The sequence below is a fragment of the Saccopteryx leptura genome, chromosome 12 (assembly GCF_036850995.1).
Source record: "Saccopteryx leptura isolate mSacLep1 chromosome 12, mSacLep1_pri_phased_curated, whole genome shotgun sequence".
In the NCBI taxonomy this organism is placed as follows: Eukaryota; Metazoa; Chordata; class Mammalia; order Chiroptera; family Emballonuridae; genus Saccopteryx; species Saccopteryx leptura.
The window spans coordinates 8,853,409-9,141,766 of NC_089514.1; the positions used below are offsets into that span (position 1 = coordinate 8,853,409).

Sequence of the window (288,358 nt, forward strand, 5' to 3'; positions counted from 1 at the left end):
GCTTACATCGACTCATCGGATTTACCCATCCTAAATTGCTCTGAGATTCAGAAAAATGGCTATTTTTTTTTTTTTTTTCAGATGTTGTGCAACAGTTTCTCCAAATATCCGCTCAGGCTCAATAAAACTAACACGTCAGCCAGACACTCCTGAATCTCAGCGGGTGACAGGTAAGTGGCCATGTCTATCACACACACATACATAATTAGGAGAGGCGAGGACTCTACAGAGATGGCGAGAAGACATTTGATTCTTTGGTTATGCTCTAGTAACAGCCATATATTTCTTGGCAACCAGCCAATCAGTTCGAGAAATAATATCAGGCCCCGTAAAGTCTAACCCGCTGGGCTGGGCTCCTCATGCACCATTAGAGCCTGTCACCAATCACCGGCCATCTCTCCACGTCCCCCCCTTTCTTTGGAATCATGACATGGCCCTCGATAAACCTGACCTTCTCCAGAGAAACACGTTTCTCACTCAACTGCAAATCCCGATGCAAAGCTCCAGTTAATGCAGGCAGGCAATTTAGGTTTTATTATTATTATTATTATTATTATTATTATTATTAGAAAATTTTCTTTAAAATGACAGCTGAATATGATGTGAGAGCCATCCAATGTGTCTGCATGCTGCTTTATTAAATTAAAAAACACCCGGTTCATTTATACAATGTCTCCAACGGCTTACAGACTAGGATTCTAGAAACCATACATGTCTTATAGCAAAAAATATACATATAATAATCCACCTGTAGTTTATATAAATGATGCAGTGTTTCTGAATATATCTCTGTATCTCTATATGTACACATATATACTCTGTGTGTGCCGGCAGAGTCGGCACCCGGAGACTGTAGTCCTTCCTTGGCTCTTCCGCTTCGGTGTCAAGGACACCAGGTTTCAAAGTCTGAAGCTGCTGAACCAAGGTCACCGCTGAGGACACAGGACTGGCTTGATGCACCGTCCCCTGTGAAGGACCAGGTTCGCCGGGCAGTGGCACCCCGCCACGCACGGCTTGTTGCACGGACCGATCTCGTTCCAGTTGTCGCAGGTCTTCACGCACCCTGGGCCGCAGGTGTCGTACACAGCGCCGTGCTTACACTGGGTGGCTGGAAGAAAGGAGGGGACGAAGGTGAGAGGCGGAGATGCGGCCTCAGGGACTCACCCGCGCTGGGTGCCGCTGTGCAGGCTCACGCCGCTCACTGCATCAGTCCGTTCCCTTCTGCATTTTAACAAAGGAGTAACCAACACCCGCCATTCCTCACATACCCTGGGCATCACTGGCACCTAAAAAAAAAAACCCTCAAAGGACCACCTGCTGGGTCAGTAAACTTCAAAATAAAATACAATGAAAGCTTTCCAGTCTCAGATAAGACAAACTACATATTAGTAAAGCTACATGAAAATCTTTAATAAGGTTATTTAGTTATTGATAATAGTGTGAAAAAATGAACTCCGGGGCCCTTCAGGCAATTGGGCCGTGATGAATGCAAACATTTTGTGCAACCACACCAATATTCAAATCTGCACGGTTGCACGGACAGGGAAAAACCTACCAAGGATATTGGAAATGTGTTACATATTGTAATCATATTTTCATTATGTGAAATATGAAATTAATCAACGTAGAGGCAAGTAAGTGTAAGAGTAAAACCAAATACACCAGATAGGGAGTTCATATTCAAAATTTATAAAGAACTTAAACAACTCAACACCAAACAAACAAACAAACAAAAACCCATACAAAAACAAACAAGCCAATTAAAAAATGGGCAAAGGACCTAAATAGGTGCTCCTCCAAAGAGGACATGCCGAAGGCCAGGAGACATATGAGAGGACGCTCAACATCACTAATCATCAAAGAAATGCAAATTACAATCACCACAGTGAGCTACCACCTCACACCTGTCAGAAGGGCTGTCATCAACACGTCAACAAACGAGTGTTGGCAAGGACGTGGAGCAAAGAAACGGGAACTTCGTGTCCCGTTGCTGGCAACGCCATGAGGACAGCCACTGCGGGAAACAGGGTGGAGATTCCTTAAACAAGTATAAATGGGATTATCGTAGGACCCAGCAAGTCCACATTCTGAATACACATTCCCCTCGTCTCTGTCAGACTTACTCCTCCTTCCTTTGACCTCCAAACTTCACAGGGGAGTCTGCGGTCATTTTATCCGGTTCCTCTGCCAGCAGTCGACACTGGTGACCCGTCTTCCTCAACTACTGCTTTCCGAAACCGGTTCCCACCGCTGAGCTCCCCCGGTTCTCGGGCTAACGCCTGCTGATCACCTTTCTCTCTAGAGCTTCTTTGACTTATTCCCTGGCCAATTCCTCCGAGACTCACGGTCCTGTCTTCTCTCTCTCTCTCCCCTCTCACCACAGTTAAGAGAGCTCTGAAATATTAATATATTCTCATCAGTTCTGATGCTCTTCACAAGCACGTCGTTCTCCAAGCTGCGATGCCGTGTGACCTCCTTCAGGCGGCTCCCTTCCCCCCTCTGCCTTCCACAGCATTTTCACACCATGGCTCTTCTCTTGTTTCAATCCCACAATTATAGTTGAAACTGTAGTTCTTAATCAGAGACATCCAGAGCGTCCCCTGAGTATCTTTTAGAAAGATATAAAGGGTGGACAAAAGTAGGTTTACAGTTGTGAGTACGCAAAATAGAGTTTATCCGTGTACTATTATTTACTAATCATTGTATTACTTTCCAATCAAACAACTGTAAACCTAATTTTGCCCCATATTCCTAAGCCTCATTCCCTAAAGGTTTTTTGCTGTGAGTTTGCAGGCAACACCCAGGCAGCTCTAGATATAAAAATTCCGAGGACCGCTCTGACAAGTCTCCCTGGTCAAGGACAGTGAACCGCAGAGACCTGGGCTTTTGCGGGTCAGAACCCATGACCCAAAGTTCTGGCGCGGGGCCGAGCACTGAGGGGCAGCCCGGCAAACACTAGTGCCTATTGGACGATGACTTAACCCTAACGGCGGCCGGCCGGTCCCCCAGCCCCCCGGTCCCCACTGTGGCTTCCCCGCAGCGGGCTCTCTGCTCGTTTTCCACTGTGCACTTCCGGGACGTCTCAGCTCACTTTGCCCTCGGACACCTGGGTCCCCCTCGCCTCTCACCAAGACGCCTCCACTGTGAGAACTCAGTGGACTTCCGCCTTCCTCTGTGTTCTTTCCTCTCCTCTCACTATAGACACCGACCCTCCCACGGACTCCCTGACCTCTCCTTTTTCTTTTTTTTTTTTTTTTTTAAGATTTTATTTCTTGCTTTTACAGGTAGGAGGGGGTGGGAAACGAAATGTATCACCTAATAGTTGCTCCACTTTAGTTGTTCATGGCTTGCTGGTTGTATGTGCTTTGATTGAGCAAGCGCAGGGTTTCGAACCAGTGACCTCAGCATTCCGGGTCAACGCTCTATCCACTGTGCCACCACAGGCTGACCTCTCATTCTGGCTCTACCATTTAACTTACTAACGCTCTCCTGTGACATCTTACCTTTGACTACTGAACACCGATACTTCCCTCCCAATCTACAGGTAAGAATAGAATGTAGGAAACGAAGAACAAAAAGATGTCTTCCGTCAGATCATTATCATCTCCAGTGCAATTCACACTAAGTCAATAAACATCTAGGAAGTGTCTTCTGTGTAGTATCTAAGCATCTTCTTAGGCCAGGGAATCAAACGTCAATCGTGTCTTTTCTGACCTCCAGTTACCGGAGTCTGGGCTGACAACCACAAAGTGGAAGGTGACATGTGACCAGGTTCTTAATAAAATGCAGGATGTGCCACAGGAGCAAGGGACAGGGGAAGAGAGAGAGGCGTCAGCTCAGCTCAACGTTCAGGGGGTTGGAGTCAAGGAAGACCAGAGAATGGATCCCACTTAAGTCTTCACAGGTGAGTAGACAGACCATGGCGGGAGTTTCCCAGGCGGAGGGAGCAGAGGGAGCAGAGGCAGGGGTGGGGCAAGGACGTGGTGCCCCGGCTCGGTCAGGGCGGGCTCTGTGGCTGGAGCGGAGGAGGTGTGAACTCGGAGGAGGGAGAGGAGACCGAGGCAGAGGAGGAGGCAGGGGCTGCCGCCTGGGCACGGGGGTGTCTCAGGGGAGATTTCACTGGGGGTGATAAAATTGAACGTGCTTTCAATTTTTTTTTTTTTTTGTATTTTTCTGAAGCTGGAAACGGGGAGGCAGTCGACAGACTCCCGCATGCGCCTGACCGGGATCCACCCGGCACACCCACCAGGGGACGATGCTCTGCCCATCTGGGGTGTCACTCTGTCGCTACCAGAGCCACTCTAGCGCCTGGGGCAGAGGCCAAGGAGCCATCCCCAGCGCCCGGGCCATCTTTTGCTGCAATGGAGCCTCGCTGCGGGAGGGGAAGAGAGAGACAGAGAGGAAGGAGAGGGGGAGGGGTGGAGAAGCAGATGGGCGCTTCTCCTGTGTGCCCTGGCTGGGAATCGAACCCGGGACTTCTGCACGCCAGACCGACGCTCTACCACTGAGCCAACCGGCCAGGGTATGTGCCTTCAATTTGACGCAACTTTTAGAGGATCCTAGGGGGAGTTAGTGGTGACATGGACCTGGTTTGCCCTTCTGTGAATCCAATTTTTTCCCTAAACTTACAAAAGGCAAATGATAATTTTTAAGACAGGAATGTGATCCAATTTGGACATACACATTTAAAAAGAATTCATTTGGTTTAATATTAGGAAAAAAAAAAAAAACCCAAGAAACACCCAAAGCACAGTTAGAGTTGGCCGATATTTCTCCTCAAAGGGGCACACAACCAGTTACTGTGTAATGTACACAAGTATCATTGCGTGTCACCTTATGTGGCAGCCCACACAAGCACTCTGTGTTGGCTTTATCAGTAAGTGCAATTAGTATGTCTGTGTGCCCCCTGTAACTCAGCTGTCTCCATGCCCTGCTACGGGGTGCTGACGGTCACAGCGACTTTATTTCCTAAACTTTCACAAGGAGGCATCCAGCCAGCCGAGGAAAAGCTCCGTGAGTATAAGACGGACACAGAGAGGCTAGAACCTCCTGGAGTGTTTCGATAAAACAAGACGAAACGGCTCACAGAACCCAGCAGGCACCTGAGGTGCTGCAGAAACACACAGACCACTTTGCATACCCCAGCGCCTTCCCCACTAGTAAAATTAACACTGCAATTGCAGTGATAATGAGGGTCGGCCGTGGCAGGTGGCAGAAAGTCTGCTAGGAGGGCCAAGTAGGATGCAGGAGCAAGGTTGTAACAACGTTACGGACTCAGAAGGCACCAAGTAACAACTATCGAGGCTAAGGAAAAAACAAATAGGAACTGGAAATATCTACATAATAAATATTGGGATAAGTTAGTTGATGATTGTATAAATGTACAAATAAACGCACATTCATATGGAAATATATTTTTTGCCCACAATGCTCTGTGTTCTCCTAATGATCAAGAACAGAGGCTTCTCAGCAAATTGGCGTGGGCTCAATTCCCAACTTTCTTCTTTTCTAGATCTGAGACTTTTAGAAAATTATTTAAATAATCTAAGCTTCAATGTATCCTTACCAGTAAAGCGTGGGTAATAGAATGTTACCGAATAGATTACAATGTGGATTTAAACTGATAAAATGTAATAACCATACTAATGTAGCCTTCCGGGCAAGGAGGTGCTGAGAAAATGGTAACTATGAATATAAATTGTCATTCTTAGCCTGTTATAGAACTGGCACACTGTATTGTATTTGGTCATTCATATGCTAAACTGGAGGTCCGCTAGTCCTTCCTCCCACTGCCGGCGGGTGTATACTTCTGTGCTGGTGGTCACTTTATTGTCAAAACCTGTCTGCACGGGGGAGTCCCTCGTTAATTCCGAGTTTCGAGCCTGGCTGGCTTCTTATTTGTTCAACCTCCCAGCTTTTTACTCTGGAACATTTCTCTTCTTCAGGAGCTAAGAATGAGACAAGGGTATTCTTATAGTCTTCAGAATTCCGATGACTCAGAAATGAATCTGCAGAGAGATACAGCCAATCTGTGTAAATTTTTCATGCACTAGCTGTGAACCTGCAGAAGATCATAGTGTGTGAGCGTGTGTGTGTGTGTGTGTGTGTGTGTGTGTGTGTGTGAAAATCTCCCCTACAACCACACACATTGATGGAGTTATACTTCACTCAGATGGGTCCATAATTGTAAGGCATAAATGGAACCTTTCAGGCGCCATATTCCGTTTCCATTAGGAAAAGTAATTTTAGCTCCTGAGATTCGCCCTGGCAATCAGGATGCTAACATGAAATGTGCAGTCTTCAAATTCGATGTGTGCGCTGAAGTGGTGCTAAATATAGCTCGGGGCCAGGAAGGGGTCACAGATTCTGTATCTAATACAATTTCTGCGGCAGCGCCACCACAGCTAATAAAATTAACGAAGTTCTGCTGAGCCTGCCTTGACACCAGGGCAGGTGGATCGGGCTTGACTCCGTATATTTTATTCATTTTCCGGTTGATTTGAGAGAAGAAGGACTCAAAATAGAGAAGAAGGACTGTTGGGAGACGAGCTGAAGGGACCTGCTCCCTAAACACCCTGCACTGGCGCTTTAGGGAGGAGGTAAACCGTCCATCTCTCCCTCGGGAGCCTCTGCACACCTTCCCGGGAGCTATTTTTATCGGCTCAATAGGCCTCGGAGATGCGGGCAGCACTGATGGAGAGGCGCTCGCTGCGGAAAGGGAACTCTGACAGAGAGACTGGGCTGGGTTTGCAGAGGAGAGAGCAAATCCTAACGGGAAGACAGAGGAGATCAAAGGGCCCTGGTGCTTCCCAAGGACACAGCCTCCGCCTGCATCCAGGGCAGCTGTGAGGAAGCTTCAGAAACCCCCAAACGCCCGACTGCCTGCTCCCCCAGAGCCACCTGGGCACGCCCTCAAGTGAACTCAGTGGTCTCCACTCTGGCTGCGGGTCAGGACCCCCTGAGGGCTTTAAAAGACACACAAGGCTACTTAGAGCAGGATTCCAGGGCACGGAGCCCAGGCATTAGCTTCTGGGTTTTTTGGTTGTTTGGTTTTTTTTTTTAAGCTCCCAAAGTGACTCCAATGTCCAGGGAAACTGAGACCCACTGGTCAAAGTAAACAAGATGCCCACACACTGACAACACAGCTTCCAGACACTTCTGCTGGACCCCTCCTCCAGCCAGATGAGCACCCCTGTCCTCCACCCACAGAGACGATCAGCTAGCAAGGCCGTGCACCACCGTCTTCCTCAGTGTCCGAGCTGCGGTTCGGAGCCCCAGGGTGACGCTGCGAACTCCAGTCTCCTTCATTCCAGGCAAACCTGGTCCTTTCCAGAAAAACATGTGCTAACCCTTGAAGGAAGTCACACATATTCAGTCACCTCATCTCCAAATCTAAATAGCAGCAGCTGCTGCCACAGACTGAGCACCTGAGTTAGACACACTCTTCTAGAAATTTCACGTACCCATCACTAACGCTTATACCTCCGCATAGTAGACCTTAGTGTAAAATTCCAAACTGTCTCCAGACGGTCTCGTTCTCCCCCACACGGGGCCTCTGTCTTAACCCGAGCCACCAGCATCATCGTCACCACAACGGACGAAACAGCCCACGCCCTCTCCATTTGCTTTCTGTAGCTTTCCTCTCTGTCTCTTCTTCATCACACCGACATGCTGAGCGAGGACTTAGTATGGCGTTACTAGTGTTGTCTGTCTCTCCCGCTGCACCGCCAGAAACTCAATGTCAGGGGGACAGAGTCATCCAAGTCACCAATGTACCCACCGTCACGCTTGGCTTGAGAGAAAAAGCTTTAGCATGATGCCCAGTACTGGGCCACTCTGTAGGCGGTATTTCTTAGATGAACAGATGTCCATTTCAAAGATCTCAAATAAGCTAATTAGCTTGCCTGAGATCAAATTGCTATAACAACTATTAGAGAACTCTATCTCAAAAGGAAAAAAACACAAAACATTCTGCTACGTTTTGTATTACAATCTCTGTCTCTAAAAACAAAACAAAACAAAACAAAAAACAACAAAACCCACAACAAACCCATACTTATCCTGTAGACCTTAAATGGCTGGAATGGTCCTGACCCTCCTCCATCCCACACAGACCCTAAGCCACAGCCGTGACTTCCTCTGCTAAGCACACCCAGCTGGTAGCTCAAGGCTGGGAGGATTTTGTGACAGTGGAAATCCTTAAATCATTCAAATGTGCTTGTCACAAAGCATTTCTCTTACGTGCTTCCTATCCTGCCCCCAGCGGGAAACCTCTGTGTTTTATCAAGTGGGAAGCCCTTTGGCCAAGGAGGGATGTGGCCGTTCACGTCAGCAAGTGTCTTCCGCTGCTGTCGTGGGCGCTGTCGGGGGCGCTGTCGTGGGCGTTGCCGGGAACTTCTGGTGGCGGCACCCACCGCGGCCTCTCACCTGCGCAGCTCTGCTGAGGCTCCCAGTGGACGCCGACGCCCTCTCTCTGGCACGCCCGGGTGTACGCCAGGAAGGACTCGCAGTAACAGTTTTTATGGACTGGGCATTCACACATGTCTGTCACGCAGGACCTACGGGAACCAACGGAAAGAAGGAAACATTTAAAAACAGCAGACACCCTACATGTGACTTGCAGCAAGGGGTGAGTAGGTGAACGGGGATCCTTGACCGGCTGGTCAAGGTCACTGTTTTAGGTTGGAAACTTAAAAATGGTGTGAAAATTCTGCAGGGAACCGCGGCAGACTACCTCTGAGCAACATGCTTTGACGCTCCCTTCCTTCAAGAGCAGGACTGTCCAGTGTAACTTCTGCAGTGACCGACACGTCCTGTACTCTCCACTGTCCGCAGTCAGCAGCCGCTGTCCCTATCTGATGACTGAGCACTAGGAGTCTATCTACGGTGACTGAGGACCCACATGTTTTACTTTATTTGATTTTTTTTTGTTTGACATCATTTTCTTTATATTCATGATATAGAAATCAAGTATTTATATATACTTGCCCTGTGCAGACGATCTCCAGCTAAGAAATTTCATCTCGACTGTACTTGATTTCATTTTAATTAACTTAGATGCAAACAGCCACGTGCGCCTAGTGTTGTCATGTTGGAAACGCAGCTCTTAGAACACAGCCACCTTTGAAGGTGCTGTCCCTCTGACACAGGGACAGTAGCTCTGACACAGGGGCAGTAGCTCTGACACAGGGACAGTAGCTCTGACACCACAGCAGTGGTGGTGACCAAGGGGAAGCACAAAAACCTCATGGTGATCTCTTCAACCTCAGCCTTTTCAGAAACACTAATGCCTTTTTTTTTTTTTTAATGTAGCATGACAAATTCCATGCAGAGCAAAATTTTCAGGCCCCTCATTGGACTAAAGGATAAAAGAGGGCTGGACCAAGGTGTCCTTAGCTCAACTCTGAACTGGGGAATGACCTGCCAGGACATGGGGAAAACGGGGATGTTTTTAGAAGCAAACTAACAAAATTTGAAACTTGAAACAGGCCAACCTCAAGGACACGAGAACGACCTTGCATTGGTACGTTTAATAGTACAGTTTGCAAAGTGCAGTCCTCACTTCAGGGGGAATAGGACATTGGATAGTCTCTGTCTGATAAACAAAGAGGTCATTTTATAAATAAATAGACGCATCCAAAGTCACATAAATAAAGGGCAAAAGAGTGAATTAAATTATATCTCCTAACTCTGAGACTAGCGCTTTTCTTTTTTTTTTTTAACATCTTACCATGCCACTGTTCTCCTCTTCACCTTCCAGCAAGGCCACTGCCTAACAATTTGGACTTGACATTTATTCAAGAGGCTCCCAAGGTCAACAATATTCAACTTACCCTTCCTTTGTCAAAGTCTTTCTCAGCAAAAGTCCTTCCTTAACAGAACGTCACTCAAGCTGACAAAAACTACAGAGGATCTTGAAAAGGGATCAGGGCACAGTCATCCAATGTTACTAGGTCACCGTTTTCTCTTGGTGGGGCATGTCTGTGCACCTGATCAGAGAGAGCCACCAGCCAGCTCTGTGCAGAAGCCGGCACACCTCCTGCTCTGAGCGAGAATGAACGGCAGAAACCACACTGAAAGGTCCACAGATTCACCGTGGACCCACAAAGTGATCGCAGCCCCAGCGCTCGAGGTCAGAGCCATGGGGAACATGAACAAACAGACAAGAGAGGAACAAATCTGAAACCCAGAGAGCCTCCCCCACTTCACCAAGTGAGAGCTCATTCGATGACAGATGCTTAAGACACAACAATCACGACAGAAACATCGCTGCCCTCCCACCCTATAATCACCAAAGCTGCATTTCTTTAATAGCTTCTCTCCAGAGCATCACAGAAATCCTGCAAAATCACGTTCATTGGCAATCCTTTTTGGTATAAGACTTAGCGTGCTATGTCTTTAAATTCGTGTGGAGCCCCAGACTTCCAAGAACAGCCAAATAAACTCGGCCCTTTCCACAGTCTGAGTAGGAGCCGGCCTCGCCACCATTCCGTTTGTTGTCTCAATTGTCATTTCAAACTAACCCACACCCGTCAGGACAAGCTCAGACTTCACAGTGCCACCTGCGGCTGCCCCAGGATCGCTTGTCTAATCCCATTTCTACTTCGCTTCCCAGGAGACACGCGTCACCTACCCCCTTCCCGGGCCGACAGGGTGTGCGGATCTCTTCCCTTTGACCACAAACCCTTGAGACGACATGAATGGAAAGGCACCGAGTGGGCCTGGAGAAATGGCAGTCTTTTATGGAAATGAGCCCGTCTTGACAGGAGGACATGCTGCCTCTGATTTGAAAACACAGCTACCATGACTGCTCACAAAAATGAGGGGGTCAGGGGCCCATGCAGCTATCCCAGTCCTTTCAGCTTTTCTATATAGTGCCTTTTCCCCAATAAAATAAAAGGTGGTTTTGCATCTCATTTGCATAATCAAACAACTTTCTTTGACATGTCTGGTTGCTTTTCTGATGTTCTTGTTTAATAAAAAATATCAAATGCTTCTTTTTTTTTTTTTCCAAAGCGAGAAGTAGGGGGAGGCAGACAGACAGATTCCCGCATGCACCTGACCAGAATCCACCTGACGTGCCCACCAGGGGGCGATGCTCTGCCCATCTGGGGCGTTGCTCTGCTTCAACCGGAGCCACTCTAGCACCTGAGGCGAAGGCCATGGAGCCGCCCTCAGCACCCGGGCCAACTTTGCTCCAATGGAGCCTTGGCTGCGAGAGGGGAAGAGAGAGAGACAGAGAGGAAGGAGAGGGGGAAGGGTGGAGAAGCAGATGGGCGCTTCTCCTGTGTGCCCTGGCCGGGAATCAAACCTGGGACTTCCACACGCTGGGCCGATGCTTTACCACTGAGCCAACTGGCCAGGGCCTAATTCTTTTTTTATTTTTATTGCTTCATATTCATTTTGAAATATCCCCTAATTTTTGTGAGCAGTATAGAAAAGCGTGTGGACGGTGAACAAGTAAAATGGAATCCGTCTGAGTGAAAGTCTTGTTGGTGAATGTCTTTCTCTTTGTTTCTACTGGTTGTCTTAGGAAGCTAATAATACAATTTAAAACAGATTATGGACAGTTAAATCCAATTCATCGAGAGTGTCGAGTGAAGGTGTTTTCGGCACATATTTAACAATCACTTGGTACACCCCCCACCCCACCGGACTGCCTGCATCCTCAGCCACAATCAGTAACTTATCTACCCCGGAACACTGAGAAGATCGGAGCTGATCTGATGACTCGGCACTCGTGAGACATGACATCTGAGATGAACCCGCTTGTCAAAGCCAGCCCTTTGCTTGAAATATTTCTCATTGTTTTGAAGGCTTGAAAGATGTATTTTGTCACAAAAGTTCAAACTACAAGATGTCATTTTTCACTTGTCAAGTTGATGATTCTTACACAAAACTTTGCCCAGGGATCGGGAGGGAATGCAGAATAAATGGCCCAAATGGTGCTGGCAGACGGGCAAAACGGTCAGTTCTTACGTCCAGCGTCCTGCTGTCGTCAACCTTTACACGGCTATCCCGTTCGTCCCACACAGCCGGGGAGAGGGGCGGGGTCTCACTGTGGGCCCGGTTGACGGACAGGGAAACTGAAGCCGGAGAGGTTGACCCCTTGGCCAAGGTCACAGGGCTGACGGCAGAGTGCAACACCAGGATTGTAACTGGTCTTTCTGATCTCAGCACCCACGCTCATAACAAATACATTAGAAGGCCTTGCTAGGGAGCAACATTTATAAAAGGCCCTGAGAAAGGTTTTCATCCTCTGATTGTGAAATGACACCTATAGAAACAGTAATAGATACGGACAAGAACTTGAAGTGCAGGGGTTTTCATCAGATGCTATTTAAAATGAAAAACAAAAACAAAACAAAACAAACAAAACAGAAACCTAAATTGCCTACCATGGGGGTCTAGTTAAATAAATTTAGGTGACTGCTACAATGAACAATGAAATATTCTACAGATATTACAGTGATGTCTTGGAAACGTATTTTAAAATATGAGGAAACATTCAGGAAATCTTAATTGAAAAAGAAAGCAAAACTGTGTTTCAATATTGTGTGGTCGGCCATAGCAAACAAGAATCACTGAACACAGATTTGCCCAAACGTTCATAACAGACAAGTCTAAGTGGTGGCAGGGTGGGGGGGAGGGTGCTGTGGTTCTTTCATTCCCTCCTGGTCTGTATTTTCTACACTGAACACATAGCACTTTTCTAACAACATAAATCACAGTGCAGTGTTGAAGCAGCGACTATAAGAACACAGCACGTATTAAAAATCACATCAGAATTCAGGACCAGGAGTGAGAAATAATGGACTAAAGATGGGAGAAAATGAGAATTTCCCCTAATTTTGCAGTTTGTACGTCTGAGTAAATATTTCATCAGCTGAAATCTCCCCAGCCTGTGTATCAGAGGCCTCCGGACATGGGCTACGATTCGGTGTGGTATCCCCAGACCTCGCCTCCCCGGTGCCCCGATGCTGTGAACTTGACATTGATGGACGGAACGGGTAGTGGAATACTTACACATGCTTCTGCTGGTTACAGAAATTTACTAAGAGAAAAGAAACATCTCCAAATGTACTTCAAATTTCAGAAGGAGGTGAAACTATTATTGTTTAAATGTTCGATTTCTGTTTATCGCACTTAATAACGCAGTATGAGGAAGAAGACCTAACTGACGGCTCAGTGGAGTTGAATTTTTATATGTTAACGGAAGGCCGTTGTCCTTCCTCGAGCCGAATGCACCAATACTGTGCATTTATATTCCTTTTACAGCATAAGTGGCAGAGTTTTATCACTCTTGGTAGTTACTGGGCTGGGTGGCTTGGGTTTCTGTGCTTCCGTGGGATTATTCTATCAAGGACGTCCTGCTTTGATGGCGAACTCTCTGTCAGGAAACACGGCTGCTCACCGCTCCAGTGGGAAAACATAGGTTGCCCTGCTTTGGGCCTTTCTGGGAAAGCTCTCTGGGTAAGGGGGCCCTGCCCAGGTGACCCCTCTACAGCACTCTCTCCGTCCTCGCTGGCTATAATTACTGCGTCTAGAAACGACTTTCTGGCTTACCTCCCCTGCTCCCAGCATCTGTCCCGACAGCACAGAGGGGCAGGCTGGACTCTCGTTCTGCGGGACTCTGGGCAGATGTACGGAAAGTGGGTGCCAAGAGTGAGAGGAGGGTCCCAGAGAGGCCCTGTGGTGCCACCATGGCTACACACTGTCACACACCAACCGCCTCCCTTCTCTAATTATTTATGTGTGTGTGTCTCGTGTCACATACAAGGCCTATCCTCATAGCAGCCAGCGTGACTCTGGTATCAGAACTGACCTGTGGTCAGGCTGCTCCCTGAAGTCAATTCATCACAATTTGTCTGTAGGGGAGCCCCAAATATCTGCCCCCCACCATCAAGTTCTAATCACTGATTCCTGCAAAGCTCTAAGACAGTGGCCCCTACCCATAGGGAGCCACTTAAATGGGAATGTTATTTATTATACTTAAATAAATTTAAAAATAAGTTCCCTCACTAGCCACATTTTAATTGTTCAATGGCCACATGTGGTTTGTGGCCACAATATTGAACAGGGATGATGTACAACTGTTCCAGCATTGCAGAAAGTTCTACTGGATCTGGTACAACGATTGCAGCTCCATCTATGTTGGGAAACCATTCGTTCCTCATCATCCCCCTCCCAGAGGGATTTATAGATGCAGAGAGATTTGGGGGGGGGGTGAGAGGAGGGGAGATAGTGAGGCAGACTCCTGCATGTGCCCTGACCAGATTCTACCCAGCAACGCCATATGGGGCCAATGCTTGAGTACTGTACTATTTTTAGCACCTGAGGCTGATGCGCTCCAATGGAGCTATCCTCAGCACCTAGGGCCACTCTTGAATCAAGCCACTGGCGGTGGGAGGAGAAGAGGGAGCAAAGGGGGAGGGGGAATGGGAGAGAAACAGATGGTTGCTTCTCCTGTGTTCTCTGACTGGGAATCGAACCCAAGACATCCATACACCAGGCTGACATGGTATCCACTGAGCCACCAGCCAGAGCCAATGCAAAGAGATTATTAAGATCAAGTCCACCCTGCTTTCTTACTGGGCACCTACAAAGTACGAATGTCCTGGCCTCACATGCCAGGTCCCTAGTGGTCTAGCTCACCCCTCATTCTTCCCTACTCATTCTTTTACCCCAGCCTGGGGATGTCCTCTTACCCATGGGCTTCCTTTCCCCAGGCTGTTCCCACCCTGACTGTGCTTCCTTGACTTTCCATTGGAAAAAATCCCATGCCTAGGCTTTGAGACTCAGTTTGAGGCTCCTACGTGGTGCCCTCTGACTGGCCCAAGAAAAGTTAGTGCCTTCTTACTGGGTCTTGTCTTCTCCATACCTTTATTCCTGCAGACCCTCTGAGTCCTAACCACCTCGTCCTGTTAGTGGGGACGACGGCATGTTGCCCATGCAGCCGAGTACAGCCCAGGAAACAGTCAGTGAATCATCCGGAGAATGGATGAGAATGGCCTCATGATCTCTGCTCAGCTTCCGGGGGTCGGAAAGTCAGACGTGGATGTTGGAAGGGCATGGAGCCCATCCTTTCCAAGACTCCTCGGCGGCTGCACGACACGGCTGTGACTCTGCCAGATCGCTGCTGGCCACAGCAGCCTCAGACCTCCACCGTTTCTACCGGAACACTTCTGCTGTCATTTCCATTCTCAACTTCTTGTACTACTCTCCCGTAACTAAGAAGATATACATATATATTTTTAATTTAATGAATGGTTGAAATGATTGGAGGAGAGAATTCTGCTTTAAGGACACATTTTCAGGAAAGCACATTCAATATTGTAAGAATAACTGATAGATCTTCCTGTTATCAAAAAGGTAAGCCTGCAACGCTGCTAGAATCAAAACATCAAACACCTCCTCGCTCCCTAGCAACAGCACATGAGCGGTTCTCCCTCTGCTCTCTCTGGCGCGAGGGCCACCCTGTCAGAGAGAGGCAGGGGCTCCCACCTCTGCTGCGCAGACAACGGCTGAGCCGTGGGGAACCCACCACACCTTCTCTGGGAGTGCAGAAGGGCCAGCCAGGCGTGACAGTGGCCAGCCCCGGCTCGGAGCCAGAGCGACTGCCACCAGGAGGCATCTGGCTGGACGACGCTGCGCAGTCTAGGGGTCAGCTTCCCAGAGGGCGACAACAGAATGGGGGCTGGAGGGCTGACCAGAAGACATGCGAGGGTCACATGGCTTTCCTTGTTGCACGAACCTGGTTAGTTCACAGACACAAGTGAAGGCATCGCAGGCTTGCTGGTGCCTGGGGGTCAGGGGTGGGGACAGAGGGTACTGGAGACAGAGTCCCGCCTGGGCGGACACCGTGTGTTTAACTACCAAGAGACTATATATATATTTTTAAAAATCACGTATATGTTAACCCTCGGAATCCTGGCCTGAGGTGGTTTGACCTCATTTTGAATGAGGGGCGGGGCATACCCACAGAGCCAGCCAGATGCGAATGAGGGGCGGGGCATGCCCACAGAGCCAGCCAGATGCGAATGAGGGGCGGGGCACGACGACGACAGAGCCAGTCAGTTGTGAATGAGGGGCGGGGCATGACGACAGAGCCAGCCAGTTGTGAATGAGGGGCGGGGCATGCCCACAGAGCCAGCCAGTTGTGAGTGAGGGGCGGAGTATGCCCAGACAGAGAGCCAGCCAGATGCGAATGAGGGGTGGGGCATACCCACAGAGCCAGCCAGTTGTGAGTGAGGGGCGGGGCATGTCCACAGAGCCAGCCAGTTGCGAATGAGGAGCGGGGCACGCCCACAGAGCCAGCCAGTTGTGAATGAGGGGCGGAGCATGCCCACAGAGCCAGCCAGTTGTGAATGAGGGGCGGAGCATGCCCACAGAGCCAGCCAGTTGTGAATGAGGGGCGGGGCATGCCCACAGAGCCAGCCAGTTGCGAATGAGGGGCGGGGCACGCCCACAGAGCCAGCCAGTTGTGAGTGAGGGGCGGAGCATGCCCACAGAGCCAGCCAGTTGTGAATGAGGGGTGGGGCATGCCCACAGAGCCAGCCAGCGAGGTGTCCCTGCTGCTCTCCCCAGACCCTTCCTGGGCCGGCCCCTTTGCGCTGAAATGATCATGCTGGTGAGAATGTTCAGTGTGAAACACCTGCTTAAACCTGGGTCCTGTGCCTGCCCTGTTGCCAGGACGGCACACAGACTCAGTCTGAGGAAACAGCGGGATAGTATGTGTGCCAGGTCCCATCCGCAATCCGGCCTCACCGGTGCCCACGTGGACGCAGGTGCGGTGGCCTTCAGCCACTCCTAAGGGCTGAGAACGAATTCACGGGGCCCTGTTTGTTTCAGGAACTAATGGAGGCTCAGAGGTGAACAGAGCTGGACCTACCTCGACAGAGAGGCGGTACAGACACTGAAAACCAGCGTTCGGTTGACCTCAGGGCTATGACAGGCAAGAAGCCACTATAATAGATACTTAGGACTAATTCCAGGCAGGCGGGCCAGGGTGTCCAGAAGGAATCACAGAGACATGGGAAGGAACATGGGAACTGGGTCTCGAAGTGTGGCAGGCAGTTAGACAGGCATGCGCAGAGCAAGGACAATGGGTCAGGCACTAAAGGTCACCAGGGAGGAAAGCCCCAGGTGCCTAGAAATGGGCAAAACTGGGAAACAAGGACCTCACCCTTAGGGTAGCCCTTCCTCCTCTAGCCTATCTCTGGTCATGCAGTTCAGACTCCCTGACTGTTCCTCCCAACATGTTGCTAGTCATGTGGGTGAGACCCCCTTAGAGGGAAAGCAAACAATAGCCTTTAGGCACCAAGCCCCCAGGGCAAGGAGGTTCTGATCCTCATCAAACACATGAAGGCTCCAGGCCCAGAAAAGTAGCAAAACCAGATAAGCAAAGCCACAGCTGACCTCAGGACCAGCTGCATGGACACATGGCTCCCTGTGCTGGTGCCAATCCAGTCCATGGAGACCATGACCCAGAAAGTACACCCCTGGAAAGTTGATGGATATTCTATTGGGATCCTCCCCTGAGAACTCCAGATAAACATCCTCAGGACGGAGGACCGAGGTGGCTCTCCCTCTTGGGGCGAGCCGGCACCTTTCCCCCGCCCTTCCCCTTCCCCTGCCCCCCAGTCCTATTACCTTTGCCTTTCTCTCTCTCCTGAGCTCCAAGGGCACTTCCTTGGCCTCTGTAACCTGTTTCCTGAGCCCATTTTTCCTACCTCTGTGACTTTCTAAATAAACCTTCTCTTACTGTCTTGCTTCTGAATTCTTAGCCAGAACTTGAGTACTGAGGTTGCCAAACCGAGGTCCGGTTTCGCCGGCCACAGACAGACCAGTGGAGGCTTGCTTTGTGAGGGAACGAGGAAACGAGGAAAAGGAAATTCCAGGCAAAGGGAGGAGCCCGAATCGAAGCACCGAGTTTCCAGATCACCAGATCTTAGATGTGACGGCCATGTGGTCCCTTCTCCAATATTAAAAACCAAAACAAAGATCTCCCTGACAGACAATCACACGGCCTCCTTTTCCCCACGGAAGAGCTTGAAAGGTCTGTTGTTAAGACATTTCTTCCTTCTAGGGATTGAAATCCTCATCATTTCCAACCTGAACTCTTAGGTGTGACCCCTGAAGTCACAGGGAATCAGTCAGAACGCAGGTGCCAAAGATGACTCTTCCGTTACCTTCCTGAGCCCCCCGCTTCCTGTCCGTGGTGTCCTCCCCTCTGTAACTGCTGCTCCCACCTTGACGAGGATAAAAATCCAACCAGCAAAGGAACGTGGGAAAAAGCAGCCTACCAAACCATTGTAATAATTTTTCACGACAAACCTTTTCCAATTGCCCACATCCAGTTCCTGTCGTAAACACACTGTCCACGCATACACAGTTCTGATTCAAAACCTAGTGACTCTACACTTTTACCTACATACTCTCCAGATACTGCACCGTGCTGACTGCTTTAACACTCACAACGTGCCCCAGGAGGCAAATGCTGTGACCCACACAGCACGAACTAGCATGGTGCAGAAATCCCCGACATGGTCATTAGCCTCAGACATCGTTCTCATGCTAGAGACTGGTGTTGTGGACTCACAGAGGCATCTGAGGACACAGAGACCTCCTTTGGAGGTAGCAATGCTGATGACTGTCCCTCAAGCTCGCTGTGAGCCACGTCCTGCTTGGAGCTGAGACCAGACCATCACGCATTCCCTGAACCTGAAGTCTCTTCTCTCTTGATGGGGTCACCTGTCAGGCCGTATGGGGAGAATACGACCTCTGTGCCCATGGTTATTTTATGTCTTAGGGCTGGGAGCCAGTGTCCAGAGTGATGACTTTTTAAGGAGCCAAAGACTAGAAGCACCAACAGTTAGAATCACTTCTCTTGGGAAAGGTGAACTCTCTTTGCTCAAGTAGAAAACACTGGCTCCACGGACAGGTGGGAGGGGGAGCTGGCCACCACGATGAACAGGTATTTGCTGAGATGTCACTCTTTGAAGGATAACTCATTATTCAGTTTGGGCAAGGATGTCTCACCAGCCAGCCAGGGAGCTGGGAAGCCTGGTCACCACCCCCCTCTAGTGGCCGAGAGTTAGAGCGTCAAGTAACCTTCATTCTCATTCCTCTGCTCCTTACTCTTTGCTCTTTGGGGGGTGGGGAGGCTGGCTGATAAAAAGAGAACATGAAAATGGCTACTTGTCAGACAATCTATCACTTTTGGGTCACTTCGTCACTGCCACACCCACTGTGAAACAGCTACAAGGCTGGTTGGTACACTCCATTCCTGCATGGCCTGAGAGCCTAAGACAGGGGCAGCGAGGAGGGGGCCCACCCGAGATGCAGCCAGGAGGGGGCCCAGGGCAGCATCAGTGGGGGAAAGCCTAAGCTTCTCCACTTCCTGTAGAATCTCGTTTCACCTTTGCCCCGCATCTAGCTCCCTGTACAGAGATTTTACAGAGAATCTCAAAAGAGTATAGACCTTTCACACAAGCAGGAGAGAAACATCCTCTTCCCCAACTCAGGTGGCAACACAGCTGGGGCCCCAGGCGCCGGCAAGTCTCCAGCGTTAGCCAGATTCCTGCCTCCTCATTGGTACAATGACCGGGTTTCCACTCCACCAGAGCTCGATGACTCTGTGTCTCAATATGGACATGCCCAGCGCTCAGCCAGCCCTACAGCTAGGTGGTGTTCGCACTTGGGAAGACCTTCCAGACACGAGGGGGTCCTTTTCCCCAGAACATCTCCATGCCCCTCCTCTGTGTGAGCTGTCTCATCCTATCTCTACCCCCGGCAAGGATGGGCACACACCCTCTTTGAAACGGTTCCACTCAATTGGGCAAACACTAACTGAATGTCTGTAAGGCCCTGGCGAGGCCCTGTGGGAGGGCAGCGGGGAAGGGGACCGTGCTGTCAACTCCTGACGGCGTGTGAGGGGGGGGCAGGGCCAGACTGGTCAAGGCAGCAGGCAGCCCACGGAAGGGGCTCCACTGGGCTCCCGCGGTCTGGGGCGCACAGCAGAGGGGGTGACTCCTCGGGTAGCGCTCCGGGGCCCTGCTCCTGTCTGCACACCGGGGACAGGAGAGGTGCCCGCACAGGGGAGCCCAGGCCACGAGCTCTGCCAGCCATGAGCTCTGCCAGCTGCGGGCAGCAGGCAGGGGAGGCAGAGAACGCCTGCAGCCCCTTACCCGGTGAGCGCCCCGGCCCTCGGTTCTGTCCATCTTTCCCTGTGCTCTGCCTGCCTGCCTTGTGCACGCTCTCACAGGGTTCTGGTGACAAGCGCCGGAGACAGACTGTCCCCCACTCCCACCACGGCCAGTCCGCACGGGGGAGGGAGAAACCCATGCATCCGCGCAGATGGACTGGAAGCAGGACACAAGCAGAAATCATGGTCCCCGGCTTTGCCCGGCTGACAAGCAGGGAGAAACTTCCCTCTCCTCGCATCCTACAGCGGCCGCCCTAGGCGCCTTCCTCAGGACGTCCTGCCCCGGGGGTGCCTCGGGGAAACACAGCCAGCAGTGTCCCAGTGGGGCCAGGCCGGTCCGCCCGCCTGGACAGCAGCTGCCTGCGGAGGGGGCGGCCATCGGGCGTGCGCAGTGACAAGCGGGAGGAAAATCCACACGAGAGTCGAGGCCCCCAGCATCTGGAGGCCACACCCCAGCCACACGTGGCAGCCGCCACCAGCCCGGCCGCTTCAAAGAGCCGGTCCCTCCCGAGGCCTTTTTCACATTAGGCGCTGGATGGCTGCCAAGGCCCACAAGTCCTCCTCCGCTCTGCGCCTGAGTGAGAGGGCGGCCGCCCGAGGGGTGTGGTGCGCCGGCGAACTTTCTCAGATGCGGGGTGCCTTTCATCAGGCATCTGCTGCGCGGCGCGGCTCCAGAAACCCGAATTCACGTCCAACCACTGCACGAGGAAGAAGGGATGTTGGCACTCCGTCCTCGGGCGCGGCTCAGACCTACAGCGACAACTCGGTCCCCTAGACCTAAAAGGCGGTTTATCCGTCCCCAGAGGCCCAGCTCTGCCCCTCCCACCCCCATCCGCGGGGGATGGCGCACAGCCATTCCCAAAACACAGAAGAGAGATTCAGGGAGCAGACAGTCCCGAAATCCAAGTCATAAACACCCTGGGCCAGGCACCTCCTAGCCAGCCTCTGCTCACAGCCCAAGAGTGGAAGAGGTAGGGAGGATGCAACATTTCCTGAGATGTACTATGTACGAGGTGCATTGCATACAGGAGCACACTTTTGCCTGCAAAATGTCTAATGGCAGACAGAACCAAGTCCCAAAGAGGTCAAGAATAGAGTTAGCTTATTTGACATCACACTGATAGCAAGGGGCAGAGCTGCGACCACGCTCCCCCCCCCTACAATGTGTTACCTTCTTTAGCACATGCTGTTCCCTGTTCCTGCCACTGGAACAGTTTTCCGCCCCCTTCTCCTGCTTGAAGCCTCCTCCTTCAGGGTGCAGGCCGGTAGCTTTCTCAGCCAAGGCTTCTGAGATCCTCAAGCTAGATAAGGTGGCTATTAATTCTCATGGCGTTCCTGAATGGCCTGCTACGGTGTCCCAGTGTGACCGGCCCCTCACGCCCCCTACCCCCCCTGCCCCCTAGAGCGGGGCAGGGCCTCCTCACCATCTTTTGTCAGCCCAGTGCGATGCTTGGTCCAGAGTAGATGCTCAAAACCCATTTTTTCTGAATGAGACATGTATAGATGTTTATGTAGTCAAGTCCTGACGGAGTGATGACCAAAATGACAAGGAGATTTAAGTGGCTAAACGGCACGAATGAGTTTGAAGGAGTGAGCGTACCACAGACTTCATTACATCTGACGGCCGAGTCTCAGGAGAGCTGCCGACAGGCCCCCGGACTGGGCGGCTGGGAAGCCAGTGGTGGATTCACAGGGATGGACTCACAGGAATGGTGGGAAGAGAAACCATCTTGACGTGTACCGAAGGTGAAGAATACGTGAGTCACTGAGCCAACACCATCTCTCAGCGGGTTGGCAGTGAAGGGAAGGAGAGAGATGGAGCAATAGCTCGAAGGGAGGGTGCGCATGTGCGTGTGTGTGAGGATCAAGAAGACTTAAGCATGTTTTGCGCCAAGAATAAAGAAGTCCAAAAGATGATGTTGCAGCTATAGAGACGGAGTGGGTAGGCGAACACCTAACCCTTGGAGTGGTGCCGTGAAGAAAATAAGTGAAGATGGAGGTCAAGGGTTAAGGAGAAAGACTGCTCTTCTCTTCACTGAAAGTTGCTAGGAAACTCCTTTAAAAATTACTGGAAAAAGATACTACAAAAGTCCCTATACTTATATAAGACACAGTAGGGGAAGGGTTGAGTAAAAATAAATCAAAGCTACTTTCTAGATCAGCAGTTGGATGAAGGGAGACTGAGGACCCAATGCAAATACCTAGCAAGGAAGAGGGTGGAACTGAATGGAATGAAGTTTGCAAATGGTGCTGCCAGGTGAGGGAGGATTCTAGACAAGGGGCAAGATTTCCACCCCTGGAGAATGAGAGTCCCGCTCTCTCTCATGTCCATGACCTTGGGGACCAACCGCAAATGAACTGAAATAAAACTGAGCTACAGTTTTAATCAGACCGAAAATTAGTGCTGGAGAAATCTGCCCTTAGCTCCTATGGAGAGAACGATAATATGGCAGGCTTTCTAGACCTTAATTTTATGATCTGAGATTAGTGATGGAACATTTCCTCCCAAATCAAACAACCTGAAGTTTAGAAAGCACTTTTTCTTGGGGTAGGGGAAAGAAAGGGCGAGGGCTTTTCCAGAGGCGTTCTTCCTAAATGTTTTAATGCTCCCAACTATACGATAAACGCCTTAATAGCAACCGTTGTGGCAACCCATCTTGGTTTAGGACAGCGAGTGCTCAAAGATCCTACCAGGAGGCTGGATGAGTCATAAACAGTCACAGGATCATAAAATCAAGAGTCTTAAAAGACACTGGCGAACATCGACTCTCTGCAGGAATTCCTTTTATAACAACGCGGGCAGATGGTCATACATCTGCATCATGTCTGTAATGAGGGCTCAGAAGCTTTTTAGGAACCTCATTGCTGTGATAGGCAATTAAAGAAGTTTTTTTTGTCTATTAAATGAAAATTGTTCTGCAGCTTCCACCCGTTTGTGGAGAGCCTGCCTTCTGTTACACTGTGAAACCGTTCCGTTCTGTTCCGGCTTCCACGAGATGGCCTCTTCAAATACATTATAAAAATTAAAAACTGTTCCACTTAAAAATTCACTTTGGTGGTGGGGGGGGGGGAGGACACTTCCGGAAGCATTCCTATGATACCATTTAAAAAAAAAATTCCTGTGCTTCTATTTCCTTTCCACCTACCAGCTAAAGGAGGCATGGACTTGCTTCTCCTTGTATTTATTCTCTTAGCAAATATCTACCCAGAAGGGACTTTGTGCTTCTTTTCAAGTTCGGGGCAAAGATGAAAAAGATGGAGTTTCTACTCCAAACTACACAATGTGCTAAAATAAATGATCATACAAAGAGGAAAACGGCAGGTGCTGAGAAACACAGGATGGTATCAGGAAGCAACTTCAAGGAGGCGGGGGGAGAGCCTATTTTGGTGTGGAGGATGGGGAATGGGGAGTTAGGAAAGATTTCAAGGAGGAGGCTTCATTGAGTTAAAGCTTCAGAGAAAGAGGGAGATGCCTGGCCTGTGGTGGGTCAGTGAATAAGGCATTGACCTGGGATGCTGAGGCCGCTGGTTCAAAACCCCAAGGCACATACGACAAGCAATCAATGAACAACTGATGTGAAGCAACTATGAGTTGATACTTCTCGCTCTGCCTCCTCCTCCTGTCTCTATAAAATGAATAAAAACTTAAAAAAAAATAAAAATAAACTAAAAGAGTGAGTTTTACCCAGGCAAAGAGGGAGGGAGGTCTTTTCAGAAAACTCGTATTTTAGAAATACCTCTGTTTGAAATACCCTGGGCTCCGGTCGGGGACTTGAGTGCATTACGGACAGAAACAGTTCACAGGCACCGACTGGAAAGGGTTGTGCTCATGTCACACACGGCCGGCCTTGTGTGCTGCTGAGCTGAGAAGCATAAATCTTATTTGGAGATCAGAGGAGTCACGGAGAGATTTGAGCAGAAAGTGATAAAATACAAAACACACCTTAGGAAAGTCAGCTGATAAATAGTATGTTAGATGGGCTGAAGGAGGTGGAGATGGAGGATTAAACTGGGAATTAAGGAGCTATTGCAGATAACCCAGCTCGGGGTTAAGAGAGAAAAAAGACAACCAGGGACTCACCTGGGGAAGTGTCAGTAGAAGTTCAGAGAGGTAAAGCCCATGAACTAGAGGAGGCATAAGCTGTAGAGTGTGGAAAAAAGGACCTCAATTTGGGGCGAGAGGGAAAAGTAGGGTCAAACGATGCCTCTGGAGATTTCAGGCTCAGTTTAAAGCAGGGGTCCCCAAACTTTTTACACAGGGGGCCAGTTCACTGTCCCTCAGACCGTTGGAGGGCCAGACTATAAAAAAAACTATGAACAAATCCCTATGCACACTGCACAGATCTTATTTTAAAGTAAAGACAAAAAACAAAATGGGAACAAATACAATATTTAAAATAAAGAACAAGTAAATTTAAATCAACCAACTGACCAGTATTTCAATGGGAACTATGCTCCTCTCACTGACCACCAATGAAAGGGGTGCCCCTTCTGGAATTGCGGCGTGGGTCGGATAAATGGCCTCAGGGGGCCGCATGTGGCCCGCGGGTCGTAGTTTGGGGAGCCCTGGTTTAAAGTCTGCCGACAAGTAAGAGGAATGAGCGCAGGAGGAGGAGCTGACAGTGGAAAGAAGGACTGGAAGGAGAGGCAATGGACTGACACTTAAACACGCTGAGATGTCAGTGGAATATCCAGACAGTGATGTAGTTGTAAACGTTTAGCAGCTGACCCTTGGGGGTGGTTTGGGGGAAGAGAGAAGCCCTGATGTGTAGCCCCTGCCGATGTCTCTGGTGTCAAGTCTCCCACCCCTGCTGCCTTCAGGCTACCAACATGGGATCCCAGATCACTGAATGTGGAGTTGCAAGAGATTCTATCCCTTGGTTCTAGAGAGACCTGCAGACGTGCTGCAGCACACCACTGTACCCAGAAGCTAAAATATTTAGCAGATGCCGAAGAGGGAAGACAGGAGTTTGGCCAAGCACATTCCCTATTGTCCAGTAAACAAAGTGTGATTCTTTGCGAGACAAACTTAACACCATGGCTACCGGCGGACTTGAGCGACCCTACCGACGTGATCCAACGCCAGCCAAAAGCCACAAATAAGTTTTCTCATTCTGTTACCAGCATTCATGTAAACGCTGTGAAAATGAGTGCTGACAGCCACCGATGAGTTTACGCTCGTTTTATTTTTCATAACGTCTTAGGAAGATTCCTCCTTTAAGATTTATTATTGTTTTGCCTACCACGACACAGCGTATTACTGCTGAACCAATTTAAAGTTTGCTTTGTTTTATGCCACCTTTGCAAGCACCCCCTGGGCTGTCTGCTGTTGGATAGTGGCTCATGATAATGCTGCCCAATCGATCACAGGAAGCAATTGGCTTTAAAAAAAAAAAAAAAAAAAAAAGGAAAAAAGAAAAGAAGAACTATAAACTACTCCTTATCTCTTCCGAGCTGTATCAGAAACTAGCAACATGACTGATTAATATGGGGGCAGTCAGCGATGCCATGGGGTGGGTGAAGGGTATTATTATATGAAACAAGAAATTGAAGAGGCAAAAATAAGGGCAATAAATAGTCCGTATCAGGATAACGGTTGGAAGTCATGCGCTGGGAAAGAAGATAGGGAGCAGAGGAAAAAGGAACAGTCGGAAGGCGTTTGACTATGACTCAACGGTAAAGTGCAACCATTTCTCACCCGCGTCTTCCCAGCGATAGCACAGAGATCACTGCACGCCTTCTTCCAGACACGGCAGCCTGGGAAGTATTTTTTGTGCAACCGTCTTTTATAATAACACATAGGGGAACATAAATTCGTCCTTCTTGACGTAGCAGCCAAACGTTCTTTTCAAAGCATAAAACAAGTCGTATCACTCCTCTAATCAAAAGTTTCCAAAGATGTCTCATCCAATGAACACGCCAGTCTATCCGAATCCTAACCCTGGTTCATATGCCCCCGGTCATCTAGGCCCTCCCTGATTTACATCTTTATCTCTGTTTACCAGCCTTAGCTCGTGACCTGCCAGCCAGGCTGGGCTTCCGGCTTCTCCCTGCAGGTGCCAAGGTCATTGCTACTTCTGGCTGGAACATTCTTCCAGACTCATTGGAGGAGTGGCTCACACCTTCTCAACTTTCAGGCCAATATTACCTCCTTAGACGTTCCTTCTTTGACCACCAGTATCTAAAGTAACCCCTTAACCCCGCTCTACCACTCTCTGTCAAATCAGAAATTATTTTAACAATAGGCATACCTCGGAAACAGTGTGGATTCAGCTCCAGACGACAGCAATAAAGCAAATAACACAATAAAAAGAGTCATAGGAGTTTTTTTTGGTTTCCAAGTGCATATAAAAGTTATGTTTACACTATACGGTACTCTATTAAGTGTGCAATAGCATTATGCCTAAAAAAAAGAAATGAACATGCTTTTTATTTAAAAATATTGCTAAAAAAAGTTGCCATCATCTGAGACTTCAGCAAATTATAGTTTTGTTTTTTGTTTTTTGTTTTTAATTCAGTAAGAGAAGGAGAAGCAAAGAGACAGTTTCCTGTATGCACCCTGACCAGGTCCAAGCAGCAAGCCCACTAGGGGGCGATGCTTTGCCCATCTAGGGCATTGCTCTGCTGCTCAACAAGCAAGCTCTTAGCACCTGAGGTAGAGGCTGTCCTGGCAGCCATCCTCAGCACCTGGGGCCACTTCACTCCAATTGAGCCACGGCTGTGGGAGGGGAAGAGAGAGAGAGAGAGAGAGAAGCGAGAGGGGAGTGGTGAAGCAGATGGGTGCTTCTCCTGTGTGCCCTGACTGGGAATCGAACCCAAGAAATCCACACATTGGGCCGATGCTCTACGCTGAGTCCTTCAGCCAAGGCACAAATTGTTATCTTTTTGCTGGTCTTGCCTCGATGTTGATGGCTGCTGACTGATCAGGGTGGCCATTGCTGAAGATTGGGGTGGCAGTGTCAATTTCCAATTTTTTTTTAAGTGAGAGGAGGGGAGACAGAGAGACAGACTCCCACATGCACCCCAACAACCCCCCATCTGGGGCTGATGCTCAAATCAACTGAGCCACTGGCTGTGAGAAAAGAAGAGAGAGAGAATGGGGAAAGGGAAGGTAAGAGAAGCAGATGGTTGCCTCTCATGTGTGCCCTGACCAGGGATTGAACCCAGGATGTCTGCACACCAGTTCGATCCTCTATCCACTGAGCTAACTGTCCAGGGCCACAAATGTTCTTAATAGTATCTAGACAACAAATCCTTTCCAGAAGGTTTACAATTTACTTTGCCCAGATTTATCAAAGGAATCACTATTCATGGCAGCTATAGCATTAATACATGTATTTCTTAAGTAACAAGACTTAAAAGTCAAAATTACTCCTTGATCCGTGGGCTGGAGAATGAATGATGTGTTAACAGAAATAAAAACAACATTAATCTTAATGTACATCTCCGTCAGAGCTCCTGGGTGACCAGGGGCATTGTCAATAAGCAGTAATATTTTGAAAGAAATCTTTTTTTCTGAGTAGTAAGTAAATCTTAACACTGGGCTTAAAATATTCAGTAAACCATGTTGTAAACAGATATGCTGTCATCTAGGCTTTGTTTTTCTGTAAAACAGATATGCTGTCATCTAGGCTTTGTTTTTCTGTATGTAGAGCACAGGCAGAGTAGATTTAACAAAATTCTTAAGGGGCCTGGGATTTTCAGGATGGCAAATGAGCACTGGCTGCAAGTTAAAAGTCATCAGCTGCATTAGCCCCTCCCAAGGGAGTCAGCCTGTCCTTTGAAGCCTCAAAGCCAGGCACTGACTTTTTCTCTCTAGCTATGAAAGTCCTAGACGGCATCTTCTTCCAGTATTACCTGTTTCTTCTACACTGAAACTCTGTTGTGGAGGGAGCCACCTTCTCTAATCATCTCGCGGGAGCCTCCGAGAACCTGCCGGGGCTTCTCCATCAGCACCTGCTGCTGCGCCTTGCACTTGGCTGTCATGGAGACGGCGTCTTCCCTTCAACCTCAGGAACCTCTGATGGCTTCCACTTCGGCAGCTTCCTCCCCTCTCTCAGCCTCCATGGAGTGGGAGAGAGTTGGGGCCTTGCTCTGCATCAGGCTTTGGCTTAGAGGAATATTGCAGCAGATACTAACTTTTCTCCAGACACTAAAACTTTTCCCATAAGACTGTCTCACTGTGCTCACTGGAGGGAGCAGCACGTTCAGTGTCCCTCACGAGCTTGTCCTTTGCGCTCACAGCTTGACTGCTGGCCTAAGGGCTCTAGTTTTAGGCTCACAGCTTGACTGCTGGCCTAAGGGCTCTAGTTTTCGGCCCCTCTTGGCTTTCGACATGTCTTCCTCACTCAACTTAATCTTTTCTAACCTTTGATTTAAAGTGAGAGATGTGGGACTCTTTCTTTCACTGGAGCTCTTAGGAGCCATGGTAGGGCTGATTTAACATTGGCCTAATTTCACTATTGTCGTGTCTCGGGGGGAACAGGGAGACCCGAGGGGAGGGATGGAGATGGAACGGGCAGTCAGAGGAGCAGTCGGACCGCACACACATCTATCTGTTACACGTAAGCTGTAAACACAGTTTTACTGGATGCCAACAACCGCTTAGGAAACACACTGAGATACAAGTCATGCTATCAACCAATTAACGTAACAGAAATGGGAACTTAAAAATGCAGAAGCTATATGCAGCAAGCAGCGTGTTCCTGCCGAAACCAGGAGAGATTCCCAAGGCTGCCACAGCAGACTTTATATTCTGTCAGTCTTAATCGTGCGACAGGAATCAGAACAACACATGTGAAGACAATCATCAGAATTCTCTGCAGCTGCACAGCAGCAGGCAGGGTGCAGAGGCAGGGTCAGTGTCCTGCGTGGGGAGGCACGGTCAGTGTCCTGCGTGGGGGAGGCAGGGTCAGCGACCTGCGTGGGGGAGGCAGGGTCAGTGTCCTGAGTGGGGGAGGCAGGGTCAGTGTACTGAGTGGGGGAGGCAGGGTCAGTGTCCTGTGTGGGGGAGGCACGATCAGTGTACTGAGTGGGGGAGGCAGGGTCAGTGTCCTGCGTGGGGGAGGCACGGTCAGTGTGCTGAGTGGGGGAGGCACGGTCAGTGTCCTGCGTGGGGGAGGCAGGGTCAGTGTGCTGAGTGGGGGAGGCACGGTCAGTGTCCTGCGTGGGGGAGGCACGGTCAGTGTACTGAGTGGGGGAGGCACGGTCAGTGTCCTGCGTGGGGGAGGCAGGGTCAGTGTCCTGCGTGGGGGAGGCAGGGTCAGTGTCCTGAGTGGGGGAGGCAGGGTCAGTGTACTGAGTGGGGGAGGCACGGTCAGTGTCCTGAGTGGGGGAGGCACGGTCAGCGTCCTGCGTGGGGGAGGCACGGTCAGCGTCCTGCGTGGGGGAGGCACGGTCAGCGTCCTGCGTGGGGGAGGCAGGGTCAGCGTCCTGCGTGGGGGAGGCACGGTCAGCGTCCTGCGTGGGGGAGGCAGGGTCAGCGTCCTGCGTGGGGGAGGCAGGGTCAGCGTCCTGCGTGGGGGAGGCAGGGTCAGTGTCCTGAGTGGGGGAGGCAGGGTCAGTGTCCTGCGTGGGGGAGGCAGGGTCAGTGTCCTGCGTGGGGGAGGCACGGTCAGTGTACTGAGTGGGGGAGGCAGGGTCAGTGTCCTGCGTGGGGGAGGCAGGGTCAGTGTCCTGCGTGGGGGAGGCACGGTCAGTGTACTGAGTGGGGGAGGCAGGGTCAGCGTCCTGCGTGGGGGAGGCAGGGTCAGCGTCCTGCGTGGGGGAGGCAGGGTCAGCGTCCTGAGTGGGGGAGGCAGGGTCCGTGTCCTGCGTGGGGGAGGCAGGGTCCGTGTCCTGAGTGGGGGAGGCACGGTCAGTGTACTGAGTGGGGGAGGCAGGGTCAGCGTCCTGCGTGGGGGAGGCAGGGTCAGCGTCCTGAGTGGGGGAGGCACGGTCAGTGTACTGAGTGGGGGAGGCAGGGTCAGTATACTGAGTGGGGGAGGCAGGGTCAGTGTACTGAGTGGGGGAGGCTGGGTCAGTGTCCTGAGTGGGGGAGGCACGGTCAGTATACTGAGTGGGGGAGGCAGGGTCAGTGTACTGAGTGGGGGAGGCAGGGTCAGTGTACTGAGTGGGGGAGGAAGGGTCAGTGTCCTGAGTGGGGGAGGCAGGGTCAGTGTCCTGCGTGGGGAGGCAGGGTCAGTGTCCTGCGTGGGGGACGCAGGGTCAGTGTACTGAGTGGGGGAGGAAGGGTCAGTGTCCTGCGTGGGGGAGGCAGGCTCAGTGTCCTGCGTGGGGGAGGCAGGGTCAGTGTACTGAGTGGGGGAGGAAGGGTCAGTGTACTGAGTGGGGGAGGAAGGGTCAGTGTCCTGCGTGGGGGAGGCAGGCTCAGTGTCCTGCATGGAGGCAGGGTCAGTATCCTGAGTGGGGGAGGCAGGGTCAGTGTCCTGAGTGGGGGAGGCAGGGTCAGTGTCCTGCGTGGGGGAGGCACAGTCAGTGTGCTGGGTGGGGGAGGCACGGTCAGTGTCCTGCGTGGGGGAGGCAGGGTCAGTGTACTGAGTGGGGGAGGCAGGGTCAGTGTCCTGTGTGGGGGAGGCACGGTCAGTGTACTGAGTGGGGGAGGCAGGGTCAGTGTCCTGTGTGGGGGAGGCACGATCAGTGTACTGAGTGGGGGAGGCAGGGTCAGTGTCCTGAGTGGGGGAGGCAGGGTCAGTGTCCTGCGTGGGGGAGGCAGGGTCAATGTCCTGAGTGGGGGAGTGAGGCACCTGAGGGAGCTGAGCGAGAACCTCCACCCACAGAGAGATGCTGATGGTCATCACCAAGGCAACAGTGGTTGCTAATGCAACCAAGGAAATGGAGTTTAGATATGTTTAAGAGCTTGCATCAGCATGATTCAGGAACTGATTGAATATTTGAGCATGAGAGTTAAAGGAGCGAGCAGACCCAATGACTTCTCCATTCAACAAATATTTGCTGAGGACCTTCCATGTGCCAAGCACTAAATTATGTACCAGGAACCAGGAATAATTAAATAAAAGCAGAGTAATTCAGCATCCTCCTAGGAAACAGAATGGGTAAAAACAACAACAACAACAAAAAAAAAACCCAGAAAAACAAAAACATATTTTCAACAGACAAGAAACCTACACATATTTCATTAAAACAAAAATCTAATGTGGGTCACGATTGGCTGGAAATCAGGAAGCGAGTGTGCCCCCCAGCTACAGAGCAGCCGCAGGAGAATCTAAGTGCCGGCCTAACGGAGAAGAACGTGGAACTCCAGGGAAGGACGGACGCACAACCGAGCTGCAGACCTGGCTCAGGCTGAGCAGACGCAGAGGAACCAGGACCGTAATCCAAGAAGGTAACAACGCAGAGAGACATTTAGAAGTGAGAAAGGCCCAGGCTCTGGACCGCTGGTTCCCAGTGCTGAGTACACCTTCGGCTCTGCAGGGAGCTGTAAGGAACAGTTGTGCTGGGACCCCAGGCCAGGGCGATTCTGATTTAACAGGCCTGGGTGTGGCCAGGGTGTCAGAAGACCCTGCAGTGGCTCCCTGGTGCATCTCAGGAGACCCCCCAGGAGTTGGTCCTCATCACTAGCAGATCTTGGTTCATGGTCCAGATATCACCTACAATCAAACACAGCTAAGGAGGTCCCATTCATCGGGCTCACAGGTTGCTCGAGGGGTCTCCACAGGAATCCTCAGTCGACAGGCTCACCTTTTTAGAACAGAGCAACTAAGATGTAGATTTTGAGAATCTCCTATAAGCTAAACGGCATTTCCAACCTTCAAAGTCTGATGATTTTTCACCACTGCGCTTGTATAAATAAAGTGTGTGGGGGCCCTAGCCGGTTGGCTCAGTGGTAGAGCGTCGGCCTGGCGTGCAGAAGTCCCGGGTTCGATTCCCGGCCAGGGCACACAGGAGAAGTGCCCATCTGCTTCTCCACCCCTCCCCCTCTCCTTCCTCTCTGTCTCTCTTTTCCTCTCCCGCAGCCGAGGCTCCATTGGAGCAAAGATGGCCCCGGCGCTGGGGATGGCTCCTTGGCCTCTGCCCCAGGCGCTAGAGTGGCTCTGGTCGCGGCAGAGCGAAGCCCCAGAGGGGCAGAGCATCGCCCCCTGGTGGGCAGAGCGTCGCCCCCTGGTGGGCGTGCGCATGTGGGAGTCTGTCTGACTGTCTCTTGCCGTTTCTAGCTTCAGAAAAAAAATATAAATAAATAAATAAATAAATAAAGTGTGTGGGGATCAAAATATAAACCTGCTCCCCCAAATCTAAATTAAAATAATCTTAACTTTAGAAATACTGATCGGTATTGAGCTCTTGTAATTTTATCCTTCTATGTACTATTCTATGAGGAATTATTTTATTGAAGCATGTAATATTAGAACTGCTTGGAAGAGTTTCTATGAGAACAACATTAGATTTGTCCATTTGCACAAGAACCAGGTAATTGCAGGGAGGGTGCAGAGACACAAAGGTTATTTCAGACCCTTAAGGAAAATCATAAATGCCCATATCATAAACTCAGAGAAAAACAAACACTCCTGGCCATTATTAGAAACATTCAAAGAAAGAATTGTAATCTTCTCTCTCAGGTCTCTTTACTCATATCTGTCCTTCCATGAAAGGTCACAGCAAAGCTGGGATTCTCAAAGGGAGGAAAGAAGGAACTAAGGACAAATGCAGTGCTCCCAGAGGGCGCGCCCCACCAACACGGGCAGCCTCTGTCTCTCGTGGCTTCGCTCCGCAGGGCCGGCGGCCTGTGCAGGAAAAGTCACCAAGTGGAGGAAAGTCCGGCTGAATGAACTCTGTGCCCCTGGTCCTTCTACTCCACCCAGCAGCCTCGACCTCACCGGGAGCCTCGCCTGGGGTGTGTTAGAAATGCAGCCCTCAGCCCTAACCCCCAAAAACTATCAAATCACATTCTCTGTTTTAACAAGACCTGGAGGGATCTGAACATTTATTGAAATCTGAGAAGCACTGGTCTAAAGTTACCGAAAACGTAGTCAATGGAACAGTAGCTTTGCATCCCCCCGAGAGTGAGGTGGAAATGCACGTTACCAGGATCCATTACAGACTTAGTTAGACTCTCTGGGGGTGGGGCCCAGGCCCTGGAATCAGCATTTAACTAGCTTCCCAGGTGACTCTTGTGCACAGCCAGGTTTGAGAAGAGGTGTGTAGGGCAGGTGTTTCTCCCACCCCATCCTGCATGCAGAGCACTAAGGAGAACTGACAGTCGGAGCTGGGACTCAAGGCTGAGTAGCGGTTGGAAGAGACAGGGAAGGGGACACACCTTCAAGACAGCCCGGTGCCACACTCGCCATCTGCGCCACAGTCAGAGATTGACCTCTGCCTGAGGGTGAGCCTCAGGGGTCCTGCTCCTTAGAAATTCCAGAATGGGCCTGACCAGGCGGTGGCACAGTGGATAGAGAGTCAGACCGAGACACGGAGGACCCAGGTTCGAAACCCCGAGGTCGCCAGCACAGGCTCACCAGCTGGAGTGCAGGGTTGCTGGCTTGAGCGTGGGATCATAGACATGACCCCATGGTCGCTGGCTTGAGCCCCAAAGTCGTTGGCTTGAGCAAGGGGTCACTTGCTCTGCTGTAGCCTCCCAGTCAAGGCACATATGAGAAAGCAATCAATGAACAACATAGGTGCTCCAACAAAGAATTGATGCTTCTCATCTCTCTTCCTTCCTGTCTGTCCTTATATGTCCCTTTCTCTCTGACTCTCTCTCTGTCTCTGTCAAAAACAACAACAACAACAACAACAAAAAACCAGAATGGAGTGATACATCCAGTGGTTTGAAATGTCAGTCTCAATTTCTCACAGAGCACTCTACCCTGGCTTGCTTTCCCAGCCCCATCCACACTAGCAATGCCTGGGAGTATTAAAAACAAATCTTTCACAATGACGGACAATCTGTCTCCAAAATACTCATGTTATCAATGCTATTGGTAAATTTAATTGTTTGCCTATTTCTATGGCGATGTCATCGTATGAAAAAAGTCCAGCCCAAGCCCTCAGAGTTTACTGTGTTCTCCACGGATTTCCTCCCTTCCCCAACAAGCAGGCATGGAGCAGCTACTCTGTGTGAGGCCAGGGGGCGGGGCACTGAGTAGGGCAGTTGGAGTCCCAGCGGCTTGGAGATGAGGGCGGGGCAGGGAACAGCCCATCAGGTCTTAGCACGTGAAGGGCTATGGGAACAGCCATAAGGAATGTGTGAGCCTAAACCTCCTCTGAGCCCCAGTCCTGAGCTAGGAAGCCCTGGAGAGGACTAAACCCAGTCTGGCAAGTCAGGGATGCAGGGTCCAAGGACGGCCTTGGTGGAGGCAGGTTTTCCTTTTCTTTCAAAACATTAACAATTAGGGCTGCTTCCAGTTCTGTTATTTCCTTGGACTGGGAAGCCATGGAGCTTTTTATAGACAAGCCCAAGTAGATTGTCCCCTTTATTGAATGCAGAAAAAGTCCTCGCTCTCTATTTCTTTGGTCCTTCACAAGGGTTTTTAGATTTGATACATTGCATGGGGTGTGTCAAAGACGCTCAATAAACATGTTACTTGATTATAAAGGAAAAGGAGACTTTTCTCCTTCAGAAGTCCTGGGTGATGCTCATTGGGTCGCCACCAAGCTTAACTCAGAGTTGACAAAGGTAGATTTGTATTTCACCCTTCCACTAAGGGTCCTCCTAATAAAGACTGGCTCTATAACCCTTTCTTGTTTAATATTTATGACCCAAAGTCTCGGGGGGTCAAGGAGAAAAGTGAGTAAGAATGCAAACAAAGAATAAACTTCAAGAGTGAAGACTAAAAAATCAAGTCCTGTTTTAAGTATAAATAAACTTAGGAAAAAATGGAAGGAATTCAGTCTGAAATTATAAACATCAAGAATTTTTTGTGCAATAAAAAATAAAGAAACCAAAATATTGAAATTAAAATACCAAGCGCTAGCTGTGTATCCCTAGGCAAGAACTCGAACTTTTCGTTCATAATGAGATATTTATTTCAAACAGAAAGAAACAGCAAATCATATAGCAAGTAGCTATGTATCCAGCACTCAAAACTAACAAATGTTAATATTTTGCTATATTTGTTTTATGTTTCTAAAAGAAAGAAAACTTTATAGGTAATAGCAGAAATTCTCTTTCATCCCCTCTGTCCCAGTTCCATTCCTTGAAGGCAAACAACTATCCTTTCTTCGTAATAATTTCATATTTTTAGTACATATAATTATAACCCCAAACAATACGTGGTATTCTTTTATTTGTTTTTAATTTTACACAAATGGTATCACACTGTGTATATCCTTCTTGAACTTGATTTTCCTACACAATACTGTTTTCAAAATTTATAAATGTTGATTTTAGAACATCTAGTTCATTCCCTTTAACCAATTTCTAATCCATTTTTGTTAGTCATTTACTTAATCACAGACAGTGAGGGGTTTCCAATTTGGCGCTATTAAAAACATTTTCATAAGAGTCTGCATATTACATACCTTTACTATCTTTTTGAAAATCTTCTAACTTAATGGTATTGTATATTTATATTATATCCATCTTTTTTTTTTTTTTTTTCATTTTTCCGAAGCTGGAAACGGGGAGGCAGTCAGACAGACTCCCGCATGCGCCCGACCGGGTTCCACCCGGCATGCCCACCAGGGGGCGATGTTCTGCCCCTCTGGGGCGTCGCTCTGTTGCATCCAGAGCCATTCTAGCACCTGGGGCAGAGGCCACAGAGCCATCCCCAGCGCCTGGGCCATCTTTGCTCCAATGGAGCCTCGGCTGCGGGAAGGGAAGAGAGAGACAGAGAGGAAGGAGAGGGGAAGGGGTGGAGAAGCAAATGGCGCTTCTCCTGTGTGCCCTGGCCGGGAATCGAACCCAGGACTCCTGCACGCCAGGCCGACGCTCTACCGCTGAGCCAACCGGCCAGGGCCATTATATCCATCTTCAGAGCATGTGGAGACTTTCTGGAGTCCAGTGGTTAATTTCTCACAACCTTCCTTGGATAAATGGATACCCTATCTCTTGAACACATATATCTACACCTGTCTATTAAATCACACTTAATTCTAATTAAGTTTTCTATATTCTTACCAATTTTTCTGCTTGACCTATCCATTTCTGAGCAGACTGTCTTAAAAATCTTTCCTTGTGACCAAGGAGTTGCTAAATTCTACTTGTGAGAACATTTTTGATGTATATATGAAGGCAATGTGATAAGGAATCACATGTGACACCTTCTTACTATATCTCATGTGCATCTTTAATTTGACTTTGTATGCTATTACTGCTGCCACAGTTCTCATCAGTGCGTATTAGGATATATATTTTCCATCTCTTTACTTTCAATATTTCTGTGCCATTCTACTAGGGATTGTTTTTGCAAACTACAAATAACCACATATAATTATTATTTCAGAAATCCAATTTGAGGCTCTATAATTTTTTTTAATTAAGTGAGAGGCAGGGAAGCAGACAGAGAGACTCACGCATACAACCTAACTGAGATCTACCCAGCTCTGCCAATCTGAGGCTGCTGATCTGTTGCTCGGCAACTAAGCTATTTTAGCACCTGTAGGTACACCATGGAGCCATCCTTAGCACCCAGGGCCAACTTGCTCAAACCATTTGAGCCATGGCTATGGGAGAAGAAAAGAGAGAGAGGGAAGAGAAAGAGAGAGAAAGGAGGAGAGGTAGAGAATCAGATGGTCTCTTCTCCTGTGTGCCCTGACTGGGAATTGAACCCGACTTCCACACACTGGGCCAATGCTTTACCATTGAGCCAACTGGCCAGGGCCGAGAGTCTATAATTTTTAATAGGCCACTTCAATCAATTCATAATTTTCCCAATTATTGGATCTATTTGGATTTTTGTCTTTTTATATTTTCTATTTATAATGGCTTTTCTTCTTTATTTCTCCACTTTCTATCTTCTATTTCCGTTAGGATGACTAATGTTATTACTGTCCTATCCAGCAATCCCATTACTGGCTATTCGTCCAATGGAACAATTCAGAGGTCAGAAAGAACATGTATGTGAAGATGTCCCATGAGGCATTAGCCATAATGTTAAGCTGAAAAGGTGCAACAATAGAGAACATGATGAAATATTTTATAACCACTGCCACTACTTTGAAGCCTATACAGCATAATGGGAAAATGTTGAATGATGTCCTAGTATCAGGAGGAAAACATGAATGCAACCACGAGGGCCACTATTTCAACCATGCAGAGAAACGTCAGTGTCTGATAGAAAGATGCCCAGCCCAATTGGTTCCTTTGAGCAGAACTACCCTTCTGTGCTGTGGATGCTTGGGGGAGGGGACCCTGGCACGTGCAATTTGAACATTTGACTCAGCCTGTGTCACATCTCTCTGTGGTTTTTTACGCTCAGACCCCTAGATAGTGATGTTCATCCTCAACCGCAAAGTTCTCCTGAACTCACTAAATTAATCGGGATTCTCCAGAGAAACAAAACTAATAAGACAAATGGACAGATGGATAGATAGATAGATAGGTAGACAAAGAGACATGAGAAAGACCTAGGATATTTATTTTAAAGAACGGTCTCACAAGACTGCGGAGGCTAGTGAGTTCACATTCCGCAGAGCGGGCTGGAGCTGCAGAGAAAAGCTGCCACTGCCATTGACGCAGGCATCCTGCTGGCAGAATTCCCTCAGTCTGAAGAAGGTCAGTCTTTTTTGCTATTAAGACCATCGACTGATTAGATGAGGCCTACCCACATATAGAGGCTAATCTGCTTTACTCAAAGTCTGCTGATTTAAACAGCAAGCTAATCTAAACCATGTCCTTAGAATGTTCCACCAAATCTAGAATGTTTCACCAAATATCTAGGCAAACTGACACAAAATGAACCATCACATTCGCCTTGTTCATTTTATTCATTCTGCTATCTATCCATCCAGCAAATTTTCACTGAATACCACACATACACCGGGCACTGTTATCCCCCCACTTCTCCCAGGCAATGCCCCCTCCCCCCACGGCAAGAAATCCTAGGCTAACTGGCCACCCTCCCACCCGCAGGGACTTTGCTCTGGAAGGCTTCTTCCCTTCAAGCAGGGAGGGTCTCCCCCCCCCAAAAAAAGAGAAGGACAGAGAGAGAGAAGACGCAAACAAAAAACATCATACAGAGATGCCAGGATAATTTATTTTAAACTCCCTTTTGTGACTCTAAGTTTTATTTTGCTTTGTTTTAATATAAAATGGGATAAAATGAATGGAAAGCTTTCTTAAGGAAAAAGGGACAGTGGAAAGGAAAAAAAAAAACCCAGAACAAAGAAACGCATTGAAGGTAGAAGTTCAGTTCTCAGGAATTTTTCAGAGGTTTATGCTTAAATCTTTAACACAAGGGATGAAAGTTCTGGAAAACGCTTTTTCGTCCCCTCAGGATGGCCTGCATTTATTACATTAGCAGAGTGTCCTTCTAACTGGCCTCACACCAGCCGTCCCGCTGCCAAATTGGCAGAGCGTCTCCTATCTCAACCTTCTGTTTTTGGGTGAAAAATGATTTCTGAAGCAAGTTTGGCTGATGCTATGCGGACTTTTAGAGAGCTACGGCTTCCAAGGTATTAAATAACAGCTGAAAGACACAGAAATAGGAAGGATAATAGTAAACAGGGCAATAATAACAACACTCGAGACTATCTTTCTTCTTGTTATCCTAAAGGCCCCGGGGTTAACAGGATAATAATTTTATTGTTTCTCTTCAGAGAAACCGAATACCGAGAGTGATTGTCAACAGCTTCCTTGCCTGTTTGGAAAATTACTTAGGACTTTTTGACCCCAAAGGGACTTGGACAAGATACGGACTCTCTGACATTCTTCTGCTGAGGAGCTGAGTTCAGCGCTTCTGATGCGAAGGACCCTGGGGACACCCTGGAGACAGCGTGAGCTCAGTACTTCTGACCCCGACAGTGTTATAAAAAGGGCTGTGACAAGCAGCAGAGAGAGCACGATTTGAAATTCAGAAACACCTGAGTTCCTGAGGTGGCCTCCCGGGGAGGGGGGAGGCCATGTGACCTGCAGCTCTGACAGGGTACTGCCTCCTAAATCATTTCCAAACCCTTCAGGATGGGCGAGATGCTGCTTGGGAAGGAATGGATGCACATTAACTCTGAGAGTCTGCCCCCACGGTTTTCACAAGTGTGCTTTGTCTCTGTACTCCAATAATAACACCCATTAAGGAAAAATAATGGCTTGAGAATCCCAGTTTGCCTTTGGAAGTCTATTCATGCATGATGGCTGGACTGGGATGATCTTTCTGCCATTCTGGTTGTTTATTGTTGTTTGATTTTTGTTAGGAATCAGGAACGCAGCTAAACAGATGACAACAGTTGTTTGGAAAGGCAGAAAGAATAAAACATTTATGAAGAACTTGGACTTCTAAAAGCTTCAGAAGTCTCTCCTAACTTCCCTAATTCTGTAATTCTGAAAAGTGAGCAATGCAGAGAAACAAAGAAAATGAGCAATAGAGATCTAAAACCTGACAAATTTTCTTTCTTTGTAAATACAAGAATGAGTCAATACACTGAGTAAGTCAAGGGAGAGGGAAGATGGAAAAAAACGATTCCATCTTAGAAATCTTTAACTTCATCATAAAGAATAAGGCGTCTACCCATCCTTCTCCCCATCTATCCATCCATCCATCCATCTATCCACCTAATATTTTGCTATGCGCTATTACTGCCTACTACTAGGTAATGGGACAGCAGAGATGTGTAAGACAAGAAGGCTCCTATCCTCAACGGAGTTTATATTCTACCTCATTTTTACCTTCCTTCTTTCATCGATGCCAAAAGGATATAAGTTATTCATTATTATTTAACATGAAAACTAACGCCATCCCATTAAAAGATGCTGGACACCAATAGTCATCAATGAAACACACACTAAAACCACAGTGAGATATACTTCACCGCCACGAGCTGGCCACCATCAAACAGTGAGATAATGACCAGTGTTGGCAAGGAGGTGTGGGAACGCCAGAACTAAACACACGGCTGGTGGAAATGAAGAATGGCAGCCACGTTGGAAAACGGGGTCTGGCAGTTCCTCTAAGGATTAAGCACACAGTAACCATGCGATCCGGCAATTTCCCCCGGAAAGAGTTGAAAGCCGGTATTCAAATAAACACAGGCACGTGACTGTTTGCAGCAGTTCCACTCACAGTAGCCAGAAGGTGAGGACCACCTAACTGCTCATCAACTAATGAATGGACAAACAAAGCCACCTGATGGAATAGTATCTGGCCATAAAAAAAGACTGAAGTGCGAACACATGCTACAACATAGGTGCACCCAGGAACTGTTACTGAAAGTGAAAGAGACCTGTCAGGAAAGACCACACGACACACGACTGCATCCATACCAATGCCCAGAGGCGGGAAACTGAGAGAGACGCCCAGTGTGTTAGTGGTGATAACTACAGCACACAGGGCTTATCTGTGAGGTCATGAAGGGGTCCGAAAATCGTGCTGACGGTTGCACAGATGAGGCAATAGAACAAAGACCATTGAACGGCACCTTGTCAATGGGTGAACTTTAGGAAAGTGAAAGATATCCAAATAAAACCTTTTTTTTTTATTCATTTTAGAGAGGAGAGGGAGAGACAGAGAGAGAGAAGGGGGGGGGGAGCTGGAAGCATCAACTCCCATATGTGCCTTGACCAGGCAAGCCCAGGGTTTCGAACCGGCGACCTCAGCATTTCCAGGTCAACGCTTTTATCCACTGCGCCACCACAGGTCAGGCCCCAAATAAAACTTTTAAAAAAAGTTATGTCACAGCCATTTCCTGAAGAGATTGGTCACTTTTCTCCTAAGATCCTCATCCTATTTGTAAATATTTGTGCTTGTTTATCTGTACTGTTATTACTTGTACGAAAGTGATTTGTACACGTTTATTGTCCCCCATTAGAATGCCAGACCCTTGCGGGCAGGCCTAATATGTGTCATATTTACAATCCCTGAAGCACCTAAGTAGAAAGCCATTTATGTAGCAACCACTTAATATATTTTCGAGTGACTGAACTATTTATTGGTTTAAAATGAATTATTTGATAATGGTAATTTATAATTGGATAATTAAACACACACACACACACATAGTGAATGCCATCTTTCCCACCTCCTTGACTCCCTGTTCCCCTTTCCAGTATGATAGCAATGATGACCCGAATCATCACTGTGCAGCTTGGCCAGGACCCACCTCTCCAGCCTCATCTCATCTCCCCATCCTCTGCCTCTGTCTCCTTTCAGCTCCTTTCTACCCCAGGGCCTTTGCACTGGAGTTCTCCTGCACTGGCCTCAGCAGATTCATGCCCACACCTCTTTAGATGGTAGGTTAAGGCTCCTTCCTCGGGACACCATCTCTGGGGTCTAAGACCACATCCGGTTTACATTACAGCTTCTTACAACTCCTCTCACTCGTCCTGATCACACCTTGCACTTATCATGATTTGCAATAACTTCCACTTGTGTGATGACTCCCTGTTTTTCTCCTCACTACACTGTAAACTCAGTAACGACAGAGACCCATCATTTCATTTCTTTGTTTGTTTTTCTTGCAAAAGACTCCCCAAGTCCAGCATAGCTCTCGGGACATACGAGGCACTCAGGAGATGCTTTCAAATGAATTCGTGCACTGAGTTTTCTAATAGTCAATAAAGAAAAACAAAGTGCAGAAGCAGCTTGGTGCTAATACGAGCAAGACTTCATAAATGAACAACTCGTGTCGAATCAGGTTTGAAAACCAGGATTGACAAAGGGATGATGAGACACCACGGATCCTAATTGCTGGGCCAGGAGCGAACCAACAGGCAGGCCGTGTGTAGGCCCCCAGCTGGCTGACCGTGCGAGCAGCACAGCGCAGCGGAGGGGTGACCCCTGGGATCCGGGGCCCGCGGGGATGGAAGTGAACTCCCAGAGATCCTGGAGAAACACGTGCAGCTGCGGCTGCTTGCAGCAGAGTTTATAAGAGGAAGGGGAAGAAACACATGCCACATGAAGACAGCTGCCTAAAAATGGAAACCCAGGCTGATTATGCAGGAATCGGCCCCCCTTAGATTGAAAACAGAAAGGCAATAAAAGTGCCAATCGTATCAATAAATGCTGTCAGTAAGAGAAGGCGCGCCCACACTCCGCCGCAGGAGCAGCTGCGAACCATAGGAAGAAGACTCGTGGATAAGGACAGACAGTGACACAACCCAGACGAGAGCCCGGCGGCAGGGCGAACGTGGACGAGAAGAGGGAACTGCAGGGAACGCGGATTGCGGTTGGGTAACTACGCCCCCTCACGGAGCAGTGTCTGGGGGCCGTCTGGGGAGGATGGCTGGTTACCACGATAACTACAGGACACTTGAAACTGACCTTCGCGACGGAAGTCCGGAAATCAATGCCTGCAACGCCCTTTGCATATTACCTGACGCGTGCTAAGAAGTGAATGTTAATTTTTCTAAACCGTTAGGTCTGTAAATTCATCAAAGAGCAGGCTCCCAAACTGTCTGGACAACATTTGCTCCTATGGACTGAGAGCATTCTGGACGGTTTCAAGAAAATGAATGCTGAGCAAAATAAATTCCAGATGGATTAGAGATTTAAAATAAAATAAATGAAACCATAAATGCTCTTGAGTGAAATTTATGTATATTTTTGTATAATTGAGGAGCAAGTAAGACCCCCATAAGCATAAATGCAAAGGGAAAAAACCATAAACCACAAAAAAAAGATATACTGACTACCAATAAATAAATAAATAACAAAAACAGCACTTGCATATTATGATCACTACAAGAATCAGGGTAATAAAACAAATGAGTCAAGGGGGAAAAACCCACATGTTACAAAAGGTTGCTATCTCTAATAGCAAAAGAACTCCAAAAAATCAACAAGAAAAAAGACGAATGTCATTCCAAATGAGGAAGCAATTTTATACCTATCGCTTTAGAAAGTTATTTTTCTTTGCTTTTGAGTTTTCTAGATTTTTATTGTTTGTTTTAGTAAAAATACTCTGTTAGCAAAGGTGCTTGCTCTCCTATTGCTGCTTAAAATATAAACTGGGCAGTTGACAATATGGATCTATGAAAAGCCTTGCAATTTGCATACCGTTTGACCTAGAAAGTCCACTCTGAGCATTTATCCTAAGGAAAGGAAGAGATGTATAGCTTTTGAAACATGTTCATTGCAATGATACTTAGAATCATTATAAAGACACCTTTAATGCCCAACATTGGTGGAATGGCAAAATGAAGTATGTTAGGCCTATATTTATATGAAATGAGTTAATATCTGTCAAGGAACTAGAACTTTGCCTGGCATATTATACACTCAGTATAAGTATTTATTAAATGAGAAGCAATATAAATAGATCACTATACAAGCATTTACAATAACCATATAGAATAATATTTACTGCTATACAAGGATGGGAAGAATATATTGTTAGGTGAAGAAAAAAACAGCTCACAACGCTATGTATAATATGCTCTGGCTGTTGTAAAATAAACGTTTATGTGTATACATATGCATAGATGCCTGAAAATAATAAAAACCAGGCATACTGGTGGAGTTATTTTTGCTTTGTTCATTGTCTGTGTTTCCTAACTCTTCCTGCAGGATTCGTGATGTGTGTGAAATACATTTTAGAAGCATATTGAGTTTCGATTTAAACTTGCTAAAAAGGAATAATTTTATAAATCTTGCACACGTGCCCAAGTGTTTAAATGTAAACATTTATACAAACATTTCTATAAATTTCATTTTAAAATAGTCATAGCCATCCTCTAGCAATCATTTAGATAACGCAAGAGATTTTTCTTCCGGGTTCACTTCCGAATGGACAGCAATCCTACACAGACCATAATCCCACCTGAAACTGTTTTCATTTCAGGAGGCTGAAAGGGGGCTCAGACTGTGAGATTCACAGATTCTCAAGGAAATGTTCGTAACATCCTCCCAGGCCAGCTGAGGTCCAACCCAAAGCCTTGAATTCAGATTTACCTCACCTTGTTATCCCCAAATGAGATGCCTTTTCAGCAGACCACCCAACTGCCCCTGAATGACTGTAACATTCGGGCTTCAGCCAGTCAACAAGGGCTTTACAACCCTGTTGGCCCAACCGAGGGGAAAGTCGTCTGATTGATTATACAGACAAACCCTATTCTTGAAAAGGTAACTGAGGGACAGATTAAATTTGACCAGAGAGACAGTGGGGAACCGAAACCTCTGGTGCAGCGCGCTCACCGGGACAGGACCTCTGCTAGTAATCCAGGATTACCCTACCTACCGAGTCTCTAATTTCCCATTTGAAATTCTATGAAACAGCGGGAGATTCCATAAAAGCTTAATAAAATAAATAATAAAAAGCTGTCTCCCCTCAATAATTTTTCCAAGGAGTTGTTAACAGGACCCTGCCACTGGAAACGAATCTCAGCATCCATCTTCCCTTATGGAAATCCCAGCTTCTACCCTCCTTGCCTCACTCGGAAAGCGGGCTCAGCCCTTAGTCTTCAAAGAAAACCACAGAACCAGAAGGACGGCGGTGTCCCTCGAAAACATTTTTCAGAGCAAAAACAATCTTCACTTTTCCCTAGGGGTTCGTGAGTCCACGGGACTCTCTCCTACCCCTTAACCCGGAGTCTGATGTGGTCATCTTGGTTAACATTTGTTGTGCTGCTTCTAAATCTTATCTGATTATCCCATCTGGGCGCATTTCTCACTCCCCAATTACGAATGTTTAAGTAAAAAACAATCTGATCTGGATGAGAAAGAAGAGCTTCCAGAGTGTGAAGCCAGCACCTCTGGCTGCCCCAGGAAGCCTTCTTCCAGGGTTTCCATACGGCAGAGCTAAACTTTCCATCCTAGATCCATTTGCACAGGTTTTTCCAAACTTCACAGGAACACACGGTATATAAAGTCTGAAAGCACATACGGCAGTGATGAGAGAAGTGACAAACATACTACTCCCGTGGTTCCCAGACCAGCAGGCCAGCTGCTGTTCTCATCACCGCATCCTTTTCCGAACCCTCCCGGGGCTTTGCAACCTGGCGCTCACCCTCGGCGCTCCGCTCCCCCGCTCCCGCACCGAGCAGGAAGCAGATGCTGACCTGTGCACCCACACCCCTCCGCTCCCTGCTCCCCGAGGCCCCACACCTTCACCCCAGCACACACACACACCCCGAGCAGCAGGGGGAGCAGGCCAGGGGAGGCGCAAACGGCAGCCAGCGAAGTTGTTGGGACACGCTGGCCTCAGAGTGGCCATTGGAAGTAATAAGACCTTGGTGCTTACAAAGCCAGGTGTTCTTTGCCTGTGAAAAAAAAAAAAAAGAAGAAACCAAAGATGATAAAAATGCAAACTACAGAGCAAAGCCAGTGGATACCAGCCAGCAAGGTCCACTGCACACAAGAGCCGGCGGAAACCTTGACACATGGTTCAAAACCAGGTCGCTGCCTCCAAAGCTCATCAGAAAAGCACGATTTCCCAGGAAAGGCCGCTGGAACAGCAGAGGGTTTTCCTTGGATGGCGTTTTCCCTCTCGGGGCACGGTGACTGTCAGCAAGATCCTACACAACATCAAAAACCAGGAGGGGAAAAAGCAGCTGCTTCAATGTATCAGGGAAAAAAAAAAATTGCTAGAGCAAGCGGAACCGACCCGTTGGTACTGGTTAGACTCCGGAAAGCCAAGTTTTGAAAGAAACCTTCTCAGTGCTGACACGCTCAGGATTGATGAGTTTGGAGAAAACGGACTTCTAAAACTAGGTTGGCGGCAGACATCTGGTATGGAGGATGTTTTAACCTGGAGGCAGAAACCCCAACTAGTTCATCTTAGTCGGCCAGAGTCTCACCAGTACCCACATACAGTGGGAACTCGGTAGCTGCTTACTGAGCTAAGCCCCCTAACCATTTTATGTATTATATTATGCCAGTCAAGAGATCTGAGAAAAGGATAACAACCAAATACAAGAGCCATTGGATGGCTTGGAGAATTGAATCAAAGTGGAAGTCCATATTGTGATGCTTAATTTTACATATCAACTTGCTGAGCCACGCAGGGGGCCCATCATTTGGTCAGGCATTATTCTGGGTGTTCCTGTGAGGGTGCTTTGGGGTGAGATGAACAGTTAAATCGATAGACTGGGTAAAAGCCGACTATCCTCCCCGATGTGTGTGGGCCCACCCGACCAGAACAGAAAGTTTGACCCTCCTTGGATAAGAGGGAATGCTTCCTGACTGCGTCCAGTTGAGACAGGTTTTCCTCCTGCCTCTGGATCTGAACTGAAACAGCCGCCCTTCCCGGGTCTTGCAAGCCTCTGGCCTTCGAACTGGAGCTACACCATTGGCTCCCCTGGATCTCCGCCTTGCCAGCTCACTCTGCAGACCTTGGGACTCCTCCGTCGGCATAATCACACGAGCCAATTCCTTATAATAAATCTCTTTATGTGTCTTATTGGTTCTGTTTCTCTGGAGAGTCCTGAATCATACACCAGTCCATTTTAAAATCATACTCTCACCTCTCCCATGACTGCCCACTCTCTCGCAAGAAATATTTTAGGCTTAATGTAAGACTAAGACCATCAAGTAGCCCACATTGGGCTAAAAATGAGAACTATAGAATACTCAAGGAGTATTGAGCCCTGGCCGGTTAGCTCAGTTGGTATAGGATGCCGTCACAAAAACAATAAGATTGAAAGTTTGATCCCTGGTCAGGGCACACATGAGAAGCAACCAAAAAATGCACAACTGAGTGGAACAACAAATGATTCTCTTCTCTCTCCCCCACCCCTCTCTCTGTCTCTTTAAAAATCAATAAAAATGAAGCTCTGGCTAGACTCAGAGCGTTGGCCTGGAGTGTGGAGGTTGCTGGTTTGATTCCTCAGTCAGGACACATACAGAAGCAGCTCCATGTCTTTCTTGTCTCTTTCTTTCCCTGCCTCTCTCTCTCTCTCTCTCTCCCTCCCTCTCTCCCTCTCTCAAATAAATAAATAAATAAATAAATAAATAAATAAATAAATAAATAAATACTCAAGAAGTATCGAATGTTTAGGAACATTAAAAAATCCATGGGAACTGTCAGGGTATTCTTCTTGTTCCAACCTAGGAATTTGGCAGCAGGTGGAAATAGTTCTAAACTTCCTGTTTCCTGGGTAAATACTTCAAAAAACACAGACCAAAACAATGTAGTCGGAAAGATCCTCTTCTTTTCTCCACTCTCATACCTAACACCCTACACCAGGGGTCCCCAAACTACGGCCCACAGGCCGCATGCGGCCCCCTGAGGCCATTTATCCGGCCCCCGCTGCACTTCTGGAAGGGGCACCTCTTTCATTGGTGGTCAGTGAGAGGAGCATAGTTCCCATTGAAATACTGGTCAGTTTGTTGATTTAAATTTACTTGTTATTTTAAATATTGTATTTGTTCCCGTTTTATTTTTTTACTTTAAAATAAGATATGTGCAGTGTGTATAGGGATTTGTTCATAGTTTTTTTATAGTTGGGCCCTCCAACGGTCTGAGGGACAGTGAACTGGCCCCCTGTGTAAAAAGTTTGGGGACCCCTGCCCTACACGTTCCCCGCGAGGGAACCTTGAGAACACGGGATGAGAAAGAGAGTAGCAAACACACACTCCACCAGCCGCTCAGCCTATCACGGTACCCGCCAGCACTCCGCAGAGCAGTGACCGAGACGAGACAATGAGAGACAGTGGAAGAAGTGGAGGTATTACACCAAGTGCCATCAGTCAGAAAGGCAAATACTGTATGATTTCACTTATGTGTGAAATCTAAAGCTCAACAGAAGCAAACAAAACAAGAACCGACTCCTAGTTACGGAGAACTGCTTAATGGCTGCCGGAGGAGAGAGGGTTTGGGGGGGCTGGGCGTAAAAGGGGGAAGGGGTTGAGAAGGACAGATTAGTAGTGAAAGGATAGTCTGGGGGATGTTAAGCCCAGCACAGGGAATATAGTCAATAACGTTGCAATGACTAGGCGTCATGCCAGGTAGGTACCAGAAATATCACTCGGTAAAGAAAGTATGTGGGTTGCCTAACCGCTATGCTATACACCTGCAAGTAATGCAGAATAATACTGAATGTCATCTGTAATTAAAAAATAAGTATTTTTTAATGTTGAAATAAAAAAAAAAAAAGAAGGGAAGAAAAAGCAAACAAATGTGGAAATTGGGAGCTCTGGTGTGACCTCCTTGGGCAGATCAGAGGCTACATGAACAAGTTGACTTCTCCTTCAGGGAACGGTTCATGACCATGTCCTCACTGGTTCCACATGTGTCCTTGGCTTATCCGGGGTATGACGCAAGTCCATTTCCAATAAGTCAGGCTAATTTCCTCACGCTGGAAAAGCCAACAACGTACACCCTCCATGTAGGTCCAATAGGCCAGGGAGCAGTTTCTGAAAAGATGCCCTTTCTCCATTGCCCTGTCAGAGTCACTGTTCGCGACTAGATTCATAGAGTCAGCACGGGCCCTTCATTCATATTTTTTCAACCTCTACAAAATCGAACAGACCCAGAATCATACGCTGAGCAGGAAGTTTCTTTCTTTCATGTTCTTCTCCATCGCCACATTGGCAAGTGGATATATGGCGTTTTTGAAAAATTACAAACATCTGTTGAACATGGACTCTGTCAGAGACGTTGTGCTAAGCACTTTAAATATATTTTCCGCTACAACAACAGTTGCGAGAATCGTATGAGGTTGATATTAGTATCACATGCACTTTAGAGATGAGGAGTTTTGGAGGCTTAAAGATGTTGTCATTTTCTTCATCGCGCATGGTAATGGTGAAGCCCGGATTCGAGCCCTAGTTAGACTAGATTAGCACTCACGTGTAGCCATTTCACCAAAACTCAACACACCGAAGAACCAAAAGCAAACCTCAAACAGTGAGCAGGAAACCTCATCTATCACACAGCTCCTACCAGAAAAGGGGCCTGGTATAACGTGAAGTGAGAAAGGGTCCCACTGGAGAAACAAACCCAAAACAGAGAGAGCCGCCCTCGATGTATTTTTTAAAGACCAGAACACAGAAAAGAGGGGGAAAAACACCTGGGCCCGAGTCGGTGTCGTATTTCTACTTGACTTCTGAAAAACCCTCAATCTGAGTCCAAATTACGTAACACTCCACACGGCTTGCTTGCTTCGTCAGTCGCTGCTGCTCCAGTGAGGTCTCTGGAGGATGTCACCAGAGCCATCCATGGTCGGAGGTCTGGCAGGAGGTATCAAGGCGGAGAGAAGCAGTGAGCGTCCAAGGAGACACTGACAGATTAGTTTGAGAACGCCGCGCAGTGAGCAAGCTCATTCCACTCGGCATGTCGCAACCGCCGTGAGGACCGCGGCCCGAGTTGCCACATCGACGGCTAGAAACACAGACTTCTGTAAAGAAAATATGTATCCTGATCGTGGTGAATCACCTCCCCTGCACTGAATCAACTCCTAAGAGCCTCCGACGCAAGGAATGTCGTGTCAGGAGACGGGAAAGAGAAGGGTGACACAGTCCTCACCTTTGTGACATCCACTCCCTCCAGTTGAGAAGAAGGCCAATAATCTTCAAAAGGGATCAACAGTGACAGAGGGTGTAAATTCCGACCCATGACCACAACAATTACGTCAAGGAAGGGGTCAGTTCATGGAAGAGTTCGGGGGGGGGGGGGGCAAAAGCACCTGTCGTCGGTGGATAGGAAGGATCCACAAAAGTTGTGAAGTGTGAGCCGGATGTGGAAAGATGGGGTCGGTTTGGAGAGACGGGAAGGCAGATTCCAGGCAAAGGGCCAGAGGCACAGCAGAGCATGCTCAGTACACTCAGAGCCTGTCCTCTGGCTGCGTCGGAGAGTTGGTGACATTAAGTGTTTACTGGAAAACATGTAAGGGGTAGAGATTGGAACAAAGCTTGGATGCCACGCTAAAGAATTCATCCTTCAAATAACGGGGCTACTGAAGGTTTTGATGAGAGGACCAGAAAGCTCAAAGCGGCACCTGCATGTGGAGCTCACCAGGCAGAGGGGGAACACAGGACAGGCTGGGAGTCTATGGCCGTAGGGCAGGCGTATGGGGATGAGGGCGTCAGACTCTATCCGTGAGGGAGACCGAGGCAGGGAGAGGATGGCCATGTGGCTCCGCCTCCCTACACGTAAGCACGCACCCGGATGCACTGTACTCTTTGTCTCACTGGTTTCTAACCGCCACACAGAGCACCCTGCTCAGTCATCCCACTCCACAGACACGGAGAGCTCAGCGAAGTTACCCAACCACGCAGCCAGTAAATGCGAGCGTGGTATGTGTGCAAATTCTCAGGATAAATGAATCGAGTTGGTGGCTGGTTGCAGAGGATGTGAAAGGCGGGACAAAGCCAATGGTGCCTCCTTAGGCTGACAAGGTGTCAAGCAGAAAAGGCATGAGATCTTTCTTAAGAAAAACATGAAACAAGACGAGCACACAGCAAACACAGAGTCCCCTTCCCGGGGTGGCTGCTTGTCCTTCAGTGTGTGGTATGCGCCCCCCGCAGAACTACATGAAGAATTGCATTCTCTGAGTTCCCATCCAAGCATGAGATGAGCCCCCTATTGGCATAAGTTTGGGGTATATGGTCTTGTGGCTCCTGCGGGACACTGAAGGCCTGAATATCAATCCAATGCTTACTTTCCTCGCATAGACTAGGTCACTTTGAGAAAATGGGTCACGTAATCTGAACATCCTACCTCCTTAATCTGTTCAAAGGCAGCCATAGAAATTGTCCCAATGCTCCCTCGGCTCAGGGGCAATTTTAGCTTAAATGAACCAGTGTCCACAATTCACATAAAAAGTAGTTAATCTACTCACTTTGAGGCAAACAGACTCTCTGGAAAGAACACAAGCCCCTCTCTTAAATAGGACTGTCAAGTAAACCTAGTCCAGAAGTCAAAAAAGGACTAATGTACATCTTCCCTGCAGAATCCACACATCAAAAATGATTTCATCTTCCACTAGAAAAATAACTTGACTCACGAGTCAAAGACCAAGCTGTCCTGATCTCTGGTGAGTCCGGACACCGCTGATTGGCCCTCTATGGTGAACTTGGTCTGTACGCATAAGTATGATTGACATGGACAGGTCCTCAGGTGCTTTTCGTATTCTTCTACTCTCGTCTAGAGGGGAGAAGAACAAAGCCCAAACTGAGCCTGGGTTCTCTGGCCCTTTTTAGGAAAAGCGCGCGGACCTCCAAGGGCATGCTCACAATCCGTGGCCACCCTCTGCGGACGTAAAGGAACAGTTCAAAATTCACACACCATGATGGCCCACAGCTGAACTGCACAGAACACACCTCCGATTGGTCGTAACTCATCTGGGAGATGAGAGTCACAAAGGACCAGCAGTCAGAAGCCACGGGACTCCCCCTAACACACTCACAGGGAGCTGAGAACAGACACGAAGGCACAGGGCGTCACCTGCCTCCCTCTGCCCCCGAAAACCACGTACCTCCTCCGATGCTCACCCACCGCACGCGTTCCTAGCCGGTCATCTCTACAAAGGAGGCGATTCCTAATTAAGGTAACTCCAGAAGGGAGACCGTCAAACAAAAGAAGGCAAAGGCAGCTCAGTGTATGAGGTAAGGATAGCTCTGGGAGCCCCACCGCCCTCCACATGTGCCCGTTAGCTCCCTCCTTCCCCATCTCTAAGCTGCAATGCGTTTCTGAGCACGCCTTACTCCACTGCGTCAGGTTGGGAGAGCCACAATGGTGACATCCCCTGTCCTTCCTCCCACCCAGGCAACGGGCCGACAGAGGGAAGACAAGTTCTCCGTGGGAGCAGGGAGCTGAGACTTCCAGGTGTGGAGTGCGCCTGCGCTCACTCCCCGCCCCGCCCCCGTCCTGCCCCCACCCCGCCCCGACCCCGCCCCACCCCACCCCACCCCAACCACCGCAGCACAAAGGGCCCGCTGTTTGGGTCGGATCACTTTCTCAGAGGTGGTTCTAGAGATTTCTAGAGGGAAAGGGAAAGTGGTCCTGAGCTCAGGGAAGTAGAATCCGGGTGTCTCCAAGGAAAAGAGGAGTTTTATAGCAATACCGAAACATTAAATAAATAAATAAATAAATAAGGAAACTGGTTGACAAGACCAGGGATTAAAACGGCCCAAATCACCATCCGTCAGCCGGAGCTAGAACTCAGTCCAGCACAACCAGCTTCCCTGAGCCACCCCCACCCCCGACTACCTCCGGCATGTACGGGGCAAGGGGGGGGGGCACTAATGGCCTCTTTCCTCAAGAACATCTATCTCTTTGGAGAAGTTATCATAGAGAGGATTAATGGTAATGTAACCAAGGCCAAATGGAATTAGTACATAAAACCCACTCATGAGAGAGAAGGAGAAACGTCAGTTTTAGCTGGAGAAAGCCTTTGAGCAAGACATAGTCCTGCAGCAGGGAGGGACAGTCCCAGAAAGTGACATCAAACATACACAAAGGCGCATTCTCAGGAAAATGCCAAGTGCGCCCGGGGGCTGCTGGATTGGGTAGATTGTAGGTAAAAACGAGCAGTTCTCAAAAATAGAAGGCATGCCCAGGTGACCTGGAGCCTAAAGGCCACACTCAGGAGTGCGAACTGGGACGGATACATGATTGTCACTAAGCGCTTCTGAGCACGGGAGGGGTGGGGCAGCTTCGCTGCAGGTCTGGCTCCTCCGCACGAGGGGGGGGGGGGGGGGAGCGGGGGGGGCGGGGCAGACTCCCCTGGACGATTTGCCCGCTGGGAGAAGGTCACGTGCTCCAAGTTCATGTTTATTGCTCCAGTCAGCCCCACGATTCCCTCTTGAAGGTCCCAAGGCGCCTCAGCTTCCCAGCAGCTGTGCTGTCCCAGAAAAATGTTACGCTGCTGCTACACCTGTGTTTTAATCAGACCTACTTCTTCATTTTCCTTGAAGTTATTTTTTTTTTTTTAAATCAATGTGCTTCCAAAGCTTTTCCCAAGCACGAGTCAATAGCAACCCCTTGTCCCCTCGGCCTTGAGCTTCAAGTTTCTCTGTGGCTGGGGGATCCCTCAGAGTTTAAATTTGAAAGAAAAGAACTTAATATTAAGCCTCAGAGGGACACACACCGGGGACTGAGAGGCCCAGACTGGAAGACGGAGGGGTGACGCCTCCCTTTCCCTGTAGAACACCGACTCTCCAAACACGTGGTTGTAGGAAACTTTCAGGGTGAGGAGCAGAAATGCCAGGTCTGCTTGGGGCCCAAGGCTGGTTGGACACTGACCGAATGGAGGGGCACAGGGAATCCTCCTGACACCCACATTCATTCTCTCACATGTCAAATCCCTGTCCCCAGACGTCCTGCTCGTGTCTCAGGAACGTTTCTCTTCAGGGCCCCTTCCCACGGCCCGGGAAACCCTGTGTCTGAGCCTCATCTTCCTCCCTCGCGGCCTTGCTCCTTCTGCTCCAGGGACAGTGACCTCCTCTGACTTCCCAGACTCTCCCAGTTCTTCGCTCCAGGGACAGTGACCTCCTCTGATTTCCCAGACTCTCCCAGTTCTTCGCACTCTCCCCGGTAAGCATTTTCCCTCAGGTTGAGTTTGGCTCCATCCCTCACTCCCTCCGGGTCTCAGCTCCAATGGTACCTAATCCGAGAGGCCTTCGCGGACCCCGGTATCGTTTTCCACCTCTGTCCCTGCTCTGTGTTTCCTCGTCGCACACGAAGCCACCACCGACGTTATCTGTGTATTTGCTCCCTGTGGTTGTCCGCACCGCCCCTCCGGGTTATGAGAGTACCCGTGTCTTGATCACAGCTGTACTGCCTGAGCCCGAACCAGTACCCGGTGTGGACACTCCTCACTGCCCAGCGGTGTTTCACACAATGTGATTAGAGAGGGCACAGTGAGTGTGCCCCGGAATGAGGAAAGGAAATGCCCCTTCTCTCCTCTTCAGGTAGAAGAGCACCTAGAGTTACACCGGGGAGAACACCTCTCTCCCGGTCTCCTTGTGATGATGACCTTGACTGGCCCAAATCAGTGGTTCTCCGAGGGTGGTCCTCAGACCCACAGCATCAGCAGAACCCCGAAACTTGTTAGGGACTGTCAGATGCCATCTCAGACCTGCAGAATCAGGAAGTCGGGGGGTGGGCACAGTCTGTGTTCTGACAGCTGGACAACAGGAGCCTGAAGCCTGCTAACGGCTGAGAAACACTCGTCTGCAGGGATGAACTACTTTCACTTTCCCCAGCTGTGGTCACCAGCTCAGAGAGGGGCACAGGACCCAACCAGCACCAGCGCGGAGCACGAGTGTGACTGGGGGGTTTGAAAGGAAAGACTCGCTGCTTCCTGCGTAGTTTGTCTGAGACCATCACCGAGACGAACTTGGGGAACCATGGCAGGGAGTGAAGCAGGTACCAATCCTGGGGACCTCACTTAAACCTTGAGTCAAGCCACCAGGGAAATGTACGCTGCCCTGGCTTCTCAGATATATGAGTCAATCAACACTCACTTTCACAAGTTAAACATGGGGAAAAGGAGCCAATTAATACATGTCACAGCTAAACTTAATCAAGCTAAACTTAGGAAGGAGAAGAGGCCGTCGAAGCTCAGAGAACAGTTAGATTGCCACATGGATGCACAGCCCCTGTCTCTCCTGGGGTCTGGTTCTCCACCACCCGAGGGGTCCTGTGCCCGAGACTCGTGTGGGAAGAGCCTCTTACTCAGGGTTGTGTGTGATACTAAGGAAAAAATGTAATATGGAACAAAATGAGGGATTCGATGGCCCAGCAAGGCTGAGACTCAATTATCAAGAGCTGAAGGACAGAGTCTGGGTATCAGAGAGGAGGGAGAAATGGGTCCAGCGCTGAGCCGGGCAGGTGGCCGGGGCTGCTTATCACGGGAAACTTGTGGCCAACGTCTGCGAAGACCGTGGACGAAGCAAACACAAATCACCCTGCAGCTCATCCATAGGAGCTAGTTCACTGATTACTAACAATTGCCCAGCCTTATTTCTACCAAAACAAACAAACAGAAACAAAAAAAATGTCTATGAGACCCATAGGTTCAGGTTCCTCGCTCACACAAATGGCACAATGTATGTAGGTGAAGCCCCGATCTGTTGCCTAGCACATAGCGAGCACTCAAACAGGTAAGCTCCTCCCCCCTCTCATTACAGGATTGGCCATTATCACGAACACTGTAACGTACCAGTAGGCTTCCCAGAATTTTGGGCACATAGAGCATGTCAACCAATCAATGCTGGCTAAGTCTGTTGTCATTACTTTCTATTAGCAAAGCCCTTGACTCACTGGCTGTAGACATCCAACCCTCTATTTTCAACAGCTTCTGGATCGGAATCTTTTAACCCCTCAAGTCCTGACCCCCAACCTCAGCCTTCCCACAGTCCTTGTTCACTCGCTCTGCAGGTCAGTAAATCCTAACAGCGGCCCCAGAACTCCGGGTCAGTATCTGCTTAATCTCTTTCCTCCCTGACTTTGATGCCAAGACGAAACAAAGATGCCAATTTCCTGGTTTCCTTTTCACATGGAAAAGCTTTCAGGGGTTCTGAAAGGTCTCCTGGCCCATATTCTACGAGCCGCTCCAATGCGTCCTAACTTCATGCTCACACATGGGCTTGGGAAACAATGAAGAAACCAGCTCGCCCCCTCTCTTCCTCTTTTTGTTAAACTCCAAACTCTAGGTAAGACAGCAAATAAAGATCACAGAGAACAGCTCTTTTATGTTAAAAGAATTATTAATTCCAGTATCGTCACCAGATTTCCCGTTTCCTTGGCAAACCATTTATTTCTCTACTCTCTGTGCTCACTGGCCAGGTTCTTTAGAAGAAAGGAGGAGGGCAGGAAGCAGATTTTTGCAGATACACCCTGTCCGCCGGCCTGGGCGCGCTGTCCTGGGCTCCGGTCCTGCGCGCACGTCCTGCGTGCCCTGCGTGCGTGGTGGGGAGAGGACACAGGCAGCTCTGCCTCTGCACGGGAACCCCAGGTTCTGTTGGGTCCGGCAATAAAAAGCTGCACTGTGTCCCAGCACCCTCCCCTCCCATACCTGCCAGGCCCTGGTCCTTCATGTAGAAGTGACCAGAGTGGCTGTCTGTGAGAAGTATTTCCGTGACCCGGAAAACTTTGACTCTGGATTCGGACTCTGGCTCACAAGAGACCCAGTCAAGCCAATGCCACACTTCCGCCGGGCCTGGCCTTACGAAGCAGTACCCTCTTGCTTGCAAAAAAGACAGAAATCGGTTTGCTTTGGTGCCTGGACTTTGAACTACACACCAAGAAAACGCCACTGGGTGCCAATTACTACATTGACTTGGTACATACATTGGGATCTGTATGTATGGGTTCCTTTACCCAGGGACCCATTCTGTGTCCTCGTTCTAAGGTTAGGAGGGTGACTGTACAGGACAGATGACACGTAAGCTCTTGTCAGACAGCAAAGGAAAGGCCTTGGCGTAGACAAAGTCTCAGGAGTGGCGTCCCTGGGGGAACCGCAAACCACAAACACCTGGACGCGGTTCTTGTCATCCCTTCACCGGGGGCAGAGGGTCTCCAGAGGCGTTTCTGGACGCCCAGCCTCACCCGGGAACTCGTTAGAAAGGCACGTTACAGACCCCACGTAGACGCACTGGAGCAGCCTTCTCAGTGATTCTGATTCCTGGTTACGTTTGAGAACCGTGACCTAACACATAGAGTGTACAGTAGTGGTATAAAAAAGGAGACACAAATGTCAGGCGAATGAATGAAAAGTCCTCGGCTTCCCTGGAGCGCTACCCAGTATAACCAGCTCCCGGCCCGTGGCTGAAGGACGCTGCGAGTGCCCCTATCTGTCTCAATAATGCTGGGGCATAAACGGTAGTGACCTGGGTGTGGCCTCGGCCTCCTGACTCACTGTCCCTCGTCATTTACGACCCCACTCCGGGGAATATTTCTCTGCTAGCTGCCCACACCAGGCTCTCGCTGGCCTCCACAGCTTTGAGCGTGCCGTCATCTACGGCTGGAATCGTCCCTCCTTTTTTCTCTTCCCCAACACCTTCCTCCTCTTTTTTGTACCTCTAAGTCCTACGTTTGGTTTTGGTTTCAGCTTAGGAAGTCACCTCCTCCAGGAAGCCATGCGTCTTAGCAGGTTCTCACAGTCTCTCGTGCATCCTCTACCCAGAACGCATCCCTCCCTGTCTGCCCGAGCGTCTCCCTGCCCCTCTGGCCTGCACTCGCACTCCCGGAGCCAGAGGACCCGTTCAGCTCAGCTCATTCACAGACACGTCTCCAGCACCCTGAACAGTGCCCGGTCAATTGCTTAATCAACCAATTGTGACTATAAAATCATTTATTTTAATAATAATATATAGACCTATTTTAATTTATTATCGATGGATTTCATTGACTCCTAGGCATGGGTAATTGACCATTATTAGCCTAGAAATGAGGCCTGTGGATATAAAATAATAATTATATTTAATAATTCAGCCTTTTTTTCCTTAACATAACTACCCCCCATTTTTTTTTTCCAAAGTGAGAAGCAGAGGGGGAGCCAGACAGACTCCCTCATGCGCCTGACCAGGATCCACCCGGCATGCCCACTAGGGGGCGATGCTCTGCCCATCTGGGGCGTCGCTCTGCTACAACCAGAGCCATTCTAGTGCCTGAGGCAGAGGCCATGGAGCCGTCCTCAGCGCCTGGACCAACTTTGCTCCAATGGAGCCTCGGCTGCGGGAGGGGAAGAGAGAGACAGAGAGGAAGGAGAGGGGGAGGGGTGGAGAAGCAAATGGGCACTTCTCCTGTGTGCCCTGGCTGGGAATTGAACCCAGGACTTCCACATGCCAGGCCGATGCTCTACCACTGAGCCAACCAGCCAGGCCCCCCCCCTTTTTTTAAATTTTATTTATTTATTTTATTCTTTTTTTTTCTTTTTTTTTTTTTTTTTTTTTCTGTATTTTCTGAAGCCAGAAACGGGGAGAGACAGTCACAGACTCCTGCATGCGCCCGACCGGGATCCACCCGGCACGCCCACCAGGGGGCGACGCTCTGCCCACCAGGGGGCGATGCTCTGCCCCTCCAGGGGGTCGCTCTGTTGCGACCAGAGCCACTCTAGCGCCAGGGGCAGAGGCCGAGGAGCCATCCCCAGCGCCCGGACCATCTTTGCTCCAGTGGAGCCTCGGCTGCAGGAGGGGAAGAGAGAGGCAGAGAGGAAGGAGAGGGGGAGAGGTGGAGAAGCAGATGGGCGCTTCTCCTGTGTGCCCTGGCTGGGAATCGAACCCAGGATTTCTGCACGCCAGGCCAAAGGCCCCCTCTTTTTTAAAGCATATACACGCTCCTAAATATTTGGTCCCGGGTTGAACCACTGGCCCTTGGGAAATCAGTGTGAGAAAGCCTTACTCACCAGGGCAGGAGAAAAATAGGTCGGATTAATAGATTTCCATGTAAACAGAGAGTAGTGATGGGATGATCAAGAACACAAAAGCCTCCTCCTTTCTCATCTGCACGCTCTCCAACCATTTTAATCTCTGCCAGCTTGATTGGAAACTTTGATAGTCCTGGGTGGCTATCAAACCAGCCAGCCCTGAGGTCCAGACCAAAGAGAGCCCTGTCACGACTCCCAGAGCACGGCCAGAGGGCCACCCTGGAGAAGCCCAGGACACTGCCAAGAACCCCAGCTGATTCCTCATGAAGCTGCATTTCCCTGAGTCACAATGCTCTGCTCACGACACATCAAAGTCCCAATCCATCTGTCTGTGGCCTGACTGAAGCCAGCCCACAAGGGGCCATCTCTGAGGACACCCAGACCCAGGTTTCCTAGACACTGGAGAGTTCTGGAACCCAAATGTGTGTCCTGGCTTTCTTAAGGACCACCTGAAACTCAGGCCCTGTCCTCATGAATGCCACTGGACCTCGCTGGTGATGTGGCCAGAGGAAGTGGACCCCTGGCTCAATCCATCTGGGTGTCACGTGAGAAACCTCACACAGGGACATGAGCAGCTTGTTGGTGGTAATATTACCGCTGTTTCACAGGGAAGAAAACGGAAGTCCTGAGGTGTTAGATCCCTTTGCTGCGGGCCTGGTCACTTGTTCCCCAACGATTTCAGGAATAACTGAAATCAGCTTAAAAAACACGCAGGATGGGCCTGACCTGTGGTGGCGCAGTGGATAAAGCGTTTGACCTGGAAATGCTGAGGTTGCCGGTTCGAAACCCTGGGCTTGCCTGGTCAAGGCACATATGGGAGTTGATGCTTCCAGCTCCTCCCCCCTTCTCTCTCTCTGTCTCTCTCCTCTGTCTCTCTCTCTCTCTCCCTCTCTCTCTCCTAAAAAAAAAAAATGAATAAATAAAATAAAATATAAAATAAAATAAAATAAAACAGCAAATGAGGAAAACAGAAAAGATACAAATGAAACGAAGATTGAGATTCGTTTTGGAACTAAAAGTCATACCAGGGAGTTCTGTGTCCCTGATAGAAACGGGTCACAGCTTTGCTCCGAGCTGTCTGCTACCACTGGCAAGAGGAAACAGAAAATACAGTCCATGTCCTCAAGTCCTTTTCTTCTAGGACAGAACCTGGGGTCTCGGTTCAGAGCCTTGCACTTACTACTTAGTCTGCATGGAGTATGAACCACATGGCTTTCCGTATCTGAACCAACAACAAAGAAGAAGGAAACTGGGCAAGGGAAAGCAAGCGCAAGAAGACATAAACTACTAAGGAGATCTCCATCTGAAGACGAAGCAAGAACCAGCCGACAACAAGACTCACAGACACAGAGGGATGGAGGGAGGGGGAGGCAGAAAGGATATGGGGGTGGATGGTGACGGGAAGAGACTTGACCTGGGTGGTGAACACACAACACAGCGCACAGAGGGTGTGTTATAGAACCGGACACCTGAAACCTGTATAGTTAATGTCAGCCCAACAAAGTCAATAACAGATAGATAGATAGATAGATAGATAGATAGATAGATAGATCAAATAAAAACATCTAAATCTCAAACAGAGCTCAGAAACCCCTCCCCTTCAGGGGTTTCCTAGAAGGTGATGCTCCTGACTTACAACTGATGACACCCCTGCAATATCCCTGACTCATCCCTTACTCACACTCAGACACTGTTGAAGGTGGCAAAGAACGCTAACGTGAATGTCTAGCCTGCATTACTTCTTTCCCTGCACTCAGTATTCTAAGAAAAACAAAATAAGACACAGGACCTCCTCCCTGTAATCTCTACCCGCCCTGGGGGTCAGTCCTTTTTTTTTTTAAAGCTCAGACCTGAGTGCTCAAAGTATTAATTACCCCTTCCTCGCCTCCTCGTGTTCAGTATTATCCACTTTGAAGAGCACAAAGCGGGAGTTTTAATGAGTTCCCAAGCAGTGTTTGTGTTTGTTTTTGTTTTGTTTTCTTTTGTTTGAAGAAAAAGCATCGGTTTCTGTGCAAGAGAGGAAGATGCTGTTGTGTGTCCCTGAGTCACAATGCTCTGCTCACGACACATCAAAGTTCCAATCCATCTGTCTGTGGCCTGACTAAGCCAGCCCACAAGGGGCCATCTCTGAGGACACCCAGACCCAGGATTCCTAGACACTGGAGAGTTCTGGAACCCAAATGTGTGTCCTGGCTTTCTTGAGGACCACCTGAAACTCAGGCGTGTCCTCATGAACGCCACTGGACCTTGCTGGTGATGTGGCCAGAGGAAGTGGACCCCTGGCTCAATCCATCTGGTTCTCCCGGATGGGTCTAGACGTGACCGTGAAAAATGAAAAAGAAACACTGCTTTCAGTACCGGGACCAGATGGAACTGGTCATATTGAAGGCACACTGCATACAGAATAGAGATCCACTTTGGAGCAACGAGATCATATTTTTAACAGGTGCTTTTTTAAAAAAAGTTTACCAATGTCAGTGGACATTCAATCTCATTTTATAGTAGCTTCAGGTGTACAGCATAGTGATTAGACATTTCTATAATTTATGAAGGGTCCCCCCCCCCCCCGCCACCATGAGGCTAGTACCCACCGGGCCCCACACATAGTTACTACAATTTGTGACTCTACTCCCTAGGCTGTACTGTACATCTGTGACTATTTTGCCACCGTCACTTTGTACTTCTGAATCCCTTCACCTTTTTTACCCAGCCCCCGTCCCATCTGGCAACAAAATAATATTAATACTAACACTGCCTGGACTCTGCACTTGCCGTGTGCCAGGCGTGGAGTCAATGCCCACAGGAGGGGCCCCCGCAACCCTCAAAATGTGAGAGCAACATGCAGGGTCCTCTCATCACGGGCTCTGACTGCGGGGCTCCCGGGGGTCCACAGGGAAGCTAGCCTGCCCACAGGAGGGGCCCCCACGATCCTCACAACATGAGATCGACGAATGCGTGGGGTCCTCTCATCACAGGCTCTGACCGCGGGGCTCCCGGGGGTCCACAGGGGAGCTAGCCTGCCCAGCCCCCGCGATCCTCACAACGTGAAAGCGACGAATGCGTGGGGTCCTCTCATCACGGGCTCTGACCGCGGGGCTCCCGGGGGTCCACAGGGGAGCTAGCCTGCCCAGCCCCCGCGATCCTCACAACGTGAAAGCGACGAATGTGCGGGGTCCTCTCATCACAGGCTCTGACCTGGGGGTCCACAGGGGAGCTAGCCTGCCCAGCCCCCGCGATCCTCACAATGTGAGAGCGACGAATGCGCGGGGTCCTCTCATCACGGGCTCTGACCTGGGGGTCCACAGGGGAGCCAGCCTGCCCAGCAGCCCCCGGCTTGGAGTGGAGGAGCTCGTTAACTATCTCACATCCCCAAGTCTGCCCGACAACACCACTCATTTGATACCACTCTACCCACTACTTTGTTAAACAAATTTTTTTACTTCATTTATTCATTTTTTTTTTTCTCTTCAGTCATTCAACATATCTATTTTGAGAACCAGAAAACTTTTAGATTTCATTTACCATCTTCGGTGCTGGGTATAGAATAATAGACCAAACAGGGATCTCAAGGGGGTTACAGTTTTGTGGGGATCAAGATTTTGAAAAAAACAGACATTTACAACACACTTGCCCGGAATGTGAGGGCAGCAGAGTGTGTGGGTCCTCACAGCGGGGACAGGTAACCCAGACACGGTGGAGTTGCAGCAAACTGCACAGAATGGGCACATTAAAAATGGTTGGGGGCGGGGGGAGATAAAAAGCAAAGTGCTCATATTTAAAGGGCAATAAAGTAAAAAAGATAAGCCAAAATTGATTTCTATGGGCAGCAGTTGTCTGTTGCTGTGTAACAAGTTTAGTGGCTTTAGCGATACATTAGCGGCTTGAAACAACACACACTTTTACGTTAGTTTCTGCGGGTCGGGAGTCCAAGCCTGGCCTCTGCTTGGGGTCTCTCACTAGGCTGTAATCAAGATGTTGGCTAGGGCTGTGATCTCATCTGAACCTCGTCTGGGGAAGAAGCTGTTTCCAAGCTCATACGGTTGTTGGCAGAACGCCCATCGCTTTCGGAAAGCGTCAGTCACAGTAGCCTCTTCCTGACCGGTACCTCCCAGGTACTGTGGGTGCCACTCAAACACGAGTTCCTTAGGAAGGCTTTTCCCATCCACCGGATTCAAAGGTGGCCACCCCCGGCCCACCTCATCACACCACCGTATTACTCGCCTCACAACTGGCCGGGACCTTGTTCCTTATTTACAGCTGTCTGCCCACCCTAGACCATGAGTTCTCGGAAGGAAGAGCTTTTGTCTCTCTGGTTCAGTCCCAAATCACCACCCCTACAACGGTACCTGTCACATAGAAAGTCCTCGGTTGAAAGTTGTCGAAGGAGTGAATTAAATAATTTTTTCAATCCTCCTCTGAGAGCTCACGGCAGAACCAGGGTATTTCAGACCCTGAGTGGACAGGGGCGGACTCTGAGACCAACCCTGGAGGCTCCTGCCAAGTTCTCTGAGACCAGAGACCAGGTGTCCTGTCAAGACATGCTGGGACCCCGCAGGTGGCCTGGAACGAGTCCCCTCCCCTCCTGGTGCCCCAATTAGCTGTGATCAGTGAAATGAGGACAACATTACTCATGTCAGCCTCGCTGTCCTAGATGTAAAGGGCTTTCCATTCATAAATAATGAAAATATAATCAAGTTACACCAGACCGCCTCCTGCTTCCTAAGAAGTAATCAAGAAGTCCCCTCAGCAGCCAAGAGAGATGCTACGAAGTAATTAGTGTTTTACCCGTGACAATGACACTTACTAAGTCTGTGTTGAAAAGCTTCCTTTAATGGACTCCAAGAATATAATTTTCTGGGGAGAAACACTGCTGAATTCTAGAAAGTTTATGCTGAAAATAAACTCAAGGCTAAAATTAAAATCAAACTGAAATTACATTTAACCTTGAGCCAGGCAGCGCATGTACTGAAGAATTAACCTTGCCCGGAGAAAGGCTGGCCCCGGCCTTGGGGGCCATCGTGAGGGTGGTGATCTCTACGCTCCCAGATTGTCATAACAGGAGTGTCTCGGGTTTTTTTGCCTGGGGGCTTTGGCCACCAGATACTCTAAGAATGTAATTTACGGCCCTGGCCTGTTGGCTCAGCGGTAGAGCGTCGGCCTGGCGTGCGGGGGACCCGGGTTTGATTCCCGGCCAGGGCACATAGGAGAACCGCCCATTTGCTTCTCCACCCCCCTCCCTCCTTCCTCTCTGTCTCTCTCTTCCCCTCCCGCAGCCGAGGCTACATTGGAGCAAAGATGGCCCGGGCGCTGGGGATGGCTCCTTGGCCTCTGCCCCAGGTGCTAGAATGGCTCTGGTCGTGGCAGAGCAATGCCCCGGAGGGGCAGAGCATCGCCCCCTGGTGGGCAGAGCGTTACCCCTGGTGGGCGTGCCGGGTGGATCCCGGTCGGGCGCATGTGGGAGTCTGTCTGACTGTCTCTCCCCATTTCCAGCTTCAGAAAAAAAAAAAAAAAAAAAAAAAAAAAAAAAAAAAAGAATGTAATTTACTGTAAGGGCTTTGGATCACATGGTAACAGTCCTAACATCTGGAGGAGTTGGAAATTCATGGCATGAACACAACCTCCAAGAAGGGCTGGAGACTGAAGATCAGCCACACAGGCAGAGGGAACCGAGTCCCAGCAGAAGCTCAGGTGACTTTCCCTGATTGGACATGCCCCAGGAATAGCGTCACACGTCATAACCGCCAGCCCTTAATGCCTGTCCATGACCCCACAGGAGAAGACAGCAGAAGCTCAAGGTATGGACTCTTCCTGGACTCTGCCCTGTGCGACTCCTCTGATTTTAACCTGTACGCTTTCCCTGGAATAAAGTGTCACCATGAGTGTGGCAGTGTTCAGTGCATTCTGTGAGCCCTTCCAGACAGTCACCGACCCTGATGGTGACTTTGGGAACACTTCCAAACGGGTGACATCCAACGTGAGTTTTTAACTTTTGAGTGGGCTAACTGTACGGCTGACCTAAACTCTCCTCAAAGGTAACCCTACCTGTTAAAATAGGTACAGTTTGTTTTGTTTCTTTTTTTTTAAAAGATGGTGTTTGTTTTCTATATTAAGAAAAAAAAATCAAACATGGGAGGATTTGGGGCTTGGGTGAAACACTACCCCAAGTGTCCTCACACCTTTCCGAGTCTACTCATATCTACATTCTGCTTTAGCCCGGGAAATCAGACTAACTCGGCGGGGCCCTTCTGAGCTGACACCCAGGACTCCAGACGGCAATAAAAGGCCTTCCTATCGGGTCACTTTGGTGGATCAAACAGAGAAGAATCTACCTGCTATTGAGGTGAAGAAGACTGAGTGGAAGGTTCAAGGGCAACCCCAGAAAGGCTCTAGCTACGCCCCGCAGAAGGTGCAGGGCAGTGGGCAGTGAGAAAGCAGAGGGAGAGTGACCCCTCAGTGAGAGCACCGAGCGGATCCGGGGCGGCCAGTCAGCTGGCCGGGGTGGGGTCAGCCTGCTGGAGGCCAGTGCTTCCTGCACGAGAGAAGCCTAAGTGGAGGTCCTGAACTCCACGTCAGGAGAGCAGCGCAGGAACGGCGACGGGTCAGAATACTGCATAAGAAGATGGCAAGGTCAAATACGAGCCGAGGGACAGAACAGGAACCGGGGTGCCCAAGGGGCTTGGAAGGGAGTTGTGAGTGGGCGGAGGCAAAGGCTCAGATGTGGCGACCGCCGCCAGTCACAGCGGTAGACTTGTGCGCAGCAAGAAGCACTGACAGTTCTCAGAGCATCCGAGGTGGCCAGGGGCTCCGCTCGCTCTACTGGTTATTTCTCAGAAAGGACGGAGAGGTGCGCACGTCTGACTCTAAGCGTAAAACTGGGCGTGGGGAAAAAGGTGGAAGAGGGACTTGGAACAGGGGATAGCAAAATATTTATACACAGTGGATCAGAGAAGATGAAGGAGAGACAGAGGCTAGAAATGGAGATTTTTTTTTTTTGTATTTTTTGTATTTTTCTGAAGCTGGAAACGGGGAGAGACAGTCAGACAGACTCCTGCATGCACCCGACCGGGATCCACCCGGCACGCCCACCAGGGGCGACGCTCTGCCCACCAGGGGGCGATGCTCTGCCCCTCCGGAGCGTCGCTCTGCCGCGACCAGAGCCACTCTAGCGCCTGGGGCAGAGGCCAGGAGCCATCCCCAGCGCCCGGGCCATCTTTGCTCCAATGGAGCCTCGCTGCGGGAGGGGAAGAGAAAGACAGAGAAAAATGGAGATTTTTTTAAAAAAGAGAAAAACATTTCCTGAGAGCCAGCCTTCCAGGGTGATGCTGGGTAAAATACAAAAGGGTAGAAAAGAAATTCCCTGTGTCCCATGGAACCTACAATCCAATGCCGGAGAGAGACAGGGGCGATAGAGAAGAATGCACATGCTGATAACAGTAAGCATCATCAGCATATCAGACACTCAAGGAAGAACTTTCACAGAGGCTTAGGAAGAAACCTGAGTTGTACCTGCTGCTTAAATCAACGTAGAAAAGGAGAGAGTCTCGTGCAGGGGAATGTCACAGACCCAGAGACATAAACGTGCCTTGCGTATTTGGATACAGCGACAGCAGAAGCATAGGGCAGAGGAAGTGTAGAGAGAGACAGAGGGAGAGAGAGAGAGAGCACTAATGAGTAAAGAAAATATTTTGAGATTTAAGCTTGGACGTGTAGGCTCAAGTCGAATAGGTGATACAACTGAGGTGTCTACTGCCACCTGGTGACAGCATACCTTAATTACAGATTCAGGGTGACCACTCACCCTAAAAGCTGTGTCTGCCCAAGGAAAGAATAAAAAAGAAGGCCTACAACGTCACACATGAAAACAAACATCTCATTTGATTTAAGGCCCTAGAGATCTAATGGCAACTTGGGACAAGCATTCAAAGATATAAACAGAAATGTCCCAAGTATGTTCTTCTTGGAAGCAAGGGAAAATTAACTTAGTTTTAATTATAGAATAGCAGTTATCGTTATAGAATTTTCTTACACACACACACACACACACACACACACACACACACACACACACACACACACACTGTCTGGACTCCTTGCCTGCACCTCTCCATTTGCTATATAATAAGTGACTGGTTTCCTTTAAGGGAAACACCAAGTGGGTCATCCACGAAGTCCTTGCTCTCCCCCTGGATGAAAGCCACCAGCAAGCCGTGCGGGGACGCCAGTACCTCCAGCAGGCTGTGCTCCGGGGTCCCAGGGTCTCCGGCAGCACCTCGCGCTCCCCCCACCCCCAGCACCTCGCAGGAAGGACGCAGCTGCAAGCCCTCGTCACCCCTTCAATTCCTTACAGCTGCGAGAAACCCTGCAGGGAAGAGAAGAACGTGTCCTGGACGGGGAATCCCCAGACGCAGTCCGTCCGGAGCCCAGCGAGGGAACAGCGCTCCAGTGACTCCGCCCCGCCATTCAGGGCCCTGGCGGGACAGCGGTCCCGACCTGACTGTGGTCTGCACGAGCCTGGGCTTCATGGCAGCCCGCGTTCATTTCTCGGACTTCTCTGCCATCGGGGCCTGCCCCGACCTAAGAGTCCTGTGTGGCTGGCAAGTGACACTTAACGTGCAACGATTTCATCTAAGATTTGGGTCTGAGTCAGGAGCGCAAGCTCAGGGCTGGCGTGTTATACACCAGCCCCAAATCTCGGAGGTCTTCTCTTTCTCTGGCACATTGCACAGAGCCCAGCCACGTCCTCGCTGCCCATTGCTGGACCGGTCAGGGTGGCCTGAGTCAGCAGTGGAGAGTAAACTTGACATTGGCTGTTGAAATCTCAAGGGGGCCATTGTGGTGGGGGTCTTCCCACCTCCCGGAGTTCCCCGTTGGCATGGGAGACACAAATAAAGAAGACGACATGAGGCCAGGAAAGGGGTAAAAATAGGAGATGAGAGAAGAGACAGGAACAGGCACTCAACACTTGCCCCTCGGGGGAGCCTGCGCTCCAATCCAAATACAATTCCAATGACTTCACGTTGATGTTTCCACGCTACGCTCCTTCTCTATCTATTGGAATTCGCTCCATAACACATCAGTGAAGGGTAGCACAAAAAATTATTAAAGAGGATTGTCTAATTTAAGGGCAAGTCGCTTAGCCACTCTGGGACTTTACAGATGTTATCAAGGTAACCAGTTAAAATTTTAACATGATTCATAATTAAGTAATTTTGTACCCAGACATATTCAATTAGTTAATTACAGTGAGTTATGCTGATCACAAAGACTTGAGTCAAATATTGCACTTTTGTGCCAAATGAGGCCATGATGGGCGAAATGGATTTGTAAAGGGAAGAAAATAAGGGGGAGAGGGAGATTGGCTAATATGTAGTCATTTCTGATTCATTTACAAAGCTTTTCAAGTTTTTAGACGACGGAGAGTTTACTATTAAAAATACTGAACTGGGTAAAAGACCAAAATAAAGTGAGAGTGCTAAATCCTAGCCCTCTCGAAAGCGAAGTCTAATTCGCAGAAATGAGAATTGTTTTGACCTTATAAGAAGAACTGTCTCATATTTATAACAGAACTGGCCCCGTGGAATGTGTCAGCAAACCCAAAAGAGTTAGGGCAGGGGTCCCCAAACTAGGGCCCGCGGGCCACATGCGGCCCCCTGAGGCCATTTATCCGGCCCCCACCGCACTTCCGGAAGGGGCACCTCTTTCATTGGTGGTCAGTGAGAGGAGCATAGTTCCCATTGAAATACTGGTCAGTTTGTTGATTTAAATTTACTTGTTCTTTATTTTAAATGTTATATTTGTTCCCGTTTTGTTTTTTTACTTTAAAATAAGATATGTGCAGTGTGCATAGGGATTTGTTCATAGTTTTTTTTTTTATAGTCCAGCCCTCCAATGGTCTGAGGGACAGTGAACTGGCCCCCTGTGTAAAAGTTTGGGGACCCCTGAGTTAGGGTGTCCTCTGAGAATATCTTCTTTACTGCCCTTCCTTCTCGATGTTACACAGTCATGCTCGGACTGGCTGCATTGGTATGTTACGAGATTTTATTCTTTGTCCTTAAAGGAAAATACAGACAGTTCTTTGGAGGATGAGGGGAAAGTGAAAGGAATGAACGTCAGACACAGTTTATTGTGTATGACTGTCGATGACATCAAGGCAAATCTGTTCCGTAAGGACTCATACAAGAGGTCACAGCCAAGGTCATGGCTGGGATTTCCCGTTCTCTTTGCAAAGGTGTGGGACATCATGTGATTGCTATATTTTCTTCTTTCTTCTTTTCAGCATTACGTAAATGTTGTACCTTGAACACATACTATTCTTAGGAAACAATGCAGTCTTCACTGAGTGTCACGAGAGAGAGATGGGTCGTTTTTAAATTGTTCCACGGACTCATGGGTGAGACTCTATCTAACCAGTTCTCCATGATGAGAGAGGAAAAGACATCAAAACCCAGGATGCTAAGTGGCTGAGCCAGGGGCCAGGTTCTCCATGGAAAGGAAGGGTCACAGGACAACGACACAGGGTGCCAGGACTTCCCATCCACATGTGACAATATGGCACCCCCACTGCCCTCGGAGCCTCGGAGGAGCAATCTCCCCGACCAGGCAGGGACTGGCACACCTATCTGGCAAGCCAAGAAGCTGACACTCAGCTAGCGACCAGGGCCACACAGCTAGACGGTGGCAGAGCTGCGACGAGGTCTAGCATCACCCAACAGTCTCCGTCTGTGCCTTCCTAAAGCATCCCAAGATCGGGTCTCTCCTGGCGCTCCAGAGAACCCAACTGCCTTTCCATGCGGACCCCGTGCGTTTTCCTTCTTTGCTGCACGTATGCTTGGAGGAAAAGAAGAAGAAACCCAGGGTCTACCAGGCTCTGGGACCCTCACTTGAAGACGCACGAAGATGCCTCTCTTGGTTGAGGAGTGAGATCCTCAGCCGGGCATGTGTCAGGCAGGACTGTCCGGCTCTACCCCCGTGAGACCTGTTTTCAACACGCTCCTGCCCCTTCCAGGATCGACTGGCCGACGGTGGAAAGGTGCCCGGCCACTACACCACGCGTGGTAGAGCACGAGCTCCCCTCCCGCCTCACCCCACCCTCCGATCTCAATGCACAGTTACCCCAAGAGTGTTCTGGGAAGCACCCAAACTAGATGCAGGAGGCCCCTTACTCAAACTGGCGCCCCCTACTGTGCTGCGGGGGCTGCTGCAGCCACTTCCAAAGGCAGAAGGCGAGCAGGTGCTCCCCACCTCGCACTTCCAACCCCCCTCTGTTCACGTCAAAGCTGTTCCTCACGCCGTCTGCCAAGGTGCTCATCACGGTCCCGTTTGTCATTCAGGGACCGTGATAAAAAAATAAATCACCAAAGGGGAAAGAATAGAAATTTGCAGGAAAAAATAAAATAAAATAAAATAAAATATAAAATAAATAAAATAAAATAGGACTGATCTTGGCAGGCCTGCTTTGCAATTTTTGTTTTCAACACGTTCCTTGGAGGTGGGGTAGAGATGAAGAGTGGGGACTGCCGGGAGAAGCACGGCCTTTCTGTTCCACTTCAGACAGACAAGGGCCCCAGCTCAACTCTGCAACTGGGGCGGGGCAGCTTCCGAAAGAGGTCTTGCCCTTGTTAGGCATTCAATTCCCAGGAGAAATGCGGGCCGCCAACAACCGCAAGGCCCAGGCTGCGGGTGGGCACTGGGTCAAGAACAGGCACGTAGGTTTACAAACCCACTGAACCCGCAGGACCGCTCTCCCAGGTCCCTGCTTTCACTGTCCCCGCTTCACAGGTCGGAGAACGAAGGGGTCGGAGCTGCGCTGGCTGTCCAAGGCTGTGGCGCTGGGCCGGGCTTTGCGCCCTGGCCGACCGCGACCTTCCCAGTCGCTATGCTCTGCTGCTTCTCATCAGACCTTCGAGTGACGGGCATTAGACTCCCCATAAAACCGGCATCGCCCGTCCAGCTGCCTACCTCATTCCAAAGCCTGACGTTAAGACCTTTCCATTTCAACAGACAAGAGGTGGGGGTCAGTTTCGGGGGCGGCACAGGGAGGAGAAAGAAGGGGGAACCCAGAGGATTCAAATTAGAACAGGAAAACGGGTGGAAAGAGCTAAACGGGTGTGTTAGAGCCAAATGGTTTGGCAGACGCAGCCATGTTCGGGGACTTGTGATGACAGGGACAGCCCTTTCTCCACCCCGCTTTAAGTCGCCTTTATATAACTTTATCTTTTATGTCCAAAGATCAAATAAGAAAAGGAAAGCTCACATTTAATGAGAACTAGGGAAATAAACTGGTGGTAATTAAAGAGTAAAAATAGCTTCTCTGTGGCTTCAGACCACAGGCGTTTTGCTCATTTTAAGAGGCACAGGCAAATCACTTCAGGCCTTTTAGGCTGTGTTTGTCTCCAGTTTCCTCCCACACCCGTGGTGGTTAACGTTATAGACAGTTGTAGCTCTTCAACCTGTGGAACTGTGTAGTAGTGAGTGGATGTACAATCAGGTCAAGCTCGTTGACTCACAAACCCAACCTTGCATCGCGGAAGTCAAGTCTGAGTATTCCTTTGCAACTAACTAGTTGCTTGGTGTGGAAGGGGGTGAACGAGAATTAGAAAAAGTCATGGAACCTTCTCTCCTCCGCCCTCAAGCTCTGACTCCACGCCCCCCTGACTCCAGACACGAAATCTCATAGTTGGCCCAGACCCAAGGAATTATCACTTCACTGCCTTGTTCCACGTGCAGATCTGTTCTGGTCTAGACGATGAGGCAGACCGGAACCTTCCCCAGACTCAGAATAACCAAGTTCACTCAAACACCCACAGGCAGCCAGGGTGATCTGAGCCTCCCATCTCTGCCTTATTCCACTGTGGAATTGGGAAGTACTTATTGATCTTTGAGTCAGGCTAACACCTGGCAAAATCTTGTCACCAGCTTCCCAAGGACTCTGTAGACATTCAGAAATAGAATCACCTATAGGGTACTGCTCTGAAATACTCCGTGAGATTTTCCAATTTGGGATACAATGTGGGATCAACTCAAGACGAGACCAGTTGCCGAACGGAAAGAGATAGGAGTGTTTACCTATACTTTGGAAGCCCTTCTTTTCTATACCAAGAGATCTGATAGACCCTATTTTTTTTTTAATTTTTTTATTTATTCATTTTTAGAGAGGAGAGAGAGACCGAGAGAGAGGAGAGAAAGACAGAGAGAGAGAAGGGGGGAGGAGCCGGAAGCATCAACTCCCATATGTGCCTTGGCCAGGCAAGCCCAGGGTTTCGAACCAGCGACCTCAGCATTTCCAGGTCGATGCTTTATCCACTGCGCCACCACAGGTGATAGACCCTATTTTAACATCAAGTCTATCCTTGGTCTGTAACCTAATCCCAACCCCCAAAACCTTGTACTTACCGGTAGAAAGTAGCATAGTCCACTGTTGAGTGGCAGGTCTGAAACTCCCAGGATTTGAGCTTCTGGCACTCTCGATGGGCTCGGAGCTTGACCTTGACTGTCCCTTGACACAGCTCAGGCACTGGTTTTCTCCGGGGTCTGTTGCAGAACTCATTGGACTCCACCCTCCAGGACTCAGCAAAGTCATCCACATCAAATTTAAAGTTTCCATCTCCACCAATTAAGTCATCGCGCTTATGTCCATTATAGTTGCCGCAGAGACCACAGAGTTTGCCCTTGAGATGGGGGGCAGCCATGACTTCTACAAAACTGTCTCCATCCCAGGATATTTCCAAACCTAGAGTAGAAGGAGAAGAAGAGGGAATCAACCACTCCTGAATCCACCAATAATTCCCACATCCTTATATAGCACGTATGACTATTCTCCAACAGGGAACACTAAGGGTCTGTCCAAATTCTTGGTTACCTTTTATTCTTGCCCTATTAAATGTGTGAAATTACATGAATCACTGTTAAAACTTAGAATTTTTTAAATGTATAAAGTTTTCCCTAATGACATCTTGTGTATCCTGGTTTGCCTTATAGATAACTACTCAATGACCATGTTATTTGCCCTTTTTGAGAGCAATTGTGTTGGTCCAAACCATGAATATACTTATCCAGTAATTAATCTAATGCAAAGATGACAGTTTTTAAAATAATTTTTCTTTATCCCAAAACCCCCATATGATTACACCAAACACCAAATGAAAAATTTTAAATTACTTAAAGCAATAAATATACAGCTTCTGAATACATCCTATTCAAAGGACAATACTCATATAAATGAAAATGGTGTCACGTTGGAGGCATTGGAGGCTACCAGGCCACGGGCAAAAATTCCCCCTGCGTTGAATAGAATTATCAGGACAGAACAGTCTTCTTTACCATGGAAACAATCTTCACTCCAGAAGGTAGAGGACATAGGCCCTTCCTGGTTTGCTGAACTGACTATCCCAAACATTGAATGGTTTTTCTGAGAGTATTCATATTTCTCCAGAAACACTTGCCCAAGGCTTCTAAGAGTCACTCCAGCCAATGAGCCCATTGTAAGGTGGACTGTCTGTGTCACACAGAACATCCCTATTATACTGTCACAGGTAGGACAGCCACAGGCTACCCTGTCACAACACAGATCAGTCTGAATAGAAGGTCAAGAAGACATGTCCTCAAACCCATCTTGTGTGAGGAGACGCTATCTATGAGAGAAAGAAAGACCTTGCCTGAACTGTGGTGGCGCAGCAGATAAAGTGTTGACCAGGAACACAAGGTCGCTGGTTCGAAACCCTGGGCTTGCCCGGTTAAGCCTCATGTGAGAAGCAACTACTATGAGTTGATGCTTTTTGCTCTTCCCCCTTTCTCTCTCTCTCTCTCTCTCTCTCCTTTCTAAAATCAATAAATAAAATTCTAAAAAAAGAGAAAGGAAAGGCCTTAATGAAAAGCCTTAAGGGGTTCAATTCAAAGTCAATATCAAGCTCTTCTAGTCAAAGAGTTTGTCTTTGTTGCAAACATGTTAGAAGTGTGTCTTACGACTCTCCTGCTAACACCTGGCGGTGCCTGCGCCCCCAGCGAGTGGATGAACTTGGGACCACTGAATGCCACAGAGCCACCCGGGCCTGGACACCAAGTGCAACAGGTCAAGGTGCCTTTCTGCCCTGCGACTTCTCCTTATTCCCTGCCACTGTCCCCAAAGTGTGACAACCCCCACAGAAAAGCAGCTCTTTCTAGTAGAAAAAAAAAAAAGTTTTCCTGTGTGTGTTTTTTCATCTTACTCTCTTAGGTTTTTGACAAAAACTAGCCTTTCCTTTTGCCAGTTCTGAGCCTCTGGAAAGAACAACATGGATTCTTCTCCTGGAAGACTCTGCCTTTCTTCTTAAAGTACCAAAGGAGGCGAGGCAGGGGGACGAATGTTCAGAGGACGCTCAGACATTGGGGGGGAAGGTAGTGATGGGAAAGGAGGGGGGAGGGGCAGGGCGGAGGAAGGGAACGGATCTCGCTTGGATATGAAATTGGCACACGGCACCATCGGAGTGATGTAAGATCAGTAAGAAACGCCCAGGAGTAAGATTCTAAAGCCAATATTGCCTAAGGTTGGGCACGGTCCAAGCGGAGAGAAGGCTGGCCAAGTCGCCTTTCTGTGTGCAGGCCACACAACTGCCACAGGAAAGAGTTACAGATCTGCTTCAGGGAGAGTTACTGGTAGAATACAGCAGGGGTCTAAAACTGGATTTCTCAAGAAATAAACAGAAAGGCCCATATGGAAATCACTGTATGGTAAATTAAAGGAAGAGACACATTCTTAGTTCAAGGCAAACGGTAAGAGCAGCTTTCTTGGTCGAGATAAAAAGCTGGGTTCAGAAAAGCAATTAAATAGCATTGGGTAAAGACTTCAGAAAGATGGTGGGGAGAAAGTTTCTCTTGGGAGTCATCTGATATAGAGAAGACAATGATAGGACGAGGTGATTAGAGCAAGGACGCATTGCTGCGATAGGCACATTCTGGGCTGACCTCCCATGCGGATCTCTGAGAAGACAGTGTCGACTCCGACAACCACAACTATCATGTAAAATGATTTATATTTCTTCCTGCCTCACCATCGAACAGAGTATCTGGCACGTAGCATATACTTACAAATGAACTACCCTGTAAATTGATACATCATGCAAAGCCAAGGAAATTGTGAGTTTCATGCTAGTTAAGACACTGAAATAACAATTTTGGAAAAAGACAGAAAACTATAGTATGTTTTGTAATGCGCTCTCTAAGGTGTATGAAAATCTTGACCTTACAAGCCTGTGGCCAGGCTGCTGCCCAGTGAGAAATGGGGGGGTCTATTTCATCCACACTCTTAACTTTTACAGCACAATTCCAAAGATTTTTCTGTGCTGCAAAATTTTCCAAACTACAAATCTCCTTCCTAGACTGCAGGCAAATACTATTCTTCTGAGTGCCACGATGGTTGAGAATTTCAATCCAAAGAAGCTCCAGTATCATCACTAACAATGATATAATACATTTGAGACTCTGGACGACTGAGTCTCTGGGAACTGTAGCAAGGCGGTCCTTGTGTTCTCTCTCTGCCGTGGACCAGTGGTCCACTGCACGCCTGGGGAGAAGCAGGTCAACCTCTTCTTAGTAAACTCTTCTTAAAACTCTTGACGTCTCACTCATAAAACATGGTCCCCAAAGTAAGAGAATAGTTTGTAATTCACTCTGTTTTCCTCCTCTTTTCTTTGTTACTATAATATTATCTTAAAGGAATTCTCCTGGATCAATGCTAGGGTTCATATTTTAGAGGGATAACTTATTCAACAGATGCCTTTGTCTATTGCTGTATCATATACATACGTTTACAGGATTATTATTATTTTTTTTTCCCTCTACATGAGTAAAATTAATGAGAAGTAGGTTACAGTGGTGATAAGCAACAACAACAGAAAGTTGTAACGGAAGCAATTGCTCTCCCAAAGATACTCTCAATAGGCATCCTATGAGATAAAAGCATCATGGCAATTGGGCTGGGTTAGTCCCTTCTGCAGCTGGGATGAGCTTCCCAGTTCCCTGTCTGGGAAATCGGGTAGAAAGAACTTGCAGAGTCGGAGGCAAAAGTGGATGCCCGTGTCCGTGTCCGTGTCCGATCTGCGATGAGCCGCGGCCATGTTCCTCCCGTGGCAGGAAGGGCCTTCCAGGGACCCCTTCTCTCAGTGAGGGTTTGCTCACTAGTTCTTCACCCTTCCGACGTGGGACCTGGCTCCAGACCACTCGTTTGGGGGGTCTTCTTAGGGGAGGGAAGGGGAGACTTGTGATTTTATTTGGTGGTTGTTTTTGTTTGCTCTGCTCTGTTTTCTTTATGGTTTGTTTTTGTTGCTTTTGTTGCTGTCCACTCACAGGAGAGAGGCGATGCAAGGTCGGTAGGCATACCACAGAGATGCTTACAAATGGGTGCTTTCGTTGTTGTTCCGAGTTTACATCAAAGGGGGAAAAATAGTACGTATTTTCCAGGTTCATCCAGTGTAGAACTCTTGATGAACCTGATAAAAAAGTAAAGTGAAAAGCCACGCTCGCACGTGTCAGTGCCTTCCAGGTGGGTCTGGTGCGCCTCCCTCTGGGGAGCTGATGAAGTGAACAGATGGCGGACAGGAAATATTCTTAAATGATTCACCAAGTGCGGAGACGAGGGTGGGCGTGTGACAGGTATGGGCAGGGCTTTCTCTAGCTACTGAGCTTTGTGGGTGCCCTCTGTGCTACCCAGGCACTATGCCTAATTCCACCCAAGTGACAGGCCACCTGTGCTCCCTGCAGCTGATTCCGTGGTGAAGTGACGTTCCTAAACCACCGGGTTAAGTCCCTCCTCCCCATTCCGAACCGCCAGCCGCTGGCTTGATATAAGCTGGTTTTCTGAAGAAAGCACCCTTTGGTCATATGAGTTTATGCAATTAAAAAAAAAAAAAAAAAAACTATGGAAGAAGAACCCTCAAAAGATATTTTAAATAGTTAAGCAAGGGTGATTAAAAAGAAAATATCCCTGAGGGGTGGCACTCACTGAGGTGGGTAGACCAGGGCGGAAAAGACTATTGTCTGGAAAGGCAATGGTTCCATTCAAAGGAAAATGGCAAAGCAAGTTCAATGCCTGGCGGAACGCAGTTCTTCCCTAGGAAGCAGAAAGCCCACAGTGCTTCAGGGCTACAAGAAACTGTTCAGCTGAGTAGTAAGGGAGCCACATTAATCACCTGAATCATCATAAGAGGGATGGAAAAAAAACAAACAAAGCTGGAAAACTAAGTTCAAGGCCCTGAAGAGCTAAATTCACTCGTCTCGCAGTGGAGCGTGGGCTGTATTAATTACTACTTTCTTAGCAGCCTCGTCCTTCTGCTCACTTGAAGAACGCGGACTCCTTACACAGAGAACACTTCTCCTGTTAAGGTATCACTAGCTGTGGGAGCAACAGAATGGAACCTCCTTGACTGTCAGCCATCTCCAAGCATCCACGGTCCCTTTGAGAACGGGGTGGCGGCTGAGTAATAATTTCCACGTCGGTAGAATCCACTGTGTTCAGCTGGCTCACTAACAGACAGGCAAGGTCCTTCTCGTTAGTGCCGTTTAATAATGTGTCATCTCGTGCACATTTCACAAGGAGCCACAGGCTGTTGCCTCCTTTGAGGGAGTGAAGCAGAGGGCCCACAGGCTGTTGCCTCCTTTAAGGGAGTGAAGCGGAGAAGCCTACAGGCTGTTGCCTCCTTTGAGGGAGTGAAGCAGAGGGCCCACAGGCTGTTGCCTCCTTTGAGGGAGTGAAGCGGAGGGCCCCACAGGCTGTTGCCTCCTTTGAGGGAGTGAAGCGGAGGGCCCCACAGGCTGTTGCCTCCTTTGAGGGAGTGAAGCGGAGGGCCCCACAGGCTGTTGCCTCCTTTGAGGGAGTGAAGCGGAGGGCCCCACAGGCTGTTGCCTCCTTTGAGGGAGTGAAGCGGAGGGCCCACAGGCTGTTGCCTCCTTTGAGGGAGTGAAGCGGAGGGCCCACAGGCTGTTGCCTCCTTTGAGGGAGTGAAGCGGAGGGCCTGGATCGGCAGAGCAGCCTGTCATTGGAAGAGGACGACAGGTGTCTCCATTTTCGGAGCAGGACCCATCTCACTCAAGTTGAATGAGCAGAGCTCTTCACATCTGCCACGCTCCACGTCAGGAACGGGGGTCCTTCCCCCTGCACAGAACGCGGCCTTCCATTCATAGTTCACACTTGCTCCCTGAAACCATCTTAGACTCTGAAGAAAAGCTCCCCGGGCTTCTCCTTGGCCGCCTGCCCTGTTTAACTAAGCTGGCACGCCACGGGCTAAATCAATTTATCAGATATAGACCTGGCTTGAATTGAAACAATTCACAGGGTCCTGGAGGTGGAGTAGAGAACAAACAGTCTCTATAACCCCTCAAAAGTGTCTGCTCTATCTATCAAATGTTTCCCTTTGGACCCAGATTCTCTAAAGGAACTCGGACTCAATGGAGGCTTTTGTGTTCAGTTCACCAAAGCAAAAAGCAAGAAATATGCTGATTTTCTCAAGTATCACGCCGCAAGAAACAGCACAGGCCAGGAAATCATGTAGTCCAATATCCAATTAACAAACAGCATGGACTAACCAAAGGCAGCAAGAAAGGCACCATGCAGGGTGTAGCAAACTGCGGACATGAGCTGAACCCCTGCGTTGGGATTGAAACTGGAGCGGTGAGTTCTGCTGCTAAGATGCCTCTCTCAGGTAGCACCTCGCAAGACAGAAACTTGCATCTCACCGAACCCTTAGGAGTAACCTAACAACCTGTGAGGAACTTGGCTGCCAGGGGGTGTACCTGCCCCCCAGTGGGAATACCGAGTCCAGGGGGCATCAGGCAACATGGGCTGTTGAGGAAAGGCGTCAGGGGTCAGCTCCACACGCCCAGAGCCATGCCCAAGGAGAGCAGCTCTCTGACCAAGCATCCCAAGTGCTCTCTAGCGGAAGCCAGTGGTTCCAGCCATCAGCTCAGCGAGCAGGGCCAAGAATGGACCAGGCTTCTGGTCGCAGAGTCGGGTGTGGGGCACTCACATCCGCACACCCACGCACGCTTGTGGTTTACTGCGGAGGATCCGCCCTTCTGGAAAGGGAAATACTTCCACAGATGTGGAACTAACTGCACATCACTGGCTGAGTTGGGAGGCACTGGCTGCTCCAAGCCGGCCACCAGTGGCCTAAAATTAGCAACAAAGCACGAGAAAGAGGTTATTGGGAGAGCACGATGCCTATTTTTGGAATGAGGACAGGAAGGCACGGGACGTCCGCCCCATTGCAAGACTATTGGGTCTGGCGCGGGGTTGCAAGGCAGAGGGTGTGCAGACTTCTCCAGCTATTCAGGGCATCTTCACGGTCTCCCTTCCAAGGTGACGAAGCAATCAATGCCTGCCTGCAGCTGGGAAATTTCTCTGCCTGCTGGATTCCGCCCTGCGGGGGAGGAGCGGTGGCGGAGGAGCCGCGGTTCTGCGCCCCCAGGTGGGACAGGACACCCCCGTGCCTCCGGAAGCCCACCTGCTTTGGTCGTCACTTTCAGGAGGTAGCCGTCCAGGTCGATGTGGAAGTGCGGCGCCTGCCAGGGCAGCGCGATGCGCGAGCCGTTCCAGCGCACGGTCAGGTGCTGCTGGAGGCTGACGGTGCCGGCGCCCAGCACCAGGTCCACGGACTTGGTCCAGGAGAAGGCGCGGGTCCTGCGCGCGTCGTTCTTCACCAGCACCTGAAAGGGCGAGGCAGGGGAGGAGCAGTCTTTCGTCAAAACGTACTGACACGTCCCCTGAAAGTTAAATGTCCGTCCGTCAAAAGTGTTGTAGTGGGGATCTCCGAACACCGTGCAAACGCCGGGCTCTGCGGGTGAGTGAGAGACAAAAGCAGGGTCACTAAGCGAGCGGAGGATTTACGGGGAAACCGGGGACCCCTGCAGTACACTTGGAAGGGGCACCCGCCAGGTAAGAGGGCCTTACAGAGATGCACCAGAGCAAAACCGACATGCAAAAAAAACAAAACAAAACGTTGGTTGGTTGGTGGTTTTAAATATCTGTGCCCAACCTGGTAAGACATGCAAAATTTCCAGTACTTTCGTCCTTAAAGTTATTTATCACACTTCTGAATTTTTAAAGCATCTCTATTTTGGAGCCCTGATATTACTTCTGTGGTCTTAATGTAAGGGGTGGAGAAATGGAACCAAGGTCATTTTGTAAACAGAACTGGCCTAACTCCGTAACCCATATAAACAAGAACGAAAGGTCAATAAGAGGCAGCGATCTAAATGACAATACGACAAAACAGGGTGTTATTTCCGTTTTACTATTTCAAAAAATGTGGAAACATGGTATTCTACATGTTTACCCGTGGTTTTCAACAAAAGTATTATATTCAGCACATATATTTACTAAAGACAAATAAATTGACTTGTCAAGCAGATACACGCTTAATTCCTCTAGGAACCAAGTACTGATAAAGTCAATAGTGTCTTATAGAAATACAAGGTTTTATAGAAACACAAGGTTCTTATATTTTGATATATGCATCAAAAGCTAAAGTTCGATTAAAAAAATAAATTGCAAATAGCATCACTTAATAAATTTAGCAAATTCCAGCACGTTCATCACTTCAAAATACTTCTAACTCAAATACTTATGAGACCCAGGTAGATTTTTACACTATGGGGTTTCTTAAAGATTTTTATAGAAAATTAAATATTATTTTTTTTAAGAAGAAAATTTGGCATTGGTCTATTCTTCATCTAAAGATAGTTTATCTGTGTTCAAGGAGGCATGGACAGCAGGGAATGGGGGATTCATTAAGAGAAATTAGCCCACATGAGGAAAGAACTAGAATAAAACGTGCAATTTCCAATCAACACTAGAACAGGTCAACACTATGAGAATATCATATAAGCAATTGCTCCAAATATCTAAGGGAAGAATTAAGAGTCCAGAGAGAGGGCAGATGTGGTAACAGGTCTGATTGGACCCAATGGGCCCGAATAGAAACATTTGCTTTTCATGTCTAAGTGTTTGGAGGGTAAGGTTGTTTTATGTTGTGGTATATCATGTCATTTCAAACATCAGATTTATGTTACTTCATATAAGTCACATGTATTTGGAATTTGATAGATTATTTGTTTGAAGTTTGTTTTCCTTATCAGTATTTGATAGAGACTGAAAAAGAGAGTCTTGGGGGCGTGGACAGCAGTTTCAATGAACAAATAAAGAATATACAAAAGGCACTATTTGGGGAGGAGGGCGAAGTGGGGAGGAGAGACGAGCGCTGGCAGGTCAGTAGCAATATCTGAATTCACCTTCCATTTCTGTTTCTTTTTTAGACCTTTTCTCAGTGGTTTTCTCCATTTGGCTACAATTTGACTCGGTTTGTTGCTGCACCCTTACCCCACCACCCCCCGCTTTCTGATCCTACATCCTCCCCCCCCAACTAGTGTTCTCACCCATCTAATCACTCATACAGCATTTTTTCAATCCTTTCTCCGTGTGATTACTTGCAAAATGATCTTATCACACATTTCCTTTGCATTCTGATGAACAGAATCTCTCCCTGGCATTAAAAAAAAAATGGTGCTGTCTGATTAAAAGGGAGCAAGGCGGCCCTGGCCGGTTGGCTCAGTGGTAGAGCGTCGGCCTGGCGTACAGAAGTCCCAGGTTCGATTCCCGGCCAGGGCACATAGGAGAAGCGCCCATTTGCTTCTCCACCCCCCACTCCTTCCTCTCTGTCTCTCTCTTCCCCTCCCGCAGCCAAGGCTCCATTGGAGCAAAGATGGCCCGGGCGCTGGGGATGGCTCCTTGGCCTCTGCCCCAGGCGCTAGAGTGGCTCTGGTCGTGGCAGAGCGACGTCCGGAGGGGGCAGAGCATCGCCCCCTGGTGGGCAGAGCGTCGCCCCTGGTGGGCGTGCCGGGTGGATGGATCCCGGTCGGGCGCATGCGGGAGTCTGTCTACCAAAAAAAAAAGGGGGGGGGAGCAAGGCATTTCTTGGGAACTCCCCATGTGACCTCAGGAGAATTACAACTAAGAATTGATACTGCCGCCTGACCTGTGGTGGTGCAGTGGATAAAGCGTCAACCTGGAAACGCTGAGGTTGCCAGTTCAAGACCCTGGGCTTGCCTGGTCAAGGCACATATGGGAGTTGATGCTTCCTGCTCCTCCCCCTTCTCTCTCTCTCTGTCTCTCTGTCTCTCTCCCCTCTCTATAATGAATAAATAAAATCTTAAAAAAAAAGAATTGATACTGCCATGTGCCAGAAAAGGGCATGACCACCCAATGCACCCAATTCAAGAAAAAAGGCTTCTTTCGAGTTCTTAACTTCATATACTCGGCAAGAAAGCTCAGAGCCAGTCAAGGCTCCCCCCCCCCCCCCATCACTGGAGCTTGTAACGGATGGATCTCTGCTTGGAAAGGCTAGGGCCCTCCCGAAGGATTTGAACTTTTCCTGGGGAAGAAATCCTCCATCCGTTCTGAGCAGGCACAGGGGACGCCGACGTCCCTGCCCAGAGTCTGCAATGACATCTCCTGAACCAGGGACACCCACGGCTTCTCCTGGGGTTCTAACAACAGCGACATCAAAACGATCACTGATAAAAACAGGAACGGCAAACATTTCCAGAGCATCCAGGACATGCCCCGTGTTCTCTGTGTCTGCTGATCGTGGATACAGTATATAAAAAAGGACACATGTAGGTTGTCTCCTAACATCAGACAGACAGCTGAGCACCTGGTAGCAAATCTAGACAATGAATCATTATTCAATCGTTGGAAAAAAGTTCGTGAATAACATTCACGATTGAGAAGATGCTCATCACGTGTTAAGTGAAAAATAGGAAACCAAAGTCTATCTTAACTGTCTTAAAATAAATACAGAAACACACACATCGAAATGATAAACAGTGGTTGTTTCCTGGTGGCTGAATCACAAGGGATACTTCTTTCTTTCTTTTATGCTTTTCTGATTTTGTTTTTGTTGTTACGTTTGTTTTTCCAAGAGTCAAAATGTGGGTATTTGGAGATAAGGCCAATTATGTGACAAAGCAAAATCCTCAAGAAAGCAACAGAAAATATACTGTGTAGAGTGGCCCTCGGGGAGCCGGCGCTTACTCATTGCTGGGCAAAGCAACGAGGACGTCCAGGGAGACCAGGCTCGGGAAATCATGTGTGAACGGCGCTGTCAGGAAAGATATTTTTCAAGAGGCTTAACTTGTGGAAGAGAAGGATTTAAAGGTCAGGATGATTTTTCTGTGTAACAGCCATATAGCAGAGGCCAACAAAATTTCATGACTCCAGAGATGCCTGAGAATTATGTGTTGCATTTGGGGACATTTGTGTTATGAGCTCAAATAATGTTGAAACCTTGGCCCTTTCTCCTGGCACCTCAAGGTCCCCATGCCACAGCCTGCAGGGGCAGCGAACGTGTCCACTGAGGAGTGACCGAAACTGAGAACCTCGGGGCTACAGAAATCGGCCTCGCTGAGAAGGAGGGAGGCTAGAGAGACGCTTAGGGGACACAAATGAACATTGTATTCTCATATGATTTTTTTTTTCCAGTGGACGCAATGCAATGAGCTGCCATCTAAGATGTCCAGATGTCTGGTCACACTCTTGTGGAAAGCTTGGAGTGATAGTTGGAGCTAAGTAAACAGACCATTCTACAACTAACCCTGAATATGTGTTAAGTCAGAGGATGGAGAGAGAAATGTGAGTTTATCCTTGGTGGTACTTTTTTCATAGTCCTTTAAGTCAAATCATCAGATGTCAATTTGTATTTTGGTTTGTTTTCAATATATGTATACAAAGGTCTAGGCAAAGAGAAAAAAATATTAGACATATATAAACCCAAATATAAAAAGTGCTGCTTTCTATTTTCCTCTTAGGTTATAGAATTATGGGTAAGTTTTTTTTCTTTCGTGTTTGAATGTATTTACATTATTTCTTACATTTCTATCATTATTTACAGTGACTATGTATACTTTTGGAATAAGAATATTTGCTTTAAAAAATTAAAAATATTGGATTAGGACATGTTGCTTTGATGTTACATTCTTTAATAAGGTTGCTATGAGAATTAAGAGAGTCTGGCTGCTTCTGAAAACAAAATTCCAATGCTTTTCTCTTAACCTCATCAAGTACATTTATTTCTGCCATGGGTATATTTATTCTAATGAAATGCCTTCCTTCTGAGAGCAGTGATTATCCTCAAAACATCCGTCAAAGAAAATTATGGGGAAATTATACAACTCCAAGTTATGAGAAAGGAAATAAGAGAAATTGGGTAGATGCTAAACCCCTTCCCCTAAAACAAAACAAAACAGAAAAGCATAAAGAACAAAAAAAGTATCATTGACGGTCCTGCTATTCAGAAATCGCCAGTATTTACAGTTTGGAGGGTGTGTGCGTTTGTGTGTTTTAACATAGTTAAGATGATCCTGTACATAAAACTTTATTTCCTCTTCACTTAACATGTCACAAGATTTCCCCAGTCATTGAAGTCACTTTGAAAACACAGGAAGCGACTTTCATCCTCTGTCTGTTAGTTCTGCAAAGAGAAAATTTTCTCTAATCCATCATCCCACACACCACGCAGGTCAGCGCCTTTCCAGAGAAGTGTTCTAACCACGAGAAAGTCTACCAAATCAAAGCAAGGCTTTCAACTTTTCTCAACACAAATTGTAGGAAAACAGGCCAGGTTGGACTCTAGGGTCACTGGGTCATGCAGGGGTACCTAAATGGGGAAGAGTTATCACGATGATGTCAAGTTTGGGTCAAGAAGCAGGAGAGGCTGGGACCGAAAACACTGCTCTTAGCACTAGGCTCATCCTGAAAGTGATGTCAGCCCCTGATATACAGGGGCTGTGTGCGATCCAACCTTCTACATGCAGAAGGCTCTGGAATAGCTCAGACGTGTCCCTGACAACTGTCGCTCCTAGGGGGACCCAAGGGCCACGGATGCCCCCACCAAGGAGAACCTGGATTCCTATAAGATTTCACATCCATAGCTTCATTTTTTAAAAGTTTATTTATTGGGGTGATGCTGGTTAACAAGATTGTAGAGTTTCAGGTACACAATTCTGTGACACGCCATCTATACACTGTACTGTGTGTTCACCACCCCCACCCAAGTCTCCTTCCACCCCACTTATCCTCCCTGTAGCTTCCTCTACCTCCCCTCACCCTCTCCCCCCCCCCCATGAGATGTCACCCCACACCTGTCAGAATGGCTGTCATCAATATATCAACACACAACAAGTGCTGGCGAGGGTGCGGAGAAAAGGGAACCCCCCTGCACTGCTGGTGGGAATGCAAATGGGGCAGCCACTGTGGGGAGCAGCCTGGAGTTACCTCTAAACACTCAAAACATCTGGCTTCTTAAATCAAGAACTTAATCTCACTTGATTGTGTGAATGTGGGAAGAAGGAGAAATAACGGCTCTCTTTCTGCCACTCTACAGCCTAACAGATATAATTACTAATCTACATATAAAAACTAATTTTTTAAAAAAGCTGAGTAGGGCACCTAGAAACAATATTTGAAAAAAAACAAACCATTAAGTAGCGATACTGTTAAGAATGTGAGCCCTGGCCGGTTGGCTCAGTGGTAGAGAGTCGGCCTGGTATGCAGGAGTCCCAGGTTTGATTCCCGGCCAGGGCACAAGGAGAAGCACCCATATGCTTCTCCACCCCTCACTCCTTCCTCTCTGTCTCTCTCTTCCCCTCCCGCAGCCAAGGCTCCATTGGAGCAAAGTGGCCCAGGCGCTGAGGAAGGCTCTGTGGCCTCTGTCTCAGGCGCTAGAATGGCTCTGGTTGCAACAGAGCAATGCCCCAGATGGGCAGCGCATTGCCCCCTGGTGGGCATGCCAGTGGATCCCGGTTGGGCATATGCAGGAGTCTGTCTGACTGTTTCCCCGTTTCCAACTTCAGAAAAATACAAAAATTACAAAAAAAAAAAAAAAGAATGTGAACTTCTTTTTACATATTTTTTATTACCTCATATTCTCACCAACTTAAAACGGAAGAGCAAAGAAAACCGTCCCCACCCTCAAGATCTCATCTAAAATAAGTCTCACCACTAAGGCCATGGCTGGCATCCTAGGACCGCCCACCTGGGCTCCCTCCTTCCCCGCGTCTCCCCTGGCGCTAGCAGTGGCCTGTGCCTGCCGGGCACGTGACACTTCACAGCACAGACGTCCTTCCATTCCCAGCTCCACTGCCAACTCCCCACCTCCACTGCAGCACCTTCATGGACGCCTCCCTTCCCTGTCCTCTAAATCCCTGAAGCAAAACTGCCCACACCGCTCAGATGTTTGGAACAGTCTTAATTTCAAATGGTCTACCCTGTAGACACATCATGGTTTTCCGTTTGGGGCTGAAAGATACGGTCACAAAACTCCTAGCGTGATTATGATCATCAGTTTCTACCCTAGCTGATAAGTATGAAGACCCAGTCCAGCCTGGTCCCTGTGACTCTGAGGTCAGTGTCTCCCCACAGTGACTTGTGCATCGGAGCTGAAGAGGTGAGTTGCACAACTCCAGGCTGGCCTAGCTCCCAGCTTGAAAGCCACCCTCGCGCTTTGCAAACACTCCCTGCACGGAAGAGAGCCCTGGGTTCGAATCCCAGTCTTGCCACTTAATGAATACTAAGAACAAGGATCATACCCTGGAGGGAGGTTATAAAGATAAGGGTAACAGGGCAAGAGTGCTGAGTACATAGTAGATGCTCAGAGAATAGTAGTCACTGTTCGTTTTATTATCATATATTCCATGCAAATTGAGCAAACAGGTAATCACTATTGGCTAAAACAGGGCTGGGTAAGGCTGTAATGTACATATAAAATGTAGATCTGTTGAAATGTTCAGTCCCTCTGAAATAAAATTTAGAATGGGGGCTAGAATGGAGCAAGCCTTCCAGGCCGAAAGGAGAACGTTAATAAAGGCAGGGCCACAGCAAAGACCACAGCCAGCGAAAAAAGATCCGGAGACCAGCCTGACCCAAGTGGGGAGTTGCTTCGCGAGATGTGAGAACCCAACCTGTCTAAATAAATCAGCCTGAGATTTATTGCCTGCCGGAGGAGTTTAAATATATTCCGAAGAACCAACATTTCTTAACGTGTTTACTCTGAGACATCAATCCTGCCGGCGGCTCTGCCAGAATAAGTGGAAATAAACAAGAGCCGGAGCTCAGACCAGAGCGCAAGGTTCTCGCTCCACCACCGCCCGAAAGTCTGCGCTGCACGCTGGTGAAGAAGCCCGCAGGACGCCGCGGCCAGGAGGCGCATCGAGGTTTACTTGACCCAGTATTTTCCGAATGTATTGAATCACAGAATCTTGTTTTGAAAACATTACTCATGACACCCCTCAGCACGAGCGTCTTATAAAACAAACTTGGGGAGGCCTGACCTGTGGTGGCGCAGTGGATACAGTGTCGACCTGGAATGCTGAGGTCGCCGGTTCAAAACCCTGGGCCTGCCGGGTCAAGGCACATATGGGAGTTGATGCTTTCTGCTCCTCCCCCCCATCTCTCTCTTCTCTAAAAAAAAAAATGAATAAATAAAACAAACTTGGGGAAACTGAGCAATAGGCCAGTGCAGGAAGCCCGTGAGGGTTCTCGTGAAAGCCAAGTGTGGGTTCTGACACGGGCCGTGGAAAGGGACGGCCGGGAGAGACGAGGCAGAAATCAGCTGGGGGCCGTTGGATGAGTGTCTGGCCGCCGTGGAAATGGGAAGAAAATGATTTCTTAGAAAAACAAGACAAAGAGACAGCCCACCAGACTTGATGGCCAGTTAGCAACATGAGTGAGAAATCTCAAAAGGATGAGAAATAACGTGAAGACTCAAAACCTGTGCAGCTGGGATAAGGGGTAGGGGGGGTGGGTGCGGAGATCAGAATTCAGTCAATAGATCGGGGCTGGGGACAGCCATTAACCCCTCTATCCAAATCCCAACGCAGATCATTTGGAGAATCCAAGGTAGCCATGGTTAATAAAATCCAAATGCAAAGAATGTGGTCTCCAAAAACATCAGAAGCTGATATCCGCCGTGTTAGCACCTTATGAAGAAGTCACCCATCAGGGACCTCGCCGTTTGGATGCATCTGAACCAGAATGAGGGTAACTGGCGCAGGGGTGCTGTGGAGGCCAGGCTGTGAGCTTCCAGGACCAAAGGGCGAACACCAAAGCAGGAGGCACGTGCACTGAGGAGGGAATGGAAGGGCAGAGTGGAGGCATGGAGCAGTGGCAGAGGCCCGTGATAAGGAGAAAGAATGGCAAAACCCATAAATAGGAGTTGCACATCAAAGGGGACCGACCATGGAATGCAGCTCGCGAGTCATTTCTCCAAACTCCCGGGGACGGCTAGAACTCCAATACTGTAACCCAGGAGTCTGAAGAGGTTAAAGCGACCTCACTGGACATGGAGTAAAAAGAAATTGGCAAAGTTCATATACATTTGAAGGCAAACCTCCAAACCGAATAAAAAGGTAGTCACTAGAGAACATAAAACAGTGCTTAAACGTTTGGGCTCCAGCGTCTCACGGGCCAGGGCGTTACCCTATTTAATTCCCCGACCCTCAGCCCTCGTTTATAAAGCGGGACTAACAATGGCTCCTGCTTCATGGATCACCGTGGGGATTAAATGACAGGCTGCACAGAGAGCGTTTATCACCATGCCCGACACAGACTTCCACCCAATAAATCACTGCCGCTAACAGGAGCGGCTTGGTGCCAGCCCAAGCAGCAATTGTTGTTCTTATTTTGCTCACAGGAGATGGGACCTCCAGAGCGGAGTAAACCTGCCCCGGCTGGGCACACGGCGACGTGTCATTGACTAGACAGTACTTCCCACCAAGTGCGCTTTGCCGGGTCAGAGCTAGTTAGGGGCTGCCTACTTCGTCTGTGTTCTCACTTAGCTGTGTGTTAGGGTAGGTATGCCCCCTGTGAAGGGGTTTCAGTCGTCAGTTCCTCTGGTCAAAACTGGGTTCCAGCATCTCTTCGGATTCAAGATGGCAGCCTTGCAGGAAGTGCACCAGCAGTTCAACCACGAGGTTCATACATCTTTATGTACAACGTCTATGTTTCGAAATTAGGCAAGAAAGTTGCTTTTAATCGGATGATTTAATAAGGGTACACTTAACGGTAAAAATGACTTTCCCAAGCAAAGACCTAGGGAAGCCATAGGATATGATGGAATCAATACTAGACTAGGAGGTTTAAAAACAACAACAACAACAACGCCGATTCTCGTCTCGGTCAGTCCAGTGACTATTACCACAGTGAGTGGGAACCTCCGTGTCCTCACCTGAGGAGGGGGAGGGCTGACCTCGGCGAGGGGGCCACAGTCCCATGAGGCCCACGTGCTGGTGGGCTTTCCAGGCAGGACAGCTTCGCTCTTCCTCGCTCCTGATGGAGATTCACGCCCCATTCATTTTCAGTTTAAAACTGTCCACAGTGTAATATAGTAAGTAAGGAAATTTGGGGGTGATCGTCACTCGCCACTGGAAATCCCTCAGCCCTGAGTTACCAAGAGGGGGCGGGGATAAACCCTGGGAAAATGAGTGGACGTGGAAAACCAAGCCAGTCTGATTGAGGTGGGGGGGGAGTGCTGAGCACCCAACCCTCCCTGCCCTGCACGTGGGCAGAGAGGCGCAGATGGCACCTGGCGCGGATGAAAGCCTGGTCCCTTCCGTCTACGTTTTCCCCAGGGTGGGGGTGGGGAAACAATCCGCCATCGGAAACGTCTCCTAAGCTCCTTCCCAAGTCTCCCGTCACCGCCAGCTGTAAAACCCTCCTGGTCTTCCCTTTCCTTGCCAACTGCCACTGGCTGTCAAACAGAACAAAGTGACCACGAAGTCGAGGGGAGAAATTCCCGCCGAGGCCCTGGGGCCGGACTGCCTTGTAGGAAGCCAGCTCCGCCAGGGACGCGGGGCATCCTGGTTAACCGCCAAGCCCACCCGACCCTAAGACGGTGGAGAGAATGGACTAAGACCAAATGAGGCAGTCCACATCAGTGTTTAGACACAGAGCACGTGCTTAGTAAGTATTGGCTCCTGCCATCGCTGTGATCATGAGTGCCACTGTTATTTGGTGATGATGATGATAATGACTATTCATAGTCAGACTGATGGGGTGCTATCATCCTGTGGGGACTGACAGTAGGTGGTGGATAAAAGATGACCCTTTGTCACGTCAGATTCTTCCTTCAACTTTGCACCAACTCAGAGCCAGAAAATTTAAGTCACCATCTTCCTTAGGACAGAACCGCATATAAAACAAAAATGAGCAGATTTCGTCCTCTTCCCTCCTGTGTTCCCGCAGCGTGGGATTTCCCAGCCGCCACGTGTGGGACGAATGGGTCTCGGGAGCAGTGACAACCCCAGCTCCAGATGCTCGTGCAAAAAGGTCAGCGGCCACTCGGTTTAACACGTCCTTGGCAGGGCTAAAGTCAACACCACAAATTCTTCTACAAGCATCTGGAGCTCCGGTTTCAAATTTCCTTGCTTTCCCGAGTTAAGGACAGACTCTTGGTGTCAAGGGACCTGGAGCCGCTTCTAGTCTTGGAGGCCAGAAACCTTGCTCAAACACAGAATTGCTAATTTGCAGAACCTCTGTGTGTGGGGGGGGGGGGAGATGTCTCATAAAATGGGCCCCAAGGTCACTGTTTCATTAAATTGTTGTTGTATTTCCCGGCCTGCAGCTAGTCTTTAATTGGAGATATCTGCAGGCATGCCCAGAGACTTGAGGAGGATGTGCCCAAACCAGCCAGGGCACCCCCACAGTGTCCCGCGGTGGGCGCACAGAGCAGGCAGGAGACCACCGCACAGCTCGCTCACCAGCGCTGCACACAGCTGGAAACTGACCCTGGGGGTTTAAAGAGGTCACCTGGCAACTGGGAGCCTCCTTGCACCCTGCGCTGCTGGAATCTGATCCTTCCTGTTACTTGTGGGACGGAGTTGAGGTTATTTCAATTAAAGGCACATCTGTGCTCTGCATAGCCCTACCCGCCCCTGTCTTATGTAACTGTGAACTTTCCTTCTGGGTTGGAATTCGAATGGTTGGGACTAATATAGCCACAGGCACAGCTGAACGAATCTAGGAGACCTGGGCTTGGGCATCCATGGCTGGGCTGCCCTGGTCGCCTCTGGGCTTATAGATGCTTAAGGGATTAAATTCTCTCTCACTGTCCATCTCTCTCTCTCTCTTTCTCTCTCTCTCTCTCTATACACACACACACACACACAAACACACACACACACACACACACACACCCCTGCTTTATCTGTGAAATTGTGCTTCTAAGTATTATTTCCATGTCTGAAAACAGACATTCTGCCAACAAAGAATTTATCTGATTCAGGTCTCTGTTGGGCGGTCAGGTCAAGATTCCACCCACCGTGTGCCAACACACAGTAAAGTATCATCTCACATAAACCAAGTGCTACCCGCACGAGGGACGGTGGCCTTCTCGGCACCTAACTCTCGGTCCCCTGACGCTCAGTCCAGGCACAGTGGGACTCATTTTGGGCCCCAGCTTCTACTTGGGCAAGAAATAGCACTTGCACAAAAGTTTGTTTAGCTCACTTTCTGTCTTCTATTTTAAACAATTCATCCCAACCACGTTGTAATTCCTTCCCGTTGGAAAAGGAGAAAGAGAATGAATGTCTCCTGTTAGAACACACCAGTGCTTTCGACATTTTCTTCGGGTCTGATTGGAAGAAGATTCACTTTTTTTTTTTTTCTTCCATTTTTGATAGAATCATCATTGCCCTTTAAAGACCAATCCTGCAAATACTCTCCTAGTCAGGGGAGGTTAGCTAGTTAGCACCGCCACGACCGCTTCTTAGCTACAGAATTATAAACTAACCGACTGCACAGAGAGTTCTAGAAACTGCCCTGCACCTTGGGTCATTCCCTCTTTCCTGTTCCTTCCGGAGGTCCGCCACAGCCCCATGCGCGACCAACGGGGACTAACCCAGTCAATGCGGCAGGAATTAGAAAAGGACAACACAGTATCACCCCTGCTCAACTAAGGTGACACACTCATCTATTACCGATAATCAGAGTAAGTTTTAGAGGACTGAAGCTATGTAATCAATCCATTTCGTTGATGTCTCTATGTATGTATGTATCTATGATCCTAAGTATTCGTCCCTGCCTCCTTCCAAAAACGGATTGCATATAGTTCCCAGGCATACGTACTAAATAAACTTGTAACACAGAGGGCAGCCATATAAGATGATGAAGCCAGGAGAGAGCCTGTCACTCAAAACCGCGCCGTTAGAGGCAGGCTTCAAATTAATTTCTAGCATCCTAGCAACTAACGTGGAGATGGTGACTTACCATCAGTCGAGATGGAATGATGGCTTTGCAGTTTTTTGGTAGGACTGGTAGGCTAAGCAGTGAACATACAGAACCCCCTCAGGGAAACCCAGAGACCTCTGGTCTGTTCTGTTTCGCTCTGGCAGAAGGGCATCCTCACCTTACTGTCGGGCTTCGTCTAATCACCGCGTGGTGAGAGCAAGCTACTGTTGAGATTAAGTCCCGCTGGTGTTTGTTTTTTTTATTCGGTTTGGCTGTTACCTCTGTTAAGAGGACTAGTGGTTCTCAGCCAGGGGCTATTTTTCTCCCTAGAGGGTCATTGGCAACATCTAGGGACAATGTGGATTATCACGAGCTCAGGGACAGGCGTGTTATTGCATCTAGCTGGTACAGACCAGAAACGCTGCTAAAACATCATACAACACACAGGTCAGGCCCCACCACAAAGAATTATCTGGCCAAACTATCAGTAACACTGAGGTTGAAAATTCTGCAGTAACTAATGGGTGTGTCCGTATGTGATTTTGCTTTAATAAAATGAAAGTCAGTTGCCTGGCCTGTGGTGGCACAGTGGATAAAGCATTCACCAGGAACACTGAGGTTGCTGGTTCGAAACGCTGGGTTTCCCTGACCAAGGCAGGTACGACAAGCAAGCAAAGAACAACTAAAGCGTAGCGACTGTGAGTTGATAACTCTTACTCCCCACCCCCCCTAAAATCAATAAATAAAATCTTTAAAAAAAAAAAAAAGGAAGTCAGTCATTTTTCTAGTGTTAGAAAACACTAGCCTTAGTTTTCACTTCAGCCTCCATTTGTCTGCTGCAGAAACCCATATATCAGAAGAACTCTCAGAATCGACGGAGGAGGAAAAAGCAAGCCCGAAGATTTCGTCTGGTTGTATTGACAAGTGAATTTCAAAAACTAGAAGTCCCTCTGGTCCCAGCGCAAGGACATCAGATAAAGTCTACCCAGATGTGTTACAAAGAGCTGGCCATTGGGGGATATTTGGAAGCCATCTCGGCTCTTAACTCATTCTGAACAAGTCAAGCTCTCCCAGTAGGGTGTGTTTTGCAGCCCTGTGGACACACCGCTGGACAGCCCGGGAGAGTAAACACATGGAAAGAACACTGGAGGGAACGAGGGAACGGCCATCTGAGGATGTCATTTAGAACCGGACCGAAAACCACCGGCCGGGGCTCCACCCACACTGAGCTGCTGGACGCAGGTGCACGAAGTTCATGGTCTCCCTGGTGCCCCTCCCAGCTGGCTGGCATTCTCTCTTGCCAGTTGCCTCTCTCAGTGACAGATGTCATGGGTTCCTTCACATGCATCACATGATATTTAATAGGATTGCTTGGGACCTTGCTTTAATTTTTGTCACGCCTAGCCTTCCATTTCTCTTCTTCCTCTTATTTATTTTTTTTTTTTTCTGATAAGACACTAGTATTCTAGATACGGAACTGATCATGGTTTGTCCATTACTGGATAAACCAGTAATGAAATGCAGCTTTTCTCTCAATTCCCTCAATAATCACCACCTTGATTCTTGCGTGACTAAGTCAGGTAATCCGAGAGCCAGGCTGTCTCTGTACACGACGGGCCGTGTGTTCCTGTGAAGCGCGGCGAAGGGCGTGTGGAACCTATCTGTGCTCAGGCGGACTGAAAGCGCTTGCTAGACAACCTGAGGGGGCTCCTGTGAAGTGTCAACTGGGAGACACTTTCTAGGGAAATGCAAACCACTCGACTAACAGATCCAGGGATGAAGGAAAAAGGAAAATCGTAAATGTAGGCCCTGCTCATCCACGGAGGACTTGAGCTGGAGGCAGCGCCAAACCATCTGTAAACAACGCTTCCCCCAGAGGCTCTCCTGGGCGCATGATTAAGAATACATGTGTTTCGAAATTAACTGGTGTGTTCATCATAGCCAATTCTTCTTTCTGCATTAATTCCTGGGCTCCACTAAGTTGTATTTTGTTGGCTTCCTTTGAGTTATTTCATGTACTGCATTATCTTGTTAAAAAAAAAAAAGGTTTTATAAATTAAATCTATAATTTAAATTCATTGATTCAATCAGTATTTTTATCCAGTGTAGAATGTATAATTATTTAATGGCTTTCCACTCAAAGCTTTGTGACATATATATGAGAGAATATATATATATATGTAATATATATAATAGTATATATCCTCACATATATATATAAAAGCACTGTATCTACTATCCAAAATATGTTAGACAAGTAGAATAAACAAACCCATTCCCATATAAAAAGCTGCTTTCAACCATCCACACAGCCCATCTCTCTCAGCCTGACCAGCTTATAAAATACTTTCCAATAGACATCACGGCTGGTTAATTCTGCTTTTGATGCATGGAAACTAATTTGATCACGACATTACTAATTCTCCTTTCAGTGAAACACTTCAGAAAGCTATCTCGACACCATCAACATTTGAGGAAGACTTGGATCTTCTAACAGCTCCAGGCACCTGTGTGCACGTGGGGAGGCCACGAGACCCGCTGCCGGGCCTGGTCTGTGTGATGAGAAGTGCAGCCTCAGACGGCTTTTGGAATAGGCCACGTTAGAGCTCAGCTAAAACATACCGGCATGGCCAAACCATCGCCCGACCCAAGACCTCTTGCTTTATCTTTGCCAACAGCAATATCAGATGCGCCCGGGTGAAACGGTGACGAGGTAGGGGTGAGGCTGAGGGTGGAGGAAGTCAGTACTGCTGTTTGGCTTTGTAAGGATAGAAGGAAAATCCCTCCTAGATTGTGTATTATACAATGTTTGGTTTTTCTGGAGACCATTATCTGAGCCGGGAGGACTGCAAATGTGATTAGCAGTTAAAACGTAACCGAAAATATCTGGTCCTTCTTAAAACCCCATCACACCATTTATCTTTGAAATTTCTCAGAGCAACCAATTCCAATGGAAACAGCTACATTTGTCTCCCTTGTGCTTCTTGAGAGGACTGTAATTGATTTAAAGTGTTGGTAGGGAAGTGGGAGGAGTCCATCCTATACCAACAGAAACAGCATGTGAGGAAAACGAATACCACCATTTTCCTTGTTGCACTATAAAAATCAAAATAAATATTAATAGCACATTTCCAAAAGAATAAACTTACTTTCAGTGCAAATAGGACAGCATCCTTTCCTGTTGAGAATTTTACCCTAGTCAAGAGAAAAACAAATAAGTTTAATGTTAACAAACAGGGTCTGCTGAGAACAGAACTCTTTTTTCTTTTTTTTTCTAATCTAATACCAGATAAACCAATGAAATCTATCCAAGCTGTACTTGAACTCCATGCCCAGATGGTGATGGTGATGGTGCAAATGAAGTTTCAAGTATCAAGTTCTCAGGCCAGGCAAAGCCATTCAGAACACTTTCCTGTTTTCATCCGCTGAGAAATATAATAGCTACAGAACTCACTGGTGTGACTTTTCTCACATGGAGGGAAGACGGAGGCAGTGTGGATTTGACCCTTCCCCTGACATCCAAACCTAGCCCTCTATAGACCAAGAGAGCACACACACGAACAGGAATTGTCTATCAACCTCTCAATCCACGTGAGACCTCTATCCTCTGTTGCTTCTTGGAGGGGCACCTGCAAACAATAAGCCGTGACCCGAGGGCGGGTCTGTGGACCCGGACAATATCTGTGTTACAGATCAAGTTCAGTCAGATTATTTCTTCTTTCGGAAATTGTTCTGCAGTTAAAGCCAATGAAGCTGAGAGTTTCGAAATGCTGAGTAGTTTTCCATTACCTTTCTGGAAATACAGTGTAATCTCCTAAAATGTATTTTTTTTTTGTTTGTTTGCTTTAGTACATGACATTTCAAAGAGGAAGCATATTCTCAGCGACCATATCAGAAAATGGTATTGTCTTCTCTTTGACTCGGTGGGACTCGCAGAGAAAATGAAGTGTGAGGAAAGATGGACATTTCCAGAGCATTCTACTAAATTAACAAACACCCCAAACACCCTCCCAGATACTCCTCATGATACTCAACATCGAGTTAGTTCTAAGGATTTAATAAGTTAATATTTAAAACACTTAAGGTTTAACTAATATTATATATTATAATAATAATTATTAAGATGCAGAAGAACTTTATGAGCTGAGTATTTCTCCTTCTATTCGGGAAGAAATTGATGTCATGCAACACAACGGTGGTAGAACCCAAAATTAGACCTTATATTGTGTAACCCTAAAGGCCGTGTTCCTTCCACTCTGGATTTTTACCCTCGTTCACTCTTTATCTCTGAGAAAATGTCGGATTTGTTGGGATCTGCAATACACTAGGAAGAATGCTGTGCATTCTCCGTACTTGATCTCATTTAAACCTCATAGTGACCCTCTGCATTTCCGGACGATGCTCTAACCCAGTGGTCCCCAACCTTTTTTGGGCCATGGACTGGTTTAATGTCAGAAAATATTTTCACGGACCGGTCTTTAGGGTGGGACGAATAAATGTATCACGTGACCGAGACAAGCATCGAGAGTAAGTCTTAGACGGATGTAACAGAGGGAATCTGGTCATTTTTTAAAAATAAAACATTGTTCAAACTTAAATATAAATAAAACGGAAATAATGTAAGTTATTTATTCTTTCTCTGCGGACCGGTACCAAATGGCCCACAGACCGGTACCGGTCTGCGGCCCAGACGTTGGGGACCACTTTTCTAACCAACTGAGCTATCTGGCTACAGCCACCATGACCCTCTAAATGTAGGTGTCACATGCCTGTTTACAGGAAACTAAGATGCAGAGACCACAGAAAGGTGGCCCAAGGCCTGTGTCAAGGTCACAAAGTTCATATAAGGTCCATTCACTTGTTCACCACTGGTCAGTTGCATCAAAAATAAATTTAGGTATTCAAAAACAAAATCATACTGACTCAAAAAAATGTTGGTTAATAATTGAAGAAAGAGAACTATGTCTAATTCATTTTTCCGTCAGCTAGACCTAGATGGTACATGAAGGCTATGATGACTTTGAATAAGATTTAAACCTCAGTCCTAATCGGTCCTCCCATGGTTTGGGGCATCACGACCTGTCCACGTTGCCTAAACCTCTCATCTCTATTTCTAGTCCCCACACAGGTCTCCATTGGCTTCTGGGATGGAAAGCCATTGAGGATGAAACCAAAGGTGTTTGGCTCAGGCCATGGAATGATGGCCCCAGGGGGATGAAGTGAGGTGCTCCACAGAGCTGTCTACAGCCATGGCCCCAACAACAGGAGGCGGTATGATCTCCTCTGCCTGCACGCTAGCAGAAACCACCATCAACTTCTACAGAGTGAAGGTGGGGCTGGTAAGACTGGCTGGGGAATAAGTCACGCACAAGCTCAGAAGTCAGAGCTCCTGGTCTACACGTCACTAGCGGTGGCGCTCCTGACGTCTTGTGACCTCATCAGTAAGAAGGGGATAGTCATAAATGGGGTCAGTCTTGTGACCGCAGAGAAAGTCTCAGTACATGTTAGCGATAATGAGATAACAGTCTCCTAACAACCCTGCCCCCACTGGAAGGGAGGGTAAACCCTGTCCCCATGATCCTGTCCCCATAGGCACTCCTTTGCCTCTGGGGAGTTGCCAGGGACGGTAGACAAGGAATCCAACAATCACAAAATTCTCCTCCGGCCCTGGCCGGTTGGCTCAGTGGTAGAGCGTCGGCCTGGCGTGCGGAAGTCCCGGGTTCGATTCCCAGCCAGGGCACACAGGAGAAGCGCCCATCTGCTTCTCCACCCCTCCCCCTCTCCTTCCTCTCTGTCTCTCTCTTCCCCTCCCGCAGCCGAGGCTCCATTGGAGCAAAGATGGCCTGGGCGCTGGGGATGGCTCCTTGGCCTCTGCCCCAGGTGCTAGAGTGGCTCTGGTCACGACAGAGCGACGCCCCGGAGGGGCAGAGCATCGCCCCCTGGTGGGCAGAGTGTCACCCCCTGGTCGGCATGCCGGGTGGATCCCGGTCGGGCGCATGTGGGAGTCTGTCTGACTGTCTCTCCCCGTTTCCAGCTTCAGAAAAATACAAAAAAAAAAAATTCTCCTCCAACAAGGCACACGTTCTTCTGGGAAAAGAGGTGTAGCACCCAGGAAGACAGCAGGGAAAGCAGGAGGACTCTGGATTGTTAAAACCTCCCAGTCAGTGCAGGGGAGGGGAAGTAAGCGTTTCACAGGAATTCCACAGTCAAATTAAGTTTTCTTCCCAAGTCTTTGTGCGGCCACTTTGGAGGGAGACTGTGAAGTGGAGGAATGATTGGAAAGATGCCTAGAAACTGAGGCCCCCGAGGCAGGAGCCGGGCACTGACAAGCTTTGACACGACAAGGGGGGGGCAGCGCCTGGAGGCGTGTATGCCCCTGGCCCCAACGTGGTCCACAGAGAAGAAATGCTAACAAGAAGCTGCTGGTGACACCAGGCGTGTGTGCCCCTGGCCCCAACGTGGTCCACAAAGAAGAAATGCTAACAAGAAGCTGCTGGTGACATAGAGAGCATCGGCCTTCCCGCAGCCAGGGGACAATGCAAACCGTGAACTCATGTGAAGCCCTCCTCTGCACCGCGGCCCGTGGAGCTGGTTACCGGAGCCACCGGGCTGGCACGGCGCCCCGTTTTGTCTTGTGGAATAAGAAAGCCCATTCTTGCTAACTTGTGCTGCGAGAGGTCGTTAGCAATGAGGGTCCCCCAGGATCGGCAGGAAAGATGTGATCTTATTTTTCCAATGAATATTTATAAGCAGACCACGTTCAAGTCAATGGATTCTATCCCCTTTCTTTCTTTTTTATTTTCTTTTCCTTCTCTTTCTTTTATGGGAGGTTTTTCAGTTTTATGTCTGAGGCTTTTAAAAGCAAGACTAATTAGGGTTTTTTAGGGTTTTTATTCCTCTTCTTTCATTTTCCTTCCCTCCGCCCCCCTCTATGCAGTTGTGCAATAGCAACAGCTGTTGTTTCTTGTGCCTGGTTTGGCACGACAGCAAAACAGGACTGTTTTGTTTACAATAATAACAGATGTGCATAAAATTAAAGACTGTCGATAACAGAGAAGGGAGGACATGTCCTGCATCTATGGATGGGTATTTTGTTTTTTGGGGTTTTTTTTTTTCATTCACTCTGGAAGGTACTGGACAGATTTGACATTTTCCCAAAACGCATAAAACTTTGAGAAAGTTTCAAGTTGCTGAGGCCCATTCAGCGACGCTCACGCTTCGGAAGAGAATGGCCGCTTTATTCAGCGCGTGGGAAGTGGGGGTTTTGGAAAAGAGGCGTTTCCATAAGGAGGCGATGTCCATTCCGGGCGACCGTGGAGGTCAGGGCTCAAGAGGGACAACCTCAGAGAGCGATGGGGGGGGGGGGGGGCTGCCGGGCAGGAGAAGACCCTGGGGACACTTACTGAGAAACAAGCACACATTACTCTGAATGGCGCCGGGAGGAGAGCTCTGATCTGAAGGAGAGAGAAAGGAGGACGGTGCGGAGGGACCCGCAGGGGGACGGTGCGGGGAAGCCGGGGAGGAAGCCGCGGAGGGACCTGCAGGAGGGCGGTGCGGGGGAGGCCGCAGGAGGGCGGTGCGGAGGGACCCGCAGGGGGACGGTGCGGGGGAAGCCGCAGGGGGACGGTGCGGGGGAAGCCGCAGGAGGGTGGTGCTGGGGGGGGGGGGGAGGCCGCAGGGGGACGGTGCGGGGGAGGCCGCAGGAGGACGGTGCGGGGGAAGCCGGAGGACGGTGCGGGGGAAGCCGCAGGGGGACGGTGCGGAGGGACCCGCAGGGGGACGGTGCGGAGGGACCCGCAGGGGGACGGTGCGGGGGCAGCCGCAGGGGGACGGTGCGGGGGAAGCCGCAGAGGGACGGTGCGGAGGGACCCGCAGGGGGACGGTGCGGGGGAGGCCGCAGGGGGATGGTGCGGGGGCGGCCGCAGGAGGGCGGTGCGGGGGAGGCCGCAGGAGGGCGGTGCGGGGGAGGCCGCACGAGGGCGGTGCATGGGGGAGGGGTGGAGGCCGCAGGAGGGCGGTGCGGGGGAAGCCGCAGGAGGACGGTGCGGAGGGACCCGCAGGGGGACGGTGCGGGGGCAGCCGCAGGGGGACGGTGCGGGGGAAGCCGCAGGGGGACCGTGCGGGGGAAGCCGCAGGAGGACGGTGCGGAGGGACCCGCAGGAGGACGGTGCGGGGGAAGCCGCAAGAGGACGGTGCGGAGGATGGTGCGGGGGAAGCCGCAGGAGGACAGTGCGGGGGAGGCCGCAGGAGGACGGCGCGGAGGAAGCCTCTGCGGTTCAGCAGGAAGCCCCGCAAAGGACACCAGAAGCAGAGCTCCCTGGAGCCAGAGGCACTCAAACAGAGAACCGGGCGCAGTCACTCAGAGACAGGAGAGAGGGGACAAGAGCCACCTGGGAGTTATTTTCACGTAAGACTAAAATCTGGGTGGAAACTGCAGGCAAGTGGGAACGAGCTTTACGAGGGGCATGGGGCTATTTGGGAACGTGGAAGTTTCAGGGGACCCGGATTCGGTGGCCATGGGGCCCTCCCACGCACGGGGCGTTTCCCCGGACGCCCAGGGAAAGGACGGTCAGCCCGCATTCCGCACGTACCTGTGGGCAGCTGCTGACCGGAGCACACTGCTTCTTGCGACACTCCGTCTTGCCCCTCACGCACGCACAGATGGTGCAGTTAACAGAGGACCACATCTCTCCATCCTGGAGGAGAGAGCACAGGACGCGGCCGTCAGCTGGGGACAGAGGCGAGCTGGTCCAAGGCTGGGATGCCCTGCCACAGAAACCATTTCTCACCCTGCCTGAGGGATGCCATCATTCACCTACATTACTCTGAGGTGCTACCTGCACTGAGATGATTTAATGTAAAGCTAGATTTCAGCCGTGGCTCAGCTGCTTAGTGTTGTCCCCATAGCCAAGGTTGTGGGTTGGGTTCCCAGTCAGGGCACATTCAGGAATCAACCAATGAATGCATAAGAAAGTAGAACAGCACGTCGATGTCTCTCTTTCTCTCAAATTAAAAAAATATATAAGACAGATTAGATTTGAGTGGGTATGTGTGTGTTCTCTCTAGGGTATAAAGATAATTCTGGGGCGACTGAGTCAGTCCTATCGCATCTTGCCCCTGCTGCATTAGGAGACAAACAGGAGTTTTCACACATGATGTAATCGCAAAGGTCTCATTTTTCCCATTTGATAGGACAGAGACGTTCAAGCCGTGCCAGGCCCCAGCCGTTAATTGAGATGTCCAAAGATAGTTTATTCCCAGCTGTGACATGGTTCTGGACCAAACTGGGCAGAAACATGCCAAGAACAGAGGCTAATTCAAACGATTCCCACCGCCCAGGGAGACACCTGACCGTCAAGCTATCAGAAAACGCGGGCCGACTCCAAGAACCATCGAAAGCATGTTTGTGCCTGTCAGATACTGTCCTCCCAGAAAGCTGGGAAGCACTTTGGGACACATTTTTTAGCCCAGAAAGAACGGTGTGAAGACTTTCCTTGGCTCACTGGCTTTATCATCTGCAGTTGCCAGTCCCAGTCACAGGAAGCCTGTGCCTCTGGGGAACACGTAGAGGTGTGCATCCCTGCTTTTGGCAAAAGCGATTACAGGCCTTCTATAGAACACTATTGGGCCCGAAAACAAACCATGATGATTCCTTCCTTCCCGGGCTTATGGCTCTAGGCAGCAAATTTTGCTAAAAACAGAGACACTAGTCCAGGTCTGTGACGCTGACTCCTCCTCTTCCCATTGCTTCTCATTTCCTTGGAGCTATTTTAAGGACTGTCTACTCTCTAGCGCCTTTTGTTTCTCAGGAGCGGAAGACCCAACCGAATCCGTCTTAAAGGGCATCTGACTCTTCCAGATTCTCCGCATGCACGTTTCTAGGGCTCGGTGTTTCTAGGATGACCCTCTGTCGGTGATTTCAGGCCTCATTTGCACAAGGGAACCTTGCACTAAGGATGCTGCTGTGGTTTTCCACGAGCGGGGCTCCTGACATACCCGAAAGGTCTTGTGGCCAAACTTGCATACTCTGACATCTTCCGCGGGCAGCTGGAGCAGGCAGTCCTCACAGCAGGCCTCCTCGCCCCTGGCGCAGCTGCCGGGACGGGAGCACTTCTTCTTACACACCACCGTGGAGTCCTGGGGGCCCAAAGGCAAGCGAGAGATGAAACGTCATGTCCACCCCTACCCAACGTCCTCCTCTCCGGCCTTGCCTTCACAACCCACAACTGACTGCTCTGGGACATGTTCTGGAAGATACCATCTTGTAAGTTACTGCCAATGTCTTGCATCCACTTCAAAACATTATGTGTTGGTGAACTCCCTGGACTATGGAAAGTGTGGTTAAGCAGAACCAGGCAAGACGTAGAGAAGGGGAAGGAAGTACCTAGCTAGGTGGGCCGGGCCAGCGATGGAGGAGGTGACATCGGAGATGGGCTGCTGTGCATGAAGAGGAGTTTACTAATCAAAGTTAAAGACGACGGGGACACTGCAGGCAGAGAAATCGTCCAATCTGAAGGCACAGAGACCCGAAACTGTACTGCAGGGGTTCCCAAACTACGGCCCGTGGGCCACATGCGGCCCCCTGAGGCCATTTATCCGGCCCCCGCTGCACTTCCAGAAGGGGCACCTCTTTCACTGGTGGTCAGTGAGAGGAGCATAGTTCCCATTGAAATACTGGTCAGTTTGTTGATTTAAATTTACTTGTTCTTTATTTTAAATGTTGTATTTGTTCCTGTTTTGTTTTTTTACTTTAAAATAAGATATGTGCAGTGTGCATAGGGATTTGTTCATAGTTGTTTTTTTTATAGTCTGGCCCTCCAATGGTCTGAGGGACAGTGAACTGGCCCCTTGTGTAAAAAGTTTGGGGACCCCTGCTGTACTGCGTTCAGAGAACTGCCAACGGTGCCCGGCACCTGCCACAGCGATCGAATGGGGACATGAGAGAGGGGAGCGCTGAGCGAAGAGAAAACAGCGTCGACGATCCAAAATGACCGCAGCCTGATTCTTCCAGCACCCGGTTTCCCAGAGAGGACTGTGAACTCGTGCTCTGATTAAACAACCTCTGGAAGCAACATGTGTTAATGACACTTCTTCTGAGTCAGGGGACATATTTCCTAATCATCTCTCATGGAATCCATAAGACCCACAGCACTGCGAGCAGAACTAATTCCCGCTCCCGGGACGCCTGGCTTTCCTGCGATCAAGAGAATATTGGGAATGAGATGGAGTTTTTTTAATCAAAAGCTCAGTATCCCCATGAGGAAGCGATAACCTGTAAAATTCCTGAAGAGGAAGAGAAGTTCTGAGGACGGATGAAGGTCAAGGCCAACAGAATGAGTGGTTCTATGTGTAGCATCAGAATGAGTGGTTCTGTGTGTTCAGAATGAGTGGTTCTATGTGTAGCATCAGAATGAGTGGTTCTATGTGTAGCATCAGAATGAGTGGTTCTATGTGTAGCATCAGAATGAGTGTTTCTATGTGTAGCATCAGAATGAGTGGTTCTATGTGTAGCATCAGAATGAGTGGTTCTATGTGTAGCATCAGAATGAGTGGTTCTATGTGTAGCATCAGAATGAGTGGTTCTATGTGTAGCTACACCCACGAGGAGAGGAGGGAGCCTCGGGTGAGTATCCTCGGGCTTAGGAGCGGCTGGGTGGTCAGGGCCTGGGATCACACAGGTCAGCCACGCCCCCGAAGTCGTGCCCGCTCCTTAACAAAGCCCGGCTCAAGTAATCCGGACCCTCTGAACTCGGATCACCGCTACTGACTCAGAGCTGACATGAAGCAGACTTCCTCTCTGTCCCTCTTTTGCTCTTTAACTACTAAAAACAAAGCAGCAACCAGCAGCCCCCAAACGTATTACTCTACACTCCTGTCACGCACACGTTGGGGTTTACTCACTAATGCATGAGCCTAACGTCCTCCATCTAAATGATTCTCTTCTTGGTTCCAGAATTAAATCGCTGCATAAACACAGCCTAGAAATGTGGGATGTGTGTCCCTTTAAAACTCGGGAGTGGTGGAATTCTTTCTGTACCAGTCATTAGACTTCTGGTGGCCGTTTGAGAAAAGTGAGCAATGCCTCAAGTAAGGAAAAAAAAAAAAAATACGGTGAGCAAAACATAAATATTCTCTTCCAACACGGCGAGGTTTATCTTGTGATGAACTGTAAATCCATGCCTTTCTTTTCTCTTGGATGTGATTAAAGCCATTTTTCTTGCCCAGTGTGTCAGAGAATTCATCGCGGGTAATCAGATCCAGAGAACTGTGCCATGTGTATTTGTCTGAGTTTAGCAAGTGCCTCAGACGTCCCCTCAGAGGTGAGTTCTCACCACCGGGAGCATACTTCTTGTTTCTGGGAAAACGACAATGACTTGTAACGTGGGTCCTACGTTGGAACTTCCTGGTGACCTTATGTGTGATTTTCACTCTAAAATGGCATCAGTAATTCCTCCCTCAGATAAATAACACTTCGTGTTCGGCTATAACGTTGACACTGAAGCCCCAAGCGCTCTTGCCGTTGGACTCTGACCCCTGAGAACCACCTTACCCTGCAGGTGCACGCGGTGCAGTTATCGTAGAGAAATGAGGACCCGTTGTCATACACATCACTGCGAAAGAGGCAGCTTCCAAACGGGAGGTCAAACACTTTCCTCTGACCTAGAGGGAGGCAACGGCAGAGGGTAAGCAAGACAGAAGCCAAGGATGTCCCGCTTTGCCACCAGCAATCACAACACGGGGCAGGTAAACATTCTCACAAAACCAGGTCAGTCTGACACACAAAGATAAAGCCTTTGGTCAGACGTTCCCAGTGGATCCTCAGGAGTCGTTAGAGAGTTGTTGTTAAAAATAGTTCGACTGCACACTGTAAATTCAAATTCAACAAATCTTGATTATATATCCATATGCTGAACCGGGAGGACTATGACATAGACCTCCCTTATGGACCCCATCGTCTGCTGGGGAAACAAATCCACAAAATCTGATGTCACTACAAACATACGGTAAGTTCTGGGAAGAAGCGAGTTCTGGGAACCACGGGGACACGGAAGACAGAGAAGACTTCTCAAAGGATGTGATACCTGAGCTACATCTCAAAGAATGAGTAAAATTATTAAGTAAGTATCGTAGGGAAGAAGGCAAGGCATGAAGAAAAGGAATGAGCAATGTTGGTCAAATAAGTTTGTAAATTGATATATATGTTTGCTCGCTTATAGTTTGCATGGGGTGTAGGGGACAGGCTATAAGTAGGCCGGGTCGTTATAGCCTAAGGCTTAGTTTTAAAATTAAGCTTTTCTCCACACCCTTGACTGTTCAGCATGATGTGGGTGGTGCACTCTCATGAGGAATCCCATTATGCCTCAGATAAGTGACTTTGTATCAGAGACTTCCTTGTTTGTATATTGGATTAAAAGGTTTTGATTTCGCCCTGGCTGGTTGGCTCAGTGGTAGAGCGTCGGCCTGGCGTGCAGAGGTCCCGGGTTCGGTTCCCGGCCAGGGCACACAGGAAAAGCGCCCATCTGCTTCTCCACCCCTCCCCCCCTCCTTCCTCTCTGTCTCTCTCTTCCCCTCCCGCAGCCGAGGCTCCACTGGAGCAAAGATGGCCGGGGCGCTGGGGATGGCTCCTTGGCCTCTGCCCCAGGTGCTACAGTGGCTCTGGTCGCAACAGAGCAATGCCCCGGAGGGGCAGAGCATCGCCCCCTGGTGGGCAGAGCATCGCCCCTGGTGGGCGTGCCGTGTAGATCCCGGTCGGGCGCATGCGGGAGTCTGTCTGACTGTCTCTCCCCGTTTCCAGCTTCAGAAAAATACAAAAAAAAGGTTTTGATTTCTATACTATGAAGTGGGGCAGACCAGGAGCTCGCTCTCTCTCGGTTCCTGCTATCACCATTGCAGGGGCCTCCCTGATCCCTTGCCCTTCATGGGAAAAGCAGGCTTTTCCCTTGTCTTCTCTTGTGGCTTGCCTGTCTTGGTGAGACACCAATAAACAGAATGGCCCACCATCCTCCGACTCCGCCATTTCTTTACCATCTGCCTGAATCCAATGGGAACCTGCATGTGAATGGCCATGATGGCGGCTCCTGACCATACAAGCAAAGATGAAGAACACAGCATCTCAGTTGAAGAAGTTACCAATTCATCGGCATAAAGGGTGACCCTAACTCTAAGAGCACGTAGAGGCAGAATCCAGCTATACAGGCCAAGTGTCCAACCTTTCGTAGGCATCACATCTCTGTAAAATTTTCTTAGTCTTTTATCCCCCTATAATTTATCTACATACATTTCATGGGTTTTGTAAAGTGGACTTAAATGCTGTTTGGTAAAAGTCAGGACATCAATAAATATATTGCTCACAAAAATTAGGGGATCAGGGAACGTGCAGATACCCTAGTACTTTAAACCTTTTGTCTAGTGCATTTTTGCACCTCATTTGCATAATCAAACAACTTTCTTTGACTTGGAATTTGCTTTTCTGATGTTCTTGTTTAATAAAAAAATGCTTCTTTTTTATCACTTTATATTCATTTTGAAATATCTTCTAATTTTTGTGACTAGGATGTATAGATATAATAGGCAAGCTTTCTTCCTCACCAATTAAAGTACATGTTGTGAGAGGCCCTTTCCCCTCTTAGAATGAATAGCCCCTTGGCTGTTACTTTTACGACAATGATAGTACTCAATATTATTGCAGGGATGGATGGGTGGCTGGGTGGGTGGGTGGATGGACGGATGGACGGATGGACAGACAGATGGACAGACAGACGGATGGATGGATGGATGCATCAGTAGATCATTGAACAAAAAGACTCTTCTAATGAGTTTATCTCCCCTTGAACAAATGTAACCAATGGCTTAAATAACCCTATAAAATGTAAATTTTATCTAAAAATACTGTAGCACAGAGTCTGGCACTCATTAAACAACCTGAAAAGTGGCCGTTGATAGGTACTATTACTGGCGGTATAATTCAAATACGGTCCTGGGCTACGTCGCTGTGAGAGGGGGAATGGGAGTTCTGGGGGACCAGGCTCTTCATGGGCGATGGGAGGAGAGAGGAAGAGAATGTTGCAATGTGAAGACAAAGGTATGTCACGTGACTGAATCTGGGTGAAGGGAAGATTTAACAACAAATCAGTGTCCAACCAGCCAAAAGTCTAGTTAGTCTAAGATTTTAGTATCTAGATAGTATCGGGGTGTGTGTGTGTGTGTGTGTGTATGTGTGTGTTTCTTTTCTGTCCTTTTTGTGTGCGGCATGTATTTTTTTACTCCTGAAGAACATAAAATCTTAGCTTAATCCCAAAGTCATCATGGCCCCACAATAAGATAAAACATTCCAAAAGTGGTTCAGAGACTGTGTCCAGCCTGACTTGAGCCATTCCCACTGGGCTTTTGCCCAACGATAAAGAGTCTCATTTAGGGGAATTACGATTTTCAAGTTCCCTAAGACTCTCCGTTCCTTTTGTAGACTGTCTTATGACCACAAATGGACCGAAGGAAATCTGCATTCAATACAACAGCCATTGCTCATGTGAGAAACTTCTGAGCTGACTCAGTGTATCCATGGTACCAACTTCAAAGCATGAATCAGTCCCACTGATCTTGGAGGCCAGGCTCCCCAATGCCACCTCCTCCAGGATGACTTTCCTGCTAGGATGGAATGCTGCTTCCACCAGGACCCACAGCACGATGATTTCAACCACAGCAAACCGGCTAATTCTATTCTGGGGGACACAGGACAGATGACCCAAGCGGCACACATATCGGTGGGAATATCTTCAGACAGGCATGTCTAAACAAGTCTCCATTGTTCTTATAATGAGTTCATATTTACTTTAGAAGTAAGTATCTGTGTGTGTGTGTGTGTGTGTGTGTGTGTGTGTGTGTGTGTACAGAAGGCCAACATTATTAGATGACGAGTTGGCCACAGAATCCCCCAAAGAGGAGAAAACTGCTAACGAACAAGGTGCCTTCAGGAGCCAATGTGGATGCAGAAGGACAGGCTTCGGGAACAGCCGTGCTAAACCGGGGGAGAGAAAAACAAATCAACAGGCGGCGCTGGACCTGGGAAGGCCGACTGCGGAAGAAAGGCGAGGGCGTTCAGGAGAAGGTGTGACAGTGACTGAGACTGGAGCCCAAACAAGAGACAGACAGGAAAATGTTCCTAAAGGCAAGAATGGCTAAGGCCTTCTAAAAGAAACAGAGGAAGCTTGATATTCCATTGCACGCTGTTCCCTGTGCCTGGCTGTGAATTAATCACCCCTGTTTGACGGCAGCCCTTCAATAAAGTCTGCGGCACAAGCCTGGACTCCATGGCTCTATACGGTGTGAGAAGACCACGGGGCAGGATCTTTACTAGGGGGAGGAGGAGGAGGAGGAGGAGGAAGAGAAGAGGAAGAGGAGGAGGAGGAGGAGGAGGAAGAAGAAGAAGAGAAGAAGGGGAGGGGGAGAGAAGGGAACAAAGACAGAAACAGCAGGAGAAGAAACACAAAGCCGGTGGCGACAGGAAGACGTCAGCCCCCTGCGGGACCCCTGGGATTCTGACGGGGCTGCTGGCGCTCTGCCCTGCTCACACGATGGGTCAAGCCACTTTGACTTAAACCTTAAATAGTCTGACCTGGACGAACTCAAAAGGCTCGGGATCCTAGAGAAGAACCTGACAGGTGGATTATAAACGAAAGTCGGGGAATCCAGAGACTCCCCCGGGCTCCCCACCTCCCAACCTGGACTGTCTGCTTTCAGGTGGCGATGTACAAGCCGACCTCCGTGTCACCGGGGAGCCGGGCTGCGGCCGTTAAAGCACGGGCTTACACGTCACAGAGACACGTGTTCAGGTACCGACCTGTCACTCCCAGCTGCGCCACCTTCCAGGAGTCTACCTCCCTCTCACGACAACAAAACAAATAAGTTGCACCTGTGTTATACATCGGAATTGTATACTATACGTAGCGCCCCTATATCACAGCCTCGTGAGATTCGATGAGACGGAGTACATGAACTTTCACAGTGCTTCGCACACAGTCAGCGTGTAGCAATAGAGAGCTAGGGGTCCCTTTTCTTTGGCTATTGGCCATCGTTCCCCTCCAAACCTCTTGTTTGTGGCGTATCATGCTTTTGCCTCTACAAGTAACACGAGTCTGTATTCCTCCAAGTGCCTACGTCACACTCCTATAAAATCTGTTCTGACTTATTATCACACGCCCGATTAAAGATAGTGTTCAGTACTGTTCTCCCCGGAGAGGGTCTTACTGCGCCCAGGCTGTCTGCCGCGCCTGCTTTACAGACGCAGGGAGGACAAAACAGGAAACAGACACACCCTGGGCCCGCCTTCCGCTCGTTTAATTGGAAGCAGTGGCCAGGCGAACCGGACAACTCGAGGACACCCAGACAACCGTGTGGGCCCACACCCCGAGCAGAAACGCAGCGAGAACACATCCCGTCGCTCTTAGGTCTGAAGGCTGTCACTCACCCAGGCATTTGGGGCAGCAGTGTCCCGGGGGCGTGTGGCTAAGGTGCTGAGGACAGGAGAGGATGGGGCAGGCTTCTCGCACACACTGTGTCCTGCCTCCCTGAGGAAGAGAGAGAGAGAGAAAACCTCATTAAGCAAAGTAAGTGAATGTCGGTTAGTTACGAAGGTAGCTGGACCAGGCCAGGGCCTTCCCGGATGTCCAGTTCCCGAGGGGGCTGCTGGGGTCCTGCGGCTCCTCCCAAGGCCCCTTGTAGCTTCCCTGGAAGCCACATGAGTTGTACCAGCAGGACCGCCCTTTCGGGGAGACAGTGATGGCCTCACCTCTCACACCGGTCCCGCCTATATCTTGGTCTCTCTGAAGACTAGCCGACTGTCTCAGTTTGCCTGCGTTCTGAAGAAAGCGTCAGGCGAACCAGGACAAGTCAGCCTCCCTTTCCGGCCCCCCAAGCCAGCCAAGCAACCCTTTGGGTTGTGCCGAGACTTCCCCTCCCCTGCCAGACCCCCCCTCTCTCTGCAGGCCTCTTCCTCCAGGAAGGCTCCCCCTCCTGACACAGCTTCTCAGTGTTGCCAAGATGGTTCAATGAGGTTGCAAGTGGGGGAGGCAGCCAGCCTGCTCAGAGGGGCACGACGCAAAGCCACTCTTCAGAAGAACAATTTTACTGAATTTACCAAGCTAACCCAATCTGTTCCCATGAACTAAGCAGAAAGTAATACAACGACTGATACTGGAAAGAGTGGCAGAGCCTCGGTGTGCCCGGGAGAAGTTCTAGAGCCTTCCAATATGGTCCCTGCCCCTCATGCTCAGCCCTGCAGCCCCCGTCACCTCTGACACCCATTCCGACACCTAACCTGCAGAGATACAGCGTGCCGGTGTGACTCTCCGCCTCCACCCCTCAAAGAGGGGCCCATTTTTCAAGCCTCAGCAACTTGCAACTGAATCTTTAGAAAGCTGAGACAGAAAAAAAAAAAAAAGAAAGAAAGAAAAGGAAAAAAAAAAAAAACTGCTTTCCAGTCAATTTACAGCCAACAGCTTGGCAAGGCTCATGTGAAAACGACCCTTTGCAAAATGAACGGCTCTCTAATTTGTGAATCATTTCAGAGGATTGGCTGCTCTGGGATTCGAGAGGGAAGCCAAGTTAAGAGACCCTCCGGTATCCAAGGTAGGAGCCAAATTAAGAGACCCTCGGTATCCGCTGTCTCAGCTGATAAGTTATATCTCCAGATCCCTCAGGGAAGGAGGATGTCACCTCAAAGCATCCTGAACCTGGCAAGGAAAAAAATCCCCTTGGGACATTTCCTCGTCCTGTCCCCGCCACCTTCTGCGCTGACACCAGACGTGAGCCGCCAGGACCACATTTGTTGCGTCCTCGCATTCTGCCGGCTGCCATTGTTTCTGCTTTCTCTTCCTGTCCTGGCCATTTTTATTACGGTAGTTTATTTTCTTGGTAGGGATGGATGGAAAGGGTAGGGCACGTTATGTCTTTTTAAATATTTATGATTGGTAAACCACTTTAATGTTGGAGTCTTCCCCAAAGCAATAAAGAACATGTGAAAATACCACAAAAAGCTCTTCTGTTGTTTTTTACATTATTTTCAGATCAGAAAGCATCGCTAACGAGCTCCTCAGAATCCGTGGCTGTTCTCAGCGAGGTTCCTCCCTAAATCCCGCATTATACTGAAGTCCGGCCTCTCGCCGGGGAGTCCAGAGGTGCAGAACTGAGTCAGGCCGGATGCTAGGGTCCGCCCCAGCTCCTACGTAAACCGTAAAAGTCAAAATCTACAGGGAGGACACAGGCTGCTCTGAGCTTTTAATTTCAAAGAAACCTATCTGCAAACAACTCCCTAAAACCTTGAGGCCTCAGGCCACACAAGGTTACCCGTGTGCCCAGTTCTCCAGGTGCACAGAGAATGTATTCTTTTCACCGCCAGTCGCTACTCTTGTTGGGTCAGCATCTATTTTTCAGGCATGTTTTAAAATTAAGACTTTTTTTTTTTTTTTAATGTTGCATAATTGCATAGGAGCGAACTTGCCCAACCTTTTGGAAAGCCGATTGAAGATTGTGTGGACTCCGGTAATTCTCCTTACAATAAGGTCAAAGAGTGGACTCGGCATACATAATACAACAGCAGTTTGTGTTCCCCTAGAGCCCGTTGAAGTAACTTGAACTCCAAGCTGGGCTTGCTGGTTTGGTCAAGTTTTATTTTGTTTGGGTTGCAGCATTGTGGCACAAACCCAGGCCCCGGGCTGCGTTCCAATCAATGCCTCCAAAGAAGGCCCCGGGCCCTGCTGGCTCACAACCTGCTACTATGATTTCAACTCCGCGGGGACTCGGGTTCAACTCAGCTGCAGTTCTGCTGTAAACGCAAAAAAAAAATTAAAATAGCAGAAGTAAACACTTCTGTTCCTAAAAATGTACTCGTTCCTACTGTACCGGCACTAACGCGGGCTCTGGTCAGATGCTCGCAATCACTTTCTAACTGGCTTCCCTGCCTCCCCTCTCCTCCACTAATTCATCCTGCAAGGTTCCCAGATGGTCAGAACTCCTTTCCAGCATCTGGCCAGCATTTCGTTATTTGAGCAAATATGTAAGGCCGATCCTACGCTGGGGATACGGCGGTGAAGGTAATGTACAATTCATGGAGCTCACATCACGGCTTTCAGGACCACGTTCAATCCATTCAGGATAAACGTTGCTCGCTCACATCTGTTTCTCCCCCCCCCCCCATCCCCAACTCGGAGCACTACGTTTCCCAGACTCTCCTGCAGTTAGGTGTGGCCAAATGACTCAGTTCTGACCAGCAGGAGGTGGATGGAAATACTATATACCACAAGTGTAGGCATCACCCATAAAAATCACTCATGCACAATGCTCCTCTCTCTCTCTCTCTCTCTCTCTCTCTCTCTCTCTCTCTCTCTTCCTTTTCCTACTGGATGGATAATCAGCTGAATGGAGGGGACATCAAGAACTTTGAAAAAAATGAAGAAAGCTTGCTTCCACCAGTCACCGTATGAAAATCTACCCACTCACCACGTACTGTTAAATGAGCAAGAAAAAAGCTTGCAGCATTAAAACATTCAGATGCATTAGTTCTTTACCACGGTTGCCTACTTGATCCAGATTCCCATAATCTTCTTTCCAATCACCTTCCCCCCCCAACTTTAACCTAACGAGAAGGGTCCGGTGACCCCCATTCCTTTCTTCACTGCCCCCCCAGCACATCTTACAGCTTCCATCTTTTTTATATGTAGCTCTTTCCCTCTCTCCCCCCATCACTGATCCCCATGGAAATCCTACTTCATTAAAGATCAGCCTGCAGCCTCTTCTCATCTGTGAAGCCTTCCAGATCATCTTACCATGTCCCAGTAACCTCCTCCATCTTCCCATATCTCTTCTTTTCACATCTGTACGCCTATATTTTTTTAGCACATACATACATTTTTAACCCCGCAAAATGACGGGGATGGGCTGTTGTCGTGGCGCAAACCAGTCCTCTGAGCCCAACCTCCTTCAGGAGAGGGATAAGCTCAGGGATAGTTCAGCAAAAGTTTGTTGCATGAAGCCCTAGCCGGTTGGCTCAGTGGTAGAGCATCGGCCTGGCGTGCAGAAGTCCCGGGTTCGATTCCCGGCCAGGGCACACAGGAGAAGCGCCCATCTGCTTCTCCACCCCTCCCCCTCTCCTTCCTCTCTGTCTCTCTCTTCCCCTCCCGCAGCCAAGGCTCCATTGGAGCAAAGATGGCCCGGGCGCTGGGGATGGCTCCTTGGCCTCTGCCCCAGGCGCTAGAGTGGCTCTGGTCGCAACAGAGCACCGCCCTGGAGGGGCAGAGCATCGCCCCCTGGTGGGCAGAGCATCGCCCCTGGTGGGTGTGCCGGGTGGATCCCGGTCGGGCGCATGCGGGAGTCTGTCTGACTGTCTCTCCCCGTTTCCAGCTTCAGAAAAAAATAAAAAATAAATAAAAAGTATGTTGCATGAAAGACAGAGCCACCAAGCTAAGGAGCTCTAGAATCCAGCTGAATTCTTCAGACGTCTTTAAGTGCAGGATGCTGATGAGAAGGCATAGTTCAGGGTTGTCTGCCTCTGCTTACTTTTGTATGTCCTGGAATTTTGTACGTTTTTGGTAATAATCAAATCCTTGCTGGTGCTGAGACTTCCAAAACCAACACTCAACCTCAGCTTGTAAAGCTGGTAGGATTCCTAGGATGCCGTGTATTCTGTGAAATGTTTGAAAATTCCTAAATGGTTAAAATACATTGGGACTAATGACTTCCACCGACCCTTGGAACAACACAGGGGTGAGAGGTGCCAACCTCCCACGAAGCTGAAAATCCTCATATGACTATTATATTCTCATCTGGTCAACAAAGAAAGGAATGTCAGACACTTCCATAGTACTGATGAGTTATGATTTTCACCATTTATCTCTTTTTTTTTTTGGAAAGGCAAGTTTGTTCTTTAGAGGTGGTCATTTGTCCTAATTGCACATCTGAATGCTTCTCCAAAAGCAGCTGTTTTTGAACGAAGGACTTGAAACTTGTCCCGGGTCTCTTTTCTGCCCCCTGATTTTTGCTTTAGCTGATTCAGTCAAGAACACAATGCTTTGTGTCAAAGTTTACCCTAGAGAAGCAGCTGTTGCATAATAAAAAATCTATCTTTCTGAATACAGTGATGAGTGCAAGACGATGAAACCACAGCCATGTGCATGCAGGATGTTTCCCCCACCCCTCAGGACTACTGAGCCGTGGGGGCTGGCCGGCGTCCTGCGGCATGTGATGTGGCACTCATCCCTGGAGTGAACCTGACTCCCTAACAGGAGGCGAGAAGCAGAGCAATGCGTTTCTAACCAGTGACAGCTAATCAGCGACACTCGAACCCATTCTAGAGCCATTGCCTTTTCCAATGTTCGATTCTTTTTCAGAGAACGGACTTCTCCATGGATTCCAGACGAAGGTGGTGACAGAAACCCTGGAGGAGCTAGTACAGGGGAGAAAAACTCTTGAGTGCAAGAGTTTATGTATGTCCTGGAATCATTATGTCATAACAAACAGCAGGGTAGATAGAGCTGGTTTGCTAGCAGAGCACCCACTCTGGAATATAAATCGAGTCAAAAAAAACTTCACACACAAAATAGCAGATGTCTCGGCCTAGCGTGCGGAGGACCCGGGTTCGATTCCTGGCCAGGGCACACAGGAGAAGCGCCCATTTGCTTCTCCACCCCTCCGCCGCACCTTCTTCTCTGTCTCTCTCTTCCCCTCCCTCAGCCAAGGCTCCATTGGAGTAAAAATGGCCCGGGCGCTGGGGATGGCTCTGTGGCCTCTGCCCCAGGCGCTAGAGTGGCTCTGGTCACAACATGGCGACGCCCAGGATGGGCAGAGCATCGTCCCCTGGTGGGCAGAGCGTCGCCCCATGGTGGGCGTGCCAGGTGGATCCCGGTCGGGCGCATGCGGGAGTCTGTCTGACTGTCTCTCCCTGTTTCCAGCTTCAGAAAAATGCAAAAGAAAATGCAAAAAAAAAAAAAAATAGCAGATGTCCTTAGCCATCCTTCCCTTTGACCTGGATATTAACTGTGGGCAAGTTTCAGAGCCTGACAGTTGCTTCCAAGGGTAAAGGTCTTGCTCTTGGGCTTTCCCTGTTCTCAGCCAGTGCAGACCAGGAATTGAAGCAGAGGAGGGGCAGCAGGTGGACAGAGGAGAGAGGACATCCCAAACTGTAGTGGGTAATGACCCTACTCAGGGAGAGAGAAAGGCATGTAAAGGCACACATGTACACATACATTACATCGGCATATAGGTATATACCACCGTGGCATAATAATTTATGTGTGTGTTTGTGAAACTTACCCACTAGACTAGGGTTTTTCAACTTTGGCAACACTGATATTTCGGGTCAGACTGTTTGTTTGTTCTCTGACATTTAGCACAGTTCCTGGCCTGCACCCGCTAGATGCCAGCATCACACTTCATGCCCTCATTGTAATAAGACAGAAATGTGACCACACTTTGCCAAATGTCCCCGGGGAACCAAATCCCTCCTGGTGGACAGCCACGGCACTGGGCCAAAGGTTCCTCGACCACAGCCCAGGACTCGGCATTTCTAATAACATGCCCAGACCATTTAGACACTGCTTCCCGAGGTGTCCGGATTTTGCAAAACACAAAATAAAACTCAACTTTGATTCTACGCAGAATCAAGGACATGTCAGGAAGGCTTGACCAGGATAACCCATCTTCTCTCATAAAAGTTCAAGCAAACAATACCTGTGAGAAGTACCCATACAAACAAAAGCCCCTTTGTCCTCCTTCCCTGCCTATTCAGAGAACCGTGACCTGATGCTCTGTGTCTTGGGAATCAAGCCTGAAACAAACCCCTTTTCTTTTTCCCATCAATTAACGTTTCTTAGTCCAACAGTGTCGCTGTTAGTGTTACTGCCTGGATTCCCTGTTGCTGCTGCAACAAATTGCCACACAGACTTGCGGCTTGAAACCGCACATTTATTATCTCCCAGCCTTGGAGGTCAGAAGTGTGGCATCCACCACTGGGTGACTACCAAAGTGTCAGCAGGGCCGCCCACATTCCTTCCGGAGGCTCTAGGGAAGAATCCATTTCCTGGCCTCTTCCAGCTCCTAGAGGCGGCCTGCATTCCTTGGCTCATGGCCTCTTCTCTCCATCGTCAAAACCATCAGTGTAGCGCCTTTAAATTTCCCTCTGCTCCGACTCTGGCCCTCTGCTGCTGTCACCGTATTTCCCGTGATTGCCACCCTCCTGCCTCCCTCGTATAAGGACTCTTGTAAGAGAGTTCATCCAAAGAACCCGGGTGATCTTTCATCTCAAAATCCTCAATCCCATCTGCAAAGTCTCTTTTTGCCATATAAAAGTAACAGTCACCGGTTTGGGGGATTAGGGCACGGACATCTCAGGGGTCAAGGGAGCATAATTATTATTAGCACAATTATTAGCACAATTATTATTCAAGAAATGACATTTAATTTCACTGTGCAGTCCCAGATGTAATACTCCAGGTATAGAGTCACTACAGCCATCGACTATAACCTATTCCATTGGCCTTTCCCTCCCTGAAGAGGCTGTTTGTTTGTTTGTTTGTTTTTCTTTTTCTTCACATATTTTCAGAAAAGAAAGACAGCCAAGAATCTCGTTTTAAATCCTGGTTGTGTGGTGGCTGAATGGAACAGGTTGTTTGTTCTCCTTCCTGTGTTCACCTCTAGGTATTTCGTGGTCCCTTAGAGAAGGTGACATTCAAAGCAGGCCCTCTGACCTTCTCATCTTACTCTCCTCTTATCATAGGCAAAACTCACAGTTGCTGATGGAACAGCTCTTTAGGGGCAACTTCTGGGGTGTTTATGACGTAGGAAAACCTCCCTGTTTGCCAAGAGGCCTCTTGAAAGGCATGACGTCAGCCTTGCTGGTGAGCAGTAAACCCTCTAAGCGGACATTCCCGCCGAGCTGTGTGACTTGGCCGGTCACCCCCTGGCCCGTGCCAACGCGTCCTGTAGGGACTTCAATGAGTTCTGATGGCTAGGCAGATGACTCTCAAAGAGTCTGATTGTGTCCATCCTATTCAGAGACACTTGCAGAAGGTCATAGAAACACATGTGTACTGGGCTCAGTAGGGGTCAGCACGGCACGACAGTGAGACCCCCCCCCCCCTGCGAACAGTGTAGCTGCAGGTCAGCTTTTAGGGGCTCTCTGAGCAGGGAAGCCAGGCCGGGCTATGCAGACTTCAAGTGCACACACATAGATTCATAGGTGACATACATGTGTTCACTACTGCGTCACTCATTCCACTTTAAAAGGGGGCAGGGCTCTATATCGTTGGCTTAAGCCTCAGATTTAAAGATGAAATTTGTCCTCTCTGAGCTCTTCTCCTGCTCTTTCTTGTCACTTAGCTGAATGGCAGCTATTGTGTTTATCATCGCTTTAAAAGATTTTTAGTCATTTTCCTTCTTCCCCAAACTCAGCTATCCACACAGGCGGTCGCACAGATCTCTGATAAGATTGGGATACCATTGGAGGCAAATTTCAACTGATTCTGAGTTTCCACAAAGAGTGTATTCCCTTCTGTGTCTATTGTAGGAGCAGGAAGATAAGGCTATCCTCTGGGACCACGCTAGGATGAGCTCTCTGAACCAACGCCCTGGGAACAGAGGGTTGAGGAAAGCCCTGAGGGTCAGAGTGGACTTTCCAGCCAGGATTGTCCGCTGTCTGCAGGCAGGTGCAGAGGGGTTGCTGGAACAGAAGGGATGGGCCCTGAGGAACAGGACTCAGGCTCCTAGGCTCCCTGTGCAGGGTGGCGGAGCTTCCCGATGGTACCCTCAGAACCTGGTCCAGCCGTGCAGGCGAGCCCAGGCGCTCCCTCTCCCAAACAATCAATCAATCAATAAATAAATAAATAAATCCACAAGGGAACCCCCGCTCTAATAGTTCAGATTCCCAGAGACCACCCCGGGAGGACGTTTCTCAACTGTCACCGAAGAGAAAGCTACAGAGAGGGAACAAGCCCTATTCCTTCTCTTTGCCGTTTTTATCAAAGCTCAACCTCTCATCGTCATGTCAGTAGTCAAAGCTATTGCTGCCCACCGCTGACACAGCCCAGCCGGGCCCGCTTCCAGGGAGAGGAAAATCGCAGTCACTCAGAGCTCACACCTTCCATGAGTTATGAGCCGTTCCTGAAAGGAAGGAAGTCGCACCATTGTGCAAGAGAAAAGGGAGGTTTCCATGTGCCCCAGGCTGTCTACACCCCGGCACCACTGGACATGGGCTGAAGAGGAAGCCACGGGAAGACCTTGGAAGCGGTGGGAGGGAAGGGTCCCTGGAAATACTGACCGGCAAAGACAGAACCAAGGGCATCACTGATGAACACCCCTCGAAAACCTTTCTGTTGACAGTTAACGTCTGGCTACCAAACATCGTGCATTGCTTAATTTTGTTTCCATAATGTTACATTTGGATTTATCACTGGCCCTAAACGAGGCTGAGGGTTCTTTGAGGGCAGAAGCCACATGAATGTTCCCTCTCTCCTCCGCCAGTGCCTCTGTCTCCCTAGTTCCACAGCAAGGCCACCGTAACATCAGAAGTGTCCAGTTAAACACCTACTTGTTGGGTTGTCAGTGAGAGCTGAAAAAAATAACTCAAAAATGTTGGCGCTCCAGGGAGGTTTCCTGAGGCACCAAAATATCTGTTGTCTTGAAATGAATTTGTCTTATTAAGACAGGTCTGGATTCCTTCACTGCACTGACAAAATTATACTTAGAAGTCCTGGAGCTATTTCCTAATAGAGTATGCCTGAACACACTCCCGAAAAACAAAATGCATTTAAAGTTTATTTTAAGTTCTGAATAACAGTTGACTAGTTATAGCATTTTGGCTTTTGTTTTCCTACTCAACAAACATGTGAGTTTCTGTATGTTAGACACTGTAGTCTTTAAAACTTTCAAAATCTCCATTTTGTATGATTACTATGTGCAGTTCTCTATTTTGTATCAGGTGCCAATTTTCTAATATTTGAAAAAATATCTAAAAATTGTAAGAAAAAGCCCTGGCTGAGTAGCTCAGGTTGTTAGCACGGCATTCCAATACACCAAGGTTGTCGGTTCGATCCCTGTCAGGGCGCAGACAAGAATCAACCAATGGGCCCTGGCCGGTTGGCTCAGCGGTAGAGCGTCGGCCTGGCGTACGGGGGGACCCGGGTTCGATTCCCGGCCAGGGCACATGGGGGAAGCGCCCATTTGTTTTTCCACCCCCACCCCTTCCTTCCTCTCTGTCTCTCTCTTCCCCTCCCGCAGCCAGGGCTCCATTGGGGCAAAGATGGCCCGGGCGCTGAGGATGGCTCCTTGGCCTCTGCCCCAGGCACTAGAGTGGCTCTGGTTGCGGCAGAGCGACGCCACAGAGGGGCAGAGCATCGCCCCCTGGTGGGCGGAGCGTTGCCCCTGGTGGGCGTGCCGGGTGGATCCTGGTCGGGCGCATGCAGGAGTCTGTCTCACTGTCTCTCCCCATTTCCAGCTTCAGAAAAATACAAAAAAAAAAAAAAAAAAAAAAAGAATCAACCAATGCATGCATTGAATGCATGAATAGTGAGACAAGAAGTCTTTCTCTTTCTCTCTCTCCATCTTCCTCTCTCTCTCTCTCTGAAACTAATCAATCAATAAAATTTTAAAACAATAAAATATTGTTAAGGAAAGTGTCACGGAGTCCTATAAACACTCTGGCCTCCATCAAGGGACACAGTCCAGGTTGACTAGAGGTTTCTGGCACTATTCATTCAAACTGGTGATACCCCTGGGTATTGGTCTTGTCAACCAATTCTAAGTTTATGTTCTGAGATAATCAGGCTGCAACGCGATCTTGGCAAGCTCTTGGGATGATTGTAATCTAGGCCAAATGTGATCAAAGGAGAAGAAGTGTACAGGCTGTTGGAGACAGCTGTGGTGGGGGGTCCCAGTTTGAGCCAGAGCTAGTGTTCTGACATGTCTGGGCAAGTCCAGTGAAAGGGAGAGGTTCACTCATTTGGCTTCTCATGAGAAAAAAAAAAAAAAAAAAAATCCATCCAGAGGGAGAAAGAGATGTAGCAAGACAGAACCGCCAGTTACTGAGCCTAGTAACAGAAGGAAGGGCTATCTGAAGGGAACTTGGCATCTGTCACTCAACTCATCCCCAATCCAGCGTCACGGATGCCTGTATCGGTCCCAGCGGAAACAGACGCCGAAAGCCAAGCTTAAAAGGAATGTGTCATTAAAACCTCTATGAAATATTTAAGGACAGGCCCTGCTAATTTGGGATTCCTATAACTGAGTAAAACATGCAAAAAGGAGAGGGATTTTGGTCTTCCCACTTCCTCTCCACACTGCTTGGTCTTCAGAGGCCTCCAGGATATTAGTGCCAATGCACAATCAAAGAGCACAGGAGTGGTCATCATGCCAGAGTGAGGATCGAAGTGCCCGGGAAAATGGTGGCAGTGCCACACAGAGGCAACGCCATCGGAGAGGGAGTCATCCAGACCAAGAAAGTGTTGCTTTGTCGACCATGGCACTGACTTGCAGGAAGACTGGCCATCACCGCCCAGCACAGCATGATATAAAATAGCCCCTATAGACACACAGGGCGTAGCCTCTGACACATGGATTTATATAAATATATAGGCCGGGCAGAAAGAGAAAGCGTTTGGTCTCCTGTAGAAACTATGAGTTTTGTTAAACTGAGATTCTTCTGGAATAATATCAGGTCAGGTTCAGAAGCTCTGTCTTGTCATCATGGCCAGAACATGGTGCAGAGAGGCCAAAAGGGAGGGGTAACCCCAGTGAGGGAGCAGTTGGGTAGGAAGTGTGTCTGGACACGTCCAAGCTCTGACCGGACAAGAGCTCCACCACTGTGACAACACGCTTAGCAACCCAGGAGTCGCTGTCAGGAAAGATGAGCAACCAGCCTGACCGGGTGGTGGCTCAGTGGATAGAGCATCAGACTAGGACATGGAGGACCCAGGTTCGAGGCCCCGAGGTCACCAGCTTGAGCGCGGGCTCATCTGGTTTGAGCAAAAGCTCACCAGCTTGAGCCCAAGGTCGCTGGCTCGAGCAAGGGGTTACTTGGTCTGCTGAAGGCCCACAGTCAAGGCACATATGAGAAAGCAATCAATGAACAACTAAGGTGCCACAACAAAGAACTGATGCTTCTCATCTCTTTCCCTGCCTGTCTTTCTGTCCCTATCTGTCCCTCTCTGTCTCTGTCTTTGTCACACAAAAAAAAAAAGAAGAAGAAAGATGAGGAACCACAGGATTAAATCCCTAACTGATTAAATCCTTAACCTGACTAAATGAATGGGAAGAGGTTTTACCCAAACACACAATTTTTACCCAAACACACAATTAACACCTTCCATCAGAAGATGGTACAGAAAGATCAGCAGGGTAGGACGGGTCACTTTTGGCCATGGCTAGGATAGAAGTTTAAGCATTTGCCAGAACTACCCTAAATGCTTCAACACAAACCAAGGACAGTCCCCCTGGTCCCCAAGAACCAATGGGAGAAAAGTGAAAGGCCGCCCTGGGTTGGAAAGGCTGATGCACTAGAATAGCTGTCAGAACTTCAGCGGCCAGTGGGCCATGGACGGGGCCACTCGGCAGGTGCCCAGGGGTTCTCTTTAAAGACCAGAGTAGAAAGGGAGCCCTTGGGTGCAGGCACCCAGGACTGGGGAGGCAGGGGTTCAGAAGCGCCCACCATTTTGCTGTACCAGGACAACTGGAGGATGGTGGCCACGTCTTGAGGACAGGCGGATGACGTGAAAGTTTACTTAGTAAAGGCGGAACAACTAAGGTGCCACAACAAAGAATTGATGCTTCTCATCTCTCTCCCTGCCTGTCTTTCTGTCCCTATCTGTTCCCTCTCTGTCTGTCTCTGTCTTTGTCACAAAAAAAAAGAAGAAGAAGAAAGATGAGGAACCACAGGATTAAATCCCTAACTGATTAAATCCTTAACCTGACTAAATGAATGGGAAGAGGTTTTACCCAAACACACAATTAACACCTTCCATCAGAAGATGGTACAGAAAGATCAGCAGGGCAGGACGGGTCACTTTTGGCCATGGCTAGGATCCATCCAGCTCATTCTTGATCAAGAAATCCAGAGAAATAACTTTACGAACTGGTCCGTGTTATGTATAAAGAGCCTTGTCCACAGGTACTACGGTTTGGCCGCCAAGCTCAGAGAACTGATATAAACAACTCAAAGGATCTGACCAGCTCACGGGCGGAACATTGCTAGTTCTTCTGATGGGTCAAAAGAATTTGTGGTCTGAAGAGTGCCTGGTATATCCCTGAGCGTGGAGATTATGAACACTGCCTTTACAGTGAAGTATTTCTCTTGATTTTTAGATATAACATAAGATATTTATTTGTTCTGAAAGGTTTTCTGATAGGGTCTATTCAGAGACTCTGTAAGTCAGACACCAAAACAAAATATCTCCATCATCCCCCCCAAAAAATTGCTAAGGTGGAAAATACACTGATTTATGTTGCAGGTTTTACTTAAAGTACGCAGGGTGGACCTTCATGAGCTGTGACGACTTTGTGTTTTTGTTCCAGGAAGGTGTGTCCGGCGGGTTAGGACAAGGAGGCTGATCAGCCCCCTGGGTCTTTGAACTGGTTCGTCCTGGGAGCCATTAGCCTCCGTTCTCGCTCCCTTTTCCACAGATTCGCCCAGGAGACGAGCTTCGAAATCACCAGTGGCCCGTTCTCCTGGACCAGTTCTGCCTGGAAAACGGCTGCTCTCTTGACAGCTGCACAAAGCATGCCAGGGTGAGCAACCACCAAAGGGTAAGGATGTGAAACCCGTCGCTCTCAGGGGACCTAATGGGTTTTACTTTAAAAAGCAGAAGAGTTCTTAAAACTTGGAAATGACAAGAGCAGTACTCGCACCAAAACTGTTCATAGCAAAAATGCGAAATGATTGTGTTCGCAAACCTCCCCACTTCCACAGGATTCACAGGATCGCAGGAGGAGAGGGTCAGTTACATGCGTCCGCGGACGGGCTGGGCTCGAAGCTGCGTGTCCCGGTGAAAAGGGCATTTCCATCAGCTAATCCTCGGGCGTGACGTCTCTGCGTTGAAATATGTTCAAGGCTCCAAATCTGATCTATCGTTAGAGTTGTAGAAACGACGACACGCATGCGTGCGGAAGGGATACGGAACTCCAGATAATAGGCAAGGAGTCCAACACTTGCAGGAAAATGACTTTTTTAAAAATGTTTGTGAACTCCTCGTCGGTGACGCCACGAGCAGATCTGCGCCTTAAAGCTCAGTGCAAACCAGGGAAGGTTCCAGATTCTCAATCAAGAAAGAAAAACCCCTTCTTCAAAGGAACAAAGCCCCGGGTTCACGGCTCCTTCCGACCTTAGTTTGCACCAGAGTGATTAACTTCTCTAACCTTCGCTTTCTTCAACGACATATAAATTAGGAAACACAACAGGACCCAGTCTCACACGGGTCACATAAAGAATAAGGCGATGGACGTGAAGTGCATAGTGCACAGTAAGTGCTCATTAAATGTTAGCTCTTACAAATATTTAGGGTTGAATTCATTTTGAATCCCAGCCAACTCCATAAATTAATGAATGAGTGACCTTGGGCAATTTATTTCACCCGAGTGTTGGTTTATTTTATTACTTAAACAATGCCGTTTCCCTCACAAGGCTGTTGTGAAAATTTTATGAGTGAATACGCGTCAAGTACCCAGAACAGTACTGGACCTATAAAAGTTATCGGCGAAATTGAACATTCGTTCGGTACTCTTACCCCACCGAGCTCTCTTTGGGATTAGCCACTCAAACTACCTTTTACTGGCCGAGAGAACAGGAGGCTGTGAACGGTCCGGGGCTGTGGTGACTTTCCTTCTGAATTAGCTAGAGAACGCTTGGTGTTTTCCTTGGCACCAGGAACACAGGGGGTAGTCTTTGGGGCGTACAGTAGTGTACACATCACCCATCTATTTGCATAAAGTTTCAAAGCACTTGCTTGATATATGCAGTATGACAGCCGCTGTCACAATATATTTATATAAGTTCCACGCAGATCTTACAAAGTAAACTTGCAAATGTTTGTTTTCCTAAGGAGTGCTGTGTTTTGGTGGGGGGGGGGGGGGCGGACAATCACGACATCTCACTGTAGAAGGGAGCACTCAGGCTAGGCTGCTTCCCTCGCTCCCGGGGTACAGGGGAGGCCACCCCCACAAATGGAGTCGGTGGCTGTATAAGCTTTTTTTTTTTTTTTTCCAAAAATGCTTTTCCTGTAAAACACAGCCCTGATGGGAGCAGTACTCACACTCCATCAGAGGTCCGGGGGCGGGGGGGGGGGGGAGGGTGACTGTCAGCATACAGCATCCCTCGGGCACACGGTCAGGGCCCCAGCAGGCTGACCATTCCTTCATATGAAGGAGTTAGCCAGATAGGAGAGACAATAACAATGTCTTACCCACATATGCCACCGTCTACCTGTCTTCTTCCAGAGGCGCTGGGAGAATTCTCCGGATCGACCAAGTCTGTGCATCTAGACCGTGAAGGTACTTCACACCCGGTGACTTCCTCCAGCACTTCCTGCACTAGTTAGCACTTTTGGGATAGTAACAATAATACTGTCTCGTAAGAGGTTAGTTAGTAGGGGGTCCGTGACACCAGATGCCCACAGAGAAACGAGCGAGGTTGTGCAGAACACAGGTACATATGTTTCTTTATAGCACCATTTCTCTTAAACTTGAACACATATGGGTATTCAGTGAGGAGAATGTCGAATATGGTGTTTCTCACACTTATTTGACCACAGGACATGAACATAGTCCAGCACAATTTAATGCAGAACACCAGCTGGAAAATGTTGGTCAACCTCCACTTACGGGGTACGGTAAGTCTGTCCCAAGTCCCTATAGTTAAAGCGTCCTTCGTCCTTGGCACAAATTACTTGGTGGTAATTTTTGGTTTAAACAAGTTCTGATATTAAGTAATTCGCTATTCCTTCATTGAGTAATCAATTATGTTCCCCAAAGCCTCCCTGACCCCATATTAGATAATATGCTCTTCTTCAGATTCAATTGAAGGTTATATTTTTAAACAAGTATCACTCTGACTGTGGTTTTCCATTTTGTTTGCTTGAATGATACTGTCAATACCAGCTCTCTTACGATTCCTTTTTTTTTTTTTTTTTTTCCTTCCGGGGTTATCTTGATTATTTTTCAGAACTTTCACATATTTTACTATAGAAAAAAAAAAAAGAATTCTAAGCCCTTTTCCAATTCCATAAAGCAGGTCACCCTACCGATGTCTGGCATTTCTGGAATATTTCTAAATCCCACAGTATGAAAACCCGACCTCCCACATCCTCTGCAAACAGGGCAGGCTCCCCGTTCCCCAGGCCACCGGTGCGGGCTGTGGTTTCCATGCATCTAAAAGGGGTGTTTGTCGACGATGCTGAGGACCATTTCTGCCGTGTCTTTCTCTTGTCTCTCTTTTTTTTTTTTTTTTTTTGCATGGCGAACTTGCCCCTCCATCTCTGCCTCTGGGTGGTCTTTTAAAAAATGACACATTGGACACAAATAGAACCCTTATGGAGACCTCAGAAGGTGGTAATGTCAAGAACAAAGCGCCAAGGAGAAAGCTTGTGTACTGCTATAGCTCCCTTTGAGGGGGGACATCCTGGGACCCCAAGGGAGGCTGTGACAGGTCTGGGCTAGGTGAGGTCAAGGAGCTGCATCAACAGAGTAAAGCAAGGCAGGAGCTTTGGGGATCAAGCCAGGACACCGGGCTGGGGACAGCCAGGAGGATCAGCACCCTTCCCGGAGCCCGGGGTTTTAAAGAGTCAAGGGTTCAAAATAGCATGGATTTCATTCACACCTATCTCCAGCCCCTCTTTCTCTGATTCTGAAATAAATATTCATATCAACAAAATATCACTTTTTAAAAGCGCAAGAGGTTTGAAGCAGCTTCCCCATCCATCCGTTTTCATTTTTTTAACTGATGACCTTCAAATCTGTCTCAACATGCATACATAATTTTATATCTATAGTCAAGGATTAAATCTTTTGTTTACCAGAGTGTGCTCAGTGCCTACCAACAAATAATTACAGCTTTGGTTGAAGGACTGTAATACCCTAGGGGAATCTACCTTCCCTACTTGAAAACCTAAGAAGCAGTTTTCATGATTTTCCACAATTTAACACATCGCTGCCTGTGTAATATTTCATTATGTTGATGATGAGCTCGCAAACACTCCTCCAAATCCCAGTGCTGCCTTTAGACAGGAAAGGCTTTCCATGGAAGCATTCGGGCTAGTCACCGTATCCCCAGCTAGCTGTCCCCTTTCCATGTCAAGGTACTAGCCAGAAGTAAAGGACAATGACAGCTTGTCCATAACTGCACAGAGCTCCTCTCTTCCCCCTTTAGGTGGGTGGAACCCACAGTTTGTGCTTCCTCCCGGGTGGACAATGTGCATATCTGGGAGCCTTCAGATTAGGGGTCAGCAAAGATATCTTAAGGACATTTTCCAGATAAACACACCTGAACCAAAGGACAATGGAAATGTTAAGGACTGTGGGGGGGGGGGGGTAGAGTGAAAAACGATTTGCTTTATATTTAAACAAGATATGGATTCCTGATATGGGCCACATGTGGAAAACGTAGTTTCAACCAGTGGTTTTCAAACTTCTTGATCTCAGGATCCCTTTATACTCTTAGAAATTATGACACCTACTAAAAAATTTTTGTATACATGGGTTATAGCTCTCTATTAATATTTATTGTATTAGAAATTAACACTGAGAAATTTAAAAACCTGTTTACTGTAAAATAACAAAAATCAATCACAGTAACACAAGTAGCATGTTTTCATGATAAATAACTATCTATTTCCAAAACAAACAAAAATTAGTGAGAGAGAACTGGCACTGTTCTACCTGTTTTCAAATCTCTTTAATGTCTGGCTTCATAGAAGATATGGGCCTTTCCTAATTGATGCTTTCGATGTGCACAATATGTTATTTTGGATGCACTATATAAAGGAAATCCAACCTTACACAGATAATATAATTAGGGACTAGAGGCAGATTTTAAGAGCCATCTTATATAATTATGAATACTCTTCTTTGACACTATACCAAAACTCGACAATCTTAAAGGTTGGTTATAATACTCAATTCAAAATCCTATCTTATAGTTTAGATAGACATTCTTCCCATGCATGAGTCTAGTAACACTTTGTATCATTCATTTGGAAAATACTGATTTAGGCAGATCTTCCAAATGTTGGATATTTCATTATCAAATATCAGAACTTACATTTATTCATATCAGCTCCTACATATTCAGAAAAGTCTTAATCAGAAGTCTGTCAAAGTCATAGTGGCAAATAGTTTTCCAAAATTCTAATTTTTATAAAAAAGCTCCAATTTTACCCCTGGTGACTTAGACTGCCATTTATTTTCTTTAAAGTGATGTGTTCACTTTTTTTTTTTTTTTGTACTTTTGAATACATGTCAACCAAATGCCCAAGTCGAAATAATTTGTCATTCTTCAAGTAAAAATGGAATTCCATTTAAAAAAAAGTGATTGTTCAGTTCACAACCCAAGTAAACTCCCAAGTATTATTCCTGTAGCTTCCAACTGTATTTCAGTATTCAGCAGACTAATTTTTACATACTCCCCAAAAGATGTGTATTCAAGGGTACGCTTTAATAAAAACAAATAATTTTTAGTTTCAGCAAGGACATTATCAGGTAAAAATGGCTTTTTTTTTTAACTGAGAGTACGCGGTGCTGACTGCTTTGATGCCATTGCCGTGACCTTGCTAAGGCTCTAGCCCAGGGGTCCCCAAACTTTTTACACAGGGGGCCAGTTCACTGTCCCTCAGACCGTTGGAGGGCCGGACTATAAAAAAAACCTATGAACAAATCCCTATGCACACTGCACATATCTTAAAGTAAAAAAACCAAAACGGGAACAAATACAATATTTAAAATAAAGAACAAGTAAATTTAAATCAACAAACTGACCAGTATTTCAATGGGAACTGTGCTCCTCTCACTGACCACCAATGAAAGAGGTGCCTCTTCCGGAAGTGCGGTGGGGGCCGGATAAATGGCCTCAGGCAGCCGCATGCGGCCTGCGGGCTGTAGTTTGGGGACCCCTGCTCTAGCACTTTTACTCACTATCAGTACAAAGGTAAAGGCTGCCAGAAATGGGGGACAGGGGGCGCGTTACGATAAAAGTGGCTTTGAACTCGTGAACACTCTGCAGCGGTCTTGGGGACAGCCTGGGGCCCACGGACTACCCCTTGAGGACCTCTGACTCAAACACTTCGACTTTCACATTCTTGAGGTCTACCTCCATGAAGTAATTCTTATATCCATGAAAAACAAACCAAAGTATCGCCGCACGTTTGGGGCCCAGAAATGAACTCGATGGTCCCAGGGAAACACCACACATCATCACTTAAACCAGCAAGTTCACTTCGTGGGACTGTAATGCCATCTGGGCCATGGGGCGAAAAAGGATAATCAACACCACCCACCGAGCCAGCCAGATCTGGGCAATCAAAGCCCAAGAACACCAGTTCTGTTCCAGTAAAGCTGTCAAGAATCCATATTAGTCATTTACACCCCTATTTTCAGGTATTCAGTAGAAAAAAGACAGCCCTTTGTGCGGGTAAAAAATGAAGTATAAACCTAAGAGGCAAGACTGAGAAAGAGCAGATGCTTATGTCTCCAGAGTTTGTGCTTTTTTTTTTCCTCTAAAACATTATCTGTCATCAACTTCAACTTAGACGACCAACAAAGTACTTTTATAAATAAACACAGTGGCCATTTTCATTTTAGGGACTCTAAGTTCTTGGTAATCAATCTGATGGCCATGAAACTCCAGCTAACCCTTCTCCAATATGCTTGAGGCAGGGTGTCCTCACAAGATGGTCATTGTCTTAAGTAAACCAGGACCTACAAGAATCATGCCTGGTGTGAAGTCAGCAACGTGACATTTCTGGCTACTTGCTTAAATTTTCATCTAAAGGAGGCTGCACACGAAGTTTCCATACCTCCCCCCCTTCATTGAAACATTCAAGAAATCCTTGCCCAAAGTTGACCCAGAAAGATGAACACCCAATGGAGAACCTGTGATTTATAAAAATGGTGAGAGTGAAAATGTCTGATTGTCTAAAGTCATCTTTTAATTCTGTTCTGTTCCCACCCCACCCAAAGTGCTCCAAAATCCACGTACCTACAGCCACATCCCTACCCCAGTCCTGGACCAGTCCGGGCAAAAGAGGGTTAGGGGTCAACCAGTCTCAAGCCCTCTCTACCTTTCCAACTCCCCAGAGGTAATGCCAATTGGTTCACCTCTCTTACTAGGCTGAGCCAGGAGGTTAAATTCAAATGTGAACCCAAAGTAGGGGAATCGGCAATTGTTACTGAAATTCCAAGAGTTCTTGAGCCGTCCCCTTGACGCCTCCTGGTCACGGGCATCCCCTGCCCTCCCAAACTCTCCAGAGCTGGACTAGCCAGCTGATAAACCCCATGTATGCCAAACAAATGCAAAAGCCTAGTAAGCAGGTCAGCAATATCCCGGTGGCTCTGTCTCCAGAGCCTTTCCTTCCGGGCACTAACAGCACAGGAATGCACGTGAGGTGACCCCGCTCCCCGCCAAAGCTGGTTCACAGACAGACATGCCTGGGACCTGGAACGAGGACCAGTCCTGCCACCAGCTCTCACCCACCTGACTCCTGCTTACCAGCTGGCCTTCTGCCTTTATAATCACTGAACACTGCCTCTGCTAACGCCGGGAACCATTGCTCTCTCTGCTCTTGGACCTCAGGCCAAGGCGTAGAAGTTTCCTTCTTGTAGTAGAACTTCCTAAAGAGGACATGACAGGCGCCTCCCTGAGTGTGCGAGCACCATGCACTCCTGACTCCTGGCAGTAGATGCTGCCCTCTGGGGACCCTTCCAGCTCACCTCGGGCCCGAGGCACTAACCTAACCATCTATCTGCCTCTCTCTCTGAAGCTGGGCTTGGGGGGGGGGTGTTCCCTAATACTGAGCCCTCTGCCTGGTTGCACCTTTGACTTTTTGTTCCTATTCTCTGCCTCCTCCTTCACAGCTGTCACATCTGGGAGCCTCTGTGCCTCCTCAACAAACACATATATAGAAATAAAAAAAAATTAAAAAAACCCAACAAATCAGAACATGACCGCAAGCATTAGAAATCACTTGACTGAAAGGTACAATGCTTTCGTTGGCAAACCATTTGGGGAAGGGGTCCATGTTTGTTATGTGTAGGGGGAATACACATTCTCAATCTTATTTATGAACAGCAATTGCATAATTATATACAAACAATTTGCACGGAGTCTACAGATTCATTTTATCTAGTCATTAAAGCAGAACCTTTGCCTCTGGTTTATAAATTACTGTGCCTTTACATCCTCATAATTCTGGAAATCCTGCATCACCTGACATCGAAGCTGGAGTTTCTCCAACGACCTTCTTGGGATACCCGCATCGGAATTCTCTGAGTCGGTGGTGTACGTGTATACTACATAAAAATGAGGCCCCCTTGCTCCTGCCGTGTCAGAAGCTGAGTGCAGAGCCTGGGACTTAGAAGACAGCTTTCACATTTAAGATCTGTATAATTAGTAGTAGTACTTTTCATATGTCATATATCCAGATACTAGGTCAGTAAAGAGAGGAACGTGCAGAAGAGCTAAAATAGTTACCATCGACCACTGTAGGAATCCTAGAGGTAACACTTAAAAGTTTATGACTCAAATATGAAGAGTACATGCATATTATTGAGTGATATGGAGACAGCCAACAAAAGAAATAGCTGAGAGCATGCGCTGGAATCGGTCACTTTGGGGAAAGACTAGAGTTGGGGGTGGGGAACTATTGGTTTTGTTATTAATCTTTAGCATGATTTGACTTTTTTCCATGACCACATATTAACTCAAACAAAAATGAAGATACATTAAAAATAAAGAAAAGAAAGTACTCTATTATTCAGACTTTTAATCTCTTCAGATTAGCGTTTCCGTGGTTATAAAATGGCGCTTCTTGAAAAAACCCATAGGAATCAAGGATGACTGATTTTTCTCTCTTTTTTTAGAATTCTTTCTATTGGTTGATTTTAGAGAGAGAAGAGGGAAGGGGAGAGAGAAAGAGAGAAACATTAACTTGTTATTCTACTTATTTATGCATTCATTGGTTGTGCCCTAAGGATTGAATCTGTAACCTTGGCATATCAGGATGATACTCTAACCAACTGAGCTACCTGACCAGGGTTGATTTTTCAATTTTGGTTTACTCTGACAGAAAACAAAATATAACTCAACATATATTATTTTTATCCTAGCTTGGCTGTCTACCTCATTAAATGGATGAAAAAATTTCATAGAATCTTCCCTCTCAACAAAAGGTAAAAAAAAAATCATTAAATTCCTACAAATGGTCAAAAATTGATTCTAAACACAATAGCTTGACCATTTCAAATTTCCCATGCAATAGCTACATAATTCCTATGAAAATGTAGCAGCATATGGCATAGCTCAATCCTTTCTAGAAAGTTCTATAATTTTTCTTTGCCCAATTTTTATGTCAAATTTGTATAATGGGGTTTCGAGTTCTTTCATTTAGGGCCTCAGGAGACTTGAGATTATTTAGAAGGCTGGCGAGGGATGTTGGGAGCTGGAAGGGACGCGCTCAGGACAAAGACAGAAGAGAGTCAGAGAACAGGAAAAACGGAAGAGGACAGCTAGCTAAGAGGAGGGTGGCTTCGATGACTAGTGTCCCTCCCGGCCACTGGAAAAGGGGCGCCCCTCTAACAACAAAAAAGTGCAGAAAGGGGCACCACCCAATGACATCAGATATGTTTCCTACAGGAGTAAGCTCTTTTTTTTTTTTTAAACTCTATCATTGCTCAAGGGTTAGAATGAGAAAATTTTTAACTCAAGAGTCTGGGTTTCCAAAGATGCATGACTATCTGTAGGTGACACACTGTGACAGCACTGGGTTTTGTGGTACAAACAGGATCAACGATGTGTCTATCATTAAGCCATAATCTCTTCTGTATCACTTGGGAAAATCTGAAGACCTAACATGAAGGGGACTCGCTGGATACTACCGAAGTGGAGCTGCTTCTTGGGGAACACCTGTCCTGTGGGAAGCGCTGCCCAGGTCCCTTCAGGAGATACCTTCCCTCTGTGGCCCTCTCAGACAGTCTCAGTTCATTCCACTGCTCGTTTCAAAGGTCCCTCCAAGTTGGCTCAAACCCCGTCTGATCATGGATCAACCTCTGTGACAAGAGATGTATCACAGCTCCCAGCTGACGTCCAAGGGAAAGCCCAGAAGGGTGATCCGTCACGTTATCACCACAGACAGCTTGAGACAACTACTGTATCTGAGACAAACCCTGGACCGCTGCTGGGAAAGGCAAGGGATGTTGGAGCATTTTGCCAACATGATAGCTCCTTCTCTGCCTCTTCTCTGGCGTTGTTGTTGTTTTTCTTTTTGGCAAACGTTAAAGGGATTGGTCCACCCAGTCATAATCTTGTTAAGTGCAGCCAAATCTAAATTACCCTTGCAGGCTAGTCTTCCAGGCTGAGCAGCAGAACTCAGCAAGTTGGCTATAACAAGGGCCCATTATATGTCCTGCAGAGCTTGAAAAAAGATTTGAGTTCAACACTGAGTTGGAGTTTCCTGATTGAGAAAACTTCATAAAGGCGTTCATAATCTTCCTCCAACCTTTTGAAGTCTCAAATGTTTTGAACTCCCCATGGCCTTGTGGAATCCAAGAGTCTATCTCCTCTAAGAAGCCATAGAAATGGAGGAAGAGGTTGCCTGAGTAGCTCTCTTGCAAAACCTAACACAGGTAAGATGGGGGAAGGCCAAGAATGGGGGGGGAGGGGAAGGGGGTCCTGGAACTTGTCCCTCACAGAGCATGCCCAGTCAAAGGGGGACCAGAACAGTGAGTTCCACTGACTGGGAAGTTTTTTAGTTGCTAGTCTCTAATATTTTATTTTGTTTTTTTTTGTTGTTGTTGTTTTTTCATTTTTCTGAAGCTGGAAACAGGGAGAGACAGTCAGACAGACTCCCGCATGCGCCCGACCGGGATCCACCCGGCACGCCCACCAGGGGGTGATGCTCTGCCCACCAGGGGGCGATGCTCTGCCCATCCTGGGCGTCGCCATGTTGCGACCAGAGCCACTCTAGCGCCTGAGGCAGAGGCCACAGAGCCATCCCCAGCGCCCGGGCCATCCTTGCTCCTATGGAGCCTTGGCTGCGGGAGGGGAAGAGAGAGACAGAGAGGAAAGCGCGGCGGAGGGGTGGAGAAGCAAATGGGCGCTTCTCCTGTGTGCCCTGGCCGGGAATCGAACCCGGGTCCTCCGCACGCTAGGCCGATGCTCTTCTAATATTTTAAAAAATTAAAGTAGCTGCTTGAGTCTTATCGTTTGCAAAGAACCCCTGAAAGACTCATCATTAGATGACAGGGAGTTTCTACATACGTCAGACAGCTTTCCTTAATCCCAAAATGACTCTCTAGTAGCCACGACTGACAAGCACCATGGAGCAGAACCATTCTTAAAGATTTTTAATTCCTTTGTACGCCCTGTTGCTCACGAGTATTCCACCCTAGCCGTCACATTTCCGGAGCGGCAACATTCCACAAGAAAGTACGTTTCCTGACGGCAGGGACTCATCACTATGTTCCCCGCTGTGTCTCATACTCCCACACGGAGTCTAGCACTAAATAAATACTCAACGGACAAATGAATGACCTAAACACAAAGGATGAGCACAGCTCAGAGGACATGGCATTTTCTTAGGCTCATCACGTCCGCAAGAACAACGTATTAATGAGAGATCTGGTGAACATCTTTTACATTTCGGGATCTGTACAACCAGCGAGAAAGGACTGTTAATCTGGGGCCTTTAATAAAGCGTTAGAAAAATAGCCTCAGAGTCACAATTCTCTAAGAAATTCTTTGGAGATCTGTTTGCAGCCAGATGTTGGCTCCGGTACTGGCTCGGTCACTCAGTTGTCATGTGAGCACAGGGAGAAGGGCCTCCTTTGACGTGGCAAAGTCTACCTCCAATGCTTCTTCCTAGGGCCATGTATAAAAGACATTCCTTTGTATCAAGTTTCCATTCATTATGTCAGCTTGAAACCTTTTAAATGAGGTAGCACCTAGACTTTTTTTTCTTTATTTAAAGATGCTATTACAAAGTCGCACAAGGAAATTAGTCTCTCTTCACTGAATAAAAGAAAACTTGATCACAACTGATCATTCAGTGTTGCCAAAAAATTCAGAGATAATAAACATCAGGGGTTGGAACTCATGTTAAAAAGCCAGTCATCTTAAAATATTTGTCCAAAAGCTTCAAAACATTTACAGTTTTTTTCTTGCCATATTTCCATTAGCTTTGTCCAAATCAAGAGCCATTTCTTCCACAAGCTTGTGATTCTATTGCCCCAAGATCTGTGAAGCGCCTCCCTGTCCAGCAAACTTGAGGATTTATACAGCAACTGACCGACTGGAGTAGAAACGCCAATTAAACCAAGCTCTAATGTATCTTAAACTTCTCTTTACACTCACACACAGGCCTATAAAATATGCAAGTATGAGTGTACGTATCTATGTGTATACGTATTTTTTAAATACATGTGCTCTTCAGAAAGAGATGATTTGCATTTCCTGTTTGGGAAGATGCATTTATTTTTTTATTTATAAAATTAAACTTAATGGGGTGACCTTGATCAATAAGAGTACATAGGTTTCAAGTAAACATTTCTATATCATTTGAACTGTTGTGTTATGTGCCCATCACTCAAAGTCAAATCATTTTCTTTACCATATCTTTGTCCTTTTCTAGGAAGATGCGTTTATAAGAGGTAAAATCTTACCAAAGATCCTCACTGCCTGCAAAGTCCTCTGACGGTGGCTTTGTCTGTCCTCACTTTGCCCATAAGTGGCTGGCACACTTGTCTGCTCTGACTCAGTAGACACTACCTCAAGGGAATAATTCTGGGAAATTCGGTCCCGTTACCCTGCCCCTCAAGATCTCCTCCCCCAAAATCCATTGTCTACACTCCAGGACAAGTCTGGTCAGGTTGTGCTGCTGCTTAAACCTTCCAGTGGTCCTGTGGGCTCGCAGGATAAAAATGAGCCCAGAAATCTCCAACTACTTCCCAGCGCCTCTTACCTCCGCTGCCCACTGCCCTCATCCTAAATCATTTCTAGAATGGTTTGTGTTTCCTCTGGGCCCTGTGCTGCCTGCTTCCCTTGCAAATTCCTCTTCCCTTTGGTACATCCTCATTCGTTGCCCAGATTCCAACCTGGCTGTGACTTCTTCTGGAAAATCTTAAAGAGTAGCTTCTCCCCCTGCTCCCCAAACTAAGGTTGGTTCCCCTCCTGTATTGTCTCACTGGCACCTTCTACTACAAGTCTCTGAGCACCAATGACTCGTGTGCAGAGCTTCCAAGTACTTCACAGCATTTTACGGCCCTTATTATTCGGCTCTGTGGTGGCTAGTTTATTCACGTTTGCTCTTCATTACGGCTCCGTGAAGCAGGAACCACGTGTGCACTACCCACAATGGCACCCCCAGCAGGAGACGTGAGGCCCCGCCCACAGTAGAGCTCCATGTGTATTTGTAAAATCAATCTGTAAACAGATGACTAGTCCTTACTGCTGGAACTCCGTTGAATATGAGGAAGATGCTTTGGTACTTGGGACATCACTCTCCAAGAAGGAGACTAAACTCAGCAACATCAGGCCACTTTCCTCAAAGGCTACGCGATCTCAGCCCCCCAGGACTTGACTGAGGTTGAGAGTACAAATTATGCAGATCAGAGGGTGGAGAGCTGTTTTTAAGGCATCTTGGCTCCCAGAGGTAAACTCTGAGTGGGAGATGCTGAACCAAGAGTCAACCTCGGGTAATAAATGGCGTCCGTGATCTTGTCCCCTGACCGGAGAATGGCTCTTGGTCTGCTAACATGTAGTTTCCTCCTAATCCCAGCTGTCCACACCATGTGATTTATGAAAGAATCAAAACCCACATCTCCACTGTAGACAAGCTCTTCGGAGATTGAAAGGGGAGGGGGGATGCTCGTTTCCCCCCAAAGCTACATGCTAGACACAGGGATGCAATTCTGTAAGCCACTCGTTTACAGAATGAGACGTGCATGCCCGGAAGATCGCCCTCTTTCAGGGAGTAATTAAACTGGTTGTGGAGCACATTACCCATCTGTGGGGCTAGCACTCCTCGGTTCTCTGCAACCCTGCCGTCCCCTCGTCCCATCCTGAGCACTGGTGAGGGTTTTACCCGTGGACCAGGCACTGGGGTGGTTCCTGCGGCAAACTGGTGTTTCCATCCGTCAGACCCCTTACTGAGTCGAGCCAAGCAGCGCTATTCAAGTCCAACATGAGACAGGGAAAATAAGCCATGGGATCCTTTGGTTTTCTTCTTTTTCTGGGTTTTTTTTTTTTTTTTTTTTCGGGTTTTGTTTTGTGATTTTTTTTCCCTCCTGAGAATTTGTCTTTCATCTCTCAGATTTGCAGGAGGAAAGCGAGACGGGTTGGAAGGAAGACCCCCTCCGCAGCGTGGTTTCCCTGAAGCACGGAACAGCCCAGCAAGCACCGGTGATCAGGCCAAGGCGGACCTGCAGCAAAAGCGTGAGGACCTCGCAGCACCGCACAAGTGTGAGCCACGGGTAGGCTGGAAATGAAACAAGGAGCTTGTCTTGGTGTCCGGTTTCATCTCGAAGCTTCTGCGAGGTGTGTGGAGTTCCGCCAGGACCTTTCCTGCGTGACGGTGCGGATTCGCACGCAGACTTCCTACGCACAGGGTCTGAGGTTGTAAACCTGAGCTCACCTTCCATACTAAATCTCGGCTGGCGCACGCTCACTTGAAAAGATTAGAACCATCTAAAGCGTCTCCATCTGTGCTAAAGGTGAGCTTTCCCTTTATATTCCAGGGCGCGGGGCAGTGCAGGGGCGGAAGGAACACGTTTCCATTTGGTTGCTGAGAGGAAATGTTCCCAAGAGTCCCAGGTCTCTTCTTTGAAGTCAACCTATTTTTCTACGGCTTATAATTAGAACCTTCCAACCAGTGTGTTCTCTGTTTCCTCCCAGCAAGGAAGGTTAAATGGCCAACTGGATGTGGTTGGTGACTTCAAACCCCATAAATGCAGCTCATGCCACAGACAATGGTCTTAAACACCAGCAATGACCAGATAAGGATTGGATGTTAAGCTAAACTGAAATAAATGTATGCTTGGCCTAATATTCATAAAACTTAACTACTGGCTTTTGTTAACCAGCTTAGGAGTCTTTGTTAGAGGCACCCAACAGAGGAGGCTGGATCTCCCAGGGGGAGAGGTTCAAACGTCAGAAATACAAGGAAAAGGTCAGACACGCAAGCCTCCATGCCAACAACAGCTGGCTAGCCCTTTGACCCAGTGGGTCTCTGGGCCTGATCAGCAGGGTCAGTATCACCTGGGCACACAGAGAAATGCACATTCTCGGGCTTGCTCCACACCCCCCGGATCTGCGCCTCAGAAGGTGAGGCCCAGCTGTTTGGTGTTGAACAAGCACTTCAAGGGGGGTCAAGTTAGAAAATCACTGCTTCATCGATGGTTTCCAAGTCTGGCTCATCACTAGCATCACAAGGCAGCGTTTAAAAACTTCTCTGATGCTAAGAGCCACCTCCTGCACACTGAACCAGAATTTCCCTGAGTTCTAACGATCGGCCTGCAATGAGAGACCACCGGCTCACTCGCGGGACTCCACCAGCAGGGCCAACGGGACCTTCTCAACGGGGACTGAGAGCCGGGCACTCCATGGGGACTGGAAAACCTTCCAATTCCCGGCTTCACCCAACCTCAGTCAAGTCTCCCAAATCCCTTCTGGGTTTAATATCATGTTGATTCTGCTTTAAAATTAGGTTTGATGTCTGTTGCTGGTCATAAAACAATAGTAACATGAACTAATACTGACATTCTACCTGAAATATCTGAATTTGCAAGAAATACATGTTAAGTGATAAACTGCCTGTTGCTCCCTCCTGCCTTGCTCCCCTCCCCCCCAAAAAAACCCCCAGCTTTTACAAAGAGCAGGAAGCATGCGTTTGGCAGAGGACTTGCAAGATGAAGAAGGGTGTTTTGTACGAGGGGAAGGTTGCTCGGATAAAACTGGAAAATGAGGAACCACAGAGAACCACTCAGGAGGAAGAGTTGAACATCCAGTCTAAGTGAGGCGATGAAGACGACCCAGTCACTTCACAGAAATTCAAGTCTCAGTTCAGATCCAGATCAATTTTGCCCCAGGAACTAAAAGAAATGGCAGACATCATCTCAAAATGCAGTCAGCAATCAGAGAAATTAGGGAGAGCACGATTTTGAAAGGAAAGGGAAAGCTGAACTCTGCACATTTCCGACCTCGGCGTTGAACAGCGTGCTTGGGAAATTCTTCGGGCACAGCATTAAGCAGGTACGCCCGGGCATTCAGGAAAGGGAAGTCAAATGATTGCGGCCGCGTGCAGCGATTACTGAAGAGCCAATCACAGAGAAAGACCCCTTCGGGTCTGTTTTATGTAGTCACTGGGGATCAAAGGCTATTTGAGCCACACTATCTCTTTATTTCAGTCAGATAATTGGCAAACATCCCATTATTTTCTTAGGGAGAGAATAAATATATATGTATGTATATATGCGAGGTGAATAATAAATGCCACCCGAAACAAAAGTTTTCATCAGTGCAGTAAATACGACCAGAGAACAGATTATAGCCCTGATTGAGTTTTCTTTAAAAGGCTTAAAACTTTACAGTGTTCTCATTTTTCCTTTTTTTTTTTTTTTTTCTTTTTCGGCAAGCTCTGTAATGTCGTAGCTGAATGAAACTCCCAAGACATTATTCCCCAAATGCTACTGTACCTGCTAATAAAAACGTGCCTTATTTCTAGGAGAGCTGTTCCCGAGAAGGGACGCACCCTCAGCCCCGTTCGCATCATTCCCACGGTGGGGGCAGGTCTAGGGACTCCAGATTACAAACATAAAAAAGCCCCACGGTTCAGCCCCACAGGGTCAGGGTACTCCGCCTCCAGCAAAAGCCCTTTCTGGTCAGAACTATCAGACGATAGAGCAGGGGTCGGGAACCTTTTTGGCTGAGAGAGCCATGAACGCCACATATTTTAAAATGTAATTCTGTGAGAGCCATACAACTACCCATGTACGTTACGCATTATCCAATAAAAATTTGGTGTTGTCTTGGAGGACAGCTGTGATTGGCTCCAGCCACCTGCAACCATGAACATGAGCGGTAGGAAATGAATGGATTGTAATACAAGAGAATGTTTTATATTTTAAATGTTATTATTTTTTTTTATTAAAGATTTGCAAGCCAGATGCAGCCATCAAAAGAGCCACATCTGGCTCGTGAGCCATAGTTTTCCGACCCCTGCAATAGAGGAAAAAAACAATCACATTTTTCACATGCTCAACTGTAAAGGACAGTGCACCGCCCCTTTTAGGATTCACTGAACATTTCTGTGATTCTGCTTTTTGCAAATCAGGAAAGGAACGTTGGAAGTGTTGTCACAGTAGCAACTGTCTGTAATCACAACACTTATAGGTATGAGGTACCCTGAGCATTCCTCGCTCCCCTTGAATTCCCCATAGGTCTGTTTCTCATTGGCACGGAGTGACTTCACTGATTACTTCAGTCTTCACGGACATCACTTTCATTCCTCTTACTATGGATGAGGCACTTGTAACAAATCATTTCATGATTGTCCAACCCTGATGTATTAATATCACTGTCCTGTTTCATAGATGACGAAAGGAAGGCACAGAGTAGTTAAGTAACTTGTCCAAGGTCACACAGCTAATTGCTGGTGAAATTTGAATTCAAACCCTTGCATATCGACTTCAGAGTCCAGTTTTCTCAGCCTCTATGTTGTATCTATCTTATCTTTCCTTCTGTCTTTGTGTCCTTAAACCCATGAGAATTTCAGGGCATGCTTAGTCGAACTTTCCGAGTACGACCAGTCACGACACACAGAGTGTGAAATGAGAGGCTCTTTCTTGTGGACTCACTGAGCACTTGATATTCTGCATCTCCTAGAGGGAAGAGGACATCACAGGAACTAGTAATACTACTTGTTAATGTGTGTATTTCTGGTAAAAAGAAAAAAAAAAGAAGAAGAAAAAAGAAAAACAAATTTGGAAGCTATAGAATTATATACCTGAAACCTAGATGATTTTATTAACCAGTGGCACCCCAATAAATTTAATACTAAATTAAAAATAAAAACATTTGGAAGCATTCTTTAAAAAAGAGGAAAATGCTATAAATATGTCAATAAGCCAAAATGAATGAATGAAAACGAATCATCTGATGTCTAGTCTTGCTAGCAAAACACACAGATATTCTGTAGTACTGTTCTTCACATAGTAAACATAACTATAAAGGCTAAAGACGTTCACTTACAACCTTAATTGCCCAATATCATTTTCCTCTAAGACCGTAAATTGACCAACCAAGAAGGCTTACACTAGGAGTGCTCGGGCCGAGTGCCCCCCAGAGGGGAGGAGATTCCGTGTTGCACGTCACTGGCCCAGCACAGGGCTGTGCAGTGCAGCCCAGAGACTCGTCGACTGCATTAGATGAATGGGCTGTTGTGACTGGCCCGACTTCATCGCATCACAATGACGCCTTCAAGGGCCATTGACACGGACCCGGGGCTGCCCCACTCACAGTCACAGAGCGCAGCAGGTCTTGTTTCAAGGATACTCCTCCTCATTTTACGCCCCAAGCATGTAAGTCACCCTGGACATTCCAGGGACCTCCCCGGCCACCGCCCCTCGGCTGTGAACAGGGAATGCAGCTCTACCTCTCTGAGCACACTACCACCACCCTCACACACACGGGGATTCTTCCAAAACCTCTCCTCTGGGCTTTGCCCTCTCGTTCCTTCTGTCTCTACCTGCCTTCCCCATATTCCACATTCAGAAAAGGGGAAAAAACCCAACCCACACAGCATGCCTTCTTTATAGATGCTGTAATCCTCCTTTGGCTTAGCCTACTCGCTTATTCATCCATTCCATCCACTCAACAAGTGCTCAGGGAGCACCGGCATCCATCAGACACCCAGACATTCACTTATCCTTCAGGGAGGAGGGGCGGCACACACGGCCTCTGCCCTCCCGGGGCTTGTAAAGTAATCAGACGACAGACGGCGGAATAATCCCAGCAGACGGCTGAGAGATTCAGCGGCATGTCCAGTGAGGGGAAGGAGAGGGGGTCCCCAGAGACCTTGAAGTATTTTAAGCAGAAGAAAGACCTGGTCAGATTTTCATTTTTATTTCTACTTCTTTATTTATTTTTTGGACAGAGACAGAGAGAGGGACAGATAGGGACAGACAGACAGGAAGGGAAAGAGATGAGAAGAAGCATCAGTTCTTTCTTGTGGCACCTTATTTGTTCAATGATTGCTTTTTCATTCGTGCCTTGATGTGGGGGGGGGGGGGGCTCCAGCAGAGCGAGTGACCCCTTGCTCAAGCCAGCGACCTTGGGCTCAAGCCAGCGACCTTGTGCTTCAAGCCAGTGACCTTTGGGCTCAAGCCAGGGACAGATTTTCATTTTTAAAAGTTCCTTGTGTAAAAACCGAAGCTCTGCATTTGGCTGTGGGCAATGATTATCAATGGCTGCTATAAATCTCAAAGGAAGGGCAAAAAACTTTAAAAGAGATGGATCAGGCTAACCACCACAGATAAAATCCACAGTTCAAACTTAACCTCACAAAAATAGGTACAACCAGACATTAGGGGTCCCCTGATGAAGGTCATGACACCAACTATAATGTATTCTTTTGAGAAAATCAAGCCTATGTCTGGTCAACCCTTGAAACATAACTACCAGTTTCCAAAAGACAGAAGAACATGTTAAATGACACCACAGAGATGTCATCAGAAAACCTAGAATCTGGAAATTTTTGGTGTACAAACAACGTGATTTCTTCAACAAATAAATTAAATCACAAAAAGGAGAGGGAACTTTGTGATTAAGAGAAACATAAGAGTAAATCAACTGGTAATATGTGAACTTTGAATACAAACAAACCAATCATACAAAAAAAAGTAAGCAAAAATATAAACGCTGACTAAACACTTAAAGAATTATTGGTAGCTTTTTAAAACTGTAATAATGTCGTCATGGTTATGTGTTTTTTTTTTTAAGAGTGTTTCTTACTTAAAAATACTAATGCCGTGGCTGGGTTGCTCAATGGATAAAACATCATCCCTGCGCACCGAGGTCATAGGTTTGATCCCTGGTCAGGGCTCACAGAAGAAGCAATCGATGAGTGCACAACTAAATGGAACAATTAAGTAGAATGAGTTGATGCTTCTCTCTCTCTCTCTCTCTCTCTCTCTCTCCCCCTTTTTTTCTCTGTCTCTCAAATCAATGGGGAAAAATTTTATTATTAAAAATATATATTGAAATATTTACACATGAAATGATACTGTTTCTCTTGTATGTACTAATTTTGCATAATAAAAGTTTTGAAAAAAGTAGCATTTTGGTAATGATTATATAACTCTAAATTTCCTTTAAAAAATCATTGAATTGTACACTAAACCAAGTGAGTTTATGGTATATAAATTATATAGAGTTGTGGGTTTTTTTGCATTTTTCTGAAGTTGGAAATGGGGAGGCAGGCAGACAGACTCCCGTATGCACCCAACCGGGATCCACCCCGCACGCCCACCAGGGGGCTATGCTCTGCCCATCCGGGGCGTCGCTCTGCCGCAATCAGAGCCATTCTAGCGCCTGAGGCAGAGGCCAGAGAGCCATCCTCAGTGCCCGGGCCAACTTTGCCCCAATGGAGCCTTGTCTGCGGGAGGGGAAGAGAGAGACAAAGAGGAAGGAGAGGGGGAGGGGTGGAGAAGCAGATGGGCGCCTCTCCTGTGTGCCCTGGCCGGGAATCGAACCCGGACTCCTGCACGCCAGGCCGACGCTCTGCCACTGAGCTAACCGGCCAGGGCCGAGTTGTTTTTTTAAAGAATGCAAAATAAGAAATCTATTCAACTTCAAACCTACTTACTTAAAACCTATTAAAACCTTAGCAAGAATAAAATAAAATAGTAAACGTAAGGAGCCTCGTTAGGAAGCCTCCACTGGAGATCAGCAGAGAGACGATACAGCTGAAACTGGACGCAGTGAAGGTGGAGAGAAACAGAGCCCAGAAATGTTCAAGACACAAACTCTAGGAGCCTTGGTGGGTGGGGTGCAGGGGAGAAGGAGGAGGCGCAGAGTGTAGCTCCTGGGTGTCTGGCTTTCAGATGGGGAGAGTGTGCGCTTACAGAGACAGGGAATCGCAGAGAAGCAGGAATTGTGGGGGCGGGGGGGGGCGGGAGGGGGCGGGGCATGACCATGAGCTCAGTTACAGCGCCAGAGGGACCACAGGCAGAGGTGAGCAGGGGCGGCTGGAGCCCGGGATACAGTATCTGCATGCGATTCTTCTGCATGCGATTTTCTGATCTTTGCTTCTTTTTCAGCAATGTCTGCCTGTGCTGGAGCCAGGGCTTCTAGGCTGAGACATCCGGAGATTCCAAAAGTTGGACAACCCAAAAAAAAGGGCAACAAAAGATGCTGCCTTTTCAAAAAGTTTGAGCTGGGCATTTAAAAGAAAAAACAGCAACAAAGTTTAAAACTTAATTTTTCATAAAATAGAACACTAAATGTTTAATTCTTATCCACCTGAGATCATCTTTAACCCTTTGAGTAGTACGAATATTCATGTACGTCCTCGTGCCTCCTGACCATCCAGAGTACGATCATACATATGTGTAAGGCAACAGTAAAAAAAGGCAAATGTATGTTCTTCTTGTTTCCATAAATTGGTTATCAAACAAACATGATTTTAAGTTAATAAAACTGTAACTGGAACTAATTTCATTTTTTGAAAAAAAAGAAAAACTCACTTCCGGGGGTCAGCAAGCATGAAAAAAAACTCACTACTCAAAGGATTAAAGCGCCTTTTAACCCAGTTAGATTTATTATGGCCACTGCCATCTTTGTTTGACTTTCCTCCTGTGGCTCTTTTCTGAGCTTGTTTGTCACCCTTCCTGGGTCATTCCATGGGGTTGCGATTGCTGTTCTATGGAGTTAATCGGTGTGATCTGGTGCTGGTCTATTTTGTTGGTTAGTATATTGTCAATATTTTCTTTGACTTTGTTTTTCTCCAGGGTTTGAGATGGTGCCTCCTTCCCATCTGGTGTGAGAGCACCCACAATGGAGAGAAGGTGTATAAAGGAATGTGTCCCGTGTCCTGTATGTGTGGTGTGTCAGGTGGCAGAATGGTGAATAAACACAGAACAAACACCTTCTACAGTTTAAACAAAGAAAAACTAAATATGTCACATGCTGAAAATTAAGTCCCTGTCCTTCACTCAGACCTATTTGCCTTAGGGCCAAGACCAGCCAGTTCCTTCTGGATTCCAACATTAAGATGTCTGCCTACCTCAGTTGTCAAGAGTTCTTGAAAGTATATTCTCCAATATTTGGGAGGCGAGGGTGGTTCTTTTTTTGTGAGGAATCTTAAGAGGCTGCATTGAGGACGACCATGGAAATGAGATTTTGAAGCTCAGATCTCTCACCGGAAATCAGACTAAGAGGAGAGGCACCCCGTCACCTCTGAGCTTCCAGCCGCAACAACCCTTTCAGCTCACAGAGGTTTCCTGTTCCCAGCCTTCCTTTGTACGCTGTCTCTGCACGGAGTTTGTACTGGAAAACTGATTTCCCCTCCTTCCCTCTTATTAAGTTTCTCTGCCCCTTACCAATTTCACCCTAATAATTTGCAGATTTCATTTGGCTTCATTTATTCCCATTGTTTCTATTTCGGGGCCTTCCCAATCTCCACATGACATTCAACTCTGGGTGCATTCTTGGGGTTTTTCCTTTCAATTAAATGCTTCCAGAAACAAAATTTCAGAAAATGGGTTCACCCTAGCTGACTCAGATCTATCTGAAAGCTCTTCCAAAGAGATTTTACAGGGGAAACGTTGCTGGCTTTGGGCCTCTAGCCCTGAGTTCCGGCCTGCAACCCGATTCTGGCTTCTCTAGTCCCTGGCTCCAGTGGGGTCAAGTCCCAGCGCAGGGCTCGTCTTTTCTAAGAAGGGCCGGCTCTCTGAAATACGCTTGTCTTTCTTATCCCGTGGAGTTTCAAGGTACAGGGCAAACTGGCTTTATTTATGTTCTGGTTTACAAGGTCTTCCTTTCATGGAAATTTTTACTCGTCTCCCATACAGAGCGGAATGAGGATGAGTGAGCCCAGTTGTATTGTGAAACTTCGCATTGGCAAAGTGAGCTTTTCTTCATTTCCTTTGAGCGATTCCTTCGGAGGCAGCCAAACACGTTTCTAATAAATTCTGAAAGGTAGAACATCATCACTCCTGGTCCCTGCTCCTCGAAATGTCGTCCCTGGACCGAGAGGTGGATCTGGCTGGGAGCTGGGGAGCCGGGGAGCAGTGCAGACTCGCCGGCTCCGCCCCAGACCTCCCGAGTCAGAATCTGCTTTTTGTAACAAGAGCCGGGATGATTCGAGGGCATGTTCAAGTCCAAGATGCACCAAGACGCCAGGTGCTGCCGTTGCTGCTGCTCCTGACCCAGGAATCCAGGGAGGGGGAAGAAGAAGACGTAGATACAGACGGTCAGAGTGTGTCTCCCAGGGCAGGGTGAACACAGCAGGCAGTCCCGGTAGGTACAGGATTTGGGGAAGGGTGCGCCAGGGGTCAGCAGAAGACATAGCAACTCCGGAGGAAGAGAAGAAGGACGAGGGACTGGCGTGCGGACAGTTCCACGCGCATGCGCGCTGCATGCCTGTGTACGCATGTGTACTAGAATCAGTTTCACAACAGTCTTGCAACAGCCTTTTTGTAGAGGTGAAAACTAAGATTTGTTGAGTTTAAAGAAGTCAACAGTGTGCATGAACTCAAAGCTAGATTTGGCCAATTCCAAAGCAATTCTCGGGGGGGGGGGGGGGGGAGGACTCTAAGCTATGTTAACACTGGTTAAATTAATCTCTGTTTTTCTAACATAACTTTATTACAATCGGTATCTGGATAAAGGGAAACATAAGACAAAAAGAAAAATCATGCACTTAAAAAAAACCCAGATTCCCACTATAGTTGAGGAGGTTCTTTATAAACCCAAAATTATACTTCAGAGAAAGAGATTCCTCTTAAATTCGAGTATTCACAAATCTCCCTTTAAATTAAGAAGGCATTTTCTAAAGTACTTAACTCTGAACATAAATTACTATTTAAGTAAGACCCATTAGCCCAAATGTATGCCAATCAATATTAGCTGACAGAGGTCACCAAGTGGAATCAGAAAAAAAAAAAAAAAAAGAAAGAAAGAAATTTAATAAGGACATGGTAATTATTCCTGGAGCAAAAGTTCACATTTAATAAGCATAGAATATTACCCAAAACAAAACTTTACAAGTTCATGTTAAAAAGTGGTACAGGGATCATCTAAACTGAGTCCAGCTGCCTAATTCTAAATATAAAAATTTTATACTATAAAAAAAAGGGTACCACATGCAGCCACATGGTGAAACTCAACTGATGAATATGACCCTAGACATGAGTGTAACAATCTGATATCTCTGATGTTATTAGTGGGGACTTGTGACATCACGCATAGACTTCTTGATTACTGGATCTCAGACAACTCAAATGGAGCTGAAGATGGTTCACTCTGGAAACCACGATGTGACTCAAACAATAGCCCTACTGATGTCCAAGTTCCATGATGAAGATACAGTTAATCAGTTTGAATGAAAATTGTTTTATGGAATGTGATAATAGAACAGCTATGTTCCTTAAATAATATTTCAGATAACAAGTGATTTAAATATGTATGCATAACTCAGTTAGTTAAACATTAAAAGTACACTTTTGACTAGTCCATCTAAACCCCCTAAAAAATATATTTATCTAAGAAGAACGAAGGGTTTTTCTGTTGCATTGACTCAGGGGAAAAAATGGAGGATGTCCCTCCTGAGACCCTGAGAGGTATGTATGAGTATTCCTGATACTCGGGAAACACAAACAAAATGACACTACAGCGTGACAGATGTCAGAGTGAAAATGCATGTCGAGAACGGAGATGGGAATCGGGGTGACCAGGTAAGGCTTCCCAAGAGCGTCCCTCCTAGAGGAGGGACAGGAGAAAAAGACTGCAAACATCAAGTGCCACCTGCCCTGAGTGACGGAGGTAAGGCGACAGGGCATGCTGGAAGAAGCTCTGGGCTCTAAGATCGTGAGGAGAGACGGCTACACAAAGGCACTCACAGCTGCAAGGAACTGTTTAACCTGCTGACCCCAGGAGAAGACAGACAGAAACACGGTCTCTTCTCAGAGTTACCTGGAGGGTCACCTTCCTTCTAAGGTTGCCTTATTTCAACAAAAAACGCTTGTCAATCATTTTCTTGCTCTCACGTTCAAAAAAACTAGTCCACCCAGAATCACAGTACAAGCCTACAGATACAAGCAAAAGAATGCTCTTGAAGAAAAATGTCTTCATTTTATTAAGTACTCATCTGTCTTCATTATATTAAGTACAAATTGGGAATTGGGAATTTCTAATTCTCCAGAAACAAAGCCTACAACTAGCTGAACGGGCGCAAAAACAGACTTGGAAATTGAACCTCGGTTCAGAGTAGTTCTCCATTCCATCTCTCCCCCTGACCCCACGAAGCCTCCCCTCTCCCTAGAGGGCGGCCAAGGAGAACCACTTGGCTCTCACATTGATCAGCTTCGGGGAGGGCTGCACACTTCTCAGCCTCCGGGACCTCTTCTACATTCGTATATGTGTTTTCTTCTATTTTATTATATTAAGTACTAATTGTTTGGGGGTTTTTTCTTTCTTTTTTTCTTTCTTTTTTTTTTTTTCTGAAGCTGGAAATGGGGAGAGACAGTAAGACAGACTCCTGCATGCGCCCGACCGGGATCCACCCGGCACGCCCACCAGGGGCGAGGCTCTGCCCACCAGGGGGCAATGCTCTGCCCCTCCGGGGCGTCGCTCTGCCATGACCAGAGCCACTCTAGCGCCTGGGACAGAGGCCAAGGAGCCATCCCCAGCGCCCGGGCCATCTTTGCTCCAATGGAGCCTTGGCTGCAGGAGGGGAAGAGAGAGACAGAGAGGAAGGAGGGGGTGGGGGTGGAGAAGCAAATGGGCGCTTCTCCTATGTGCCCTGGCCGGGAATCGAACCCAGGTCCCCTGCACGCCAGGCCAACGCTCTACCGCTGAGCCAACCGGCCAGGGCTGGGTTTTTTTTTAAATAGGCAGTAATAATATTACTAAACAGCCAAACCTACTACTCCCATTTGGGGGTGGGCAACAAGGTCTTGCCTGCAGTGGCCATGGTGGTCCTCGCTAAAACAAATGAGGAGTCTTTCCCCAAAGCAAATCCCCCCCCTATGGTGAACAGAGCACCCTCATAAAGCACAGTTTGGGGGGTTTTAGAAGACCTAGTCCTTCTCCTTTTCTAGACATTAAAAGTTCAAAAAGAACAGAGTCTAATTTCAGAGCATTTGGTAATGAGCATATTCAGGAATTTTGCTTTAATAAATATATACATTATTTTAACTCCTAATAAAATAGGATTGGATGACTATTTCTGTAACATGAGACTACAAAGCAACTCTGGGATATTGGCATTCAAGTTAGGAACAAGACAGACACCCACTGTCACCCGTATCACTTAGCACTGTTCTCAAGGTGCCGGTCAGCAAAGGCACGAGAGGAGGATAAAACGTATACACACTTTACAGTGAAAGGAAAATTATCATTGTCAGATGATGCACTGACTTCTACGGAAAGTCCAGACATGACTTCAATAAACATATCGACTTGATGCTATTTAGAAATAAACAGACTGTTTCTTTAAAATGATATAATAAAAAGAAAATTATGGAAAACTATAAAATGATAGGTGACATAATATTGAAATAAAACAATCGGAATAATAAAAAAAGGGGGGGAAATTCCTTTTTTTAAATCTCAAGGGCCTGACTTGTGGTGGTGCAGTGGATAAAGCATTGACCTGGAATGCTGAGGTCACCAGTTCCAAACCCCAGACTTGCCTGGTCAAGGCATATATGGGAGTTGATGCTTCCTGCTCCTCCCCCCTTTCTCTCTCTCTCTCTCTCTCTAAAAATAAATAAATAAAATCTTTTTTAAAAAAAACAACATAGAACAGAGTATACAGAATACCACCATTTGTAAGGATAATAGGCATATGTAAATAGAAATAAATGTGTTTATGGCTGTAAATGCATAGACTACGTGTGAAGAATACACAAAAACCTGGTAGCTGCGGTTACCTCCAGAGAGAACTAAGCTATGGAGTCACAGGGGTGGGTGGGAAACTTCATTTTCACCATTTAGCATCTTATACCTTAGGAATATACGTGTGCATGTAAAACCTACTCAAGAGAAACAAAATTAAAATTTTTATGCAATATGCATCAAGAGCCTAACCCCCCTTAAGAGCAGGGCCTAGAGAGGATTGAGAATCATGGACGAACACAAATCCCTCATTTCATGGCTGAGAAAATTCATTTAAGATTAAGTAACTTGCCCAGGATCACTAGGTTATCTTGCTGTCCTTTCCAATGCTGGGTTCTATAAGTTTTATTTTTATTTATATTAAGGAACACAGTGAAGTAGATATGGAAGGGCAAGGTATTAACGAATTCTAAATTAATCCAGGGAAAAGTTTTCATAAACTTGGATCGGGAAGGCGCCGTGGTGGAGAAGGGCGGCCCCACCCTGAAGTAGGTGGAGGGGGCCCATGGGTTCCTCCAATCTCCCTCCCTCGGGCTGGTTCTCTGTGCTCTCTGTGCCAATTTGCACGAGAGGGCAAACTGTGGTCACCAAGCCCATGAGACTCTCTCCAATTGTATCCCAAGGAGGAAGAGAGAAATTACAATGTACAGGTGTTGGCCCTGGCCGGTTGGCTCAGTGGTAGAGCATCAGCCTGGCGTGCAGGAATCCCAGGTTCGATTCCTGGCCAGGGCACACAGGAGAGGCGCCCATCTGCTTCTCCACCCCTCCCTCTTTCCTTCCTCTCTGTCTCTCTCTTCCCCTCCTGCAGACAAGGCTCCATTGGAGCAAAGTTGGCCCGGGTGCTGAGGATGGCTCTGTGGCCTCTGCCTCAGGCACTAGAATGGCTCTGATTGCAGCAGAGCGACACCCCAGATGGGCAGAGCATCGCCCCCTGGTGGGCATGCCAGGTAGATCCCGGTCGGGCGCATGCGGGAGTCTGTCTGACTACCTTCCCATTTCCAACTTTGGAAAAATACAAAACAACAACAACAACAACAATGTACAGGTGTCCGCGAACGGACACATCACTGTTTGCAGGCAATACACCAGCATGGGCAGCATGCCACCTGGGGACCCCAGCTGAGCAAGGGATGTCTGTCTGTCAAACCTACCCTGTTGCTAGTCAAGCATGATGTCAAGGGCTCTTCCTAAAACAGTGCTCGTGCTACCAGGAGCAGTAGCCTCGCCCAAATGGAACATCATAGCTGAGCAATGTTGGTTTCTGGAGTACTCAGTTCTGGCCGTTTGCATGCGCTCTGCTTTCTGGTTTTGTCATTATTTCTCCTCTTTTCCTTGGCAAATAACAGAGTGTAATAAGGGGTCTCCTTCCTGCTGAAACCTAGCCAACAATACATGATGATTTTAGGGATTCACTCACACACTGTAAAATCTAATCCTTCATTAAGAAGACAAACCAACATCTCTCTCAAAATTTAAAAACAGTATATCTGATCTACATATTCTAAGGTTTTTTTGTTTGTTTGTTTTAGTGAGAGGAGGGGAGGCAGAGACAGACTCCTGCATGCACCCTGACCAGGATCCACCAAGCAAGCCCACTAGGGGGCGATGCTCTGCCCATCTGGGCCCTTGCTCCATTGCAACCAGAGCCATTTTTTTAGTACCTGAAGCAGAGGCCATGGAGCCATCCTCAGCACCTGGGGCCAGCTCACTCCAATTGAGCCATGGCTGTAGGAGGAGAGGAAAAGAGAGAAAGAGAAGTGAGAGGGAAAGGGTGGAGAAGCAGATGGGTACCTCTCCTGTGTGCCCTGACCGGGAATCCAACCCAGGCTGACGCTCTACCACAGAGCCAACCAGCCAGGGCCTATCTAAGGTTTTTAAAGTGAAATTATCATTTGTGTGTTTTGTAAATAGAGTAGAATACAATGATTACTTTAGAAAACAACATAACTTTTTATTGAGATCATATTTCTGGCCATTATCCTGTTTGTTACACTAGTAATCTAAATAAGAAAAAAGGTAGAATTAAAACTCTGTATTTTCTAACTTCATAATAAAAAAAAATAGTGTATGTTATAATATCCAGAGACGCTAAGCATGCAGGAAAACGCAACTTTATATATACTAATGGCCAAAGTGTGAATTGAGAGTTTTTGTGGAATGCAAATTGGCAAAGTATAACAAAAAGAAGTAAGAATATTAATATCTTTGGGCCCAGAAAATATATTCCTAAAAATGTGTTATCTTAGGGGAAAACTTATGGACACAAAGATTTAACCTCAAGGGTGTTTCTAGAGCTTAAAGAAAATAAGTTGATAAGATGAAATGCAGAAGTAACATAAAATGATTCCAGAATGCTTACAGAGCCTAGAATGGTAGAGGGAGGACTTCTAAAAAACCACTCTTCCATAAAGAATATGGGAATTAAACAACACACTTCTAAAACAAGTAGGTCAAAGAAGATAGAAGAAAAATTTAGAAAATGCTCTGAGGTCAATATAAATAAAAATACAACATACCAAACTTATGGGATGTAACCAAAACAGTGCTTAGAGAATAATTTATGCCTATAACCACCTATATTAAAAAATATGAAGCTTTTCAAATTATAACTGAAACTTCTGCCTTAAAAAGTTAAAGAGGAGCAATAAAATCTAAAGCAATCATATAAAAAAGAAAATAATAAAGACTAGATTGAAAACAAATAAAACAGAGAGTAGAAAAATAGAAGAATTCAGTGAAACCAAATGTATGTTCTTTAAAAAGCTCAATAAAATTGACAAAGCATTAGCTATAGCCTGAACGGGAGCACAAGAGAAAAGACTCAAATTGCTCAACTGAAGAATGGAAATGAGGACATTGCTACTAACCTTACAGAAATGAAAAGGGTTATAAGAGGACACTATGAACAGTTAACTGTGTGCCAGCGAACTAGATGATCTACATGAAATGGAAATTCCTAGACACACACATACTACTGACTCTGACTCCAGAAGAAATAATAAATCTAAATAGACCTATAACAAGAAAAAAAAATTGAATTAGTAATCAAAACACTTCCCACAAAGAACAATCCAGGCCCAGATGGCTTCACTGTTGAATCCTACCAAATGTTTAAAGAAGAATTAAAATAAATCCTTCTCAAAGGTTTCCAAAAAATAAAACAGGAGAGAACACTTCCCAGCTCAGTCTATGAAGCTATTATCCTGATCAAGAACCAAAGACATCGCAAGAAAACTGTAGACCAATATCCCTTATGATTATAGACCCTAAAATCTTCGACAAAATATTAGCAAACTGAATCCAACAACATATAAAAGAGATTATACACTATGACCAGACTGAATTCACATATGAAAATCAATGAATATAATACACCATTACCAATAATACAACACAGGACAAAAATTCACACGATCATCAATAGATACACATTAAAAATAATCAACCAACTAGAAATGGCTCTAACTCAAAGAGTCAGCAGTCAGTTCAGAAATGGAAAATATGAAATCTAGATATTTATATGCACTGAAGTTTATTATCTGATCTAGACAAATTTCTGGGGATTTCTTAATTATTTTGAGTTCCTTTTTTTTTTTTTTTTAACAAATCTGTGAGTGTCTATTAGTCATAAATTGTAGAGATTGGGATCCAATGCTCCCAAATACACGAGAGAGGCAATAAATCCCCTTATTTGAAATCACCACCCACCCCCATCCAGCACTCTCTCTTCCCCCTCTCTGTTTAATTTTTCTCTCTAGCGCTTTTCACTCTCTGACATGCACATATTTCCCTTATCTCTGCTGGTTATATCTTACCTCCCCCACTGGAAAGTAAGCCTCATGAGGGTGACCTATAACCTTCTTAGTTCACTGTCACATTCCCAGCACAGAGAACAGAGCCACACCCTCAGTCCTAGAGGGTCCCCAGTAAAAATCTATTAATACCTGAATGAATGAATGAATGAATGGTCTCAACTACTACACTAACACATGCCAGAGTCACAGGACCCTCAAGACTTGGCATCGTTGAGCCACACAGCTTCAAAAACTCATGCTTTCCCTACGTCTCCTTCCCACCTTCTCTTCTCCCATCGTGGCACTCAGCACGTGACTATTAGGGGGACTTACGGGTTTGTTACAGGAAAGGATTACAAATGGGCCATTTGGCAGATCATAAAACGACAAGCACAGTTACTAACCAATCTGCACCAGACAAATGCAAAATCCAGGCGGATCTTGACCGTGAAGGTCTGGATATGTATGGCATCCTCTGCTAGAGGGTTTGCAGAGATCTCCAACTTCCGTCCAACCGTGGTTACCTTTGAAGTTCTGAGAAAGTGGGAGAACTCAGAGGTATTTAGAAGTTTAAAAAAAAAAAAAAAAAAAAAAAGTCTGGCGGGTAAAATGGGTTCCCATGCTCTGAGGTCCCTTCCTCACCCCCAGGGCCCAGGTTGGGCACGGTTCAGCCTCAGCCTTTGAAAAGCATTGGCCTTGTTCAATGAGGGCTGTGGGCAAGTCAGGAACTGAGTAGCCAGCAGACAGGACATCTGTGTTCTCACCTACATTGTAAGGTCCTGAACGGAGGGTCCCAGAAGGAAAAGTCTCTTTAAGACAAATGGAAAATCAATCTCAAAACAAGAGGTCCTTCCTCAGAATGACTTCAGAAGTTCCTGCCCACCTGTACCAGTTGTAAGTGCTCAGACAGTAAAAAACCAGTAAGTACGTCAAGACTTTTTCACACAATAAAACATTTGAAAGTATAATATCAATAATTATTACATGCGAGAAGCCAGGTTCAAGAACACACCTTCGTATGCTTGATTCTTTTGCATGGAATAAAGACATATCTTTTTAAAATTTGAGTTGTTGGTTTTAATCCAAGACGATGTTACGAAGCTTTAAACTACCCACAAGACCATTTTGACTTAGAATTCTGAATTCCTATTCACCGGATTACATGTTCTCAGCACATGAAAACCACGGAGTCCCCGGTGCTCAGACGAGAAAAACGCAGTCAATATGGGACTCATCACCTAGAAACTTCCATCTTGAGTTCTGACTCTTGAGCTATCTACAAAGGTCTGATTTCCTCCCTGGGAACATGTGAGCGAATGAGTGATAAGAGGCCATTCCGCAGCTAGAAAGAATGACTTAGTGTGAAATATATTTACGGCCCCTGCCAACTTTACGTTCGTTCAGGGACTGAGAGCAGGGAGGGGAGGGGAAAGGAGGGAGACGGCGAGAGCTCCTTGCAAACCTCAGACTACAAGTCACAAAGTCCTGAGAGAGCCCCTCTGACCCAGGAGACTTCCCTCCTGCTGAGGAGGAAAAAAAACAACAACAAGGAGCAAGAGAAAAGAAAGTCCTTTGGCTGCTACATTAGCCTTGGCCTTGCCTCCGAGGAGCCGGCAGCCAGTGCGCCAGACCCTGCCGTCTGTCTGCCAGGCCCTCGGCCGCCGGGATCGCATCACACCGTTTGGCTGCGCGAGCCCATGGTTAGCGCGGCTCCCCACGCGGACCCAGCCAACAACAACAACCCCTCGTCCCACTGTGCCTGGACCCTGTGCACATGCGCACAGCACTCTCAAGGACGCTGCTGAAACGGAACGGGAGAGGCCTGTGTCTGAACGGTTTGCGGGTTTGTCAAGACAGAGGAGGTAATCCAACCTGCCCTCCGTTACATATTCAAGTTGAGAGTTGCTAAATTTTGAGAATTCCTGAGAATCTATTTCCAAAGAAGGAAAAGCATTCAAGAACTCATGAATCGGAATCTGCTCTGACATTCCATCAAGTCACCACTTAAAAGTGAGCCACGCTGTGTTTGAGGGCACTGACCAGACTCCCGCGGGGGTCTAGCTGACCTGGACAATATTGTAACAGTCCATTAGTGGGTCCCCTAACCAGAGCAAAGTTTATGCAGAGACGGTTCAATTATGTTTTCCAAATGTAACAAAGCAAATCCATTTATCCTGGCCAGGGTGGTATTTAGGACCTGCACAAATTGTTAATCAATTGTTAGTAAATGCTATGATTAAAATTCTGCCTTCTTAGAAAGACCAAATGTTTGGTATTGTTATTCACTTACTCATCCATTCACCTGTTCATCCATTCAGCATACATTTCTTGAGTTCCTACTCTGTGCTGAGCTCCATTTTAGGTAGTGGGAACACAGCAATGAACAAAAGCATGTCCCTGTTTTAATGGAGCATGTAATTCCATGTGTGTGTGTGGGGGGGGGAGGAGACAGGAAAAATAAGTGTATCGGATGGCAATAAAATGAACAAGGTTGATTCAATAAGGAGTATCAGGTGGCAGAGAGACTTGGTAGCAAAGTAGGGTCACTATTTTAGATAGTATTGGTTAGGAAAGGCCTCGCTGGAAAGGTGCCATTCAAGCCAAGCCTTGAAGGAGATGAAGGAGCCAGACCTGGCCATCCAGGGAAGAACGTTCCTGGCAGAGGTTTGGTTCTATAAATAAAAAAAAAGCCTCAGGTGAGCATGTGCCTGGCAGGTGGGAGGAACTGCAAGTAACCCAGGGTGTCTGCAAAGATTTGTGGGAGGGGGGATTCTTGGAGAATAAGGTGGGGAAGAGCTTTGATGTTAACTCTGAAAACGAAGGGGGACCTTGGAGGGCTCAGAGATGAGGGAGGCGAACCCTTAGAAGGATCACGCTGACTGGTTATTAACGTGCTTTCTTAGCACGGTGTCAACCATGAACCATGCAGACCACAGACAGGCTAGCAACGTGGCAGGAGTGAAGATCGTGTTGAGGGGCAACATGGGACCTGGTCCTCCCCAACCTCTCAGCATTGGACAGACCTGTGCTGTCCAATGGGGTCGTCACGAGCCACATGTGCTAACGAGTACCTGAAATGAGGCTCTGCTATAAGCAGGGCTGTTTGTGTGAAATCCTCACTGGAAGTTAGACACACAGCAAGTAGGAAAAAAAGTGAAAAGAATATAAAACATCCCGTGTATATTTTTATAATGCTATCTATTGAAATAATAATCTTTTTAATACAATGAGTTAAATATTATTAAACCCAGTATTATTAAATGAATTGTATTATTAAAATTCATCTCACCTGGGTTTTTTTTCCTCCTTCTTCTTCTTATAATGTGGCTACCAGAAAATTCAAAATTGCATATGTGACTCACATTATATTCCCAGTGAACACAGCAAGGTCAGAGTGTTACTCGAATGGTGCTTAGACCTCCCCATCATAAAGAAGTTCTACAGAAAGGGTAGCAGCCCCCTTAAGGGAAGAGAATGACTCAGACTTCGAAATACTAGCTCCCTATGAGCAAAAGGAAAGGCACTGGCATTGGAAGGCAAAGAGAAAACTTCGGTTTAAATATTTAGGTTTGAGATAGAAATAAATGTCCCAAGTTCAAACAGGTTACCATGGAAAGGACTATAACTAAAAAGCACTCAGACCCACAGAAAAGGGAGGGCGTCTTCTGAATGCTGGTTCCTAAGCAGGGCACTTTGTACACAGCTTCCCATGAAACCCTTAGAACCATTGGGGACTTCTTTTATTGGAAAAAGAGAAAAAATGGGGATAGGAGTGTTTTGGGCTCCAAAGCCGTGAAGTTCCTCTAGAATCTTCTATTTTGTTTCTACAACAAGAAGCAAAAGATCCTTATCCTTTTAGTTTTGCATAAAACCCTCTACGTATGGAACAGCTTTGCAGGTCCTGTTTGCTATAACGTTGTGTATGTTATAGTTAGAGGAAGAAAACATGAAGTCCCTGGGTATTTTTTGCCAAGAAATGGTTCCCCATGTTGTTGTTTTTTTTACCAACTCGCTGTGTATTTAACTTCCAGTATGTATTTCATACAAACAGTCTTCTTTCAGACGAGCCACATTTCCAGTACTCAATAGTCCACGTGCCTCATGGTGACCACATTGGACAGCTCAGGTCAAGCCAATGCTTTTGCCCACAACAATGCTCCCTAAGGGCCTGACCACTGGTGGTGCAGTGGATAGGGCATTGACCTGGGATGCTGAGGTCCCAGGTTTGAAAACTTGAGGTTGCCAGCTTGAATGTGCGGTCAATGGGTTGAGTATGGGGTCATAGACATGATCCCATGGTTGATGGCTTGAGCAAGGGATCACTGGCTTGGCTTGAGCTTACCTCCCGCCCTGGTCAAGGCAGTATGAGAAGCAACCAATGAACAACTAAAGTGATGCAACAATAAGAACTGTGAGTTGCTGCTTCTCATCTCTCTCCTTTCCTGTCTCTCTCTATCTCTCTCTCTCTCTCAAAAAAAAAATAAAATAAAATGCTCCCTATGGGATACAGAACATATTTTCATGCCTAAAATCATTCAGAACAATATAATAACAAAGGTAAAACTTTAAAAAATACTAACAACTTCATTCCATTTTTATCTTAGTGCGTGGTCACATGATTTTACCTCATGATTGAAGTTTCGGGTAAACATCCAGTTTGAAATCTTGCTTCAATATATGGAAATTTTTTCTGTGTTGGAAACGGTCTTCTTGCAGCCTGATGTTCTCTGGCACGTGTTCTATTCTCTCGGTTAGTAGGCTTGGTTATTAAAGACAGCTGTGTCCTTTGTTTATGAATATTGTGGATGCTGAGAACCTAATAACAAAACCCCAAATTCTCAAGAGTCCCCTCCTTTCCTCTTCTTGAACTTGAAACTGAAAAGACACACATTTCCCACCAGTGTCAGGAACAGTCATTCCTGTCATCTACCAATCACAGTCATCAACTCAGCTGTGAGGAACCCTACCGTCAACACAGCGCCACAACAGAAATACGAAAGGGGTAGTAAAAGCTGCTTTTGTCAAATTAAAGATTGCAAAACATTAAGATCGGTATCGGAATCAATGAGGTCAGAGGAATTTTTCATACTCACTTTGAAATTAATAAGTAATTTTTTTATTATTGAAGTTTAGTTCTTACAACAGGACCAAAGGATAGTCCTTTGTCATGAGTCACTGCTTTTAATAATATTTGACCACATTACAAATTTATATTTAATCAGCCCAAAAATGAAACAGGTACCCTGCAACACATACACACACACACACACACACACATACACACACACACACACACACACACACACACACACACACGGAAATGTGTTTTCATTCATTATGAATGTATCAGTTTTTTCTTTTGTTTAACTGCAGCAATATTTAGAAAAGTCCTTGCATGGGACATTTGGAATGTAATATTGTTAGCTGGGATCACATTGTCTGATTCTATTATGTGTGTCACAGAGAACAGAAGAGAGACCCTGGAGAAAAAAGCGTAGTGTGTAGAGTTAGGTGAGAGAGGTAGTTGTTTCCGCATTTCATGGGGCTCCAGATCCCGTCCCCTTTCTAAACCGTCGAAGCTGCTCCATACTTCAAGCTGGCTCTTTGCAAGCACAGCTAGAGGGTTTAGGTGTGTGTGGGAGATGACTCACTGTGATGACTCAGGGGAGGCTCACGGCCGGGCTTCAGAAGGCGATGCTGCACGTGTATGTGGGAAGTAATCTCCTCCTGCGTTTGTGGTTTGGTATCCCCCAATCTCTGGAAGGACCAACACTCCCCGGGATCCAAACAGACTGCTGCTCACACAAACAAGTGGTACCATTTAAAATTCCTCTCAAAGGAAACGGTGGTAATTGAAGCCATTCACGGGACCACAGAAGGGCTGCCACCCTCCAAATCGAACATTTGAATGACATTTTAAAGGTACTAAAATGTGTAAGCAATTCATTCAAAAGATATTTCCTGACGATCTAGTGTGTACAGCACTCTGGGATGGTTATTCAAAGAGAGACCAAGATAGCAATGAACATGAATGATGTTGTTTCATGAAAACAGGCTATTGTGCCGAGATACCGAAGAGAATCCAAGAGGAACGGCTTCAAGAGGACTGGGAGAGGCTGGGAGAGGACCGTGGAAGCAGGGAGGAGGAGAGAAGGGGTGGTGGCGTGGGTGGGGGAGGGGGATGACACCGTGCAGCAGAAACGGAGCAACAGAGAGAGGAGTAGACCCATAGGTATCAATCAAAAATAAATAAGTTCTCCTCTGCCCACAATGCGGTACACCTGAAACTAACACAAAATAATATTATGTAAACTTACATTAAAAGCATAAAATAAGCCCTGGCCGGTTGGCTCAGCGGTAGAGCGTCGGCCTAGCGTGCGGAGGACCCGGGTTCGATTCCCGGCCAGGGCACACAGGAGAAGCGCCCATTTGCTTCTCCACCCCTCCGCCCGGGCGCTGGGGATGGCTCCTTGGCCTCTGCCCCAGGCGCTAGAGTGGCTCTGGTCGCAATATGGCGACGCCCAGGATGGGCAGAGCATCGCCCCCTGGTGGGCAGAGCATCGCCCCCTGGTGGGCGTGCCGGGTGGATCCCGGTCGGGCGCATGCGGGAGTCTGTCTGACTGTTTCTCCCCGTTTCCAGCTTCAGAAAAATGAAATAAATAAATAAATAAATAAATAAAAGCATAAAATAATAAAAACTGGGGGGAAAGTTCTCCAGGATAATAATAGAGAAAAAGACCAAAAATTCTGGAAATATTCTAAAATGCTAGGACACTAGTAGCTTTTTCTATTTCACTGACAAAATAGGATATTTCCTTTTACTTTCATTAATGCATAGTTCCTTTCTCCTCTTTCCACAACGCAGAAGATACAATCCTATACTTGTCACCTTATGAGGCTGTGAGGGGCCAAAGCCACCCCCCCCCCCGCCCCCCCCTTCTTGTTCACACAGCTATTCTGAAGTCTCCCCAACGGTATTCTTTAATGCTTTAGATTGGATTCTCTTCCTCCACGGATTTACTATAAATCCTTCACGCCACCATGTTCGCTGAACGGAAAAAGCGAATAGACTGAAACAAAGACCCAAGCAGGAAGACAGAAAGATCTGGATCACATAATTCATGTTCAAGAACAGAAATGCTCAAATCAAAAATGGTTAAGACCAGGCATTTAATCAAATGTTTTCTATTCTTTTTACGTGCAAGACACTGTACTCAAAGGTGTGAAGCACACTGAGCCTGTGTCCACAAGAAACTCAAAACGCAAAACATAGAAGAGGCAGGAAGGGAGGGAGCAGGAGCCTGAACACAAGGTCAAGCCAGGAAAGCAACTCACACACTCCGCACTGGGAGGCGAGGGAGAGAGAGAGGCCGGGGTGAGGCGGGGAGGGTGGGAGGCTGCAGCGCCCCCTGCCACGGCCACGGGGACAGGATGGGGTCGGGCACTGCAGAGACTCCAGGAACAGCGCAGGTACGGAAGGTCACACCCTCTCCAGATGGAGGGGTCAGAGGCAGAAAGAGAAGAGTGCAAATACAGAAAAGGCTTGGACTAATTAAACTTGGGAGCTGACAACGTTGACTCATTTTTCTCTTTGTTAATATGCTTGGATCAAGATTTGAGGAGCAATGTTTGGAAGAAGACACAGGATTTCGACAAACTCTGCCATCATCCAACATGCAGTGTATGCACCAAGGTCAGAGGGCACACAGGCATCTTTTTTTTTCCAGTGTTTTTGAAAACATACCTTCACATAACTAGCAGATTAATATCCTTCATGCACACATACTTCAGTAGGACTTGAACCACTTCATATGAAAATGAGAAACAAAAACACCATTTCCAGAAGAAACACAGTTGACCAGTAAACGTAGGAAAAATGTTCAGTTTCGGAAGCTAAATGAGAGTGAAAACAAGATTTTCTTTTCTTTTTTGTGTGTGTGTTCAGTGAGAGGAGGGGAAGCTGAGACAGACTCCACATGTGCCCTGACTTGGATCCACTTGGCAGGCCCACTAGGGGCGCAATGCTCTGCCCATCTGGGACATTGTTGTGTTGTTCAGCAACAAAGCTCTTCTTAGCACCTGAGATGGAAGCCATAGAGCTTTCCTCAGTGCCTGGGGCCAACTTGTTCCAATTGAGCCATGGCTGCAGGAGGAGAAGATAGAGAGAAGAGCAAGAGGGGGAGGGGTGGGGAAGGAGATGGGCACTTCTCCTGTGTGCCCTGACCAGGAATTGGACCCAGGTCATTCACATGCCAGGCTGACACTCTACCAATGAGCCAACTGGCCAGGGCCACAATATTCTCAAATGGAAAAATAGTTTTGAGGCAGAAAAATATCCACATAGGTACTGCTGATTGGACTGCAAATTAGGACATCACCTATGTGAGGTATATTAGCAATACACACACACACACATACACACACACACACACACACACACACACACACACACACACCCCTCCCTTAAAATGTTTGTCTCCTTGACTCACTAATTATCCTTTTATGAGTTTAGCCCAAGTAAATAATCATAAAAACATGGAGCCCTGGCCAGTTGGCTCAGTGGTAGAGTGTTGGCCTGGCATGCAGGAGTCCCAGGTTCGATTCCTGGCCAGGGAACACAGGAGAAGCACCCATCTGCTTCTCCACCCCTCCCCCTCTCCTTCTTCTCTGTCTTTCTCTTCCTCTCCCACAGCCGAGGCTCCATTGAAGCAAAGTTGGCCCAGGTGCTGAGGATGGCTCTGTGGCCTCTGCCTCAGGTGCTAGAATGGCTCTGGTTGCAACAGAGCGATGCCCCAGATGGGCAGAGCATCACCCCGTGGTGGGCGTGCCGGGTGGATCCTGGTCGGGTGCATGCGGGAGTCTGTCTGACTGCCTCCCCGTTTCCAACTTCAGAAAAATACAAAAAAAAAAAAAAAAAAAGGAAAGATTAATTTTCAAAAATGTGTTGTTTCATTCATTATATCTAAAATTGAAACAATATTAATTTTTAAGATAAAGAAATGATTAAATAAATTATGGTGTGCTGATAGAATATTATGTAACTATTAAAAATTATTTTTCAATGACTTTTTAATGAAATGGAGACATGTTCACAATATAATACTAAATGAAAATAACCAGGATTCAAAACTACATAGAAGCCCTGGCCGGTTGGCTCAGCGGTAGAGCGTCGGCCTAGCGTGCGGAGGACCCGGGTTCGATTCCCGGCCAGGGCACACAGGAGAAGCGCCCATTTGCTTCTCCACCCCTCCGCTGCGCTTTCCCTCTCTGTCTCTCTCTTCCCCTCCTGCAGCCGAGGCTCCATTGGAGCAAAGATGGCCCGGGCGCTGGGGATGGCTCTGTGGCCTCTGCCCCAGGCGCTAGAGTGGCTCTGGTCGCAACATGGCGACGCCCAGGATGGGCAGAGCATCGCCCCCTGGTGGGCAGAGCGTCGCCCCTGGTGGGCGTGCCGGGTGGATCCCGGTCGGGCGCATGCGGGAGTCTGTCTGACTGTCTCTCCCTGTTTCCAGCTTCAGAAAAATGAAAAAAAAAAAAAAAAAACTACATAGAAAATGTGGTCCTATCTAGTCATGTAACTACATGTTGATATGAAGAAAAAAAAAGGTTAGAAGGAACTATATCAAATCAGACCAATAGTGGTTATCTTTGAGTTGCATAATTATTTCTATTTTCCAATATATCTGAACTTTTTTGTGTTCATATTTCTTATAGTTGGCACATATATATTATCTTATACTTAGCACACAAAAATCGTGGCAAAAGATTTGATTTAAGGTTTACTTATTTATTTCTATGTATTCTTTTATTTTTTTAGAGAGGAAGGGAGAAAGAGAAAGAAACATTGACCCAATGCTCCACCCTTCCACGCGTCCATTGGTTGACTCCCACACGTGTCCACAACTGGGGATCGAACCTGCAACCCTGGTGCATCCGGATGATGCTCCAACCAAAAGAGCCATGCGACCGGGGCTGTGGCTTATTTTTAATGAACACACCCAAACCAATAGATTGTAACTGTCTGAAGAGAAACAGTGAAACCCCCTTCCTCTCTGAGCACCTAATGCCCAATATATAGTGTTTAACACATGGGAGACATTCAATCATTGTTAAATTAATCAATGAACCCCCTTCCTCTCTGAGCACCTAATGCCCAGTATATAGTGTTTAACACATGGGAGACATTCAATCATTGTTAAATTAATCAATGACCGGCAGGGTGTAGACACAAGTGATGGATGGAAAGATGGAAAGAGGATAGCGTAAACAGCTGGAACATTCTTCAGTGTTTAGTAAAATGAGTATCTTTCCTGAGACTTCCCGGAGATAAAAGAAGCTCCTCGTGAGACAGACCTTTAAGAGAATAAAGGAAGAGGAAAAACAAAATAAAAGGAATGATTGGTTTTCACAAGGACACAGAGAGGTGAGATTTAATCGACTGGGCTCGTTTTTTCCACCAGCTCTCAATATCTATTCCAAATTTCACTCAAATCTGTAAATGCATCTGCTTCTTAGACAAACAGCAGGAAAGCAACTGGGCAACAGCAATTGCACAAGTGCCCCTGTAATCTCCAAGGAGGGTGAACTGAGTTCACAGAACCGCTGAAATCCGTGCCTACGTGACCCCCGACTCCTGTATCTAATCTCCGAGGAGCGCTACCCCAAACCAATGCTTCCACTTCACCAGCCACTATTCCAAGGAAGAGACAGGCCCCCATCACATGAACGTGTATTTCTATCCATCTGTGGAAGCAGAGACAATGACAGTGGCTCTGTCCCAGCAACCATCCCGTTTTCTTTGTGTATTCATAATTTCTTGGCGAGGAGAGGCCCTGTCTCCAAGCTCCAACTGATGTGAGGGTAACAGATACGTCTTCTTCATCCACTCCAGCATCATGGTGACAGATACTCAGGCTGCGCGCCCAAGGCTACAATCTGGTACGAGTTTAAACTCGCTAAGACTTGTGAACTTCAGAGACAGGAAGTATAATTCACGTTTTTATTGTGTTTCTACTACTCGCACCGAAACTGGGGGGGTTTTGTGGACATGTCGCCATTATTGCCCCTTCAGAATGTTTGGTTGTTCTTCACTCTATAAACTCAAATGGCACTTCTCACTTGCAAATGTCTAGAAACACTTATACATCCTATCCCAGAATTGCCCTGGTTGGAGGGGAGGGATGGTGGTGGATGGGAGAGAAAGGACATGTGGCTTTTTAATCAGGAAGTTCAGAATTTCAACTCTTAATTAGCTCTTTGGCCTGAGGCTGACTATTAAACATTTCAGAATCTCAGTTTCTTCATCAAAAAAGAGCGGGGTTAGTGCCTCCTAGGTTGCAGAAAAACTTTGAAGATGAACATGAGAGCCCCATAGGCGTACCTGGCACAAGGAACGCACTCAATAAAAGTAGCTATTGTTATTAATAATGTCTCTGTAAATAAATCGTTTGCTGATTTCTTTTCAAACTGTGTGTTTTCCTATAAATGCTCAAATGCCATACAGGAAGTTTTCTTTCCAACTGTTTTCCCAGTTGGACTCATTTTTAAGATGGTGGTTCCCTGTGTAGAAAAATAACTTTACAGGATGATTCAGCTATAAATTATATAAAGAAATAAGCATAAGGAACCTTAGAAACCACAAAAAAATAAAGACATATATGGGGATTAAAATTCTGGATTTGGCCTGAAAACACAGGAGGCGGGGCTGAAATAGAATTCAAAATATGTAACAGTCATTCTCAAGGTTTTAAAATAAAATTTAGCCCCCTGTTGATTCCAGAAACTTGCTGATAGTGTTCAACTATGCTCGTGAATTCTTAAAACATGCCTTGAGGCCCTCACCTTGCTGTTTCCACCAATTTTACACTAGTACATCGTGAAACTTGCCCAATCCAAATTAAGTCCTTATATTGAAAAGCCCGCCTTAAACTGGACCCCTTGAAACTGGGTTATTAACCCCGACACTGACCTTTTCCTCCTAAGACACTATTTTAAGGCTCTGTCAAGGAAGATACTATTTTAAGGCTCTGTCAAGGTAATGCCCAATGGCCACAGTAAGCAATAAACTCAGCCTTGCCCCTTAAACAGGTCATTTGGGTCATATTTTCAAGAAGCAACATGCTGACATGTCCATAACAATGGCTGGATTCAATCTAAAGAAAATGGCGTTGCAACAGACCTTTTTTTTTTTTTAATTTTTTTTTAAACTTTATTTATTTATTCATTTTAGAGAGGGGAGAGAGAGAGAGAGAGAGAGAGAGAGAGAGAGAGAAAGGAAAGAAAGAAAGAAAGAAAGAAAGAAAGAAAGAAAGAAAGAAAGAAAGAAAGAAAGAAAGAAAGGGAGAGAAAAGGGAGGAGCAGAAAGCATCAACTCCCATATGTGCCTTGACCAGGCAAGCCCAGGGTTTTGAACCAGCGACCTCAGCGTTCCAGGTCGAAGCTTTATCTACTGCGCACCACAGGTCAGGCGCAACAGACCTTTTAATAGAAGCCTTCACTGGCAGATCACAGCTAAGCAGATTCACTGAACATAAAACACCAAGAGCACCAGCCACTCTATGAAGCAAGTTGGAAGTCTGTCCTAGTTGTCAAGTGCTATCCAGCCCTTAAAGAAAAGCCTTCATTCCCCCCTCCAAATTGACTGTTCCAAACCAAGACCTCTTTGTCCTCAGGGTGGGTGAGGGTAGGTCCACAGTACTAAAGGGAACACTGCAGCAGCAACACCAATATTTCAACTTCGTTTTGAAAACTACTCTGAGGGTTTGCTGAGCTAAACTGCACACATTGATCTAATTCACTCGATAATTGCTCAATTCTTCGATTTATTGTCCAGATACAGCCAAATTTCTCCCCGTGGACAGGGGAGATACAGTGACAGCCAACAATGAAAATGCGCCAAATTGCACATATTACAAGGGAGGCGGAGGCCACGAGGGGGGCTCAGCAGGAAGGTCCCCAGGCTTCTTGTCCAAAAACAGCGGAGTGGCTGGGACTAGGCAACATGGAGTGCCCTGGCATCACGTGACCGCAGAAATGCTGAGACGGCCCGAGATGGCCCACTGCTTCTGCTGACAGGGAAGTGCGGTCTGAACCAGACGCTGGAACAGGGAGTGGTCAGACGTGTCTGCCCCTCATTTCAGGGCAAGGTCGACAAATCTGAGCAGGGAGGACGATGTCCTCGTTTCAAAGCCCTGGCACTACAAGTGGCCCCGGTCATGGGTGAGAGCTTCCTGCCACTGCGTCTTCCTGCTGCCATGTGCTGTGACCACCTGTGAGGCTCAGAGAACACTTTCCAAACAAGACGTCCCCAGAGAGGTCATCCATATGCCAGGCAAAGCAGTTTATAATAAGTGCTACAGCAGCTGATCCTAAACCCATCCTTCTTGCTGAGTTCGCCCACGCCTGTGTGCCTTTCTGTCCCCTGCTGAGCTGGGGAGGACCGGCCAAGCAGAGGGTGGATAAGCGGCAGAGGCAGAGAGAGGCAGTGGGGGGAGAAAGGAAAGTCAGTCAGTTATTATTATAAATGCCCTTTGCGTACTACACACTGGCCACTCTTTTGTGCAAATGAAGTTCCATAAAACTGTCACAAAAATATTCCAAGTCATTTTTTTCTTTTTCTTAAGCGAGGAGCGGGGAGGCAGCAAGACAGACTCCCGCATGTACCCGACCAGGATCCACCTGGCAAGCCCCCTATGGGGCTATATTCTGCCCACCTGAGGCCATTGCTCCACTGTTCAGTAACCAAGCTAACCAACCTATTTTAGTACTTGAGGCGGAGGCCATGGAGCGGTCCTCAGAGCCTGGGGTCAACTTTGCTCCAATCAAGCCATGGCTGCAGGAGGGGAAGAGAGAGATAAGAGAGAAAGAAGGGAGAAAGGAGGGGTGGAGAAGCAGATGGTTACTCCTCCTGTGTGTCCTGACCAGAAATCGAACCTGGGACATCCACACGCTGGGCTTGATGCTCTACCACTGAGCCAACTGGCCAGGGCCCAAATTGTTTTGAATATTTGGAAAGTAAAGAATGGTTTGCTCTAAAGCAGGGGTCCCCAAACTATGGCCCGCGGGCCGCATGCAGCCCCCTGAGGCCATTTATCTGGCCCCCGCCGCACTTCTGGAAAGGGCACCTCTTTCATTGGTGGTCAGTGAGAGGAGCATAGTTCCCATTGAAATACTAGTCAGTTTGTTGATTTAAATTTACTTGTTCTTTATTTTAAATATTGTATTTGTTCCCGTTTTGTTTTTTTACTTTAAAATAAGATATGTGCAGTGTGCATAGGGATTTGTTCATAGTTTTTTTTATAGTCCGGGCCTTCCAACGGTCTGAGGGACAGTGAACTGGCCCCCTGTGTAAAAAGTTTGGGGACCCCTGCTCTAAAGGGTTTAGCAACAGGACTTGGCCTGGGCTTCCCAGGGCAGAATCAGCGGGTGGTAACTAGGTATGGGTGATGATGGACGGAGAAAGGAAAGGAGAAAGGAAAAGCAGCCCAGGTAAAGGCCATTGGATGGTAGACCAGCTCTCCTCCAGCCTTTTTGGCACAGGAATCCTCTGGGGGTCTTGTTAAACTGCAGGTTTCAGTTTCGTAGGTCTGGGGTGGGGCCCAAGATTCTGCATTTCTAACAGGCTCTGGGGGAAGGCCAACGCTTCTTGGTCTGGTCCACATTTTGTGTAGCAAGAATCCAAGGATCTGCCCAGAGGCCAGAGCAGAGGGAACGAGGGAGAGCTGGTGAGGAGGTCAAAGAGCTTGGCAGAGGTCAGAGGAACGGGGACTCGTGAAGATCTCCATTTTCTTTGTTCTCGCCAAATGACCGTCCTAGGAGCTCATATTCCCTGGGAGACGGCACTCCGCAATCTCTAAAGTGTAAGTGAGAGCAAAGGTGTTTATGGACTTCAGGGCTTTCTAAGAGCCAATAAAATACAGCTCCTTCATCACAGACAGCCCATTAACAACCCATGTTTATTAGTCGAAATCCTCTGAACTTAATACGCCTTTGTCAGCAGAAGTAATTGATCTTGGCCAGTTAATTTGGCTGCTTTTACAGACCGAGGCCTTGCCGCTCTTTTAAGGGTGTCCGACAGCTCTGTGGGCCTTCCTCCCTTCGGTGAACGATTTCCAAGAATGCCGAGCCCGTGGGCTTCTTAAAATAGGCTCGGGAAAGAGAACGCAGACATCTCTCAGTGACACCCGGGCTTGTCGTCTCAGAAGCCTGGAAGACGTCGGGCTTTATGGAAACGTCTGTGCCAACGGCCACCATCCTGTTCCCTGAGAATTTGACTGACAAGGGCAGACAGAACTGTTTGCTCTTCAGCTAGGCAGGTAATGAGAGCTCAAGCTTAAACAGAAGAGAAGCGGATGTGTGCTCTAGCCAAGGCTCAGTGTACTGTAGAAATTATTCTCTCCTTCAGAAAGCGTCGCCTTCCTTCCGTTTCAGAACGGATTCAGACTGAACACATGCCATGAAGAACACGCTCTAAAATGGCTCAGACAAGTCTATGGAACGGCTAAAGGAGCTTAAGTTCTTGCCTCCTACCCCCCAACCCCAGTTAGCATCGGAATCCTGGAGAAGTGAGTCTCTTGGCTCTCTTAACTTATATAATGAGCAAACGGGGATGATACAATTTAACAAGTATTAGTAAGGGATTTTTTTTACGTGAGTCACGATGATAGTCACACCTAAAAATGTTCAGACGTTCTGCTTCTGGAATGGGAAAGAGCGAACTTGTGAAATCCTCTCCAGATACCTTCACACGTTAGCATGTTCTCAGCCGTCTGGAATGCCATGTACACTGTCCCGACCTAAACCAGGGATGGAAGGTCACGGGTAAGGCATTCATTCGTCTCATTATCTAAGGGATCCATCGCGATGAGATAGATGGAGGATCTCGCTAGTTGTCCGCCTTCGTCACCACATCACAAAACCACAGGTGGACGGCGGTTTGCAAATTTGGAGGGAGTACCGAAGAGGGATGGATATGAAGTACCAGCCACCTGACTCGTATGCAGTATTTGTGAGAGAGTAGGGGACAGCTCGGAGAGCTGGCCATTCATTCATCAGATGCTTCACACGTGCATGACGGCAGAGGGGGTCTCCGAGGCAGGGAGTAACCCAATGAGGGTGGGATATCTGTCTCACAATAGCTGTTCTTCCCCAGCAAGAGGGCGCTGGCCAGCTTTAAAGGGCAGATTGCCACAGCCTGGAAGAGGAGACATTTCTGGTTTTTTGTGTACTATGTCACAAGATGGACATAAGAAACCAAGAGAAGAAAACCATTCCAGACAGGTTTGCAGCACAAGGAAAGGACCAGAGGCATAAGAGAGAGTAAGGCATTTCTTCGGATCTATACCCAAAAGTGAAAACCCAAAACAATGATTAAAAAGAATATATGCACTTCATTGCTGCACTATTTACAAGAGCCAAGATCTGGAAGCAGCCCAAGTGCCCATCAACAGATGGGTGGATAAAGAAGATGTGGTTCATATACACAATGGAATACTATTCGGCCATTAAAAAAAAAATCTTACTATTTGCAACAGCATGGATGGACCTACAGGGTATTATGCTAAGTGAAATAAGATAGTCAGAGAAAGACAAATACCACATGATCTCACTTGTATGTGGAAACTAAAGAACAATATAACAAACAAAACAGAAATAGACTCATTGATACAGAGAGTAGATTAATGTCAGAGGGGAGGAGTTTGGGGAACTGGGTGAAATAGGCGAAGGGATTGAGAAGCACAGATTGGTCGTTACAGAACAGTCATGGGGAATGTAAAGTACCGCATAGGAAATACAGTCAACGATATTGTACTAATTATGTACTGTGCCAGGTGGATATTGGAAATATCAGGTGAGTATTTTATAAAGACCATGATTGTCTAGCCACTATGCTGTACACCTGAAATTAATACAAAATCATACTGAATGTAAACTGTAATTTAAAAACAAATTTTTTTAAATTGAAATAAAAAAGAGAAGAACAATGGGTGTCCGTAAGAGCTAGTGGCACAGCATTGGACAACCTGGTGCTTCTGTGACTGAGAAACCTACAGACTGTCATCCTCCTCCTCAGATTTCCTCCCCTAGGAAGCTCACCTGCCCAGCCTTGGCAGACCTTTCTGGGAAAGACAGCTTATTCGGGTGCAGATTTAAAACTTCCTACTTAGATGTGCCTTGTTTTTCCTCAATCTACCAAAAAAAAAAAAAAGTGATGCATTTTTTTTTTTTTTGTATTTTTCTGAAGCTGGAAACGGGGAAAGACAATCAGACTCACGCATGCGCCCGACCGGGATCCACCCGGCATGCCCACCAGGGGCGACACTCTGCCCACCAGGGGGCGATGCTCTGCCCCTCCGGGGCGTCGCTCTGCCGCGACCAGAGCCACTCTAGCGCCTGGGGCAGAGGCCAAGGAGCCATCCCCAGCGCCCGGGCCATCTTTGCTCCAATGGAGCCTTGGCTGTGGGAGGGGAAGAGAGAGACAGAGAGGAAGAAGGGGGGGTGGAGAAGCAAATGGGCGCTTCTCCTATGTGCCCTGGCCGGGAATTGAACCCGGGTCCCCTGCACGCCAGGCCGACGCTCTACCGCTGAGCCAACTGGCCAGGGCCGTGATGCATTTTTTTTTAAAAAAAAATTATCAGGCCTTGGCCAGATAGCTTGGTTGGTTAGAGCAGTGGTCCTCAACCCCCAGGCCGCGGACCGGTACTGGTCCGTGGGCCATTTGGTACCAGTCCACAGAGAAAGAATAAATAACTTACATTATTTCCGTTTTATTTATATTTAAGTCTGAACGATGTTTTATTTTTAAAAAAATGACCAGATTCCCTCTGTTACATCCGTCAAAGACTCACTCTTGATGCTTGTCTTGGTTACATGGTACATTTATTCGTCCCACCCTAAAGGCCGGTCCGTGAAAATATTTTCTGACATTAAACCGGCCTGTGGCCCAAAAAAGGTTGGGGACCCCTGGGTTAGAGCATCATCACGTTACACAAAGGTTGCCAATTCCGTCCCCAGGTCCCATCAGGGCACATACAGGAACAGATCAATGTTTCTCTCTCTCTCTCTCTCTAAAGTCAATAAGTAAAATTTAAAAAACAAAAATAAAAAAAAACTATCAGAATACTTTAAAGCTGCCAATAGGAAAGAAATAAAATTGAGAAACGAGCCATAGTTTATGACAAATAGAAATTATTTACATAATAAAAAGAAAACCCCACAAAGTTATTTAACCATCAATTAGCAACAGGGGAAATACATGGACGTTGAATCTGAATGTGCAAAATTATGTTCATCTTCATTAGAAAATTACTTTTGTGTTTGTACGTATTATTACAAGATGATGTGTAGTATATACCTGATATTACATATATTATAAATATCCTCTCCTTCCCAGTCTCCCTCCGTTTCCGTTTTCCTTCCTCCCCTCTTTTCTTCCCCCTTTCCCCATACAAAAAAAATCCCCTCACTCTTGGTCGCGTTTCCTCTGCTCTGTACCCTCTAAGTTGTGTGCGCCGTAGGAAGGAGAAAGGCTTTAGAAAAGACATGTAGAGAAATGACAAGTGCTATGATTTATGATGATCCACATATGATTCTACTTTGGTGAACGGACGATGCTCGAGTTCTCCCATTATTTTTTTTTTAAGATTCTGAAATTGCACACCGGATGTTCTTTATTACAAAGGATTAAAAGCTTTAGAAATATATGGTGTAAATATCTTGGAACGGCTGGTTAAGACCAGGTTCCCCGTCATCACCATGACCACCGTCATCACCAATGCCTTGACTCCAAATTTCAAATATATAAATAAAAGAGATTCCCCTTAACGTGGTGACATAAGCCAGGTTCCTTCCTTCGTCCTTAAGCACGCTGAAGATACCCTTGGTGCGTGAACTACAAGCCGACAATGCTTGGAAGGGCAAGTCTGTGGTTTTTGTCTCAGTAATCCCTACTCGCCAGGAATCCACAGGTTGGGGGCCTCAGCATAACTGACCAATCCTGAGAAAGAAGTCAGGTTCCTCACCACACAGGACACCCCCGAGGCAAGTTGCACTTGACTGCATCTGCTTCCCATCTGCCTGCACTAAAGAACTCAGCAGCGTTTCAGTGAGAAGCTTCTTTGCCCAAAAAGCAGAGAATCCGTGTCTTCCCAAAGTCGAGGAAAAAAATCAGTCTCTTTCCCTCGTTCTTTTGATCAGTGGTTCTCCATCAGGAGTGACTTTGTTCTCCAGGGGACATGGGGCAATGTCTGCAGACATCTGTGGCTGTCACAACTGAGAAGAGAGTGCTACTAGAATTCATGGATGGTAGACGGGCTGCTGCTAAACATCTCCCAGCCGCCACCGCTAAGACCTACCCAGCCCCAAAACGCCAACAGTGACAAGTTCAAGAAACCTGCCACCAAGACAGACAGACTCTGCCTTTGGTTCCGTATCAGGAGGGCGAGAAGCAGAGACTGTCGGGAGAGCCAGGGCTGCTCTTGGTGAGCCCCAGACGCAATGAACCACAGGCAAAGTCCCCGGAGCAGCCAGGGCGGTACTTACAACACAGGAACACTTGGTACATTTGCTTCCTTCCGGCTGAAAGTCCTCCCCTTCTCGGTACTGCACACCCTCAAACACGCAGCCTGGAGAGCAAGGAGAGTCAGGATTAGGCAGCAGCCTCTGTCCAGGTTGACACTATCCTTCTATCCACTGCTCATCCTCCTCCCATCCTCGCTGACCGCGGCCAGGGGAACCGAACCCCAGGGGGGCCGGAGGAGACGAGCAGAAGTCACCCCATTGAGAGAAGTCAATGATGAGCTAAGCAGCAAATGGTATGAAGAGCCGCCACCTGGTGAGGACCCAGGAACTGGCCTGCCTCCACGAGGCCCTCCATACCACTGGTCTCACTCCATCTTCACAGTGAGCCTACAAAGTAGGGAATCCTGTCACTGTCCCCACAGATGGGGAAGACATGGCTCAGAGAGACGTAACTCACCCAGCTGGCTGGTGGCAGAGCTGGGATTTGAACTCAGTTCTGACCCACTGGCCACACCGTACAGAGGGGTCAGGCATCAAGACAAGAAGAGGCAAAGGCAGGCCAGGAAGTACCACACAGGTTGCCGGTCCCACCTTATGTCCTGCTAAGGCGGTTGTGGTGCCCACCAGGTCTGGCTAAAAATAGGACCAAAAGCCCAGGAAATGTTTCCCATTCAGAAAGAAGCTCAGGACACTGTTACATTCTTAATGGGCCTCACAAATGACCTATAGCTTAGGCTGAGTGGCAATCTCATGTCAGACAAGCCTGGGGAGGACAGTTACCAGCGGCAAAGCCACCTTCCTCGGGTCTGTCCTCAGGAGGCACTTAGCCAGAGTGGCTGCGGTCACTCTAAGAAGAGTAGAAAGTGCGAGGGTGGCCAAATTCCAGCAAGGGGGGAGCTTGCAAAAGACTAATTCACGCCCCTGCAATCAAGCGTTTACGGCCCGCCAACTGAACTCATCAACAAAACCCACCAGGCCTGGCCAAGTAGCTCAGCTGGTTAGAACACCATCCTGTTATGCCAAGGTTGCAGGTTTGATCCCAGGTCAGGGCACGTACAAGAACCACCCAATGAATGCATACATCGTGGAACAACAAATCGATGTTTCTTTCCCTTCCCCTCTCTCCAAAATCAATAAATAAGAAATTTTTAAAAACCCCACCAAACTCTGAAAGCAGCTGGTTTCTTTCAAGGAGAAACAAGGACTACTACCCCTGATACGGCTGCCGAATCTGTTCACTTTAAAGGTAGACACAGAGACCTTTGTTCAACTGAAAGTCATGGAGACAAATGCGAGGTGTCTGAAGCTGAACAGCCGAGTGAAACTGGCTTTAAAGTCTTTCTGATCCCCACACCCAGCCATCCACCACCTCCTCGCTGTTCCCATCGATGCGGGGAGACCTGGTGAACCTGGCTCCCTCCCCTCCGGCATGAACAATGCCCTCAGCACTGTTCATCAGGGCAGGTGCCCGGTGGTCTCTTTCCAAAGGATGCTGCCAGCAAGGGGTCTTCGATTCTTTCACGTACGTCTGCACCACCGGTTCGGCCATGCAGACCCTCCCTGGAGGGTCACAAGCCCTCATTGCCAGATGACTAATCACAACAATCTACACTTGACAACTTGAGTTTACAATGAAAATTCCATGTAAACTGTCCCCGCCACAACCCTCCCACCCCACCCCCCACCGCCAGCTCTGAGCAAAGAGAAGAAAAGGAAGGAGCAGACAACCAAGAATGCCCTGAAGTCCGTCTCGGGAAGGGGCTGACCACAGACTGTTCGTGCTTGCCGTTATGTGGAATGCCGTTCCGTGATCAGTGACAGATGCCAGTCCTTCTGAATCACCAAGGGGAATATCCCACGGCTTCCCCTGATTGTCCTTATCTGGACTCGGCTGAGGCCACCCTCCCGAGACAAAGGATAGGGCATTCCAGATGTGGCCTCGTCTGAGCCTTCTGATTTGTATCCCCAAGATTGGCCTTTGAAGGTAAGGACAGGGAGCCGAGCTGATTCTTGATCCCACAAGCGAGGGCGCAGAGCTCGCCCAGGTGCCAGGGGCTTAGTGAGAGGCGCTGCCATGCTAACTTGAAAGATCTGCCTCTCGGGGCGTCTGGAACCAAGGGGGACAATCATCATAGTGTGCGTATGGGAAGGGGGGGTAGAGGAGGCGGTACAATATGGTGGCCAAGAAAGAGAAGAAGTCACACCCCAACCTCTCACCTTTGCCCTTTACTCCCTCATGGTCTTTATTCTCATTGGGTCTGATATTCCTTCCTCTGTGAACTACAGACAATGCCTCCTATTCCTCCCTGGAGGGTCACAAGCCCCTAACAGTGTGGTAGGTACAATCATGGGGTTCAGCCTTTCCTTCTTGGGAACTCAACCAAGGACAGAATGGAAGAAGCAGTGGCTCAAACATGAGCGATAACTTCATCGGCTGAAATAAATTCACTCTGATGTCTGTGTACTCACACTCTCAAAGGCGGCCAAAAAATATGACCGTCTCCCGGCTGTGGAGGAATGTTAGGTATGCTGAGTTGGTTCTATATCAACAAAGCAACAGTCTACCCAATGCAACTGAACGCATATTTAAGAGCTACGGTGATTTTTAAATCAATACAGCATAAAATATTTGCTCTGTTATCATGCTCGGTCTTGGAATTATCTGGGAGGGCTGGATCCCCTCCTCAGAGATTTTGATGGAATTCAGTCTGTGAAGCATCTCAGGCTTCAAGATGTATTTTTTAAAGTTTTCCGCATGATTTTAATGTGCAGCCTAGAAAACTAGTGATCTAACTTAATAAAGATCTTTTAGGCATTTAAGAGGATGGTTGCATGATACAAAGCATATTTAATGCATTCAGAAGAAACAAAAAGTACTTTCAGAAGAAAAAAGTAAACTTTTTTTTTTTTTTCAGAAGCAAAAAGCAAAACGCTGTTTGATAGCTACTAAGTAATTGGATTACGGAAAGAATTATCAACCAGTTTTTGGTCTTCATGTAAGCTCATCCAATAACACTTCACAGAAATCCCACTGTGAGAAGGAAGCCTGGCTCAATCAAGACTGCGGGGAACTGAAGAAGGTCAGAAGTGGTGAAGAGGGACAGTCCTTAGTGTCATTCAAAGACGAGAAAAGACCAGACCCCAGAAGGGACTCAGAGCTGGGCGCATTTCAGACCGCAGGGAGCCCCATCTTTGCAAGGCGCCCCACCATGTTCCCTTAGCCGTGTCCCAGGAAGGTTTGCACAACAGAAGGCTCTTCGAAGATTAACCTCAAAAGCAAGGCGTGGTTGTGAGTCTCCCCTCCTATGAGACAGAGCCAGAATGCTCTGCATCTGTCTAAGAGTGTGGGCCAGGGGCTTAAGGGATCAGGAAAAAAAAAAAATCTCTCACCTCAGAATCCCTGGGCTCCTACCTAAGGGCAAGAAAAGAGGCAGGAGGCCTTGGTAACCCTGCTCAGAAAAGGAAGAGGAAGCAGACCAGCCCCCGGAAAGGGGTGCGCGCTCCCTGGGCTGTCAGCGAGGCAGGAGGGCCTCGGAGAGGACCGGGGTCCAGCTAGCTGCCCCGCACTGGAAACCGAGACCAGCAGAACCCTGGGCTCAATCCACTCAGGGACACGGCTCTCAGCTTTCAGAGAACATCTGGTTCCCTCATCACCCGGGCCAGCTCTGGCCAGCGTACTGCAAACTGCAGCAGTAAAAAGACATTTCTGGTAGCAAGGAAAAGCCACAGACTTTCCTTCCAAAGTAAGCGTCACCTGTGGCCCGCGGAGTGGAAAGCAGGCCTCCCGAGCCCCGAGCACGCCCACGCCAAGACCTACAGCACGTCGCCTCCGTCCCGGGCTCACCGGGAGGGTCCGGCCAGACATTTCCCTGCCAGGAGGCGAGCTCTCGAAACACATTAGGTCCACAGACGACGGAAAGGGAGAGACATTCCAGCCAGGAGAGGGGCAAGCCCCGCATGCCCGGGAGAGCTCAAGAGGATCCGACAGCATGGCGCTGTTCCAGGGAGCCCCGCCGGCTTCCCCGGCCGGCCGTGCGGAGACGTTTACCTGGACACGTGGGGCAGCACGCTCCCAGAGGCTTGGCAGGGTTTTTACAGTGAACGACACATCGCACCTCAGACTCGGTGACAACGCCTTCCTGGAAAACAGAACGACACGGCAAGGAAAAGTCAGCCCGGCCTCCCCTCCGAGGAGTCACGCGGCTTTGGAAGGGAACCAAAGGGAACAGGAGAACGGTCCGAACACAGAACGTGCAAAGCGAAGGTTTGGGGTCAGGTCCAGAGGTACGTGGCTCAAATGAGGTCAGACCTCCCTGGCTCAACCCGGGGATGCTTTCGAACTCGGTGTGCTAATCCTGTCTCTGTTCGTGACCCTGTCCTTGGTGTTTCTCTTTGGCCCTAGCTTCTTGCTTTCTTTTATTTTTATTTTTTGTTTTTGTTTTTTGTATTTTTCTGAAGCTGGAAACGGGGAGAGACAGTCAGACAGACTCCCGCATGCGCCCGACCGGGATCCACCCAGCACGCCCACCAGGGGGCGATGCTCTGCCCACCAGGGGGCGATGCTCTGCCCCTCCGGGGCGATGCTCTGCCGCGACCAGAGCCACTCTAGCACCTGGGGCAGAGGCCAAGGAGCCATCCCCAGCGCCCGGGCCATCTTTGCTGCGGGAGGGGAAGAGAGAGACAGAGAGGAAGGAGGGGGGCTAGAGAAGCAAATGGGCGCTTTTCCTATGTGCCCTGGCCGGGAATCGAACCCAGGTCCTCCGCACACCAGGCCGGCGCTCTACCACTGAGCCAACCGGCCAGGGCCTTCTCGCTTTCTTTTAAATCTGGTATTTAAGACCTTGCTATCACTCAGCAGCCAAGAGAGCCTCGCTGTGCATTCACAGTTGTTTTGTTTTCAACACTTACTGCGTTTTCTATCATTATTATACTTTAAGCCATTAATTAGAAAGCACAGAGTGTAAGCATAATACCCCAAGACTGGGATCTGGAGACCCAAGTCCTTACCCTCCTTCTAGAAATAACTAGACCAGCTCTACAAGCTTAGAAATTCCACACTGCCTCACAGAGGGCCTCTCCCCAGCACCGACTGAAGAGATGAGGTAAAAACTACTTTAAAGCTCATAATACATATGGCAAAACAGAGACGTCACATCTTAATGCAATCCAATAATTAATTCATCTGAAAACTGATCTTGGGACGCTTCATATTTTAATGTCATTGAAACCTCGTTTAAATTAATCCTTAGGGTTGGCTTTGGAAGAATTTTCACCGCATTTTCTAACCCATTTTTATTGATGGATTTGTGTGTGTGTTTACTTAGCCTTGTTTTGTAGGGAGGTGTAGCACAGGCTCAAAATAATGTAACAATTTGATAACTAGGTCATTTTCTTCATCGTGTTTGCTACCCTAGCATCTCAACCCAACGAGGAAGGTTATGTCCTAAATGTCTTCATATCTGTCAGGCCTGAGGCTTCCTCTGCTGGTGAAATTTATTGTAGTTTATATCAGTATTTTTCATCCACAGGTCCACTGACAGGTGCTGGTCCACCGGAAACTCCATGCCAGTTCGCAAAAAGAGTTAACCACTCTGACGCTGTATGAAGATTATAAAGAAAAAACAACGGCCACAATACTGTGATATCATAATATCACCAAAGGATCTGTGCTTCAGTTCTAAAACCAAAGCCCCAACGCATAAAGCTGTGGCCCGCAACCAATTTCCCTTCATTATCTGCAATCTTCCAGATGAAGAGCTCAGGTTAGCTCCCCGCATGAGCTTCCTGTCTGTTATCTATAGAGGGTCCTCTTCTGGTAAAAAAAAAAACTAAAAGCAGAAAATAAAGGTGAATTTTTCACCAGCAGAACTCCTTTGGTAGGAGGATGTGAGAAAGAAGCTCAAATTCAACGCAACTGGAAATGAACCAGACCATCAGACCAGCTGTTGCCGGTTTGGTACCTCGTGGGACCCAGGGCAGGCCGACTCTACCGAGAAGTGGTTTTCATGTCAGCCTCCGTACTGCTTACTACCAGCCCCTAGGATAGCAGCATCCTCATCTCATGGGGGATGGAAGCGAGCTCCAGAGAGGTTAAATGACAAGTTCCACAAGTGACAGAACCCCCGTTTTCCTTACTACACCGCTCTCTCTCCTGTTACTGACACTGTGCCCTGTGAAGACAGGAGCTTGGAGAGAGAGGCATCCCGCATAGAAGCACCTGACTGACAGGTGCCAGTAAGCGGTCATTTCCTGCTTTCTCAGATGAGGTCTCTTCCCTAAAGAAGGAGGAAGGGGAGCAGGAGTGGGAAGGTGCCCGTTGACAGAGGAGTCAATTTGTGTAATGACCTTCACACTGGTTTGCTCTTCTGGTTATTGAACGACATGGTATTTTTAAATTAGCGGGCTGTCCCTGGCCAGTTGGCTCAGCGGTAGAGCGTCGGCCTGGCGTGCGAGGGACCCGGGTTTGATTCCCGGCCAGGGCACATAGGAGAAACGCCCATTTGCTTCTCCACCCTCACCCCTCCTTCCTCTCCATCTCTCTCTTCCCCTCCCGCAGCCGAGGCTCCATTGGAGCAAAGATGGCCCAGGCACTGGGGATGGCTTCTTGGCCTCTGCCCCAGGCACTAGAGTGGCTCTGGTCACGGCAGAGCGACGCCCCGGAGGGGCAGAGCATTGCCCCCTGGTGGGCAGAGCGTCGCCCCTGGTGGGCGTGCCGGGTGGATCCTGGTCGGGCGCATGCGGGAGTCTGTCTGACTGTCTCTCCCCGTTTCCAACTTCAGAAAAATACTAAATAAATAAATAAATAAATAAATAAATAAGCGGGCAGGGCTGAGGCAAAATAAATAAATAAATAATATATATATATATATTTTTTCCATATATATATATATATATATATATGAAAAATGAAAAGGCGAAGTTTATCTTGAGTAGGTAACGGCTCCTTTCTGTGCTCCATTCTGCAGGTCGGCATTTCCTGTCTCCCGGGGTTCTTGGTCTTTGAAGACCTCTTCCAATAATGATTTGATATTTCTGCTTCATTCACTCTGGGCCCTGCTGAGTGGCTAGTGACTCGGGTGATTGGCAATAGGGTTTTTTCAGCGTTAAAGGGATAATGGTTTTAATATGTTATCCAGTCAACAAACCATTCCCTCCCAGACAATAGTTTTCATTTAGCTGAAACAAAGCCTTCATCCAAATTCACCATGGGTCAATGCAACTTAAGGACCTTCAAGACCTCTGACTGCTGTATCAATATGTTCTACTATACTTCAAAGGCCATGCAGTTGTCTTATTTAAAAAACAGTGTGACCATGGCTTTCAGAGGACCCCTATCAGAGAGTGGAAACTTCACTGGTCAAAAAGCAGGGTGGGGATGAGGTGGTGCACATTTTAGAACAAATGTGGGCTTTCAATGTTATTAAACTCATTGTTTTTGTCTCTTTGTTCCATAAAGCCGATTGAATCTATAATCCAGAGTAAAAAGTCAACAAGTATTTACTTAGCCAATTAATTCCTTATTTATATCTGTTCTACCTACTACTTACATTCATAAACAATTTAGACTGACTACATCAATAAGCTGAATATTTAACTGAATGAATCACTGAAGATCTTACGAGTGAACATGACCACTGTGGGTATTTAATAAGAACATGAATAAATAAAATTCAGATCTCAATAAACTAAACATAAGTATACCTGAGATAAAATCAGAGAGAAATACACGTTCCTAGGCCAACCTTTCTCCTTTAAATACAAAAGCACATCCATGGACAGTGAAACAGGGCTTAGGCGTAAAATTTTTTTTTTTTTTTTTGTATTTTTCTGAAGCTGGAAACGGGGAGAGACAGTCAGACAGACTCCCACATGCGCCCGACCGGGATCCATCCGGCACGCCCACCAGGGGGCGATGCTCTGCCCCTCCAGGGCGTCGCTCTGCTGCGACCAGAGCCACTGTAGCGCCTGGGGCAGAGGCCAAGGAGCCATCCCCAGCACCCGGGCCATCTTTGCTCCAATGGAGCCTTGGCTGCGGGAGGGGAAGAGAGAGACAGAGAGGAAGGAGAGGGGAAGGGGTGGAGAAGCAGATGGGCGCTTCTCCTGTGTGCCCTGGCCGGGAATCGAACCCGAGACCTCTGCATGCCAGGCCGACGCTCTACCACTGAGCCAACCGGCCAGGGCATAGGCGTAAAATGATTTAACATCATCCTTTCTACTGAGAAGAGTTTTAAAATAATGTCAAAATTCAAACAGCATTTTTTAAGGAGCATTTTGGAAACAGTCAAAAAAGGAGTTTGAAAATTTGAATTCTTCATTTGCCCTTTAGTTTATCTTGCTGTGTTTCAGACCCATAACAATCCGAACCCCGTGGGGTCAGTGGTCTTTTCGGGTTCAGCAAGCACCAGCCACGGTGCGCCCCTGAGGAGCTGACCGGTAGTTCTCAGATTGGTTGGGTTGAAATCATTGAGGTTACAGTGTACTAATTGCTCTGACTGAATCTAGTGTACAGATTGGCTCCGGTTCAAAATGTTTCTAAATCAAAAAAGGAAAACATATATCCGCTAACAGGACCTCTTTCTGCTAACAGGAATTTGTGTTTTGCTTCAAGTCGACTCACAGGAAGACCTGAGTTCTCCCCAAGGACATATGCATCTTCGAGGAGCGTTTCCAGGCATAGCTTAACAATGGGGCACGATTCCGCTGTGTGTTTCTGGAAGCAAGTCCCAGACAACATCTACCCTGTGCCTGTCTTGTTTCGGTGAATGTCACGATAAATATGCACAAGAATACAGTTGGTTTTTGTTAGGAGTTCTTTTGGGTGGAATGAGTTGGGGTTTTTTTTTGAGGGGCGGGTTATTATGCGTTATCTGAAAGGAACTTCCAAGGAGAACTCTACAGATTCCTTTGCACCGGAGAGTAAAATAACTGGACCTTACCTGGCACCGGCGCAGGACACAGGGTTCTGCAGGACTCCGCCATGTGGAGGAGCTGTTGTAGGTACTTCCTTCGTAGGTGCAACCTGGACCGGAAACACAGAAGCAGGAAGACGGGCCAACAGTGAGAGCGGGTTTGCTTCCTTTATCTCTGGAGCAAGAGAAGTTATGTCATCTAGGCCAGAACTAGTGATCGCAGGAACCATCATGCTCCTTGGCTATTTCCCCCAAAACACAATCAAGCTTTTTAAATATCCACTCGGCTTTCACTTCCATTAATTATTTTTCTGCTGAGACGATTAACCGCACAGATTATATTTTCAAGTGAAGAGCCAGATGGATCGAGGAGCTTTCTTGGCCAACAGGCATAACCTCACGCGTGACTTTCTTTATACCCAGTGAAGCATTTGGAGGATTGGGGCTAACACGTCATGATGAAAAGGGGACCTTACATAAGACTAACTGGACTCCCACTCGCTGAAGGTCAAGAAGGAAGTTGAAAGCATGGCAGAAAATTAAAATATAGGAAATGACTGTAAAAATCTATACCAATCTAAGATGCTTAACAAAGCTACGATCTTTACCGGGTGAGACCGTCGAAGCCTTGCCTCCCAGCTCTAAGAGCTCTGATTTCATATTTCACTCTGATTTTACACTCGGGTTGTGAAGTAGATGGAAGGAAACCTGAAACTATCATTGTACAGAGCATCATGAGTTGATTCGCTAGCCAAAACCGAAGTCATGCTCACTCACTGGAAAAAAAAAAAAAAGTCAAAGGCCAGAGACCCAGTTAACGTAAGTCCCTGTAGAAAGAGCCGAAGAAGCAATGGTGCAAAGATCACAGCCTAGATCTTGATTTAGTTTGTCCAAAGAATACCCTCCCTCCTGTGTCAGCTACACTTTGGGGAGTGAGGCACCTGACTACGCCTGTGGGCCCTGCATATTAGATTATTAGGAGCCCACAAGGCAAAGGGAAGTGCCATTTAGAGCAGTGGTCCCCAACCTTTTTTGGGCCACGGACTGGTTTAATGTCAGAAAATATTTTCACGGACCGGCCTTTAGGGTGGGACGGATAAATGTATCACGTGACCAAGACAAGCGTCAAGAGTGAGTCTTCCACGGATGTAACAGAGGAAATCTGGTCATTTTTTAAAAACAAAACATCGTTCAGACTTAAATATAAATAAAACGGAAATAATGTAAGTTATTTATTCTTTCTCTGCGGAGCAGTACCGGTCCGCGGCCTGGGGGTTGGGGACCACTGATTTAGACTATCATGGCTTAGCCCAAAGAGAACAGAAGCAGGAAGGCACACATGGGATAATGCAGAAATAAAAGCGACCTCGGTACCAATGACTGGCTTCTGGCAGGCCAATCAACCTCAACTCTTTTCTTGTCCAAGATACAGAGAGGAGATTTACCTCCTTCCTGAATTCTTTTAGATACCGCAGTGGTATTAACAGCAACAACAACAACAATAAAACCTTCCTAATCCATACAAACAATATTAAAGAACTTTGGAACATTTCGAAAGATGTTTTCATAGGCTTGGAACCATGATCTGCATCCCCAGAGAATTATGGAATGATCGAAAAGGGCTCAGTAATACTCTGGTCTCTAGCTCCTACAAATCAAATTACTCAAGTACCCAGCTGATTGGAAACATATTAGGGAAATGCTTTCACTATATATTTTTTAATTTCCTTTGAGTGAAGTGTCACAGCGATAAAATGTCCAACCACAGGAACCCCTAGCACACTACAAATACTTACGCCAAAGCCGGAATGAATACAGTAAATTTTCAACAATGAAAACCAATATAAAACAATTTGGGCTAGCATAAATCTTCCCGAACGAACGCCCTCACAATGGACGTGCCATGTGCATGTCTGATCCACTAACACAGACTCGCTCGGATAATAAATAACTTGTTCCGAGAGAGGGAGGCAGGGAAGTCAGGGGACCAAATCCAATTCATGTGAAGTCCAAGTAAATATGAAACGCCTGCCAAGTCCACCAGTGGCGTTTCCAAATATGTTATATATTTTCATCCTCCGGATTAGAAAAAAAAAAAAGAACTCAAAGAAAGGGTGATTTTATGCTGCTAATAGGGCAGGCAAAGCTCTGGCCTGCTCGCTGAGGAGGAAGTGTCCTGCACAACCCGCACGGACCCAGAAGGAGCTGCAAGCCAGAGACCGTGCCTGACGACGCCAGGTCATGCGCGCAGGGCTCCCGGGAGTGGGGAAGGCTTCTCTGAATTGTTCCACTCGATATGGGATAAAAGGCACTGGAACAAGTGGTCCTCCTTGCAGGCAACCCAGCACTGTTTTCTCCGAATAATTATCCATTGGAAGTCTGGCTCCCCTGCCCTTATATCAACATAAAGGGCCAAGGTCAAATTGCAAAACGCTTTATTGCTCAACTGCCCTTGTGTATGTGTCAGTCTGCCACACCTGACTCCAGAGAAGAGGTTTTCCCAAGCATTCGATGAGTCCCAATGGCAGAACAGGCTCAACGATACCTGTGGTCATCTCTCTACCGAGTATAACCCATACCTTGTCCTTTTTTGCCTATCCTCACCGGCATCAGCTAGCTACGGAGTCTCCAGTTCACCAAGCATTATGGTAGAGGTCATATCTAGAGGGATCCTAGGGCGTAAAATAATGAAGGAAGGGGTATGTTCATTGTTCTTCAGTTTGTGTCCTAAGTTAAACACGTCATCTTAATGCCAAACACTAACACGAGCCATGTGAAGGCACATGCGCGTGCAATCAAAAAGAACCTCTCGTTTACTTCAGAATTACTTCTGATTTTCTATAAGGCAAACTTCTCTATAATAAATTCCATTGGCCACCAACTTTACGCCGCTAATGTACTCGACAGGCAATATTTCGCCTGTGTTTTTATTGAAACCCCAGGAGTAATAAATGAAATATCTCTTACTGGCTACGATAGAAAGAGAGGCAAAGAAAAGTTTCCATTGTATGTCGAGACAGCGCTTCTCAAACTTGTTCTAGAGAAAGACCAATTTGTTTTGTTTTTGTTCTTCCAATCCAAGATGGACTAATACTTCCACAAAATATAATAAAAATAAATTACTTAGAAAAGTAAGTTGAAAAGGCCAGAACAAAATTAGAAGCCTAATGTTTTATTATTATATGTAACAGGCATAGAATTATTCTGTTGAGTGATTAAAAACACAACAACAACACTTCTAATTGTTTACTCTCCATTTCTGCACTTGGCTCATTGTAAACCAGCACCACAGTCTAAGAATCATTGGTGACCTGCAAAGCACATTTTGGGTTGCTACCACCCGGGTGGGGGTAAGGTGGGGGGTCAGGACCAACCCAAAGAAATAATCAAAATATTTCAACCTCAGATGTTTAGAACTAGAAGCGAACTTACTGAATAATGTAGATTCTCTCTTTCATCTTATAGATGAGAAAATACGCACAGAAAGATGAATGGCGCTTGCTCAAAAGTCAGAAGGCACTAGGTGTGAAACTAACACTAGAATCCAGGTCCTTGGTGAAATCCACATTTTCACACCCAGGTCTAAACTGGCAGAATTACTGGGGCCACTTCCTAAATCACAACATGTTTTGCATGGAGGACTTAAAGGCCCAGGAGAAAAGCCAATCTGATCCTTATAAAAATTAAATAAGAGCAGGTCCAAGACCTTAAAGAGCAGGTGCAGAAAGAGGAGTCCACGGAGTAAGCGACCAGTACAGTAGCTTTTCCTTGTTCCTTAAATATTTTAAAATACACTTTCCACAAGGAAATCTATAAACATCCATTCATTCTCTCCTGGCGACAAAAAGCTTTGCAGGTTCCACGGGCTTCAATAAAACCTAACGGACGCCGCAGGAGGAAGTGGCTACTTCCTGATAAAATCACTACACTCTGCTTACACGGACAGTTCTCAATCTAGGACCATTTTGCCCCCACCCTTCTCCACCCGGGGGGCTTGGAGTGACGTCAGGAGATATTTCTAGTTGTCACAGCTGGAGGAAAGGCGCTATGAACATCTCGCGGGTGGAGGCCGGAGGTGCCGCTCAGTGCTTCACAAGGCACGACAAAGAAAGGACCAACCAGTCCAACCGTCAGTTGTGCCCAAGTTGAGAAACGCTGATCTAAACCACGACATGTAGCCCGAAATAGTTCTTCTCTACAAAACTAAAAGGATACAAAGACAAGCCTAAACTAGCTACACTTTTCTTTTGTATGTATTTTGCCTTTTCTATTTGTGTTAAATATTTTCAGGGTGGAGATGGATCGCACTTTTTTTTTTTTTTTGGTAAACATGCATACTCTCAGAGAAACACCTGGCCCAGTCAACGAGGCAACTCAGAAAACACGTGGCAAGGGAAACAGGAAGAACACAAAGAAATTGAGTCCACAGTTAAGCAATAGGATTCCCTTTTTCTATTAGCTGTGGCCTTTTTCAGTGGCCACCTTATCCCAAGAGAGAGGGAATAGCACACATTTTCGTCATTCTGTTGTTACAATCGCCGTCCAATATCATCAGGACTAAAAAGAACGCCATTGACCTCGTAATGGCCTTCGCTCCACCTAGTTTCAGCCTTCTCATCTTAATCTGTCCATGGGTCAAGGTCACAGCATCCAAAGAGCACAGAGCTGGATCTTCCCACTTCCAATAACTTAACTGCTGGCACCCAAGGGCCCCACGACGTGGCCCCGACTCACCTTTCCAGCCCTTTCCCTGCATTCCTGGATCCCCATCTTGCTTCCTGGGATTATATACCTGGCCTTGATTATAATGAACTTGAATGCTTCTTAAAATAAGGTCAAGTTCTTCAACCAAAGCTACCCGGCTTCCGCCCCCACCACCCCGCTGAAATGTCCCTCTCTCAGGCTGCAGGGGCCTAAGTGCCCAATCCAAGGACACTCAGTCTTTACCTTATAGGTCTTCTCTGTGGCGGTCTGACCACGCTTTTCTTCCAACACACCCCCATGCTTCCAGACGCTCTCTTCCAATTACCTTTCTGCTCCCCCCATGAAGTCGCCCTCTCCCCTAAATCGATGCTTCTTTCTCACCTGGACCCTCACACAGGCTCACGGACTGCCTCTCCCAGACAGGACAGGGGACTTTTCCAAGCATCCTCTTGTACCTCTACCAGCATGGGCTCTTTTAAACCCCCATCTTACGATCTTATCTGCACACGTGGAACTCTTATCAGTGACTGCGGGTTCTCAGCCGGCTGAGGTACAGACTGGGACCTGTCCTCCACCTTTCTTCTCCAGACTGACTGGATCAGAGCCTCTGGGAGGAAGAAGCGGAAGACATATCTAATATACAGCCAGGATGGAAAAACCACTGACCTTTACAACACAAGTCAAGCTTCTTACCCTATACAGCTCCCAGGTCTGGCCTGCACGCACCCCTTCATTCTCTCAGGTGCTGCTTCCAAACTCCCCACGCTGAAGGCATGCTGCACTTACCATCCCCCCAGTATGACCAGAAGAACTCAGCCTGAGGTTTTGCTAATGCCAGTCCTTTCTTGAAAAACCCAGATCTTACCCATTCCTTCCATTTCTATCACCCCCACAATGACACCTAGACCACTCAAGGTCTCCCTCTTTGCTTAACTAACTCCTCCCTCAAGATTCAGTTCAAGGTCATAGCCTCTGAGAAGCCTTCCCCACTCAGAATCTATTCCCGGGCTTTTTCTGCGTGAACACTTGGCCTTCGAAATGTCCGTGTCCAGGTCCCTTCCAGTACTTCGTTTGTAGCTGGTACTTGATCCATGTTTCATTTCACTGGCAGTCATGGCAAGTACCAACAGAGAGCTGTTCCTGGAAACCATGGAGAACACAGAAAGGTTGGCATGCCCTGGACCGCCTGCCTTCTCCCCTCGGCAGGTGGGCTGGTTCTGTCCACGCTCCTACCTCCGCAGACAGCAAGCTTTCTGGGACCGACCCAGACGTCCATGTCTGTGTCCTCCCACACCCAGCCCCTTCCTCCTCCATGGACCGGGCAGGCTGGGCTTGGACACAATCAGTAAAGCCCCTGAGCATCCCAGCACCCACCACACCTTAGAAACGAGAGGCGTATCGTAGCAACACTTTCCCGAGAGGCCTCCCTTCCCATGTGGTTCAAGAACTCATCTTCGGGTAACTTTCAGAAGGCCTCCTTTCTCTCCAAAATCTACTTTTGTCCCCCCTAATTACTTCTGTGTTCTCGTCGTTGGGGGGCAGAGTGAGCTCGCACGCTGTCCTAGTTACTGACCTTAAACCAGACTCGGGCGGGGTCTTTGAAGTCAGTTCCTGCCGCACGCACGGAGCAGGGCAGGGGAGCAAACGGGTCTGCCCGTCTCCGCCACTTCCGGGCCACCTGATAGGGCACCCCACCCCGGGGACTTGGTGGGTAAGCCCGAGATTACCCCGGCCCAGGACAATCTGTGTAATAGAACCACTGTTCAGACACCGTGCTCCAGAAACATATGGAAGGATAATCAAAAGGGATCAACATAAAACCTGGCTAGCCAATGCCAGGCCCCCGTCGCGTCCTTAGGAGTTCATTGAAAACAGGCCCTTATTGCTCTTCAAGGCTGTACCTGCCACAGATCCTGCAGGCAATTTGGCTTATTTGGGGCTAATGGAAATTTTATAGCCACGCCATTTCCCCTCAATCCCAAAAGGAAGACTCAGACCCACGAACTGAGTTCTGAGAGAGCGGCCCGTGCTTTCTTGCTACAACATCCGTTTCTATAGCTTCTTCCTCGGGAAGCTTCTTCCTAGTTTTGTTTTCCAGTGAGGAATTAAATACATGATGGAAGTGAAATAATCAGCGATAGAAAAAAAAAAAAACAAACAGGAAGCTACTTTACCTAACTTTGGCGGTTTTATGAATAACATCCCGAATGCAAAGAAACAGCAGATGAATACAGATGACTTGCAAATTCATCTCACTTCACCAATAAAAAGGAACACGAAGTCTCCACGTGACTTCCTTGGGCTTCTAATCTATGTGTTTACTGCAGGCTGTAAAGTGATGGAATTGTGGCTTTAGAGAACCAGGCTCATAACTTCCTAGGATTATGATACACACAATATCTGGCATTGATATTAAGGTAATGAAACATTCTATGAGCCATAACTAATTCAGAATTCTACTCGGTAAACTATGCTTTCAAACTTTTAGTACTGTTGATATAATAATACAGGAAATACACGATGTACTAGGAGAGAAAAACACTCACAACCCCTTTTTCATATGAGTCACGGAGCCCATCATTCCTGCATTTGATCGATTCTTATCATAATCACTCCTAAATGTGGGAGCTCCGCTACCCCAGGGCTGCGTCAGCATTCCACCCTGGGCACCCCGCTGTCAAAGAGCCAACACCCACCGCTTCTACGGGCCCAGGAGAAAGAAGGAAGCTGCGCTCATACGGAGCAAAAACGGGAAAGGAAGGAAAAGGAGAGTATGTCCTGGGAAGTCAGAACACTCGTTCTCTGATGTGGGCGGGACAGTGTCAGTGACTGAGGGGACTGCCAAAGATCAGTCCCAGAGAACATTTTCGTAAACATTAGCTCAATGACCCTCCAACAGGAGCAAAGAAAAGAAGAGAGAAAACTAAAGCCATTGCGTAACCATATACATACAGGCGAGGCATCGGACTTGGAGATTTTGCACGTGATACCATGTTACTCTCATAAACTGCATTCTAGGACAAAAAAACATGTTACCCCAGGTTTTTAAAATGAGGGAACCAAGATTCACAAAAGCTCAATTACTTTGTCCTGGTCCCACAGACACTCTATCTCGCCCCCAAATCCATGTTCCACACCTTCTCTGAGTCCTGCAGGGCAGCTAGAAGGAGCTCAGAAGGGGCGGGTTCAAGAGTAAAAAGGACACCTCTGGGGAAGATGACACGCGGCCTCCCGCTGCTACCTTAACCACATGTCCCAGGGGTGTCTGACAACCAATATGGTAAATCAAAATGCAGGTCTGTGGCCGTCAAGGCAGAACCTGGCTTTGCGGATGTACGTTTCGACTGTTCTAAACGCCTGTGCCTCTGGCTACCGATCATGCTTGGCCGCGGGCCTCCTCACATTATGAAGCAACAAATAATAAAAGAGCGATAAATTCAATTCAGACACTGAAGGTTGGATTCGTGCATTTTTCAAAACAGGCACGTGTTTCACAGTTTGGGTGCATGGCAACAGCCTAAGGAAATAAACTGTCTGAAGACAGCAAAACAACCAGCGGCCTCACAGAAGACATTACAGTGGCTATAGACAGAGAAAGTCATGAATGGGACCTTCAGTTTCCCCAAAGCAATTTCAAAGACATCAGTGAAAAATCTCTTTGACAGGCATACAGAAGACATGAGTTTTGTACAACAAGCATACAGAATGCCATTTGGGTGATGAATGCACTGCCTGGCCCAATTTTTATACACTGGGAAGCATATTACATGGACGCAACCTTTATGGTTGAGTAAATAAGATGTTTAGGGCTCATTGCAAAAAAAAAAAAAAAAAGTCACTGATATCTTACACCTCCCTTTTTCTTTAAATTTTAATTTTAAAATAATTATAGATTCACGAGAAGGTACAAAAACTACGTAGGCAGGTTCCACACCCTTGTCACCCAGATCCCCGTGATGTTACGGATCTTGCATGACGATAACGCAACCGTGAAATCAGGAAACGGACGCTGGAGCATCCGCATTGCTTATTCACTGTTACTGGTTTTACATGCACCTGTGTGTGTAGTTCTACGCATTTTTTTTCACATGTGTAGATTTGTGCAACCAATCAACATACAGAACTCGACTATCATCACATGGCCCTCTCGGGCTATTCGTTTTTAACCACACTTACCAGCATTTGGTCTAACCACGCTATACCATTTTTGGCCATTCTGATAGGTAAGTGGTGCTATCTCCCTGTGGTTTTGATTTGCATTTTTGTCAATGGTTAAAAATATTAAATATCTTTACATGTGCTTTATTACCATCTGCATTTTCTATTTGGTGAAATACCTCTTTGTATCTTTTTTTCCATTTTCTAGTTATTTTTTGTTTGTTTGTTTTTTCACAAGGTCTTCCACAAGCAATTTTTCATAAGGTTAATTGATCAATTTTACCTTTTTATAGACAGTGCTTTTGGTGTCAATTCTAAAAACTCTTTGCTCAATCCGAGATCCCAAAGATTTTCTCCTCCATGCTTTTGATATGTGTTTTACAGGTTGTTCCCATTTGCATCTATGATCAATATTGAGTTAATATGTGTTTAACAGGTAAGATTCAAATCACATCTATTTTTGCCTTTGAATGTCTAATTCTTCCAGAACCATATATTGAAAAGGTTGGTCTTCTTCCATTGAATTGCCTTGGCAGGTTTGTTATAAATCCGGTGGGCATATGTTATGAGTCTATTTCGCGGTTCCTGTTCATTGTTTCATTGATCTATGTGTCTGTCTATCCACCGATACCATGCTGTCTTTATGACTGTGGGTGGAGTCTTGACATTGGGCAGACAGACTCTTCCCACTTTATTCTGGTTTTACAAAATGTGAAATTTTGTATTGTTTCAGCTATTCTAAGTCCTTGGCTTTTTTAATATAAATTTCAGAATAAACTTGCTTATGTATATAAAATACCCATGCTGGGCACATCCCTTTTATACCATTTTAAAATTATGATAAGAGAAAATAAGGCTTGATGTACCCATCACCCAGGAGCCTCTTCCGCTACAGGGTGAAGCTTCCTACCCTGGCCAAGCTCGCTTTGGGGAAGCATTTGCCAAAGAGCAGTCTAGGGAGTACGGACAGTCCCTAGGGGGTCTGTGAAGAGGCAGACTCCTGCAGCCCACCTTCTCTCTCTAATCTATCCCCCCCTTTACCTGCACTCCTTTCTGCGCCTCGCGTGTCTGGGTTCGTTTTAGAAATACGCTGCCAACAGAAAGTGTGTCTGACTACATAACCCAGCATCCTCTGCAGAGCCCTCTCTGCAGTGTGACCCCGTCTGATCTCATGCCATGAAGTCAGAGGAAGGGCTTTGTGACATCTGAAACATCGGTAGTAGATAAGGGCGTTAAGGCAAGAAATTCACTCTCTGAAAACAGGACAAAACAGAAAAAGGCCTTAACCTTTGGGTGGAAGCTTGCTCAAGACACTGCCAGGTATCTGGCAAGAAAAGCAGTCACTGATCGGTGTGGTCACACTTGGAGGTGAATGAGGAGACATCGTCACCATCCACTGAGCCCCCACCCTATCCAACATGGAGGAGAAGGCAGGTGCCTAACGGGAGCTCTGTACAAGCAATCTCCTGACCTTTCTACATCAGAGGAACCACGGATTTCCGGATTTCAACATGTCAACAGAGGCTTATCTTAAAATTGTATGTCTTTGGTTAGTGATATGTGTTAAAAGGAAGAAAAATACTGAGCATTTAACATACAATCGGTAGCATGCTGCTAATGGTTAACAACTAGCTCTCCAAGAGAGAAAAGCCCTGGTTCTGTAGTGTATTCCAATTCCCAAGGTGTAAATAACCCCATCATGGTCATTTTGAGCTACCAACACCTCACTGAACAGAGTTGGGAAGATAAGCACTGCATACACCAAAACTAGTTATTTTAACATTAGAGGCTACCGGGTCCGTGAAACCTTCTCTCTGCCCACCAACAGACCATGAACATTTGGCTAGAGTTGAGGGTGTTTTATCAGCATCAGAGGTCACGCTGTTTATTCTTTTTACCTCGCTCAAATACATAAGGACACCGGTACTCACATTTCAGTTGACATTCTATCCGGCCCTCTTCCTCCTAAACCTGGTAGATACAAACTCCTAATTTAACCAGGAAAACCTTCATTCCAGTGGCTCCCAAGCTTCCCACCTGGGGGCTAACTAAGAACACAGATGTCCAGTGAAAACAACGGCAGTTGTCCATTAATGGATGAATGGATAAACAACACACGGGGTATGCATACAACAGAAGAGTATTCCGTCTTAAAAAGGAACGAAATAATAACACAGGCTGCAACAACACGAAGGAGCCTTGGAGGCACTAAGGTCTGTGAAGCCAGCCAGACACAAAAGAACAAATACCTGGACTTGGCCAAGGTCAAGTCACTACGGGTGGCAGACTAGGAAATTGATTCCACACCTAATTCCACGTCCAGCCCCCTCTCACTTCATTCTTCAAGAGACCAAGGGGGTGTTATGACTGTCCTCCAGCGCAGAGGTCCCAAGGCACAGAAGCTCCCTGCCTCTGTCACTTAGCACCTCTCTGTGGCCTTTCTTCTAGAGGTTCGAAGTGTTCCCCCCTTGCATTCACAGCCTCGCCAAGGTGGTCGTGGCACAGCTCCCAGAACTTAAGACATCAAAGCCATCAAGTGCATTTTTAAACCTGGTCCCTCTGCCTGTCCCAGGTGTGGCTCAGAGAATGCCCAGACATTCCCAAGTCGTCAGAAGGGTGCAAAATGCGTTCAGCACCCGCTGGCCGGTGCCCGCGCATGTCTGCAGATACACATCTTGAGCCCTTTCACCACTAACTAAGCTACTGGAAATGTAATTAGCTGGCTCTGGTATAAACAAACTCATCCGAGTGAGGGAGGCACTCAAGTTCATGGACATACTGATGTACCTTGTTCACCTTCGTCATCACAGCCGTCCCGGTAAACGCGAGGCCTCTCTCTCAGACAGAATCCTAAGGCAAATGCACATGAGCTCTCTCAAGATGAGATTCCCTTCAAAGAGCAAATCTAGAACATTTGATGTTAAAATAAAAAAAGTGTCAGCTTCTGAAGAGACCGAGATTATTCTGTGATCAAAGCCGAGTAAGAATGGTTATAACTGCAGCCTGTTCGTTTTTAAAATAACAAATAGGAGCAGGTACACTGAGACATCTTTATAAATAGATGTCAGTCACACCCACAACATATGTTCACTCTCGCAGTGGGCAAACTGAACTGGCAAGTGAAAGAGAACCTAGACAGATGTGGGGGACTACCATGTCCAATCACTTCTTCCCAGGTAGTTTCCATCCAGAATACCTGGCTTCGTTCTTCCCAGTTTGATAGACTCCACGAAATGGGGCAAACAGAAGCCTCAGAGGAGATGATGTTTGGCTTCCAAGATACTTTGTGATGGATAAGCATCACGGCGATTGCATTCCCAAGACAGGAGTTGGGGCGGGGAGATCACGTGAGTTCAAGTGCAGAGCGGTTGACTCTGCGTGGTGGGCAAGTGACAGGCAGTCACAGAACCGTTTTAAGAGCAGCTGCAGGAAAGTCAAAGCCAAATTAGATGTGCGTTTGATGGGATGTTACTAAAGGGAGAAGATAACTCTATCAAAATGATGGCACCTAGAAGATCTGAAGTCGTAATTGCGTAACGGATTTGGTAACGTTGCAGAACACAACGAAAGGTCTACTAAGAACTACAACTTAATTATCCCTGCGCCTATTAGTACTGAAATATACCACAGCCACTACCACATGAATATGCGCTTAGGCTGGGGTGACTTGAAGGATTTCTTTTCAACCTCCATGGAATGTAAGTGAAGACATAGTGAAGTACCAGGTGCCAGGACTGATTTATAGATACTCAACCATTTTCCCTCCAAGGTTAGATGAGATTTGTCATGTGCAGAGTGGTATGTCTGTAGACTCAACCACTTTTCATTCCTATTTATCCACTCTTACTGTCTCCCTACAATTCTCACTCAACTGTTTAAAGCCCTTCGGAATCCCAGAAAGAATGAACGTACGATGTGTTAAGAGGTATACGGCTTGCCTGACCTGTGGTGGCGCAGTGGGATAAAGCGTCAACCTGGAACACTGAGGTTGCCGGTTCGAAACCTTGGGCTTGCCTGGTCAAGGCACATATGGGAGTTGATGCTTCCTGCTCCTCCCCCTTCTCTCTCTCTCTCTGTCTCTCTCTCTCACTCCTCTCTCTCTAAAAAAATCAATAAATAAAATATTTATTAAAAAAAGAGGTATACGGCTCAGCAGTAATACACTAAATATGCCGTTGACATCGCGAGAGACATACTGATCGAGGAAGGTTTGAAATGGGACTCATTTTCCTATCTTTTCCCTGCTTCCCTTTTCCACTGGGAGAGGATATTTAACTGTTGTGTGCCAAGCACAAGGATGAGGCTGAGGACAATACTGGCGTCCCTGCCCTCACAGAGCTTCCGAGTCAGTGGGAGTTTCAGAAAATCAAAATGCTGAGTCATAATTGTGCCAAGTGTCAAGGAGAGAGCCTTAGTTCTATGGCAAATAGCCACGAAGGCCAGGAAGTGATGCCTAAAGTAAAGAGAGAGTCAAAGTTAACTACATGACATAGGGTGGAAAAGCATCCCAAGCAGAAGGAACAGTATGTGCAAAGCCTCACGACAGGAAGCGAGCATAGAATACTGGGAGCAAGAGAAGGAGGTCTTCTACCTGGAAGAGTCCAGAACGAGAGGAGGATAGTGGAATAATCAGGACCTTGCAGGGCTTGGTGGCCACCTAACCAAGGCAGAGGGGATGGCACTTACTGTGTGCGGCGATCCCTGAGTTATCTTTCAGCTCTACTCCCCATTCTCCATAGAGACTTCTACCTGCCACGCATCCCGAAACTCCTCTGAGTATGGCTGGCTGAATTTTAAGGCGGACTCCAAGATGACCACTCCCTGATAGACCCACTGTGTGAAATGCCCTGCCCTGGAGCACGGGCGAGACTTGTGAACAGGACGGATGTCACTCCCACGATTAGGTTGTGTCACGTGGCAAAGATGGTGCTCTCTGGTAGATAAAATTAAGATTCCTAATCAATTTGACTTGGGGTTATTAAAAAGGAAAATGATGATCCTGAGCGGGCCTGACCTAATAATAGGTTCTACAGGGTAGAACGATGTCCTCCTGTTGTCCTTAAAGAAGCAAACCGCCTGACCAGGCGGTGGCGCAGTGGATAGAGCATCAGACTGGGATGCGGAGGACCCAGGTTCCAGACCCCCGAGGTCGCCGGCTTGGGCACGGGCTTATCTGGTTTGAGCAAAGCTCACCAGCTTGAACTCAAGGTTGCTGGCTCGAGCAAGGGGTTACTCAGTCTGCTCTAGCCCATGGCAGAGGCACATATGAAAAAGCAATCAATGAACAACTAAGGTGTTGGTTGCAGTGAAAAACTGATAATTGATGCTTCTCATCTCTCTCCATTCCTGTCTGTCTGTCCCTCTCTCTGACTCTCTCTCTGTAAAAAAAAAAAAAAAAAAAAAAAAAGAAAAAAAAAAGAAGCAAACCATTCTGCAGCCGCAGGGAACTGAACTCTACCAACAAATGTGAGCTTAGAAGTTGACCTTGAGCCTCAGATGAGACCCAGCCCTGGCTGGTCTTGTCTGCAGCCTTGCAAGACCCGGCTAAGCTAGGCACAGAATCTTAACCCACGGACACCGCGTGATGATTACTGAGCGTTATTTTAGACCACTAAGTTTGTCATACCTCGTTGTACATCAATAGAACGTGAACAGGCTGGCCATCAGCAGGTGCAGGTGGCCTTGTTGGGCTGGGGGCCACTGCAGAGGTTCTGGCTGTAGAACCAGCGATTCAGCAGGGAGCCCTGGGCCACCACCAGCCTCCTCCATCGCAATGAGGAACGTTCTCAACTTGCTCTCTTCAGAAAAATGGAAACTGGTGCACCCAACACAGCAGCAAACCTTGGACATCTAATCTTCTAACTTAAAGGCAACCACAAACTCTCCACTCACTGCCTTCCAAAACCCCACGGAATCTAAAAACCAGAGGCCCTGAATAAACGGAGTGGGACAAACTTGGCTGGGAGCGCCGACCTCTGTTTTACATTTTCTTACCAGTTTTTTAACAATAAAAACAGATTTTTGTAAAGGATGATTTTAATGTTCATAAAATTGTTTCAAACAAATAGGGTCATTTTAATTTAAATGCCAAAATAGCCTGGTTTACATTATGGGAAACCAATCTATGAAATATAACATTTTATACAGCTTTTTTCAGTTAGAGAAAAGGAGAGTGAAAAAGAAAGCCCTGTACTTTTTGTGTGTGTGTGTGTGTGTGTTTTGTTTTTTTTTCTCATCTTTAAAAACATATTAACAGCTCCCACTCAGATTTCTGGAGCTGGGTAGATAAAATTAGTCATACTGTTAAAGGTTAAAATAGTTACCGGTTAAAACGCATAGGCAGGCATTCTGTAACCTAACAATTTTCATCAAGAAACACATCATGAATTCTCCTCAGCTGTAAGTCATGGTAACAGACCCTGTCACTAGAACGCTGTAGCGCAATAGTGGGGATGTTTTCCAAAGCAGCGCACTTTCCTGAGATGTCGTAAGAGATGGATTGGAGTCTCCATACTAAAATAGCCAGGAGTAACTTCCTGGGGACTTCTGTGGTTGGAAATAGAAACACACACACACACACACACACACACACACACACACACAGTATGCGGACACTGGTTCTGGAAGGATCCCCAAGAACCCAGTCAATGGTTGTCTCTGGGAAAGGGTACAAGATGGCTCGGGTCGAGAGTGGGGGGAAGCTTTGCTTTTACTACAGATGCCGCTGTGTACTTTGCACTGTCTATTAAGACGACGTAAGGAAACCAGGCACACATCCTCACAGAAGAGGAGAGCTCACCACAGACACCAAAGAGGAAGAGAAAAAATTAAGTTGGGGTTTCCCGAAAGAATGTCAATTAGTAAGGAAAGCCACCGCCTCCTCAGCCACATGCTGTCCTCAATTAGCTCCACAAAGATTCCTGTCTGCATGCTTCCTGCGAAATGGCTGGTCCACCCCGGAGGGTGTGGCAGACTGAAGCAGGCAGCACTCATGCCCGGTCCCCCTCTCCTTCATCCGCAAAGCCCCCCTGGGCCTCCAGGTCTCTCCAGGCTCCTCCTCATCTCAGAGGCGGTGTGACACCAGCAAGCAGAACGAGCCTCCGAGCCTGGGCCCTGCAACTTCTCACAACCCAGTGATCTTGGAAACCAAAGCACTTCACCTCTCTGAGCATCTGTTTCCCCATCTGTTAAGTCAGAACAATAACCAAGTCACCACCTCCTGAAGACAACAACATCTGTGACTATCTAGAGATTGGGGTTTGTGTACATCGACATCAACATATTCTCTAAATCTAGTTCACAGTACCGTTAAGACAGGGCTCGGGAACCTATGGCTCACGAGCCAGATGTGGCTCTTTTGATGGCTGCATCTGGCTCACAGACAAATCTTTAATAAAAAAATAATAACATTAAAAATATAAAACATTCTCGTGTATTACAATCCATTCATTTCCTACTGCTCATGTTCATGGTTGCGGGTGGCTGGAGCCAATCACAGCTGTCCTCTGGGACAACACCAAATTTTCATTGGATAAAGCATAACATACACAGGTCGTTGTATGGCTCTCACAGAATTACATTTTAAAATATGTGACGTTCATGGCTTTCTCAGCCAAAAAGGTTCCCGACCCTTGCATTAAGATGACTGATAGACCATTGACCTTAGGCAGGTCATTTCTTTTTTTTTTCTTAAGTGAGAAGTAGGAAGGCAGAGAGACATAATCCTGCATACACCCTGACAGGGATCCACCCAGTATACCCACCAGGGGGTGATACTCTGCTCATCTGGGGTTGTTGCTCTGTTGCTCAGCAACCAAGCTATTTAAGTGCCTAAGGCAAAGGGATGGAACCATCCTGAGCACCCAAGGTCAACTTGCTCCAACCCAGCCATGGCTTCAGGAGGGGGAGAGAGAGGGAGAGAGCGGCGAGAGGCGGAGGGGTGGAGAAGCAGATGGATGCTTCTTCTGTGAGCCCTGACCGGGAATTGAACCCAGGACATACACACACCAGGCTGATGCTCTACCACTGAGCTAACCAGCCAGGACTAGGGCAGGTCACTTCTTATTTGGGATGTGAAAGCTATACCAACTGCATCCGGGATGATCATACATAGAATAACCACCGAGAATTTGGTTGTGACTAAGGGTAGGAAAACAGGAGTCGAGAGAAGAGCCGCTCTTGTCTGGGCGATGCTTGGCTGCAACTGCCAGAGGCAGTCTGGTCTAAAGCAAACAGATGGACCCGTGCACGGCTCTCTCAGCCTTTCCATCTTAAACCTTTTAAACAATAGGACAGTTTACTCTGTCAACAAAGAGAGTGTGATGATTTCTTTTAGGTTTCTTTTTTTTTTCCCAAATGAGAAGTACAATTTTTCTTATAATTTTAACAACATGTCCTACGCAGTAAGTTTTCTGAGCAAACAGAATTTCTGCTTTATAATGAAGTCATGTAAAAATATAATTGCACATATATATTTTTTATTGTTGAAATAATTATAGGCGTCATACAGTAGAGAAAGAGATCCTGTGATTACATCCGACTCTCCTAAGTTTTATTAAAAAAAATCAAGTCACTAACTCTTTGCCTCTTTTTCTAATGTATAATAGATATACCATGGCAATCAGCCTGACTTCCTTTATAGAGGTAGAAGTAATACAGATACGATGCATATAGGAAATGTAATATCGTCACAGTGATGGTTTTGAAACATGTTGAAAGTGAAGTAACTGCATGGTGATGCCACCAGTTGGGTAGATCAGTCTTCCTTTTGGTTATTTCTGAGATTGTCTTTTAAGAAGTCAGTAGTTGCTAGGAATTTCTTTAAAATCCTCATACCTGTATATGGTAAGTGACTGGCTCCCTTCAAAACAACCTGATGGGAATATTCTGAAAGTCATGGTCATCTTCGAGGTCATTCTCAAGGTGACCTTGAGAAGAGGCTCCTCCTCTTGACCTTGCACAGGATGCCAAGTGAGTGAGCTATAATTAATAAGGCCCAATCTTCTGCCATGATTGCTCCCTTTTCCTCTGATCAGTACTTGGTCTGTATACATGAGCCCAGTTCCCCTAAAAATTCTCCATGCTTGTTTAGTTCTCTAAATCTTATTTGCAGGAATCAAGGATGGCTATCCTAATTTTGGAAATTGGTGTGCCAATATTCATAGTTTACCTCTTTCCTTTCACTTTCTGAGACATCATAGAATATATATTTTTTAAAAAAAAAATCAAATATAAAAGTTAAACTATTTAAAAATGCAACCCGTGAAATCACAACTCATAGAAAAACAGGAGAGAGCACAAAGAAGTCAAAGACAAGAGGAGACTGTGGAAAAATAAACCCCACTTGACAAATGAAAGACTATATATTCTTAGATCTTTCATCAAAGGACTGCAGACAATATTTTCTGCTGTAAATGAAGAAGATGGAATTGGACCGATACATGTTTGAAATGTACCTTTTTTGTTCATGATCCACGAACAACACACACATATTCAGATAACAAACACGTTATTGTTTACGAAGAGCCCCAAGTGAAGGGGCGAGTCTCGGTCCAAGTGAATACAGAAAAGCTGCCAACACTGCCCGTTTGAATCTCAATGATCTCATTTGTTTTCATCAAACAATATTGAGGGTTTTTTTTTTTTCAAATTAATCTTGTGCACCGTTGTTAGGTAGTTGGGTAAAAATGTATATAGCCATGATTTTCATAAAATAATCTGAAAAAGTACACTGAAATACTTGCCTGAGAAGAGTTACTTATAATTGACTTACTTTGTTTTTTTAAAGACTATTCTGGCTTCCTGAAAGGTAAGGGCAATTGGTAAGCAGTGCCATGCCTAAATACCTGGCATGCGGGTTAGTAAACAGTTGTTGAAGGAATGAATGAAGGAATCCTATGAGCAGTCTGAAGCAAACAGGAACACAAATGCATACACACACACACACACACACACACACACACAACCTCAAGAACCCTTTTGGAAATCCGAGTTTTCACATGTCTGTCCTCAAACAGATTTGCCTTTTCAGACCCACATCTCTTTCGGAGGAAGACAAGTAGGGATCGCGATAGAATGCCCTGGCCTTTTCATCTGACCCTGCTCCCCTCCCCCAATCAACAACCAACCTACAAACAAAAACTGATTCCAGATTTGCTCTCATTCAATAGCTCTGGAGGGAAGCCCAGGAACTGGTATTTTAACTAGTTCCCTAGGTGATTGTAAGTGGCAGGCGGTGCCTAAGAACTATTTCATGCCTTTGTGTGTACCGTGATCCCCCCTCTCCCTGGGAGCCACCCCCTGAATGGCCCTCTGTGGATGTGATTAACTCCTTCTTGTTCACTCCCAATCCCCTGCCCACCATCTGTCCTCCTTCCCTTCCCTCATTCCCCGGAGAACTTCTCCCAGGGCTGGTATTTCTTTGGTCCCTCCAGCAAAGCAACCTCCTTGAAGGCACAGACACCTTGCTGGGTTGATCTTTGGGCTGATGATTTAACTGCTTTGGGCTCTTAGTTTTCGCACAGGTAAAATGAGAAAGGTTAAAATCACCTGCTGTTGTGAGAACTAAGTGATGAGCATATGCCAACCAACCCAGTATCCAGCACTGTGGGAAAACGAGTCTCTTTGGGCTGCTGCAGAGATAACAGGTGGAGTTCAAGCTCTTATAATCAACCATATCATTCACACCTCACAACCCACAAGGCCTGGGGCTTTCACAGGGAACAATGTCACTGACCAGCGTCCTGGCCTCAAAGAATAGGAATGACCCAGGAAAGACCCATAAAGAATGGCCATGGTCATAAATACCAAGATGCAGTAAAGATAAACTTCTGTACTTTAAGGTTAAAACGAATAAAATTAGGCCCTGGCCAGTTGGCTCAGTGGTAGAGCGTCGGCCTGGTGTGCAGGGGTCCCGGGTTCGATTCCCAGCCAGGGCACACAGGAGAAGCGCCCATCTGCTTCTCCACCCCTCCCCCTCTCTTTCCTCTCTGTCTCTCTCTTCCCCTCCCACAGCGAGGCTCCATTGGAGCAAAGATGGCCCGGGCGCTGGGGATGGCTCCTTGGCCTCTGCCCCAGGCGCTAGAGTGGCTCTGGTCGCGGCAGAGCGACGCCCCGGAGGGGCAGAGCATCACCCCCTGGTGGGCAGAGCGTCGCCCCTGGTGGGCGTGCCGGGTGGATCCCGGTCAGGCGCATGCGGGAGTCTGTCTGACTGTCTCTCCCCGTTTCCAGCTTCGAAAAAATACAAAAAAAAATAAAAATAAAATAAAATAAAATTAGGCTCCAATAATTATGAATAAACTACTAACACTCATTACAGGAGCGGCCCAAATATATGATAGTACACATAGAATAAAACATAGATATAAACATAAACATAGCATAACTGGGGAAGTGTAAATGGCCCAAATTTCTTAGTGAACTTTCCACAAAAAAGAATGAACTAATCATACGCCTCCTTCTCTCCACGCTTTCCCCGTATTCAGTGTATCAAAACAAACAAAAAGGCATAACCTCCGAGAGCCTTCAAATGCTTCGAATGCGGAGTGTGTTTGCTAACTAGTATGTTGAAGATGACAATAACGGTGTTTCTCAATGAAATCAGAGGCAAGGAAAACATCACCCCCCACCCCTTTCTCCATTTAGCCTTTATTCTAAATGGAACGGATTCCATAACTGGAGTTCTTCAGCCTTGGGCCAAATCTCACACACATGCACAAAAAATTGTACAAGTCTTGCTGACAACTGTCAGTGTTGTCTGTATTTCACTGAGAATCATAAAAGCTGTTGACGGCCCTCAGCGAGATTCTTGGTAGCATTTCTCACAGAACCACAGGAAGAGGAGGAAAATACCCCTGTTCACACAGGAGAATCCAGAACAGAGCTGGCGAAGAAGTGGGCACGGGGAAGCAATAACGAGAAACTGGCTATGTGGGCACTGTGTGGGCGCTGCGGCCGTGTGGGCAAGTTGGTGAGGCAAAATCAGCCCATTCGTCCACATGTTGCTGTGGGCCAGACTGCCCCTCTGCTAGTCGGTCATCTCTGGGGGAGAAAGCACTTAAAACCCTGAAGGGAACAGGAAGGGAGATCATCAGCCTTGGTGTTTTGGGGAGGCCACCGAGTGAGGTCCGCTACAATTTAATCAATGTCCGTCTCTTTCCACAGCACTTGGATATCGGGGTGTCCGTCCTTGAGAAACACCCCCTCCCACACACACACATACACACACAACAGGAATGGCAAGCTGGTTTCCCGCAACGTGGCAAGAGACTGACCCTCTAAACATCTATCAATAAGGAGATGTTCATTAGGTTATTATTGTGCACCTGTGCTCTGAAATGCACACGGCAGCACGAACCGGCAAGGGAAACTCTCTAAGTCATAGGATCGTTGAGATGTCTTTTCACCGTGAAAGGACATGTACTGTTTAATTCCATTTGTGCAAAAATAAAACCACATATACAAAATTGTGTGTGTGTGTGTGTGTACAATAAACTGAAAAAGGAGGTCTGGGGAAGACACTAAATTGATAACAGCTGTTATTTCAGAGAGGAGTAGCGTTTTGTAGGTCAGAAGATATTCTTTCCCCTTTACTAGTTAAATTTTTAGTACGATATTGTATTAATGTAGTAGTATCTAACTAAAGCTAAAATTAAAAAGAATCCTACCAAGGAAGAGAAGAAGGAAGAGACAGACATTGGAGGGAAAAAGAAAAACCAAGCCTCAGTGAGTGATGGGAGGTGGCGAGCCAGTTCTTGAGGTTCAAGTCTCTTCGCCTCCATTTATTTACATAGTTGAGTACCTGGGAAAGTACTGTGATCAGCACTCCCCCGCACTTCAACATTTCAGTTATATTTTCTTGGCCATTTTGGCCATTCATTCTCTACTTCACTTTATTTCTTATACCTTCATTCTAATAGTTATAAAAAAAAATCAAAACATAAGGAGAGCAAATGGTCAAAGAAAAACCCTACTCCAAAAGGACTCGGAAAATGCATTTTTATAGTCAAGTATTTAAAGAGCACCTACTATACTTATATTAACTGAGAAAGCTTTACACGCCAGGCACTGTGCCGAACACTTTGACTGTATGTTCCCTTTCGGTTCCTTCCAGCACAATTATTATCCTCATGTGACAGATGAGGGAACCCAGGTAGAGAGAGGACCCATGCGGTCACCTGCCCAAGTGGAAAGGGTAGGGTATTAGGCTCCCAGGGCTGCTGTGGCAAACTGCCACAAGCATGGTGGCTTACGACAACAGAAATTGATTCTCTCATACTTCTGGGGACTTCAAGTCCAAAATCCAGGTATCAGCAGGACCGCGCTCCATCTGAGTGCTCTAGGGCCTTTCCCTGGTTCCGAGTGAGACCAGGCACCCCCGGCTTGTGGTGGCCTAACCCCAGTTTCTGCCTCTCTGGCTTTTTGTTTGCTTATTTGTTTGTTCACTGGACATAGGGTCAGGTTTTGTTTTTTGTTTGTTTTTTATTGTCCTTAGCAAAAAATTATTATAGTTTGCAAGAATAACAATATTTATTAACAAACAATTTGGCCTTAATATCAGACATGTGGATTTCATATAATAGTGTGTTTTGAAAAGTTCATAGGATTGTCATTGAATATAGAGACTCACAGAAAAAAAAAGGGGGGGGGCTTTTGTTTCTTTACCTGGTTTCTGGAAGAGGTCTTTTCAGTGTTTTTTTTTAGGTATCTCTCCTCCTAAAATGTCTATTCTTCTGTGGCGACAGAAATCACCTGGTACGAGGTCAAGAACTCCTTGAGAGCATCTACATACAGGCTTCACACTAAATCTCCTGGGAGCGTTTTAAAAAGACAGGGGCCTCGACCCCTCCCCAGAGCAGAGCGAGTCGGGACCTCAGGGAACAGAGCCCAGGGTTCACATTGCTTCTCTTGTTATGTGGCCACCTTCTCACGTGTCTCTGTGCGTCTGTCTTCTCTTCAAATAAAGACGCCAGTCACACACTGGATCTGGGGCCGCCCTAATCCAGTATGATGTTATCTTAACCAATTACATCTCTGAAGATTCGGTTTCCAAATCAGGTCACGTGCTCTGGTTCCCAGTGGACATGACATTCTAGGGAACACTCCGCAACCCAGGGCTGTTCGATGAGGAGGTGGTGGTGTGGTTGTAGAGCCCACATCCTGAACCACTGTGCTCATTTCACCTCCCGGGGACCCCGACATCGGCTAACACACACCGGGAGATGCTAGGGCGTGACCTGGGTCCTGCCCTCACACAGCGGATGACACACCACTCGAGTATCTGTGTGACCTTCCCTTTGTCAGGGGAAAGTGACAGCTGAGGGCCGGGGAACCTGGAAGCCGCCGCTTCGGGACGGGTGGAGGGAAGACATGAGCTGGGACAGAGGGGTCCGACGAGGAAACGGCGTGTTCCAGGAGAGACAGACACGTGTGCCCCAGGCCACGGGACACGAGGCTGGAGTACGGGTGCTTTAGGGACGCTTCAGAGTCAAAACGCTTACATTTCATTTGAAAGGAAAGAAAAAATGTCCTAGAGACCAAAAGGATAAAGGTTGGGCTTCTGGACTCTGGCTGAGACGGGCAGGGCGACAGCAACGCCTCCTCCGTGACATTGTAACAACTCGCCTTAGAAAGTAAACCCAACAGGCAGATGCTGGCCATACTTTCAGACCTCTGCCAGGCAAGTCCCCAGCACACACACACACACACACACACACACACACACACACACACACACACCAGCTCCCCTCCCAACACCCAGCTGCCCCCAGCCAAAGGCTGAGGAAAGAGAAAGAGAAATGAAAATGTCTGCAGCAACAGCCGAAAGAAGGCAGCGGCCAGGCCATCAGTCACCTTTGCAGCGCTCACAACAGGCTCCCCTCTGCTTGATGGCCAGGGCACAGTCTCTGGACAGCACGGGGCACTTCTCTCTCTTACAGGTCACCTCCTTGTTCTGGGCAAAAGGAGACAAGAGACATTTGAAATCAACTTCCGACGAGAACCCCCAGAACCCCAGCACACGGCCGAGGTCTTCTCAGCCTCCCCCCCCCCCCGTCCCCCTTCCTCGCCTTCCCCTCGGCAAGAAAGTTCTGTGACAGCAGATAGGATTCTGTTCTCTCTGGCGCAGACCCGTCCACCCGGGGGACACAGGGCTTCCTCAGGGGGAGGGCAGAGGAGGGAGGGAGGAAAAGCCCCTTCTTCACCAGCCAGCCGAACCCAGATAACCGAGCCCCGGGAGCCGGCTTTCTGCCGCTCGGCTCTAAGGTTTCCTTTTAGTATGCGCTCTAGAAACCATAATATTTGCGTAAATCATATTTTGCCCATTGGGCTACCTAGGCCAGGACTGCATCGTGAGAACAAAAATATTTGCACACGGGCCGTTCCAACAATCCTTACGAGGAGAGTGCATTAAAATGCAGCAATCTAAAGTTCCAACTCAAATAACGACAAAGTTGAGCATTGAGTCGGCTCAGTAAGAGGAAAAAAAAAAAAATATTCCCCACGCCAAGCACAGACACAGTGGTCAGCGTTGTACAGCCCGGGGACAGCTGCGTTCTATTAGCACACGTATGCTAATGAAGGAGGGCGAGCATTTGCATCTTCACGTATGCTAATGAAGGAGGGCGAGTATTTGCATCTTCACGTATGCTAATGAAGGAGGGCGAGTATTTGCATCTTCACGTATGCTAATGAAGGAGGGCGAGCATTTGCATCTTCACGTATGCTAATGAAGGAGGGCGAGCATTTGCATCTTCACGTATGCTAATGAAGGAGGGCGAGCATTTGCATCTTCGGTTGTATCCGGAGAGGCTCGCTGTTCCAGGGCCTTGGAGGGGACCCAAACGGGGTGGCGCTGCCCGTTTGCAGGCTGAACTCACGGGAACCCCAACCCCCGTGTCTCAGAACCTCAACCAGGTTTGAGCTCTGTTCACCAGTGTCCGCGGAAGGCTCGGGGCTGTGGCCTTCGTTCTCACTCAGATCCTGCGAGACAGATATCACCAGGATCCCCTGTCCACACACCCAGGAAAACTGCCGCTCAGAGAAGGTATTGGACTTTTCCAAGATCACCCAGCTTCGCGGTCGTGGGGCTGGATCTCAAGGTGAACTCACAAATGTGAGCTGGCCCCAGACCGCCCAGACTGAAGCTGGGACCACGTGTCCATTGCCTGGTCAGGGGGCAGACCGGAGAGGAGGGGCTGACCTGCTGTCCCTTTGCGGTGACCCTAGCCCCTTTCTGGAATGTATGCGGGAGAAGTTCTACCTCAGCGCTGACAATGACCTTGGGAGATACATGAGTGTACCCAGTATGTTTCGATGTCATTTCTGGTCCAAAACCAAGGGGAGGTATGTGTGTGTGTGTGTGTGTGTGTGTGTGTGTGTGTGTGTGAAGAGCTAGGGGTCCAAGCCAGGCTTGCGCACCAAACTCCCGCCCAGAAGCAGGTCTAAGATCACACCCTCAGCTTTCTCGGCTGGGGTGGGTTCGGGATGTCCACAGTCCCTTGGTGAACTTCCAGCCTGACCCCAGGTGTCCGCCACAAGGACTCCAAAGCTCTTCCCTTCCCATCCCCCTCTCTTCTTCATCGGGATGGAGGCATCGAGACACGGCGACTCGCCTTTACTTCCATCACTCTCCTTAGGTTACAAGTGGGATACATAGGTATGGTCACCATGCACATTAAAGAAGCATATTTAAAAACTGAACAGTGGCCCTGGCCGGTTGGCTCAGTGGTAGAGCGTCGGCCTGGCGTGCAGAAGTCCCGGGTTCGATTCCCGGCCAGGGCACACAGGAGAAGCGCCCTCTCCTTCCTCTCTGTCTCTCTCTTCCCCTCCCGCAGCCAAGGCTCCATTGGAGCAAAGATGGCCCGGACGCTGGGGATGGCTCCTTGGCCTCTGCCCCAGGTGCTAGAGTGGCTCTGGTCTCGACAGAGTGATGCCCCAGAGGGGCAGAGCACCGCCCCCTGGTGGGAAGAGCACCGCCCCCTGGTGGGCAGAGCATCGCCCCCTGGTGGGCAGAGCATCACCCCCTGGTGGGCGTGCCGGGTGGATCCCGGTCGGGCGCATGCGGGAGTCTGTCTGACTGTCTCTCCCCGTTTCCAGCTTCAGAAAAATACAAAAAAAAAAAAAAGAAAGAAATTACAAAAACTGAACAGTGATCGTCTCCCTCCACAAAGGAATCCAGAACGATGACCGGGTAGGCGTGCAGGGATCGGCACTGTCAACGGTGACTTTGCTCGGCAAAGCACGGTTCCTGCAGCCGCAGGGTGACACCGACTCCCTCTGCCCCAAGGCGGCTGTGAGGGGGACACACTTCCCAGGTGACAGCCTCTGTCACTCCAGCCTTCTGCAAACCTGGCGCCGCCTGAGGGAAGGACCACCCCCCGAGTACACATCCTCTCTGAAAGGGGATCCCCGACACAGGCAGTGCACAGCGCCCAGGGCAGTCGGAGTGGGTGTGAAGTCTCCATCTGGGGTCTGAGAAAGAGGAAGACACACACACACACTCTCTTACATGTAGGAACTCCTTGCTAAATTAGAAACGTGGGAGCCAGTCAAGATCCATAACAGGATCCCAAGGTTCATAATAAATAGCTGGTAATTACAGTCCAGCACAAGAGTGATTCCAACCAGATGGTCTGTAGATTCACATCTGGAATTTTTTTTGCACACGCACACAGGGAACAAACCTAAACCTTCGCTGTAGGTTGGTGGGGGTTTCCTTCTCCCTTCTAATAACACTTGGAGTTACTTTTTTTTTTTTTTTTTTAATAGTCTACCAAAGGTCACGTCGGTCCAGAGCTGCCATCTCCGATCATCGCCCTGGAGTCTGGCTGACGTGGACCTGGGGCACATGCTTAGAATCCCAGGCCCCCCCTCAGAGAAAGAAAGAAAAGTCCAGAGCCTCGCTGGTGAGCGGCTGACTCCTCCGGCCCCTTAATCGGGTCCAGCAGCCACAGAGTAAATTCAAGCCCAGGTTAATTAAGACCACCGCTTCAACTTTCCCCGATGTTTGCCAAAAGATGGAAACGCTGGTCTTCAAGCCAGGCGCTCTGGTGGCAAGTGGCCCACGCAGAGCCATGCCTTCACGTATCCATCTCCACTGGCCTCCTCACCCCCCACGGGCACCAAGCCTCCTCTGCTCTGGTTCAAGGTCACGACTCATTTGGTTCACTTTTTCACGCAAGACACATTTTCTGACACTGTTTCACACTTACCCAACACTTTTCTACACCAGGCTCTGTGCGAAGACTTTTACATACATTATTTCTCTCTCTCTCTCTCTCTCTCTCTCTCTCTCTCTCTCACACACACACACACACACACACACACACACACACACACAATTCCTTGTCCTCTCCATTTCACAGACAAAGAACCATGGTTAAGATTCTTGCTCAGGGCCACACAAACAGGCGCCTGCCTGACTCCAAAGGGGTGCGCTTACAGGTGACACTTTGCTACTTCCCACCCAAAACAAAACAATTGCCAGGCCCTGGGGCCCCAGGGAGGTTAGGACCTTCTTGCTGGCTCCCCAGGTGTGACATGAGCTGTCTCACAAGAGCAGGGGCATTCCAAGGAGCTGCGTCTTCACCAACCATGGGAAGGTCTCCAAACACGGTCCGCCTCCCAGTCACCGGGGAAGCTGTACCTTTCAGGGTATCGGCAGGTATCTGTGCCAATCACACCTCTGGAAGCCAGAGCATCCTTAAACAAATTTTCCCCAAGACTCCTGCGTGAGTTGGAGTCACCCCAGATCTAAGGGACAGGAACGAACGGTGGCAAATGTGCAGTGTAGGAAAATGTCAGAATCCTCTCAAATACCAACCCGGCCAGTGCAGAAGAGCAGTAAGGAGTTTCCACCTCCCGGAGGGCCTATGCCCTTCGAAGGTCGCCTCGCCTGTGATGTAGTCCTTGTCAAAGGCATCCGTTTGCATTCTTGTCTCCTTTCTGAAAGACCGAATCTATCAAAACCCAAAATGTAGTCTCTGGAGACACATGAAATTAAGTGCCAACATACAAAAATGGAAGGGGGCATAGGGAGTGGAAATGAAAAAAAAGAAAGAAAGAAAGAAAGAAAGAATCTACACAGCTGGCAACAGAGCTCCGTGAGGATGCAAGCCAAACCACAGCTGCCGCCAAAGCCAAGTTCAAACAGGATTCTGGCAAGCAGCTTGCTGTGGCAGAGACAGGCCACTAGATGGCAGCACAGAGTTCCCTGGCTCCCTGGCCTCAGGCATTTGTCGCCAAGAGCCCTGCAAATTGCTGTCTTGAGCCTTTTGCAACGTCTGGTGTGGAGGGAAAGGAACTCTCACCAATGTCAGGGGGAAGGGGACAGAGAAAATAACAAATTGCCACTGGGAGATGTTCTTGTTTGCTTTCCTCAGAGAAACCATTAAAAAAAAAAAAAAAGTTTGTGAGATGTTTTTGCTCTATGTCAAGCCAATGTCTTGAAGACGTTTTCTTCAAAGATCCGTCCAGGACCAATCCTCTTATGGAACATGGAAAGTATTGCCTGACCTCCTAGTTCTATTTTTAAGATAATAAAATTAAAATAGAGGAAATGTGGAGAGGAAAACCCAGCAGTTAATACGATGAGCGTGACCAGGGAGGACAAAAGTCAGCCGGCAGGTACTGTATTTTTAGACGGAAACAGCATCGAAAAACCTCTTGAAATAAGAATAAAAATGAAAATACGGCTGTCCCGCCTGCTGACCTGTCCGAGCCTAATCGGGACGGGGGCAGGTCACGGGTGGCCCCTCTTCAGAAAATCTCATGATTTTCCTTCACTCCTGGCCCCACAACAGCAACGCCTGGTGTCATTTGGAGAATGAGCAGATTCTAAGTGCCGGCTCCTTCTCCAGAAAATAAAGACGGCCATGAAGTTGTAATTTTTTTTTTTTCCTGCCTAAATGAACAACAGGCAGTATGTCAAAGAGGCACGCTGGCCAGGTGGTACTGGTCTCATAAGAGAGGACCCAGAGATACAAATGACTCTCTGTCCTCAATTATAGACCTTCCGTGCTACCCCGCTCTCGTAAATACACGCACACGGCCCTCTGTCATTTTGTCACTGTTGTCTTAATTGTGAAGTGATTCTGTCGATTTTGCTGCCTTCAAGAATTGCCCTACCAAGCCCTGGCTGGAGAGCTCAGTTGGTTAGAGCATGGTCCTGAAGCGCAGAGGTTGCCGGTTCGATCCCTGGTCAGGGCACATACAGGAACAGATCTATGTTCCTGTCTCTCTCTCTCACACTCCCTTCCTCTCTCTCTCTAAAAATCAATAAAATAAGAAAAAATTAAATAACTGCCCTATCAAAAGGTAAATATCCAAAAGGGTGGGAGGGACTCGTATTAGTCCCTTTGTCATCAGCCACCGCCAAGGGGTAGGTGCCCAGGACTCTGAGAAGGACAGGAGTTTATCAGTGGAAAGTCTCGAGCCGCCAGACCCAGGACTTGGCCCATGTGCCGCTGTGCTCAGCGCTCTGGGAACGAGAAAGCAGTCACTCTGCAAGCTTGCTATCTACTTTTCAGAAACCCACACGGTCTTAGAGGAAACAGGACATCGGACGTGAGCAGATGACACAAACACTGCGGTCACTTCTGGTGCCCGGGGAGACTCACAGAAGAGAATGCCACTTGACTCAAAAGCCATCACGGTCGGTGAGGACAAACAGGATACTCTGACCCTTAATTAAATACTCTGGGTTGAAGACTTCACTCGGAGCAGACACACAGTAGTGTTTTACTATTTGAGAGTCTGGAAATGGCTCACAGAGGAATCTGTTTTTTAGGAACACGGATGTCTTGTGTCAAGTTTCCCGAGGAAGGTGACCCAATGTCAGCAAACATAAGTCTCCTTGGGGTTTCGAGTCTCCCCACGCACAAAGTCATGGAGGTCAACTTCTCCTTGAAGTGCCCCACGGTAACCCAATTCCAGCCCCAGAAGAGCCAAAGGGAACTTTATGGTACTTTGGAACACAGTTCGCAATTTCTCCTAGGCAATATTATAAAACTTCTCATAAACAGAAGAATAATACTTCATGTTTACACAGTACCGCTCTTCTAAAGAACTCTGCAGACATTATTTCATCCATCTCGCAAGTTTCTTAAGATTTACAGAGACAAATAGCGCACGATGAGTTACAGTGTTGCAGGTCCTTCAGAGAGCTGCCCAGCAGTGGACCTGGGGACTCAACCTGGCTCCCAGACCCGAGTTAAGGGGCCGGCTAGGGACGCTAGTCACTGAAGCACAGCATGAAAATTTATGGGTGTATCGTATTAGTATAAGGTTAGCTTCTACATGACAGTGGGGATTCTAGGAATAGATTAGCATGTAGTTGAGCTAGTCTGGAAAATTTCAGGGCAAGACAGGTCACTTGGGGCAAGATACATAAGGTCTCTTGTTCTAAGGTGACCTGTGAAAGGTGACGTGGAAGGGGATGGGCCAAAACTTGGGGTATAACAGACCCAACTTCAAAGCCTTCTGGGTCTAGAATGTAGAGATCTGCATTCCAGCAAGCTGAAAGAACAGAGGTTGAGGAGACAGGGTTCCATGGCTTGTCACCAATTTTGATCATTAAAAATGCAAGATAAAGCGATTCCCCTCTCTGGAACAGAAGGTCAGGGGAGATCCTTTGCAAGCACGGATGACCTGTGGAAGAGGAGACAACACAAGCTTGTACCTGCCTGTCTCCTCAGGACACAATCTGTCCTTCATCTCTTAGAAAATAATCACTGGGGGACTGGGAGCCCCGGGGGCGGGGGGGAGGGGGGGACACACCGAGATAGCTCAGTGGTTGCCAATGGCAGTATTAAATTTGACTGATAATTTATTATTTTAATTAAGCTTTTACTGCCTTGTTCTTTGTTACTGATAGTACCACTGACTTCCCCATAACTCTTGAACAGAAGGAGCTGGTAGGGAAAAAAAAAAAAAAAAACAGAAAAGAAAAAGAAAAGGCATTTTGGTCCACTACAAAGCCTTCATCTATAAGAGCAAGGCTCTGGGCCTCGACTCCAGCTCAGTGAAATTTGGGGGGCGGGGAGGGGGGGGGAGATCCTTTTTTTAAGTGAAGAAATGATGTTTGATAAAGAAAATGACCATCACTTCACAGTCCAGGAGAATGGTTTTTCCAAGATCTCTTCCCCATTTAGGAAGGTCAGCAGGAGAAGTGGGAGATGCCCATGGCCCTTGCTTTTAACATAAACTAGCATTTCCAGAGCTTTCTAAACCCCACCCCCACCACCACTCCGCTGTTTTTGCAAATCCCCTCGACAGTGGAAGCCACACAGGACCGAACTCCGGCTAGAGAACTGAACTACCTCTCACCTAGCAATGAAAGGCCAGAGAGTTCTCCGCGCAGGTTGTGGGGCTATCAGGGAATAGGGCACGTGCTGGTCACAGAAAATCGACTCCTTCCCAGACGGTAACGAGCATGTATTAGGTATGTCCTTTATAACCCTTGCAACAGCCTGGAGAAGGCCCTGAGCTGCCCCTACTTGATGGGGAAAAGCATCCGCCCGCTTTATGGCTGGCCCAGGCCGGAGATAGCAGAGCGGCTCATGCAGTCGCTACGGTGTATATACAGCTCGGCTTAGAGGCTAAAACGGGCCGTCCCTTCCTTGCAGCGAAGAATTCAAATGTTTGCCTTTGTGAAGCACTCCTCCTTTTCAGACCATTATAAACTTCAGTGGTTTATGGTTTCATTTGGAAGACGGAAACAAAAATAGTGCCTCGTCGGGAAAGACAGATGAAGTCTCCGACTTAGAAACTCAAAACAAGCCTCAGAGTCTGAGCGCCTGGCCATTTGCAAGACGGACCCAAAGCCTGCCGGGCCTCTCGTTCGTTTTCTTTCCCGATCCCAGCCACGGGGGTGTCTCTCCCGGGGGGGGGGGGGGGGGGGGCTGGCAGCCTCCCGCGGGCCGTACTTTTGGAGTCTTTAACATTGACACTTTCGTGCAAGAACCTGCCAGAATCCACTGCACTCCTTCTGGGACTGTTACTCTCTCTTCCCCCTTGTCTGGGCTCAGCGAGCCTTTGCCCCAGAGACCTGGGCGCTGGCAAACACGGCCCCCTTCGCCCCAGCGCACAGCGCACACTCCGAACAAAGCTGCCCTTGAAGCCCAGCCATTTAAAAGACTTTATGAAGCCCGCTGGGGCCCCCCGATTATTTTGCAACAAGTCATATCCCATGAAGAAATCCACTTCTCTGCAACACAAAACAGAGGGAGATTAAAGGAAAAGGTGGAGGGGGGGGAGGAGGGAGAAAAGGAGCGAGACCCCCCGCTGTTCTGTCAGGCCAGCATCGTGGCTTTTCGTGCCCGTACCCTCTACAGAGATGATGCGCCGGTGACCTGTGGCCCTCATACATCACGAAATGACATGTTCTCCCGATGCCGCACCTTGAAAATACGACACGTGCCAGCAGAAGCAATGGGGGACTCATAAGGAGGCCCTTTTTGTATTTAACTGACCTAACATTTCAATTCCTTTTTAATGGGCTTTCCTTTGTTGGAGGGATTGTTTTTGGATCCTCGGCTGTTTAAGGATTTAGGTCTGTCTCTTTTTCCCTTTTTTTTTTTTTTTTTTTTTGCCTTCTCAGGGAACTCTCCGAACAAAGAAACACGGGCCATTAGAATGTCCCGGCGAGTCAAGCACGGCTCTGATGTAAAGCAGGGTGGTGTGCAGCAGCTCCTCGTGCTGTTTAACTAGTATTCTGAAATAGGACCGAAGCGTCCGGATGGCAGGACACAAAAGAAATAACCACCAGATAAAAGCAGCGGCCCCAAGAACGGTCGTGTCGCGGGGCCCGCTTTTTTATTGCTGCGCATGCGTCCTGAGAAGCAAGGGGTCTGCCGGCCCCCGGCGGTGGGGTGACCGGGACGCACGGAACAGGAAGCAGTGACTCAGTGCGGTGGCCCCTGTCACAAAGGCGGCTCTGCCGTCGTCCCCGGGCTCCCAGAAACAAACTGGAGAACTAGAAGGTGAACTGTGTATGTCCCCTTCGGACAGGGCCAGGGGCCAGGGGCCAGGCAGGAGAATGGACAGGCGTACCTGTCAGAATCCTTCCTTCCTTGTGCCCAAAGTCCCAAGTCGACCCAAGTGAGCGGGACTCACACGGCTAGAGCGTGGGCTGCAGTCAGCGCCACAGAGAAGCGTCCAGGGCAGGAACCAGGGTGTAGGGGAACAGGGTCCTGAAGAGTGACCCGGCCTCATGGACAAGGGGCCCAGCCACCCCACCCCAACATCTTTGATTGTGATTTTACGCTGCTGGGCACCCTTCAGCCCATGACAAATAATGAATCAGCTTCTTCTTGTGCCCAAAAAAAGAAAACAAAAAAAAAGGGAAAGGGGAGGTGAAGTACTCTGAACATTTTCATGCCTGTCTGGTGAGTTTTGCTGAACTGTCGAGAAGATGACAGGGGTCCAGGTCTGGCCACCGGCAGGACCTACGGCCCAGAGGAGGACATCGGGCTTTCCAGGCTTGGGAAGGAGGGGAACAGCACGGAGGCTGCTGAACAGGTAGGCAGGGACACTGGAGCGAGCGTGGAGTGAGGGCTAAAGACCTAACAATAATCATGAAATCAGAGCGACGTCTCCGGGAGGGGTGGTGACGTGTCACGCGGCAGGAGAGCTGGGGAGTCGTTTCAGCCACCTCTGTGTGGACTCGCCACAGTATAAGAAGCCGGGCTCCCTGGCCCTCTACAGAGAAACTGAGAATTCAGTGGACCCTTTTAATTGTGCACATATGTGATTCTCTGCCGAAGAAGGGTGAACACTCCAAAAAAGTAAAACAGAATGTCTCAGCTCCCACTTGGGTCCCACCGGGGTGACTGGCGGCCACGAATGGCTTCTCACGGGCACGTGTCCACCCACAGTGGGCAGGACTCGCCCGGTCCTCTCACGCTCCTCACTCCTGTGAGTCCACAGCAAGCCACGGAGCCGATTTCTTCACAGAACAGGATAGATTTTCCATGGGTTGCCAGTGAGAGCCCTGCGCACAGTGGGGAGCTACAGAAATACCTGATCTTGACAAGTAAATGGAGCTGACGTCGCAGGGAACAGGCAGGGTGGAGGAGCCGCTCGGAGCCCCCATCTGTCATCTTGACAAAGTAACTTTCTGGTCACTGCTGAGACACTTTTAAAGACATCTGCGCAATTGACCCCGACCACCGGCAATCGCGGAGGCTTTCAAAGGGACCCCTGGGACCACAGGCTGCAGAGCTGGTCCCTGCCACCCTGCCTGCCTCCGGGTGACGGGGAGGCCGCTGTGCTGCGTCCGATGCTGGAACGGTCCCTGTTCCTGGGCTGGTTCACACCGGTCGGTCGGTGCCCACCGCAGAGGGTACAATGTCAGCCTGAGGAGTGCCAGGCAAGGGGAGCAAGGTGACAGGAGCCCCTGAGCTTGAGACACAAGACAACACACGCCAGCCTCCAACAGCGCCCCCCCTACGAAGGCAGCCCCTTGAGCGAAGGTTGGTCTGACTCACTCACCAGGGCCATTAGCAGCATGCGCTCATCACCAAGGCCTTCCCCTGGGCCACACGCAGATGTCAGAGAGAGCTGGAGAAGCCACAGACTGATCCCATCGCTTCAGAATGGAGTGTTTATCCATTCGCTTCCACTTTTAAACATATCAGACAATCAACAGGGTGCTAATTTTGTAAATCACCCACTTCTGATCCAGGTGTTCTAAAGAAAGTGACTAGTGACCCACAGAATATTAACATGAACTTGTTGCTAACGAGATTCATAACATATGCCTATTTGAGAAAAAAAAAAGAAGAAGAAGGAAATTGGTTTTTAAAAGTATTTCACCATAAAACAATTTGGCAGAAGGTTTAATATCTAAAAGGAAGACAAAAGTGTCAACAGAAGACAAATGGCCTTTAGAAAATGTGACATATTGGCTCCGAACTTGGATATTTTTTTTTCTGTAGGTTAAAACTTTGCACGACAGAATCTAAATCTCTCTAACTAAAAATCCATGAATCTGTTTAACAAATATTTTTTGAGCCCCTGCTGTGGGCCAGGCACTGTGCCAGGTTTTGCTGGGAACAGAAAATATGAATCAGTTACATCTTCTGCCCTACAAGAGCTTACAGTCCAAGAGGGAGAGGGGCCAGAGCGTACGAACAGCAAGCACCTAGCGTGTTGCAACAGGAGCAGCACGCAGCCGTCCATGAGTCCGGGGGAGGAAAAGGTCAGTTTCCACCAAATCTCACTGCCACAAACTCCCGGAAATCATCCAAATCATCTTGGTTCTCTAGACACCACGTGAGGCGCTGAGTAAGTCGAAAATAAAGTTCTGTTACACAGTTATCTCACTGAGGCAGAATTTGACCTACATATGTCAGCACCGTGGGTTGTAACAACCCACAAAAGGAGACTGCTTCAGTGACAACATTCCGGTACACTCCAACTCAGGTGCCGCCGTGTCAACGCAGCTCAGCACTGCCAGCGGAGCAGTCTGTTGCATGGAGGTCATAGGAAGATGCTTTGAGCCACTTTCGTGTGGTCCCACGAAATCATAATAATTAACATTTTGCTAGTCTTTCACCTGGAGAATATGTTTCAGGTAAAGTATAAAACACCACCATACTGAATTTTAATTTATATTCCAAAACCAATAATTATCATGCTACCGAATGGGAACAGTAATATCTATTTTTTTTTATTTTTTCTTTTTCCCTTTCAATTATTTTTTAAATTACAGTTGACATACAATATTATATTAGTTTCAGGTGTACACCCTAGTGATTAGACATTATATAATTTACTGAGTGATCATCCTAATATATATATTTTAGCAAGACAAGGAGATAGAGACAGACAGACAGGCAGGCAGGAAGGGAGAGAGCTGAGAAGCATCAACTCATAGTTAGTTGTTTCACTTCAGTTGTTCATTGATTGCTTCTCAAAGGTACCTTGACCAGTGGGCTCCAGCTGAGCCAGCGACCCCTTGCTCAAGCCAGCAACCTTAGGCTCAAGCCAGCGACCACAGGGTCATGTCTATAATCCCACGCTCAAGCCAGTGACCCCGCACTCAAGCTGGTGAGCCCACGTTCAAGCTGGTAATCTCGAGGTTTCGAACCTGGGTCCTCAGCATCCCAGGTCGACACTCTATCCACTGTGGCACCATCTGATCAGGCCAATGTCAATTTTTTAAAAATAGTTTATGATAGAAAGAAATTTCATTTTATAATGATTACTGCTTACTATATATTTTACTACGATTGTATTACTGGTCATTGGAGACAACTTATCATCTTCCAATCCATATATCTGTATAATTTTCCCACCACCAGATTTGATATGCAAAGTAACGTGCGCTAGGGAAAAATCGTTACAGCAAAATCAGAGTCTAAAGTAGAAAAAAAAAGTCATAAATTATTTTGGGGGGAAAAGAATGAGGTCTTCAAATTATTGAATAAGAAAATTAAACACAAACGGCACATACTCAGTCGTCCCACAGTTACGCACTGACTGGGCCCAGCACCGTCTGTCCCGGCCCTGGGACTACCCCGTGACCATGAGCGAGCCCACCTCCCCCAGAGCTGACATTCTATTAGGGAGACCCACAGGAGACAACCCATGCGCGATTTAACGGGCACTGATGAGGACCTGGGAGGACATGAAGTGGAACAAGGGAACGGAACGATAAGGCGTGGAAGTCCAGGGGAGAGTGGTCAGAAAAAGACCCTCCCACCAGGAAGCATGTACTCACAGACCAGAATGAAGGAATGGAAATACAGAAGCATCGTGGACAAGCGTGCAGGAAGCGGGTGGGTGCAGGAAAAAGCAAACACAAAGGCCTCTGTCCAGAGGGCCTTGGGTGTCACAAGTGCTGGGTGGGGTGCAGGAGTAGCAGGGAACCAAGGGGTGTGTCCGGGGCAGAGGGAGGGGGAGGAGCCGAGGGTTGTGTCAGGGGCAGAAGGAGGGGGAGGAGCTGAGGGGTGTGGCTGGGACAGAGGGAGAGGGAGGAGCTGAGGGGTGTGTCGGGGCAGAGGGAGGGGGAGGAGCTGAGGGGTGTGTCAGGGGCAGAGGGAGGGGGAGGAGCCGAGGGGTGTGTTGGGGCAGAGGGAGGGGGAGGAGCCAAGGGGTGTGTCCAGGGCAGAGGGAGGGGAAGGAGCCGAGGGGTGTGGCTGGGGCAGAAGGAGGGGGAGGAGTTGAGGGGTGTGTTGGGGCAGAGGGAGGGGGAGGAGCCGAGGGGTGTGTTGGGGCAGAGGGAGGGGGAGGAGCCGAGAGGTGTGTCTGGGGCAGAGGGAGGGGGAGGAGCCGAGGGGTGTGTCTGGGGCAGAGGGAGGGGGAGGAGCCGAGGGGTGGCTAGGGCAGAAGGAGGAGGAGGAGACACAGAGCAGAGAGGCCAGGGACAGCGTCAGGGCCAGAGCCTGCAGGACCAAGGTCGAGCAAGTTACACTGCAGACTGTATTCTGGGTGAGCTAGGAAGCCAAAGGAGGGGTTTTCATTTAAAAAAAAAAGTGAAGTAATTGGATGTATCCTTTTAAATGATCACTGGCTGATAATCTATTGTCTGAAGGCAAAAGTAATTATAGAGGTAGTTAGACATGATCAGATACCTTCCCAAGGTTCTGCTGTCAGGATGTGCTCTAGATGGAACAGAGGGTGTAAGAGAAAGCGTATAAAGGACCCCTGCGTGATGGCCCGAGAAGACACAGCTGGGATGGACGGCTGGGGAAACCAGATTGCAGGGGTGGGGTGTGTGGTGGTGGGGGGGGGAGTAGAACACAAGATATTTGTGTGAGCCGTTTTAAGTTTAACATGCTTCCTGGACATCCGTGTGGAGATGCCAAGGAGACATTTGGACATGCAGTCTGAACCTGAAGGATAAGGGAGCTGCGAACGTGAACGTGGGAACTCTCGGCACGGAGGTGGTTTCTGAGCCATGGAGCTACAGAGAATCGCCTCGGGCAGGACTGTCAAGGGAGAAAACATCCTCACTGCATCCTGAGCTCGCCAACATTTAAAGTCTGAGAAAATAAGGAAGACCCAGCCAAAAAGGGTCTAGTACAGAGCAGCCAAGTAAACAAACTTCTTGTAACTCCATCATGCAAACGCTGAGAGAACTCGATACGTGGAAGTCCTTACACAAGCACAACTGTACTGTACGTGGTCTCTGATTGAGATTATTAATCTAGTGACCACCAGAGGTCACCTTCTCTCAGAACCTGTCACAGTTCCAGCTATCTGGAGACCAAGATACCACAGGACTGTCACTGTCCACCATTTAAGGCTCATAAGAGGTATTGTCTTGACCACTGCTTACCCCAAGCGCTGATGACCACCATGCCTGAGGGAACACTCCTCAAGTTTAGGAAAATTCTGACTGGGAAGAAGAGAGCTGAGAATGCAAGAGAAAAAGTCCTAGGGCCAATGTCTCCACCCAACAGGCTGGGACCCACAGAGCCTAGACATCAACGGCCGAGTAAGTGTTAATGGTGGATGTGGGGCTGAGAGGGCATTACACCCTTAGCTGTAACAGAAAGAAAGAATAGGGGGCTATCCCTCATTTTATGTCTTCCTTCCTTTTTTAATTGATTAGAGAAAGAGAGAGAGAGAGGCAGGGAGGGAAAGAGAGGGAGGAGAGAGATGAGAAGTATCAACTCGTAGTTGCATCACTTTAGTTGTTCATTGATTGCTTCTCATACGTGCCTTGATAGGGGGCTCAAGCCAAGCCAGTGACCTTGGGACCATGTCAATGATCCCACCCCATACCCAAACCAGCGACCCCGCATTCAAGCCAGAGACCCCACACTCAAGCCAGCGACCCTACGCTCAAGGTGGTGAGCCTGTACTCAAGCCGGATGAGCCTGCGCTCAAGTCGGCAACCTCGTAGTTTTGAACCTGGGACCTTAGCGTCCCGGGTCAACGCTCTATCCACTGCACCACCATCAGCCAAGCATGCCTTCCTTCTTTGTGACACCGAGACCTAAAGACAAAGAAAGCCCTGGGATCAACAGAGTCCACAGTCAGACTCGGCTTTCAATTTCAGATCCCAACCACCGTGGCTTGAAGCTCGGAGCAGGAGCCCCTTCCCAGTGGGGGGGCTGGAGTGCAGGGGTCCAGGGAAGATGCCTGCACTCCAGGAGGCAACAGCCCAGCAGCCGCGGAGCCCAGACCCCGCCAACACCTTGGGGCTCACTCTGGAAGTGTGCGCAAGAAGTAGAGGCCAGTGGAGAAGCTCCAGCTAAAGACAGGTTGCAGCTTTGGGGTTTGAGCTCCTCTCTAGCCTCTGAAGACATTTCCGTCCCACGTGTTTGAAGGCTGTTAAAGTCCCCCTGGACATTCTCTCCACCAGGCTAAATTATACCAGCACATCATCATTAGTGAAAACTAGTTGCTGAACCCCCACCTAGGCGCTGGACACTGCTCTAAGCTAGCCCTGTGCCCTGTGTAGCTCTTCCCAGCCGGCCACCCTTCTCTGGAACCCTTAGTCATGGTCACGAACAGTCCTGCCCTGGCCTCCCTCCAGTTCCCCCAGCTCCGCCTTTGTCAGGGAGCCCCACCACTGGACACTCCGTCCTGCAAATGTCTGGCCAAACGTGTGAGTAGGAAGAACAACCACCCCCACTGTAATTCTGTTTGTACATTTCATTATCAGGCTGAAACCAAGAATTAAAAATTGGGACTGAGAAAAGCCACAAAACTTGGGGAGTGATGACATCATGGAAATGCTGGGTTAATAACAGAGAGAGAAAATAACACGGTAAAAAATAATAATAATAATAATAAAGATGGAAATGATAAAAGGTGAAACCTGGGAACGATGGAATGCCAAGCTAATTAAAAAAAGAAAACACTTTTTTTTTTAAGGATTCCCATTTAAAGTACAGACAACTGTTTATCCGTGTGGTCAGAACTGTGTGAAGGCACATGACTCCGACCGAGCCAGGTCAGCCTGACCTGACACTCTCCACGGTCAGGTGAAGAAAGGGCTGGCTGGGATTCAGGTGGCCTCAAGAGAGAGAAAAGAACTAAATTTTCCCAGGATGGTCCTTTTCTGGACGAGGAAGGTGCCCGCTGGATGGACGTTGCTAGGAGAAGGAAACTGCTTCCCGTGGCCACCGACTCCATCGCTGCCTGCCTCCCGTCCCTCCAGCTGCTGCGGGAGCCCAGCAAGCCGGTTATAAAACCCTGGCTGCTCTGTCATTGCTACATCGCGCTGGCTCCCGCTGGAGAATCAACAAACACACGTCACATCAGCTCCGTCCTGCAGCTGCTGCCCATCACGGAAAGACCACAGGAAACGGAGTGGGTCCCCGTGGGAACTGCATCCCATGAAAAGGCTGGCCCTAACCCAGAGGGCCAGCCGCCCCACCCGAAGGCGCCAGTCCGGACACTACCTAACGGAATGAGCCACGAGGACTGTTAAGACAGAATCCCCAGGGAAGCGAGTTGCTGGGTCTCTCTCACTCACCCCCTGTGTGTGTGTGTGGGGGGGGGGGGGGTGCTTTCTCAACCCTGTGGTCAGGAAGCAGTCTCTGCCAGGCATCTCAGTGAGTCTTCCCGGGATGGGTCGAGATTCCCATGCTCAAAATTACAGCCCCAGGTCTTGCCGACATGCGGCGTGAGTTGGTCCTCCTTTACTTTTCCGAGCTTTGAGGATCTCAGCTGTGGATAGTTTCCCAGGAAACCCTGCCCTACCTGATATACATGGACATCTATAACATTGATATCTATGGATATCTATAACACTGATATGTATGGATATCTATAACACTGATATCTATGGACATCTATAACACTGATATACATGGATATCTATAACACTGATATACATGGATATCTATAACACTGATATGTATGGACATCTATAACACTGATATGTATGGATATCTATAACACTGATATGTATGGATATCTATAGCACTGATATATATGGACATCTATAACACTGATATCTATGGATATCTATAACACTGATATACATGGATATCTATAACACTGATATGTATGGATATCTATAACACTGATATGTATGGATATCTATAGCACTGATATATATGGACATCTATAACACTGATATCTATGGATATCTATAACACTGATATACATGGATATCTATAACATTGATATATATGGATATCTTTAACACTGATATACATGGATATCTATAACATTGATATATATGGATATCTATAGCACTGATATATATGGACATCTATAACACTGAAATATATGGACATCTATAACACTGATATCTATGGGAATCTATAACACTGATATACATGGATATCTATAACACTGAAATATATGGATATCTATAACACTGATATCTATGGGTATCTATAACACTGATATCTATGGACATCTATAACACTGATATCTATGGATATCTATAACACTGATATACATGGATATCTATAACACTGATACCTATGGCTATCTATAACACTGAAATATATGGATATCTATAACACTGATATCTATGGATATCTACAACACTGATATCTATGGATATCTATAACACTGATATACATGGATATCTATAACACTGATATCTATGGCTATCTATAACACTGATATCTATGGACATCTATAACACTGATATACATGGACATCTATAACACTGATATCTATGGACATCTATAACATTGATATCTATAACACTGATATCTATGGGTATCTATAACACTGATATCTATGGACATCTATAACACTGATATACATGGACATCTATAACACTGATATCTATGGACATCTATAACATTGATATCTATAACACTGATATCTATGGGTATCTATAACACTGATATCTATGGACATCTATAACACTGATATCTATGGACATCTATAACACTGATATCTATAACACTGATATCTATGGGTATCTATAACACTGATATACATGGATATCTATAACACTGATATCTATGGGTATCTATAACACTGATATCTATAACACTGATATCTATGGACATCTATAACACTGATATCTATGGACATCTATAACACTGATATACATGGACATCTATAACACTGATATCTATGGACATCTATAACACTGATATCTATGGACATCTATAACACTGATATCTATAACACTGATATCTATGGGTATCTATAACACTGATATACATGGACATCTATAACACTGATATCTATGGGTATCTATAACACTGATATACATGGACATCTATAAGGGGGCAAATGATGTTCAGGCCGGCCCGAGTTATGGAGATAGCATCTCTTCACAAAAGAGTCATGGAAACTCACATTGTGGAAGCCACTGTCTGGATGCTTTGAGGGGTGGTGAGGAGAACCAGACACCATTCCTGCCCTGAAGCAGCTTACAGTCCAGTCGGGGAGAGAGCCATGTAAATAATTAATAAAACTTCAGAGTAGGCGGGAGGAAGGGCTATAACACAAGTAACCAGCATAAGGCTGCAAAGAATAAGAATTCATTCTGATCTGGTCACTACGGGAAGCTTGATAGAGGAGAGGACATGAAAAAAAGTAGCACTTCAATCAATTTGATTCAGGTGCAAGGTAACTGTGCATGCCCCACAATAATATGTTCTGCGAATGAGAATTGACCTATTATTGCTTCGTAACAATAACAGGATTTTAACTCGACCTAACCACTAGTTCATATGTTGCTTCACTGGGGAATTTACTTGTGTTTATCTATCTTTCCCTTTTCCTAGCATCAAATGGGAAGACTTTTTCAAAAATTAGCTTCTGCATAAAGTCCCTGGAAGCATTTATTAAATGTGGAGGTTCTGTGGTCTCTGTCAGACCTCAGGGGTCAGAGTCTCTGCAGGTAAAGCCCCAGAATCTACATTTTTAACAAGTTCTCTGGTGGTTTATCTGCACAGCAAACTTGAGAGCCACCATGGCTGGGGCCCTGGTGACAGAACAGAGGAAACTGAAGGCCACAGGCTTAACACTGACTTGTTAATGACCCACAACTGTGGAACAGAAGGCAGCAGTCAGATAAGAGCGTGTGTGTGTGTGTGTGTGTGTGTGTGTGTGTGTGTGTGTACATGGCACAAGGAAAGGCTACCAGTGCTGGGGACACAACTGTCTGTCCCTTGTCCCCAGGACTCAAAGTACCACTGTGTGCCTCCCCCCAATAATTTGTACACAAGTTCTAGTTCAATCACGCAGTCACAGTTTTCTTAGACTCTCTAATGATAGAAAGTAGTTTGCAACCTAAGTCCACTATCCAAATTTTATATTAGAAACATACATTCACTTACATATGTATGTGTCTATACATTATATACATGTGTTATAGATACCCATGTATATAATCCAGCTCAGTCAAGGAATAACACTTTGTTCTGATTAAGCAAATGTTCCAACCAAGGGTTAATAGTTATGGCTTGCAGGAGTTCATCAGTTTTCAAAGAACTCAAAAGCAATAAAAGATATCTAAACTTCAAAACTAGCTGGAACATAATTTAATCTCTCCTTGTTCACATAAAAAAAAAAAAGCATTTGTTCCAAGCTCACCGTGCCTTGGGCCATTGTTAAACATAAATGCTCAATATGTGTGTGCTGCGTTGAATGATCATCAATCATTCTCCTGCTTCAGTCCCGCAACCGAGTTGCCACATTTCCTGCAAAGCACCCACCATGCGCCCCTGTCATTGGTGCTAATGACACCAATCGGAGGGGTCCCCTTCCCGCCACCATCGGAGGGGTCCGAAGGATGAACAGAAAGGGCCACTCATTCAGAGCCGGGGTTCAGATGTGAAGGGGTGTTAGCACTTTACTAGATCCCCGCGTTTTATATTTCGTTTATGAACACAGTGTAAAGTCACCCTGAATTAAGTCTCCCTCATTAAGACACATTGCAATCACTTATCAGGATGGCTCTCCAGTGGAAAGAGTCAAAAAGGATTCAGAGAGACATTGGGTTGAACCACAAGACACTGCTGATTCTACAGGTCAACACCAAGTATCAAAATTTCCACGTGCTTCTGTATAAGACCACAACCTGAACCTGGCCAGCGAGTGTAGAGTCCTTTGAGCAAACTCTTCTTTGCCCTTGTCCAGTGTAAGGTTTACAGGAAACAGGGGGAAAAATCACCTATTGCCATGAATCCCAGCGACTCCCCTGCACACACGCAGGTGCTCAGGAGGAGAACCACGTGCCCGCCCAGCGCATCCCGGAGAGGAGGAGGAAGGGCCACTTCCTCCTGGGCCGACCGGGTCACAACACGGGCAGGCCCCTGCCCCCTCCCCTCCCCCCAGCTCTCCCCTAAATGCTAACTGAACCCCCTCTTGGGGGAAAGGAACTTCCACCACGGTGGCCACCTGTGTGCTAACAGGACTCGGAGTTGAGCTCTGGTGGGTCCCACTGGGCACAGGAACCATTGCTTCCCACGTGCTTGAGACCAGAAATTGCTACATCTCAATTCTGTTAGGCCAGGTCCCCCCCACCCTCGCCGCTCCCCATGGAGCATAAACACAGGTACTTGGCAGGAAACCAACTGTTTGGGCAAAGCAGCTCTCACACGGGAGACTATCTGGTCCCTCTTCCGTGTCCCCTCAGTCAGGAGGTGAGTGGCCCCCCCCCAGACATTGCGAGGCGGGTGTCTTGATGCTTCTGCTTTCACTGTAACACCCAAAGGGGGGTCCCAGCAGGCCGTGAGAATTCGTGAAGTTCTGAGATGTAAAGGGACAGAATGAGCAAATATGTCACAGTCGGGCTGTGCCCAAGCAGGAGTTTGGAGCACCCGTGACCTCGGATACAACGGAGCCGAGAGGGAGCAAGCGTCATATCTTGGCCTCAAACAGTTCTGTCCAGTTAGACATTTAAATGGGGCAGGAATTCCCAGTATTTTTTTAAATAATGAGCCCTGAGAACAAATATGGAAAAGGATGAAGGCATCATTTCTTTTCTCATTAGAAAGAAAAAAGCAGCTGACCAGGTGGTGTCACAGTGGACAGAGCATCGGACTAGGATGCAGAGGACCCAGGTTCGAAACTCTGAGGTTGCCAGCTTGAGCGCGGGCTCATCTGGCTTGAGTGTGGGCTCACCAGCTTGAGTATGGGGTTGCTGGCTTGAGCGTGGAATCACAGACATGACCCCATGGTCACTGGCTTGAGCCCAAGGTCGCTGGCTTGAGCAAGGGGTCACTCAGTCTGCTGTTGCCCCCCCCCACCCATCAAGGCACATATGAGAAAGCAGTCAATGAACAACCAAGGTGCTGCAAAGAAGAATTGATGCTTCTCATCTCTCCCTTCCTGTCTGTCTGTCCCTGTCTGACCCTCTCTCTGTCTGTCTCTCTCTCTCTACCTGTCACCAAAAAAAGAAAGAAAGAAAGAGAGAGAGAGAGAGGGAGGGAGGGAAGGAGGGAGAGAGGGAGAGAGAGAAAGAGAGAGAGAGAGAGAGAGAGAGAGAGAGAGAAAGAGAAAGAGAAAGAAAGAAAGAAAGAAAGAAAGAAAGAAAGAAAGAAAGAAAGAAAGAGAAAAAAGCAATGCAAAATTAAAAGAACCTAGTGATATCTCTGCCGCCCAGATTTGCCTTTAGGACATTAGGTTAAAAAAAAAATGCTTACAGAGACAAAGGAAAAGAAATAAAGGTAAAGATGCTAAAATCACCCTGCACTGAGACCCCAAGAACTCTGCAAACGGCGTGGGCCTGTCTGGTGTCCAGGCCTCCCCTCCGTGACCCAGGCTGTCCCCTCCTGGAACCGGCTCCCTGCGGTCACTACGCCTGGAGGCCCCAGCTCTGCCGGTGGTCCGCTTCGCAGGGTCTGAAAGTAGGCAGCTCAGCCCACGCCTCAGTGCCTCAGCAGCCGTGAAAAAACATCCAGTCAAAATCTATTTATCTGACCAAGAACACAAGGTTATTTCGGAACCATGGGCTCTCCATAAGTGAAAATGTGACGTGGTTAATACCGCCATTTTTATCATCTCCGTCATTCCCTTTGTAGTGCCGCTGGGGTGCGGTCCCCCCGGGCTCTAGGACTGCTCCCGGCCTGGTCCCGGGTACGCCCTCGAGCACGCTCTGCTCAAAGAAGACGCTCTGGTCCGTGAAGATGCCCCTGGTCCCTCCTCTTGTTTTCTCCTGCTGAGGGACCTGAGTGAAACCTTCCATTGTCCCTCGGGTTACAGACCTCTGACTTTCTCATCTGGCAGATCTGGGTTGGTCCCACCCATTACCTAACATTAAAAAAAAAAAAAAAAAAAAAAAAATCATCCTACTACATGACATGCCCATACAATAAGGCCTTTGTCCTTCAAAGAAAAACATAATTTTCAACAGAGTCAGCTTCCAGAAGCTGAGGGAGCCGACGTCCAAAAACCTAATGTAAACACCGAGGCTCGTGTCAAGGTTTCGGAGTTAGTCTCACCAAAAACGGGGAGGAAATGGCGAGGACGCAGCGACAGGGGTCGGAGGCACTTCTCATCGTGACTTCTGAAAGCAGACATGAGATAGTCCCCACGCCTCCTGCACTGTCACCTGCCTCGCTGCTTGGGACAGCCAGCTCCTTCTAAGAGGCAGTGTCACCAGTAAAAGCAAATCTTAGTGTCCAGAGGATTCTGAGTTTTCAAATGTGAGTACATTGCTTTCAAAGGGAAAGAAAAAAAGTGTTTTTGTAATGATTGCTTAGGATGTCTTTTATTGAGGTGGCTGACCTTCTATGACAAACTTTCTGGGAGAATCATGTTTGGAAACTTGGAGTTCCATTCTGGGGGAGTTATCGCAAGTGTTCAACAACCCAAACTATAAACAGGAAACTCTAGGCTGACTCCCACTCAAGTCCCAAGGTTGCGGACCTCTCCCTGAAGCAATGGGGTTTACGGAGATGACAGGACGAGGTGCTCAGACTTGAGGACCTCCTCTCTTAAGATAAATTTGCCCAAGTCACTACTCTACAGATAGATGGAAGAGAAGACACAGACTGTGGAGGAGTTGATAGGACCTCTGGTGGCAAACACAAAGCTGTGTGGATTTGTGGTGTCCATGTGTCCAAAGCCAGTCACATCAGTGAATCCAAAATTACGCTGTGAGGCCCCCTACCTCAGGTATGCACAAGTGACTGTGGTTGGTCACATGGCGGGACACCACACACTCTAATGCGGGGAGGACGCAGAAGCATCGAGCTCAGTGGGTCCACTTGGTCATCAGTCTTACATCTTTGTCATCCACCTGCCACTTCCTGACTCGGTGACAAGGGCCAGAAAAGGACAACTGGACCTCACTGCACAAGCAACATTGCGATTAGCTATCTGTTAATGCCGTGGTCCCCAACCCCCGGGCCGTGGACCGGTAGTGGTCTGTGGGCCATTTGGTACCGGTCCGTAGAGAAAGAATAAATAACTGACATTATTTCCATTTTATTTATATTTAAGTCTGAACGATGTTTTATTTTTTTAAAAATGACCAGATTTCCTCTGTTACTTCCGTCTAAGACTCACTCTTGACGCTTGTCTCGGTCACGTGATACATTTATCCTTCCCACCCTAAAGGCCGGTCCGTGAAAATATTTTCTGACATTAAACCGGTCCATGGCCCAAAAAAGGTTGGGGACCACTACATTAATGGACACCAATCAAGCAGGTGAACCTGTTTTGGGGTAAAAATTGAAGACCAACCCATCTCGCTAAGCCCCAAATATTTCCTGGCCTTTCCATCTTTTAGCAGAAAGTCTAGCTGTCACCTCAACTGAAGGTCCATTGTCTATGCAAACAGAAATTCAAAGTACATCCATTTCATAGATGTTGTCAACAAACTGTAGTATAAGAACAGTCCATTTAATCACTTCTTAAAGTACCATGTAGGCAGTACCTGCCTGGCACTCAGAGGGTGGCGGTACTCATCATTTCTGAAGTGCTTACCGTGTTCTAGACCTTGTTTTTAAGATTTGTATGTGTTTTAACTTGCAGTTGTGACTCAAGTCCTACAATGAAGATGAAGATATCGAGACACAGGAATATCAAGCAACTCACCCAAAGCCACACAGCTATTAAAGAACTGACATAGGAACCACTGGGTTACCATGTCCAAAAATAAAAAAATATATATCCATTTAAATCAGTGGTAGTCAACCTGGTCCCTACCGCCCACTAGTGGGCATTCCAGTTTTCATGGTGGGCGGTAGCGGAGCAACCAAAGTCTAAATAAAAAGATTTAACTATAGTAAGTTGTTTTAGAAAGATTTATTCTGCCAAACTTAGCAAAAATCCGACATAAAGTACTTGGTAAATAAATATTATTATATGCTTTAACTTGCTGTAACTCTACTTTATAAATTTTATAAAGTAAAGTTACTTCCCTACTTTATAAATCACCATGACTGTGGAACCGGTGGGCGGTTAGAAAATGTTACTACTAACAGAGATACAAAAGTGGGCGGTAGGTATAAAAAGGTTGACTACCCCTGATTTAAAGGATATATACTAAACTAAATAGAATCTAAAATGTACTAAAAACTGATTTATGTCCTTTACTTCACTTTCTTCTAGTCACATTCTTGTCCTTAATAATAATTCCATTTACACTGTTTACAAAAGGTTGCCACAGACATTAGCAGGTTTCATCTATACACATCCCTGCTGTGAACTGTTGCTGCCAACAGTTGAGGTCTGCAATATTATCCCTCCTTAGAGAGGAAACGGAAGGGCACACACCCCACTGCCGGCATGCCCAGTGCTCACATCTAAGGCTCAGAGCGAGAAGGCACCTGCTTGGTGAGGCACAGCTACCTGATGGCCCAGATGAGACCGGAATCCCTAATCCCAGACCCCAAGGCCACCACTCCATGGCTGTACTTCAGTAACAAAATGGACCTTAAAAATTTAGTGGAAAAAAAAAATACTTTCCTTGAAGATCTAGCTAAAGAATTAAATTATATCATAATATATTTAAAGCACCATTAACAGTTTAATAGAGCAAACTTGACAGTTTGTAATGGTAAGTTTTTATAGTAGACAGGCTTTTTTATATTGTTGCTCTTTTCATAATTTAAAAAAAAGAAAAATGCCCTAACGTGGCCTTGTCCATTTTGCGCTTAACTACAGAAACATTTCAAAGACATTTGCAAAAGTATATTACCTTTATCCAAGAAATTAATTTTCATTTAGGTACCTTTTCCATATTCATGTGGCATTTATTCTCTTGTTCTAAGATCTTTCCAAATCTGGGTTGGGAAGATTGGTGATTTCTGCACTCAATTTTCAAAATCCCTTACAGCGTCTTAGTTTGGGATTTCTGTCAACACGGGTAGGAGTTCCACTTACCAACAATTCAGTTAGTGCTCAAATGTACAACAGGTACGAGGGAGGTGGGCACCATTACTGATTGTTCAAAAACATCCCAGACAATAAGGAGAAGTCCTTCTTTCATATTCTTCTAGACTCTTTGCTCTAACACTGTAACCATGACTACCACTGGACTTTCTCTTCTTCCAACACACCCTGCCCTGGTTGTACTTTCCTGCTTCTCTTTCTTCTGCACCAGGGGTCGGGAACCTATGGCTCGCGAGCCAGATGTGGCTCTTTTGATGGCTGCATCTGGCTCGCAGACAAATTTTTAATAAAAAAAAATAACACTAAAAATATAAAACATTCTCATGTATTACAATCCACTCATTTCCTACCGCTCATGTTCATGGTTGCAGGTGGCTGGAGCCAATCACAGCTGTCCTCTGGGACAACACCAAATTTTTATTGGATAATGTGTAACGTACACAGGTCATTGTATGGCTCTCACGGAATTACATTTTAAAATATGTGGCGTTCATGGCCCTCTCAGCCAAAAAGGTTCCCAACCCCTGTTCTACAACCACTTCTCAGACTCTTCTGTGGCTTTCTCCTTTTCTGTCCTCTTAAAATAACCCTTCTTCTCACCACTATTGAGGCCCATTCCTTGACATCTCAGTAGAGAATCCCTTTCCCAAGACCAATACTTGATTCCCAAAGCCCTGAAGTTTATTTCAACGCAAACAGTTCACAAACGGGGTTCTCTCGTCCCGGTTTCTCTAGTAAGATGAAGATCAGCATTGTGAACAGCCTGCTTGGTTCTTCTCATGGGAAGGTCTCCCCAGGTCAACCCTGCAGGTCTAAACCCATCACCACCATCCCTGTGCCTGGTCTCCTCTCTTCCCACATTGGCTATAACATTAACGAGAAGTCTCAAAATTCCCTTCAATTGCCCTGTCTCTCACCTCTGCCATCTGTTTTATTGCCAAATGCTATCAACTTGGGTTTCAAAACTCCTCTGCAAGTGTAGGGGGTCCCAGCACATTGGTAATCTTTAAATAGTGAACCACCCGGCCCTGGCTGGTTGGCTCAGCGGTGGAGCGTCGGCCTGGCGTGGGGGGGACCCGGGTTCGATTCCCAGCCAGGGCACATAGGAGAAGCGCCCATTTGCTTCTCCACCCCCCCTCCTTCCTCTCTGTCTCTCTCTTCCCCTCCCGCAGCCAAGGCTCCATTGGAGCAGAGATGACCCGGGCACTGGGGATGGCTCCTTGGCCTCTGCCCCAGGCGCTAGAGTGGCTCTGGTCGCGGCAGAGGACGCCCCGGAGGGGCAGAGCATCGCCCCCTGGTGGGCAGAGCATTGCCCCTGGTGGGCGTGCCGGGTGGATCCCGGTCCGGCACATGCGGGAGTCTGTCTGACTGTCTCTCCCCATTTCCAGCTTCAGAAAAATACAAAAAAATAAAAATAAAAAAAATAAATAGTGAACCACCCAATTTTGATAAATGCATAAAAATTGGCTAACACTGAGAATATACGCTATCATGGTAATAAATAATTTACCAAATGGGTCGTGCAACAGTGTACAGCAAGGTGAGTAAGAAGGGAGAGAATTTTGAGAGTGAGCTCTGGGAAGTAAAGCATTCAATTCAAGTAGCAGCACACGGCTCTAGAAACACCAAGTGGTTAGCAAAGTGGCCGCTACAGAGACACTCTAGCGTATCACTTCACTGCAATGCCTACTGCATTTTAATGACCGTGTCTTTGCTGGGCATGGTTCAGTATTTTCATCCAAATATTGTAGAACTAAAAGGTGCTTAAAGAAATTCAAAAGGATGAAACACAGTGGTTTATCCCAATGTCTTCTTTCCATCCCTGTTGCCCGTCCTGCGTCTCCGGACCACAACGCAACCCTGGATGCCACCGTCCACACTCCAGCGCCTCCACACTCCAAACATCCCCAATAAAACCAGCTAGAGGAGTTTATATGAAACGCATTATTATCATATCGTAGTATATCACATGGCTATGCAAAATATTAAATAGCTCCCCGCACCCCCCAACTAATGAGCGGAACTAATGTCCTCATCACTGCACGCAAGGTCCTTCCCACGCTGGTGGTACCCACCAAGCTGTCTAACTCCAGCTCCCATCGGAGCTTTGGGTGCACCGGGCTCCACCATCTGCACACATGCCACGCCCAAACTGCCCTGTGCGTGTACCTCCAGCAATGCCTTGTCTGGACCACCCTGCCCCTGCCCCTGCCCCCGGAGGTCCCAGGTAATGCAGTCGGCATTCATCTACAACTCCCTTAGCACTGGGGTCTGGGTCTATTAGAACGCTTTCCTGTCACTCCCGTAAAACTTATTTATGCATGTGTCTGTCTCCCCCACCAGGCTGCAAGCAAGAATCTGTCCTATTGGTCTTTGCCTGCTCCCACAAGGCGCCCAACCAGCACAATGCTTCAAACACAGAAAAGGCTAAAAATAATAAAATAAAATGGAAGGGGAGAATGAAGTGTGGAGAGAAGGAAGAAAGAATAATATTATTGAATTTATAACCTGCTATCCCTAGTGCCTTGAGTGGTGTTTTATAGAATTAGAACTAGGAATCAAGAGGCCTTAAAATATACACCCAGCTCATTTGCTGATCTTAACTAAGTTCAACAAGCACACTTGACCCCCCGGTGCCATGAAAGGGGGGTGTTATTTGTATTCTTTTATAGCACAAAGGAGTCAATATACAACCAGTTGGACAGGAGTACCGTAGAAGAGGGTGTGAAAAACTGATATCCTGTATTTATTCAACAGATTTTTATTAATTGGCTTTATTTGCCACGGTGTTGCCTTGCCTGGCTTTCCCACTCCTGTGTCCTGTTCCCCCGCCCCCCACCATGTCTGTGTCCCAGTCTGGGGGAGGGCGCTCCTCCCTGAGCCGTGTTGCCAACACGCAAAACACGGTTTGCTGTGGACGTGCCCTGGAGAGGCCAGTGTCAAAAGACAAAATGACAGAGTGTTGAAATCGGGGCGGGGGCGGGGCAGGGGAGCGCGTGGGTGAGTAGGCAGCAAAGCCCACTCGGGTCTGGATCGGGGCTCAGAGACTTCCACCGGGCGGGCCAGGAAAATCCCCACGGTGCCAGACCACTAGGCAGTTTTTCCAGAATTACAGCGCTCCTGAGCCCCAACTGCGTCCCTCTGCCAATAAAAGTACAAATGAAGGTGACCCAACAGGCATCAAGATGTAAATATTCAGCACAAAAATGAGGCCCCTCTTCCATGGAAAGATTTTTTTTTTTTTTTAGTGTTTAACGGAGAACAAGGGGAAAACTTATACCAAGGCCCACAGACCCTTGGACCAATAAGGAAGGAGCACAGAGAAGCCCCATCCAAGTCTGGAGACACAGAAAACCCCACTAGTTGTTACTGCCTTAGCCCTGTTCACACATAACGATGGGTGGGCCCAGCATCCTCAACCCTCTGTCTCTTCTCCACCAGCTTCCCTTTCTGTCTTTGTCCCATGAGCCTTTGCAACCTAGTCCAAAGGTGAGGAAATAAGCATTTAAACAAGGGTGTCATCCTCCACAATAACAATAATGAATCAGGCCTTACATGCTGTGTCTCATTTAATGCTCACGGCACCCTGCAAGCTCAGCATTGAGGTTTGACCCTACTGTCCCAGTGAAGAAACTGGGGCTCAGGGAGCTGAGGGGACTTTCCCAAACTTACCTCCCATACGTGACAGAGCTGGCATTTTGAACGTAGGCCTGTTTGATGCCAAAGTCAAAACCTTTTGGCAAAATGATAGGATGCCCGCCAAAAGCTACCCGAATCGTGCCTTCCTTTGAAAGGGCCCTCCCTCCAAATCCAGACTTGACATGTGCTATAAGACCAAAATCATCCTAACTGTCCCCAAAGAGAGCTGATGTCAGCTTAGTGATGGCTGAAATTACTCTCTGAAGCCCCTGAAGGTAATTTTAGACATTTAAAAGTAGCAGACGACTAGCAGAAGCAAACTGGCTTCCTTTGAGAAGGCACTGGCTTCACATCCCAGTCTGCCTCTTAGTAACCATGTGACCTCAGGACATTTGCTCTGCCCTCTGAGCCTCAATAAAGCATGAATAAAAGTAACTGTCTCAGAGCTGGTATTTGGCAAAATGGCCAGCACAATGCGGTAAGTTAATTACCTAACCCCCTAAAATTGTTCTCTTGAGTACCTTGTCCTATGGAAAGGCAATAGGTCACAACACCCTCTATACAGAGAATGAATGAATAAATGAATGGATGAATGAATAAATGAATGAATGAATTCTGATCACTTCCTTAGTGAGAATCCAAAGTCTAAATATGATGCAAAAACAATTTTCAAAAACATCGCAGTATATGTGCATATATTAAATGCAGTATCTTTCTGAACACATCTGGATTCCTTTATATCTCTTCTCTCCTCTCTCTCTCTCTCTCTCTCTCATTCGCTCGCTCACACACACAAAGACACACACACACACACACACACATACACTCCCACGATTGAATCCTGATGCTACGTTATCTCTCATTCCCAAACATGTGCCTCACACTTGTTCAGATAATAGATATCTATTCTCTAGCCAGTTAATTTGAACAATAAAAGACATGAGGATTTTATAGAGATAAGGCACCCGAGAGAATGGAAGACGCTGGTAGCTACTTGTTTAGTGATGGAAGACTTTTGTGATTAAGAAGCAGAAGACAGCAGACAAAGTCTCCTCTGTTTTCAACACAAGCTCGGCTCCGAGATAGGCGGAGGCCCGCTCCTTGTAACACCGAATCTCACGTGGCTTTTTATGAGCAGAGGGTCCATTTCTACATTGCACCTCTGGATTTAAAAGAGGAAATTTAAACCTCAGAATCATGTGGGGTTTTTTTTTTTTTTTTTGCTGAACAAAATGTCTGCCAAACTAAAGCCCTGACTGACTTCTGGTTTTCAAAGTCCTGGCCTCCAAAGTTTTCTCAGGTTTCCAGGACGGGGCCGAACTCGCTGGCCGGTGCCCTGGCCTCCGCTGCTCCAGTTGGAAAAAGGGGCGAGCAGTCAGCGTCCCACTGCCCTGGTCCGCTTGGTGGCCCTGCAGAGGCCGAAAAGACTCGGACCATCGCGTTAGACTCATTATCTTGATGTGGCTGGTTTCTCTCCCCTGTTCCTCAGGGGCAGCAAAAACGTGTTTTCCTGGGCATCAAGGGAAAATAATTCTAGCAAAAAGTGGGTACAAAACAAAACAAAACAACAACAACAAAACCACCAAGCAGCATTAAGCCTTCCTTCCTTGGCCCCTTCAAAGAATACTTCGTAAGATGGTGAAAAGCCACGCTTTGTTTCCTAACGAAACAATGCAACACTCTGCACCTTTCACCTAAATTAGGGCCTTCCCCGGGGTTCCCCAGATGTCAGGCCACTGGCCCAACTTCTCACCTTCTCCCTGGAACAGAGGACCCTGAGCTTTTTGTCCCACACACTTTAAAACGATATCCATCACCAGCTAACAAACAGGTTATTCTTGGACCACGGCTGGTCCTGGCAAGGCGCTAGGGTTCTCCGCAGGCGAGGATAAATGGGAATAAAATTATCGGTCCTGCTTGCCGCGGCCACTGTCCCTGCTGTCATCCTCAAAATTCCCACAGAAATGAGCTCATTCCGCCTTTTGAGACATGTCAGAGCTTAAAAGTTTAAATCAGGCCAAGTTGATTTTGTGGGTTTTTTTCTTCAAGCTTTTACACTATAATTATATGCAGGACTTCGTGCCACCTACTTCCTCCCAACTGTAACATTTTACATCTTTTTTTTTTTTTTAAGCATACGTGGAGCCTAGCCTTTTTTTTTTTTTTTTAATATATACATGTTATGAAATAAGATATGAGCTTAGGCTCAGCCTTAGGTATCTTTCTGCCAAAAGGCTGGACCAACACAAACTAAATATGACTATTTTCTTTATCCAAAGTACAGCTTTGACTATTACCTACCCTCTTAATGTACATACATAAAACCAGCTCCCCACCCAAGCTCTCTGCAGGTCAACTGAAATCACAATGAGATTTCCCCTTCATATAATGTGGTTAACAAATGTGAGCGAACCGAACTCCTACGAGACTCAAAAGAAAATAATAATAATAATAATAATAATAAAACTCAAAGCAATGCCAAATAGTCAAATAATTTGGCGACGCTCTGATTTTTCGCCTTGCTTTTTCATGGGGTAACTCAGCAAACAGCCCTTTTCACTTGACTACAGGCACGCGCTCCATCCAGGGGCAGATGAACCCGAGAATGAGTCCCAGCTGCGATATTTACTAAAGTATGCCTTCACAAGCTATTTCCCTCCTCTGGCCTCAGTTTCCTCATTTGTAAAACGGAGGTAACAGCTCTCAAAAGATCTTTCTGAGGAGTAAATGGGATCATTCGGATTTAGGTAAGTGCCACAGATAAGGTGGTTCAGATAAGTAGTATCACCGATAAAAACATTAGTTGTTATCACTTAACACTATCAATCTGTGAAATGGGTCTACCTTCCCACCTAAGTATAGAAATGCTAAGCGGCCTCACAGCAGCCAGGGGGCGCTTTGAAATCCACTGACTTGGCAGTGGGTGCCACGGGAAGTTACAAAGGCATAGACAAATAGAGATTTTGGTCATCCATCTATTCTTACTCAATTTTTTTTTTTTTTAATCAAGTCATTACAAATGTTTGGGAAGCAGGAATGACTAGGACAACTTGGGCCCCAGGGCCCTAAACCTACCCACAGAACACAGAACATGACACTAGGGAAAGCACTCTGAGACGTCTCCTGAATAACTTGAGTCGGATCGCCACAGTCCCGACTTAACCCACTTAGAAAGCACTCCCAGCAGCTCCCACTCAACACAGACACCTCCAACCGATACTTAGAGACATAATGAACCTCCTATCCTTCTAAACTTCAATCCACACTTTTCTGAAATAAATATTATTTTCACTTGATTTCCAAGTGACGCATATTTTTTTTTTTTTTTCCTCTTCAGAGTCAGTGTTCACCCTCCCAGGGCCGGACTCTAACCTCTATCTGATTATCAGCCAGGCCGCACTGTCAGGGAACAGAACTCTTTTCCACCAGGGTGTGGAGCTACCGAAAGGGGAATGTTGTGTGGGGAATTTCTCCTACTGTTATTTGGAAACAGTGTGCAGAACCCAAACTGTGTATTTAAACTTCATGCGTAGTAGTATCACCGAAGAGAAAAACAGTATTTTCACATGCGCTTGGAGCTCCAAGCACATTTAAATGTTAGGGTAATTTCCTCTTCAGAGATTACAACATATTCACTCCCCATATAACCATAAGAGAAATAGAAAGGGAAGACTATCCCCTTCCTCCTCTGCCCCCTCCCCCATACACACACACACACTGCATTTTGTAAATATCTGACGGAGTCAAAATTTAAATGCAAAGCTTCTTTTCAACGGGTCCTTTAGTAAGAGATCATTAATGGCAACTCATAAGCACAAAATCTGGAAAGCCTGTCTCTCTGAGCCCTCAGCAAACCGAAAAGACATTTTGACTTCTGATTCTGTGGCTTTCTTGAGTCTGCAGAACCTGATAATCATTTGATACCAGCATTCACCTTCACCCATTTATCATTTTGCAACATTGACGTCATCTCTTGTCGTGAAAAAGTTTGGGTAGTTTAAACCCAGATGGCTTGGCTTGCACCTAAACAGAAAAGAATCCCTGCTCCAGTTCCATACAGAATGTTGATCTGCTAACAAACATTCATCTATCTCTTTGTGGAGTTTTACATTTGACGGCCTTCATGTTATTTCCAACAGGGTTCTGGGGTGTGTAGTTTTAAATCAAGATTTGCCAAAAGCGATTGGCACGTACAGATCTCTTAAACAGAAACGTTGCTCATTGTGAGTTTATATTTCATCTCAGAAAATCCTTATTCATATAACTTAATCTCCCCCATGTGGTTACTTACTAGTTCTTATCATGAACTATTAAGCTAAAATAAATTGAAACAAATTCTTTTTTCTTTTTCTGAATCTACTGTCACTGTCAGGTGACAGCCAAGTGTCATTCTCTACTAAGGACTGAATGTCCTTCCTGACTCATGTTTCCAAATCAGAAATATGAAGACTGTTTTTTTGAGAGTATAGGCTATAACAGGCAAAGAAATCCCAGATTACATCTTGTCCTCATGTTTGTCCTTGGAAACTGTCACTTCTCTTTCCCCTTGTCACACACCTTATCACTGGTAAGCTACCTACCCGTTATCTCACCATTTTTCACACTGAGCCCTGATGACAGAGCCAAGGCAGAAAGCCCGATGGCGCCTGTGATGGGGTGGCCAGAGCCATTCTTGGGAACAGACAGTGCAAATGGTCATTGTCACTGAGACAATGCCATACAAAGTCCGTCTTAGATTCATTTCTGTCAGGCTGATGTCAAAGGTAAGAATTCCCAGCCTTACGAAATAAAAACCTCCAAAGTCCATTCAACTCAGAAATTCCACGGTATTCAATGCACCCGCGATGCGCAGGTTTGTAACGACCACTAACCATTTTGAAGGTCTGGTTGTAGTATTATACATTTAATGGATTCACCTTGTCAGAGGGAGAAGCTGGCTTCCCACGACCTGCCCGCCCCACTCACCAAGCAGACGCACATTATACAAGGGTTGTCCGTGATGAACGGGATCTGGAGGACCGCCCCTTCGTTGTCACATTTTGCAACCGAACCTGAAATGAAGGGGGGAGAAATGTCATTTAAACTTGGCTTAGTAATATTGTTACAAGATTTAAAACTTTTTACACTAATCCTTTTGAAACAACTACCCAAATTTCAGAAATTCCTAATGAGTTTTAAATGATCAAACACACACACACACACACACACACACACACAAAATTCCTTCCCCTCCCCCCCTCCAAATTTATTCTAAATAGTTTTTTTAAAGGCTTTTTTTAAAGACATATATTCTTTATTTTTTCTGTTCTCATATGGTTTAAGCACAATTTCAAGTTATTTCATGGGCTCTTCAATAATACTCCTCCTTTAGGAAGGCGTTTCGACTAAACACACACACCCATATGCAAAAGAAATTCAAATGGACTATCAGGGCAAATTTTAAATCTGAACAAAATTCAGGACTGTGTCAATGAGCAGGCCTCCATCCGAACCTGCCTCTTCTCATCCTGATTTGAAATCGCTTTTTGACACACAATTTTCTCCCCTCTTCTCTTAGAATTTGATTCAATATTTTCTTTCCTGCACCAGGTGTCAGTAAAGTATGTCCTTCAGAACAGCCGTGGAGGTCTTCACCTGCCTGAAAACATATAATTACTATATCCTGCTATTATTACCCTTTTAAAAATATGATAGTTTTTTTTTTTTTTAATTCCAGATCTGAAGAGCGGGTGCTTTAAAAAGCGTTCCCAACACGTAAGATATATTGGAACCTTACAGAGTCAGAAAAGAGAAGCATGTGTGGGAAACGGTGCAACATTTTCCTTAATTGTACAGGAGGGGGGGGGGGGAGAAGAGATCAAAATAAGGGCTGAGAAAAAATATTAAAAATAAATAAAGGGATTTCTTAAATTCAGGTAGAAGAATTTCCATCACTATATTGATGTCAACATCCTCTCGGCCCTCACCATTAACCTACTCAGTGCCTCCCACCCCTTAACCCCGGGGCTTCGCTTCATCCCCACCGGCAGAGAGGGGTCGGCGCCCAAGCGCTCCCTCCGCACCCTCCCATCCCCGGGGCGAGCCAGCGCCTCCTCACGCCAGCGTCCGGGAGGGCCGGTCCCTCCCGCTCCCTCCCCTACCTGTCAAGAAGGAGGAAGCCAGAGACATGGGGACCCCCGAGCAATTGAGCAGCAGCAAGACGCAGCAGGTAATCCCAGGCGAGCGCCGGCAGGGACGCTCAGCCAGAGCCCTGACGCCGGAGAACCAGAGCATCGTCACCTGGAGGGAATCCCGGGCGACTGCAGGTCCCGCGCCGCCGCCGCCTCTGCTCGGCTACCACCGCTCGCAATCAGAAAGGGCTCTCAGCCGGCGAGTCGGGAGACAGTCCGCGAAGGAGGGAGGCGGGCGCCCGGGAGCAGGGCGGGCGGAGTGGGGGGGGGGGGGAGTGGGGGGGGCAGGAGGAGGCGAGGGAGGGAGGCGAGGGGTGGGGGGCGCCCGGGAGGAGGGGTCCCGAGGCCAGGCTCCTCCAATGCGGCTTTTTTGGGGGATTTGCTCCTAAGGCTTAGTTGCCGGCCCCTCCACGCCAGATAGGGGGCCGGGAGGAGGGGGTGTCCGAGCAGCCGGAGATGGGCAGACAGGATCGGCCGAGCTGCCCGCTGCGCCCCGCTACTCCGCCACCGCCCGGGCTGCCGCAGCTGCCCGGGGCACTGCTGCCGCCGCCGCGTCCTCCACTCCGGCACTGCCCACCGCCTACCGGCCCGCCGGCTCCCCTCCCGGCCGGCGCGCGCGCTCGCTCCCGCGCGGAGGACAGGGGCGCACCGAGCGCCTCCGGGAACCCGCTGGGGGCGCCCCGGCGCAGGAGCCTCGCGCCCCGAACAAGTCCCGGCGGGGAGTCCAGCCGGCTCCCCAGCCCCTCGAGGGAGGCCACCAGCCCCGAGGCGCAGATCTGAGTGGGGCAGGCGTGTCTCCACCGCCCCACGCGTTCGAATGCCTCCTCCCTTTCCCGGGGGAACCCTCCCCTAACGCGGGATGCCGCACCACCCTGCTCACGCCCGGGTGCCCCAACCCTAATCCTGGAGCAGAGAGTGAGGCTCAGGAGTGCCTCACCACCCTACTCGCTCCCGGGAGCCCCAGCTTTGGGAAGGAGTGACGAACGGGGTGCAGGGGGCCTCCGCAGTTTTTTACGCTCTGCTTTGCTTCCCTTTGGCGGGGGTTAAGACAACGGCCTATAGGAAGGGCTGAGCGGACCGAGGGGTCGAGATCAGAGCCCTGTGCTTATGTGTCCGCGAGTCCTGACACTGCAGAGGACAGAACTAGAAAGAACACGCAAGGTCCGTTAATAAACGCACAGAGGCGAATGCTGAAAAAAGAGGAACATCGTTCCAAGACTCCTCCCTTCCAACCTCGGGCGGACCGGGGCGGGGAGATACTGTTTGACTAATCATTCATTCACCCTCAAAAGAGGGAGGGACCTGCGGGGCGGCTAACCTCTCGGGGGGCCTCCACCGCGGCCTCCTCCGCAGCTGGGAGTCCCGTCGCTGCGGCTGCCACCGCTGCGCCCTCCCTGCCTCGCAGCTGTGGGTGGGTGGGTGCCGGGTGTCAGACCCTACGCCCCACGCATCCTCCCGGCCACATCTCGGCCTCCCGCCCCAAGCCCTGACACCCTCTGCTCCAAGGGAGGGGCTCTCGAGAAAAGAATTTTTGTCACCAAATTATGACAGCGTGGGGTGGGAATTAGGTGCTTGGGAAATATTGGGAGCTGATGATCAGTGGTCTTCGGAGCATCCTCTCCCCGAGAGTGGAAAGTGGGTCCCGCGCGCCCATCCTCGCCGGTCGGCCTGGGTGCACCCCGAAGTGTTGTCATTGGCTAAGCCAAGCACTTTTCTCAGCGGGACGCACTTAACAGTCTCCCGGCAACGTGGGTTGTCTGTAGTCGCGGAGACTCTACCTTTGAAAATAAATTAGTCTGTTTGATGACACATTTAGTCTAGTTTCATTTTAACCCCTCCCCGCTTGGGGTGGAGGGGTGCGGACGATGTTTATTTGTTTTTTGTTTTTTTTTCCAGTGGTTTGGAGGCTTCACTTAATTAATGCAAGGCTGCCAACACCCCGCACGCCAAGGAGCTGATAGGAGCGCGCTGCTCTGACATGGGGAAGAGAAGGAACAGGAAGGTTGTCATTAGCATGGCACGCTCCATTTCCTTCTCAAAACAGATTTTTAGGGTAAAACTTAAATGAAAAGAGATGAAAGATGATGTGTGGTTGGGTTTTTTTTTCCCCCCAAATAACCACCATGGCCAGGCAACTTCTTGAAAAATCAGGGTGTGTTTAATGTATTTACTAATCATAAAGAAAGAGAACATACAAAAATAATAAGGAAAGAAAGAACAAAGAAAAAAAGGAAAGAAAAAATATAGCCTTACCTCCCAATCCATAGTGACAAATTAAAAAAAAAAAACAACTTATTACTACATATAAGTACAATCAGTTGAAAGCACTATTTACCTAAAAAGATTCTCTCTGCATGGGGCTTTTAGATAAAGATGTTAATAGTGACTTAAGGAAAATAGAATAATGGGGAGACTAGGTGACCTTTTATGGCCCTAGACCTTCAGAAGTAGATTGGGATTAACACATGTTATTAGAACTGCAGGACATTTGAAGAATGCCTGTGACTTATTCTAAAATGCCTTCCCCAGCACCAGCCACACATCCTCAAGGGTTCACATGACAAAAGTCTTTATGATGGAATCTAGGGGAGTGTGGCATTTCTCTACCCAGGGGCACAGTGCTTTGGGGTGCATTGGAACTCTCCCCGAAGAAGATACAAATCCCAAAGGCATCCAGAAAACACTTTCATCTGCCTGGACGTTGACGAATGGGGAGGATGTTGAGAAACCTTTCCCAGACCGGTCTGTCCTCCTGTTTTCTCTAATCAGCTGCCGCCAGTGACCTGGCCTGCTGCCGTCTCAGCCAATGGCCCCACTTCTGCAAGAGCACTCTTCTCCCCAAAGGGCTTATCAGAATGCTTCTGCATTCCCCCCTGCTGTGGCCACCACCCCTACAAGTGACGGATCTACAGCTGCCAGGTGGCCTCTGTCCACACAAAACTGAGATATTCTGGGGTCCAAAGAGAGAGAAGAAGCAGGCCCGCACTGAAGGACACATAGCTCAGCTCTCACTTTGAAAATAAATGGTGGTACTATCCAGATCCAGAACGCTCTCCACTGACATCAAAACATGCAAGAAACGTGTGTCCGGCTCTGTTTCTGACACTTTCCAAGGGGAAGGACATAATGGGGCCCACAGACAATGTTTAACGCAGGGCCTGTCCCCATCTCCATGCCCTGTCTCGTCCTCTTTAAAGTAAAAGCACCTGATCGAATGAAAAGGGAGAGAGACCTGTATGGGCAGGAGCAGGTCTCTAAATCTCCTTGCAAAGCTAGGTTGCTGAATTTGCACTGAAAAATTCAACTCAATATAGAATGTAGCAACTGGAATTCAAAGTTAGTTCAAGAGGAATTACTCTATCAACAGCCAGGTAAAGGAATTGTGATACCAACCACTAGGGCGGGGCCAAAAGTGTTCCATAAACGCCTGAGGCTTTTACTTTACCAAAGAGACCATGCTGGGCATCATAGACTTGATAAGGGGAGGTGCAACCAAGGAGCTTACAGCCTAGTAAGGTAGACACAGAAAGTGTGTCAGGGAATGCAGTGTAAGGCAGGAAGTGAGTGTAAGAGGAACAGGCAATATGCCCTGCCCCCAGGAAGCTTAAACCAAGAGATTATGCTTCCTGGAGGGGGCGGTACAGGAGCTGAGCCTTGAAAAGGGAGAGGCTTTGGGGGGGAGGGGGTGGACGGGCAATCTCAGAACAGCAGAGAGGACCAGCGGGAATACACAGGGTTTCTAAAGAGAACCTGGGAGCAGTCACCTCGGGTTGGCTCAGTCCCTGTTGGCTGAGCCGTTGCTGGGGAAAAGTGTGGAGATAACAGGGCATATACAGGCAGCCCAAGCAACAGGAAGTTTACCATGGACTAAGTTCCTAATTCTTTGAAAAGAGCCAGACTACCTTTCTTTCGAATGTCGAGTACTTCCAGAGGTGTACTCAGCCACCTGCACCATGGACCACTGTGAATCACCACACTGGAGAGCCCTGTTTCCTTCCCCATCCGCCTGACCTCTGGCCAATGGGACGGAACTGGAGGGGGCGGCTGTAAAGGAGGTGCGTTCTCTTCCTTCTCCTCTTCCTCCTTTCTGATGGCCCAAGTACAAGCATACATAGTGCAGCAACCACCTTGACCCCTAAAACGACCTTGAAAAGAAAGCTTCAGGGCCATAGCAAAGCAAGGAAAGAGAAGATTAGACTCTGATACCATACAAGGCACCAGGAGCCCGGGAGACTGTCTCCGACCTTCCTGAACAGGAAGGAAAGGTAGCACCTAGACTATTGCAGCTCATTAGTGGCTTTTATTTCCCCCCTTGTTACTTCCCAGTAAATCTTCTGAAATATTTAGCACCAAAGACAAACAATAAGTGCCCAATAAAAAGTCAAGTATATTAATTAATGAATGAATTAATCAAATATGGAAGTACTTTTAGAACCAAAGAACAGATCTATGATTTCAGTCACATGTGGTCCCTGTTTACATGTCTCTTATGAGTTTTAGAAAATGTAGGGCAGTGGTCGGTAAACTCATTAGTCAACAGAGCCAAATATCAACAGTACAACAATTGACATTTCTTTTGAGAGCCAAATTTTTTTAACTTAAACTATAGAGGTAGGTACATTCCTTATCGAGGTAGCACCCACACTTGGTATTTTGTGGAGGAGCCACACTCAAGGGGCCCAAGAGCCGCAGGTGGCTCGCAAGCCACGGTTTGCCAACCACTGAGGAACTTACAATATTCTTTAAAAAACAACAACAAAATTCTAAAACTCTAAAATATTTGTATACCGTGTTGGTAGCAGCATTATTCACAGCAGCTGAAAGGTAGAAGCACCCCAGTGTTCATCAGTGGATTAGTGGATAAGCAAAATGTGGTCTATCCATACAATGGGATACTATTCCGCCTTTAAAATGGAAAGAAATTCTGACACATGTTACGACATGGGCGAACCTCAAGGACATTATGCTAAGGGAAATAAGCCAGTCACAAAATGACAAATATCGTCCAGTTCTTGTAGGTGCCCTGACCGGTGATCAAACCAGCAACCTCTGCACAATGCTCCAACCAACCAAGCTATCTGGCCAGGGCTTAATTTTTTATTTACGGATTGATTTTTAGAGAGACAGAGCAAGGAAGGGAGAGAGAGGGGAAGGGGAAGGGAAGCACTTGTTGTTCCATCCCTCATGCATTCATTGGGTGCTTCCCCTTTGTGCCCTGATGCTGATCAAACCCTCAACCTAGCCCTCTAGTTTTGGGGACAGTGCTCTAACCGACTGACCTAACTGGCCAGGGCTCTTAAATAATGCTTAAACTTTCATATTTTCTTCATCATTACCAAGTTAATAATTGTTGGCCCCAAAAGTAGAAAATACAGATTAGCAAAGAAAAAAAAAATGTAGGGTGTTATGACCTTGTTAGAGTGACTGGCTTTGTGCTAAGCAGTTTATACTGATTACCTCATTGAATTCACCCAAGGAGCCTATGGGGCAGGTACTATTATTAGCACCACTTTACATCTGAATAAAATTAAGCACCAAAGATTCAGTAAATTGTTCAGGTCTCTCAGGGGGAATTGGTTAAGCTGGAACCAGAGTGCAGGCAGGCTGGCTCTGGAGTTCAGGCTCTTATTGGTTAAGCAATTATAAATGGTTTTTTTGGTCACTAATTAGTCTTTGGCCATATCATTTATGATAATTATACAATAATCCATTTTATAAAGATACCATATCCTCTTAAATAATTTCCCATTTAGGTTGTTCCTAGTTTTTTACTACTATAAGAGATGCTTCCATAAACATCCTCTAACTATTCATATTTAATTCCTTGAGGATAAATTCATTATTTGGAAGACCAAGGCATGTGCATTAAGGCTTCTGAATGATATTTTTATACATTTTTAATCAAAGATTATTTTTCCCTTTGGTCTTAAAAGTTTTATATGCTAGACTGATAGACTTGCTCAAAATGGGAGCAAGTCATTAGGAGCTCTAAGCTATTTCTCGGAGTTATTTTAATAGATGTTTGGAGATGCAGAGGATATACAATTAATTTAAGACTTGTTAAAAATAAAACACATTCCGCTGACTTTCTAGACTTCATTGATTATGTGGTGGAAATATTTATTTAGGGAAATCCTAAACAAACAGTAGTGACTTATTTGACCACTATCAGCTTGGTGGCATTCTATCAAGTGTCTGTGAGCTGAAGATAACAATCAGTTCCTCCCAGTTTTTTCTGAAATCTCTTCCTAAAAGCAATAGCTTTTGACTTGAATTCTCAGTAGCTTTTCCTTCTCCAAACCACACTTTCCAATACCTCTCATCAGAAAGACAGAAATAATATTAATGAGCAATCTCAGCATATCTCAGAAGACAACAAAATAAAAATAAAAAATTCAAGTGCCCAAACTTAATTAATCAGAAGTATCCCATCAGCTGTAGCTTAATTTATAGTAGTTGGCTATCAACGAGATTAGTGGTCATTATGGGATGAACAAAACTAATTTCACTAATGCAGGAAGCATTCAAAGGCAATTCTTTGAAACTAAGCCAATGACTTAGTATCTAGTCCCAGTTCTGCCACTTGACATTCTAATGATTTGAGGCAAATTAATTAACTCTGTGAATCTCAGTTTCCCCATCTTATCAGAGGGTAAAATACCATCACCTCTGTCTGTTTGTCAAGGTCAGAAGCAAAATCATTTTATAAAGTACGACATAAAGAAAAGAAACTGAAAACTAGAGATTTTAGATAGAAAAGGGCCCTCAGAAAGTTAGATACTCTACTCCTTCATTAAACAAAGTCTTCAACTGAGGCTCAGAGACATTGAAGTAAGTTGCCCAATGCTCTAGCGAACATGAATTTTTTCCCGGAAGATCAAGGACCTCCCTCAAGAAATATCCTTCAAAATACATGGTTTTATTAAGGTCTGCCAGTCATTATATAGAAGTTTCCGCTTAACCATGGGAAACACAGTCCCAGATCCCCGGTGGATGCCTGAAACTGAGGATAGTACCAACCCCTCTGTATGCTGTGCTTGTTCCTATCCACACATACCTATGATAAAGTTTAATATATAAATTAGGCACAGTAAGAGATTAACAACAAGAACTAATAATAAAATAAGACATTGATAGCAATACACTGTAATAAAAGCTATCTGAGAGAAAACCTCTCACTCTCTCTCAAATATCTCACTGTGCTGCACTCCCCTCCCTCTGAGATGATGCAATGCCCACAGGGGAGAGGCTGTGGGTTGAATGACAAGCACTTTGCGGCTTCTCTGTGGCCTGTCCGAGCTGCCAGCATCAGCACTCCTGCACTTTGGGACCACTATTAAGTAAAATAAGGGTCACAGGAATACGAGCATTGCGATGCCACCACAGTCACTCCAACCACCAAGATGGCGACTAAATGACCGAGGACGGGCAGGGGGCGGGCCGCGGACAGCATGGAGGCGCTGGGCAAAGGGCTGATTTCCCTTCCGGAGCGGGATGAGCAGAATGGCACGAGGTCTCTTCACGCTACTCGGAATGGTGCACAATTTAAAACGTATGAATTGCTTATTTCTGGAATTTTCCATTTATTATTTCTGGACCGAGGTCTACCATGGTTGACGAAAACTGCAGAAGGCAAAATCTCGGATAAGGAAGGGCTACTGTACCCACATCCCCCACACACACTTCCGCCAAGCAGGGAGACCAATGGCCCAAGTGGGGCCGACTGTGGCCTCTCATCGCTCTGACCACCTTCACTGGTCCGGGGCTGGAAGCGTGACCCCAGCTCTTCCAGATTGAGAGGAAGTACCCTTTTCTCTCTGCTTGAAGCCTGCCACATGGTTGGCCCAGAATAAATATTGGCCAGTGTAGATATTATTGACAATAATAATACGCAAAAGTTAACCCTACAGCACCTGCTACAAGCGTGCCTCAGCCTAGAGGACTACAGCTGAAGGTAGAACAACTTTGGCATCAGCGTAGGAGCTGCAAAGAAAGAAAGAGAGACTGGCCTGGCTGGAGCCCTCAGACCACAGGACACAGTTGTCAGCAGCCTGGAGCCCACCCTTATCTTCCCAGCCCAGGTCAGCCTTTGCTATGCAGACCTAGCAATCAATCCTAAGGCCATTCAAGGCAGTAAACCACTTTCACTGAAAAAAAAAATGACTGTATGCATAACAGGTACTTTGTTCCCAGTGAAGTTACCATAATTTCTTTCATCTTTTTCTCATTAAAGGTGTCCTAATTTCCACTATTCTCTAAAACATATAAGGCAGTCATGAGTGTTTAACCATTCAAATTTATACATTTCACTTGTGTAAACAGGAGCGGATGGGGGAAACGCAAACACCTTTGCTGAGTATTTTAGCTGATGGGGGGAGGAATCAGTTCCAACCAGAAGGGCTAGTTCTGTTGCCTTTCCCATCCCCGGTGAGGTTTATGATGGAAATAATTGCTGGGCACGAGCTATTGTAGTCCTCACATATGCCACTAAATGGACCCCAGACAAAACAAACAAATAAACTGGCAGTCTTTATTCTTTACTGCTATAAATAGCTTGTCCTTTGGGCTCCATAATAGGTGTTTGCTCTGCATCACATGTGTGTGTGTTACTTTTTGCCCTTCAACATCTGGAGACGCTGATAAGCGTGGGCATAAAGGAACCTCCAGATCTGAGTAACACGGGGCGGGGGGGTGCTTCTTGGCTTGAAAGTTGGTCCCTGGTCTGCTTCTCTCACTCTTCCATGCACTCAGTTCCCTAAATGGCAAAAAAAGTCCGCTTGAAAAGCCTGAAGAGGTGGCCAGTTTAACTTTGACACGTCATCATTACTCTCCCTTAAGAGTTTGGAAACTACTTCTCATGGGGCCTAAATTACTCTTTGATGGAAGACAAGATTCCTGCAGGCCCCTGAGTTCCTAAAGATAACCCCGTCATAATCCAGGCTGGGTGATGGAATAGACCGTCCCGATAAATTCAGTGTTCTAGTTGATAAAATATTTTGGATGGAATGCATGGCTGGCTTACTGATTCTCAAAGCATTGGGAAGCAATACAATGTAATCCACATGCAAGCAATTAAACTTTTCTTTTGACAATTCAACAGAACTTTGAGATCTTCAAATTGTTGGGAACTCAAAATATGGGTGCTGGACTGGCAGCATATATTGATACAATTGTGTCCGTATCATGTGGTAACTTGTTAGAAATAGAGCATCTCAGACCCCAGCCCAGACCCACTGACTCAGAACCTACCTTTCAACAAGTTACCTGGGTGAACGGTATGCACACTAAAGTGTGAGAAGCACTGTTAGTGTCATAGGATAGCCAGATAGTCCATGTAAACATGACCTTTGTCATATAAATGTAGCATAAATGTGCCCAGATATTGATAAATTCATAAAGGGTTTGAGTTGGTCAAAGCCAGACAGGACATTGTGTTTTGTAAGTTAGCCTATGATGTTCATGCATTCAGGACAGCTTGCATGAATAGAAATAATTTACAAACAGACACAGATTTCAGCCCTGCTAATAAAGACCTGACTCACACACACGAAAATTACTGCAATAACATGTTCCTTTGAGGAATCCAGATTTTCAAAGCAATGGCTCAAGGTAAGCAGCGTTTCCCACGTTCAAACAGAAGCTCTTTGTGACTGCTGGTCCTGTTTGGTCAACTCCATTGTGTGTGCTTTTAGACTTGAGAGGGATGGAAAAATAATTTGCCGGGTCACGTGTGAGGACATATACGGACTTTGGAATGTGAGTGGCACAGCTTCTAAACAGTTATGTATTGGATTCCTTAACTCACTTTGAAATGGGGACAATACTGCTGATGTTCTTTCTGACCGTGGATTAAACGCAGTAACACATACCGCACCACTAACTCAATGCCCCGGTACGCGGTGCTATGTCAATGTGACATTTCTCCATGTCTCAGGATGGAGTTTTGTCTGATTTTATTTTTCATTGCCCCCTTTTAGAAATAATGTTTAGAAACCATGTTCAGAACTGTTGTGTTCAGGGGCATTTAAAACCTGTAACAAGGAAGAGCTCATTGTGGCTGTCGCAGAAGCTATGCAGACCCTGCCGGGACCGAGATCCGGGACCTGGGACCCAGAGCCCAGCGTCCAGGAGCCCGGCGGGCTGCGCGCTCTGCCTCGCGGGCCCTGTAGGTGGCAGCACTGAGGCCGCAGGAGGAGTGCAGCCCCCGGATGCCGCAGTTTAAAAGCGCCGGCCGCCAGCCCGTGTCCTCTGCCAGATCGTGCAAAGAGTTTGCTCCCACGCATGTAGAAACTGTTCTTTCCAGTACCTGTCAATGTTTCCTTTTCCCTTCCCTCCCAGCCAACTGCTCTGCATGTGTTTACATTTGTATGGTTTCTCTATTAGCGTGGGTCTGGGCTCAACAGGCCTTCCATGAGCTCTGCCCAATTCTTTTTGATTCACACCCAAAAGAGCTCCTTCTTTCTCCTCCCGGCCACCCTGGGGCACTCCTGCCCCCACCCACACCCAGTTTGGGGCAAATAATAATGCTTGTAAACCGTATATAATAAGTGCCTTGCACAATTCTAACATGCTTTTTTTTTTTTTTTTTTTTTTTTTTTTTTTTTTATTCATTCTTAGGACTAGACCATGAGGAGGGGGTGTCGACAGTAAGTTGCTCAAAAGTCAGACTGCAAACCAGTTCAAACCCAGGCAGCCTGTTTCTTGAAGTGGTGTTTCCACACCACGTTGAGCTGCCTTTTAAGGGAAGAATGTCAGAGAAATTGTAGAAGCCATGAGGCAATTGCCCCCCAAATTGGGAAGGAAGGAACCCTCTTCTGGAGAGTTGCCCAAAGGCAGATAACCACCATCCAGCCCACAGACCAGGGAGTGGGTGCAGGGGGGCCTGATTTGGGCTTTCACCAGGCAGTAAGGAGATGAGAGGGGTCAGTCTGGTAGTCACATGGGGAGTCCCGGTTCGGAAGTCCAGTGGAAAGAAGAAGTTTCTGTTCCAAGTCCTGAGAAAAGCCACAGCCCCGGCCAATGCATACCCGTCCTGAACCCTATGTTTGGCTTTGTGTCATCATCTTGTTACCCTACCAGGTGAGACCAGCTTCCCTTACTTTCCCCAGGGAGATCTAACACACAGGTAAAGTCCAATTCTTTTGGGTGTTTGGACTCCAACAAACCCGGATTCGAACTTTTATTTCTGTACTTACTTGAGAATGTGTCAATTAACTGAAGGGAAAAACCAATTCCTTTCTCATAGAATAGATCACATGGTAATACCCACTGCGGAGCAACCCCTGAGGGCCCAGGCAGAGCTGTTTGCACGGTGCCCACCCCTCAGAGAGAGCTGCGCCAGGAGGTCTGCAGTTACTCACCCGAGTGTTTTCCCCTTCCAGTGTCTGCCTGGAGACTGCTCCCCACCTCCCGCTACATCAATCACTATGAACTAGAGCACCTGCCGTCATTCCCTGGCCCCCAGACCTTTGCTAGCTCCCAAGGCTTATAAAAGAACACTTAGAGCCTTTCCCCTGGCGATGGGAGTCTGCCCCATGTCCCTCTGCAGGTGCCTGAACCACCGGCACCCTTCACACAGGCTGGGCTGCAGCAGAGCCGCAGTGCATGCTGGGTCACACCTGCCGCTGCGATTCTCTCCGTCACCCCACATTGGCTGTTTACACCGCCTAGCCCTGTGCTGTCCAACACTAGCCACACGTGGCTGTTTAAATTAATTAAAAGGAAATTTAGCATTCTCTCCTAGCGAGCCTTTCAAATGCTGATCAGTCACGTGTTTCAGACAGTACAGGTTAGAGCCTATCTCTGTCATTGCAGAAAGCTTAATGCAGTCACACTGGCCTGGAGGATATATCTAAATCCTCACCATCCTTAGGGACCCGCCCAAATGTCACTGACGCCACAAAGCCACTTCTGTGCCTCCCCAGCTGCAAGTTATCTGTCCCAAAGCAGCCAAGACCCTGCCAGCCATGACTCACCGGGCTGACTGGTTGCCACTGAGACACCCCATGTCCCAGGCCACATGTCACTTCAAGTAACGTAGCTCTTTGGTGTCTGAGCCACATGTGGTGGAGGGTAGGCACGGAGGCTGGGAAGCTCCAGGGGACAGGAAATCTAATCTGTTTGGTCTTTCATGAGTTTGGAGCACCTACATCCCACGCACAGATTGAGGCCATTTACATACATTAGAGTTTTTGGCCCCCTCCACTCAATAAAGTAGATATTTTTATCCCTATCTTACAGATGAGAAAACTGAAAACAAAACAAAACAAAAAAACCCACGGTGGTTAGGTAACTCGCCCAAAATTTGGTATGCTTGGTATGTTCACATAGCCAAATGCAGAATCCAGATCTGTGTGACTCGAAGTTGGGGCTTGCTTGTCCCCTACACATGCAGCCTGCCCCCAAGTCTGTTGTATAAGGTGGCCTTCAATGCTTTCAAGCCAATAGAATGATTTCAGGCCGAGTTGGGGTTTGGGGTGAGTGGAGGAGGAAGGGTGACACCCCTGGACAAAAGACAAGAGTATTGTGAGTAGAACTGCCGCAGCTTTTTATTCATGTAAATGTGTTACTTCATTCACATCTAATGCTTTCTTAATGCTAAGGTCCCAGAAAAGGAAGATTAAGTCAGTGTGTGTGTGTGTGTGTGCTCTTAGTACAGGTATGCAGGGTACAGGAAAAGACGTTAGGAGACATAAAACTTAGTGGAAGATAAAACAAATATCTTTCAATATCCTTTCACTGATGTGTGCAAGCATTTCGCAGCATGAGGGAGAGCCATACGAAATTACCATATTTTAACTAAAAACGGCTGATTAGCAGTTTCCTATGATTCGACCTAATCTTTTATCAGTTATCAACTATTTTATCAATGTTACTATCAATTATTTTATCAGTTTTTTTAACTCAATTAGAAACAATGACTACTTAAGGATCTAGCCTTAAATTTAGCGCGCACACACACACACACACACACACACCCCCGGAATCTGAGTACTTCAGCACCCCTGCCTGACACATCTGGGCACAGAAGTGGTACCCTCTGCCTGCAACCCTCACCTGACCCTGGACGGCAGAAACCTCTCAAGGAGTCTGAAGGGCTGCCCCAGGTAACCCAGAGAAGAGGGCGTTAACACATCCAAGGAAAGTGTGTGCTGATCAGAGAAGGGGAGGAGAGGGCTTTGAGCAGCAGAATCTTAGTGTGAGCCAGGACTGTGCCCGTGGGAGCTTGCCTAGGCTTGCAGGGCTATCTCCCTGGTGGGCATAGATGAGCCAGGCTAACTGCCATGAAGATGAACCAACTTGACTTACTTGCAACTTTCCCGTGTATTGTTTTCTGCGGAGGAAGGAATTCCTTCGCTAGCCATCCCTGAAGCCGCAGCGGTCTTATGAAGGCTGCACAGAGCCCAAGCAACCTGTGCCCATTTCCCAGCTCTGGACAGACAGGCTCTCGCTCCTTTCCTGCACGCCTCTGAGTCAGAATGGGCCAAAGCAAAGTTGGTCCTACTTGAGTGAGAACATGATGTAGAACCAGAGAGAAGGTAGCGTCCCAGAATATTCCTGGAAAGGCGGAGAAGTCTACGATTCCAAACATGTTTGGCTATGTTCTTATCCTGTGCTCGAGTGCAGAATGTGATATGTTACTTCCTGTTAAACGGATGCCCACAATTTAATGGACACAGGTAAACAAACTACAAGCCCAACTATCTTGAAATGTTAACAACCCTTATCAAAGACAGAAACGGAAGTAAAGAGGTCAGCCTTATAAATAAGAATGGTCATGTGTCCTCTACAAGCGAGTTACTTTTGACCCACAAGACATACCTTGCTTTAAGATTTTAGGGTCCATAGAATTTTAGAAACAGTGTACATTTATTTTAGTTATCTTTTATGAAAAGATTTCGAAGCCTGGTCAGAAGGCTCTCCAAAGGTTCAAATCAGCTTGTCTACTGATAAATCATCCTTGAAATGTTGAACTCACGTCTCTACTCATTTCATTTAATATTTTTAAAACCTTTGAGGCCAAACCATCTCACCTTGGGAACTTTCTAAAAATATGAAGATAACTTTAATGTTCACATAATGCCTTCCTGTTCCATTTTTCCTTAACTCAGCTGTGATGGTGATAATTTGGTTTTATAAAATGGTCATGGGAGGGCCTCAAAGTAGCCTTAACCAACCAAACCATATTCACAGCCAAAGAACAGGTCATTCTAAAGATCTAGGATGTCAAGGTGGACCTGTAATAAAAAACAGAATGAAAAAAAGAAGCAAAAGGCTTTTCTTTGTTTCCAAGAAAAAGTGACTCAAGGGGCCAGCGGCTTATTTTTTTATAAATCCTGTCTCCAAAAGCCTCAAAATGTAAGACGTTTACAGCCTAGATAATATTAAAACTCACCTCTGAACAGAATGACTCTCCTTTGAAAGATGAGGAGAATGAATCCCAAAGGAAGAAGTGACTCGGCTAGCAGTTCCTTGGAGGAGACAAGCACCATCACCAGCTGAAGCTTCCCATGGCCTCCGGAGTCTGGGGACCCCCCCCCCGGGTACCCCAGACTGCATCTCAGTCTCGTGTTCACTCTCCCTCCAGGCCACCACTCAGGCTGGTCTGGGTTTGCAAATCATTAAAGCTAGAGACTGCTGCGGATGGCCCGACCAGAGATGACAGTCAAGTGGAACCTAAGTGCCCCAAATTCTCCCAGAGGCAGCAATGCCTGTCCCCCGTGCCCCCAAGAGGCTTCCCGCCTGGGTCCTGAGCGCTGCCGGGAGTAAGACTGCACCCGAGTAAGTCAAGGGGTGGGGCCATACTTTGGGCATCTCTTCATCTTCCTGCTCTAAAACCCAGGTCGGGCCTGAACAGGCAGTGGCGCAGTGGATAGAGCATCGGACTGGGATGCGGAAGGACCCAGGTTCGAGACCCCGAGGTCACCAGCTTGAGCGTGGGATCATCTGGTTTGAACAAAAGCTCACCAGCTTGTACCCAAGGTCGCTGGCTCCAGCAAGGGGTTACTCGGTCTGCTGAAGGCCCACGGTCAAGGCACATATGAGAAAGCAATCAATGAACAACTAAGGTGTCGCAAAGCGCAACGAAAAACTGATGATTGATGCTTCCATCTCTCTCCGTTCCTGTCTGTCTGTCCCTGTCTATCCCTCTCTCTGACTCTCTCTCTCTCTCTCTGTCTCTGTAAAATAAATAAATAAATAAAAATTAAAATTCTTAAAACCCAGGTCGGCACATAATCCAGTAGAGCTGGGACAGTACTGGACATTCCCAGGACACACATTTCGAGAGCCCCAGGGGATGCCTGAAACCACAGGTAGGACCCAAACCCTGTCTATACTAGGTCTTTTCCTGCACGTACATACCTGTGATCAAGTTTCATCTATAAAGTCGGCACAGGAAGAGATGAACAATAACTAACAAAATAGAGCAACTGTAAAAATACGCTGCAATAAAAGGTGACTATGTTCTCTCTTTCCCTTTTGCTCCAAATATCTTGTTACTGTCCTTACCCTTCTTGTGATGAGAGGCCAAAGGGCTACATCACGTGATGACATAAAATTAGAGTCACGTAAACACAGGCACTGATGCACCAAGACAGTGGATCTGAAAGCCAAGCCGGGTGCTGCGTGACTCGGGCAGAAAGCACGTGCACGTTGGGTCTCGCCAGTGGGAGCGAGGTGTCGCGAGATTCCGCCATGCTACTCAGACCCACGGCGCCGCGTACAATCAGACGCATAGGAATTGTGTATTTCTGGAATTTTCCATTTGATATGTTCAGATCGTGGTGGAGCATAGGCAACTGAAGCCACAGGAAGGGAAACTGAGGATGAAAGGCGATCTCTGCACACAAAAAAAGTGGATTATTTTGAAGCCAGAACTCCAGTGGGTCTCGGGGGCAGAATAGATACCCTTAACTTCTCCAGCCCTGTGGCAATGTAAAGAGAGATCAGCGTGGCTCAAGTCCACTATGTACACGAACCTCCCACGGTTTGTTTTCACTGGACGCAACAATATATACAGTCATAGAAAACGAGCAGGGCCAGCGTGGGCCTCGTGCAACCTGTGGGCCCCAGGCTCAGAAGGGCCCCATGCCTGGCTCCACGCTCTGCTGTCGTGGTCCTGGAATTCTTAATAATTTTATAAAAGGGGCCATGCTGCATTTTTCATTGCACACCAGGCCCTGCAAATTATATGGCTGGTCCTGACGAGCATCCGCGCTTGATTTTGGGGGGGCCTTCTGAGCCAGCGGTCAGAAGACTGAGGTGTCACTGTCCCTGCACCCTGTGACTTCAAAAGGATTTAATCCAGGCTTTCATCGTTCACATCTCCTCAAACAAGGGCAGCACAGCGGCGATGCTCTTAAACACCTCTGTGGATGGTGGAGGAGACACACCGAGTCATCTTCATTCAAATAAAATATTAGCAACAGCCGTTCCTGTGGTGAGTGGTCAAATCAGCCTCGTCTCTGAGGCGCTGCTCTGTGCCGGGCACTGCTGGGGGGCACTGCTGGGGGGACACTGCTGGGGGGCACTGCTGGGAGGGCACTGCTTGGGGGGCACTGCTGGGGGGCACTGCTGGGAGGGCACTGCTGGGGGGGCACTGCTGGGGGGCGCTGCTGGAGGGCGCTGCTGGGGGGCGCTGCTGGGGGGCGCTGCTGGAGGGCACTGCTGGGGGGCACTGCGGGAGGGCACAGCGGGGGGGCACTGCTGGGGGGGCACTGCTGGGGGGGCACTGCGGGAGGGCACTGCTGGAGGGCGCTGCTGGGGGGGCTGCGGGAGGGCACTGCTGGGGGGCGCTGCTGGGGGGCGCTGCTGGAGGGCGCTGCTGGGGGGCGCTGCTGGGGGGCGCTGCTGGAGGGCACTGCTGGGGGGCACTGCGGGAGGGCACTGCGGGGGGGCACTGCTGGGGGGCGCTGCTGGGGGGGCACTGCGGGAGGGCACTGCTGGAGGGCACTGCTGGGGGGGCACTGCGGGAGGGCACTGCTGGGGGGACACTGCTGGGGGGACACTGCTGGGGGGACACTGCTGGGGGGCACTGCTGGGAGGGCACTGCTGGGGGGCACTGCTGGGGGGCACTGCGGGAGGGCACTGCGGGGGGGCACTGCGGGAGGGCACTGCTGGGGGGACACTGCTGGGGGGACACTGCTGGGGGACACTGCTGGGGGGCACTGCTGGGAGGGCGCTGCTGGAGGGCGCTGCTGGAGGGCGCTGCTGGGGGGCGCTGCTGGAGGGCGCTGCTGGAGGGCGCTGCTGGAGGGCACTGCTGGGGGGCACTGCTGGGGGGCACTGCGGGAGGGCACTGGTGGGGGGCACTGCGGGAGGGCACTGCGGGAGGGCACTGGTGGGGGGCGCTGCTGGGGGGCGCTGCTGGAGGGCACTGCTGGGGGGCAAGGCTGGGGGGCACTGCTGGGGGGCACTGCGGGAGGGCGCTGCTGGGGGGCGCTGCTGGAGGGCACTGCTGGGGGGCACTGCTGGGGGGCACTGCGGGAGGGCACCAGGGATGGCAGAGAACAAGAGATAACAACCTCTCCTTTCTGCCAGCTTATATTTTAGGTAAGAGAAATAGACACTGAATATAAACAAACGAGTCAATTATATGTTAGAAGGTGACCGGTTAAAAAACAACAACAATGAAGCAGCAAGGGGTTAGAGGGGGCATCTTCAGTGGGAGAGTGGGGGAAGAACCCACTGAGAAGAAGGCATTGGAGCCCCGCTTCTGAAAGAGAGAGAGAGAGAGAGAGAGAGAGAGAGAGGCACCAGCCTCAGGGCCTCTGGCCAAGTAAGAGAAAGTGCACAGGCTGCCGGGCAGGTCCCTGCTGTCTGGGGAGGAGCAGGGAGGGAGCGAGAGGCAGAGAGAGAGGAGGGAGAGATGAAGTCATAGAGGCAATGGGAGCCGGATCGTGCACGGACTCGCAGACCCCTGTAAAAGCCGTGCTCTGCGGATGAAGGGAAGTGAGCGAAGCGTTTGGAACCCGAGTGACATGGCAAGATGAAACAGGACGGTTCTGGCAGCCGCGGCCGGCGAGGAGGGGAGGAAGGCACCGGGGACACAACCAGGAGACAGGAGAGGGTATTGCAGTCATGCAAACAGAGGCGGCCAGTGCTGGGACCCCCTGACGGGCCATGGAGAGGATAGGATACATTTCTGGACCAGTTTGGAAGGCAGAGCTGGTAAGATTTGGGGAAGGGCAACCACAAACAGCAACAACAATAAACAAGATTTTAGGTCACAATCTTCCACTTGTGGCCCAACCTGACTACATCACCACTCTAGATCACTGTCTCTGCCTTGCGGATGGGGAAAATGGGACTCAGGGGGTATCTGTCACTTATTAAGGGTACTTACTAACTAGTAAGTGAGGGGACATCGAGTTCTGGAGAGCCAAAACCTTACCAGCCCACACTGTGCTGGGCGGATGCTAGATTTCAGAGTCAACCCAGAAGTAAATAACTAAATAAAAGAGAGCATGAAAGGTCTTATTTGGACGCCAGGCTTTGTTCTTCTTCGGTTCCTGGCTGAGAGCGCTGCTAATGGTGAGCGAGTGAGAGCCGGGTACCATAATGAGCTCTGCGCTGGGAAGATGAGAGCTCTCCTACCCGGCACTAATTTAAGAGAAATGAGCTCATCTCCTGCTTTGAAGAATTTTAACAACCATGGAATTTTGCCAGTAGGGTAGAACCTAAGCCAGAGAGATACCCACGGAAGGAGGCTTCGTACCAGCCCCCTTTCATAAAAAGCCCGGCAGCAGCCGCTCCCTCCCAGGGCTGCGGTAAATGGAGGCGTGAACTGCCTAAATGGCTCCGGAGTGGAAGAGAAGATTTTGCCCTGGAGGCTGAATGGACTGAAAGGTATCCGCCATCCATCCATCCATTGGAATGGGGCTTCTCGCAGGGGAGGGGTGAGAAGCTGTCAGACAGGAGTGAGGGATGGGAAGGGCTGGGAGCCCGGTCTGGACAGGCGGCTGTAAAGAAGTCCGCTCGCCTCTGCCGGTCTAAACAACGTATCCTTCCTCACCGAAGAGTGCGAGCAGCCCACCGTGGCCTTCAGAGAACGGCCCCCGCTGTTATCCACACAGTTCATTGAAAAGTGAGCGCTGGGGGTGCAGAAGGGGACATGGGCTGCCCCTAACAGTAGATGAAGTGAGATGACATGCCAGTCACTATCGCAGCCCAACAATCCACCCCCAAACCTGCTGACATAAAACAATGACCTGAAGATGCTGGCGGAGCCCTCGCACTGGGGGGTTCTAGCAGCGCACAGTGGTCCTCACTGTCCCCAGTTCTGTGGTCTCTGGGGCTCGCACTGGAAAGACACGAAGGTCAGCAGGAGAAGCAGGCGAGTGAGGTAAAAGCTGTGGACTGGAAAAGCCTTGACTCACCTGTCTAATGGTTGAGGGCAGCTGCTGGTTGGGACCACACTAGGGGCTCCTGGCCAGAACGCATGACCTGGGCTCCCTCATAGCCTGGCCGTCCTGTGAAGCAGGATTGCTCACCCGGAAGCTCAGGGCTCCAGAGAGGAGTGTCCCCACAAACAGGGTGGCAGTTCCGTGGCCTTTTCTGACCCAGCCTTGAAAATCATGCAGAGTCATCTTTACTATACATTTCATTGGTTCTAAGCAACTCAGAAACCCACCTGGACTCAAGGGGAAGGGACATAGCCCCCTTCCAAACTCCCAACGGGGCAAGTGTCAAAGAATTTGCGTCCGTATATGAAACCATCACGGAGGAAATTAAAATATCCAGGCATTTTGGGAGCCTGCACTGATCCCAAGTTCTAGGAGGAGAGTGGGATGGCGTTGTCACCTACAGAGGGTGCCACCCTCCAGTAGAGGGTGCTTTCATCTGCTCTCTGCCTCTTTTCTCCTTGTAATCGCTCCTCCTACTGGTCCTCTGAAAAGAGGTCGATTCTGCCCTCCCTAACTTGCTAACTTTGGGAGAACATTCTTTTCCCAGTCACCCGTCAGAGTCTACAAGCTCTTACTACCCTTATACGGGAGTATTCCTCCCCGCCTTACCACAGGGGTTGGAATTCCGGGCGATCCGGGTTTGAATCCTGACTCTAGCCACCGGACCCTGGACCAGCGGAGTCTCCGTTCCCTCATCTCCAAATGGACATCTTATAAGAATGAAAAGGAATGATGCCGGGCAGACAGTAGCTGCTTAAGAAATGCACGCTGACCCGAATTTAAACTGTTTGGCTCGGCTCTCTTCTTCTTCTTTTTTTTTTTTTTTTTTTTTTGTTTTTGTGGGTTTTTTTGTATTTTTCTGAAGCTGGAAACAGGGAGAGACAGTCAGACAGACTCCCGCATGCGCCCGACCGGGATCCACCCGGCATGCCCACCAGGGGCAATGCTCTGCCCACCAGGGGGTGATGCTCTGCCCCTCCGGGGCATCGCTCTGCCACGACCAGAGCCACTCTAGTGCCTGGGGCAGAGGCCAAGGAGCCATCCCCAGCGCCCGGGCCATCTTTGCTCCAATGGAGCCTTGGCTGCGGGAGGGGAATAGAGAGAGAGGAAGGTGGGGGTGGAGAAGCAAATGGGTGCTTCTCCTATGTGCCCTGGCCGGAAATCGAACCCGGGTCTCCGCACGCCAGTCCGACGCTCTACCGCTGAGCCAACCGGCCAGGGCCTTTTTTTTTTTTTTTTAATGACTTTCCTACTCTTTGTGCTTTGTTCATGGTCCGGACCCAGACAGAGCATCTTCACATCCTGACTCCCAGATCCGCTCTCTGGGTGGCCTCAGGCAGCCCCTTCTCTCCCCTGACTTCAGTGTTGTCGTGTGTCTGCAGTGGCTAGGAGCAGGTCTCAGGAGTATTTGGGTTTATCAAATAAAATGACACATAGAAAGCAACGCCCCAGACCAGGCCCTTGTGAAGATAGACTCCCTCCCCTGTCCTATTTTGCCCCCCCCCACACACACACACACACTGGTTTTTTTCTTCTTTGGAATCGCCCTGTCTCACTGAAGGGAACAAAGTCGTTCACTCCACTTCAAGTTTTCCAACTTCTCTCCAAGTACAGCTCACGAGCCTCTCCCATCAGTAACCATTCTGTTTCCCCATCTCCACTGTGAAAACGCAGGTACCTGACCCTTTGGGGGGGGGGTGTGCTTGGATATAGCAGGATCTCCTGGGTCCCCGAGAAGACAGGCAGCAGGACGGCCCAGGTTAGGCCCGGGGCAGCCCCCATCACAGCGGGCGCCTGGCCTGGAGGCCTGGGTAAACACTCGGTAACCAGGCCTGACTCCGGCCCCCTGGTGGGGAGGCTGACACCCGCAGGCTAGAGGGAGAATTCCTCTCATTGTCTGTCGGAGGGCTGCTCAGTTCCCAGCCTTTGTACTGAAGGGGCAAGAGGGACAGCAGTGCCCCATCTAGGGTTTTCTCATGTAGGACTAACTGAGCCTGGGGTGACAGCATCGGCTGGGAAAAGCCTTAAAAACCTCTCCCCGGAAAGTCTAAAGTGATCCCAGCTCGCCCTACAGTATCTCTGCCCAAATACCGACCACAGCCACGAACACGCTTCCTGGCAGCCCAGCAGAAATCATCCCCCCCCCAAGTAACTGTCAGTGACACCCCCCCTTTCTTTAATGAAAGGAGAAGTTATTTATCAATGAAGGGCATCTGAGTGTTTATATTCCTTAGACCAGGAGAGGAGACACAGCCCCCTTGGAAAAGGCTGGCCGGAAAGTTCAATGGGCTTCTTCCTTCCTGTGTCTTCTTCTAGATTCTGGCAGGGGTTGGGAAATGTCATCTTTTTTCTCACATTCTCCCAAGTCTGCATCAGTTCATGGACTTATGCCTTCAAGCAAGCAGTTCCTGAGCATCTGTATTGTACCAGGCGGTGGGACCCATCCTGGGGACATACAGATGAATTAAACAGGACCCACGCTTTGTGATGCTCCGTGTACGTCTTGGTGAGATGGCCGGACACGAGAGAACACGAATGTCATCTGGTACTGAAGTGCCGTGGGCAGGCCTGGCCGTGCAGCCCCACGGGTGGACCAGCAGCTCCTGCTGATGACTGGGTGTTTGCTGCGTGGGAAAGAAGCAGGGCAGTCTTTCTGCAAGAAGGGGCAGCCTGTGCAAAGACAAGATGCAACATGACCCCCGGAAGAACCGCAGGTCGTGGAGTGCAAGAGAGACTCAGCCGGAAACGCCGCTGAGCTCACCGGCGAGGCTGGAGCTTGCCTTGCTCCGGACTCTGGGCTTTTCTCCAACCCTCAAGAGAGCTGCTCTTCCAAATCGGAGCGGCCGGCAGACAATGCTCTGACGGCCACGCCTGGGGACAGGGACCTGGAGATTCCTCAGTTTCCCCCATCTGCCAAACAGGAAACGATGGGAATCTCCAAATCTTTGCCCGGCCTGGATGAGCTACACAGAGGGGATGACGTGGCTTCCGACGTTTTCATCTGCTTTATTGGTTCAAGAGTGAAAAAACCATTTCTTTTTATGAGACACATGGGCTCAGTGATTTTTTTTATTATTATTATTAAAAATGAAATTCTTGAGAAAAATTCAAAACTTTGGTTTCACAGCTTCCAACAGTATAAAGTTTGAGCTCAGTCTCTCAGGCAAAGCCGGGACTGACCTAGGCCAGTGGTCGGCAAACTCATTAGTCAACAGAGCCAAATATCAACAGTACAACGATTGAAATTTCTTTTGAGAGCCCAATTTTTTAAACTTAAACTATATAGGTAGGTACATTCCTTATCGAGGTAGCGCCCGCACGTGGTAGTTTGTGGAAGAGCCACACTCAAGGGGCCAAAGGGCCACATGTGGCTCGTGAGCTGCGGTTTGCCGACCACTGACTGACCTAAGCTGAATGACAGTGAACCACATGGGTTTCTTTGAAACAGAAATGAATGTGTGAATAATTATATATGGTGCCAGGTGGGTACTGAAAATATCGGGGTACCGCTCTGTAAAGTATGTGATTGTCTAACCTCTATGCTGTACACCTGAAACCAATATAAAATAATATTGAGTGTCAACTGTAATTGATAAAATTTTAAATGAACGTGTGCATTACCTTCCTCACCCTCTTCCTTCATGTTCCCCCAAAACAAAGATGGATGATGATTTCACTTCACCAATGTTGACATACAAGTGATGAGCTGGCCAGTTAATGGAGTAAGTAAGGATTAGAGCTGGTAGTTTCAATTGGTGACCAACCAGGATGTCCAGTTTGACAAATGAGAAAACACAGCTTAAGAGGAGAGGAGAAAAGACTGTCCTCCCTCTCCTTCCTGGTTGGTCTTACTTTTCAACCTCAGATCCTAAAGAATTGGGACCTGATGTTTGTATGCAAAGGTAGACCTGTGCTCGAATCCACCTTGTGCCGGGGGTACAGGGTAGGTGTGGGCTCACATCTTCTGCGCATAGATGAAATAGGTAAATACAAGTCAACAGTCAATATGGGGGACTCAGGAGTGAGAACAACGTCCACCCTGCTGGAACTCCACAGGGCGACCTCTCCGGCTTCAGTTAGCGATTGGCGATCCTTGTTCAGAGAGTTTCCCGGTTGGGTTAGCAAGAAAGAAAAGCAAATCAGTCCAGACTCAGGGCCTCATCCATCCCATCCCTACCCAGGGAAGGGCTGGGAGCCAGGGCGAGAAGTAGGAGACTGAGGTGATGGTCTGTTAGCCAAACTCGAGAGGGGGCTGCGGGCAGCTCTCCTGTGGAGCCACGGGGCTGTTACGATGAGATAAACAGTCTAGTCCCCTAGTCGGCAAACTGTGGCTCGCAAGCCACATGCGGCTCTTTGGCCCCTTGATTGTTTAGCAAAGGCCAGCTTAGGAGTACCCTAATTAAGTTAATAACAATGTACCTACCTATATAGTTTAAGTTTAAAAAATTTAGCTCTCAAAAAAATGTCAATCATTGTACTGTTGCTATTTGGCTCTGTTGACTAACGAGTTTGCCGACCACTGGGCTAGACCGTCTTCCAAAGGCTGGGAGACAACCCTCCCACCTCCAAGTGCTGCCCGACATACGTGTCCCGCCCCTTTGCATGGCTTCCCAGCTGCCACCACCATGGAGTTGACAGGAAATTTGTGATAATTCTTTCTATCGATCGTCTCTATTGATTTTGCCTAGGGTGAAAATATACTGCAGACACATTAAGTAGCTATTATAGGCAAATTGTCTTTTAATGAATTGTACCAACAGACAGGATTTTTACATTTAACCCTAACTGGGAATTGGACCTTTTCCTCAGGCACTGAAGGATCATAGAGGGAGGGACTCGGTTCTAACCCAGAACCCAAGCGGACATCTGATTGGGGAGATTTTTTTTCTGGGTACTAAGGTGTCATTGGGAGATGAAACAGATGATCATAAAAGCCACTCAAGGATCGGTCCTGGGTGACTCAAACACATGCCATGTTAGCCACTTTTCCAAATTTTAAACGTTTGCCAGTTAGTCTCCGCATTTCAGAATTCCAGCAATCATATTAATAACAATAATCACGGCCATTCTTCTGGATGAACGCCCTGTCTCGTTCCATGTATTGAAAGTAGGTCAGTGCTTTTAAGAGGCTGGAAGAAAGCAAGACTTCCTGTCTTGTCAAAGAGTGTGCTTCTTCCTCCTTCATGTGGTTTTCTGCTTTGGTTTTCTAAAGGGGGGGGGGGGACCCACCGTGTACGTGCATGTGTGTGTGTCGGTGTGTGCAGGCATGTCTGCATTTTGGCAAAACGGTCTTCAGAAGACTGCTTGGAAGCTTAAGTTCAATGTGCTAGGTGTCAGCCAGCAGCAGAAAATTTCCAACTCTGTTATCACATCCCCCAAACAGGGCTTGAGTTGGAAGTGTCACTTCGTAGTGGTGATAGCAGATTAAGGATGCTTCATGACCAGAAGCGAGACTTTGGCAATTATTATTATTTCATAACGTAAAGGGCAAAAACCACAGTAGACATGCTATCTCTGATGGGAAAATGCTTCTTAGCCAGACCCTTGAAAATTGTAATTTCAACAATTTGGCAGAAAAGGACCACACTTCTGACAGAGATGAATTATAACTATACAAGCAGTGAGGACAGAGGCCAATGTCCCGACTGTACTTGAGTTTGGGTTTTAAGAAGAACAATCATTCAAGGCCCAGTCACATGTTAAAACTGTGTTTTTCTTACAGAATAGACAGGAAATAGAGTTGCCCTTCCAACCCCCCCTGGCCAGTGCTCCAAAGACCTTTCGGTGCAGATTCAGATCCCTCTCTATCTCTGTAGAACCCAGGCTGCTACTTAGCTCACCTGCACTCAACCCGGACTACAGGGCAGGCCCTCCGCTTACAGCTCCGGTCCTTCTGTTCTGACTCTCACCCAAGGTTCTGTCCCTAGGCTGTTGGGCCTCTCGGTCCCAGGATGCTTGCCTACTGCAATACGTGTTCACACACTTCCTGGTTTACACCCAGAAGAAAAAGAAAGAAAAGAAAAAAAGAACACTCTCTCTCAACAGGGGATGCAAGTCGTTGGCAGTTTGTATCACTGGGTCAACTTGCTCTTGTGTTGGCTCCTAAATGAATGTAGGTGCCAGGGAAGGGCCAGGGGCTCCCTGGTTTACCCAGCTCAAGACAGCTCTCCGGAGCTGGAGCTAATGAGGATGCCTACACAAACTCAGGACTCTGTTCAGAAGTAAGGACTTGGATGTCACGTGGGCGCGCCCAAAGGGGTCCGCTCCACGATCTCATTTGCAGTTTACTGAACTATAATTCTGTGCGGCAAGTATGAATTGGGTTCACAAGGAAATTGAGACTTAGAAATATTAATAAATATGCCCAAGTTTACCCAGCTGATTCATGGAGAAGTGTGGGTTCGAACCTGAGCATAGTCAATGGTGGAAACCCATGACCTTATTAACCTCACCGCTCTACTAACTCTAGTCAAAATGTTGCAGGGCTAGGCTCTCGATATTTTCCTTTATAAATCCTTATCATCTATGCCAAAAGTAAGTGGCATTTCTGTTAGTAGTATGGGCAGCAGAGAAATACAGGCAAACAGGATGGCAGCAAGCACTTCCAGTCCGTTATTGCAGCTTCCTACTCATTGCTGAACTTCAAAACTTAATGGTTTAAAATGACCGTGTAAGGCAGGGGTCATCAGCCTTTTTATACCTACCGCCCACTTTTGTATCTCTGTTTGTAGTAACATTTTCTAACTGACCACCAGTTCCACAGTCATGGTGATTTATAAAGTAGGGAAGTCACTTTACTTTATAAAGTTTATAAAGCAGAGTTACAGCAAGTTAAAGCATATAATAATAATTACTTACCAAGTACTTTATGTTGGATTTTCGCTAAGTTTGGCAGAATAAATCTTTCTAAAACAGCTTACTATGGTTAACTCTTTTTATTTATACTTTGGTTGCTCCGCTACCACCCACCATGAAAACTGGAACTCCCACTAGTGGGCGGTAGGGACCAGGTTGACTACCACTAATGTAAGGGATACTTTTCAAAGCAAGAGAAAACCACGGCTGTCATACAGATATAAAATGAGCATGTGTTAAAGATTGCATTTATCTCAATTAAATAAGAAAAACAGGTAGAGGCTATAAGTAATTCAAAGAAGAAGTCCAAGAAGTATAAATTTATAGGGAATAAAGGAACATTGAAATGAAGAAGAAAATGGAGACAACATTGAGCTTTAGGGAAAAGAAGCATTACCCCCTCCCCACTAGACAGAATTTATTTGCACATCTGTAGACAAGAATTATTTTGAATTGATATCTCTTGTCAATGATTTATTGAGTCCTCAATAGCTCCGATAACATCATAATCCCATGTCCTGGCCATGCACACCCTGGACAATGCAGTTTTCCATTGCCTAACAGTTGTGGTTTTTTTTTTTTTTCTATACCACAAATACTTTCTCATAACTCTATGAGCTGAACTAGACTCAGCTGGGCAGGTGGCTGCACTCATCTGAAGGTCTGACCGGGGCTAAAAAACTCAGCTAGTCAACTGGTGCTTGTTCTAAAATTTATATTCACAGGATTTTCATTAGTGGAGCTAATTGAGCAATGACAGAGAGGCTAACGTCATTGAAAGAAGCATTTCATTACTTGCGTTTCCCAAGAGAAGTGGGCGTGCCGTGCTACACCACGCAGGGCTACAGGAGGAAGTAGCAGCTTCTGGTCAGGAGGCTGAAGCAGGAACAAGGAGGAAAGCCTGGGCCAGACCCTTTACTGAGATTTTCATAGGAAAATCTGAGGGCCAAGCCGGGTAACCAGTTTAGGATCAGCTACTTTAAACAATTTCCACAGGCCTTTGGGGGCATAAAAGAGCTATCCCTAGCTAATAGTGGCTGGCCCTGGATTGATTTAGATTAGGGGAAATATTGGCTTGGAGTATGAGAGTTAGATAGGGAGGTGGTTGGGGGCTGGATTGATCAGTCTGAAAATGAAAGGCATGCTCCAGGGAAAATGACTTCCACCTCTAGGAATGAGCTAGCATTCCCCTTGGGGAAGGGTAGTCTCTCTCCAGGTCTGAAAGCCCCAAAGATGTCAAAAACATCATAAGATACAGAAAATCAAAAACATGCTTAATACCGTGCTGTCATCAGCTGAGGCTCCTCAACTCGCCTCCACACAATCTCTCATTCCCCAGCAGGCTCAACTGGGCTTAGTACATGGCAGCTGGATTCCGAGAGGGAATGTAGGAGCTTGCAAGGTCTCCAGAGGCCAAGGCTCAGAAATGACACATGTCAATTCCACTCCAGACTATAGATCACAGCAAAACATGAGAACAGCCCAAGTCCAAGAGGTAGGGGAAAAGAATCTACTTTTTAATAGGAGGAGCCGCAAAGAATTGACGGTCATATTTAATCTACCCACAGAAACCTATCATATCACTCACCAAATGGTGCTGAAAATTGCTTGCGGAGATGGCCAAGTCACACATTAAACAAGACACTTCTTATGGGCACACCATCCTCTATTTATCTTTGTACCCGAGCCTGGGAGATAATAGGTGCTACTTGTCCAGAGTTAATGAGTGGGAAGATCGTTCAGATGGATGGAATGAACTGAGCAGAGAAAGGGAAGCAAGAAATGATCATACAAGGACTGCCCACTTCTCAGAACTTGTCCCATTTGGTGTATGAGAGGGGATGAAAACGAAAGTTGTAAGAGCCTCATGTTCAAGACAAGGAGTTGGACTGAGTTCTGGGAAACCGTGGAAAGTTTTCCAGGGAGAGAATGGCTGGCACCGTCGTTTCTCTAAGGTTGCTTAAATTAACTGATGGCTCGGCTGCCGGGCTGGTTTAATCCATTATTCACCATAAGAAATAAAGAGGCCAGGGGACACACGGGCCCTTTTATCCCGCGAGGGAGACAGTCAGTCATCTGATGCATTAACCTCTTGGCACAGCAACTCTGTTGCCGGGATGGCCTGAGTCTGCTTGGTCATTCACTGGTCGTCTCTTTCCTTTTGGTGGATTTCTTTAGCCTCTGTTAGAAAAAGGTGCAAGCTACAGATTTCTCATATCCTCAGTAGCAGAAAGCGTGTCACAATGAAAGCAAGTCTCTGACCCAATTCTGCCTCCCAGACGAGCAACTGTGAACACACAGGCACAAAGGAGCCTCGCAATCTGCTCTTATATGCTCAGGGAAGTACGGCTCTGTCCTTCAGACCCCTTGACAAGTAGCTTGATGGAAGGTTTTACTTGAGACAAAGGCCACAGTGTTCCAGCAATAGATCTTAGCTAACCTCAGTAAAATCAAGCCACACAATCTCTCCATGTGATGGCCAAATCCAGGGCTGACCAAGAACCTACCTAGGTCCAGGGCACCATTTAGAAGCCTACTGGACTCTGGGCTCACTATAGTCTTAGGCCAATTACATGCGGAGGCAGAGCTACCGTACTCCACGTCGTTAACAGCCAATTCATATATTCTGTATCCCACTCCCTTCACAGATATTTGCATATGTGTTTCCAATATTATTTATGCTATTTAACACATGCTTTGGCACACATTTTTAAAAATAGCTTTAGTATGGTATCATTCACATGCCATATAATTCACCTAGTATGAGTATATATAGTTCGATCAACTGGCACAGATTAAAACATTATCTTTGTAGCTGTTTTGTGTCAGTTAGCTATTGCTGCATAACAAATTACCCTGAAACTTAATTAATTTATTTATTTATTTTTTGGTATTTTTCTGAAGCTGGAAACGGGGAGAGACAGTCAGACAGACTCCCGCATGCACCCGACCGGGATCCACCCGGCACGCCCACCAGGGGCGATGCTCTGCCCACCAGGGGGCGATGCTCTGCCCCTCCAGGGCATCGCTCTTTTGCGACGAGAGCAACTCTAGCGCCTGGGGCAGAGGCCAAGGAGCCATCCCCAGCACCCGGGCCATCTTTGCTCCAATGGAGCCTTGGCTGCGAGAGGGGAAGAGAGAGACAGAGAGGAAGGAGGGGGCGGTGGAGAAGCAAATGGGCGCTTCTCCTATGTGCCCTGGCCGGAGGGGAATCGAACCCGGGTCCCCTGCACGCCAGGCCGACGCTCTACCGCTGAGCCAACTGGCCAGGGCAACTTAATGTTTTAAAACAATATTTGTTAGCTCCCAGTTTTGATGGGCCAGGAACCAGGCACAGCTTAGTGGGGTGCTCTGCTTCCGGCTCTCTCTTAGGCTACAGTCAAGGTGTTAGCTGGGTTCACCGTCATTTCCTGGCTCAACTTGAGAAGGAACAGCTCCCCAGCTCACTCTGGTGGTGATTGGTAGGATTCAGTGCCTTGCAGGTTTTTGGACCAGGGGGTCTCAACTTCTCTTTGCCCGGAGGCCACGCTCTGTTGCTAGCTGTGTATGTCTCCCTGTCCATCGTGGCAGTAGTTTCATTAAAACCAACAAGCCTAGAAGGCCAGAGAGAATGCTGCTGTCCAAATGGAAGTCACAGCCCCTTATACATTAATCTCAGGAGGGACATCTCATTCCTCTTGCTATATTCCATTTGTTAAAGCAAGTTGCTTGGTTCAGCCCACCTTCAACGTGGGGGGGGATGTTCAAGGAGGAACATTCTAGGAGTTTGTTTACCCTCTTGCCCACCCCACCTTGTCTTAACTTCCTGGAGACCTTCCATTAGAGCTTTTCAAATGTTAATCAACCAACCCTGGCTAAGGAAGTTTCAACTAGTAACTAACCTAAATTAGAGTAGGAAAGGAAACTAACACAAGAATTTATCCCCTTGAAGTTCATCTTAAAATATTCTAAAGTCAATCACCCAGACCAATATAATGAGCCCTGTCACCCTCTTCACTGGATACCAAACTATATTCTTACTAGATTTTTTATTGAAAATCATTCTATTTCTCTGTGGAAGTTCCCTATGATCACAGACCTTTTTTGTTTAGTGTTTCAGAGACCTCGGCCAGGACCTGCTTTTTTTCTGGAGGAAAGGCAAGGCAGGTTAAAGTACAGGAACAAATAGACCCAAACTTTGGAAAGTTGGGAATGTTTAGGATTAACAAAGGTTTAAGTCAACAACGAGGCCCAGCACACAGTTCCCATGGATTTAGCGAGGTTGCCAAAGTCGTATCTGGAAAATGATGGTTGATATTGAGGTCATTCTTTCTAGGAAAATAACAAAACTAGTTTTTTTTTTTTTTCTCTCTCTCTCTCTCTCTTAAAGGAAAAAAAAATAGCTGGACTACTTTTGCTGAAAATAATCTACTCTCTCCTTGGTACTGGAAAACATAAACTGATAATTTAGCAGAAAAGAAAATGTAGTCATTCAGGAGGTAATTTTTAACACCCAACAAAAAGTTGACAGCTTCTGTCGTGTGACTTGGTTAATGCAATAAAATCCTCTTGGTATAGACAAGCTTTCAAACAAACTTCCCCCCAGCCAGCCTGGTCAAGGGTGGGGAGGCAGTGCACCCCCACCATGCACCCTATTGTGTGTCTTGGAAACACAGAGCATGTTGTTATCTATCGCTTTATTCAGCTACGACTTGGATAGATAGGAGATCACTCTCAGGGTACACAAACCACAGAGAAGGCTCTTAGATAGAACACAACCTCCCAAAATTAAATGATTTCTATCTTGCCAAGTTTCAGTTGGACTCATGTCCTTGTAAAGGCCATTTTTCTGCCACTTGGTCATTGCAAGTTTCAATCAAAAGTGAACAGAGTGCAAAATTTTACACAGTGCGGTTAGGTAGCCAAACCGACGAAAGGTCAGATTAGTAAGGCAATGTATATAGCTCAGTCGGTGTTACTGGCAAAACCGCTTCATTCTGACAGCAAACGTGTGAAATGGCTCAAAAAAAAAAAAAAAAAAAACGCTTTTAGAAAGAGAACAAAACCGCCACATAACCAGCAATCAGATGGAGATGTCCATTTGTCCTTTTTATGTAATTGATAGCATCTTGATAGACGTCTGATTGGCTACTGAATAAAATCTACATCAGTCTGTCACATAAAAATATAGCATTTTCTTCTGCTAACCTCCTGAGGTCCAGGCAGTGCCTGGGCTGGAAGCTTTTCCCAGAGAGAAATAAGACGATCTGTAGACAGCTATTCACGTCGAGGCATAGATCCCCAGAACCCCAGATAAGGAATTATATTTACAGCCTCACGTTATTATTTTAAAGTTGTTGTTTTTTCCCCCTTGAACAGGTCAGCTGACTGAGGACTGCTGGAAATCCCTGCACATTTTATCAGGCCTGGGTCAGCAATATACTCTTGGCTTCAGAAACGCTGCTGTTGGAAATTAAACATCTAGCCTTCCCTTCCCACTTCCCTCCCCACCCAACCCCTCCGTCACTTCTCCCCCAGTAATCAGCATTTCCTCCTTTGCCTCTCGGGCTCCAAGAGCACGTAAAACTTGAATTTGCTGTATATTATATTTTTGGAGGGTTTTTTTTTTTTTGGGGGGGGGGATAGGGGGAAATGCTATTTGATAGCATTTCCAGTACTGAAAAGCTCCCAGCAGTGCCATTTCCTATTGTTGTTGTTTTTATAAACCAACTTAAAAACAAGGGCAAAGGTCGTTCCGATGGGCTAGATTAACTGGGCACCGGGAAAAGGAAGTATGTCACTGCCCAAGGCCGGACCCTGTTTCTCTCCTTCCCACTGATCATGGCTGTTCTTTACGGACCTCATGGAAATTCTCCCATCACGATGCTCCAGCCATAACGTTTTTGGAACCCCGGAACTCAATGCAAGATGCAGTGTGTGGAAGGCATGCTCCCTTTTTCTTTCCTTTCAGCCGTTTCTCAAAATGACCTTTACACCTCATATTTTAAGAACTGTATTTCTGCCTGAGCTGCGGTGGCGCAGTGGGTAAAAGCGTCAACCTGGAAATGCTGAGGTCGCCGGTTCGAAACCCCAGGCTTGCCTGGTCAAGGCACATATGGGAGTTGATGCTTCCTGCTCTTCCCTCTGTTTTCTCTGTCTCTTTCCTCTCTCTGTCTCTTTCTCTCTCTGTGTCTTCCCTCTCTAAAAAAATGAATAAATAAAATGTAAAAAATAAATAAATTGTAAAAAAAAAAAAAAAAAAAAAATTGTATTTCTAAACCAAGAAGATTAGTCATTCTAAGGCACCCAAATTCCCTCCTTGGACCCCTGCTGCCTTTCAGACGGTATTAGGGACACTGCTCGTAGGAATTTATTAAGTCGAGTGCAGAGGGGAACACATCGAGAGTAATCCCGTCTTCCCCACGGCGCCCGCAACTGGCGCACACGCTGAAGGGTGGCACGTGACCGTGGTGACTTGAATTCTATTTGGACCCCCCTTCCCAGATCTATTCTTTTTTTAAAGCAGACTGTTCTTTTCTTTATAATATATAAGATTTTTGGGAGAATTCTTGCATCTATAATGGAAGATGCCTTTGCAAAGTAAGACTTCAGTTGTATATTCTCACCCCCCCCCCCAATCAGGGGTCGTCAAACTTTTTATAAAAACCGCCCACTTTTGCAGTGCTGGTCAACCTGGTCCCTACCGCCCACTAGTGGGCGGTCCAGCTTTCATGGTGGGCCAATCGCAGCGCTGTTTGGTTACTCGGTAGGGACCAGGTTGACCAGCACTGCAAAAGTGGGCGGTTTTTATAAAAAGTTTGAAGACCCCTGCCAGTGCTGTCATTGAAAAATACTGCCCACAACTGGGGTCTTTGTCATAAATGGTTAAATGGATGTTTGATTGAGAAGCGTAGTTTCTGCGGACTTTCCTGGGGTCACTAAGATGGGAACAGAACTCAGTAGAATTCATTTCTGCTGTTCCATTTTAAAGTAGGGCTGAGAGTGGAACAGGTGCCTTTGTAAGTGGACCTGAACTTTAACTTTTAAAAGATGCTGTAGCTGGCCCTGGCCAGTTGGCTCAGCGGTAGAGCATCAGCCTGGCGTGTGGAAGTCCCGGGTTCGATTTCCAGCCAGGGCACAGAAGCACCCATCTGCTTCTCCACCCCTTCCCCCTCTCCTTTAGTGGGCATGCTGGGTGGATCCTGGTTGGGCGCATGCAGGAGTCTGTCTGCCTCCCCCCCCCCCCCCCCGCCACTTCTCACTTTGAAAAAAAAAAAAAAGATGCTGTAGCTTTTTGAGGGACAAGGTCATGTGTCCGGGTCCCACCTCCCCATGTGGTTTCCAGCTTCTAAAATGTATCTCGTGTGTTTTAACTTGTGAGGTATGACTTTGAAGGACTTCATACTTCCATTCAATGTGTTAACACTTAGATGAAGACCACATTTACACACCTTTTTCTTATTTATGAGCAATTAAATGATGTACTAACAAGAAAAGTGACTATTCAGAGCACTGATGGAAAAAAAATGGCACTGTGATAACTCTTACTACAAAAATATGATTTTCTTTTCCCCCTATTTCTAAACTAACTTTTAAAACAAACGATGTCTTTTCTCAAGGCCGGGCCCTTGGAACCACTTGGTGAGTATAGAGTGAATATTTTACTTTCTTTTTCCTGTGATCCAGCAAGAAGTTCATCCAAATAGAACCATGCCTCCACCACATAAATCATTCAGGATATCTGGTAACTTTCCATGTGATTCAGTTAAATCCTTTAAATCCCACAGGAGAATTTACTTGTTTTTGGCATATTTCACCATATTAGGAGGAAAACCAGTCTCCAGGGACACAGTGGTTAATGAGAATGGGCCAAAAGCAGATGTCCTACACTCAGTTTTGTTAGCTTAGGCATTTTCAGATGGTGTTTCTCTTGGTCGAGGCTTCCCAAAGAAGTTTCCTTTCTGAGCCCTCAGTACCCTCCTAGGCCCCCTCCACGCTTTTCAAAGGACAGCACCCCCACCCCCACCCCCGTGATTCAAGATGAGACAAATGCAGGGGGAACTGAATGCATTGAACTTCATTCACTGACGCTGAACGGAAAACCCAACTTTACCTCCCACCAGACTCGATGAGTTTGGGGGCTGCAGGAGGAGATGGAGTGACGTGATTGCAGGGGAGCAGTGAGCACGACACTTGCTGGGGCGTGTGTGTGTGTGGGGGGGGCTCTGGGCAGAAAGCCAAGTCCTCTCACCTCTCAGTATTGCCCAGCCTCCATGTGGTAGTGCCGTCTCCGAGATGCACACGCGCCTTCTGAAGCCGGCTGGTGTGTTACAGGTAGTGCAAGCCCTAACTGGCGTTGAAGCCAGAAGACTTTCCCAGTCTCTATTTAAGCTTCGTTATGTAAATGTGAATGCACAATGCCCAGGAAAGAGGTCTCCTGGGCCCTGAGAAGACTATATAGTGCATTCAGAGGTGTTTAAGATCATAACACACATTTTGTGCAGAAGAAAGTTCCTTAAAGTACATGGAAATGGACTAGAGGGAGGGAGAGGAAGAGACACAGTCAGGGACTGAGTGACATCCATTATACAGGGTGGGGCAAAGGTAGGGTTCACCGTTCTTCTCACGGAAAATAATACAATCATAAACTGGATGTTTTGCATACTCACAACTGCAAACCTGCTTCTGCCCTACCCTGTAAATTATGTTGATGCTACAATGAAAAGAAGCGTCTCCTCCAAAAGACCTCACGTGTTCAAACCAACAAACGACCGACACAAATATGTGTCTCAGTTCCGTGAATTTAAGGGTCAATTTTAAAAATCGTATTGGGCTCTCTGCTGAGGGTTATGGCCAAGTCCAGTCTCTCCCTGGATCAGGCTGGTCATCCCCACCCTCGAAGAGCTTCTGGCACCTGTCACTTCAGACTGGAGGAGGGAGGAAGGACAGAAGGTAAGGAAGGAAGCAAAAAGGGAAGTTTCTATGTGTGACCTCTTACTCTACATTAGCAATCTGCCCAGTTCCTGATGAGCTTCCCCACTTTTTTTTTTGGTGCCAGTTCCTGCCACAGAAAAGCCCCCAGCCCAGAGCTCCAGGATTCATTGAGTTTGAGCGTATGTGCTTGCTTTGAAGCTCTGTGGACCTGCCGGCAAAGAGCAGGAGGAAAACATGGCGTTCAGTCTAGCCCAAGAGGAGCTTGGATAGTGGAGAGGCTCCCTGCACCTAAATCACCCCTCTCCACCAGGGCTCACAATGGGGCTCATTCTTCCTGAAATAATTAAAAAAAAAAAAAAAAAAAAGGTTGTCTCTTAAAGTCTATTTGTGAAGTATCAGGTGAGATACAAGGTGCCGTTCATTGGGGAGGAGAGCAGTAGAGGAATGAGAGCAGACACCGAGGCATGTCCAGGGTGCACTGTCAACTCTTCCGCTGAGGGTGGCTCGGGGAAACACTCTGAGCCTGCAGCTGCGACCTGAGTCCGTGGATTCAAACTTGGACAGAACGGCTCCTTCCAGAGTCAGAGCTCCAATTAGCCGCCCCCACTGCAACCTCAGCCCCAGATGTCGCAAGAACTGGATTAATCTGAGGTCTTTCTAGACTCCCACTTAGCATACATATTTAAATTCTGGGGATCCCAGCCAAAATTCCTCGGTAGACTACCTTATCCTTTGTTAATTGAAAAAATGAGCAGTTGTGTAATAATGGAAAAGGGACTTTTTCACAGAAATGTTTTTGATGCTACAAAACATTTTTGATGCTGCTTTGAGGCTCTATGTCCCTACATCCCCTGGGCATTTTTAATACCTTGAGACAAACTCAAGGACTCCTCGGTGCAAAGGGACAACCAATAGTCAAGACCAGAAGGGTTTTCTGTAAAGGCAACGGATGGGTAGTCATAGTCACCGGGACTCGAGTACAGAAGAACCAAATCAAGGGACAAGGGATGAAGGGGACATTGGGGCATAGCAGCGCATGCACTCAACACAGAAGGCAGAGCTTAGCCCAGTGACAGCGTGACTGCCGCACACACACACACTTCTCCAGTCCTGAGGTGGTGACGCCTAATGACATTCTAGTTGCTGCTGCTAATTCTATTGGAGGGGCATATGGTATGTTATTGCCAGACCTACTCTTTCTCCATTTGTTTAGGTATTGCCATCATGGGTGGTAGGAAAGAAGAGTTCACGGGTATTTTCTCTCTATTTTTACATTGGTGGGAGAAAGAGGAAGCTGGTGTGTGCCTATACATACCTGTTTTCAGTTGACTGGTTTTAAATAGCATGACAACCTTGCTGAATGTCCCCTTTTCTCTTTGCAGGAGATGTTGCAAGAGGGTGAAGAACACCTACATTCAAGGTAAACAGAGACACCCTTATTTGCAGCAAAATAAGAAATGTGGTTGTATAGAATTGACATCTGAATGGATCCACCCTCCACCACGAAGCTCACACCAGGACAGGGTCAAGCATGCTCACTAAAAGCACGTGAGTGGGCCAGCCACGGGTTCAAACTTTGACTTCCGCTACGGTGGCGGGTAAATGTCTTCTGCCGGATTCTCCCAGAAGCAGACTCAAGCTCAAATGATTTATCAACAAAGTAGCAGCCTAGAGAAGAAGAAATAGCCGAACAAGGGTCTGATTTCAGTTGAAGACCAGTCTCAGCCCGAAGCCGGGGAAAGCTCTGTTGTGCGAATTGCACCCCAGAGTCTGTTTACCCAGAGGCGAAGGCAGCGGGGCGTCTGTACCTGAGCATCAGCGAGTCTGCAGCGGGAGGCTTGGCAGTACAAGGCAGGCGGGCACGGGTAGGGCAGCTGGGCCAGCCCCTGGGCCATCGTCGGAAGAACTTTGCAACTACAGCCCATTTGCAGTAATGGATGCACGCCCTGGTGAAGACGACCGCGAGGGGGTTCTAAGAATATCCACGACAGTGACCGTGAACAGACCTCTGAACTTCTCTGAGCCTGTTTCCTTTGATCTAAAACGAGGACGGGAGCGCTAACCTCCGAGAATCGCTGCGATGACGCGAGGCAGACAGACACCACGTGGAACCCGCACAGAACCCGATACAGTACGTGTTCAGTGAAACATCATCCGCCGTGTTCTCTCCCTGCACTCCCGCCCCACGGGAGCGGACGGCACCTCTTCCGTGAGCATCGCCTCCCCACACTCTAGGAAACCACCTCGCACCCAGGAGACAACACATATTTGTACAGCTTTAAGGTAAGAACAGCTGTCACAAGGAATCGTGAGACGTTGCCAAAGACAGAAAACAATATGCATCTGGGACTGGACAGTGAGCCCATGGCAACTCCAGAAGTCTCTACTCGACACGAGGTAGAAGCATCATTCTTGTGTGAAGAGGGGCAAGCACAGTGGTACCTTGAGATACGAGCAGACAAACATACGAATTTTAAAGATACGAGCTGCAACTCAGTCTGTATTTTTGTTTGAGATTCGAGCAAAATTCCGAGATAGGAGTCGTGATTCGGAAAGCTACCGCTAGTTGGCATGTTGGCGCACGGGTCCACTATCAGCAGCCACAACACCAGCATCTCGTTCTTTCTCACTTCTCACGTGTTACCCGCAGAATCAAGTCAAATCTCGTGCGCTGTACTCATTCTTGCATCATTTTTGCATTTTTTACTAACTTTTTGTGTGTGCTATCATGGGGCCAAAGAAAGTGAGTGGAAAGGACAGTGGTAAGAAGAAGAAGAGAATGATGTCGATAGAAGTAAAGCAAGAAATAAAAGAAAAACATGAGCATGGTGGACGAGTGATTGAACCAGCAAGGCTGTACGACTGCAATACATGTACAATTTGTACCATCCTTTTAAACAAAAGGATGCCATCAAAAGTGCAAATCCAGTGAAAGGAACTACAGTTCTGTCCCAATTAAGGACAAATATCCATGAAGAAATGGAGAAGCTTCTGCTGGTGTGGGTGAAAGAGAAAGAGCTGGCAGGAGATACAGTGACGGAGACTGTAATATGCGAAAAGGCATGTATTATTTACAGCGACTTGAAGAAGAAAGAACCATCAACCTCAAAAGAGCAGCAGAAGATACATTTAAGCAAGTTATGGCTGGTTTGAAAATATCAAGAAGAGATTTGGCATCCACTCAGTGGTGAGGCATGATGAAGCTGCGAGTGCTGACGTTAAGGCAGCTGAGGACGTTTTGCTGGGCTACATCCCCCAACAAGTGTTCAACTGTGACGGAACAGGATTGTTTTGGGAAAAAAATGCCCTGAAGGACTTTCATCACTGCAGAGGAGAAGAAGATGCCAGGCCATAAACCCATGAAGGACCGTCTGACCCTTGCATTGTGTGCAAATGCTAGCAGTGACTGTAAAGTAAAGCCACTGCTAGTGTATCATTCTGAAAATCCTTGAGCCTTTAAGACTCACAAGATTCTTAAAAAGAAAAAAAACACTGCAGGTTATGTGGCGCACCAATGCTAGGGCATGGGTTACGCTGCAGTTTTTTATTGAATGGGTAAATTTCCTCTTTGGTCTTGCAGTGAAGAAATATCTTCAAGAAAATAAACTCCCAATAAAAGCATTACTAATCCTTGAAAATGCTCCAGCCCACCCACCTGGTTTTGAAGAGGATATTCTCGATGAGTTCAAATTTGTGAAAGTCCTCTACTTCCCACCCAACATGACTTAAATCTTGCAACCTATGGATCAGCAGGTCATTTCCAACTTTAAAAATCTTTACACAAATTACTTGTTCCACCTCTGCTTTGAGGTGACTGAGAATACAAATTTAACCCTTCGAGAGTTTTGGAAAGATCATTACAACATCATGATATGTTTACACATTATTGACTTGGCATGGCAAGAGGTTACAAGAAGAACCTTGAACTCGGCATGGAAAAAGTTATGGCCTGATGTTGTTGCAGACAGGGACTTCGAAGGATTCGAACCAGAGACCGAGACTGAGGTAGAAGCGTTGGAGGAGATTGTGTCCCTTGGAAAGTCAATGGGTCTGGAGGTAGATGAGGGTGACGTAAATGAGCTCGTTGAGGAACATAAGGAGGAACTCTCAACTGAGGAGTTGAAGGAGCTATAGGTGATGCAACATATGGAGCTTCTGCAAGAGATTAGTAGTGAGGAGGAGGTAGAGTTGGAGGAAGTGATTTCTACAAGTGAAATTAAAGACCTGCTGGCAATGTGGGAGAAGTTTTCAAGTTTCATTGAAAAGAAACACCCAGAAAAAGTTTCAACTGGTCGTGCTTCAGCACTTTTTAATTACACTTGTTTGTCACATTTTCATAATATTTTAAAAGGCAGGCAAAAGCAAACTGCTTTGGATAGATTTTTATTCCAAAGTCCTGCAAGTGAAAGTGCCGAAAGTGCAGCCAAAAAGGGAAAAACAGGTGATGATTAAATGAAAAATATGTAATGTTAAGCTTAGGTTAAGTTTAAAATTAAGAAAGTGCATTTTTTTTACAATTAAGTTTTTGTGGTTTCATTTTAAGTAAAGAAAGTGCAGTTTTAGTTTTGTTTAAAGTAAAATGCAGTTTTAGTTTACATTTAGTGTTAAGAAAGTGCAGTTTTAGTTTACGTGTCTACAGTGCCTGCATCCCTTCCTCCCTCCCTCCTCCTCCGCCATTCACCTCCGTTAGCCGCACTCGTCTGTCTCCAAGGTAAGAATGCAGTAATAAATAACACTTTTTTCTTTTATTTCATATATTTTGTTGTGCATTAGTGAAGTATACATGTGTGTTTCTTAATTAAAAACATATCTTTTTTCATAATTTAGGATGGTTTGGGGATGTTTCACAGGGCTGGAATGGATTAAATCTATTTCAGTTATTTTAAATGGGAGAAATTTGTTTGATATATGAGTTGACTGACTTACGAGCTCGGTTACAGAACGAATTAAACTTGTATCTCAAGGTACCACTGTAGATGAAAGTGATCAGTGGAACTGAACAAAAGGATTCTTATTGGCAAAAGTCAAAATCACTGTTCTGCAAGTCTAGGGAGCGGCCCAGCGCAGGGAGGGTCTGCCCACTGCCCCGGGGCAGGGCGCCCGTGTGTCTCGAGCCGGTAGTTTGACTTCTTGGAAGCTAAAAATGGATTGTCTAGCCCAGTGGTTCTCAAATTTTTTGGTCCCAGGACCTCTTTACATTCTTAAAAATTATTGAAGATGCCAAAGAGCTTTAGTTTATATAGGTCATAACGAGCAACATTAACCATATTAGAAACTGAGAAAAAATTTAAATACGGATTAATTTTAAAATAATAAAAATTACATGCTGGCCCTGGCCGGTTGGCTCAGCGGTAGAGCGTCGGCCTGGCGTGCGGGGGACCCAGGTTCAATTCCTGGCCAGGGCACATAGGAGAAGCGCCCATCTGCTTCTCCCCCCCCCTTCCTCTCTGTCTCTCTCTTCCCCTCCTGCAGCCAAGGCTCCATTGGAGCAAAGATGGCCCGGGCGCTGGGGATGGCTCCTTGGCCTCTGCCCCAGGCGCTGGAGTGGCTCTGGTCGTGGCAGAGCGACGCCCCGGAGGGGCAGATCATCGCCCCCTGGTGGGCATGCTGGGTGGATCCCGGTCGGGCGCATGCGGGAGTCTGTCTGGCTGTCTCTCCTCGTTTCCAGCTTCAGAAAAATACAAAAAAAAAAAAAATTACATGCTAAGATAAATAATATATTGTTCACGAAGAACCAGACAGTCTGTAAGCACGCAGCCTGAACTCCGGTCTTCAGCCAGAAGACAGGCGGCCTGTGGGCAAGCACCTTGGCACCTTTTGTTTATCATTCAATCTCCAGAGTTGGTGTTCTAAATCTAGAACGTCCTCGAAAACAATGCCTGGGGCACAGTCGCTGCTCACAGCTCGGTCAATATTTGTTGAACAAATGGATCAAGAAAAACAGAATGTTGCATTTTTACTTGAGGTTATGGAGTGTGTTTGATATTTCTTTGTTCCGTGCCAAAGTCCTCCAACCTCTAGGTCCCGGCGTGCTGGTCGGTCACTGAGATTACATTCTGACCCTTCGCTGGTGCCCCAACTCACGCCCTTGACACAACTCTGGTGTCTGGTACCTGGTAGGTAACACAGAAGTAGCAGCAGCCTTTGTGCTTCCAAGGCTCTGTCACTCTTAGTGACATCACGTAACCACCCCAAAACATACCAGCTTACAAAACTGATAAGAATGGGGAAAATAGACTTTCCATTTCCATATAAATGAAAATAATCAGATAGAAATGCATAGCTGTTACTCCGGGAAATTATCCTCAACCACTAAGAGAAGGTGAAAAAGGTTACTTAATATTCCTCTAATACTCCACATGAAACAGTATTTCTCATTTATCTCCATTATAAAAAACTTTTTTTCTTTTTTTTAGGCTAGAGGAGGGGAAATAATGAGGCAGACTCCTGCATGCGTCCCAACTGGGATCTACCCAGCAACCCTTGTCTGGGGTTGATGCTTGAATCAACTGAACTATTTTTAGCACCTGAGGCTGATGCACTCGGACTAACTGAGCAATCCTCAGCGCCCAGGGCCACACTCAAACTGAGCCACAGGCTATGGGAAGGAAAGAGGGAGAGAAGGAAGAGAGGAAGGGGGAGAGAAGCAGATGGTTGCTTCTCTTGTGTGCCATGACCAGAAATCGAATCCAGGACTTCCACATGACAGGTCAATGCTCTACCCACTGAGCCACAGGCCAGGGCCATTATAAACAACTTTCAAAGAACATTTTAGGATATTTGTATTTAGCTTACGTCTTTATGGAACATAGTGAAAAGTGCAAGTCCTAAATCACACTGTAAATTTTATTCTGTGATTATTCCCATCAAGTCCAATTCCCCGAGTTCAGTTTTTCAGACCTAAATTTTGAAAGATTTTATTCTTCCATCAATTTAAATCAAAACCAGTGCTACCATGTATGGTTCAGCCATGAACAATTTTATTTTACACTGAATATTTCTACAAAGTTCTTCATTTTTCTTGTTTCCAACATTAGGAACAAGAGGTGACTTTTCAGTCAGTTAATCATCCAACACTTGATTTTGTACATTCCCTTTCGTAATGATATTATGAGTGGAAAAACAGCATGATCATTTGTATTTATTCCTTAGCTAATTTATAATGAAATTGTTAGCAAGCCTTCTCAGATATTGGAAGGTTGCTCTCTTATGAAAATACCTTCATTTCTCTCTCGAAGGTCTTCCTTTAACGTCGACGAATCCCAACAGGGCCTATGGCACAGTCTCTACATCCTTGGCTCAAAACGGCAGAAGTGAAAACATTGGGGGCACCATGTCCTTCTTTGGACAAGGAAAGGCCTAATGCCAGATGTTACGTTTCATTAGGGTCGTTAGGAACTGCAGCCAGAAGGAATGAACACAGCTTGTTCCTACGCAGCTGCTTTGCTCCATATTTGGACTCCGCCAGTTGACCAGGTGGACAGGACGATCCAACCCTTCCAGCCCGTTTTGACTCATGTTTATGAATTTCATATCAGTTTTGCCAACACCGATGAGTCATCATCTCATGAAATCTTTCTCAGAAGAAAAGCATTCTCTGGATCCAATGCCATTCAATTATTTTACTTCTCTGTTCGAATTCTATCCCATGGGCTTAAACCTTTATCAAAAAAATTTTTTTTTCCATTTTTGTTTCTGTTCTACTGAACTTTCTTATCAGAGAGTAAATTTTAAGGTTTTGTGCAACATTTTTTAACTGAGGTGCTAGGAAATGCTGAGCACTGTTCTAGAGGCTGGGAATACGCAATAATTATGAGAGATACTGGTCTCTGCCCTCATATTAACATGTTAACATTACATTAATAATACTTTATTGTCAATTAAAAGTAATCTTAGGGTAATTGTCTCTGCCTTCATGAGCTTTCTTTTTTGAGGCCACTATTTCTAGTAAGTTCGATGTTTCTGGGTCCAATTATCCAGATTTAAATTTTTTAAAAGAAGACTTGCCTCTTCTATCAGTTTATTCTTTTTCTCTGTCTTTTTCCATGGGCCATTTTAGCTGTTAACAGTTTTATTTCATGCTGATCATTTCTTCCAAGTCTCATATTTTTTTTTCTGAGCCAGTTCCTGAAGGATCCAACGTGACCAACATGATGACCCTTTGGGCAGGTTTTCATTTATAATAAGTTTTATCACCTGATCTTTAGCCATTGTCAGTTTTATTTCATGTTGATTATTTCTGCCAAGCCAAAAATTTCCCCAGTAATCTAATAAAAATGCCCTTTGGATCAAACATGTGGAATTGAAATATATATATATGTATAAAATCTCTGATTGAAATGGTGTGGTAAAAATTGTGATTCAACACTTCCTATTTTGCAAGAAACAGCATGAGAAAATATGCAAAGTCAAGGTTGTCAAAAATTTAGAGTAGCAATTCTTACACTTCAATGTACATTCAAATTATGTGGGATTTTGATAAAGTGCAGTAGGTCTAGGGTGAATCCTGAGTGTGAACAAATCCTGCCGGGGGGGTGAGGACGATGGAGACACAAAGACCCGACTCCAGGGACCAGGTTCAGTGACACAGATCCGATTTATTCAGGAAGTAAGCTAGCTTATATACACAGGTTTGGCCTATAGGGTGTTACAGCGTGTTCTTCAAAGCCAATGGCTGCAGTCAGGGAGCTGCCTGGTTAGTGCTGAGTCACTTTGTTATAGCAGGCGAGCTCCCTTCCTGGGTGTGCCCAGGAGGCTTCTGGGAGCTGGAGTGTTCTCACAGCATTGCATCAGCCACAGCTGCTAGGAATGCCCTCTGTGTTCCACCCACACCTGAGACTCTGGTTTTCTAACAAGCTCTCGGTGCTGCTGATGTTGCTGGTCCCGGGCTGAGTAGCAAGGAGTTAGACTCTGTACTTTGTGACCCAGCTGACCCAGGTTCAAGGCCCTGGCTGCCCTCTGAGCTTAAGGAGGTTACTTAATCTCTAAGTCCGAGTTTATTCATTTGTAAAATGGAAAGGTGATAATACTATTATAGATCTAAGAGGTTGACTTTCAGATTAAATAAGCTGATTTATATAAAATGCTTAGCACCAGGCCTGGCAGCTCGTTAGTAATACACGATGACTCTTAACTGACAAGGGAAAACACAGGCAGGTACCTGGAATAAGTTGTAAGTGTCCTGGCTACTCCAAGTGCTGTCTGCCTATAGGCGACATCGGGGAGCTCGATGGACGTGTGGCACCTCGACCCCACCGCAGACCTCCTGAATACATACCTGCATTTTAACAAGATGCCCTGGAGATTCGTGTGCAGCTTCTAGTTGGAGAAGTACTGGCACTGACTCTTACAAAGGGGGCAGGAGGCCAGTCTGGAAGGCATCCCAAGGGCTGGAAGTGCCAGACTTGCCCACTGCAGACTTTGAATCTCTTCTTGGAGGGCTGTAGGGTGGCAAATAGCCACCTTTCCTATCCTCCCCCTTACACACACACACACACACACACACACACACACACACTCCCATGGCAGGCAATGTTAGTCGATCAAGCTCCCTTTCCAGCTGAGCCTTAGTGAATCTCAGGACCCCTGTCTACACACGCCCTCGGCAAGGCCCTATCAATGGATCTTAGGGGACAGAAATATTACATTTGTGATCATTGCGACAGACCATGTGGAGCCATCTAAGAACTTTAAAAAGAAAAAAAAAAAAAAAGAGACAATACAGTGTGTTCGTCAAGTCATGGTGCACTTTTGACCGGTCACAGGAAAGCAACAAAAGACGATAGAAATGTGAAATCTGCATCAAATAAAAAGAAAACCCTCTCAGTTTCTGTAGGATGATGTGGCAGCATGTGCGCATGCGCAGATGATGACGTAACACCGTGTATACAGCGGAGCAGCCGTCGGCCATGCCAGTCGAGATGTGGACGGTACAGAGGAAAGTTCAGTGTGTTCTGTGGCTCACTAAATTCGAATCCGTGACCAAAGTGCAACATGAATATCAGCACGTTTATAACAAAGCGCCACCACATAGGAATAACATTACTCGGTGGGATAAGCCGTTGAAGGAAACCGGCAGTTTGGTGGAGAAACCCCGTTCTGGTAGGCCATCAGTCAGTGACGAGTCTGTAGAGGCTATACGGGATAGCTACCTAAGGAGCCCTAAAAAATCTGTGCGTGAGCCCACATCGAACTGCACTGAATAGGTATGAAACTGGGAGGGTTTTCCTTTTATTTGGTGCAGATTTCACATTTCTATCATCTTTTGTTGCTTTCCTGTGACCGGTCAGAAGTGCACCGTGACTTTACGGACACACTGTACATGTAAGAGGTTAGAAAAGGGATCCGGTACCCGGTAAATGTTCAATAGCTTGAGTCAATGATTTCTACCCGGCCTGACAATCTATGCCAACATGTTTATTAGATGGCACGTAAAGGAGACAATTTAGGACAAGGCACTCCTATATCTTGGCCCTTTCATTGTGAAATGATGGGGGACAGGAGATAGAATTTTTTTTCTTTTAATTCTCATATGGCAAAATTAAAATGTAGGCAATCCCATGTTCTTTCTCGCCCGTGTTTTGTTTTCACAAAGAATGACACCGGGCACACCTGGAGGTGATTATGGCCCGTCCGCCTGGGCCTGGGCCTGTGGGCATTGGGGCCTGTTGGCATTGGGGCCTGTGGGCACTGGGGCCTGTGGGCATTGGGGCCTGTGGGCACTGGGGCCTGTGGGCATTGGGGCCTGTGGGCATTTTGGTCATTCTCTCCCCTCTCCTCATCCCACGACATCTGCCTTCAGACAAGTGAGAGTGATGACGGTTCCTTCTGTCAGTGGCGGGAGCTCTTCCTCTTACTGCAACATGACAGAGGTGACGCTGCACTTACAGAAGTCCTGTTGACAACTAGTGGGTGCCTGTGGCAAGTCCGGGGGAGGTGGCACGAAGCCACCATGGGGGAGTGAACTCCAGCTGTCCCCATGAGGCGGGTAGGATTAGGACAGAGTCCCAGGGCCGGGAGGCGAAGATGGTAGCTTCGCACTAGATGACCAGAGAGAACTCTTCCAATGTGACTTCTGGACCCGAACGAGCCCTTGGCTATGTTTCCTGGCCGCGGCACCCACCAGGACACCCCACCAGGACACCTCGAGTTCCTGGGGCCGATGCTGGCTTTCAAAGGCAGTTGGTCCGGCTTCCAAGCACCCCGCTCTCTCCGGGGCTTCACTCAGGGAATCACTGACCGAACTGTTCTAGTAACCAGGAACCAAAGTCTGCAGAGGTTTAAATCTGCCTTATTCAAAAACGGTTCGCATTTATTGCTTCTTTTTTGGTCACATACAGGGATCTCTGTGCTATAGTAAACCACTCTCTTTACATCAGGGGTCCCCAAACTACGGCCCACGGGCCACATGCGGCCCCATGAGGCCATTTATCTGGCCCCCGCCACACTTCTGGAAGGGGCACCTCTTTAATAGGTGGTCAGTGAAGGAGCATAGTTCCCATTGAAATACTGGTCAGTTTGTTGATTTAAATTTACTTGTTTGTTATTTTAAATATTGTATTTCTTCCCATTTTGTTTTTTTACTTTAAAATAAGATATGTGCAGTGTGCATAGGGATTTGTTCATAGTTTTTTTTGTAGTCCGGCCCTCCAATGGTCTGAGGGACGGTGAACTGGCCCCCTGTGTAAAAAGTTTGGGGACCCCTGCTTTACATACTCCCTGGTGTTATGTCTGTGGCTACAACGCCATCTGATTGTAGAGAATTAATATGCAAATGGAAGTAACAATAACACCACATAGTAAAATACAATGTTGTGTGTAATTTTCTGACTGGTTTCTTCTTGGCAAGTCAATGAGAGAGAGAGAGAGAGAGAGAGAGAGAGAGAGAGAGAGACGCCAGAGTTCAGAGCAACCACATGTGGGGTTGAGACAGGAACCCCCTTTAATACCACACTGTGTGCCGTATTGGCAGTGGGGACCTCCTTTTGACATCGTTTTGAATCCTCAACTTAACCAAGCTCATCATCAATTCGCTTTCAAAGTGTGGTATCAACAGACCTCACATAAAAATATTTCTCAAATAATGAAGGCTTTGGTTCTGCTGAGTTGCTTCAAAACAGCGGCCCTTAAAAAACATGATTAAAAGTTTCCATTGAAGCTTGTTATCAATGAATAAGGTTTTGTACTTATGCATATGAGGTCTCCCGGAGGGAAAGATCTCAAATTCCTTTCCAAATGAGGCCTGGGACAAACAGAACCGCTTCCTTCATGAGTTGATGCACCAGGGTGGGTTTATGCGGCCATTAGGAGATGTGACTTAAAAATGTGAAGTATTTTAACATTTCAGGAAAGGCTTAAATCCTGCCAGTCACCTGGGGCAGGTGTTCCTAGGACTCTCCCCCAGGTGCCCCGCCTACCTAAGCGCCTCTGCTCCAAGTTACAGCCTCCCAGGGAAATGATTCTCAGATAGGAGGTCTCTGCTGCTGCTCGGTGGACCAGGAGCACAGGGGATCTCGTGCCAAACAGGCAGAGCCCTCCACGAGAGACTGCTGGGTGTTCATGGGAAAATAGCCCAGCTCCCTGACCTCTCGGGGGAGAACTGCCCACCCCAGAGTGTGCTCTATGCCGGCACCCAGACATCCACAGCAGGATGACCCCTCAGTGACCCCCTGCGGACTTGCTTGATCGTGAACCCTTCTCCTGGTTGCCTTCCCTCCCCTGTCTCCTGCCCACTCTCCTGTCATGGTCTCCTAGGGTCCCTCCCCTGGAGTCCTCGTCTGAGTGCCCGCTTCTGCAGGAGCCCAGGCCAAGGGCATTCATGAGGGACACTGATCTTTTCACTGCAAGTTCTTCTTTTTCAAAACAGGAATGAACTTGGATGATGTCCTTCATGTAAGAAGTAGTTCTGGGACCTATCAGAGAG

General features: G+C 47.5%; 2 protein-coding genes across 3 annotated transcripts; both read right to left on the reverse strand.

The window, feature by feature from the left end:
• Positions 1–624: 624 nt before the first annotated feature.
• Positions 625–240,496, reverse strand: BMPER (BMP binding endothelial regulator). Of its 2 annotated transcripts, XM_066353769.1 has the most exons (15): positions 240,233–240,496; positions 239,058–239,143; positions 205,080–205,179; positions 181,395–181,477; positions 176,507–176,597; positions 172,480–172,562; positions 109,271–109,370; positions 104,357–104,466; positions 101,803–101,943; positions 100,398–100,502; positions 94,956–95,001; positions 79,034–79,363; positions 71,955–72,291; positions 8,428–8,558; positions 625–1,108 (listed from the first exon to the last, which is right to left on the reverse strand). In XM_066353769.1, the coding sequence occupies exons 1-15, from the start codon at positions 240,363–240,365 to the stop codon at positions 927–929; spliced, it is 2,058 nt and encodes a 685-aa protein (XP_066209866.1). In that variant the 5' UTR covers positions 240,366–240,496; the 3' UTR covers positions 625–926. The 2 variants fall into 2 exon arrangements, with proteins under 2 accessions (XP_066209866.1, XP_066209867.1); XM_066353770.1 differs by lacking the exon at positions 79,034–79,363.
• A 16,215-nt stretch (positions 240,497–256,711) lies between these two features.
• LOC136383855 (uncharacterized) lies at positions 256,712–277,331 on the reverse strand. Its single transcript, XM_066353771.1, has 2 exons — positions 277,245–277,331; positions 256,712–257,743 (listed from the first exon to the last, which is right to left on the reverse strand). Exons 1-2 carry the CDS (start codon positions 277,329–277,331, stop codon positions 256,712–256,714), a joined length of 1,119 nt encoding a protein of 372 aa, XP_066209868.1.
• Between the last annotated feature and the right edge of the window lie 11,027 nt (positions 277,332–288,358).

What these genes read in the sequence shown, in the direction of transcription:
- BMPER (XM_066353769.1), bottom strand. Translation starts at nt 240,365, where the DNA reads ATGCTCTGGTTCTCCGGCGTCAGGGCTCTGGCTGAGCGTCCCTGCCGG. An exon ending in GTATAATGTGCGTCTGCTTG is followed by an intron (nt 205,180 to 239,057) that starts GTGAGTGGGGCG and finishes CCTTTTGCCCAG; the next exon opens with AACAAGGAGGTGACCTGTAA. An exon ending in GCCTCAGCAGAGCTGCGCAG is followed by an intron (nt 1,109 to 8,427) that starts GTGAGAGGCCGC and finishes CCTTTCTTCCAG; the next exon opens with CCACCCAGTGTAAGCACGGC.
- LOC136383855 (XM_066353771.1), bottom strand. Translation starts at nt 277,331, where the DNA reads ATGGCCCAGGGGCTGGCCCAGCTGCCCTACCCGTGCCCGCCTGCCTTG. An exon ending in GCAGACTCGCTGATGCTCAG is followed by an intron (nt 257,744 to 277,244) that starts GTACAGACGCCC and finishes GCCCTCCCGCAG; the next exon opens with TGCCCCCCAGCAGTGCCCCC.